Below are 207,672 nucleotides of genomic sequence, written 5' to 3'. Positions count from 1 at the left end.
GACAGGTGTGACCAGGGACGTGAGGGGACTGCTAGAGGGTGCAGTAGACCCGTGGGCCTGGTTCTGGGGTCCTTACCCTGCGCACATGTCACACAGGCGGCCACGTGGGCACGCACGTCTTTTCCCATGCTGGGCCACCAAAACTGGCGCCGCAGGAACTCGAGCGTGCGTGTGACCCCTGGATGTGCGACCTGAGGTGAGGAGTGTCCCCAGGTGAGTACCCTTTTCCTGAGGGAGGGAGGTACATAATCCCGACCTGGTGGGCCATTCTCTGGACCAGGATCTGTCTCTTGGGCCCGTCTGATGGCGTCCAAGAGTCCCCACCGAAGGGGCGCCAGGATCCTGGCTGGAGGTAAAACGGTGGAGGGCTCGCCTAGGAGAGGAAGGGGTTCCCACTGGCGAGAGAGGGCGTCCGGTTTGATGTTCTTGGATCCAGGGCGGTATGACAAGACGAAATCAAACCGGGTAAAAAACAACCCCCATCTGGCCTGGCGTGGATTTAGGCGCCTGGCCTGTTGGATGTAGGCCAGGTTTTTTGTGGTCTGTCCAGACCAGAAAGGGGTGTTCGGCCCCCTCAAGCCAGTGCCTCCACTCTTCTAGGGCGAGCTTTACCGCCAGGAGCTCCTTATCTCCCACGTCATACCTCTGCTCGGCAGGGGTCAGACGGTGGGAATAGTAGGCACATGGGTGCAGTCGGCCATCCAGCCCCGCCCGCTGGGACAAGACCGCACCCACGCCTACTTCAGAGGCGTCCACCTCCACGACAAATGGGAGTCCAGGGTCAGGCAGTCGGAGAACTGGCGGCCTGGTCAGCAGGTTCTTGATTGCATCAAATGCCTCCTGGGCTTCTGTGGTCCAGGTGAACCGCCCTGAGGTCTTCCTGGTCAGGGCGGTCAGTGGGGCGGCCACAGTGCTAAAGTTCCGGACGAACCGCCGGAAAAAATTAGCAAAGCCCAGGAAGCGCTGGACCAGGCGTACTGAGGTGGGTTGGGGCCAGCTCTCGACTGCCTTGACCTTGGTGGGGTCCATGTGCAGGGTGTTATGGGACACCACGAATCCCAAGAAGGACACCGTCTGCACATGGAACTCGGACTTCTCCAGTTTGACGTAGAGGTGGTTCTCTAGGAGTAGCTGGAGCACACGTCGGACATGGGTGACGTGTTCATTTACCGAACGACTATACACGAGTATGTCGTCCAGGTAAACGAACACGTACCTGTCCAACGCCTCCCGGAGCACCTCATTAATATACCCCTGGAAGACAGCGGGGGCGTTCATCAACCCGAAGGGCATAACTAGGTACTCATAGTGCCCAGAGGGGGTGATGAACGCCGTCTTCCATTCGTCGCCCGCCTTGATCCTAACTAGATTATAGGCACTGCGCAGGTCCAACTTAGTGAAGATGGTGGCCTGCTGCAGTGCCTCGAAGGCGGACGACATAAGGGGTAGGGGGTAACGGTTTTTAACCGTTATTTTGTTGAGGCCTCTGTAGTCTATACAGGGCCTCAAACCCCCATCCTTCTTCCCTACAAAGAAAAAGCCGGCGCCGGCCGGGGAGGAAGAGGGTCGAATGAAACCCAGGGCCAGAGCCTCCTGAATATACTCTTCCATCGCCCGGCGCTCGGGGCCTGACAGGGAGAACAACCTTCCCCTGGGGGGACTAGTTCCAGGGAGAAGGTCGATGGCCATGTCACAGGGGTGGTGGGGGGGCAGTATCTGGGCCTTCTTTTTGCTGAACACCTCCCCGAGGTCATGGTAGTCGGTGGGCACTCGGGAAAGGTCAGCAGCCTCAGGATCGAGGTTTGTGCCTCTGGGGGCTTGGGAAGGCTGGAGGCAGGAGGTCCGACAGGCGGGCCCCCATGCCAACACTGACCGGGACAGCCAGTCGACATGGGGGTTATGCCTCTGGAGCCAGGGGAATCCCAGAACCAGCTGCAAGTCAGGGGCGCTGATGATGAACAGCGTGATCTGTTCAGAGTGCGACCCGACTCGCAGTGTGAGGGGACGTGTTTGATGTGACACCATCCCTGGCTCCAGGGACCGCCCGTCAATCGCCTCTATAGGCAGGGGCTCCCTCAGACGGACCAGCGGCAAGGCTAGCTTCCTGGCTGTGGCTGCGTCCAGGAAGTTACCCGCCGCTCCTGAATCCAGGAAGGCGGGCAGGCGGACCTCAGAGTCCCCACATGCCAGAGTGGCGTTGAGGAAAACCCCTGTAGTCCGAGGGAACCCGGGTCGGTCCGTTAGGGGTTCCTCACCCCCTAACGGATGCTGGCGTTTCAACACCAACTGTGGACAGTCGGTGCGTTGGTGCCCTGCTGTCCCGCAATAGAGGCACCTGCCGTCTCGCATGCGGGTGTCTCGCTCCTCTTGCGAGAGGCGCGTGTGCCTCAACTGCACGGGCCGCCCTCTATTACCTGTAGGACTGGGGGGTCCATCCCCAGTCCGTACCCTATACCGCTCCCTTAGGCGGTTATCCAGCCTCTGGGTGAGCTCAATGAGGTCATCAAGTGTAGTTGGTGAGTCGCGATGGGCGAGCTCATCCTTGAGATCCTCATTGAGCCCGTGATGGCATGCGCTAGCGAGCGCACTAGCGTTCCACCCACTTTCAGCCGCGAGCGTACGGAACTCGATGGCATACTCAGACACCGACCTCCTACCCTGACGCAGGTTCAGGAGGCGGGCCCCCGCCTCCTCTCCTCGAACCGGAAGGTCAAATGTTCGCGAAAGAGCTTCCGCGAACAGCATAGCTGTGGTGCAAACACCCGGCTGGTGTACCCATACTGGGGTTGCCCACGCTAATGCCTTTCCGGTGAGGAGGGAGACGATGTATGCCACCTTGGCCCGCTCCGACTGAAAGCGGGAGGGTTGTAGCTCGAAAGCCAGCGAGCACTGTAGGAGGAAACCCCTACAGCCCCCTGGCTCGCCCCCGTAGCGCATTGGAGCCGGTAACGGTGGCTCAACAAAATGTGCAGAGGGGGGTGCAGCCGCCACAGGCTGCTCTGCCAGAACAGGGTCCGGCCCCTGGGGAACTGGTTGAATGGTTGGGGGTGGGTTCCGGGCCAGCCTAGCCGTCAGACCCTGCAGCTGGGCTAAGATCTGCTGCAGGGTCTGCTCATGCTTCCCTATTGCCACCCCCTGGTTCCCCAGGGCAATTTTTACCTGCTCGAGATCCAACTGTTCTGCTGGATCCATGTTTGGGGCTGGATCTTTCTGTAATGGGTTGGAGTGCTACAGATAGGTGGCACTCCAGCCCAGAGAGTTGTAGAACCCAGTGGCAGAACAGTAGATCTCAAAGCAGGTAAACTCAAGAAAAAAGGGAAATAATGATAATAACAATAATAATTAATTATATATAATCATTAATATACATAAATATATATTAATAGGATATATAATATTATAATAATAAAATTATATGTATATATATATGTATGTATGTATATATAGATATAAATATATTTATATATATATATATATATATCCTTATTAAACCCCGCTCCACGCGGGAATCGAACCCAGGCTGTCGCGGTCGCAGCCCAGTGCTCTAACCGCTGCACCAGCGAGCGGATTGGGATGCGGCCGCTTTATTCGCCCTTGGAGCCTCCGCCGAAAGGGGCGGAGCAACGAAAACGGGCGGAGGACGAAAACGGGTGCAAAACAAAGCCACGCCTAGCGTGAGTGAAATAGTGGGGGAGAATGTAAACAAGACTCGCCGCGGAAGCTAACGGCTACCTCTTATGGCGCGAGGTAAAAACAAAAGAGCTTCCAAACTAAACAAAGAAGTGAATTGGGGTGCTTTTGGATTAAACGCTGCTCCACCAGAGAGAAGAGGAACAGCGAGGGGAGAGAAAAGGTGAGCACACCGCGCGCCTCGCAGCGGCTACCACACACACACAAACACAGACACACAGACCCGAGAGAAAGGGGGGTTAGCCGCGGAGCACACCGCACAACACGACTACACCACACTCGAGATATAAAGGGACAGAGGAAGCTACTTATGCGGGAGGAGTATGCCAGCGGTGCTGGATCATACTCTCTCCAAAGGGATAGCAGGAAGAGAAGGGGAAAAAGAGCAGAGGCTCGGTCTAGAAACCGGCATAGATTCGCTCCCACGAGCTTCAAAGATCCAGCCCCGAGGACCTGAATCTCAGGGTTTATATAGGGGCAAACCCAGGTGGAGTGGATCAGGTCTGATTAGGGGCTCAAGACCTCCCCCTGGCGGCCGAAGAAGCACTCGGCCGGCCCCTAGCCATTACAGAATTATTCAGTATCTGCAATGAATTATTCAGTATCTACTATGAATTATTTAGTATTTAATAGGAATTGATAATTTTTTACTATGAATTATTCAATAACAACTATGATATTTTCAGAATCTACTATGGATTATTTAGTATTTATAATGAATTAATATATTTTTCTAATGAATTATTCATTAACGACTGAATTATTCAGCATATACCATAGATTATTTAGTATGTACTCCGAATGAATACATTTTACTTTTAATTGTTCAGTAATGTCTATAAATTATTCAAATTCAGCTCTGATGTATTTAGTATCTTTTATAAATAATTTAGTATCTACTATTAATTAATTAGAACCTACGATGTATTATTCAGTACTTACTATTAACTTTTCAGAATTCACTATTTAACAACCACTATCTACTATGAATTATCCAGTACCTACCCTGTCACCTACTATGCAAATAATATATATACATGAAGTTTGTATCTACATACAGCACCTTCAGATTTAACAGGTAACTCCTCTTTGACCTTTGCCCCTGGCCAATAGCCAGAGTAGCTATTTTTAGTGATAGAGATTTAGCCCTGTTTAACTCTGTCCTGAAGCCACAACACTGCTGAGACAGGTGATGTTGTGCAACACTGTAACCGTGAGTTAGCTGAAGATAGAAGGCACTAGCAGCCTCTAGGAGCTCCTCTTTATGGTTCTCTCTCCTGCATTTGATTTGATTTCTGGGGGCCAGATGGTGGATTGGGATAAGTCCTTTCAGCTCTAATCCTTTTTCCCCAAATCTGGACAGTCATGCAGCTACGCAGCAAACTGCAGGGGTGAGGAAGTGAATTTCAGCCCAGGTTATATATCCTGGCACTTCTAATAGAAACAGATATCGCTAATCAACTTGAATCCACCTGTTCAAAGTCTCCATTTGTAGATCGGCCTGTCGGAAGAGATTGTTTGAGTTCACTAAGGTAAGGTAGGTCTGGTTTCTGGTTTTTTATTGGTTTGTTTGCTGTTATACTTTTTAATGCAGATGTGATAAGCCCTGATTAATGCCTGAATAATATGAATCAGGTGTGTTTCTCAGAGCAGGGAACACATTATAGTGTTAGATGGGGTCCAAAAGCCACCTTACGAGACCTTAATTTATGTAAAACTGTGTTTTGTACTGTTAGAGTCAGGGTTGTCAGGTTTATTGTATTGTGAGTTGATTTCAATGCCAAAGCCTCACCAATTTGTATGTGTGTGTTTCTCTGTCTATAATCTGTGATGACCGGATCTGTTTGTGTGATGTTGACCCACGTGGACTGGATGGATCTGTATGGCTTCATCTTCATCTGGACGCTGGCATGTCTTCTGGTGAGTTGGAAGCTGTTCCAAATTACACATGATCTTAAAACTTACTGTATCTCACCTTAGTTCAGGTACACTCAGCACTGTGGTATTTTGACACCTTAAAATGTTTCATAGGATGGTCCACACCACATCACATCACCCCATAATTGCATACATAAGCTACTATTTGATTTATAGTAGATACTAAATAACTTATAGAAAATATAAAATAATGCATATAATACTTACTAAACAAACAGTAGCCATTACTGAACAATTCATAGAAAATATTAGACATAGTATGTACAGAATGGTTTATTTACTGGTAATAAATGAGTATATAGTAGATGCTGTGTAATCCGTAGAAGCTAATAAAAAATGATAGTAGTTATTGGATAATTGATAGTATAAACAGTATATACACTCAGTCATTAAGATTAGATACTGAATAATTCATAGTAGTTACTAAATAATTAATAGCTGGTGACAATAAAACAAAAATATACGCATCATAAATTGGTTATAATAAATACGTCATAACATACAAATCCAAAATGTTTCATATTTTTTCTGCTTATTTTCATCTAATTTATTACTATACATCTCTGCAGCATACTCCGATAACATTTAACCTGTAAAGTATTTACAATTTTGTTATTTTGCCTTTCTTTGTTTGACAATGAGGATTTCAAATGACCCAGGGCCCTATCTTACACCCTGTGCAAGGTGTGTTGCAATGCTCATTGTTATCTTACACCCCACAGACAGTCTAGTTTCACACCATGCATCTGCAACATTTAAATAGTGATGGGGTTTAGAAACATATGTGCGCCGATGGCTTTGTTTGTCTGGAAATTAGGTGTATTCCGATACACCTAATTTCTCTGACAACAGAGATCGGTCAGACTATTGCATTGCTATCTTGGCTACCAAGATGTGCACCTTGTGCACAGCGCACATATGCCCACACTTGTTACACACATACATGGACATACAGCCGTTCGCAAACCCAACTTTTACATCAACAATAAACAAAATACTGAAAAATAAAACATTGCTGTTTCTGTAAATGACCTGCTTGCACACCTTCACAGTATAATCAAGCAGGTTATCTCTGCTGAAAAGCGCAGAAACGCTGCACCATTAAAATAGCAATCTGCCAAAGTCAGAGTACACCTGGCACTGAAAGTTTTTTTTTTATTTAGCATTTATTTATTTACCATTATGCTCAAAACACAACCATAATTAATGAAGAGAATAAGTACATGCCTTTTGCATGTTTGGAGCCACGCAAGGCATAGTTTTTGGATCTTCATGATATCAAACACACACTGACCTAAATCAAGCTGTGCGGTGAACGGTTGGTGACTCGGCAATAGGTCGCTAAAATAGGGCCCCAATGGCGCAGAGTGGTCCAGCAGGCTAAGTGCTGCTAATATGATTGGGAGATCGCTGGTTTGAATCCCGGTCATGCAGCTTGCCGTCACCTGCCGGAGCCCTGAGAGACCACAATTGGCCTTGTTCTCTCTCTAGGGTGATGTCAATCAGCACAAGGTATCTGTGAGCTGATGTATCGGAACCGAGTTGCTGCGCTTTCCTCCAATGCTGCATCAGTAACAGTTGTAAAAGATGCAGACTTCACGTGTATCAAAGGAGGCATGTGCCTCACTCTTCTTGTGTTGTGTATTGTGATATACAGCTGAGTAGCAGCTGAATGGTTGGGACATAAATTGGGAAGTAAAAAAAAATAGGGCCCCAGTGTTATTTTGTCCCATTCCCCTGCAATAAAGTGCAGGGTCATTGTTGTTAATTTTTCTTTTTAAAAATTTCCTTGATGCAGTGCTATCAGGAGCAGATATCACAGGTGTTCAGCTTCTGGCTTGAGCTCTTGCCCTTTATGACCTGCACTTCCTTTATAATTTTTGTGGAATGTGTTCCAGACCTGAAAGGCAGGAATGAATGCATATTAATAAATTCAATTAAGTTAAACACATAAAAATTGAAATAAAAAGATATACAAAAAAAGTGAAATAAAAGTCAAAGTAAATGTACAAAACACTACATTTTGTATATCTGTTAATATAAACTGACATGCCAAAAAGTCATGGGATAGCAATACACAATTTGATCATGAAGTGTTACCTCAGGGAACAGTTTAGAAACGTGCATAAATGGTGAGGTGTTATCTTGTAATTGAGGCTGATTACACACTGGCTATCATGTTTGAGGCAAGGCAATGTAACGTTTGAGCAATTTCTTAATCCACAGCATGCATGTGTTCTAGAAATACACCACAGAAGGCATAATTAACACCTGCACCTGACAGTGCATAGGTGGATATGATTATGACTGCAGATGTCTGGCATTTATTGTCCATGCAAACAGACAACGGACCAACTGGGGCTGATATCACATACACATTCAATGCAGGAGGACCCATACACATAACAGTTCAATGCAGTTCAGTGTACTTTAGCGTTCCTTGGTGGTAGCAAAAATCATGGTATGAGTCTGCATATAAAAACATAAAAATAAAATGCATATAATATTATGTAAAAGTCACAAAGCAAACTATAAAACCATTAATTGTTTATGTATACATATACAGTACCAGTCAAAAGTTTAGACACTTCCTTTCACACGTTGTGTGTTTTCTTTCTTTTTAGGATTTTTTACATTGTAAATTTAGTATTGTAGCCACATTTACCTTTGAGGACAGATCTGCACACTCTTGGTATTTTAATTTCAGAGTATTCATGAGGGAGTGTCACCTGGAATAGTTTTCTCAGCATCTTGAAGGAGTTTCTGGAGGTGCTGAACAATAGCTGCTGTTTTTCTTCACACTGTGAAGCTCCAGCTCATCCCAATCACCTCAAATCATCATCTCAGTTGGGTTTAAATCAGTGGATTGTGAAGGACAAACACTTTGTTTACTACACAATTCCATATGTGTCCCATGTGTGTTTTTATGACTAATATTAATCTTTCATGTACAAAATAAATAAACAATAAAATATTGAAGGAGAAGGTGTGTCCAAATTTTGACTGGTGCTCTACAGTAAATGCTCAGTCAGTAAGATAAGATACTAATGAATTTATAGTAGTTACTTAATAATCCATATAAGATACAATTTTAGATAAGTATACATTGTACATCAGCCATAATAAGTACATCATAATATCTGACTCCGGATTAAAAAATGGCTTTTATTTGATTGCAGACAGTATACATAGAAGTGGCACAAGTCAGTTTATGAATATATTTCATATGATGATATGTAAAAGTCACATTACCAAACTATAAAACCATTTATCTACATATCTATTGCTTGGATATCTACTGCATAGACTTATTTGTATATAAATATATATATATATATATATATATATATATATATATATATATATATATATATATATATATATATATATTTAATATCAGCAAATTAAATGGTAAAATTGTTCTTTACACCAGGGGTTCTTAACTGGACCCATATTTTCTCATGGTCATTAAGATCCACTTTTATAGAACACAAACCAAACAAATTTATTTAAAAAAAAATAGCCTTCAAAAACACAATTAAACATACATATGTATGCAAAGTGAATTTAAGAGGGTTTTTTTAGAAACTGAGGAGAATTAAAGTTACCACAATAAAATTAAACATTAAAAGAGCACAAAATGACTAAGACCACAAAATTATATATTTCCTTGCTCTGCATATATCTGGATTCAGAGTACATTAGTAAGAAACTCTCTCTGTCTTTTCCTCAGTGTAATAAGACGAGTACAAAATCAGATGAGCATTAATCATTTTATTTTATTTTATTGTATTTTTATTTTTATGTATTTATTTTTTATAAGCTGTTTGTGACCCACCAGTTGAGAATCGCTGCTTTTTGCACTGTCACTATGTTCGTGCTAAATAAAAAAAAATACATTTGGTCTTGTTTTGACTCACTAGTGGGCGCTGTTTCACTTCCAATCACTGTCCACGTTTCACTATTTAACAGCCTCAGTTTTTGGAGGCCACCAATAAAATTGGATTTGAATGTTACGAACAGGGCAATCATCCAATCAGATTGGGATGTGTAGGCTTTGGTGAACGCGAGAGCCAGTCAGAGCGCGGGGGCGGGGTATTTCCTCGGGCTGGGAGAAGGCGGAGCGAGTTGTGTGAGAGTGTGAGTGAGTGTGCGTATCACTACGTTGGCTCTTCTCCCAGAAGCTTTTCTCGGGCTGGGATTTTTTTTTCACGTTTTTGAATATTTCGGGAATTTCTTCAAGCGAAGTTTTTTGCTGAATTCGGCTGTAAAGGCAGCAGCAGGTATGGAGTTTATCTGATAAGTCAGTGTGAATGAGTGAGTGAGTGTTTGTATGAGTGATTGATGCGGTGGAAACACATGCAGGTTTTCCCCTCAGCAGCAGTAGCAGCAGCAGCTGGATTATAACATTAACTCATCAGATTTTCTCTTTAATGATCACATCTGTGATCACAACCGCTGCTGGTAGTTAACCTGACTTAAATCCACGGTATGAGCTAAAGATAGGTGAGCTGGTGTAGATTGTTTCAGTGTTTGTGGAGGGAACTGGCTAGTAAAGTTGTTTTTTTATGGTGAACAGATGTGTTTACAAGTGTGTTGTCTGGTAACAGTATGGTAGAGCACATTAGGATTAAGCTGAGAACTGTGAGAATAAATGTTTACATTGTGCTTTTCATCCTATATCTCAGTGTTGTTTAAGTGCTGGTGTAAAGTCTGTGTAATGCAGTAATATAACCTAAGCAGGCTTAAGCAGCTAACAACCTATAATGTTGCTGCTTCCATAACCGGTTTATCTACACATATAGCCCTGAAAAAAATAAGAGACCACCTGAAAATGAGTTTCTTTGCTTTTACCAAATTAAAAACCTCTAGAATATAATAAAGAGAAAGACGGATGGTCACAAGCCATCAAACCAAGCTGAACTGCTTGATTTTTTTCACCAGGAGTGGCATAAAGTTATCCAAAAGCAGTGTGTAAGACTGGTGAAGGAGAACATGCCAAGAAGCATGAAAACTGGGATTAAAAACTAGGGTATTTCACCAAATAATGATTTTGTAAACTAAAAATTATGAAAACTTTATGAATATGAACTTGTTTTCTTTGCATTATTTGAGGTCTGAAAGCTCTGCATCTTTTTGTTATTTCAGCAATTTCTCATTTTCTGCAAACAAATGCTCTAAATGACAAACCTTTTATTTGAAATTTGAGATTGAATTGTTTTTCGTAGTTTATAAAATGTTAATTTTACTCAAACATGTACATATAAATAGCAAAATCAGAGAAACTGATTCAGAAACTGAAGTGGTTTTAATTTTGTCCAAAGCTGTATATGTTAGCGTAGCTAACAATTAGCTAGGTAGTTAAGTTAACTAGCTGTCTAAACTAGGTTTTCTAGGTTAAAACATTTGTTAGCTGGCTATAGGTAATTGTTTATCAACTAACTACTAACGTTAGTTAAGTAGAAATTAATTCTAATAGGTCAGTTAACCTAGGTAAATTGAGATTTAAAATACTGCTGTAAATACCCAGTAATTTACAGTAAATACCCAGTTTGGTTAGCTAATCTAACTCGTTAGCTAGGTTAGCTAATGCACGCATTAACCTAGCTCTCTTCTTACTGTCAACTCTACACACTCATTTTACCCTCAATGAAGATTCAGTCCTGTTCATTCAGGTGTTGCTGAAAAATTCAAAATGCTGAAATGTGTTTCTATCTAGTAGAGAAATGTTTTTATTGATATAACCTGGGCCAAAATCAGACACGGTCACATAAACATGATTAGAAACCCTGGGCTAAAAGCTTATTTTCACCATTAGCCGTTATGATTCCAGATTAGCCGTTGGACAGGAAAGACTGGAGACCAAATTTGTGAATTTAATCTTGTTGCTAGTTGATGCTGTAAACGACTGCTAAAATGACTAATGATTTTATTTTTGGTTATATTTTATATATATATATATATATATATATATATATATATATATATTTTTTTTTTTTTTTTTTAAGTGTTTCTGACTTTATGTTGTATTTTTAAAGGAGTTCAAACTGTTGGCTGCATGTTCTCACTTTTAAAGTCAAAAAGTAACAAATATGAATTCCTCAACTTCATAATTTCTTCCAGAAGTATCAAGACACTTAGTATCTTAGTAAATATGTAGCATCTTTTCGTTTCTTGAAAATACTGTACATGAAAGCACTTATATATTATATATTTTTTCCCTTTTTTCTCTGAGCTTTATTTGCGGTGTTCGTTTAAACCAGAAACATTCAGTTTGTGATTCCTATTTTTCACTTTTCGATCCCTCAGGCAAAACAGAATGCTTATAAATTTGACATATGCAAATCACCTGTGTTCTGGTTGGCTGGCCTGTGATCTGTTTTGTGATGTCACAAATCTCCATGAAGTTTGCAGTCTGTACATCAGTTTATTCTGCCCAAAGCAGATTAACCCATTCATTCATTTACACTAAAAGAAGTGTGTTTTTGTCTGAACTACGTTTTTAATGAGATGAGCTCATTTGCAGTCTTATAAAAAGACCAGGCTGTTCAGTTCTTAGATATTTTGAGCAATTGGACATTTTTAAATGATTAATAACTATTAAAAAACATCAAATTAAAAGGCCAATCTCCTAAAAAACAACTAAAGCTCCTTTATGTTTTTGAACAGTGGTTAGTATCTTGCCCGGCGCTAGCTAGCTAACTCATGCTAACTGGGTTAGAAGGCTGAGCTCCGCCGGCGTTTCCCTGCACAAGATGACACTGTGAATCATGTCAGGGTGCAGATTTAGGCCAAACAAATCAGCCTTCAGCAGCATTCTCGGCACACCAGTGCCCTTATTATACTATCATTTGATAACTTACTGCTTTTCTACCTGATAAGTGAGTGTGGTGAGGGTGATATTGTGATACAGTGAGCGGCTGTAGATTGGAGATTACACCTGCTTGTTTGTTTGTTTGGGCAGGGGCAATACCCATTATTAAACATCAGAAGCCTATGTGTGCCAGTGTTAGCCAACCAAATCACTTTCTGATGAATCTTTCAGCTTTGCCTGTTTAAACTTTAAGTTCATGTGTACCATCCACCCCTGCCAAACTTCTTCCATACCCACAGTTTTATCCACACCCATCAACACCCATCCATCTACAATAGTACTTGGATCACACCCATCCAACCACACCGCTCTATAGCCACCTATATTATACCTATACCCCTCAACACACTTGAACAATACTTATTCATATCCGTCCCATACCTTATTCATCTGCATACTTAAGTAGGTTTAGTAATGAAATAGAGAAATATGCAGACTCAAATTTCTGTACTGTGGTGATGATGAACACACACATACAGGCACTTTATTTACTATAGAAAACCAGCAATGTCTCACATATATTCGTTCACCCTAAATTGATTTTTTATAGTGATTTTGTTTTTTGGACCCCATATCATCTCAGAATTCTGGTTAAACAATGTCTCCATCATCAGGCAGTGTGTTCATAACATGTTGTTGAGTGTAATAATAGCTGTCCCTAAGGGAGCTTTTAGAGACAGTAAACTCTTTAGATGTCTGGTTCCATTCGTCACCATTGTCAGAAGAATCTGACTTAGTAAGTTTCTTTTTGTTGGTGTGTTTTATGGGTGATTTGTCGTGCAGACCCATTGAACTCTGTGGAATAGTGTGTTTTAGCTGGAATGCTACATTGCGTGTTTGAGGTTGTGAAATGTGTATTTGCATCCTGTTCCTCATTAACTGTGCTATTTATCCAGCTTCAGGTGCTGCAGGTTTTTTTTGTTTTAGGTTCCTGTTGATGTACTGATACCCCACTGTGTCTAGCCGCGTGGTCAGCGCAGTGTTTGAACACGAACTTGTATTGTAGGACCTTGTTTTTCTACAGAATGCCACCTGTTTATCCCACCTCTCATTCAAACAGCTGCTTTGAAGGGAGAGCAGAGCATGTTTGATGATAAACCTGTCTCTCTCTCTCTCTCTTTCTCTCTCTCTTTGCTTTTTTGGATGCTGAAAGCCGCTCCCCATTAGCAGACACAAACACGCCACGGGGATTAGTGTTTTTGTGAGGGTCGCAGCGGGAGAGGGTGGGTGTGGGTGCATCTCTCTCTCTCTCTCTCTCTCTCTCTCTCTCTCCCCCTCTCCCTCTCCCTCTGTGTTTGTTGTCAGAGTGGAGGGATATATGTATATACAGGTCTGGGAAAAAGTAAGAGATTTCTGAATCAGTTTCTCTGATGATCAATGTTATTCTATAAACTACAGACAATATTTTTCCCAGATTACAAATAAAAATATTTACATTTAGAGCATCTATTTGCAGAAAATGAGAAATGTCTGAAATAACAAAAAAGATGCAGAGCTTTCAGAACTCAAATAATGCAGTTTTAAGAGTTCAGAAATTAATATTCTTTTTTAATGAAAGTTTTCATGCACCTGCATAGTATTGATTGAAATTAAGACATATATCGTGATATACATTTCTGCCATATCGCCCAGTTTTAGTACCTTATGTGGAATAACCCTGGTTTTTAATCCCAGTTTTCATGCATCTTGGCATGTTTTTCTCTACCAGTCTTACACACTGCTTTTGGATAACTTTATGCCACTCCTGGTGCAAAAATTTAAGCAATTCAGCTTTTTGGTTTGATGGCTTGTGATCATCCAACTTTCTCTCAATTATATTCCAGAGGTTTTCAATTTGGTAAAATCAAATAAACTCATAATTTTTAAGCGGTCTCTTATTTTTGAGGTTGGAAACTTTAAATGAATCATAATTTAGCAATATCGAATTTTTGAATGGTTGATTTTTTGTTTTTTTAATTAAGATGAATTAAAAAAAATACAAGGAATGAACCGATATGGGAATTCTGTATAACTTTCAAAACTTTAGCAATAAATCTAAGATTTTTATGCTTTGGAAACAATAAAATGAAAGGTGTATACTGACAAATTTGTTTAAACATTTTTGGGCTTCACATTTTCATTATCTGGCTTATCCTCATATAGACTTGTCAAAGCTTTAAACCACCTTTTTTAAATAAACAGGTTAAATAAAACAATAGATCTACTAAAACAACCAACCAGTGTTGCTTAGTCTTTTTTGGCATACAATAAAAACATCAGATACAGTATGGTGTATATTGACAGTTTTTTTTATGATCATTATATCATTTCACCCACCCATAAGAGTTGTTGCCAAAGATGCTCGTATACACACACTCAAAAAGAAACACACAAACACTCTAGTGAAATAACATCAGTCCCACATGTTTGATTAGGTCATGCTGATATATCAGCGGTAAGGAATGCAGTGTGGATGTTTAATTGGACGCCCACATGAGCCGTTTCTTTGGGTGTCGTTGGGCTGGTGGCCATGTTTGACCTCAGGGAGTCGTCCTGACTGCAGTTTTTCGGCCTCAAAGCTTAAACTGAGTTCTGCTGGGGCTGGGTTTCACAGCATTAACATGAGATTTATCGTCTTTATTTTTTCCCTTGAGCCACATTTGTAATGTTTGTGTGGGTTTAGGGACCAGAAACAGTTCAAATTTATTTTAACACGACTGGTTTCCAACACTTTTTGTCCCTCAGAATTGAACAGGCTGATTATGTTATTGTGCCTTTAATACCGAGTGTTCTTCTGGCTGGGTGAGATGTATTTTCCCAAGGCTAATTCCCATGTTTCCGCTACAAGCTTCAGAATTTTATAAAATCTCATAAAATTGCAATTACAAAACTCAGCAGAGGGCTTTTAATTTAAAATGAGGGATTCAGAAAATGGACAGGGAAATGAGAGAAGAAAGAAGGCATTTGAAACTAGCTAAATAGCTATGTTTTGCAGTTGGAGAAAACATTCCCACATTTATACCGGTGCTGTGCCTCAACACACGGACTCCAGACACTATTTAGATTTTCCCCTAACGATCCACAACAATTCCATGCAGCATATATGTCATCAGTACATTAAATTAAAATCTTATAGAGACCACAGAAAGCCACAGTAGATCACATGTGACATTTTTGAAATTTACACACAGAAAGGCAGACAGCCGTTTAGTAAACAAACAAGCAAACAATGCTAAGGCTTAATTAGCTCAGCTAATGTTACGATACAAACCCTGTGCAGCTTGAATCTTGACACTGTTATATAGCCAGTTTGTGAAGAGTTAGTAGACTGATATCAGGAGTGATGAGTTATACTAAAAACCTTTATTTTATTTTTTGAACGTAGTGTTAAAAATGAACTTAAACCTGCCGTTTGTTTACAGCAGCTCTCTGATCCGCAGCACCGCTGGGGGCTAAACTGCTGTATACTTTATCTGACATCAAAAAAATGCTCGTTAGTGTCCATATATTGACTCCTTTGTCTGTGTGGTAGGCAGCTTCCTTATAAAAAAGTAATTGCATGTTTCACTTCAAGCTTACAAGCAAAACGTCAACTTGATGTTTAACAGAGAACTTTCTGAGGCCTTGGTGCTTTAGGCCCAACATTAAAAAGGGTTTCTGCTCATGGCAAAATTTGAAGCTCACTTGAAACTTTGCATTAAGATGGGATTTAATGATGAAAGCTTCGCTTTAAGCTTAAAATTGGCAATCCATATATTCCCCCACCGCTTTCGCCTGTGTGGCTGACTGGATGGGAGTGGCTAAACAGTAAAAGCTTTTGTTTTGTTCTTTAATGCTGATGTTCTAGTGTGGTGGAAAGGGACATAACTGGAACCTTTGAAGACGATATGATTTTTTTTTTTATGATAACGATATCAGTATGGAAAGTGATAAAATACTACATTTGTTGAGGCTTCTCAGATAATTTTTCCGGTGTTTTGATTGGCTGCTCTCACTTTTCTTAGACTTCTCTGCCTCACTCTGTCTCCAGCCTAGTTGTTTCACATGATCACAACCTGCAGTGTGAAAAGCTTACTCTTTTTCTTTACATATGTAATGCAGTTTTAATTTGCGGTTATGTAGGCTCTTGGATTTATTATAAAAACTTAGTAAACAATAAAGACAATAAAAATCCTATTTGCACACAGCTTAAAAAAAACAAAGCTTTCAGCTCATCTTTAAATATCTTTCTGTTTGTTGTCAGTTTGCTGGTGGGGCTTGTAATTGAGGAAAAACACAAACCGTTTATAGGACTAGGATACATCACCACTGATGTACAGCATAGAGACCACAGCACCATTTTTAGAGTTACAGACATGTTTTTACTGTCATTTTCAATTTGTTTGTCGTTGATTTACATAATCCAACAAACTGTCATCCTGTCAGTGTGTGGGTGATATGCCAATTTTAAATATACCCAAAATAGAGAGACCTGCGGAAGCTAATGTGCCCTGTCACCTCTACTGAGGATTAAACCATTACAGAGTTTGTAATAATGATGCTGAAACTGACAGCTGTGTGTGTGTGTGTGTGTGTGTGTGTCTTTGTGTGTGTGTTTGGTGTTCTGTTAATGGTGCTGCTTGCTGGGAAGACCATTGCTTAACCATTCGGAAGGGCTGTGGGAACGACAGGATCTCTCCATTCTTACACAGAGGATAAGGGTCACACACACAGACACACACTCAGCTGATGGATAACTGGGTTCATCCCTCAAAGTTAGTCTAATTGTTCGCACAGTGATTCCCTCTAACAAGTCGCAGCCTTCACATTAGAGAGAAGTTTGTAAAGCAATAGCAATGGTCCACTGCAGAAGTTTTGCTTCTTTAGATTTACACTGAACATACAATACTGATGATGGATGATTATGCATGGTCCTATTAGCATGGTGTTAACTACAAGCCCAAATCATTGCACACATCTCTATCCTGAAAACTCATTTAAAAAACTATTTTTAGTTTGTGTTTGGCTAATGTATTAGAGAAACAAAGTCAATCACTCAATCTTTTAATATAAGGTACATCAGCATTGCAGGTTTGGTGACAAAATGATGTAGGATGATGTGGGGTGGGTAGCTTAACTATCACAGGGTCGATACAGGGTGTAAATGCATGGACCAAGTTGCAGGTTAAAAGTGTAACTGCAGGTGGACAGTCATGTGCTTGGTGGTGAAACTACATAGACGGTGTCCTGGGTCAGAAGCGTGACTGCACAGCGAGTGTCGCAGGACGGTGACGCGACTGCACAGTGAGTGTCAGAGGTGTGACTGCACAGCGAGTGTCGCAAGGACGGTGTCGTGACTGCACAGCGAGTGTAGGGATGTGACTGCACAGTGAGTGTCAGCGGTGTGACTGCACAGCGAGTGTAGGGATGTGACTGCACAGCGAGTGTAGGGATGTGACTGCACAGCGAGTGTAGGGATGTGACTGCACAGCGAGTGTAGGGATGTGACTGCACAGCGAGTGTAGGGATGTGACTGCACAGCGAGTGTAGGGATGTGACTGCACAGCGAGTGTAGGGATGTGACTGCACAGCGAGTGTAGGGATGTGACTGCACAGCGAGTGTAAGGATGTGACTGCACACCGAGTGTAGGGATGTGACTGCACAGCGAGTGTCGCAGAAAGGTGGTGTGACTGCAGAGCAAGTGTCGCAGGCCCATCGCGTGACTGCACAGCGAGTAATAGAGTTTTAGCTGCACAATAACTGTCGCAAGTCAGTGACGTGACTGCACAGCAAGTGTCGCAGGATAGTGGTGTGACTGCACAGTTAATGTCGCAGGTTGGTGGCATGACTGCACAGCGAGTGTCGGGGCGTGACTGCACAGCAAGTGTCGCAGGAAGGTGGCGTGAATGCAGAGCAAGTGCAGGTGCTGCAGGTCAGTTGTCTGCATGGTGGGTTTGATTGGACGATGGTTTGACGACTGCACCGAGGGCTTAGCAGGTTGGTGGTGTAACTCAACAGACAGTATTGCAGGTAAGAGGTGTAGAGGGTCGCTGTTCTGACTGCGTGTTGAGCGTTGCGGTTTGGTGGTGTAAAAAGCAAAGCATAGCAAGTCAGTAGTCTGACTGCATGCGATAGGAGCTGTTTTTACCCGCTGCAAGAGTAATTTTTTTTCCACTAAGTTCAGTTTGTTCCTCTCTGTCTGCGCCTGGAGACACAGCTAATGATGTTAGCAGAGCAGAAGCCTCTGATTGACATTTATTGGTAATTCAGTGTTCTGGTTGCTGTAGAGTTTAAGGGAAGGGAGTTGTGGACTGGAGGAAAGACGACCCGGTCATGTCAGAGGGCGCGTGTTTCTTTTGAAAGTATTTGTGGAGAAGAGAAAGAAACTGACAGATGAGAGGGGAAAAAAGAACAAGTCGAAAAAGCCTGGAGTTTTGGCGCTTTCCCAAACATAGTTAAAAACAGCTTATCTGCTGGAGTCCAATTAAGCGGCTAAAGCTTTCCCTACAGGCTGGAAGAAAAGAAGTCATTTGGATCAGATGTGCGACTTTATAAAGGCAGGTAATATATTTGGTTGGTGGTGTAACCCGCTGGCATCACCCTCCCCTGCAGCACGGCTTAGTTTGTCTTGCAAATCACTTGGAATAGGGCACTAGTCACTGCTCTGCTAGCAGACACTGGCCACTTTATCAGAAACTCATTATTTGTAGCTACAATCTATTGGTGTACAGGAAGGTAAGTCTTTCTTATAAAGTGTCCAGTGATTGGAAGCACAAGGTAGGTGTTTCTAATAAAGTGGCCACTGAGTGGGAGTGGAATGTTGTGGTTTCAAATAAAGTGGCCGCTGACCTTTGGGATGCATAAGCTGGAAAAACATGAGGGCCAGCCGGATGGATGAAATGGAGGGAGAATATTGCATGGTTTGCATTCCATCTTCCCTCTATGTCAGGAAACTGTGTGTGAGAAAAGGACAGGCTGGTTTCCACCCCGGCCTAAAACCATGCCAGACATCTCCGCAGGAGTTTGCTGTGGCTCTGAGCTTCTGAAACGAGGGGCATAAGACTGGAGAATACTAATTGCTCTTGTTCTCACTGCCGTTCTTGTCTCGGAGCCATCTCCAGCTTCTACTGCCAATGGATTTCCCAACTCTTTAGCATTCTGGATAAATGCTGGTGTTTTCTGCCTGTCCTGGAGGTTTCCCATCAAGCCTCAGGTTCTTGTTTTTTTTTAACGTGCTATTGGAATTCAACTAGTTTAGTAGAGAGATTTTTATAATAAAAAAGTCTACACATATTAGTAGTGGAATAACACTTTGTGTTATGAGTAGTGACTTTACAACCAGTGGACATTGTGTGATCACATGATCACATTGACGCTGGCTCTGTTTCAGTTTTGGGGGACAGCGACGTTTCAAAAACAGTCCTGGTGACTTCTTGTCGTGTATTTCTGTACTTACTGACATCAATAGAACATTGGCAGGTGACAGAGTGACAGGCGCTCATTGATTTCCTATGGGAGGGGGCGACAGAGTGACAAGTGACAGAGTTGAGATTTTCACAAATTTTAATGAATTATGGCGCGGTAAAGAGACATTCTAAACTGATTGGCCAAACAAATGCTTCGGATCAGACACAGGGGGCTCCAGGGGTAACCTTTGATTCTTATCATACTTCATTTATGTCCCCAACATTGTGCTTCTAAACAAGAGAGACATGATTATAACTGCTGATTATTAATTTCGGGTTTTATAAGATGCATGTTTGCTCCAGACAGGGGCAGTTCTGAGAAAAATTAAGCTTGGAAGAAAATAGTAGATAGCTCGAAAGATCGCTTACTAGCATGCTAACCAGCCACGCTGATAACACGGCCACTCGCGACAGCATGAACATCCTCAAACACACCAAAATGTAAGATGAGTTGTCATATGCCAGTGTGAACGCAAGCTAATTTTACTGCACTTTTCTAAACGAGCATAGTTTTACGAAATTATGAAGATTGACATAAAGAGATTAGTTTTACTCTATGGATGTATGTACATTTTCACAGCATCATCTTTTTGTTTTAGGATTACATCAGACAATCGGATTAGACATTTAGGGGGAAAAAGTGAATAGGAGGAGTGGTAGGGGGGGATTATAAGTTTTTTTTATTTTTTTTTTCATAATTTTATTTCAGATTTTTCCCCATTTTCTCCCAATTTGATTATCCAATTGTCCCACCCCCTTTTCTGCGTCCCCATCACCGGTGGTACCTGCGACCCTTGGAGGATGCAGACGAGCACACGCCTCCTCCGACACGTGTGAAGTCAATCACCCCTTTTTTCGAGCTGCTGCTGATTAATCATTGCCTGAGCAGTGCTCGGAGGAAAGGGCAGCGGCTAGGTTCCGATTCATCCGCTCACAGACGCCTCGTGCCGCCTGGCACCACCTTTAAGTGTGATGGGGAGAGAGCGCCATCTACCCACCCGGGCCAATTTCCCTCTGAGCGCCGGTAGCTGATGGCAGGATTATAAGTGTTTTAAAGCAAGTTTCCCTTTTTTTTTATTGGTGTTGGATATATGAACTCTTTGACATTGTGGGGGATGAACCTCCACTTCGGGTTCAGCAGGCTCTGGGGACGTGAGCTCTGGATACGCTGGCATTATTAATCTGGTGCCTGTCTCCTACCACAGCTCCACAGCTTTTCATGGGGTTTATTTCATGGATGTCATCTTGGTAAGCATGATATGATGTGCTCAGAGGTTCAGAGCTCTCTCAGGCTCTCTCTCTCTTGCCATCTCCTATGCTGTGGATCTGGGATTGGAGATTTTCTGTCTTTGAGTATTATAGACATAGGAAACACAACCAAAACTGGTTTAAAATGTATACACATTCAATCACTTGAACCACTTCAGTACTTGAGCCACTTTTTCTAACGTCTCTGGTTGTTTTTAGGTTGTTTTGAATGGCCTGCTGCTTCTTGAGGTATGTGGTATTGCACGTTAAGGTTTTAGCATCACTTGCTGGGCCGGCGTTGATTTAGAATAGTAGTGAGGTGGAACTGTGTTTTCTGAATGATTGAGAGTTAAAGGAAGTGAGGGAAAGAAGGTAGAGAAAAACAAAGAGTAAAGGAGAAAAAAGGAAGATGAAAGGGATAGAAGTAAAGCATGAAGGAGAGTAACTGGGCTAGACTGTAATTATTGGTCAGTGAAGTGGGGAAAAGAGAGGAAACTGCATGGCTTTGTGGGAATGCTGGTCTTGTGGACACATTGAGTTTCCTGTGTCTCATCCCCACTAAGGTTGCAGTGCTGAAGAGTGTGTGGGAAAATAAACACAGTAGCAGTAAGGTAGGTGTGTGTGGAGTGTGTGCACTCAGTTACTGATCTTTGTTGAGTCCCTGAGGGTGGTTGTTGGGGTGGTTGTGCTCCTGTGTAGTGATTAAAGCTCAGGCAGGTCAGCTCTCTGTTACCCTGGTGGTTTCTTGCTCTCTCTTTGTCTTCACTCTTTCAATCTCTCATCATCTCTCTCTCCATCACTCCATCTGTGTTTGTGCTTTTTTTCTAAATGCAGTTTGAGCTGATACACTTCTTTTAACAGTAGAATGATTAGGTGGAGCTGAATCCTACTCTAAGTAGTGGATACACACCCATTAGCTAGAACACGGAAAATCACAAAAAAAGGTGTAGTGAATAATATTGATTAGCTGGTTACAGTGACCTCTGTAAAGGGCTAGGATGTACATACATATCTCTACAATGTCCTTCACACGTGACTCGAGAAACACTGCTGAAGCAAATGTATTATTTGAAAACCACTGCTGAAGTCTGCTTATGTTTAGAATGGCAGTTGTGACTACTCCTGAAATATTCATGGTTAGAGATTGCTTTTGCTATGTCTCTACATTAGTAACATAGCTAAGGTAAATTTATATTTGGACAGCACTGCTGAGGTCAGTTTTGATTAAAATAGCAGTTCTGAGGTAAATGTGTGATTAGTAAAGCTGTGAGTGTGTGTGTGTGTTAGTGGGAGTGTGTATATATATATATATATATATTAGGGGTGTCACGATTCTCTAAATCCTCGATTCGATTTCATTTTCGATTTGAGGGTCACGATTCGATTCGATTCTCGATTTTCTTGTTTTTTTTTCTTGTTATTATTTTATGCCTCATAAAATTTAAATAATATATTTATTATTATTATTATTATTATAAATATTATAAATATTATTATTATTATTATTTATTAAGATATATATGGTAATGCCATCTAGTGACTTTTTTTGGTAGCAACAGTGTGCACTATTAAAACAAGCAGTTTATCAGAGCTGTGTGTGGATGGCTGGTGAAACTGCTCATTACATGAAGCTGCAGTTCTTCATCCAACCACTAGTCGGAGCTGCAGCAGCACAAGCCCCGCTCTCTTCACTCAGTCACTACTTCAGTACAGCCCAGCCACGGGCTACAGAGCTCAGCCAGTCCGTTTTTACTGTTTCTGTAAACAAATAAAGGTTTTAACCCCACTAACCGGATAATACAGCTCACTACAGTTCATCTTTCAGCCCAAGCAGCTAACAGCAGCAGGTTAGAACAGCCGACACGGAGGCACTGCTCGGATTACATTATAAACAGGTCAGTTAGCGCGCTGCTAACCTCAGGATGTTTATAACTACGGAGTTTAGTGGACACACCACGGCCGCCAGGTAAGTCTTTTAAAGGCTACTGAAGACTATTAAAGGCTATTAGAGTGTAACCCCTGGCTCCCAGGGGTTACAAGAGGTTATTGAAAGCATTATTGGGGGGCAGAAATCAGTACAGGCTGGTTAGTTAAGTGATGTGGGTATTGTCTTATAAATATTTACACATAACTTATATCTCTCCTGAAAAGCTTTTATTTTAGTCAGAAACACGCTTGTGTTTACTTTATCTGAGAGAAAGATGTTTTTTTAATTCAATGGAAAGCAACAGGTGTAGTCAATTATAAGTTTAAGATTTTTAATCCACCTCACTGTGATCTATAGTCAGTGTTCTCAAGTCACACTGACACACGCATTTCAGCGAGTTCACACGCTCTCACCTGCGCGCACCCACCCCTCCGTTAGATACAGATACAAAACCTGCGCGCCCAACCCCCGCCCCCCCTCCCCCGTTGGACAGATAAAAACAGTGATCACACTCCCGCCGACTGCGCTCATGCAGTGGCTATCTCTATTTAAATGAATAGGATGCGCTGTGTTGGTGCCGCGCCATTTGCGTAGCGCGCTGCGCTATTTGCGTAGCGCGCGCGGGAGGGATCGTCGATCCTCTTTTTGACTTCGATACTCGAGATCGTGACCTCATTTCGATTCGATTTCGATAAAATATCGAGATCGTGACACCCCTAATATATATATATATATATATACAATTCCACTCATGTGTGACATGAGTAACACTGCTGAAGCAAATTTATTATTTAAAAAAACACTGCTGAGGTCTACTTATGTTTAAAATAGCAGTTTTGAGGTAAATATGTGATAAGAAAAGCAGTTTTGAGGTAAGTTCATAACTTAAATTGCACTGCTGAGGTAAATGCATGACTAGAGTAGTACTATTGAAATATTCCAGATTTATAGATTGCTATTGCTATGTCTCTACGATTTCACTCCAATGTGACTCGAGTAACACAGCTGAGGAAAAGGTATTATTTGAAAATGACTGCTAAGGCCAATTTGAGATTAAAATAGCTGTTCTGAGGTAAATTTCTGAATGGAAAAGCAGTTCTGAGGTACATTAATGACTGAAATTACGCTGCTGAGGTAAATATAGTACTAGAGTAGAGATTGTAGAGATTGCTATTGCTATTTAATAATGTCTGTGTAATTTATTCAATGGAGAGCAACTGACAAAATGAACGAAAACCTGTGAAAATCTGTATTCAGTGTTTTCGGTGTATCTCTTTTAAAGAAGCACATTTCATATAGCACATATGTCCTAGCTGATTGACAGCTTCTGGGGTCAATGATCAGTCATGTTCATTTTTTTTTTCATTTCCTCTCTGGACTGTCTCTTTAATATCTCTCCCTCCCCCCTGGGGGGAGGTGGGCATTTCTTTTGTGAGCCTCTGACCCTCCCTGTAACACTATTGTGTTTGTCTGTCATGTCGTGTTGAGCTCTTCTATTGGAGCGTCTTTATCCACCCGTCATACAGACTTTAATGAGCTTACACACAACGCTGCCTTCTCATCACTCTTCACTCACTTCCCTCTCTTTCCTCACTCACACACTCTTTTATCCTCAATCTTTTAGGTGCATTTATGGCAGTGATTTGTCACGCTGTGGAACCTCAGTGCGTGTGTGCGTGCGTGTGTTTATATACAATTACACTTATGTGCGAAACGAGTAACACTGCTGAAGCCAATTTATTATTTCGAATCCACTGTTGAGGTCTACTTATGTTTAGAATAGCAGTTCTGAGGTAAATTTGTGATAAGAAAAGCAGTTTTGAGGTAAATTCATGACTAAAATGGCACTGCTGAGGTAAAGGTATGACTGGAATATTACTGCTAAAATATTCACGATTTAGAGAATGCTATTGCTTTGTCTCCACATTTTCATTTACATGTGACACGAGTAACACAGCTGAGGTAAATTTATTATTTGAAAAGCACTGATAAGGTTTGTCTATGATTAGAAAATCTGTTCTGAAGTAAATGTGATGAGAAGAAATGTTCTGAGGTAAATTTGTGATTAGAAAAGCAGTTCTGAGGTAAATTCATGTGACTAAAATAGCACTGCTGAGATAAATGTACGACAAAAATAGTACTGCTATTTCTATAGCATACTTTCTGAATACATAGTATTTAAAAACATAGTTTTTCCCTACTGCATATTGTGCAGGTATTTCTAAACATGGCCAGCTGCATAGATTTGTGGAAAAGTTGTATGTTTTGTATGAAATCGTTTGGAATCACTGAATTGATTCCTAAAGTATTATAATGATATTGAAATAAGTGCTGAGATTTACACCTCCTGTGTTTATCATTGGCAGGGTGTAATAAATAGCTGTGTGTGTGTGTGTGTGTATGTTAGTGTCCGAGTGTGATGTCACGTGTCTGGTCTGTGTGTCTGTAGGCCTCGTAATCCTCTAATCTTATGTTTCTAAGCCAAATGGTGAATGGGCTGCGATTCCTCGCTCTCAAACCCGGATCTGTTGGTGCAGATGGCCGGGTGGGATAACGCGGATTACACGCTGCCAGGGGCTTTATTTTTCACGCTCCCAAAATATTTTTGTAACAGCCAGGCACGTTACTGTACTTGTGTAATGGCTGCATTTTGTTGTTCGCGTAAGAAAACCTTGTGTGTCTGAAAGGATAACTTCTGACATATAGAAGAAAAAAATTAAACTGATCACATATTAGAAGAATATACGTCAGCTTCTAGGAGGATGTATGAGGAGATAATCTACCTATCAGCATTAAAACACAAATATAATTTAATACAGTATAATACAAATATTGGAAATTTATTCACAATACTGAGCAGTTGTTTGCTCTTTAAAATTGAAGTTTGCTTAAAAATGGTTTAGTTGTTTTACTTGACTTAAATTAAGGGTCTAAATACAAGTCATCATGGTTAAACCGGAGATGTTCACAAGTCGTACACTAAATAAGTCCAAGTCAAGTGTTAGGCTAAGTCAAAATAGTAGTTTACAATATAGCTTCTAATTAGAGCTGGGCGATATGGCCCAAAAAAAAAAATCTTCGATTTGTTTTTTTAATCAGATTTTCGATTTAAACCAAAAATCAAATTAAAAATGATAAAGAAATGGTTACGGTAAAAACTAGTTCTTATTTATTTAGTTTTCACTTAAATGTCCCCTTTGTGGTTAATGGGCAACCAGAAACAAGCAAAGGTACAAGTTTAGGTACTGACACAATACACCCTCAAACCTATAAATACAAAAAAATTAATAAATAAACCCACCCTCAAAACACCCCCAAAAAACAAATAGGCGCGGGAGGGAGGGAGTGAGAGAGGGGTGGTGGTGTGTGTGGAAGAGAGGGGCGGGGCTAAGCTCAGTCTGAAGAAAATTAAAACTCAGAGAAAATCGATTTTCATAAAAACACATCGTCCTTAACTGTGTATTCGAATTAATAGATAAATTCGACTAATCGCCCAGCTCTACTTCTAATATAGGCCTGTCACGATGGCATTTTTTTTTGTGGACGATATACCATCCCAGAAAGTATTGCGATAAACGTTTGAAGATAATTTAAACATCACTGATTAATGATACTAATACAGCATAACAAAGCAATTATACCCTTTTTAACACAACAAAAAATGAAATAATCATAGTTTGGAAATTGTATACTAATTTCTTTAACTGCTGCAGCCCACGCTGTGTGTATAGAGTTACAGTTATTGAAGCCTCGGTCATTGCATGACTAGCTAAAATACTGTTTACTGTCATATATGTGAACAAACATTCAAATAAACACAAAAGACGATATCACAATGATCAAATATTATTGAGGCAGTGTCCATTTATTGTACGGTAAGTTGATAATGTAGTTATTGTGACAGGCTTAATTATATACATAACAATAATGTGCACTTCATTTTTATTTATTTATTTATGTATTTTTAGTTACATATTATAAATTTTTTTTTTCTTCTCATGTAAAGTTGCTATTTGAAGATATGAGTTTACTGTGCGACCACAACATCATGTCTGGGTTTGTTTTTAGATACTTTCTGAAGTGTGATGTTCAATTCGGTGTTTTAATTTTGTTTCTGGCTTTCTTGCATATCAAAGTATTTTAAACTCTCTAAAATTGACTCTCTAAAAAAGGTGTTGCTCCTGCTCACCAATTTCACACTTGCAATATTTGGATGTTATGATGCATTACAAGAATAAAAGGTATGTCCCAACTGAACTGAATATAGCAGTGTCTCTCAAACTGGTGGATGTAATGTGGTGCTTGGAGGCCCTGGCTTTCATAGACATTTTCAGTCTCTTTCCAGCTTCTGCCAGAGTGTCTGTATGTTAGTTTGTAAAGAATGAACCAGTAGTCCTTGTAGAACTGTTGGAACTAAAGGTCGGAAAGCAGGTCGCAGTTCTCGCGAGCGTTGGTCACGGCCGCCTCGGAAAACTTGCAGAGTCTAATTTGAGGTCAGAGGAGCCCGGCACAGACACGAGAGCACCTCTATTCCTCCTATTACAACTCAATGCAGCTCTGCAGTGAGTTTCAAGCTGTAATTTTACTTCTGTAAAAGGATAAGAAAAAAAAATCTAAGAAAATCCTACCTAGTACTGCTTTAACATTGTGAAAGGGGACCTCCAACTAAAAACAGTTTAAAATAAAGATTACACACACACACACACAATTTCACTTACTGTGCCTGAATGATGGAAGAGAGATTCTTTCATTGGTTGTGTGTTCTTTTTGATCAGCCCCTGTCAATTTGGAGGATTTCAATTGGTCCATTCATCAAGAAATGTTGACAGTGTTTAAATTACGTAGTAAACTAAAAAGCGACAAAAATGGAGATACTTGTTTTTCAGTGAACAGAGATGATTTGCATGTGTGACTTAAGTGCAACTCAAATATTTGACCTGCAGGAGCTCATGCACTAACAAAAAAACACAGGAAGATCTCCTCACTCTTAATGAATGGACTGTTTCTGCAGTGCTTTAGTTGCACAGCAGGCAGTTCAGTGTTTGGAGTGAGTTTATTCCATGATTACAGAGAGAAGCAGAGTGAAATCTACACTGCTTGTGGGCGGGGCTTCCTCGCTAAAGCTCTGGATGCAGCTAGTGAAGCACAGCGACTGTGTTTTGCTTTTGTTTCTCTAGTGTCTGTAGTTTCAGTTTTCAGAGGAATAGTTTACACAGTTAAGAGATGATTGAGATGGTGATGCTGAGGACATCCTGTTTAATAGTACTTCTAACCGGTATTTTACCAGGATGCCTGCATTGAGATTTACAGTTAAAGAGCTGCACATGTGAGTTAGAAGTGGGGAAAATGTATCTATCATGACACATCGATATGTGGATATGTCAAATATGGATACAGCACGTTTTGCACTATAAGGCGCACCGTATTATAAGGCGCAATATTGATGAACGTCTATTTTCTGGTCTTTTTTTTATACAAAAGGCACACTGGATTATAAAATGCATTTAAAAAAGACATTATAAGGAACTTGTAATTCAGCAGGTCTCGGTGCTGGGTGGTGGTGGGGGATAGCTAACTAAATTAAGTAAAGCTAAGCAGTTAAGTAAACAAAACTGATTTTTTTTTTTTTTTAAGTCAAACGAGTACTGGATGTTAATCTACACAGATTTCTCTCCTGAAAACTGTTTGTTTGGGTGAGTAAAGCTCTTCCGTTTATTTACAGTAAGATTAGATTCCCGAATTTCTCCAGCACTATGGCTGGAGCATTAGCATTAGCAGCTAACCAATAGCGATACTCCGAGGAACCCTGAGTGTTCTGGTAAGCCAGGGTGATATTTGCTAGCATTTTGTCCAACATAGCTTGTTTTAACACAGTAAACATGCAGGCTACAGTCCGATCATATTCACTCCTGAATGGTGAAAGAGCTAGCGCTTAGCGGGTAGTGGGTAATGCTAATGCTGCTCCAGCAGTGTTCTTCAGTCTGATAATACTCACGTCTGAAAGAGGAAATAGCGGTTAGCGGCTAATGCTACTTCAGCCCCGGTGCTAGAGAATTAAACAGAAACTCCTGTATATATTGTGCTTTGAATGGTGCTGAACAAATCCTGAACCTTAGCAAACCGAAGAACGCTAGGGAGCATTTCTTTGGTTTGGTGTGTCCAAGCTTTTAACAAAGCCAGCGCATATTACCTGTTAGCATTAGCCTCAAACCTTCCCCATAAAGCTTTAGACTAGGCCTGTCATGATAAGATTTTTTTTTGTGGAGGATATTGTCCCACAAATTATTGTGATAATATTTTTTGTAATTTTAAGACTATTCAATGCCACTGACATAATGATAACAGAATAGCATAAAAAAGCAATGATACACTTTTAAAGACAACAAAATTTGAATTAATAATTTATTATAATTTTTTTGGGAATTATCTACTTACTACTTCACCTACTTTAGTCCACATTGTGTGTATGGAGTCACAGTTATTGAAGCATGACTGGCTAAAATACTGTTCACTGTTATATACGCGAACAAACATACAAATAAACACAATAGACAATATCAAGATTATAAAAAATTATTGAGACAATAAACATAACTTGGCTGATTGACTGACTACTTTTAAGGTGTGAAATAGGTTAAGAAATCAGAGTTACAGCATTTATTAAAGCAAATAATCCCTTTAAATCTGGTCTCAGTTGAGCTCCAGCATCTGCATACACATGTTGGGTTGAAGTCAGCAAGATAGAGGGGTCTGGGACAGACCCAGAAACGCCCTTCGTCAGTCCAGCTGTGTTCCTCTCCTGGGGCGGGGGTCCAGATGAGAATGAGGGCTGTGCTGGGTGGGGGGATATGCTCAGGATGTGATGTCATTTCTCAGAACATCAGTCAGTCAAACCCCTGGTTAAATCTCCAACTACACTGATAATTAACAGCTGGACACCACGGGTGGAAACCTCTTACCTAAAAATGATTCAATTACGATGATTCTTACGAAACGATTCACTGAATCATAAAATCTCTGATTGGATCAGATTTGATTGTTATTTTAAGATAGGATAGTTTGAACCCTGTGAACCCTCAGGCATTTTATTACATCCTGTATTCGGTGACTGTCACGTCAGGAAACGTCTGCTAGAAGTGTTTTGTAAAGATTTTGTGGTTGGGGTTGTAGTTGTTTTTGTGGTTTTGTTGTGGTTGTGGCTTTGTGACTTGAGGTTTTGATTTTTCTCAAGAAAAATTACACTGATTGGTCAGAGCTGCCTGGGATGGGGGCAAGATATTGAACACAGGATGGTCCTGTGTTCCAGAATAGCATGACTATTTGTGTAAAGCTGCTTTAATGCTAAAAGCGCAACAGCACGTTTTCCATGTTCAAACAATTTGTTTTCAAAGGGACGGAGCCACAAACAAGATACAGCAGCTGTGTCTGTAGACGCTGTGTCTGTAGATGTATATCGTTTAAGCATCGTCATCATGATGTGGGCGTGCGCAATAGTCACATCGAAGGGCTATAGATGTCACTTAAAGCAATTAAATCAAACATGTCATGTTGCAATGTTTTGATTCTTGACAAAAGAAGTAGATACACAGCGCAGTCTCTGTGTCCGTGTGAGTGACAGACTGCTGCTGCTTGAAAAGCATGAGGAGGGGGCAGGAGTGAACACAAGGTAACTGCATGGCCTCCATCCACATGGTTGGGCATGTGCTTGTGAAAGCACATGTCAAAAGCTGTGCACCTCAGTCCAGCACAGTTTTGCAGCGCAGATATTTCCATTTACAGCTGAATTCATGCTTTTAATCCTAGAAAAATGCTCTTATTTACCTTTTAAAAAGCCATTTAAATGCCTGATTAAAGGGCCGATTACTGCTGTTTTTCTGTTTTCATCGGGTTTTGATGCTCGGAGCAGATTCAGCTCTTGATCGGCTCAGACACGGGACAGCACGGGTGGGGACGGGGCTGGTGACGTCACGGGCCCTGCGTTGTTTAATCTCGCGATATATATATCGTTAACAAAAAAGAACAGTTGCAAGTTGATCATGGTGGTTATTTAGCATTGTCCGCATGTCTGTTGGTCAGGGTTTACTCTGTACCCTCTTTCTATTTTGGGGGGATTTAATAGGAAATGGGATGCGTTTCCTATCTTAAAGCTAAAGTGTGTGTGTGTGTGTGTGTGTGTGTGGGCAGGTGTGTGAGCACTGAACCCTACAAGATTGTGAGCTCAGCCTCGGCTGCTGCAGTTCAGCCACACACAACACTGCTGACGTCGAATGTTTAAGGGTTTGTTGCTATGACGCAGAGAGGGTATCCATGGTGACTGAAGGAGGATCAGGGAGGTGTGTGAGTGTGTGTGTGTTCGTTCAGAATTGATAGAGTCCCATAATGCATAAGCAGCAGCATTTGCCTCACAGTTCCTGTCTTTCTGTTTGTATCAGATGAGGATGATGAGGTGGTGATAGAACTGGCCTATGTGAGATTTTTATAGCTCATTATTACATCGTAATTTATCATTATCACCTTTACTGAAGGTGTCCTAGATATCACACACACGTTAACACCTGCATGCTTCATTACAGAGAGTGAGGTGCAGTTAGACATGCTTAATTGTACGATGCATTGTGTGCGAAGTAGTGCGTAAACGTCATTTGTACGGTCACCACGCACTGACGTAGCCCAGTATTCAGCTCAGTAAATAGGGCTGGATGTTGCGCTTTAAATGAGATCTCAGCTTTGTTTCCACTGTTTTGAAACAAGTTAACATACCGACTGATTCGCGTTGATGGTTCTCCTCGCTCATTTGGCTTTAAGCCAAAATACTTCCACACCGTAAGTCCATTCGGACTTCTAAAAAACCTTCTAAACGCTCTCTAAAGCGGTTTAGTTAAGAGAAAAATCTCAAATACGTTCGCAAGCGTGCGTGTGTGTGTGTGAGAGTAAGTGTTCAGTGGGATGCTCCCACTTTCAGTTAAGACTCTTTAGGAAAATTTTATACACTTTTTTCTGTTCTTTAAAGCTCATAAATGTTAGTAACAGATGCACAGCGTAATTATTAAATGGCCTCTGTTGCCCACCAAAAATTTGTTTTTCATTTTTGATACAATGTTAATCTGGCGATTAATCTGTCAGTTGTTTTTTTGCATTGTTTCAAGAGGTCATGATTAATGGGCAACTATATATGCTCCAATTTCTTTTTATTTTACGTACTTTCATTGGAGCTTAGGAAGATTTTCTTATGTAATATTGCTAATTTGAAGAACAGTGAAATACAAGAAATGGTCAGAATAAATTGACCCTTTAACACCTTCACTGCCATGAGTGGGTGAGGGAGAATGAGATGAAGAGGGAGAGTGAGAAAGATGTATGTAGAGATGGAGATAGAGGGAGAAAGTTGGGGGGTGAATGAAGGAGGGAAGGCGGTAGGGGTGGGAATCGTTTACTATCTCACGATTCGATTCGATTCCGATTTTGGGGGCCACGATTCGATTCAAAATCGATTTTTGATTCAAAACGATTTGAATTATAAAAATTTCTGCTTCTGGCTTATGAATCTTATTGAAAAAAAACCCTCCATAATATACACTGGTCCTGGAGCAGGTAATGTGTTACAAAAACAATAAAATGTGCAGGAATGTGGGTCCTCAGTGACAGAGAAATCACTGGGATATCACAATGACGTTAATGAACAATAAATAAATAATTAATAACACTGCTTTATTACCAGGCTACTAGCGGTGGTGTGTAGGTGACGCTGCTGGGCTGATGTGATGATAGCAGTGGAGCGCTAAAGTTCAGGAGCAGCTGCTGATTAACTAGTTAATTTAAGGTCGTTGTATTTCTTCAGAAAGGGGGCAGGAGGTGGAGAAATTAATTCATATGGTCCATTCCTTAATTCCTCTGTGATGAGGAGCTGAAATTAGCTCTGATTAGCTTATTGTATTTTTCCGTTCCGCCTTAAATGCTGCAGCCCGCTGCCACCTGTAGCGTTATTTAAGGTGGAACTGGAAAGTTAGCTAGTTAGCTAGCTAACAGTTACTGAAACTAACTACTAGCGATCTTTTTTATGCTTGTTATGAAGCATTCTGCCATAAAACATTGAAACTACACGTTAATCTAATGTAATATAGTGCTTGTTCTGCCATCTTACCGGTGATTCTCAAACACCTACGCTCTGTGTGTGTCTGGAAGATCTCCGTTTGAAAGGACAAGCGCTATCCCCAGGGTTGCCAGGTCCAACAAAAATACCCAGCCCAAAATCAGTCTAAAACCCGCCCCTCAGAATCGATTTTGGGACATTTTAAATCGATTCTGAATCGTAGTAAATGAGAATCAAGATTCTTATGTGAATCGATTTTTTGGCACACCTCTAGAAGGCGGAGAAGAAAAGGCGGTTTGTGGAGCATGGCTGAGCTTGATGGAGAAAGGAAGAGATTAGGGAGTTTGAAACAGAGAGAATAGAGGGAATAACAGATTTGTTGGATTTATTGTCGGGGTCAAGTGATTTGGCCTCACTCTAAAGGCCTTTGCTTCGGTTTGATCCTCCTCACACGAATGCACACACACACACACACTCAGTGTAATTCTGATGCCAAAGTAAATCTATACGTGAATAAGCTGCTACCAGTGTTTCTATCCCAACCCACATCTCAGACAGTCTGTATGGCTATAAAGTGATATTTTCTCTAAACCAGCCTTAGCTATTTTTCTAATTACACTGAACATTTTAAGATGTTGCCGCTGGTGTGTTGTGGTTGTAGACCTATTTATTTATTTTCCCAGACAATCAATATATGGAAACAAAGCTCTGAAATCTAAAAAAATAATAGTTTTGTGCTTTCTAGCCCTGTCTCGATAATTACATTATCCACTTATCGTACAGTAGATGGACATGACCTCCGTAATATTTAATAATCCTACTCTTATAATCGTGACATCTGTTGTCTTTATTTGTATGTTTGTATACATAAATACCAGTGAAAAGTATTTAAGATAGTCTTCCTTCAATAACTGTGACTACATACACACAGTATGGTAAAGGTAGGTAAAGAAAAATATATATTTTTCCCAAACTATGATCTTTACAAGGGTATAATTGGGTTTTTGTTTGCTATTTTGTTGTATGTCAGTTATTATATGTCAGTGCAATTTAATTATCTAAAAATTACAATAATAATATTTATTGCAATATTTTTATGTGACAATATATTGTCCACAAAAAAGAACCCCATTTACATGCATCAGCCAATAGCTGTTCAGCTTGCCCACTTTCAGTGAAGTTATAAGGACTGTTTCAGTTCAAGCTGCATTTAGAATGAGTCAACATCTTATATAGTAGCCATTTAGAACAGGGCTCATTTACATATGTATCAGTCTGTAAAGTACAGTAGCAAAAACAGAGGTGCAAAGAAGTGTGAAAATGCTTAAAATAGGAATGATTTGGAGCTGAAACTAGAGAAATATTTTTCTGAATATAAAAATGGGAAGATGACCAAAAGCAGAAATAATTAAACCTGACTGAAGCTTTAAGGCTTATTCTTGCTCAATTTAAAATACAGGTACAGACTGAACCTTCTGTCTGAATTCTGCGTTCATTTCGTCTGTGTTTGTGTATGTTCTCTGAAAGCTTATAAATACAGATGGAACAGAGCAGTAACACTGGAAATGGGTTTACAATCTCTAAATGTAAAATTGTAACTTTTCTAAATTTTATATGAGAAATTGTATGTCTTTTTTGGATTTGTTATTGCAAAAATATTTTTCTCTAAATAAAGTATATTTAAAAAAAGACAACCACTGCATATGAACGTGGCAAATTTATATAGGAAATTTGGTAGAAAATATGCTTAGACTGATGTCTGGTCCTCTAGAATTCAGTGGTCTGTGGCATACACTTCTATGGAAGCTATCTGCTCCTGGTACTGGGTGTGGGGTTGTGTGATTGGTTCATTGTGTAACCTAACTGCTTTGCTTTAACTTGTCGCATTACTTCCGTTTCCATGAGCAGCAACCTAATAAAGCCACACTGTGATAGGGCTATAATAAGGTTACTGCAATTAGCTCAGCTTTGTGGAGTGAGTGCGTGTGTGTGTGCTGTCAGCATGGTGATACAGCAGAGTCTTGTGCTGGCCTACATGGATAAAACACAGAAAAGCGATGCATGTAATTGCACAGTCAATCCACGGTTAGGCTAAAGTTCTTCTGTGTGTGAAAGTAAACCATCACTACTGAACCCCAACCCCTCCCTCAAACAAGGCCAGAAACGGTCCTGGACACAGACCTGTTTATTTGGGACAAATGTGAGAATGCCCTACTCCGCTTCCTCTCTCTCTCTCTCTCTTTTTTTTTTTGTAATAGATACTTTATTATAACCCTCTACACTGTCATGATCAAACCTGTGACTCTGCTCTGCCCTCTAGTGGATGGACAGTTTAACATTCATGGCAACAAAAAGAATGCGAAGAAGTATGTGGGCATGTGTTCCTTTCTTTACAAAAAGGAGTATATATGAGTATAAATGAGATGTAAAGTCTGATTCCAGCACTAGTCTGATAGCACCGTGCTCTAGTATGGTTCCAGATTTTTCCCAGCACTCCAGAAGCGTCACGAAAGTAGGCCAAACTTTTTTTTTTTCTTTTTTTAAACAATGCGGCATGAATAATGCATGTCTGAAGCGTGCCAGTACATCCACAGGCCTTCACGCTTCGCCTCCATCCTTTTAATGAGACCCATTAGTTCAGCTCCACTGAGCATTATCAACAGCTTAAACAACCTGTACAGTCCACTGTGTGTGTGTGTGTGTGTGTGTGTGAGTGTGTGTGTATTTTAGTTCTGACCCCTTCCCTTTTGTTACTAAAGGGGTGGTGATGCTCAAGCTGCAGGCGTAACCCTAGGAACAGCATCACCATGGTAACCGTATGCCCCGGCAACCAGCTGAGGAGGCACGTGAGGCTTTGGAATCGAACACAAAAGACAGGAAATGTTCATGGACTTCACTTGGATACTGATATTAGTGCTTAATTTTGTGTGCAATTCAGGGTCATTTACTCAATAAAATGCATGCTGAGAGGAGGCAGGAACTAGTATCGTGTCCCGTGACTTTTGCCTCGTCCAATTGAAGCTAAAGAACTCTGAACTGAACTTTGGGATTTGCATGTGGAGCCTCTTGCATCGAATGTGAATTGTACCAAAGTTTCCTCTTGACAGCGAAACACATCCCGTCCCAAAAATTTGGCACCAATTATTCAGTCCTTTTACTTCATTTTGGTTGCCAAATATATCCGTGCATTACTAATAAAGAGTAAATATAATCTGCCTCTAATGAATAAGATCAAGGAAAATGAGAACAAGATATTGCGATACCCTACGATATGACTAATTCATATGCGCACATCACAATGCCAATGCTAAAAACGATATATTGTGCAGCCCTAGCCCATGTGTTCCCAATGCATAGTTGCATACACTATTCTGTAGTTTACTAGCTTGATGTGTACCTCCCCTAAAAAGTAACTACACATAGCGGCGATGCAGGCATCAGCAGCTGTGATTGGTCCAATGAACCCTGTGTTTTTATGCTCACATCAATGTAGGCAGTCTGAGACACTTGGTCTGAGGGAATGGGGGCAAGTATAAGCGAGTCTGGCTTTACCTCTTCAAATTGGACAACATTGCACAGAATTGTGGCTTTGTTTCTATAGAAAAGAAGGGAATGGAACCACAATGTTATTACAACTTTCTGTTCAATATTTTAGTTAATCCTTGGTCATCAGAGTTTAGTTGTAATACTGTGTTTTAAAGCCTGAAAGCAACTGTTTTTTATCTTGTTAGCCTGAGAGTGCAGCCAAACCCAATTTACCTATCAACCATAACAAGAAATCATCTCTAACACCTGTAAAGGCCCCCTTGGCTGAAAGAATACTATGAAGGTATCTCTAAAGATCTCTGTAGTATCTGCCACTGAGATGTTAGCTTTTGATCCTACAAGCCCGGCTTTTCTCTCAGTGTAAATTTATAATGTAATTTTATATTAGTAGTAAAAATAGCAGTCTTTTTTTTACTCTTCTTGGCGTTTGACTGGCTCACTGTCCCCAGACCCAGATTGATTGGGGCCTGCTGCCGACAGAGCTCAGAAACAAGCAAGTTCCCATCGTCCTGCAGAAATGGGGTCGGCTTGTGGTCCGACCCCTCTGGACCCGAGCTTTGTGCCGTCCGAACTGGAGGTCAGCTCTGCTTTGCTCTGAGTAGAGTTTGAGGCCCAGTCCAAGCCTGAGCAATTAACTCCTTTTGTCTCGGTCGCTTTTCACATTCGCAACTCAGAGCAGCCCTGGATTTCACGGAAGTTCTCTCTCTCTCTCTCTCTCTCTCTCTCTCTCTCTCTCTCATCTCATCTCTGCGTTCTCTGACTGCTGTCTTTGTTCTCTGTGATTGGGTGGTCCCTGTGTGCTTCTCAGTTGCTTATAAAATGATGTTGCTTTTATGATGATGATTTTAACAACCTGTAAAAAAGATGTCTGGAGGTGGTTTTAGATATATTTTGAAGTTAGCCACTTGTGATCTAATATTCAGCAAAATAAGGAAATATGTGTTTGATAAATCAATTCTTTGTTGTAAAAATGCTTCTTGCCAGTAAATCAGTAAATCGTATACAGTTGCAAAGCCTGTTAATTTTACTTTTAAATACATCTGCATTCATATGGAATATGCATTTGTGGGATGAGCAGCAGAGCTGACCAAGTGGGTTGTGCCCATGGAAAAAAAAAGCCAAATTCTCTCTTTTAATGCCAAACAGCTTATTCTGACTCGTTTGATGCTTGAAGATCGTCTTGGGATGCCCACTGTTCTGCCTGTCTCCAACATCCCCTGTTATATGGAACTTGGGCTTTAATTTGGAGATACTGGTACCAGAGCTCACTCCAAATAATGCTGCAACTTTACCAGCTTTAAGTTGCCGTTGCCACTGGATGTTTGTATAATCACATATACTACACTGATTATGCTATGCCCTGAATTTTGCAGTGTTTTTGTTGATTTATGTGTTATGTTGTTATGTATGTATGTTTTTTTTAGCTTTTAGCTTTTAGCTACTAAAAACTAGTCTTTTAGACCCTTTCACACCAGCTTGCTAGTTATATGTACAGACACTGAACAATTTGAAGGATTTAGGTATATGTAGTGAGTACTAGAGGGGTAACAGTACAGAAAGTTCACAGGTCAGTTCACACCTCGGTATAAACCCCACAGTATGAGCGCCTAACCCTGCGTTCACACTGGAAAGCAACAGGTGACCATTAATTTCCTAAGGCAGCACTGGGTTAGGGATAGCTGTGTGTGGACAGTTTAAATGATCTGCGTTTCTGCGCTCTCTACTTGTGGGTTCCAACTTTCAGTCAGAGCTAAACTTCTCTACCTAGGCTAAGTCAGTAGCGAGTTGCTAATAGCAACAGTGCTGCAGCTGCACTTTCTGGGTTACGTTTATTGGTTCCACACAGAGACTGTAAAAAAAGATGGACGTCGTGTCTCCGTTCCCATTCATTCAGTGAAAATGAAGCCAAAATCTTTTGAATAGAGCTAAATAATGTTTTAAAAAGCGAATTCTGTGGGGATATAAAAATTTGACAGTATAGGCAGAGGTTACACTAGCTGTTGCATTTAAATAATGGAGGTAGAATTACAGTATATTGGAAAAAAACGAGATTGAAAGTTGTCTGTTTTGCCATTGAAACCTATGGGGATGGGTGGGGTTGCACAGCTTTCTGAAACCGAACAGCAGGGGGCGCCCGACCTGTGGTGACTTCACTTTTGAGAGACGATGCTCTGTCCAGCTATACACAGTCTATGGTTCCACAAGTATATTATATAGACTGCCTGTGTGCCGTGTATTCTGCATGCGTTTGCGCAAACCAAACCTTCGCAAGGAATACATATACCACTACACCCCTAGTAAGTAAAGATGCTAAAAGAACAAATTCACGTTTTTGGGTAGCATTTGTTTTTGTTTTTTAGATTTTTTAATTCTGTGTTTTTTTTCTGTGCTAATTCCTTGTTTCTATCTGAATTCTGCTTTCATTTCTTGATTTTTTTATGCTTTTTGCATTGCGGTTATTATAGGGCCCTAATTGTCCATGTGAACACTTTGTTTTTAGGTGTATTGCTTTGCTGAGGTGTGTCCTGATTTGAACCTGTTTGCTTCTTGTTGTAACATTTTATACAAAAAAAGTCACTGAAACAACATTGATTCAATACGACTGTAGCAACTTCTGCCTAATGCCGCAAGTGTGTGTGTGTTTAAAACATGTGACTCCATTAGCTCCATCAGTCTCCTGGATGAGATGGGTCTGCTCGTGTTGTTGAGCTGACAGTAATTGGAAGCAGTGCTTCAGGTTTTAGTCTAACCTGATTTAGAACCATTACAGATGGTCAACATCTGTCCGGATTAGTGAAAGTTCTAACCACAGCATTTAAGCTTTCGGTAAACAGTCAGGAGAGCTTAGTTTAGCACTGCGGGTTTGAGTTAATGTTTAGTTTAGGGGATTACATTGCTAATGTTGCGTATTGTCTGGAGGCAGACGAGCCTCCACCCTATCTCAGAAGACTACAATTAGCACTTCAATACACCATAAAGCTCCAATGATCCAAACGTTCAAACCCAGCACATCCCTCTGTCTCATCCCATCTCTTAAACCTGTATGAAAGAAAACCAAACGTGGTGAAACCATTAGGACTTCAGATCCAGACGGCCCTGGAAAAGTTGGTCATTGACATGTCCAGTTTAAGGAAAGCGCATGATCCTATAGACCCTTGGGAACAGAAAAAAAAACAAAAAAAAAACTGTCACATTAAAACTAACCGAAAACCAGAAACTGCACACCCACTCATGACTATCAAGTTCAGTTCTTTGACATTCAAAACATGTACCCTATCCACAAAACAATTTACACTCATGGATCAAAAACAGAAACAGCACCACAAATTTGCACCACAGCATTCGCCTGCCAGGCCATAGTATCATCTTCACAGCTGAAGCATACGCACTGCTGCTGACAATGGAATACATCAAAAACAGCGCCCACTAGTGGTGTGTAAACACAACTGAAAGTGCTGTTCAGTGTTTGTTAACTCTGCTGTGTTGTTGTGCTAATAGCTACTCACTTCATAGGATGAGTGATGTACTCTCAGTAGAGTTGTCCGGTTAGTGGTGCCAACTAGACATGGCAAGGTGAACTTGGTGCATCGGAATCATTCCATGATGCTTTCTATTTCACACCGAATCCTGCACATATATTCCTGCGTACAAAACCAAACTAACACCAGCTATTACTGTTTTGTTGGAGCAGCATTAGCATTACCTACCTAAGCGCTAGTTAGCTCTTTCGCCAGTCAGATGTGAGTAATACCGCACTGGAGCCTTCCCGTTTAGCATGTTAAAACAAGCTACGTGTGACGAACCGCTAGCTAACATCGCTGGCTAACTGGCTTACCTGAACACTCGTCTGACTTTACAGATATGATTTTGTTTGAGCCAAGATCACAAAACCGGGAGTATCTTAACATCAGCTCATCTTTCTGCTTCATATAGCCTTTATTACCTGTTGAAAAATAACAAAAAAAACATTCACTCATAACTAACATTCTGCAAACCAGTTAATATGAAGTATAGAGAAATGTTGCCCTTATAGCTGATGATGACAGGAAGTATTAAGTTGAAGCCAAAACTTACCGGACCAAACATATACAAACAAATAAACACAAGAACCTCTGGTCCAGACTTTCACATTTGAAAATGACCATGAAAAATCATTAATTATTTAAGGAGATTCAACAGTCTGCACTCCTACTGTATTTTTTTTTTGCACTATAAGGTGCACTTAGAGGCCTTTAATTTTCCCAAAAAATCGTCACTGCTCATTGTGATCCGATGCACCTTAATTTTCCAGAAGTAGAGCCACTCCGCTAAAGTGCAGCATTACAAAGGAGTTTCAGTTTAGTTCTCAAGCACATACACTCAAGACTGGAGCAGTATTAGCATTAGCTGCTAACCGTGCTAAGCGCTAGCTCTTTTGCCGTTCAGAGGTGAGTATTATCGGCCTGTACTGTGCTGCTAACCCCGGCTAGCACTGCTAGCGCAGCATTAGCATAACCCTCTAACTTCTAACCAAGCTAAGCGCTAGTTAGTTATTTTGCTGTTCAGAGGAGAGTATATTGAACTGTAGCCTGCTGCTAACCCCAGCTAGCACTGCTGGAGCAGCGTTAGAATCACCCATTAACCACACTAATCGCTGGTAAGCTCTTTTGCTGTTCAGAGCAGAGTATGTCGAACTGTAGCCTGCTGCTAACCCCGGCTAGCACTGCTGGAGCAGAATTAACATTACCCGCTTGCCCATTTACCCTGTTAAAACAAACTTTGTGGGCTTAACCGCTAGCTAATATCGCTCTGGTTTACTGGAACACTTAGGGTTCCTCAGTGTAGCGCTGTCTAATGAAAATCTGGAAATCTAAGCTTACTGTAAATAAACGAAAGCACTTAATTCACCAAAATAAACAGTTTTCAGGAGAGAAATCTGTGTAGATTAACATCCAGCACTTGGTGGACTTTAAAAACAGTGCTTCTTACTATCCAGTGTGCTTTGTGTATGAAAATAAACCAGAAAATATCTGAGATCAGAGTCTGAGATAGCAGAAAGTAAGATTCTTCAGGGAACCTAGCTTTCATTTCTGAGGATGCGCACAACCAATGCACTAAATGGATGCAGGACATGTGTGGTCATGAGCAGTCATGCATACATGAACATGTAGCTAGCAGCCAGTATGAGGGGGAAAAATGTGCCACAAAATTCTAGTATTTAAAAAGGCTCTAAACATTGAATATCTTGTCCTTCAGTAAGAGGGAGGGTGGCTTTTTCTTCAGCAGGTTGTGTGAATGCACTTTAGGGGCGTGTCCTTAGCGTGTGCTCTCTCTCTCTCTCTCCCTCATCCTCCATCATCAATCCTTTTACCTCTATGAGTCAGTGCTTACGAGTGAACGTGACTCTGAGTGTGTATGTGTGTGTGTGTGTGTGTGAGAGAGAGAAAGAGAGGGAGAGAGAGAAACATTGAGCTAGACGGAGGGAGAGTAAGGAAGGTGAAGGCTTATGAGGTAGGAGCTTTACCTTTTTACATTTTAATGAGGGTGTGTGTGGTTATTTTAACACACTATTCAATGCTTTTATGGTTCTATACATATGGTACTAGCCTCATAACAATAGTGGAATCCTTTTAGTGCTGTAAAGAACCAGCCACATCATTTGAAGAACCCTTTAAAATAGAGAAAAACATGTGGAATCTGGTATTCATGTCTTCATTACAGGACCTCCTGAAGAAGCTTTCTGTTAGTGTAATGTAATGTATGTTACAGGTACTGTGTGTGTGTGTGTGTTGTGCTGCAGTGTGTGTGGTCTGCTGCAGCACAGCTACAGGCTAGCAGGTCCTAATAGAGCACATGGACACATGGAGTGAACTGCAGTGATTGACCTGCCCAAGATCTCCCTGTCTTTATGTTCTTTCATAGCTGCTGTTGTGAGATCGGTAGTGCAGAATAGGGCTGCATGATATATCGTTTAAGCATCGTCATCACGATGTGAGCATGTGCAGTAGTCACATATCAGGACGTGTGATGTCACTTTGTGGCAATTAAATCAAACAGATCATGTTGCACTGTTTTAATTCTTGACACACAGCGCTGTCTCTGTGTCTGTGTGAGTGACAGGCTGCTGCTGTCTGAGAAGCGAGGTAACCGCATGGCCTCCATCCACATGGTTAGGCACTTGCTTTTAAATGCACATGTGGAAAGCTGTGCACCTCAGTCCAGCACAGTTTTGCAGCATACATATTTCCAGTTACAGTAGAAAAACACACTTATTTACATTTTAAAAAGCCATTTAAATGCCTGATTAAAGGGCTGATTACTGTTGTTTTGCCGTTTTGCTCGGGTTTTGAGTGCTCTGTGCTGACTCAGCTCTTGATCGCTCCGGACGCGAGACAGTGCACGGGTGGGGGCGGGGCTGGTAATGCCCTGAACTGTTTGATATGGCGATATATATCGTAAAAAAATAGCATTTGCAATGTCAAATTTGCCCATTATTGTGCAGAACTACATGATGCACTATGTCAGGTGATGCACAATGTGTCAGAGTGTCTGAATAGTCCTTCTAATCAGTGAGTACAGCGGCTAATGTGATTTTTAATGAGTAGAATCTGTTCTAGCTTCTACTGTGGACATCATGTGCTGCTATTTTGTAACCTACAGAGTGATCTAGTAGGATATCAGTTAATCCCATTTGAAGTTATAGTTGTCAGTCATCATAGCTGGCTGTTATTATACCTGAATGAGAGCTGTGATTGGTGGAGAGCGAATTCAAAAGAAATGTCCCTGCATTTTTGCCTTCTGACAAATCGCACCTGTGTGATCTATACACTTGTTTTATAACCCCATATTCAACTTCATGCAAATATTTTTAATGGAAATAATGCTAAAAAACAACAACAAAAAGTATTGAGTTATGACTAGGAGTGTGATGAGACACTCATCTCATGAGGCAATATTGAGTTCACAAGAACGAAATGAGATTTTGTATAGAGAGACCACTTCAAAATAATCAGTTTCTCTGATTTTGCTATTTATAGTTATATGTTTAAGTAAAATGAACATTGTGGTTTTATTTTATAAACAACGGACAACATTTAGCTATTCCAAATCCCAATTAAAAATATTGTCATTTAGAGCATTTATTTGCAGGAAATGAGAAATGGTCAAATTAATAAAAAAAGATTCAGTGCTTTCAAACCTCAAACAATGCAAAGAAAACAAGTTCATATTCATTTAGAGTTTAAGTTTTACCTAAGGAAGAGTTCAGTATCAATCAGTATTCGGTGGAATAACCCAGATTTTTAATCACAGCTTTCATGTGTCTTGGCATGCTCTCCACCGGTCTTACACACTGCTTTTGGGTGATCTTATGCCATTCCTGGTGCAAAAATTCAAGCAGTTCAGCTTGGTTTGATGGCTTGTGATCATCCATCTTCTTGATTATATTCCATAGCTTTTTTCAGTGGGGTTCAGGTCTGGAGATTGGGCTGGTCATGACACTGTCTTGATCTGGTCTTTCATCCACCCTTTTTTTGATCTAGCTTTGTGAAATTGAACATTATCCTGCTGGAAACAAAAAAACAGTCCTTAGAGTTTGGGAACATTTGCCAGAACATTTACCTTTTAAAAGCAGTTTAAATGGCTGATTAAAGGGCTGATTACTGTTGTTTTGCTGTTTTCCTCGGGTTTTAAGAGCTCGGAGCTCACTCAGCTCTTGATTGGTCCGGACGCAAGACAGTTCAAGGGAGAGGGCAGGGCTGGTGATGTCACAGGCCCTGCATTGTTTAGTATCGGGATATATATATCATGGAAAAAATAACCTTTGCAATGTACATTTTTCTAATATCGTGCAGTCCTAATATGCATATATTTGAATAACCACACCCTCTAGGTTATGCATTTAGTCTCCAAGGAGTTTCAGAAGCATTTAGACATTTTAAAAGAGGGGTTGAAAAGAACAAATATTTTTTCTTCTAAAGTGTAAAGTTTGTGTGTGTGTGTGTTTGTTTGTTTTTGTGTGTGTGTGTGTGTGTGTGGTTGGACATTCCAAACATAGCAGTGATGACTGAGCTGCTTTTGTCCTGTACCGCAGTGAACAGAAGTGTTGCATCCTGCTGACCAAGCACATACCTGCGGCAGAATCTCTCACACACACACACACACACACACACACACACACACACATGCAAACACAGACGCAAACACACAGGCTCACTGAAAGGTCTTACTGAAACTGGGGTAGCCAAATAAAACTGATACTCTATATAGACTGTTTATTATACACACACTTTATGTAGGTATTGAACTGGCTTGGCTGTTGAGTTACTTACAGAATATGGAGAATCATACAGACATCTATACCCAAACACAGTCAACAGTGTAAACTGTGGCAGGACAGCACTGGTTGCACTAATTTCTGTACCAGCAATGCCCTTAATGTGTCTGTCCGGGTGTCTGTCCGGGTGTCTGTGGTGCCTCTGTCTGTCTGTGTCTTTGTACGCACTTCTATGTGTGTGCATCTGTCTCTGGGTGTATGTGTTTCTATGTGCAAGTCTCTGAATGTGTGCGTGCATCTGTGTGTGTGTGTCTATGTGCATGTCTGTGTGCTTGTGTCTGTGTGTATTTCTGTCTCTCTGTTTCTATATGCAAGCCTGTGTGTATCTGTCTCTGTGTGCATCTCTGTGCAGGTGTCTCTGTGTATGTCTCTATGTGCATCTGTCTCTCTGTACATCTGTCTTTGTGTGTTTCTATGTGCATGTCTCTGTGCCCGTGTCTCTGTGCTCTTCTCTCTGTGCGCCCATCATTGTGTGTGTGTGTTGGTGGAAATTTTTTATATTGGACCAATAGGAATGGTTCTCCAAAATAGTTTGAAAATGCTTCGAAGTCTAGAAGGTAGGATCTTCAGTAGGACTCTTCTGTTAAGACCCTTTTCAAAGTCTTTTATAGGCGAGTCACGTCACTCGGTGGTCATCATTTGTATCCACCACCAAAATGGTGTAAACCAAAGGTCAAAGGTTAATTTCAACAGCATATTAAACCACTGACCACATCTGATAAACACCTTATAAACACTTTGCAGCATTTGGCTATTTTTGTTTTTGCTATGGTTAATGCGCTTGTGCATCTCTCTGTATTGGAGGGGCTTCTCCTCTAGCATACTGACTGCTATGTAGTGGCTGAACCTAGGCCTTGGAATGCAGCTAGTTATTACCTGTCTGTCTCGCAGTCAATCTGTCTGTCTGTCTGTATACCTATCTCTGTCTTTCAATTCATTCGTCTGTCAGTTTGGCAATCTGTCAGTCAGTCTATTTACATATATATGTGTCTCTGTGACAAATTGACAGACAGACAGATTGACAGATTGTTTGTCTGTCCTTTTGTCTGTCTTTTTGTCTGTTTGTCTGTCTGTCAGTCTATCTATCTGATTGCTTGTGTATGTGTGTAGGTTATGGTGGCAGATGGCTGGGCTATAGGTGTTATGTAACTGCAGCTGTAAAGCGTTTGGATTTTGGCCTCATGAACAGTCATATGACCTAAACAACCATGTCATGCACTCATACAGTAACTGCACATGTTTCTGCATGACTGAATGACTGAATGAAAAGGTCTAAAATCCTCCCGACTTCACCAAGCACCAGATTGTGCTAACATTTGCAACATCCACTATGAGAAAAGTAAATTTCTCATAAACAGCCAATCTTGTTTCATGTATCTGCCTTTAAAAGAACAGTTTGGTCCAGTCCATCAGCCAGCATGTGTTATATGTAATATCTAATGTGTTTTATCTTTAGTTAAGAACAGAACATGCTAGGCTAATGACACTAACAAACACTGGACAAAGACAGTGCGTGGTCTCATCTCAGTAAGCTGCACTGCACAGAAATGATTTTCAGGATGTTTATCACGTTCTGTCTTGCTAAAAAAAGAGACACACAGAGATAATTGAGTTTAAAGCTGGACGCTGTGCAGAGCCCTCATCTGGACTTTGTCACTAAATGGAGGCCACACACACACACACATACACACACTGTAACCCACAGCGGATATGAGCTCTTAATGCTCGTTATGAACTCGCAGGCAGTCCTTGCACTGCGTGTGGAGAACTGATGATCCTCTCAACCTCTCAAACTTCTCCAGCCCACAGACAACAGCACTCTCTCAGCAGATATAATGTACTTACACAGTGAAAAGCAGAAGGAATGTGTGTGTTTTGTGTCATTTTTAATGAACTGATCAGCAATACATATACACTCATCAATAAAAAAAATTTCTAAAGGAGACATTACAACTGCTGTAGTCTGTGGGTGAGCATTATCTTGTTGAACAGTTCCAGTTGGAAGCCCTGTAATGAGAGGCAACACATTAGGAGTGAGCGATATGGCCCTAAAATAATATCACAATATGTCATGGAATGATACTCTTGGCGATATGATAAAACACTAAATAAATTATATTATATATATATTGAAAAATACATTATTGCAACAAAATGAAAAAATAATTTTATTATTGCATACAGTACGATATGGCACACCCCTAACTAAGAAATAAAAAAATGCTAGAATTTTAGCAGATTTGTAACAGAAGTCAATGATCCAGAATGTCATGATACTACTGTAATAATGCTCTCCAAATCCAGGGGTTGGACAAAGAAACTGAAACACCTGGTTTTAGACCACAATAATTTATTGTCTCGATGGACAGTTCTGGTGGAAACAGGAGAGTTGAGGTGCACATTGAATTCTGCCGTGATTTGGGCAGTCGTGGTTTTATGTTTTTTGGATACAATCCGGGTTAGCACCCGAACATCCCTTTCAGACAGCTTCCTCTAGCGTCCACAGTTAATCCTGTTGGATGTGGTTCGTCCTTCTTGGTGGTATGCTGACATTACCCTGGATACCGTGGCTCTTGATACATCACAAAGACTTGCTGTCTTGGTCACAGATGCGCCAGCAAGACGTGCACCAACAATTTATCCTCTTTTGAACTCTGGTATGTCACCCATAATGTTGTCTGCATTGCAATATTTTGAGCAAAACTGTGCTCTTACCCTGCTAATTGAACCTTCACACTCTGCTCTTACTGGTGCAATGTGCAATTAATGAAGATTGGCCACCAGGCTGCTCCAATTTAGCCATGAAACCTCCCACACTAAAATGACAGGTGTTTCAGTTTCATTGTCCAACCCCTGTATCTCCATATATCCAGGATTAAAGTAAAATAAATTATACTGGACAGATAATCTGTCTCTAGTAGATATATAATGGGAAATGAGAACAGTGTGAATTTTTCTTTTGCTAAAAACAGTAAAAAAAAAAAAAAAATAGTATCCTGATGTGATAAATATGGGTGAGTGGTATGGCATGATATTTCAGGGTATAATGTCATTCACCATATTCAAAAATGTTGGCGATATTATTGCGTGTGATACGATACGAGATGGCACACCCCTACAACACGTGGCTGCAGGATGTCTTGCACATATCGCTGAGCTGTTTGTGTCCCTCACATCACTTCTAGGGGTAACTGACTGTCATACAGAAAGACCTAGTATCTACACCCATAATCTTGAACATATCTTACACATATCTGGGATATAACTGCATGTCAATTTTTCTTTAAAAAGATATTTATCAATGCTATCATGATAAAACTAGGGTTGTCAACATTAACATGTTAACACATGCAGTTAACCTGGAGAATTGAATGTGTTAATTATTTTTTAATGCAAATTAATCACGTGACAAAATTGTCAGACCCTAGTGGTGCATAAGCAGTTTTATTTAGTGAATTGTTGAGTTCAGAAGATGGATTACCTTTTATTAATGCTGGAGTTTATGATCTCTCTCTCTCTCTCTCTCTGGCTTTCTCTTACACACTCACGTGATCATGCACACACAGCAAATGACACATTTCCTTTAACCTGTTGAGTGTGGAATATGGAGCTACCTTAGCATAATAATTACAAATATAATACAATATTATAATACAGTGCAACTACCCTGAGGTTTTATAATACAGTAAAACTACCCTGAGGTTTAATAATACAGTAAATTTACCCTGAGATTTTATAATACAGCAAAAAAATGGGGCTAGTCTACACTACACCATTATTATTGTCTGATTCCCTAAAATACAGTTAAATACCAACATAGGAAAAAAAAAAAAAAAGATTTTATCCATGATTTAGTTCCCGACTATTGTTGTGGTTCATACAATTATGTTTTACGGGAGAGGGACCAATAATACTGATTATTTTATTCACTATGTTCAAATACCCATTATCAAAAGCTTAAGCAAGACAACAGTGATTCAGCGTGATTAATCAAATAATTATATTGTGATTGTGATTCATTGTTGTTTAAATGATTGACACCACTAGATAAAACGTTGTATCTCCTCTTTTCATCATCTTGTGACAATTTGAAATTGGCTCATGAACCTATATCGAAGCATGGCCCACAATAGTCCTTAATATATTATTATTCCTTTCATAAAACAATATTGATGACTTTATTTTCTTACATAAATAAACACACCCTGAAATATGGGCAGTATTAAACATAGGATCTGTGATACTAAATATGGGACACATGTTGTAATTGGGGGTTTATTAGTACATATAATTGCTTAGCATATTTGTAATGTGTCAGACACGTGTGCCGTCAAATCCTGCTATGATATATAAATACACAAATGTGTGTAAAGAGAGAGATGTATGGGTGAAAGATTTAGTTGATTCCTACATATATACACACAGGTATATAGTACACACACACACACACACACACACACACACACACACATGCACAGCTCTGGAGTGATTTAGTGGTGTAAATCCATCTCGGGTACATCGTGAGCATGGATTAGATTGTGTACTTTTACTGCAGGTGTGTTTTGTCTGCAGTGTGTAGGCTTAGCTCTGTTCTTACTGCTGGAGCTATTAGCCTCTTATCAGTGTAATCACACACACGCATGTGTGAGCTGTGTATTGTTATATTAAAGCAGTCAGCTGTGAGAGGCTGCGGGTTTCTGTGATTGTATCTCCTCACGTAGTGCACTCTATAGGTCAGATTGGGGCCTCCTTCACCCAAACAGCACATGGTATGTCTAACAAAGTCATGTGACATTCAGCTGTGTCTGCACATCTCCCATGATGTTCATAAAACCAGCCAATCAGATTCACTTTATAAACATATGTATATTTAAAGTGGCAGTCCGTATATTGTGTTTAATGGTACCAGTGTGCTGAAACAACCGTCCCTGCTGAGAATAATATATTCATTCTAAAAAACTGGGGAGTCAGGTTACCTTTCCCCGGAGTTCTTCTGGCCACCGTTACGCGTCTTTACGTACTTGAAACACACGTACAGCCTCTAAAAGAGGATCCGGCTCAGTTTTGCTAAACACGAGCGGCTGGTGGAGCAGTGGAGACTTCAGAAGAGGAAACTCAGAGCTCAGTAGCTCATTTACTCATAGTAAAAACCAAGTGTGTAGTTGAAGTGAAGTTTCTGACTGAGCTCTCTCTCTCTCTCTCTCTCTCTCTCCCTCCCTCTCTCTCTCTCTCCCTCTCTCTCTGATTGTACATAACCTAGAATCAGATTCATCCGCTCTGAAAGAAGACCACATCACACCCACCCAGTTTAAAATGATTCTTCCGCATGCTCAGTGCAATTACCTATTGTCACCAGAGAGGGCACTCAATCCCTAAACTTACGAACATCAGCTTTAAATGAGCAATGATTTATTTAATACAGTATTGATAAATGTGTCTAAAACCTCCCTCTGCCTTTTTTTTTTTTACTCTCTCACTGTCTGTCGCACTCTCTTTTACTTTCTCTGTCACTCTCTCGCTTGCAGTCTTTAACTTTCAGTCTTCTGCTCTCTTGCTTGCAGTCTCATTCTCAAAATTTCAGTCTCTCACTCTGTCATTCTCTCATTTTTACTGTTGCTCTTTCGCTTGCAGTCTCTCGTTTTCCCACATTCAGTCTCTTACTCTCTGTCACTCTTTCAGTTACAGTCTCTCGTTTTCTTACTTTCAGTCTCTTACTCTGTCGCTCAATCTTCAATTTCTCATTCTTTCAATTTCAATCTCTTACTGTCGCTTTCTCTCTCAATCTCGCGCTTTCTCACTTTTAGTCTCTTACTCTGTCGCGCTCTCTCTCTCTGTCTCGCGCTTTCTCACTTTTAGTCTCTTACTTTGTCACTCTCTCTTACAGTTTCTTATTCTTTCAATTCCAGTCTCTTACTGTCGCTCTCTCTCTTGCGCAGTCTCGCATTTTCTCACCCTCAGTCTCCTACTCTCTGTCGCTCTCTCTCTCCTACAGTCTCTCCTTCTCTTACTTTCAGTCTCTAACTGTCACTCTCTCTCGCAGTCTCCCATTTTCTCACTTTCAGTCTCTCACTCTCTGTTGCTCTTTCAGTTACAGTCTCTCGTTTTCTCACTTTTAGTCTCTTACTCTTTTGCTCTCTCTTACAGTTTCTCATTCTGTCAATTCCAGTCTCTTACTGTCGCTCTCTCTCTCTCTCACAGTCTTGCGCTTTCTCACTTTTAGTCTCTTACTCTGTTGCTCTCTTTTACAGTTTCTCATTCTTTCAATTCCAGTCTCTTACTGTCGCTCTCTCTTTCTCACAGTCTCGCATTTTCTCACCTTCAGTCTCTTACTCTGTCGCTCTTTCAGTTACAGTCTCTCATTCTCTCACTTTTAGTCTCTTACTCTTTTGCTCTCTTACAGTTTCTCATTCTTTCAATTCCAGTCCCCTCCTGTACTCTCTCTCTCTCTTGCAGTCTCGCATTTTCTCACTTTTAGTCTCTTACTCTGTCGCTCTCTCTCTCTTTCTTATAGTCTCTCGTTCTCTAATTGTCAAATTAGTGAAGTGGTTTGAGTGATCCAATTTGTATATGTTTTATATAGTCTTGGGCGTGCAGTCAGCACTTGCCTTTATGTGGTTTGCATTTTTATATAATCCTAATACTCTTCATGCTTCAAGTGAAGCAGTGTAAACTGTGTGTGTGTGTGTGTGTGTGTGTGTGTTTGCATGCTGTCTGAAGTATTTGGGTTGAGGCTGATGCCTCAGGCTTGGGGAATCCTCTGCCTCTGTTCTACTGCACCATTTAAGCGGTAGTGCAGTGAAATTCAGTAGCGCAGTTGTTCAGTAATCTGTAATAGCTTTGTTTCACTGGTTTCTGACACTGTAGTAATCTGTGTATATCGTTTTTTTTTTCTTTTCTCTATTAGTGTGACTGGGCGTCATGACTACAGAGGTGGGTTCAGAACCTGAAGTGAAGAAGGAGCCGGAGAAGAGTTCAGAGGAAGCGCAGGCCGAACAGCAGCAGCAGCTGGCCGAGCAGCCGGCCGAGCCCAGCGAGAGTGAACCCAGCGCAGCCGCAGAGCCACAGCCTACCCCCACTGACTCCACTAAGCCTGACAACACTGACCAGCAGGAGGTACTGCTCACACACTGCTTTCATCGTTTTTTTTTTTTTAATTAATCGTATTAAAAAGAGTTTACCCTGTTGTTGTTAGCTTAACCGTCTCTACCATCCAGGAAACACTTTCTACTAGATTTTGGAGCGATGCTGTGAGGATTTAATGAGGAGAGTGATCACCATTCCACTTTATCCCAAATCCTTAACTCATCCCAGAAGTATGGTATTTTTTGCACAATAAGGTGCACTTTAAATCCTTACATTTTCCCAAAAATCGCCAGTGTGCCTTATGTATGAATTTTACCAATCAGGTTATAAGGAGCACTAAAGCCACTCCGCTGAAGTATTTGTTTACCCTGGTTAAACAAGCTACATGGGATAAACCGCTAGCTAATATCACCCTGGCGTACCGGAACACTCAGGGTTCCTCAGTGTAGCACTGTTGGGCGGCATTATCAATATCTCAAGCTAATGCTCCAGCCTTACTGTAAATAAACGGAAGTGCTTTACTCATCCAAATAAACAGTTTTCAGAAGAGAAATATGTGTAGATAAACATCCAGCACTCATTTGACTTTAAAACTTTTTTTTTTAAGAAATACAGTTTTGTTTACCTAGCTTAACTTTACTTAACTTTAGTTAAGCTTTAGTTAACTTTCTCACCAGCAGCCAGCGGTGAGACCTTCTGAATTAGATGGAAAACATGGCGACACCCCTGTGTTTTAGTTACTAGTGTCGCTTAAAATGCGCCTTATAATCCAATAGACCAGAAAATAGACGTTTATTAATAGTGCTCATTATAATATGAAAAAAGCGGTACTGGATGGAGCAAAATCATTCCAGAGAACACAGTTCCACTGCTAAACAACTCAATGCTGTGCTGGCAGTGGCTTTAAACCCCACTAAACCATGTCTGGTGGTGTTTCTGGTGCCTATACGTTCATGTTTATCTTTTCCAGAGAGGCCCAGTCCATTGGTAATGCTTCTCTGTAGGGACTAGACAAACTGTGTTTGTGTGCATGTGCACGTCTGTGTCAGCAATGGATGCATTCATAAGAAGTGTTCCACCAACACTTGGACACAGTGTATTTTGCAAGTTTACTCACTGGCCACTTCATCAGAAATGCAATAAAATCAATCAATCAATTAACCTTTATTTCCACTCGGTAAACACTTTGAGAGCAACCCTCATTTTAACTGTCGCCGAGCTTACACAAAATTAAAGGGATTGAAAATGCTCTAGTGGTGTTCATGGTAGTGTATGAACCGTATGAACACAAACTGAGCATCAGCAGATGAGCTACACTCTCTAGCAGGAGGAGGAGCTACAAGGGAGAAGTTTCCAATAAAGTGACCAGAAAGTATGGACTAAAACAAGCCGTTGTGTCTCTTCTCTGTTCCAGAACGCGGAAGCGGAGCCCTCAAGCCCACCCCCATCCAGCGGGCAGAAGAAAGAGAAGGGCATCTCCCGCTTTCTGCCTCCATGGCTTAAACGGCAGAAGTCCCACAGCCAGGTGGAGCCCAAAGAAAGCTCCTCCCCTACAGACACGCCCAACCAAACACTGACCGAGAAACAGGAAGAGGAGGAGAAAGAGGAGGAGGAAGCGGAAGCAGCAGAGGAACAGGTGGGGAAAGCACCAGAAGAAGCAGAAAAACGACAGGAAGAGGCGGGGCCAAAGGAAGAGGGGGAGGCAGTGTCTCCAGTCGTAGAGCAGCCGGCGGAAACTAAGGAGGTGAAGGCAGAAGTGAAAGAGGAGGTGAAGGCGGAGGAGGTGCAAGCAGAGAATAACTCCGTGGGCAGTGTAGAGACACAGGTGAGTGTTTTGTGATTTGAGATTAAAGATCATGAGATTATTAGTTGTGTCTCATTCTAAAGGGTGTGTTTTGATTGGCCTATCAGCTCTGTGTCTCAGTTAAAAGCAGCAGTGTGGAACAAACTGTTCAGTTCAGATGGAAGCTCCTCCGGAGTTTGTGGGGCGGGGAGCGTTAGCCAGTCCGATGGGATGTGTGGATTCTTTAGAAGTCTGCAAGGATGGGTTTGATGACAGGCTGGAAGAGAGGTTGGTGGTTCATTAGATAAATGAATGGATAGATAGTTCTTAAGAACTAAGTGGATGAGTAGAGAGTGTGCATATATATGGTTGCATTGGTATATGGAGAGATGGATGCACAAAAAGAGAAATGCATGCATGAAGAGATGCCTGCATTACATTAATAGAAATGGGTGGATGCTCAAAGAGACGGATGGGTCTGTGTGGATGGAGAGATGGATGGATGCATGGATTGATATAGAGGTGGCTTGATTAAGTGGTAGATGGTTTATATGCACAGAGTTTTTGGTGGATTGATTGATTGATTGAATGAGTTATTGATTGAGGTAGATGGATTAAGAAATAGATGGATGGAGGGATTGTAGCATGGGTTAATGATAAGGCAGATGGATAGAGAGATGGTTGAATAGAGTAATGGAGAGGCAGGTGGAAAAGAGATTAGATGAGGTAATAGGTAAGGATAAGGATTCATGCAAAGATGGGTGGATGAAGAGATGGGTGGATGTGTGGATTGATGAAGAGGTTATTGGTGGGTGCTAGGATGGATTTATTGAGGTGAATGGATGAAGAAATAGATGGAAGGAGTAATTGGTGCATGGGTGGAGGAAGTGTCAGATGGATGGATGGAGAGATGGGTGGACAGAGTGATGAACAGTGACATTGATAAAAGATTGAATAAGAGTGATAAATCCAAGGGTTCATGGATAGATGGATGGATGGATGGATTGATAGAGGCGTACATGCATCATATACACTAGAGTTATTGGTGGGTGCTAGGATAGATTTGATTGATTATGGTGAATGAATGAAGAAATAGGTGAATAGAGATAAATGCATGGGTTGAGAAAGAGGCAGATGGGTGGAGAGAGATAGGTGGAAAGATTGATAGAGAGGATTGGATGGTGTAATAAATCCAGTGGTTGATGGTGAGGTTGAGGTGAGTGGATGGAGAGATAGAGGGTGGATGCATGGCTTGATGGAGTGGTGGATGGACATAGAGAGTAGTTAGATGGATAGAGTGCTGATTGGTTGATCGGGAGTGAGATGAACTAGTTATAAAGAGTGATGGTTGGAATTAGGATGGACATGGTTTAATTTAGTGAATGGATACATATATGGATACAGTAATGATTGCATTGATTGCTGTAGAGGTTCACGGGTGGAGAGAAAGATGGATTAGATGTATAGAGTGACAGGCAATGGAAGAAGAGAGAGAATGGAATGAAAGAATTGGTCAGAGAATTATGAATGAAAAATTAGATGTACAAGGTGATGTATTGCTGGATGGATGGATGCAAGGATTCAAAGATTTAGAGATTAATTAGATGGATGGAGAGAAATGTATGGATTGATGGAGAGGTGGGTGGAGTTACAAGGTGATCCCTGCATACATGGATTGATGGGAAGTTGAATGGATGGCTGGAGAGATGGATGCGTTGATTGACGGATATGTAGATGGAAGAGAGAGAGATTTAAGAATGTATATATACAGAGTGATGGTTGGATGCAAGGATTTGGAAAGGTGGATGCATGGACTGACAAAAAAAGAGAGAGAGAGAGAGACTGATTGATTGATTGATTGATTGATTTAGAGAGGTAATTTAGACATACAGACGCATGGATGAATGATTAAGGGAATAATTAGATAAAAAGAGATAGATTGATGGAGAGGTGGATGGATGAAATATGGATTAAATGTACAGAGTGAAGGTTGAATGCATGAACTGATGGCGAGGTTAAGGACTTGATTAACAGAGTGACAGATAATGGAAGGAGAGATGAATGGATGAAAGAAGGATTAGATAGTACATAGTAATGGGTGGATGCATGTATTAATGGTTAATTGGATGCATGGTCAGGAAAATGGATGAACATGTGGATTTATGGAAAGGTGGATTAAATTGACATAGATATTAATTAAGGTGCATGGATGGAGTGGTCAGAGTGTTGGAGGTCTGAAGTGTTTCTGTTATGGAGCTGGTGGTTGTTTAGAGTGCAGTGTCCATGTTCTTGCATTTGTCCATTCCTTTTTTTTTTTTCTTTTTTTCATTCTTCTTGTCATTTTTTGTTTCGGAATCCGCCCTGTGACCTCATCTCCCAGCGATCCGCTCCAGTGGAAAACATGTGCTGGAGGAAAAAAGAGAAAGTGTGCAGTGACTTCAGACCACACCACACTTTCACATCTTCTCTCCAGCAGAGCCGAGACAGATACAGCTTCGCTCCTCAGCTTCACCCGCCGAGTCTATCCTTCTCTCTCTCTCTCTCTCCATCTGTCTGTGTTTCGACTGACACCTGCTTTTCTGTTCTCAGCCTGCGAAGGAGGAGAAAGAGGGAACCTCCGCAGAGAAGAAGGGAGAGAAAGGAGGTGAAGAAGTGCAGGAGAGCAGCGTTCTGTCTCCTCTGAAGCTGGGAAAGAAAATGAAGATTGTGGTGTGTCACGTGACCTTGCTGGATGGCACCCAGTTCCCATGTGAAGTGGAGGTAAGCGTGCTTGTGTGTGAGACACTGTCCTTGCGTATGTTTTCTTTGCCGTTTTTCTCGGAAATAATATCGCACATGTATTACACACATGCACACTCCCTGGCCGCATTATCAGAAACCCCTCCCTTGTAGCTTCACCTTACTGGTGTCTGGTTAGACACTGTAGTTTATCTGTTGATAGTCCGTTTTTGTAAATTATTCCCTAACCCCTTTATCAGTGGTCAGTTTCTGTCCCTCTGCTCAGGAACTAAACTCATACAGCTCTGGAAAAAAAATAAGAGTCTATTTAAAAATAATGAGTTTCTTTGATTTTACCAAATTGAAAACCTCTGGAATATAATCAAGAGGAAGACGGATGATCACGAGCCATCAAAGGAAGCTGAACTGCTGTAATTTTGTAGCGGGAGTGTCATAAAATTATTCAAAAGCAGTGTGTAAGACTGATGGAGGAGAACATGCCAAGATGCATGAAAACTGTGATTAAAAACCAGGATTGTAATATTGATTTCTGAACTCTTAAAACTTTAGGAATATTTTGTTATTTGAGTCATTTCTCATTTTCTGCAAATAAATGCTCTAAATGACAATATTTTTATTTGGAATTTTGAAAAAATGTTGTCTGTAGTTTTTAGAATAAAACAATAATGTTATTTTTTCTCAAACGTATACCTATAAAAAGCAAAATCAGAAAAACTGATTCAGAAACTGAAGTGGTCTCTTCATTTTTTCCAGAGCTGTATATTGATGTATGTCCATGTATATTGTGAAGCTGTATGGTAGGTGTTTCTTATAAAGTGGCCAGTGCATGGAAGCACAGGGTACAAGGGTAAATGGTGAAGCCAAAATGAAGAATGCTGTGTATGCGTGTGCATATCCTTGTATGGCTGCTTGTGCACGTGTGTGCGTGTATATGTGTGTATGTGTGTATGTGTGTGTGGAGACATGTGAGATATAATCTTGGTGGGACAGGAGGATGTTTTCTCTGCTAAACACACACACAGTGGATGTGGGTGTCTGTGTGTAGGGTTTGTGGTTGTAGTAGATGTAATCTGGTAGGTCAGGTGGTGTTTGTCATTTCTGCTGAAGACACACATGCTGGTGTGTATGTATGCATGTTTCTGCAGCCGCTGGTCTTTGTGCCTTCTGGCGAAACAGAATATAATAATGTTTTGTTGCAGTGGTAGATTTTTGTATAGCGTATGAGCAATATAAAACTGTTGTAACTGGCTATTTTTAACTTAACGTTCAGTCAAATTAGAAAAAAAACATGATGATTTGTGAACCTGAGGCAAATATTAAAATATTTGTCATCCAATAAATCACATTTGAAAACTGTTGTTGATTAAAATAAATTAAATTAAGACTTGAACTTGGTAGCTTTTCTGACATTTTGTAACTTTGTAAATTAAATCAAATTTGAATATGATTTGATTTATGAATATGAGCAATATTAATTTTTTTTTTTCCTTTTCGAAAAGGAGAGTTCAATAAATTTGACCAGTTTCAGTGCAAATTTCTTTAAGAATGTAAACATTTTCAGTTGCAAATAATTTAAAAACATTACATTACATTACATTTGAATGACACTTTTATCCAAAACAACCTACAAATGATGAGGTACATTAGCAACAAAAAAACATAAAAGTCCAAAGCAAAAAGTAAAACATTCAGCAGGACCTGAAAGAGGCCAGAAGATGAATATTGTGGTAGAAGAAGAAAGAAGGACGACAGGAGAGGGAGCAAGAAATGAGGTTAGAAATGGTTAGTAGGGGTGGGCAATATTATATCGTATACAATATATCGTGACAGAAATATCATGATATTAAAAATCCATATCGTGATAATAGGGCTGTTCTGTCTTAAAAGTAGCATATTATTTACTGTGAAGCTTTAGGTGTATTTATTGTATAATTGTTTTAGTTTGCAGTTTATATGCACGCACTAAATATTCTGCAATATTATTTGCTGCATTATATAATTTTATGCTATATTATTTATTTTGCAACACTATGATTATACTGTTATACTATTATACAATATTCCTGAAATGAATGAATTATTTTAGTTTTCCTATATCGCCAAGTATATCGTTATTGCAAAAATACCCTGAAATATCGTGATATTATTTTAGAGCCATATCGCCCACCCCTAGTGGTTAGTCTATTAATTGTTAGTCTTATGGGTGCTTGAAATTTTGAAAAATGCTTGAATTTTAGCGTTCTGTTTTCCAGGCCTGGAAAGTGCTGGAATTTTGGAGAAAATGCTTGAAATTTTAACTACGTTTACTTTACAATAAATAACGGTCTTACTAAATAAGTTCGCTTAAAGAAAAAATTGCGAAGCATAAAATAATGTCTTTAATTTAATCTCCTTCTGCTATTACCAAACACAAGTCTGGTTGCGTTTACGTAAACATAACACCATCTCTTCCAGTGTGACAAATTGTGTGAAACTGACACCAATAAATCCATAATTCCTGCTGTTTACTTACTTAGAAGTATTTTGTTTCTCAGTAGCATAGTCGCTGTGAAGTGTGGATAATAGTTTTGCAATTTATTGATTATTGCTGAAGCGCAGTTTTGAGATATCACTGTTATCATTCATTTACCACAGCTAAAAGGTGCTGGAAAAACTTAAAAATGGGCCTTAAAAGTGTTTGAATTTTACTTTGTAAAAGGTGTTTGAACCCTGAAAGTACGTGCTCTTTGAAAACAGTATTTAGCAGGTGTGGATGAAGCTAAAATGATTGTTCAAAACAGCAGAAACCTTCAGTATGGAATGTTGGTTTCTGATAAGTACCTTTATGTTCTTTGTTGGGTAATATATCTGCCTATATTACTTTGTATTGACTTGTGTTACTGGCCAGCTGATATATTGGGCAGGTTCTGATTTTAGTTGGCTGTTTCTACTGGGGTGAAGGTGGTAGTGGAGTTGTTTGTAGAGAGGAACTGACTGACATCTGAATACTGTCTCTGAAAGTTGTGTGAATGAGTAAGAAATTGCAGTGCTGACTTACTGCAGGATACGACTGTAAAAACTTGCTCAGACCTGTGATATTATAATTCTGTGTGTCTCCTCAGTGTCACGCCTTTAATCATTATTTCAGTGTAAGGCGTTGGCCGAGTTAGTCGACTGCTCCTGTGCTCTATGTGACTGGGTATTTTTTTTTTATTCTTTATATTGATACTGATACAATACATTGATATCCAAGCAACACTTTTTTTGATATCTTTTTTTCTATATTTTAACCTAAAAATCTCATTATCATACTGTTACCATGAGAGGCTAACATATTAAATGTTTCAGTGCGTCCTGCCTTCTTGTGTGTGGCATGTTCTATTACAGCCCACACCCATGTTCAAAGCAGCCCAGACCATCACACTACCACCACCATGTTTTATGTTCAGTATGATGTTCTTTTTTCTGAAATTATGTCTTAGTTTTACGGCAGATATAACTGTTGTACTTTTGTCTCATCAGTCCAAAGAATATTTACCTAAAGTCCTGTGGATCATCAAGATGTTTTTTTGGTAAATGTGAGATGGGCCTTTTTGTTCTTTTTGGTCAGCAGTGTTCTTTGCCCTGGAGTTCTCTCATGGAGACCATTTTTCACTCATCATTAACACTAACCTTAACTGGTGTGGTTGTGGCGTGCAGTTCTTAAGATGTTGTGCTAGGTTATTTTGTGACCTCCTGGGTGAGTTGTCCATGCCCTTTTGGAATAATTTGGGTCACTCTTGGGAAGGTTCACCAGTGTTCCATGTTTTCTTGATTTGTGAAGAATAGATTTTACTGTGGTCTGCTGGAGTCTCCGAGCCTTAAAATTACTTTATAACCTGATAAAGGATTTTTTTTCCCAATCATTTCTTTTGATTGGGGCATAATTTGTTGCTTTTTGAGATCTTTAAGCTTCTTTATGTTGTCAGACAGATTTTATTTAAGTGATTTCTTTTTAATTCTGCTGGTCTGGCAGTAATTAGGCTTGGTTGTGGTTAGAAGTGAAATTTTCCAAGAGATTAATCACAGTTCATTTATGGGGGCAAACACTTTTTCACAAAGGGCTAGATTGTTTTGGATAGTGTTTCTCCTTAATAATTAAAATTATCAATAGAGATTTAGGTTATATTTGTTCGATATTGAAGTTTGAAAGTTTAAAATTTAAGTATGACAAATGAAAAAACAAAAGAAATCTATAAGGGGGCACAGACTTGTTCAGGCCACTGTAAATTTACCTTTTCAACTCACAGCAGGTTAGTCCATACCCTCTCACTCTGAGCTTATAGAGTGTTTCAGTCCAGAATGCTTTTATAATTAGACAAATGTGAGACAGCCAATCAGAGCTCATTAACAAAAAGCACAGTCCTAAAGGTACGTTAACTGTCCAGACCAATGACTTGAGAGTACTGAGAGTACTGAACAGAGTACTGTTGTCCAGATGTGGAGGGACTAAAGAAAAGAGAACAGAATATAAACTCACTTCTCTACTCTGAGGGCGTTTTCACACCTGAGGTTGGTGTGTTTGTTACCTTGTATAAGTTTAGTCTGTAAGCTCTGGTTTCACACTGCAGTTTAGTGAACAGACTGAAGAACTTTGCTACTTCCTGTCATCACCTCCTTTGTGAGCTGCCGCCTCTTTCACTCGAGATTGGTTGGTTTGTAGCATGCTGTCAGTTTGGCAAGTTGCCTTCCCAGGTTGTGTTGAAATTTTTTTCTCTTCAAGAATCTGACTCCTAGGGCTGGGCGATATGGAAAAAAATCTTATTACGATATAGTTTTTCATATCAGCCGATATCGATATGTATCACGATATAAATCAAATCACTTTCTGTTACACTTAAAGGTTTCTATTTTTACTCAGAAGTGACAGAATAAGGGAGTTATGGACAAAATCACTAGCAGGCTCAGAGCCTTGTGGACAGACACTAGGATGTTAACATCTTGCCAGGTGGGTACAGCTTTTAAATTAATTTTAAAAAGGGGACAAATATATAAACTAAAAAATATGTAAGACCCTTTACATTATATGTCTGTTTAATTTAAATTGCAATAACACTTTATTTATTTTTATAAAATTATATTTAATCAAAAGATCATTCCCCTCCCTGAATGCAGGCAACTACATAAAGCAAAATACAAGAGTATATCACAGTGTTCATTTTGACAGGTGATTTTGATACAGTCTTAGTCTTTTCACTAAAATGTATAATAGTTTTAGTTACATTTTAGTCTATCGGATATTATTAGTTTTAGTCAGATTTCAGTCTAGTTTAATTTTGGTCATATAAAAAGTATGTATTACATATGTTTTACTGTTTTTCTATTTTCTATTTGTTGTAATTTTAGATAATTTACTGCTTATGTTTTTTTTTAAATAAGAGCCTTTAGTTTTTTTTACATTTAAATTAAGCTAACATTTAAATATTTAAAAAAAAGTGGCCTATAATGGAGGTGGGAGGAATAAAGTCAAGTTTCTGAAATGATCCACTTCTACTGCAGTACAGATTTATACTAACATTACTGGCTTTCAGTAGACTAGACTTACATTACTTAAGTGTATTTAAAACTCCAGTTCAGTAACAGCAATGTTTAGCTCAGTTCAAATACAGCTAGACAGATTATATAATCTTCTGTATTTAGTAAAATATCCAGCATAACAGACTCTCTATCTGTTAAAAACTATAAAACACAAAGACAGAGGAGAATGCTGCCCTCAGGGTTTTCTAACAGAAACAGTGAGAGTTAGGAAAAAAGATGGAAAGTGCTTCCTTTCTGTGTGTTTATATACTAACCCCTCACTCGTGCTGAAGTTAACCTTAATTTACACGAAACGTGGATTAACACGGCTAACGTGCGTTACCCATTAGTTTATTAGAATGTAAAAAGCAGTGAAAGCATCTTAGCTAATGATGACAGATTGCACAGATCCCTTTTACACCTAAACATCGCTAACTTTAAACTGGAGACAAGCTAATCTAACTAGCAGCAAACAGAGCAGCGTTTACCTGCCTTCAGAAATCTGAACAAGCTCACCTCTCTAAATATCTTGGAGACGCATGCCTCATATTTAAAAGGTGAGTTTTCCAGTGTAGCGCCGCTGAATAGTATAAATGAAGTTTATCCAGTAAATGGGAGAGAAGGAGCCGCTATGTGAGGAGTTCAGAGTGGAGGGGCTCGGGGGGTGGGGCGGAGGGGGATGGTGGAGAGGGGAGGGGAGGGGTTGTACTGGGCTGAGCAGCAGTTCAGCGTGCTGCCTGGTCTCGTGCTGCGCCTTTTCACAACGCTACTTAAACGGGAAATAGAAAATTTAGTTTATCGAATTTCTCGCCCCGACTTATCGCGATATATAGTTTCCTCGATAACTATCGATATCGTTTTATCGCCCAGCACTACTGACTCCCTTCAAATAAACGTGCATCACACTACAGAATGAGCTTAACAGATTTCTTTTGGATCCCTTAAACTTTGATTTATCCATAAGGGTTAATCTACAGTTACAGTAGATACAGGAATCACCATCGCAGCCTGTTAAGCCTATGGTAAGCCTAAAGGCATGATACAAATGCACTTGAAGGGGTGAGTGAGTCGGATTTTGGCACAACACTGGTTCTTTTTCTTCTAGAATAGAAGATCAGAAAATGATAGCCTGCCACAACCATCCAAAAAGGTGTTTATACTTTGCAAATTAAATGGGCTGCTGTTCAGTAGATCCAAACCAAGACCACCTCTTAAACCTTAAGTCATTGATCTGGACAGTAGGGCTGCAACTAATGACTTTTTATTTTATTTTTTTTTTTTTAGTAGTTGACTTTTCACTTTTTCTTACTTTAAATGATTGTTTGTCTTAGAAAATAAAAGTTTTTTTTTTTTTATTAGTCTGTAGTATCTATAACATATAACTTAATTTTAATGGAGTGGACAGAGTACAGTACCTCTTCTGGAGGAAGAGTGGAGAGACACAGTCCAAGCTGCTTGAGGTCAGTGATGGTTTGAAGAGATGGTTCATGACAACTTTTATGGAGATGCGGATTTCATTTTCCAGCAGGACTTGGCACACTGCCCACACTGCCAAAAGTACCGATTGGTCTTATACAATGTTTAAATTAGTGATGGGACGATCCACTTTTTTCAGCTCTGATCTGTGTCCTATATAAAACTGATATAAGATATAATTATATAATGGCTAACTGGCGACGCTAACTGTATTTCCAAGCAGACTTAATCACTGTTTTTTAATAACAGATTGATTTCTTAGTGCTGGTTAGAGTGGGTTGGATCTGTGGTTTGATATTAGATGTGGATTATGGCTGGAGTTCACTTGAGATTAGTTACTTATTACATTCAGAACACCGGAATTTAGCTAACAGCTCAATACTAGCTATGCTAACAGACTGCAGATCTTAATGGAGATGCTGACGGCTAACTAGCGATGCTAGTTGTATTTCTGAACTAAATGAATCGCTGTTTTTAACAGCAGATGGGTGTGTTTGTGCTGGTTAGTGTTTGTAGATCCTGTGGTTTATAGGATATGTGGATTATGAGTATAGTTTACTCCAGTCTGTAGATTATGCCTTTACAACACCAGAAAGCAGCTGCTGTCAGTTCAGTGCTAGCTAGGCTAACAGACTGCTGGTGTTAATCTGTTCACCCCTTTGGACGCTAACTTGACAAATCTTACATGTAGCTGTTCTGTTGTTCTGCTGTTCTGCGTTTCCAAAGTAAAAAACTCTCCAGATAATTGACAGATAATTTGTAGACAAGCAGCTAAAGTTTACTCGGTCAGCTGCAGACTGAAGCTGCTGGGAGTTCAGGGTAAACTGTGGAACTGGAATCTGGATCAGTGATGTGCTTCGTTACATTTTACGTTACAGTGGGTTTTTTTGTCCAGCTCAAGCTGTGGACTGTAATATGGATCGGTAAGTGGATTGCCTGCGGTCACCCGATATCCGATACGTTGAATTACGTCAATATCGGCCCCGATACCGATATTATATCGGATCGGTCCCATCTCTAGTTTAAATGATCCGAGACCCTGATTTTTAGGTTTTTATTGGCTGAAAGCCATAATCATCAACACTTAAAATGGATCACTCTGTGTGTAATACATCTATATAATATATCTATGTAATATAATACATTTTGAACTGAATTACTGAAATAAAGTAAGTATTAATTTTTTTTGAGATGCACTATTCAAACACAGGTATTAAGTGGCCCTGGTCACTGGAGATGTGTGAATTGCACGAGTGCACAGTAGTGCCTATTGAAGTGCTCCACTGTTTTTCTGAGTCTCTGAGCTATTTGCAGTTGCGTTGTTTTCGTTTAACATGTTTGAGCAGGGTTAGCTTCTTTACAACAACCAGCACTGAGGAGCAGCAGCCAGTCAGAGCGAGACAAAACCCCCAAATCTGAGCAGTCAAAACAATAACAAAGAGGACAGAAGGATTACAGAGGGTTTCTGGAGAAAAGAGGAGTGAACAGTGCTGCTGCTGCTGCTCAGCTCTGCTGCGGTTTGGTGCCTCTGAGTTAGTGTTCACTGTAACTTTCTCCTCTGAGCTGCTCTCCCAGATGAGGACCTAAAAACAGAGGGTTGTATGACTAGAAGTGTACGACTGTGTTACTGGATCATCATGGCTAAATCCAAAGAGCCCTCTGAGGCCTTCAAGAAGAAAGATAAAGGGTGCAGATGAGTCAGCTAAGTGGTTTAAAAGATCTCAGTTCAGTTAGAAGTCGACGTTCCACTGTGCAAAAAAGGAATTTACAAGTGAAAAAAAATGTTCAGGTCAGGACGTCCTAGCAAATTCAGCCCAAGAGTAAGCCCCCAGACATGTACATGACTCTCTAATCCAAACATGTCATCACAGGACCTACAGGAAGGTCCTGCTGAAGTAAGTTCATGCTCGTCTCATCTTTTAACAGAAAGAGACCAGTTTGAAACCAGTTTGATTGTCATGGGAGGTGAGCATGGAGGAAACACTTGCTGTTGAAGTTTGGGTCTTAGTCTAGGTGTTCTATAGCAATGTGCTTCAGACAGCTAAATCCAAAGCTGAATTACTTTGACATGTAACATTAACACTAAGAACGGGTTTTTCGTCCAAAATCGCACCTTGTGTTCTCATCTTAATTACTCAGGAATTTCTTCACACATAAACATAATCCATATGTGGTTAGAAAGGGCGGAACTTTTTACTTTTTACTTTTTAACTATTTACCTTTAGCGCTTCAAACATATATTTATATGATAATATCAGTAAATGACTCAAAAGTGTCCACAGAAAAAGTGTGAAACTACCTGCACTCAAACTAAAGCTAGGTATGCTGTGCACTACTTTATATAGTTTATATTTTACTTGCACATTTTTACTAAGTAGTTATTTTGCCCTTAACCTTTTTATTTATATGAACTAAAAAGTTTACATTTTTGTATATAGTTTTCTTTGTGTGTCCTGATCAAAATACTGAAAGGCATAGGCTGCTCTGAGTGTGAGGTTTTTGTAACCTACACGTATCCTCGAGGTGTGATTATCAACAAAAATAAGTCCGCCTGTGCTCTCCATGCATTTTCTCTAAACCATGTAATAACCTATCATCAATATTCTTATGCTTTTAACTCATAAACACTCTAGTCTAACCATTTTGAAAAGAAATCTTAGGTGTGAATATATTTAAAGTCTATACATTCAAAAATAAGTAAAAAAAAAAACAAAAAAAAAAAACAGGAGCTTGGTAAAATTTTGACCAAAACATGTCCAGTTGCAGGAAAATATAACAATTCTGCTTCCTTTTACATTTTAAATGATTATTTTTTTTAACAGCCGTGTGGCTTCTGGAGTAAAAGAGCTCATGGCATGTGTCTGTCTGGTAAAATTAATGTGTTATTAGACCTGAAAGAGGAAACTTGACAAAAACAAAGAAAAAAAACACCAAAACAGCCTAGAGTTTAAAGGGTTAAACCTCATACCTGCTACAATGTATAGACGAGGAAGTGTCACAGTTTGTGGCAAGTTATTTGTTAATGATTAAAGTTTATTTGTATTACCTCCATCCCTCAGTACTGTTTGTATACAGATCACAAAGAAAAAGAATTACCGTGTTTTTCGTGCTATAAGGTGCGCTTAAAATCCTTCAATTTTCCCGTCAGTGCGCCTTATAATCCGGTGCACCTTATGTACAAATTTAGTTAGTCAGGTTCTAAGGAGCAGTAAAGCCATTCCACTAAAATACAGCATTATACAGGAGTTTTAGTTTAATTCTCTGGCACAGAGACTCAAGACTAGAGCAGTATTAGCATCAGCTGCTAACTGCTGTAAGCGCTAGCTCTTTTGCCATTCAGAGGCGAGTATCATCAGCCTGAACCCTGCTTCTAACCCCAGCTAGCACTGCTGGAGCAGCATTAGCATAACACGCTAACCTCTAGCTCTTTCGCCGTTCAGAGGAGAGTATTATTGCCCTGGCTAGCACTGCTGGGACAGCATTAGCATTACCTGCTAACCGCGCTAAGCACTAACTATTTTGACGTTATCGGACTATAACCTGTGCATTTCCCTTGCTAAAACAAGCTACATATGACGAATCGGCCTTTCTTACCGGAACACTCAGGTTTTCTTAGTGTAGCACTGTCTGGCGGCATTAACTGTTGACTGCGGCTAGCTTTAGTCTAATCTTAATGTAATAAAAGGAAGCGCTTTACTCACCCAAATAAACAAAATCTGTGTAGATTAACATCCAGCGCTTGTTTGACCTTTTTTTTTTTTTTTTTTTAAATTACGAATTAAGAATGGTTTACTTAACTTTGCTTAACTTTACAGGTCTCGCCACCCAGCGGCAAGACCTGCTAATTTAGAAGTCAAAACATGATGACACCCTTATTTCTTACTAGTGTAGCATAAAATATGCTTTATAATCCGGTGCGCTCTATGTATGTAAACAGACCAGAAAATAGACATTCTATGATGGTGTGCCTTATAATCCGGTGCGTTTTGTAGTGCAAAAAATATGGTACATGGAGTGTCTTTTTCACATGACAGTATTTATGTGTAAATAAATATTTGATTTAAAACAAATTCTACATTACGTTTTTGTAGCGCCCATTTTTTTTTATTTAGATTTTAAAACCAAATTTATTTTCAAATTTGAACTGTACCTTTTAATTGTGATTAGAATGATCTTTTATAAATGGGTGGTGTGCATTAGTAGATTTATTAATATTATTAGTAGTAGAAATAATAGTAGTATTGGAAGAGTCAGCGAGCTGATTTAAGTGTTAAATTGTGGTTAAATGGTGCGACTGGTGGGTTTGTCCTCAGTAGGGGTCGTCTGGAATTGTGTACCCCCCCCAGAGAAGCAGATTAGAGAGGGGGTCTCGAGAGCTCCTGCAGATTAAACCCCCAACATCTGCTGCTGAATTCACTGCAGACACGTGGATGCGCGCACACACACACACACGCACTTACTGCTCTCGAGACAGTGGGCTTAAAGATGATGTCCTAATTGTGTGTGCGTGTGTGTGTGTGTGTGTGTGTGTAATAGTGCTGATACAGTGCTGTGGCCCCTGAGTGAAAGACCCCCGGCTCTGCTTTGAGCTGCTGGTTTAACAGTGCTGGTTTTGTCTATGCAGAAAGGCTGAGGCATCACTATATGCTTTTGTTAGAACCAATCCAACCGGAACACACACACACACACACACACACACACACACACTTTATGCTGTATTGTCCACATGTGAGTGTGTGAGAGAGACCTTGTCATTAGTTCCAATCAGTCCAGTTTTAGGACACATCCCCTACACACACCTCCCCCTCTCTTTCTCTGCATCCCTCTTTCTCTCAATCTCTCAATTTATTCTTCCCGTTCGCCCTCTCGCTCTGTCTCTGATGAACAGTAGAAGTTCTTACACTGTAATACCTTTTCTTTATGCTCTCAACAAGTTACTATGGCAACACCTTTTTATGTATTCTTGTGTCTGTGCTTTTAGGAGCAGCAGGTGTGTGTGTGTGTGTGTTTGTAAGTGCAGTGTGTATTCAGAATTTGTGCAAACACACACAAACACAAACAGATCTGTAGAATCAGTCCCTGGTTATAGAGCTGATTGTTTGGGAGTGGTCTGTGTCAGCAGGTTAATGGAGGTGGTCGGGTGAAGCTGTGTTCTCGTTCAGACTCATAAATAATATGAATAGTATTAATATTGAACATAGTACAGGCATTCAGATGAAGTTTGTAGACAGTAAAACGTGTTTAAGCAAACTGTTCCGTCTCTTAAGAGCTTTTACGTTTGTGTCTCTCTGTCTAGAACACATCATCTGAAATGGATTTGTGTGGAATAATATAATAATAAAAAAATAATAATTATATAATATAAATCCATTCCTGTGTTTCAGGCCTGCCACACATTCCACAACATTTGTGTGGGCAGTTTAGGGCTTGTGTTGTGTTATTACACTTTTGCAGTAACTGCTGTGTTATTGCAGAAAAGTACTTTGAAGACATCTTTTTCATGTAAGTTCATGCATTTTTCAACAAGACAGTTTAAAACTACATGCTGCACACATTACAAAGGCATGACTGCAGAAGAAGAGGGTACAGATACTGGCCTGGCCTGCTTGAGTTTGTGGCCTGTGCCCAACAGAGAATATGTGGAAAATTGGATAAAGAGACATGGAAAATGCACCAACTACGACCTGAAACACATGGTATACTCTTTCCTTTACCATCTGAACATTTTTTTTGGCTGAAATGTGAGAATAGATGTATATGAAAAATAAGGTGAAATATTAAACTACAGGAGAAAGAAAGAGATGGAAAGAGACAGGCAGACAGACAGAAAGTGTGAGGGAGAGAAACAGACACAGACAGACAGAGGGAGAGACTCATGGAGAGACACTTGGAGAGAGACCGACAGACAGAGGGAGAGAAATGCGGAGAGAGACGCACAGACAGAGGGAGAGGGAGACATGGAGAGAGACGCACAGAGAGGCACACGGAGAGGGAGAGAGACAGATAAAGAGAAACAGAGAGAGTGAGAAACAGAGTGAGGGAGAGAAAGAAAGAAAAAGAGACAGAGAGAAAGAGAGAGAGAAAGAAAGAGACAGAGATAGAGATGGAGAGAGAGAGAGACAGAGAGACATATAAGACATTAAATAATAAATAAAGCAAAATAAAAATATAACATCTAAAAGAGATTTGGTAGAGTAAAGAACATGTTAACGACAGAATCTATTTATATATTTATTTATTTTATTGGCTGAAAGATAAGCAGATTGTGTGTGTCTGTTCTCCCTGGTTTTTCACTATTGGAAAAGGCTCAGATCTAATGGCTGTGTGTGTGCGTGGTGTGTGCGTGGTGTGTGCGTGGTGTGTGCGTGGTGTGTGCGTGGTGTGTGCGTGGTGTGTGCGTGTTTGTGTTGTGTGTTTGTGTTGTGTGTTTGTGTTGTGTGTTTGTGTTGTGTGTTTGTGTTGTGTGTTTGTGTTGTGTTGTGTGTGTGTTGTGTGTGTTTGTGTGTGTGTGTGTGTGTGTGTGTGTGTGTGTGTGTGTGTGTGAGAGAGAGAGAGATCATGCATGTTTTCCTAATGCACTGACTAGTCTCTGGCTCTTTTAGGCATTGCCTGATCAATAGCACACTGCTCTTCCTAGAATCCAATAGAGTGGTGTGTGTATCTGTGAGTGTGTCTCTCTGTGTGTGAGTGAGTGTCTATGTGTCTCTATGTGTAAGTGAGTTTGTGTGAGTGTGTGTGAGTGTGTGTTTAATAGTCACCGCCTGTTTGTAGAAGTGTGTTTAGCTGCTATGCCAGATGCTGTATATCTACAGTTTACATGTATTAATCCTCCATCACACTCAGCTCTGATAATCCAACCATTGAGTCACTTGGGTCTTTCTGATTGGTCGGTATTACTTGTGTACTTTTATTTTGATTCTCAGTTCCCTTTAAAATGATTGGTTACTGGATGTCTGGTTTGCTTTATGACCAGCATTATCTACAAAATCAGTAATGGAAAAATAATCAGTGAAGGGGAAGAGATAGGGGGCGCTCTAAAATGCTTTATTATCTTTATTTGATCTATACACTCTTTCTGACAGACTGTAATATACTATGGGAAGGGGTAGGGGGCGCTCTGAACTGCTCTATTATGTTTATTTGATCTATAAACTCTTTGTCTGACTTTGTTTTTAAATAAACTAAAACAAAAGAATGTAACCTAAACTAAAAGAAGCAGAGGTCTGTGTCTGTGTTCAATATGTGTGCAGATCTCTTCAATATCTTTAGACATCAATACAACCCACTCATAAGATCAACATTTAGCAGCCACGTTTTCTACACCTTCTTTTGTGCTTTGTCATCACAATTTAAGCCAATCAGCGGCTTAAATGCACTAGCAGAGATTTAGCTGTAGGAACCACCCACTCTGTGCTTCAGATAAAAATAAAATACCGCAGCTTTTACTCAACCCTGCTTTACTTTTCAATGATATAAAAAAGATTCAGCCTTTAATGTTTTTAAAATGTCTTTCTTTATGATGAAGCTGTAAATATAATAACAAATGCTTGTGAGTGCATTGATATAGCAGTGTGATTTAGGTCTGTACAGTTAGATAGCGACACATCAGTGGTAGAGCTGTGTATTGGAGGACGTGGCGATATGATGCATATTGCAATACAGAGATTTAGATTCCTTTTATCGCTATATTGTAATACTGTATTTTCTACTCCAAGTTTTATCCAATCAGATTGGTGAGAGCTAAAGGCTATTAAATTGGATTTAAACACATCACAAAATGAACCACTGTGTCTGTCACCAGTGCAAACTATTTAACCCTCTATGGCATAGGCTTTAAAAAAACACGTTATGTTCAAATATGTTCAAGAATATGTAAAAAAAAAAAAAAAAAAAAAAGAGTATATTTGGCTGTCTATAATCTTACTATATAATTACATTCTTCTTGTAAGCTTACTAAAATAGTGTTGTTGTTTTTTCTCATTTGTTGCTTTGTACAGTTGGAGCACTTTTGTTAGATTAATCATGATAACATTACATTACATTTGGCAGACGCTTTTGTCCAAAGCGACTTACAAAAATCAAGTACAAAAGTAATAGGAATTAAGGTAAACCATGATAAAGCAGGGATGCATGCTTTGGGTGCTTCCTTGCTCCCAATTATCAACTTGAAATGATCAGCTTGTTATAAAAAATCTGAATCTAAATTAAATTCGAACCCCCGCTCATGCAGCTTTGCCATCAAGCTGCCGGCACTCAAAGGGAGCAAAATAGGCCCTGCTCCCTCCGGGTGGGTAGATGGCGCTTTCTCCCCACATCACTCCTAGGGTGATGTCTGCAGCACAGGGCATCTGTGAGCTGATTTATCAGAACCGAGTTGCTGCGCTGTGATGTTACTCAGCAATGCTGCATCAGCAGCAGCTTGAAAAGAAGCGGTGGCTGACTTCACATGTATCTGAGGAAACGTGTGCTAGTCTTTACCCTCCTGGTGTGTTGGGGCATCACTAGTGATAGGGGGAGTCCTAATGAGTGGGTTGGGCAATTGGCTGTGCTAAATTGGGGAGAAAATGGGAAAAAAATTGAAGAAGAAGGAAAAAAAAAGAATCTAAATTTAAGTTTGCTGTATCCACAGGGACTTCCAAGCTTCCAAAACTGACATTTTTCCTCCCAATAAATAAAATTCATGCCATAGAGGGTTAATGAAAGTCTATACTGTGTTTGAGAATCATATTGCAAAACAATATTGTGATGCTTCAGTATATCAGATACAGTTACTACATCAATCAGCAGTAAAAGCTTAAACTGAAAATGCAGTGAATGAGACTTTCAGTGACCTTTATAAGGACTCTCTAGTAGCGTGGCTACACCTATTAGTAAACAGCATTACGCAGCCCTGTTTCAGCCTTAATGATAACTCTGCAAACAACCACGCCCTGCTATCTTTTACAGTACATGGGTCTGTTACTGCTGCACTGTCACCACTAACAGTGCTCTATTGTTTGGGATCAGAAAAGAGGAACTCCTGTAAAAGCCAGAGTCTGTGTGTGTCTGTGTGTGTCTGTGTGTGTCTGTGTGTGTCTGTGTGTGTCTGTGTGTGTCTGTGTGTGTCTGTGTGTGTCTGTGTGTGTCTGTGTGTGTCTGTGTGTGTCTGTGTGTGTGTGTGAGCGGAGACAGACGCCGTCGTCCCCCAGCTGTCTGCTGTCCTTTACCCCAAACACGGAAAAATGCTGCATATTTTCTCTCCTCTGTTCACTTTTTTTCCGGGGGGCTTTGTTCTGACTTGGGTGGGTCGTTGTGCTTGAGGATAAGATTTTCACACTCACTCACTGAGGAGGAAAAGACAGTAATCGCTCTCGAGTCTGACGATACTTGACCTTCTCATTCCTCAGGAGTCTCTCTCTCTCTCTCTGACACACACACACACACACACACACACCTACACACACACACACACACACACACACACACACACATTTTTTATGGAACAGTTTTTATACAGATTTGTGAATGTACCCTTAAATTGACCATTTCATGGAAAATTTTATCAGAAATTGTATCAGAATGAAGCTTTTGATTCTGTATAACCAGGATTCGTATGGTTATTAAAAACCTTAGGAAAGCCATGATATTTGAAAGTTGCAATTTCCAGGCCTGGATAAGTTTAGAAAAAAATGAAATACCCAAAACGTTTTGAAAGTCATGGATATTTGATCTACAAATCTTTCCAAATGTTTCCGTTTATCGATCTATTTTGATCTGTTTTGAGCTAACAAAATATAGAGGTAGCTCAGAGTTAATTCAGTAATTTATCCCTCAGGATCTGACACATTTCTTATTGAAGATGATGTGTCATTATTTGTATCAGAGTCATTTTAGACCTACTAGAATCAGTTTTGATTATTGTTTTAGTTGGTTTTTATTTTTTCTGTTTATGTCTGCACTGATTTTAAAAATCGTATGGTCATGAGAAGTCATCTTAAGGGCATGGAAAATTCATGAAAAAATTGGATAGAAAGTGTATGAACCCTGTGTGTGCATATTATGTGTGTGTGTACATCTCTTGTGGGCAAAAGTTGGCATGACCCTGTTTTATCATTAAGCTAGCACATTAGTTTCATGCTTACATGCTTATATAATACCAACACAACTACCTAGAAGCAGCATTTCATTTGCCTAGCAGCTGCCTGGCAGATTCATACCAGCTTACTGTACTGTAGACAATATAGAGATGGACTGATGTGGGGATTTTAGGCTGATGCCTATATATGATATTGCACATACGTAACTTCCGATTGTGATAAATGCGTGCTGTGTGTCTTCATTATATATATTCTGCTCCTGCTGGATTATACTTGTAGATACATGTCGATCAATCTCTTCCTCTCTTTCTCTCTCTCTTTTTGTCTTTGTCTCTGCAGAAACGAGCGAAGGGTCAGTACTTGTTCTTTAAGGTGTGTGAGCATCTGAACCTGCTGGAGAAAGATTACTTCGGCCTGAGCTTCAAAGACAACGCTGACCAGAGGGTGAGTGAACCACCAGCATTGTAATCAAATGACTAAGGTTTTAGCATTAAAGAATAATCCTATTTTATATTTGCTGTGATAGGTTAAGTAGCATTATAATGATATGTGTGTGTGATTCATGTATATGTCAAAAAACCCAGATGTGTTCTAAACATAAGCCGTGCACTAACATGTAGAAGTGCTGAAGCTGTACGGTATATGTGTATGCCTTGGGTTTTCAGCTCGTACTTCACGCGTGAGCTTTTAGCAGAGCTAATGCATGGCCGGCATTGAACTGCTGTTAGCGCACAAGCAGGCTGTCCCTGATCAATACGAAAGCCAAAGTCATTGTGCAAATGGTCGGGTAAACGAATCAGAGGAGATAAACGACCGGATGGAGATGAACATTGATTCAGCAGGATGTTCAAAAGCAGTGTATGTTCATCAGTGAATCTATAAGGAGTCAGAATCAACAAATGAGAGAGATTTTTATTCCACAGTAAATACTGACTTTACAGTGTGATTATATGAGAGGCCTTGTGTGTGTGTTCTATTAATGAACAGATCGGTGGTGTATTGAATTAAAATGAATTTAACCTATTTTAGGATTTTGCAGTTCATATGTGTAATTAACCTTGTTTTGTGAAGAGAATAGGATTTAAACCCCAATAACTGGATAATACCACTCTCTAATCACAATCACAATCAGTTTACCTATCAGTGAGCAGCAGAGATAAAAGCACCACTAACCACACACACACACACACACACACACCCACACCCACACCCACTCACCAAGCGCTGCAGTATTGCAGCAGCAGCAGTTCCTGCAGGAGTCGGGAAGCTAAAGGAATCACGTTCAGACTGGTTTTAATGCTGGATAAGCAGCACTTTTCTGTTTCCACTTGAAGCTCCACAGTGTATTTCTTAACGGGGAATCACAGACTCTCTCAGCTGGAGCCGAGCCAAAGTTTCAAAATATTTGTTGTTATTATTAAAATGATAACTTAGTTATATATTTAACAGTAAATATAGGGTATTTAAGCAGTTAGATGACTCCAGGAAACAGGCAGTGGGGTGGAATGGACAGGGCTGCTACGATTAGTCGACGTAATCGCCAACGTCGACTATAAAAAAAAATAGTTGATGCAGAATTTAATTGTCAGCGCATTGTTAGTTTGTGAGAGAGAGAGAAAAGAAGAGAAAAAAGAGAGAGAGAGAGAGAGAGAAAAGGGTTAAGCGAGGAAGACACTCACGCACATAGTGAGAAATAGAGCATCCTGATTGGCCTCTCCTCATCCTTAGCTGGCCAGTGAGGTTTCCGTTACAAATAAAGGGCATGACGAAATAATCGTGACTAATCGGAAAAGTAATCGTCACATTAGTCGACTGCTAAAATAGTCATTAGTTAGCAGCCCATTCCTGTGGTTTTGGTGTCTAAGTAAACATTACTATTATTTTTATATTAATATAAAATTAAAATTATTTACACATATATCTCTCACGAAATCCATTAATTTTAGTGAGTAAAGCTCTTCCGTTTATTTACAGTCAGCTTAGATTCCCAGTGTTCCCAGTGGCTGTATTTTGGCGGAGCTGTACCAAGTTTGCCTGAAATCTACGTGTCATATCATCGATCACGATGGAAATCATCCCCAAAAAAACACTGATCGGTCCACCTGTAGTATTAATATTAAGTATGTCTATGTGGCGTGTTTTGTGTATTAAAGGGTGACCATGCAACATGCAAGTGTGAATATTCTGTCCTGCATAATCGTCTCACACAAACAAAAAAGGATTTCAGTCTGACTGACTGGAGACTAGAGACAGTCTATGACTATCAAGTGTAAATGCATGTGGTTAAAATCTCGTCAGGGTACATTCCAAATAGTATAGTCATATGGAGTAACTAAGTGTAAACAGGGCCATAGAACTAACTTACAAAGAATAACAGCAATCCAACCACGATACAATACACTACTACTACAGGGAAGCTCTCTGCTTTTTGGCAAAAAACAGGCAAAAGAAAGCCAGTCTTTTAGGTGCAGAACTGAGCAGAGCAGAGTGTACGCAGAGGGTATAGTGCTTACTCAGCATTTAGATCAGACTTTACAGGAGATCCTCCTGTAAATAAACTCTCCTCGTAACCTTTTTATATCTTTCTTATACCTTTAAATCTGTCAAACCTGAACTAACAGTAATAAATCTATGGCACAATCAAAGTTGGTATTTACTGTTGTGTTGAGGTGTTTTGGTTTTAGGACATGAGGTTGTGTACTGAAGTTTATTATTACATAACTTTGGATTGCTCTCTTTTGCCTTGATGTAGCTGTAAGTACAGGAGGAGCCTCTTAGGATACATTGTTTCATTGTTTCTCCTGAAATCAAGGGAATAAATAAAAAAAAATATCTAGAGCCCAGGCTAGAAAGACTTTCTACTAGATTTCGGAGAATTGCTTAAGCTCACACATTGCATAAGGCATCATGGTCCCAATATGTTCGTGTTTAACTTCTCTAGATAGTACCATATTTTACGGACTATAAGGCGAACTGTATTCATCGATGAATGTCTATTTTCTGGTCTTTTTTTCATACATAAAGCACACTGGATTATAAGGTGCATTTTAAGCGACACTAGTAAGAAACAACGATGTCGCCATGTTCCCCTTGTAATGGGGAAGCTGGGGAAGCGCCCAAGTGAACAAAACTTAAGAAACCTTTAAAAGAAAAGTCAAATAAGCACTGGATGTTAATCTACACAGATTTCTCTCCTGAAAACTGTTTATTTGGGTGAGTAAAGCGCTTCCGTTTATTTACAGTTAGCTTAGATTTCAAAAATTTTCAACATCGTGGTTAGCAGCAGCGCTAGCCCCAGTTAGCAGAGCTTAGCGCTAGTGAACACCTCTAAACAGTGCTACACTGAGGAACTCTGAGTGTTTTCCAGTAAGCCAGGGCGATATCAGCTAGCGGTTTGTTCCACGTAGCTTGTTTTAGACAGATAGATAGAGAGAGAGATAGAGAGAGATAGAGAGAGATAGAGAGAGATAGAGAGAGATAGAGAGAGATAGAGAGAGATAGAGAGAGAGAGAGAGAGATAGAGAGAGAGAGAGAGAGAGAGAGAGAGAGAAAGAGAGAGAGAGAGATAGATACAGACTACAATCCAATATACTCACCTCTGAAAGGCGAAAGAGCTAGCACTGCGGGTAGCAGCTAATGCTAATGCTGCTCCAGCTTTAGAGCTAGAGAAACTTCACTGAAACTCCTGTATAAGGCTGTACTTCAGTGGGATTTTTGGAAAAATGATAGGATTTTGATTTTGCCTTATAGTTATACTGGAAACTACGGTTTATTTTTATGGCAATAGTTTTTTTACTGGGACTAGATGAGCTATTTGCACATCTAGGTGGTATACACAAACCTTTGAATTCTGAACATGTAGGTGGTGTGTATACCTGGGTATATACTGTATATATCATGCGTAGTAATGATGGTGACCGGCGACTTCTGGCTAGTATTACCCATTCAACAGACAGATAACAAGAGGTTCCACACATGTCTCCTGCTGCTCAGTTCAGTGTTCTTTACTTTCTACGAGACATGCCAAAAGTCATGGGACATAATATCAGTTTCTGTCCCATGATTTTTTTTCCTGGTCAGTGTAAAAGGCTGAGATGTTTAGACGGAAACCCGTTTGGGGCTGCAGGTTTTGGGGAAGCTCCTCTCTAAGGCTGTATATCTTGAATGTTGGCGGACGTTGTGTTCTCCAGTCTGGGAGGTGTTCCAAAACCACATCTGTTAGTGAACACATCTACGTCAACATCGCACCACAGGAGCTCAGCCCTGTTATATAAACTCCATTCATCTCCCAGATCTGATACTTCACATGTAACATCCAGTCCCGAAACACGAGTTACAACCTGGAGACCTCAGTTATCTGGATCTGGTGTGTATTAGGAACTGGAACAGGAAGACATTTATACTTATTAGGGATTTACCAGTAGAGTAATAGTGGGCCAGCGCCAAGCTAATATTCAGTTAGCATGTTTTGGCTTGTAAAACTGTAAAAATGTATGCAAGCTAACATAACATACACTAAAATATACACAATAGAGACACAATTTATATATGTATACCCCTCAGGCTCATGCCTGACATTAGCCCATAAGTTCATGTTTATCTGCTTCAGTAAGTCCTAATTTATTGGCAGTACTTGGCAGTCTAAAGAGGCTAGACATTGTTGAGTTTATGGTAATACCAGCTGCAGTATTTACATGCTGTTCGGTCTTTTACTGAATGCATAGTTTATAATCAGTAAAAAATTACACCCATTACAGGATGATTACTTAAAAAATATATTTAGAAAATCACTTTTTTGCAGTTTTGCATTGTGTTTGCGTTGTTTTGGATTGTTTTGCATTGTGAGTTTCAGTCAAATATAATGTTTTAGTCATTTATTTCAAAATATAGACATTGTTAAATCTTGTTGTTGTCTCGTGAACCCAGTATCATGTTTTGTGTCATGTCTCATCTGTTCAGAGGAGTGTCTTGTCACACCCCTAATTGTTAGTGACTTAGTGTTCTCATCACTATACCTCATCCTATTGCTGGGTGATAAAACGATATCGATAGTTATCGAGGAAAATATACATCGCGATAACTATAATAAGGATGATAGGATTCGCTAAACTTTATTTTCTATTTCCCGTTTAAGTAGCGCTGCGAACAGGCGCAGCACGCGAGCAGGCAGCATGCTGAACTGCCTCACAGCTCAGCACGCTTATATGTTTGTGCCCTTGTACTTGTTTTAAGGGCCAAACATGTGGGGGGTTCCGGACCTGTGTGGATGTATAATGACTTTTTAAAATTAATTTAAAAGCTGTCTGAGCACCTTTTACCCACCTGGCAAGATGTGAACATCCTAGTGTCTGTCCACAAGAGATTTTGGCCATAACTCCCTTATTCTGTCACTTATGAGTAAAAAGAAACCTTTAAGTGTATCAGAAAGTGATTTGATTTATATCGTGATATATATCGATATGGGCTGATATGGAAAACTATATCGTGATCAAAAAAATTCCATATCGCCCAGAAAACTCAGTTCTGTATTTGAACATCTGTGTATGTAAAATGAACTGAACTGAAGATATAAATTTAACTGCCAAGGGTTAAACTATTAAAGTGCTACACTTTCATCCCAGGCTCAGTGTTTGGTAATTGTTGGAGAAACTACCTCAGTTTTTCCTAATATACAAGTGTAAAGAATGAAAACCTGGACCTTCTGTCAATTCTATTTTTTTCTAGTACATTAAGCTGTTGTGCAGTATGTTTGTTTTTTTTTTGTTTGTTTTTTTTTCTTTCTTTTTAATAAATGGCACAACAATGCTGAGAGGTCATTAATAGATAAGAGCAGATTAAACTGTATGATGAAAGAGCTGCTTGTTTTGTGTGGATATTAAAGAGTTAATCTGTCGGGACAGGAGAGAGATTTCCTCAGGGTTGAATCTGTCTGAAATCTGTCCCTTACATGCACTTTTGTCTCCTGGACAGAAGCTGAGGAATGCCAGCAAATGTTACTTTAGTTTCGCAGCAGCGGTCCGGCCCGGGCGGCGTCATTACAGCTCAGAGCCAGCGTCCAACCCAAACATTTCATAACGGAGCGGGAGAGGAGTGTTGTTTTAACCCTGACAGCCATTACTTTCTCCATTTCTCCTTTTCTCTTCTAATATCACTAATCGAGGAACTGTATTTACTGTGACTAAAGTTAAAGCTGTTTTCTGCAAATAACTTCTTCAGTTTCATTATTAGTCTTTAATGACTAATGCCTAATATATTTACGATTATGGATTTATTGGTGTCAGTTTCACAGAATTTGACAACCAATATTCTTCACTTAAGGTTTATTCTATTCGTTTGATTAGCAAGACAAATTGGCGGGATCGAGTCTTACACAAATTTTTCACACAAAGTGATCTATTTTAAGTGTTTATTTATTTTATTGTTGATTTTGGCTTATAGCAAATGAAAACCCATAATTCAGAAAAATTGAATTATATAAGACCAATTGGTACTTTTGGCAGTGTGGGCAGTGTGCCAAGTCCTGCTGGAAAATGAAATCCGCATCTCCATAAAAGGTGTCAGCTGATGGAACCATGACTCAAGGGGTGGAGTGAAAGAGTGGAGAGACACACAGTCCAAGCTGCTTGAGGTCTAGTGTGAAGTTTCCACAATCAGTGATGGTTTGGAGAGACATGTCATCTGCTGGTGTTGAACCATTGAGTTATATTATCAAGTCTAAAGTGCAGCATTTTTTCAAATTTTTCAAATTTTCTAAGACACTGGTTTTTGAATTTAATTGGCTGTAAGCCATAATCAACATCAATAAAAGAAACAAACGCTTAAAATAAGTCACTCTGTGTGTAATACATCTATATAATATAAATAAAGTAACTTTTTTTTAAAGATGCACCTGTATAAGGTAGTAGGAATTACTGCTATAAATGCTTATGAAAGCAGTGGATCTTCAGCTAATATCAGTCAAATCTGTTATGTAATAGTTCTGCTCAGTCTATATATAAATTTCTTCTTATAATCGACTACAGGGGTTGGACAATGAAACTAAAACACCTGTCATTTTAGTGGGGCAGGTTTCATGGCTAAATTGGAGCAGCCTGTTGGCTAATCTTCATTAATTGCACATTGCACCAGTAAGAGCAGAGTGTGAAGGTTCAATTAGCAGGAGAAGAGCACAGTTTTAAACTGTTGCAATGCACACAACATTATAGGTGACATACCAGAGTTCAAAAGGGGACAAATTGTTGGTGCACATCTTGCTGGCACATCTGTGACCAAGACAGCAAGTCTTTGTGAGTCAAGAGCCACAATATCCAGGGAAATGTCAGCATACCACCAAGAAGGACCAACCACATCCAACAGGATTAACTGTGGATGCAAGAGGAAGCTGTCTGAAAGCGATGTTCGGATTGTATCCAAAAAAAATAAAACCACAGCTGATGAAATCACAGCAGAATTCAATGTGCACCTCAACTCTCCTGTTTCCACAAGAACTGTCCTTCAGGACAATAAATTATTGTGATCTAAAACCAGGTGTTTCAGTTTCATTATCCAACCCCTGTAATTCTGCCTTATGTCATATTTACTGTACATTAAATGTTTTATGTGCTTATACTGTATATGATGTGTAAATCCATTCAGTCATATGAAGCGACACGGACGCTCTGTACTCTCTACTTTCACCTACATTTTCTTCCCTGCCCCCATTTAGTGCGTAATGTTAGATTAGTGATGGCTTACACAAGAAGAAAAAGAGGTATCTGTTTACCTGAGAAGGTTTAAAACTGCAGTTACTAATCTCGGCTTTTGTGTGGAGCAGCAGGTTTTACACCACTGAGCCTTACTGTAGTAAGTTAGCGAAGTTCACAACTATGGCTTGATTGACAGTTTGAGAATTTGAGAATTTGTGTGTGCCATATTACACCCTGAAATGTAATTATCGCATCAGGGTACTACTTTTATGCTGTTCTTAGCAAAAGAAAAATTCACACTGTTCTCATTTCCCATGATATATCTAATAGAGACAGATTATATCTGTTCAGTAAAATTAATTTTACTTTAATCCTGGATATATGGAGATTTTGATCTGGAGTGCATTATTAGTATCAAGACGTTCTGGATCACTGACTTCTGTTAAAAATCTGATAAATATATATATTTTTTTCCTTTTTTTTATCTTAGTTAGGGGTGTGCCATATCATATCGTATGCAAATAAATAATATTATTGATTGTTATTATTGATTATTGATAGTATTATGAGTGTCCACATACCAAAATACCCTCCCATATATATAAGCAATTAAGCATTTAAGCATTTTTCAAACTTGACCTAAGGCTAAAATTAGGGGGTTAGTTACCCTTTAAATAAAAATGCTAAAAAAAAATAAAATAAAAAAATGTGAAGGTAGTTTGTTAGGGGCACTGAGTGATGTATGGGTTTTGTGATGGGGCAAAAGGTAGAGCTGTTTGGGCTGAGCAGTGTGCCTAATAAAATAATAAAATGTAATTTTAATTTTGTTGCAGTAGTGTATTCCTAAAATATATATTTTTTCTAATTCAGTGTTTGACATATCGCCAAGAGTATCGTTATCACGAAAATAACATAAAATATTGTGATATTATTTTAGGGCCATATCGCTCATCCTTATTTGAGAATACTGAACAATGAATCTAGCACTCTCTCGGGCCTTTCAGAAATCTGAGCATTTCTTTTTAAATAAATAAAGAACAGCTTTCAGAGATTCAGAATGAGTTAGAAAGCACATCCATCACCCAACCCCTAAATTAGGGTCCCATAGCTTATGAATTCTGTGGGATTCATAAACGGCAAACCCTGTTTATAACAGAGTAGAGGCTGAACAGTTATATTAAATGTTTGTTTGACACCCTGTGGTTTTGTCTGTATTGGTGAATAGCAGCACATAACATTTGCTGGGATTGAAAAAATAATCATGTCCCAGTATCCTTGGATATCTGTCCCACTGAAGAACCCATTATGATTCCTAAGCTGCTAAACAGGGGAGTTTACTTGGAGGAAAATAGCTTAGAAAGTTGTGCCATGCTGGAGCCAAGCCAGGCTAGCTCATCTGTTGTTTCCAAGCCAAAGCTAAATGTTTAAAGATGGCAAATCTAGTTAATTATCCTGATTTTACGATTTGTTTTTATTTAACGGATTTTAGATTAGTCCAGCCTCAGCTTAAGTTTAAAAAATGCTATAAAAAAAAAAAGGTAGTTCAGAAGGGGCACTGGATGATGTATGGGTTTAGGGGTGGGGCAGAAAGGATGGGCTGCTGATAGCTAACTGTGCTTCTGATAGCGGTGAGACACAAATGTTTAGATATCAGAAAGGGGGGTGGGGGCTTGGGGAGAGGCATATTATTAGTGTCCTCATACCAAAGTACCCTCTCATTATTATTTTTTAATGTATTTATTTATTTTAGCTTTTTTTTTTTAGCATTTGTCAAACTTGAGCAGAGGATGGAATCAATTAAAATCAGGGGGTTTAGTTACCCTTTAAATGAAAATGCAAAAAAAAGTGAGGGTCACTGAGTGATGTATGGGTTTAGAGGTGGGCCAGAAGGGAGAGTTGATTGGACTGAGTGGGTGCGCCTCTGATAGCGGTGAGACAGATGTTTGGGCATCACTAGAGGTGCGATATTATTAATTATTGGTATTATTGACTTGCATATTATGAGTGTCTGCATACCAAAGTACCAAAGTAGTTTTTATCTATTTTTTTTTTTTATATAAGCATTTTTCAAAGTTGAGCTAAGGCTGGAATCAACAAAAATCAGGGAGTTTAGTTACCCTTTACATAAAAATGCAATAAAATAAAAAGTGAGGGTAGTTTGTGAGGGGCACTGAGTGATGTATGGGTTTAGATGCAGAGCAGAAGGGAGAGCTGATTGGGCTGAGCAGTGTGCCTCTGATAGCGCTGAGATGTTCGGATGTCACCAGGGAGGCGGTATTATTGATTGACTGACCTACATATTGTGAGTGTCTGCGTACCAAAGTATACAGAATCATCATCTTCATCTATAGCACAACTGCACCTGAGTTTTAAAAAATTAAGCTGGTCTGGTATTTTTTACTACTTCAAAGGAACACATTTCAGCTATTAATAAAAAAATATATGGTTTAGGGTTTAGTGCCTCTTTAAAATATAAACTGATTAAAATGTAATGCAAATGTAACTTATTGAAAATAGTAATAAGTGCTGTGAACTAGGTTAAATTAATCCTTTGTTCTTTTCCCTTTCTCTTTTTTTTTTGTCTCCTCAGTGCTGGCTAGATCCCACTAAGGAGATCAAACGTCAGATCCGCAGTGAGTATCATCTATTTATCTTCATATCTCTTCCACACCTGCATGCAGATATACACAGTATGTAACAGCGTGTCACAGAATGATGTAAGCCCATTGCAGTAGAACCCCCTGGTTGTGGCCAAAAAGTCTGTACCAGAACATTCTGTACAATAAAAGCACCTTTTTTTAACTGTAAGATAAATTGTATTTTTATTTTATTTATCTCTAGCGTAATATGAGTTTTACCGACACAGGGAATAGATGGAGTTCTTTACTTGGCTCATGTGACATATCAAAGCTGGAGGCAGAGCTATAATATTTTGTTTTACACTACTGTATCAATTTTCAAAAAAGTTATAGTTTCGTTTTTTAAATCTTTGTTTACATGTAAGATAAATTGTTAGCGCAGTATGGGTGAACAGATGAAGTTCTTTACTTGGCTCATGTGAGATAACAAAGCTGAATGCAGAGCGAGGCAGAGCTAGGGATGTAAGAAAATATTGAAATTGTATAGTATTGCAATATATATTTTTTGCACTACTTTATCGATTTTATATAAAGTTATAGTTCGATTTTGAATCCTTTGTTTAAATGTGTAGATTGGTATCAGTGGGTCATTTAGTGTTGTGTTTAATCCCCAGACCATCAAATTGCAGTAATGTATTCTGTTGTTAGATCCCACTGTTACAATTGCATAAAACATAATTTCATATAATTGCTTAGAGTATTGAAAAATATCACAATATATTGAATCATAACCTATGTATCACGATGCATATCATTGAACCAAATTCTTGCCAATATACAGCCCTAAGCAGAGCTGGAGGTAGACACACCACACCACTTCTTAGTCTGGGGAAAATTAGTGCTTTAAAAGAAGCTTAAATTGATTCAATCTTTCAATCTTTATTTATCATGTTTTATATTGATATCATATTGACAATCCCAGCCAGTCAATCATCAGGGATTGTGGCAGGTTGAATTTTATCAGCTCTATCGGTCTCAGGAAGATAATCTCTGCCGAGCTTTCTAACTTTCGAAACCATTTTTCCCTCCTACCTCAGATCTTAGGATATGGTTGTGACTTTACTTGTGCAGAGAAAATTGAGTCGCATAGACTTTCTTGATGCTCTTGTGGGCCGAATATGATTTGAATGCAAATCTTTTTTCTAGAGGTGCACAGTTCATTTGGTCATTGTGGAGAAACTGCTGTAATAAGAAGTTTTAGGGATATTTAGTCATAAGTAGATAGAAACAGAGTGCTGACAGTGCTGCCATTCTTAAATATCTTGACATAATCATTTGTGGCATTCGATGGCTCCTGGGTGAAGAGACTGCTGTCAAAAAGATCATACTGGATCAATCAGTCGGTCAGGCACTGTGACGACATTCTTCTATGTTCTCCTTTTTTAAAGAACTCGTATCAAGTGAGTGACTCTAGAGTCTAGACATGTAGTTGACATTGTTTGTTGGGATGTAGTGTTTCTGGGGCTGTTTCAGAATGACTGGTCGTTGGTAGGGCTGCACAATATTTTAAAAATGTCACATTGCAATATTTTTCTGGATCAGTTTCTCTGATTTTGCTATTTATGAAATATGTTTGAGTAACATGAACATTGTGTTTTAGTCTATAAACTATGGACAACAGTTTTCCCAAATTCCCACAAAAAATAAGAATATTGTCATTTAGAGCATTTATTGGCAGACAATGAGAAATGGCTGAAATAACAAAAAAGAAACAGAAATGTCAGACCCCAAATAATGCAATAAAAAAACAAGTAAAGTCATAAAGTTTTAAGAGTTCAGAAATCAATGTTTTGTGGAATAATTTAACCCTGGTTTTTAATCATAGTTTTCATGCATCTTGGCATGATTCATCCACCAGTCTTACACACCGCGTTTGGATAACTTTATGCCTTTTCTCCTGGTGCAAAAATTCAAGCAGTTCAGTTTGGTTCGATGGCTTGTGATCATCCATCTTCCTCTTGATTATATTCCAGCGGTTTTCAATTTGGAAAAATCAAAGAAAGTCATTTTGATGTGGTCTTTTTTTTTTTTTTTCAGAACTGTATGTTTAAATAGGCATGTGTGAATTTTGAGCTGTTTCAGAATGTTTGGCTGTAGGAGTGTAATTTTTTTTTTTTGCTGTTTTAGAATGACTGGTTGTAGAGATGCTGTATTTGTCTTTTGTTTTCGGAATTATTGGCTCTAGAAATTTAAATGTTTTTCCTGTGTTGAAAAGACTGGCTGTGTGGAAGCAGGGTTCATGTGGTGTTTCAGAATGACTGGCTGTTGGAGTTTGTAAGGGTTTGTGTTGTTTCAGGATGACTGGCTTTAAGGCTGTAGGGCAGGGGTCTGCAATTAAGTTTGGCCACAGGCCAGATATTTTCCAAGCCATTACGTGGCGGGCCACAAAAAAAACTGTTACAAATTAACGATTAGTCGACAATAAAATTTATAGTTAACAAATTTAAATAATCAGCATATAACAGATTATATCGACTAATCGTTGCAGCCCTAATAGGAAGATAGGGAACCCGAGAACAGGTGGAAACTAAAGTCATGTCGAGCGCGACAGAGAGACAGGGGAGGAATGTAAACAAGAGCTCACAAGAGAATCTTTTTTTACTTATTTTTTACATTATCATTCATTATAGTTCAAACAAGCTCACCGACCAGATGTTTAATGCTTGCGGGCCACATCTGGCCCACTGGCCACCTATTGCGGACCCCCTGATGTAGGGCTTAGTGTAGGGATAGTGAGTTTCTGTGCTGTTAGGTAGTAGTGTTTCTGTGTTGTTTTGGGATAGCCTGGCTGTAGTGACGTAGGTGTTTATGCTGTTTCCGAGTGACTGGCCGCGGGGATGTAATTTTTCTTTTATGAGATCAAATTTTAGCTATATATTGGCTGCACTTCCACACATTGTTTGCAGTTCTGGCATCAAAAGCACCTCTGGACTGTTCTCTGAAGTGAAAACTGTGATTAACACACAGCTGCAGGAGAGAAAGGGAGATCACATGATAACATCCAGGCCAGTCACACATCTCGTAAATCCTGGCAGCCTTTTGGGTACTTCCCTGTGTTTATGTATGTGTGTAGGGAGAGAGAGAGAGAGAGAGAGAGGGTGAGGGATAGAATGAGAATGAGTGAAGGAGCAGCTCTCCTGTGAGTCAGGGGAAGGATGGATGTGTATAAATGGCTGTTGGAGAACCTGATGCAGGTCACTGAAGATGGATGACCCAGTTTCCACAGCAACATGTACCATCTCTCTCTCGCTCTCCTTGTAGGGTTTATTTTAGAGCTGTATGTGGAGCAACACACACGAGCACTCGCTCTGAGCTGTCTGTCTGCCTGCCTGTCTATCTGTATGCCTGTCTGTCTGTCTGCCCATCTGTCTATCTGCCTGCCTCTCTGTACAGATGCCTTTTAATTAACTACCTAGATGGGTTTAGATCTAGGTATAGGACTGTCATGATAACAATTTGAGTTTGAACTATATATTGTCTCAGAAATTATTGCAGTAAATGATATTTTATTTTATTTTATTTTATTTTTTTTCCCAAATAAAAATTGCATACTTTCTCATTTGCATTTATTGCAATTCAATGTTTCCTACTTTCTGTCCTTATTTTGCAAGCTTTCCTTTTTCTTCTCTTCTTTTTTTCATTCTTCCTTTCATTTTCCCTTTTGCCTAGACTGGCCAAAGCACTCTGGCCACAATATAGCCACTGTTACTGTGGTCAGGGAGCACTGGATTCTGTGGGTCATTTATTACTTTGCATTCCTTTTAGATAGAACACATACACACAACGCTTTTTCAGAATTTATATACATAGTCGAACACCACAACTTTCATTATAGAGATTCAGTTCCCTCCGGCACACACACACACACACACACACACACACACACAATCCAACGTTTTCTGAAAGAACACATTCAATCGAATGCTTTCAATGCATTTTTCTCATTCCTTTTTCTCCACAGTACAGAGATAAATGAAAGCCTGAGGCAAAGAAGATGTGAATTCCTCCATAGATGAAATTTAGCTCTGAGTTTGTAGAGGAATTCCAGTGTAGCTTACTGGGAGGACTCTGGATGATTTAGGTCATTTCAGTTCGCGTTTGTTGATGTGGCATTTCTACACATCATTTTTTGAAAAAACAGATTGTGCGTTGTTGAAGGTCCAAGTTAGCCGTTGTTGAAGGTCTGGGTTGGCTGGAGTTTAGGCTCCAGGTTGACTGTTGTTGAACACCCAGATAGGCAATTGTTGAAGGTCTGGGTTGGCTGTAGTTTAAGCTAGAGGTTGACCGTTGTTGAAAACCCAGATTGGGCATTGTTGAAGGTCTGGGTTTGCTGTAGTTTAAGCTCCAGGTTGGCAGTGGTTGAAAACCCAGATTCGGCATTGTTGAAGGTCTGGATTCACTGTAGTTTAAGCTCAAGTTTGGCTGTTGTTGAAAACCAAGATTGGGCATTGTTGAAGGTGCAGATTGAGCATTGTTGAAGGTCCGGATTGGCTGTAGTTTGAGCTTGGGGTTAGCTGTTTGTTGAAAACCCAGATTGAGCATTATTGAAAGTGCAGGTTGGCTGTTGTTGAAAACCTAGATTGGGCATTGTTGAACGTCCAGGTTGGCTGCAATTTAAGATCCAGGTTGGCTGTAGTTCTGAAAACTCAGATTGCGCATTGTTGAAGCCCTGGCTTGGCTGTAGTTTAAGCTCCAGGTTGGCTGTTGTTGAAAACCCTGAATGGGCATTGTTGAAGGTCCAAGTTGAGCATTGTTGATGTTCCGGGATGGCTGTAGTTTAAGATCGAGGTTGGCTGTTATTAAAAACCCAGATTGGGTATTGTTGGAAGTCTGGGTTGGTCTGTTGATGATGGTCTAAGTTGACTGTTTAAGCTTCAGGTTGGCCACGGTTAAATTCCAATTTGAGCATTGTTGAAGTTCCAGACTTGCTAAAGGCTAGTTTGGTTGTTAAGTTCACTGTTGTTGAAGCTTCATGTTGGCCACTGTGTAGGGTCCATGTTGGTCATTGTCTTTTTAAACTGACTGCTGTTAAAGAACCAGTTTGATGCTTGCTGAAAGTCCAAGATAGCTAGTGTTGAAGGTCCAAGTTGGTTGTGTTTCAGGTATATGTTCTGTTTCTGTATTTAAGGGAGAGTCCACCACAGTTTTGTGATTTCCTTGCTGTGACACTCCTACTAAACCTAATTATGATAAATTACACAGTTACACAGGTGTGCTTGTGAAGGAAGATGAGCAAACGGTTATAAAGTCCAGCCCTTTAGAACTGGAGTTTCCCATCCCTGCTCTAGTACATAGTTTATTGTACTGTTTGTATTGAGGGGAGGTGGGGGAGGAGGGTAATTTCCTCTTCAGAAAAATAAATAGTCTGCCTCCAATTTTGCCTGAGATTAAAAGACACTCAGGCAGCAGATCTGAAGCTTGGTGGAGATTATGTAAAGGCTTTGGAAAACACTTATAATATATTTTAAATGACCAGTCAATTACATGCCTCAAACTGTGACTAAATGTATGTGTGCTTTGTAACACATGCTTGCAGTTAGCATCATGCTAATTTATAGGATTTAAGTTTTCATTATTTGTTAGCTACACTAAGACGACATTATCCTTGTAGCTTTTTTTCTTGTAAAAGTAAAAAATCATACTTCAGACAGCAAACATGTCATGACTGATCGACTACATTAAGGATAAAATAATTACTTTTAAATATTACTGAGAGCTATATTTAGGTGTTCTAGCTGCTTTCTCCATCATCCTTTGCTTCAGGGTAAAATCTTCTGTACTCATTAGTCTCTCTCTCTCTTTCTCGGCTCCTTCCCCACCCATCACTGTGTTAGTTACCATGCCAAGCATATTATGGGATGTGGATTGAGCGATGTGTCATCTAATGCCTAATCTAGGATAGATTCTAATCCACTCTGGGTGATAGAGAGAGAGAGGGGGGGGGGGGGGGGGAGGTGCAGAGAGAGAGAGAGAGAGAGAAAGAAACAGATGGTGGATAGAATTGCTGTTCTGCCAAAGGAAAAATAGAAAACATTTCCAGCACTGTTCTTTTTAAAAGAGGCAGTTTTTCAGGTTCATCTATAAGATGTTTCTGTGGGGAGGATTTGATTGTACAAAGCTCAAATTCTTCTCTACACTGATAATATGTGTCCATAGCACAAGCCCCACCCCTCTCCTCCTGCTTTGCTCTGCATCTAGACTTTACTATAGGATAGCTTGTGTAAATTACTGATTGAATTTAGCAACTTCACAGGAAAAGGAAAAACCTTGATAACTTTCATAACTTCTTATAACTGAAAGTCAGTGTAGAAAGATCTTTTTAGAGCACTTGTTCTGCAAGACCCATTTAAAAAATAATTCATTAATGTTAATAACTAAAACAAACGCAAAACAGGAAATACAAGGTTGTTGTTTGGCAGTGATTATACATATATGTATTATTTAATATTTTTTTCTTAATATAATAAATATGGTGCTTATTGTTCCATACTGCTGTTCAGATACTGCTTTTATCTAACACAGGGGGGGATATTATTACTTAATATAATCATGTATATATTACATATTGTGCTGGGCGATAAACAGAAAAACAGAAAAGTCAGTATTCAAATACATTTGAGATTTCAATTTAGATTCAACTGTAAATTTAAGCTTTTTTTATTTTACAATAAATCTAAAGTTAAAGTGATGCACAAACTATTATTTTCTTTAAATTTAATTTAAACATTTTTATTTATATATATATATATATATACTTTTTTTTTCTTTTTTTTTTTTTTTTACAAATAGTAAGCAGCCTCCTTTAACCTTACATACAGCTTTTATATAAAACACAGTGTAAACGTAATCTCCTTATGTTTCACTTTAGGGAAAAGTGTTAAATATGAAAATCATTGTTACGTAAAAGAGCTCTTTACATCTTACATCAGACAGAAGCATATGTCTATCTACTAATATTTTCTCTTGAAGCTTTTATATGTACAGATGTAAAATCTTGATTATCACATTTTGTATCGCATTTAAACAGTAATTCGATTGATCACATTCATTACGTCTTTCTAGACATTCATGGATCCTTTACGATAATATTTTACACACAACCATTTAACACTGTTTAGCACTCATTTAACACACACTGGAGAGAAGCAGCAGCCAATCACACACAGCGTGCTCTTAACCGGAAACAACAGTCCACCTGGAGGACTGCATTGACCCAGCACCAGTGCCAATCCATATCTGGGCATAGTCATGCACACATTCCCACACATACATACATCCACATCCACATCCACACACGTATACAATTTACCTGACAGTTTATAGACGGTGGGAGGAAACCCATGCACAAGCAAAACGTGTAAACTCCATCCAGATAAGGACTTGAACCCAAAACCCCAGTGCTGAGAGGCAATCACGCTACTGTGTGTATATATTAATGTGTTGTCTTATATTTTGTGCATTGTTTCAGATTCACAGTGGCAGTTCGCCTTCAATGTGAAGTTTTACCCGCCTGACCCCTCCCAGCTGACTGAAGACATAACCAGGTACACACAAACACTCATTCATACATACATCACATACTGTACACAATGTTCCAAAAAATGTATAATTTAAAGTGTGTGGGCATGTGTTGCCTCTTTGTACCCCTTTCTCTTGTTTTTGAGTGTAACCCTTCCCCTTAAAGAGATAGGGGTGAAATTCTCCCTCTTAGAATTGGGACAACCCTTCAAGCACCTCATACAGATTTAGAGATATAGCTACAGCAGTGGAGCGCTAACCAGCTATCTAGCTGCTGGTTAACTAGTTAACTTTAGGGGGTCATAAAGGGGGCAGGTGGTGCTGAAATTAGCTTTTATTTTAATTTATTTTATTTTTCTGTTGCACCTTAAATGCAGCACTTTCTGCCATCTGTTGGCAGCAATTAAGGTTATCTAGCTACTGAGACGAACTACTAGTGATTGTTTGTGCTTGTTTTGAAGAAAATGTCCATAAAACATCAAAACGTCACATAAAACTATGGTTTGGTTAATGTAATTTTTAACAAGGAAAATACTTTAATTTTAGTATTTGGTGGTATGACCAAAAATGCACATCACGGACGGGTTTACAGTATATCACTATTCTTTTTATGATTATTATTTATTTATAGTTTTTTTTTTAACTGGGCATTACTGGGCTTTAAAATACTGTAGGTTTGTGCTGTTAGAAGTATCTGTAATATAAAACACTAAGGCATTAAATTAAGACTTTTATTACTATTGGGTTAACTTTGTCCCACAAAATTACACAATACATAAAGAAATCAGACTTTATTTAAAAAAAAACAGCTGACAAATTTATACAATATACCTTAAATAGAGATATACCAGCAACTTAAACACGTTTTCTTTTTAAAACTAGCTAAATACTTTAAATAGTTCTATAAACACTATAAATGTACCTAAAATACTCAGATAATTCTAAAGCTCTATTGCACAAGTTAGACACAAGTTTAATCACAAGTTTTAATCAGTTTACAATATATTATTATTATTATTGAAGCCATTAGAAACATTAATGTATTTAAGCAGCTGTTTATCAGTTTATCACAATTCCATTGTTTCTCCAGGTAATAAATATATTCAGTTCAGTGTTCATTAATATTATCCTTCAAGCTACATTATTAATATATTTAAACAGGGCTATAGTTACTCATATTGCAAGGAGCAGCAGCAGAAGCTCCAAGAGTTCTGTTCTCTTGTTTTCCCTGGCAGGACTGAACTTTAGTTCATTAGCTTGTTATACTGACTGGCTAGCCTTTGCTAGCGAGCTCTGCTACTGTGCTTTTTTTTAACAGTGCTCCGCAGCGCCTCTAGTGGTATGGCGGTATGTGAATAATGCACATCGATTCTTAATTCCTCTCCGGTATATCGTATGAACTGGTATTCTGTCCAGCAGTAGTTAATTTGTGTTTTCTCTTTGGTTGCTTGTGACGCCATCTTGCCAGTAATTTCTCATAGCCCTCTGTTTTGAGTGTGACTCAAAAAAATCGGAGAAAAATCTCAGTTTGAAAAGGCCATATACTTTTTACACTTCCTCCCCCCCTACCCCTCCAGCCTAACAAGAATAGAGACACCCTACCCCTAGTAGTGTGCACGTGCAAAACAGAGGGGCAGGGCTAAGTGGTAGGGCCAAGGGATAAAACGGAATATTGCTAATTCCACTTCTTATCAGTGGGTATCGATTGCTGTGTAATTGTGTAAATATACAGACGGCTGCTGTTAATGGCTTTATATCGGCGTAATTGCATGTAGCGAGAAGTAAGGGAAATAAAGGGAAATAAAATCACTCACTGAATGAACCGAGAGTCACCTGAGAGGCTGAAGTTCATCATAATCATATACAACATCACACACACACACATCCTTTCCAAGGGTTTCCTGCATCATTTAAACTTTCCCGCCTTTTGATTTGACCAACCACTGCTGCTGCTGACTCTTGGACTTCCTGGAGAGTGTGCACACACCAACACACCCACACAATACACACAATTGCACACACACACATTGTCTTTATTACTCACAAGGCTAAAGGTTAATAAAAACCCACAAATATAACTGACGTTACAACACAAACACCATAAAATCCGTTCATTAGACATGATTTAGACCAGGCAAAAGGTCACACTTGTACACAAACAGTAACGTTCACCCCTGTTTACACACACAGCTTTCATATGCTACATTCCTGCTTTTCATAACTATTAGTCTCAATGTTAATAAGCATTTTTTGCCAAAGAGTTGTTTAAAAAACTTTCGACCTGTTTTTCCTGTGAGTAAATACACCTGTACCCTCTATTCCTCCACCCTGCAGGTATCTGCTGTGTCTGCAGCTGAGGCAGGACGTGTCCTCGGGCCGCTTGCCGTGTTCGTTTGTTACCCACGCTCTGCTGGGCTCGTACACACTGCAGGCCGAGCTCGGAGACTATGACCCCGAGGAACAGCGGCTGGACTCCATCGCCGACTTCCAGTTCGCTCCCAGTCAGACCAAGGAGCTGGAGGAGAAAGTGGTGGAGCTCCACAAATCACACAGGTGACACTTTATACACACTGTGTTTGTTGATTTTTTTAATGATATGTATTTGAATTAGTTTTTTATTAGTTCATGTTTTTAGGATTATATTATATGATAGATCATAATTGATAATTCTTTGGTCAATTTTCAGTTCAGGGCTGCTTCTATTAACAAGACTGCTATATCTTTTTCTCTCTTTCTCTCTCTTTCTCTCACTCTGTCTGTCTGTAGGGGGATGACTCCAGCACAGGCTGATGTTCAGTTTTTGGAAAATGCAAAGAAGCTCTCTATGTATGGCGTCGACCTCCATCACGCAAAGGTGTGTCAGTGTGTGTGTGTGTGTTTTTTATGTGTGTGTGTGTGTGTGTGTTTAGAGCAATGCTCAATGCTCTTTGATGTACTGGGATTCTAGTGATTGGAGCAAACTCTGGTGGAAAATGAGGACACACAGATTCCAGCTAAAGTGCACCAGCTGTACAAATACTGTGTGTGTGCATGCATGTGTGTGTCATAATAAGAGCCAAAGAAAAAGGAAAAAGTGTTTTTTTTTTTTTTTTTTATTCCCTCATACTCCAGTGAAACCTTCAGTGAAGTGGAGCAAGAGCTTGTGTGTGTAAACAGAGATGGGTGTTTTGTGTAGGTTAGCTATCCGATTCCTGTTCATCACACCTTCAGTGCTAATGCCGCTTGACTCTCCCTCTCTCTCTCTCTCTCTCTCTCTGTCTGTCTGTCTGTCTCTCAATCTGTCTCTCTCTCTCTCTCTCTCTCTCTCTTTGTCTGTGTGTCTCTCTCAATTTTTTTTTTTTCTATTTAAAATAGCTGTATTGGCATGCATTACAATTAACAACTTTTGCCAAAGCAATGTGCACAGATGCACAATATGCACAATAGGTCTTGGGGCACTATACAGGTGGTAAAATATTGCTGCATCTCAGCAATCATTAGATTTATGCATGTTTAGGAAAGGCGCTTTTTTTCTGTTTCCTGTTGAGTTATTAATTGTACATGGAAACAAATAAAGTGTGTGTCTGTCTGTCTGTGTGTCCTCTGGGTAATGGGGCCGCAGTTTGTCCTCTGCTGTGACCCGACAGCTAAATATAGCCACTGATGCTCTCCAGAGGACACTGCTGAAGGGTCAGGAGGAGGAGAACCAATCAGATTCAGATCAAGAGAGAGTATAAAAGGGAGGAGGGAGAACAAAAGTTAATAGCAGAGTGAGAGAGAAACAGTTTCTTGCCATTTCTATGTCTTCCTCATTCTTTCCCTGAGTGTGTGTGTGTGTGTGTGTGTGTGTGTGTGTGTGCGCGCGCATGTGTGTGTGTGTATTGAGTGTTAAGAGCATCTCTCTTCACACTGTTATTCTGTGCTGATATGTTCCATCCATCAGATATTGATCTATAGCACACACACTCCCACAGTTACACAGGTTCAGAAGGTCAGTGTGTGAGTAGTGCAGTACATGGAGTCTATGGTGTTGGATCTCTCTTAGACTCCCACATATTACCAGACTCTCACTAACTCCCTCAGATATTTAAATACTTCTGAAGACTCCCACATCTACTCCCACGAAACCTCCAACAGACTCCTGCAAACTCCCACAGGCTTCCACAAAGTGTCAATACCTCTCACAAACTCCCACAGGCTTTCACAAACTGTCAAAAACTCCCGCAGACTTTCCCAAACTGTCAAAAACTCCCACAAACTCCCGCAGACTTTCCCAAACTGTCAAAAACTCCCACAAACTCCCACAGACTTTCCTAAACTGTCAAAAACTTCCCACAAACTCCTGCAGATTTCCACAAACTGTCAAAAATTCCAACAAACTTTGACAGACTTTCACAAACTGTCAAACTCCCACTGGCTCCCGCAGAATTCCAAAAACTGTGAAAAACTACAACAAACTTCGACAGCCTTTCACAAACTGTCAAAAACTCTCACAAACTTTGACAGACCTTTACAAACTGTGAAACTCTATCAGGCTCCCACAGGATCCGCTAGTCTCCTGCAAACTCCTGCAGACTTTCACAAACTGTCAGAAACTCCCATAAACTCCTGCAGACTGTCAGAAACTCCCATAAACTCCTGCAGACTTTCAGAAACTGTCAGAAACTACCGAAAACTGCTGCAGACTTTCACAAACTGTTAAAAACTCCAACAAACTTCCACAGACTTTCCCAAACTGTCAAATTCCCACTGGCTCCCGCATACTTTTACAAACTGTCAAAAATTCCTACAAACTCCCACAGACATTCACAAACTGTCAAATTCCCACTGGCTCCTGCATACTTTTACAAACTTTTAAAAACTCCAACAAACTTCGACAGACTTTCCCAAACTGTCAGAAGCTCCCACAGGCTTTCCTAGTCTCCTGCAAACTCCTGCAGACTTCAACAAACTGTCAAAAACTCTCACAAACTACGACAGACTTTCACAAACTGTCAACAAAAACTCCCACAAACTTTTACAGCCTTTCACAAACTGTCAGAAATTCCCGCAGACTTTCACAAACTGTCAGAAACTGCCAAAAACGCTCATAGACTTTCACAAACTGTCAGAAACTTCCAAAAAACTTCTGTAGACTTTTACAAACTGTCAAAAAATCTCAGAGGTGCCAACAGGCCTCCAAAGCCTCCTGTAAACTCCCGCAGACTTTCACAAAATGTCTAAAACTCCCACAAACTTTAACAGACTTTTACAAACTCTCAAACACGCCCAAATGCTTCTACAGTCTCCTGCAAACTCCTGCAGACTTTCACAAACCTTTAAAAACTCCAACAGGAACCTACAGTCTTCCGCAAACTCCCAGAGACTTTCTTAAGCTTTGAAAAACTCTTACAGACTTCCCTAACTTCCACAGTCTGTCACAAACTTCTAACATATACCACAGACTCCCACAAACTCTCAAAAACCACCAAAGACTGCCACAGACTTCCACTCTAATGCAATCCTCTACTGATTGCCATTTTAATCCTACAGACTGCACCAACTTCACACTGGCACAGACTCCAACAAATACCTGCAAACCCACACTTTCTAACTTCAACATTTTCCTCCATACTGCCTGAATTTCTTTAATTATATTGTCTATAATGTTGTGTAACTAATATTTGAGTTGTGTGTGTGTGTTTAGGATTCGGAGGGAGTGGATATCATGCTGGGAGTGTGTGCTAATGGCCTACTGATCTATAAGGATCGTCTGAGGATCAACCGCTTCGCCTGGCCTAAAATCCTCAAAATCTCCTACAAACGCAGCAACTTCTACATCAAGATCCGACCGGGAGAGGTACACAAACACACACACACACACACAAATGTCTACCTCATTGACTTTCATATACTTGTATGCTTCAGCTTTGTGCTGTATTAATCTCTCTTTAACCTTAAATCCTGAACTCAGCTGTTGTACTGAGGCTGCAGAAATGTTCCACTCCGCTTTAGGACTGCAACTAATGATCTCTAAAAACACTAGAAACAGCTGAACATGAGGTTTAAAATGCATTAAATGTCTAAATATTGTTTAAACCTGGAAAGTGCTGATATTCAGTGAATAAATATGTACTCTGTTGTGTTTGAGTGCTTTTGGAGACACAGACAGAGTTGAGTGTAAACTGTGTGAATGATACATTTGTAGTCGACAAATTTAAATAATCGACATTGTTGGTTATATCGACTAATCGTTGCAGGATACTCTGTTTGCTGTGATCTAGATCTCTCTGTGGTTCCTGCTAATGTATCATCTTCTGTTCACATATGAACCTCCCAGGAATTTTCTAGGAATTATACTGTTTTCTAGGAATCATACAGTCTGGTCCACTTTACAGGAATTCCAACTCACTGAACTCGTTCCTAATTTATTACTTGTACCTAAGAAAAGGTGTGTAAACTCCTATTAAAACGGTTGTCGCACACACACACGTTCCGTGCTGAATCAAACCCCAGACTGCAGTGAGGATGAGCTGTGGAGAAAGTGTGGTGAAAGTGTGTGCTGTCTTTCCGTTCCCCACGGCAACCAGGAGAAAATGATTTCTGTGCTTTAGATCAGACTGATCACACAGCTGTTCTTACACCGGCTTCACACGTTCCACATGTTCTAACACGTTCTGCTGCTTCTCAAAACATAAATCTTATTCTAAAGCTGCTCTCTCCACAGGCCTTTCACTACATGATTATTATTCTTGCGGAAACATCTGACATTAATTCAGTAAACCATAAATTAATTGATTACTATTAATATTATTTAAATATCACATGTTCTATTAAACATTACAAATGTCTGTTAGAGGGATATTCCACATATTTCCCACATTTAAGCACATTGGATGTAGCTTCCTTATGAATTTGGCATTTTATTCAAATATTAAACTGTTTATTAAATATTAAATGTCTGTTTACTAGATTTGTTTTGTAGATTAAATAAAGTATTTATAGTATTTTACAATAAATATAGTATTTATTGTGTCTGTATTTAATTCATTTAATGTTTTTAATTTATTATTTATGAAAAATTACATCTTTTTTTCTATTTGTGTATTATATTTAAAAATTAAATACTTATTATTAAGTAAATTACATAAAAGTTAAAGGTACATTTCACTCAAAACAAGGAATTTCTTTTTTTTCTTCATTTTTGTATTTGAAATGAAGAGTGGCTATAAAATGCTTTTATTAAAACAAAACTAACTTACATGTAACTACAGATCTACTAAATTTGACATGATAAAATTGTGCTACATCTGAACATGAATTTAATATCTTAGGTTTATACTTATTATTATAGTTTTTAGCATAATAGTACATCAGCTAATATTAAAGATCTGTCATGATTATTACATTTTATATACAAGTGAATATTTAAGCGCACTGGAAGGAAAAAAGTTTATTGAGGCAAGATAAAATATTAAAGACCACTTACTGTATATGTAATTATCAATAAATATGATTGATAATGACAATAGTTATTAATTATTAATCCTCTAGCCATTGAAGACCTTTAAGTGTTATTGTGTTATTAACTGTGTGTTTGTGTGTGTTTGTGTGTCTCTCAGGCGGAGCAGTTTGAGAGCACAGTGGGCTTTAAACTCCCCAACCACCGTGCCGCCAAGAGGGTCTGGAAAGTCTGCGTGGAGCATCATACCTTCTTCAGGTACACACACACACACACACACACACACACACACACTCACACATATAGCTGGTCGTTAAAACTGCATGACAGTAAGAGCCTCAGGGTCTTGCCTGCTATACACTTGTTTTTGTGCATGTGTGTTTAGTGTGTGTGTTGTGCGAGTATGTGTGTGTTGTGTCTTTTGTGTGTGCATGCATGTGGTGTGTGTGTGGTGTGTGTGGTCTCCCTGGTGTGTTTCTGGTGTGTTTGAGCTCACTGATGTGTGTAATTGTCCTGTCTCCAGGGAAACTGAGCACTGTGTGCACTTCCTGTTTGCACTGCAGGCTAGAGTAGTCTCTCTTTACCTCTCTCTTTCTCTCTTTTTCTTCTTTCTCTCACTCTCTCACTCTGTCTTACTCTCACTTTTACTCTTTCACTCTTACTCTCACTCTTTTACTCACTCACTTTCTCACTATCTCACTCACTCACTCACAATCTCACTGTCTCACTCACTATCTCACTCACTCACTATCTCTCTCACTTACTCTCTCACTTACCCTCTCACTTACTCTCACTTTTACTCTTGTTCACTTTTACTCTCACTCTTTTACTCACTCACTTTCTCACTATCTCACTCCCTTACCCACTCACTCTCACTCATTATCTCACTCTCTCATGTACTCTCTCACTTACTATCTCACTCTTTCACCATCTCACTCACTCTCTCACTATCTCACTCTCTCACTATCTTACTCACTATCTCACTCTCTCACGTACTCTCTCACTTACTATCTCACTCTTTCACTATCTCACTCACCATCTCTCTCACTCACTATCTCACTCTCACTATCTCACTCTCTCTATCTCAATCACTATCTCACTCTCTCACATACTCTCTCACTTACTATCTCACTCTTTCACTATCTCACTCACTATCTCACTCTCCCACGTACTCTCTCACTTACTATCTCACTCTTTCACCATCTCACTCACTATCTCACTCTCTCACTATCTCACTCACTATCTCAATCTCACGTACTCTCTCACTTACTATCTCACTCTTTCACCATCTCACTCACTCTCTCACTGTCTCACTCTCTTACTGTCTCACTCACTATCTCACTCTCCCACGTACTCTCTCACTTACTATCTCACTTTCTCACTATCTCACTCTCTCTCTTTCTCTCTCACTCACTATCTCACGCCCTCTTTTTCACTCACTGTCACTCACTCACTGTCACTTACTCTATCTCCCTCACTTCCTCTCTCACTCTCTCTCTTTCTCTCTCTCTTACTCTCTCACTTACTCACTCTCTCACCCACACAGTTTAGACTTAGAGTTGTTCCCACTCAATCATGACCCCTCTATGCTCTGTCAGCTACTGAGTAGTAATAGAAGGTGGAAACATAATCACATCAGCATCAGACAGATATCATTAGTAATTGATGTGTGAGTGTGTGAGTTTTCGAGAGACCAGGCAAGAGAACCACTATAAACTCTGTTATATATAACATCTAGATTAGAGCCAGTACACACTGTTTGGTCTGCACTGAAGGATCACACACTGACCACATTTATACCATAAACCCCATTTCAAAACAGTTTTCTCTCTCTCTCTCTCTCTCTCTCTCTCTCTCTCTCTCTCTCTCTCTCTATCTCTATCTCTCTTTAATTGATGTATGTGTTTAGGACTCCACTATCTAGTCACGCATTCCATCAGTGAATAGGATACTGATAACACACACACACACACACACACACACACAGGCAGACAGATGTGACGTGGGTAACTGAACGTCTTGAATGGAGCAGATGTAGTAGATTGTATTGAGGGTAGCTGTGAGTCACTGAACAGTATCAGATGGTGTTGACTGGGTCAGTGGGTCAGGTTAAGAAACGATGCTGTGCTGAACTGTTTATTTCTCAAAATAATAAGAAAAGCTAAAACCTAAAAAAAGCGACAGATAGAATTAATCTTTCAAAACTATAAATTCAAATACAGAGAAATCATTTGTATACAATGTATACATTTACAATAAGACATGTAAAATAAATGTAAAAATGTGTCTTTATATTCTTGCATTTAAAGGTATTTATTTATATATATATATATATTTTTTAGGTTGACGAACCCGGAGCAGCCCACCAAGTCAAAGTTCCTGACTCTCGGTTCGAAGTTCCGCTACAGCGGCCGGACACAGGCTCAGACGCGGCAGGCCAGCACTCTGATCGACCGGCCGGCACCGTACTTTGAAAGAACCTCCAGCAAGCGCATCTCACGCAGTCTGGATGGAGGTACTTTATTTTTCTTTATATGTACAGGTTTACAGAATACATAAGTCAAAGCAAGCTGCCAATACATCAATCAAATCAAAACATAGATATACAGCTCTGGAAAAAAAATAGAAGAGAGCACTTCAGTTTCTGAATTAGTTTCTCTGATTTTGCTATTTATAGGTGTATGTTTGAGTAAATTGAACATTGAATGAACATATACTCTTAAATGGTGATTGTGTATACGTGTGCTTATACACAGAGTGTGTGCCTGTCTGTCTATGTGGGTCTCTGTGTGTGTAGGAGGAGAGTGTCTCTGTGTGTGTACTCTTTTCATGAATGTAAAAATCTGATGAGGAGTCTCACATGTCCACACTCAAACTCAACCTGATGCTAATCACAGTATCCGTGTATGTACACAGCGCTGTGTGTGGGTTTAACCATGTTGTTCTGGAGCCTGAAGCCTGAAGCTTATGTGTAAAATAAACATCAGTTCATCTGTTCCTGTATGTAGTATTTAGTTGATCAACCTCAACATACAGCTCTGGAAAAAAATAAGAGAGCACTTAAAAATGATGAGTTTTTTTTATTTTACCTAATTCAAATCCAGGATTGGAATAAAGTTATCCAAAAGCAGTGGGTAAGACTGGTGGAGGAGAACATGCCAAGATGCATGAAAACTGTGATTAAAAACCAGGGTTATTCCACCAAATATTGATTTCTGAACTCTTAAAACTTTATGAATATGAACTTGTTTTCTTTGCATTATTTGAGGTCAGAAAGCTCTGAATCTGTTTTGTTATTTCAGCCATTTCTCCTTTTCTGCAAATAAATGCTCTAAATGAGTATTTTTTTTTTTTGGAATTTGGGAGAAATGTTGCCTGTAGTTTATAGAATAAAACAACAATGTTCATTTTACTCAAACATAAACCTATAAATAGCAAAATCAGAGAAACCAATTCAGAAACTGAAGTATATAAAGCTGTATATAGCCGCTTTTTACACTGAAGCTGTGACTAAAGTAGCTAACAAGTTAAGAAAGGTAAGTGAAGGAAGCCTATACAACACACCAGTGGTCTCTAACCCTAATGTACGCGCCCTGTTCCAACTAGTTATTGCCAGAAAGCTTGATAGGCGTAATGGGGTGTGTTGGGTTCACTGTGCCCAGTACCTAGCCCGATACACTTACACACATTCTGGCAAGTCTTCAAACGATTTTAAGATTGTACATCTCTCTCTCACACACACACACACACACACACACACAGGCAGGCAAAACCATTACACACACAAAGGCTGACAAAGAGAATAGAATAAAACCCGCTGGAGCCAACAGTGCTCATCATGATCCAGCACGTCTGATCTGCTCACAGTTCTCTTTCTGACACACACACACACACACACACACAGACACATGTGTGTCTGCGGTTCCAGGTTGTGAACTCTGTTATCTCTGGGAGATCTTCCGGCCCAACTGCAGCCTAGGGTGTGTGTGTCTGTGTGTGTGTGAACAGTTTACAACCCTGCCTCAATCCTGACCCTGAATCCTAACCCACATTTCTGTAATCTTTAAACAGACGACACACACACATATGCAGATAATAATATTTCTCTGCTCTCAAGCTACAACCTGGTCTCTCATTTTTGTTATTTTGGACTTTTGTTACCTATTTTTTTGACTTAAGGAACAATCTATAATAAATGAGTGAATGTGTGAAATGGCTACACAGGAAATTTGGCAGTGTTAAATCAACACTGTTAGTGTTAAACTTTACACTCTCAGTGTTAATATAACACTAACAGTGTTGATTTAACACTGCCAAATTTCCTGTGTACAAGAGTCCAATTTTCAAAGACTCAATAGAATTTTTTGCCCCATCCACACCACCCCAAATGCAAAGTTCACAAGGGTTGCCAGATTGACACTCGGTGGCAAGTGATGACGAGTCTTAATCTGTATCTGATTGGTAAAAATATATGTTTAAAATGTCCAAAATGATCATCTCTACTCTGCTAGTGAAGGTGGTAAATTACCTAGCTATGGTTAGCAACCTTACTGAAGCTCAGTGATTACCTGTTCAGCAAAAAAATAGCCAGCTCACCCATTTCCATGGCTTCAGCACATTATGTGCGTGTTGTTGTCTATACCTGGCAGATACACAGGGTAAAACACAGACAGATTTCTGTGACGTACTGCACAGTTCAAATAAGAAAATACTGGCTTTAGCTCTGCTGACAAGAGCGGTCGGTGCTTAAGCTCTAAAGATACATCCTGGTCATTTTATGAGTTGCTACAGAAAATATAGAATCCTTAATCCTTTAAATAGATCTTTGCATTTGATCCAAATTCATGATTAATAGAAAAATAGAAATGCTTCAGAATAACTTGAAATTAAATATCGTTTCACTTCCAGTTTCCATTAGAAGTTAAGCAGTATTAAAGTTGTCATTTTGGTGATATATAACATCCATATGGAGCATATTACATAAAAATACTAGTGCTAGTATATATGTGGATATGTCTGATGAAATATGTGCGTGTTCGTGTGTAAACGTGGGTATGCATTGTCTTTCCTATTTGTTGTGAACAGACACAGGAAATGAGAGGGACATCTGTTTCCTGTCTTTGGGACGAGAGGCAGCGGGAGAAAGAGGGAGAGAGGGATGGGAGTAGAGCGAGGGCTTGAGACAGTGGCATCTTTGAGATTGTTGTGGTCAGTGGTGGTCAGAGGAGAGCTTAGTAAAATAAACCCGTTTTTTATGGCGTCTCCATCAGATCAGACTACTGGATTGAATTTCTGTGGTAGCTGGCAGATCTTTCAAATAGTTTATATAACAAATAGTGTTTTATAACCTTTAGATAAAGTAGCCCAAATTCTCTCTCAAATTCTTATCAATTCTGATCTTTTTTGTGACCTACAGCTCTAAAAAAATAAAAGACCACTTCAGTTTCTGAATCAGTTTCTCTGATTTTGCTATTTATAGGTATATGTTTGAGTAAAATGAGCATTGCTGTTTTATTCTATAAACTACGAAAAACATTTCTCTTAAATTCCAAATAAAAATATTGTCATTTAGAGCATTTATTTGCAGAAAATGAGAAATGGCTGAAAAAACAAAACAGATGCAGAGCTTTCAGTCCTCAAATAATGCAAAGAAAACAAGTTCTTATTCATAAAGTTTTAAGAGTTCAGAAATCATTTTTTGGTGGAATAACCCTGGTTTTTAATCACAGTTTTCATGCATCTTGGCATGTTCTCCTCCACCAGTCTTACACACTGCTTTTGGATAACTTTATGCCTTTACTCCTGGTGCAAAAATTCAAGCAGTTCAGATTGGTTTGATAGCTTGTGATCATCCATCTTCCTCTTAATTATATTTCAGAGGTTTTCAATTTGGTAAAATCAAAGAAACTCATAATTTTTAAGTGATGATTGTGTGTTTATGATTGTGTGATTGTTTATTTACGTAATATATTTTACATTTTTTGCTTAATGATCTTTATTATTTATTTATTTATTTTTGATAAATGGAAATGTTCTTGAATGTGAATTGCTCACAGTATAACTTCCTGCACCTATTTATTTAATTTCCAGTTTCCAGGCTGGTTTATTGTCAGAAACAATATGAAACTTCTTGTTGGTGTAGTTGTAGCACAGCTGCTCTTTCTCTCTGATTAATACGTAGCTCTTTGAGCTCAGGGCCATTTTGTTTAACTCTAATTTATGTGCACTTAACGGTGGAGTTTATTAACCCGTCGGCTCCATACGCCGTGCATTAACACTGATCAATAGCCACGGCCATCCGGAACTCTTTATCAACCTGCTCATTTATCAGACCATCCAGCTTTCAGCCAGCACCTCCTCCCACCATCCTTCTGCGTCCAATATATGCAGTTTTATAGTGTTGAGGTCTGGTCTTGAGCCCAATTGTATGTCACCTCTTGATCCTACCACTTACAGCGCCCTCCTGCTCAGTGTGGTGTGTCCATGCCTTGGGGTAAGGTGTCCAAATTCCTGTTGAGATAGAGGGGGAAGTGTTGGGGCAACATGACCGCCAAACAGAGATTTTTCAGAAGCCTGTTTCAAACAGAAGGTCATGGTAAATCACCAACAAGATAGCTGCACAAAGAACCACACAACCTAGCTAGAAGAATTTCCTGTTCCACCTGAAATGATGCAGATGTTAAATTTCTGCCTTCTGAAGATGCTGAATAATTAAAGGTATTTTAATAAGAAGCTAACAAATAGCTTACTTCAGCTCCTTATTACAGAGTAATTAGGGGTAAATAGTAATAAATAATCACCACATCACACTTTGGTAGTCTGGATAGTTTCAATAAAAAAAAAAGGAAATATGGTGCAGAGAAGCAGAAATGTAATGTTCGTATACGAGGACTCAGTTAAACCTCACATATGCACAGTTCTGATAATGAGGAATAAAATAGTGTTTTATGTGGCTGGAGGTTGACCTGCTATAACCTGCCCTTTTGCTTATTGTGCTTGTTAGCATTGTAGCATTATGTTGTCGTGCAGCTTTGCCCTCAGGCAATAGAGAATGACACACATAATCCAGGCTGGGTGTGAGCCTGAACTAGAGCCAGGCTGAATGAGCTCTGATACGGCTTTCATTCCCACAGTAGATTCCTCTTTATTTCCTTATTGTGCTCTTTGTTGTTATGCGTCTTTGAGTTTTTGCTGGGCTTCCATTTCAGAACACATGTAATCCATCACTTTTATAGTTGCTGTTTACTGAATGTAAATATAAACATAATTCATCCTTTATCCTATTCAGTCATTTTATGCAATCTGTTCACATTCAAGATATTGAAAGGATTTGTTTTGTATGGCATTTAGTGTTTCATATAACAGAGCCAATTGCATATTTCCACATTTATATGCTTGATCCAAAACCACTTAGTGTTAGGACTGGGCAATATATTGTTATTATCTATTTATTATAAACTATTTCATACAAGATATAAAAACAGCAATATCATAATATTGTGACTGCTAAACATGTTACTAACTGTATGATTTGATTTCAAAAATGGAACATTTGATTTCATCTGATTATTATTATTTTGTCCTGCATTTCTCCCAAGTTTAGTTATGCTAATTGTCCCACCCACTTAGTTGCACTCCCTCTATGACTATATATATATATATATATATATATATATATATATATATATATATTTATATAAAGAGAATACATTCTTGTATTCTAGGGCAGAGGACATTAGCATTATACGGAAATTGAATGGACAAATTGTTTATGGTTGTGTTATGTTTTCCAAAGCTATTGTATGGTAATTCTGAGGCTTTAGAATCACTTTAAAATATTCAGGATTTCTTGCCAGTTTAGAGGATACTGTTTATTTATTTATTAATTTATTCATACATTCATTCATACGTTAGACTGCACATCTGTTCCCAAATTTCAGATTCAGATTGCTGTACAGATTTGCACACTTTACACTCTGTAAGGCTGTGTCTGCGGCTGCTGTTGTGCCGTGATAAACATCACACCTGTCAAAATCTGTGTCCCAGATACTTCCAGAGGAAGTGAACTGTCTGTGGCTGCTGTGTCTGAACAGATCGTGCTGTTGTTATTCTTTTACGTTTTCCTGTGAAAGTAAACATCGAGCAGCGTAGTGTAGCATGCGTCCATGTGCGACGTCCATTCCCCCCTTGGGCTCTTTACACAATAGGCATTAAAACATGCATGGCTCAGATGCTGAAGCTTCAGCCATGGTCCATCTCACTGACCTCATTTCAGAGCACAGCCCTGCCCTGTCCTCTCTCAGCTCACACTGTTAAACCCAGACTCACAGCGCCCCTTAGTGGCCGTTCAGGGAACTGTGGCCCAGTTCTGAGCTGGAGTTTAATGGGCTGAAATAGTTGAGTAAGAAAAAAAAACAGAAATCACACATTGTGTCCTAAATATAAACTAGCATAAGTGGCAGCTTTAGTTCAGCGATAGTTTAGACAGAAGTCACACAGTTGTGCACAGTTTAGTTCTGCTTTAATTACAGTGTATTTGACGTGTTTGGTGTCTGAGGTTTTAGCTTTAGCAGTGAAGCTAAAAGGCTAATGAAGCTAGCATGCATACCTCATGTCCATACCCAACAATTAGCTTTATGCTTAAATCATCGTATACGTTCCTTAAAGTGTGGTGGTGTTCAGTAATCTCTAGTTGGCTTGATTATACAACCACAATTACAAAAAGGTTGGGGTGCTGTATAAAGCATGTAAGTAAATAAAAAAATAATGCACTTATCGTATTTTTCTCACTTTAAGGTCCAGCGGATTAAAACTATTTTCATACATAAGGCGAAAAAGTAAGAAACAAGGGTGTCTCCATGTCTCCCTTCTAATTCAGCAGGTCTCGCTTAAGTAAACAAAACTGTATTTCTTAAAAAAAAAAAAAAAAAAAATACATATTTTCTGCTGTTAATTTAGACACATTTCTCTTCTGAAAACTGTTTGAGTGAGTAAAGTGCTTCAGTTTATTTACAGTAAGCTTAGATTTTAAATATTTTACTGTGGCTAGCAGCAGGGTTAGCAGCAGTGGTTAGCAGCACTTAGCGCTAGTAGGTGATGCCCGACAGCGCTACAGTGAGAAACCCTAAGTGTTCCGGTAAGCCAGGGCGCTATCAGCTAGTGGTTTTCCCATGTAGCTTGTTTTAACACGGTGAACACACAGACTACAGTCTAATATTCTCACATCTGAATGGCAAACAAGACAGCTCTGCGGTTAGCAGCTAATGCTAATTCTGCTCCAGTCTTGGTGCTGAAGAGGTAAACTAAAATTTCTGTATAACGCTGTACTTCAGTGGAGTGGCTTTACTGCTCTTTATAACCTGACTGATAAAATCATTTTTTCTGTTTTGTTAATGGCAGAAAATTGATGGATTTTAGGTGCGCCTTATAGTGCGAAAAATACACATACGCAAGTCTCACAGACCTATATTTTATTCAAAATGGAAAACAGATATTACATGTCGAAAATTAACAATTTTACTATTTTATATAAAAAAAATAGCTTGTTAATAAATTTTTAACAGCAACATGTTGGGACAGGGAAACAAAAGGCTGGAAAAATAAGTGACTAATTTGAAAAGAAAGCTGCAATATAAGCACTTAGCAACTCACATGACCAGGTATAAAAAGAGCATTTTAGAGAAAAAAAAAAACTGTGACAACAATGTGAAAAAAACAAGTAACCAAATAAACCCATGACTGTATTATTTTCTTTGTATGATATTCATTGCATTGCATTACATCACCCTTTTCTCCATAACAAACATAAAGAATTGCTAACCAGACACATTTCCCATTCCACCTTAAATGATGCAGCTGTTGCCTTCTGGCATATGAAGCTGTTGCATAATTTAAGGTGGAAATAGGAAGTTTGATTATGAAGCTAAAGGATAGCCTTAACTTTAGCTCCCTATTACAAAGAAATTAGGGCTGAAAAAAAAAATGATTGCCACATTACATTTTACTGGCATGGAAATGAAGCAGCGTTATTTAGTTAGTTAAATTATATTTAGTTCAGTTAGTTGTACGTTAGTTAACCCTCCTATTATCTTTAATGTCAATTTGACCCCACTTGATGTTTAAAGTCTCTTAAAGTTTTTGGGGAGAGAACTAAGGTTAGCGTAGTGTTAGCTAACATTACTGGAGAGTTAACCGAGGTTAAAATAGGGCTAGCCGTGAGCTAACTAATATTACTGGGGAGTGAACTAAGGTTAGCGTAGAGCTAGCTAACATTAATGGTGAGATTGCTAATATTACTAGGAAGAGAACTAAGGTTAGCGTAGAGCTAGCTAACATTAATGGTGAGATTGCTAATATTACTAGGAAGAGAACTAAGGTTAGCGTAGAGCTAGCTAACATTAGAAGCAAGCTTGCTAAATTACTAATGTTAGCGGCGAGTTAGCTACATTATCAGAGAGAGAAGTAGGGCTAACATTAGCGTGAAGCTAGCTAATAACTGAATCTGAATAAATTTAGGAAAAAATAATAAAATTGTGAAGACTTTAGATATCCCACCCATAACAATATAAAAAACAATCAAAAAATTGAAAAAGAGAATCTGGAGAAATCCCAGCATGCAAAGGACAAAACCAGTGGTCAGTATTGGAAGCTGGTGATCTTTAGGTCAAAAACTGTCATGATTCTGCACCAGGAATCACTGCATGCGCTCAAGAACACGTCTAGAAATCAATGTGTAGATACTGTATTAATTTAGGTTATCTATAAACTAAGACAGTAAACTAATCAGTAAAGCCTGTGTTTATCTTCTACCCTCAGCTCCAGTGATCAGTGTGAGTGATCATGGCCACATGCTGGATTCTGCACGCACCCCTGGCTCTGGAGAGAATGGACATGACCCCGCCCTCGAGCTCTCATCTGACTCAAAGGTGAGAAAACACTAACCTCCATCCCCACTCTCATCCTCACCTTTTACAGGTCATGAAAGAGCGAGAAGAAAAAAGGAGGAAGAAAAGAAAAGTGTGTACGTGTATTATTACTTAACCCTTTAAACAGTTATTGCTGATTTGAACAAAAAATCTATTTATTGTGATCAGGAATCTAAAAGTATCCTTTTTTAATGATTGGATTATGTGTGATTGATTTACTTTTCTCTACAGTTAAATTGGTTAAAATATTGAGTTTATACATAACCCTTGCTATCATGGATAAAATGTAACTGGAACTATTGATAATTTTATTGTAATTAAACTTTGCGATTATGATGATTTATTAGCATAATACATGGGGATTATGATGATATTGGAATGCATATTGGGATTATGGTCATTGATTCTGATAATACATTGGGATTATGATGATATATTGAAATTATATTGGAATTATGATTATTTATTGGAATGAATATTGGGATTATGATGATTTATTGGAAAGAATATTGATTATGATGATTGATTCTCATAATACATTGCGATTATGATTATTCATTCTCATAGTACTTTAGGATTACGATGATTGATTTTCATAATACATTGCAATTATAATGATTTATTGGTAAAACATTGATATTATGAATGATATTGGGATAAATGATAATGTTATTGAGAAAAAAAAACTATGGGAATTATTGATGTTCTTTATGATTGTGTTATTGATTATGATGTTATTCAGTTTATTTGTTGTATTATTGGAATTAGTGAATTATTAATATAATGCTGTTATTGGAATAAAACTTGTGATTTATGCATATTTAAATCATTTAAATATGCATCCCCCAGGCCTAGAATAGGTCATTCTTTTTTTTCTTAATTATTATAATTTAATTATTGTTCCTAATTCTGATGTATATGCTGGTGCAATTTTAGAAAACCATAATAACCACAATGTCTCCTATGATCTAATGTGTTATGGAGCTTAAAACAGGCTCTTGGAGTAAAAGGTTCTATTGTTTTTGTTTTAATTGTATAATTGCTTGTTGTTTTAATCTGTGAAGGATTTCACAGATTTCCTCTTGTTTACAAGAACTGAAACTATTGTGTATGTCCCTCTCGTACTAAAATCAACTTGTATCTGCCCTGCTGCTGAAAGCAGCTCTGTGTAGTCAGACTTGACTCATATAATGCCCCTGATGTCCAGTCTGTTCCAGCCTGCTCTGTATCCGCCGTCTCTGACTCAGACGCGACCTTCACATCTTTTTCAAAGGGCTGCATTCAGACCTATTGTGAGTGACCAGTCCGCCTAGTCATTCTCTTCTGACCCTCGATGTACCAAACAGAGGCCTTTCACAGAGACTTAAAGACAGCTTCAGCCTCTTACCATCCTGGAGATATTATTTATACGGCCCAAGTCACCAGTTCATCTGTCAAATGAATGCAGCTCATTTATACGGCTCTGACACTTACTGTTGTTGCTTACCCTTTGGAAGTCTACAGACATTAATGTTTTCATTCACTTTTACTAGTTATATACACAGAGAGGTTCTTCGAGCTTTACAAGTACAATATGACATTGTAACTAGGACTGTCATCTCAGACAAACAAGGTAGTGGTAAAGTGGTTCTTCCATCCCACAAGGTGATGATTTGGACCAGTTGCAGTCAGTGGAAGTTGGAGATTAGCATCAGTCACTGTCAGGGGAAGTTTTCAAAACAAACAAGGTGATTATTAGGAACAAACAGCTAAAATTTTGGCAGAAGCCAAACAAAATAAAATATTTGGCTGAAGTTACATTTAGCTAGCTGCCTTAGCGGTGCAATTTTAATCATAAATGTTCAAAATGGTGTAGTTTGCGTCGTAAATCTACCCCAGTAGTGTAATTCTAGTCATATATTTCCCTCAATAGTGCTTTTACATTTAAAACTTGCTATCGCAAATTTACTTCTGCAGTGCAAAAGTTATGAGAAAGAGAGTATCAGACTTATTTTAATATTGAATATCGGCTTAACACACTCCTAAATAGAATAAACGGCAACTTAGTGGCAGCTTAGCTTCCCATAAAATTCATGTCATTAAAAATAATTTCTTCTACCTACAGACACTAATTTTAAACAGTTTCTCCACTTATTTCAGTCAAACTATCAGAAACGATTCTATGACGTTGTCTCAGGTGATATCTGAGACACTTAAGGATTAAGCCTGGCTTAAGTTAAAATGCTGTCTGGAAAAGTGAGGAATGTTAACAGACCTGCGTCTTATGTTCTTATATAGTTATATAGCGATAAGTTCTTATCGAGGCTGGGCTGTAGTCTGGATGTTCTGCTGGACAGAGCCGTGCTGTTCTTTAACCTTGGGCCTCTAAGGCCTTGATGCTAGAATTTGTCATTTTTTCTTTTAAATATTTTTTTTAAACTAGAGTTCACACAAACAAACAAGCTTTTCTCAAACCCTCACTCTTTCCTTAATGTTCCTCTCCTACCCTGAACTGTTCACTCCCCTCCACAACCCTCTGCTGCACTGCAACCTTTTGACCTTACACTGTCTCACTTGACTAATGTTGTGTTTCTCTCTCCTTTTCTCTTTTTCCTGAACACTCTTTTGTTTTTCCTGTGCTGTTATTTTTTCTTTATGTCATGCACATGTTTTTTCACTCCCTCCCCCCTTTCTGTTTCTCATCTGTGCTTCCGTTTGTTTACCCCTTGCATGGCCAAATGCGGGTTGTCAATCACTCCTTATACACCTCCAGTCTCTCTTCATGTTTCCGTTTTCTCCTTCGTCGTCTTCCCTCTCCTCGCTCCCCCCGACTTTGGACACCATCTCCGAACTGGACATCTTGTCCGACATCTCTGAGGACGATCCTGACATTCCGTTTGACTCCTCTGACCCCTCTGCCTGGGTGGCCGGCGACCTTGGCAGCACTGGGAACCCCTCAAACCCTGGAAATCCCGAAATCCCTGCCGACTACGCCAATTTTGCCGTCGATGGCACATCCACAGCATCCTCCGCTCCACCAGGGGGCACTATTTCCGACCCAACTGACCTCTACCCTACCTCATGCTCCTCCAGAGCGTTTCCCAGAGTAGGCTCCACCCTCCTGGCCTTGCTTAAGGGTCTGCGGCTGCCCACCCTGCTGGATGAAGACGGTTACATCAGTCTGCCCTGTCTGCCGGAGGAGTGCACCGCCCTTTTGCCAGAGCGAATGCAGCGCTACCTGCCCCTCTCCTCGCCCTCCCTGCTCCCATCTTTCCTTCTCATCTTTGCTGTTTTCCTCTCCGCCTGCCACTCAGTGGTGCTCTCGCTGGCCCTGGCGCTGCCACTGGCTGTGTCACTGTGTTACCTAGAGCCCAAAACCCACACCCGCTTTTGGCCTGCAGAGGTTACAGTGGAAGCCACCTCTCAGGAGGAGACGTGTGACCCTGCTGCTTAAAACCGAACCAGATGTTTACCCCCACCCGCCTTACCTGTGTGTAGCGCTTAATTTGTGCCGGAGCTTCTCAGACTTTGAGCCATTATGATCTGTATTCCAATACTGTCAAATGATTACAGTGTAGCTTTAGGTTCCTTGTTTTTAAGATTTCCAGCATTTTACGTAGGAGCTAACTCCTGCTTGAACTTCGTTTTTTCATTGCTAAAAACTTTACATAGCTCTGATACCAAATATGGATCAAGTCACTGAATTCAAGCACATTAAAGGGTTTTGACTTAAATAAAGCACAAAAATGTGTGATGTCCATTTGAAGTAATTTTGATTACTTCGTATACCCACATCTCTACAACTTAACTCAGTCTTAATGATTTAACAATATGTGTGCAGAACTTTTGTAACACTGCCATTGTACATATTTTCTGTTCATATTTCAGTCTCATGATTTCTTTACAATCTGAGACAATAAGTTGGCTAAATGTTAACTGAATAGGCCAATATTAATATTAATGGAACATCCAATAATATTAAAGGTGAAGAATAAAAGTGGAGGAAAGGGTAGTAGTAATACTTATAATGCTGGCGTTGTGGTTTTGTATCCTTTTGCAAACATCCATACTTAAAACCAAGCCTAATCCATATTATACACTGCAAAAAATCTTAAGCAAATAAATCAGCCAATGGGCTAAGTTCATTTTTCTTAGTAAGATTTCTTAACATAAGCGATCTCAAAATATAAGCAAATTAATCATGCAAAAATGTGAACACAAGAATCAGAATAGCTTAAACTCTGACTTCTTCTGCTTATTTTGAGTTACTTAAAAAGACTTAAAATAAGGTGGAAATTCTAGGTAAGACTGACTATCATTATTCCTAAAATAAGCAATATAATCTTACACTTACAATGACAAGAAATCTCATCAGAGAAATATATTAGATTTATTGCCTTAAATTTTGATTATTTTACTTGTGTGTTTGAATAGTTCATAAACCCAAGACAATTATAATTATTATTTTTAAGTTTTTGGGGGGCTAATTTTTGACAATGGAAGTTTGTAAAATTACACTCAAGAGGCTAATTGTGCTACTGTCACATATTTTTAATGGCTGTAAATAAAGTGCAGTGGCTGGCTAAACAGATGTTTAACAAAGCCGTCACTGATCCTTTTTCAAATAGACCTAAATCGGACCCTGATACCCTGATTTTTTCAGATCATGCCTTCAAAAAGAACGCTTTGCATCCCACTGAGAGTTCATGAGAATGCTATATTTAGCGTAGGACTGTGACGTAAAAAGCATGCTGTTCTCTGGTCTCAGGCACCCTCTGGCCTTGTCTGAGAGCTCCAGCAAATTGATTTACAAATTAAGCACTGCACACGTGTGTACGTGTGTGTGTGAGAGTATACCCGTGCACTCTCCTCCCTCACTGCTATCCCTGCTATGCACACTGTACCGCTCTTATTTTCCCTCTCTCCCACTGCCTCTATCCTCTCTCCACCAGATATTCTGTGCTCGCTTTCTCTCGCTCTCCAGCTCAGCCTGGGGTCAGACTCTCTCCTATTTTTAAAAATCCATTTTCCCAGCATTCCTTAGGGAGTCTATTTATAGCCTGTTCCCTTCTCGCCTCATTCACACTGTTAGTGAGCTTAGAAACCAGAGCGATCCCACCATCGTGGACGTATACACAAGTGTACACAAGTGTTGTGGAACAAAAGTAGAACCTAATTATCATACATTACATCGTTTAAAATGGCTTTTTTTTTTTTAAATAATAAATCGTTTTATTTGATCTTGCATCTCCATTCAGTGCAATGCTAGTCCTTCTGTATTCCCATCATTATTCAGTTAACCACCATAGCCAGTCAGTACTCAACAATGACCAACTGTATATTCAGGTGGACCAGTCTATAGCACACTTTCCTCCAGGTACTTTTGGATTTTTTCAGCTGTATGAGAGGGGATCCACTTGCATTGACCAACCAGCATGCATATGACCTTGTCCCGCCCCCTCCACGCTCTGATTAGCCAATCCCTGAGCTCAGGGCCTCTCATACCTGTTCTTATTGGACAATCAGGCCTTCCCATCATCCATTTCATCCTTTTCTTTCCCCCCCTCAATGATTCGTCCATCATTCCACCAATCAGAGTCCACAGGTGGAGGAAGAGGCGGAGCCTGGCAAGGGCGCGGTAGCCGGCGCAGTCCCAGCAGAGCTACCGTTTGAGGTCTGCATACCTTCCCAGCATGCACCTCTCCTAGTTTTACAAATACAGAAAAAAGAGAAAATAGAAAAAAAAATAACAGTTTCCAAATGAGTCGCAGGCTGTGTTTTTCCAACTAACTCTTGCCTTTTTCCTCCAATCGTGCTAACAGACCGGAACAGACGGAGCTGATTCCTCTGAAACTAAGGTTAATGAACATGCTGATTGTTAGATGGTTTAATAAATCATGTAGTTCTCTTCAGTTTGATATGATTGGTGTATTTTGTGTTTGGTGAAAATCAGTGAGGATCATGAATCTGCACTGTTTTAATCAGTTCAGACTTTTGATTTGATCCTGGTGCTGTGTGCTGTGGTCTTGGTTTCTTGGATATTTATTTATTTTATGTCTATCATATTTTTTTTTTGTTTATACTTTGCTTATTTCTTCAGAGAATTGTTGGTTTTTGTGCTGTGCTCCATTTTGACCAAAAAAATGAGGAAGAACCTGTCCAAACCTTCACTAACTCCAGTTTGCTCATTCTTACTGTAATCAGTACTGATTTTGCTGGTTGTCAAATTAAAAGACCCCCTCTCACCCATGTTCCCGTACCCCAACTAACATGTTTAGTGTCTGAAGTTTCACAAGCTTCCCATTATCTGCCTAATTAAATGGATGTAAAGATGTAAACTAAGTCATTTACTGTGGATTTGGTGTGAAACGTGAAACACTCTATTCTAAATAAACTGAAGTCAGAATTGTTAAGTTGTGATGAATGGATTAAGAGATTTGCAGAGAAATGCCTCCAGAAGATGCTTCACAGACAGTTATTACACCGAATGATTATGAACATGCTGTCTAAGGCTACGTTCACATTACAAGCCAGATTGCTCAAACCCGATTTTTTGCCATTTCAACATTTCTTGACTGTTCACATTCACTAATGTAAGTGACCTGTATCTTTGTGTAACGTGAACGAATCTGTCCCAGTTTTCATACTTAGGACTGTTGGGTTTGGATAGTAAATAAATCTCTATGTAAAAAATAGGCATTTATATATAGCTCTGGAAAAAATAAGAGACCACTTAAAATTGATGAGTTTCTTTGATTTTACCAAATTGAAAAACTCTGGATTATAATCAACAGGATCCCAAGCCATTAAACCAGGCTAAACTGCTTGAATTTTTCCATTTTCCACTAGGAGTGGTATAAAGTTGTCCAAAAGCAGTGTGTAAGACTGGTGGAGGAAACATGCTAAAATGCATTAAAACTGTTATTAAAAAACAGGGTTATTCCACCAAATAATGATTTCTGCAAATAAATTATTTAAATGGCAATATTATTATTTGAAATTTGGGAAAAATGTTGTCCGTAGTTTATAGAATAAAACAACATTGTTTTCAGAAACTGAAGTGGTCTCTTAATTTTTTCCAGAGCTGTATAAAAAAGTCTGAAAGTTTCTGCATTGCACTGTTTTACACCAAGTCCCATCCTGAATGACCCTTTACACCAATTAGTGAAAAATTCCAACAAGTCAGATGCTATGCGGTTCTCTAATGATACGTGAAGCCTTATATAGAGTTCTGCATATGCATTTTGTCTGTAAATGGAGGTTTGAACAGGTATCCAATTGTGTTTGGGTTTGATTTTGTTCACTCCTGGTTTGCATTTGGCTGTTTTTTTTTCTTTCTTTCTTTTTCATTGTCATTATTTTCTTGTCTGGGTTTTGTTTTTGATTCCGCAGAGCAAGCTGAGAGTGCAGGGAGAGAATATATATGTGAGACATAGCAATCTAATGCTGGAGGTTCGTATCACCCCACTATCGGGGGTATTTCAACAGAACCCAAAATAACAAATGAACATGAGAGAAAATCTGAATGAATTTGGGACCTGTGTTCTGGCTCTCCTCTCTGGCTGCCCTTCACTCTCATTCTCTTTAGGCTGTGTGTTCTGCATGCTGCAGTGGGTGCATGCTTGTGTGGTTGGAAACACATTGACATGAACTTTGATTCAACTATTGTTTGTTTTTTGTTTAAATCAAAAGTTGTCTTTTATTGTTTTCCAACTAATATTGTTTCCTTAACCAAACAGGGTTTCCTGCTTCTTTTTTGCTGAGGGCAATTTGAATTGTGATCACGTGTGTTTGGTTTGGAAACTTAACATTACTGACCCAGAGTTAATTCTACTCAGAATGAAACGCACACACACATACGCACATGCTAAAGCTAGTGAGCTGTCTACTTCAGGCATGGTCCCTAGAAATATTAGTGATGTTTAAAAGCATGATGATGTCTGAAATGTTATAGAGATGTTCAGAGATGCTCTACAGGCCTTTAGACACCGAGCTGATTATGGTACCTAAATAAACACTTATAAAGACTTATCCTAACTGCTGTCAGTCCTAAAACTTGTTTGTTTGCCTTTACTAAATTCTGATGCCATTCTACCTTCACAAGTATTTGAAGAAAGTCATTAAAATGTTTATATAGATTTATATCAGTTGTCATTTAGGCTTTTTGTAGGTTATTTGTAACCTTCATGTAAAGTGCTGTCATGCTTACTATACTGTCTTGAGTATATTTATGGCATAAGTGTATGTAAACAACTTTGCTTATGCTTAGCCAATGAGCTGCTTAGCTCACTAGCCAATCAGCACAAAATAATGGTAGTGTTAGCCATTTAGGAGCAGTGATGTCAGATAAGCAGCAGTCAGTAGCAGTAATACCAACCATTCAGCACTCGGTAGCAGTAATGCCAGCAGTTTAGCACTAAATAGCACTAATGCTAGTGATGCTAGCCATTGAGCACTTAGAAGCAGTAATGCTAACCATTCAGCACTCTTACTCAGCATTAGCAGTGCCGAATTTTCATTAGCACTAATGCTAGTAATGCTAGCCATTCAGCATTTAGTAGCATTAATGCTAACCATTTAGCAGTCATACTTAGCATTAGCAGTGCTGAATTTTCACTAGTACTAATGCTAGTAATGCTAACCATTCAGCACTCATACTCAGCATTAGCAGTGCCGAATTTTCACTAGCACCAATGCTAGTAATGCTAGCCATTCAGCATTTAGTAGCAGTAATGCCAGCTTTTCGATGCTTAGCAGTAATTTCACATGATCAGCACTTAGTGGAAAGAATTATAGCTACTCATTACCAGTAATGTCAACCAATCAGCACTCAGTAGCAATAATGGTAGCTATTCTTTACTTAGTAGAACACCAGACATTCAGTGATCAGTAGCCGTGGTGCAGGCTGTTCAGTACTTTGAATAAGTAGTTGTTTAGTATAATGTTACCTATTCCTCTACACTGGAAGGCCCTTTTGTTGGTCTTCTCTTATATAAGAAGATTTTTATTCATGCATTAATTAGCTATACTAAACAGCCAATCAGAGCGCTCTCTCCGTTAACTATTGATGTTACATGCTCAGTAGAATGACAGAGCACTGACAGCATCTGATTAATGCCAGCAACGCAAGACAGACTGCACCAAAGATCAGCCGTCAGCTTGGTGTGTTCAGGCCTTGAAGCTGCATTAGAGCAGATTTATATTTTGTGATTGTGAACTGATTTAAGGTTCTGAACTAAGCAGAAATAAAAGAATGCAATTTTCACGAGTTTACTACATTCACATACATCAGTGTGTGTCCAGGCCCTGTAGCTGCTCTCTAGCTGGTGTGTGTATATATATGTTTGTGTGTGTCTCATGCTCAGGAGTGCTGTGGCACTGCACTGAGAAACAACAGAACCTGTAAGCCGGGTCTCACTGCTCTCTCGCTGCTGTTTAATTGGCTGTGTTCTGAGGAACGACTGAAGGAGAATAATTGGACGGCGTGTCGCCACAGCTTGGCCGAGGGGTCCGATTTTAAGCTTTAATTGGAGGCTGGACCTTACAGATTTACCTGTTGCCATGGCGCCTGTCTACCCACTTGCTCCAAAAACTATTTATAGTTCTTCAAATTTCCGGAACCCCCCCGGCGTTCTCACTTCTGCAGCTCCAAAACATCCAGAACAGTTCTGGCTCTCGCTCCTCTGGGATTCTCAGCACTGACGCAGTAATGACGACTACAGCCACTAAAATAAGTTTTAAAAATGGAAACAAAAAAATTTATTCATAAAATAAATTAAAAAAATGTGGAAAAGGGCTCCTTCAAGCATTACAACAATATATTCCTCATCAACAAATGCTTAAAACACTGTTTTTCTGTTTTAATATTGTTTGCATTTGTGTTTACCCTAACTAATAGAATAAGTCTGCTTTATGCCATTGTTAACTCCTTCAAGCTTAGAGCAAGCAACAAAAAAACACATTTTGAACTGGATGATATGATCCCAAATATCAAAGAACATGTTACCTGGCTCTCGATTTATAAATTATTATATTAACTGCTCAATTTGTTTAGTTGCCACTGTGTTTGAGTTCTCCTCAGTTTTGTGTTCCATGGAGGGGCACAGTCATGTAACTACACATGTGGTTTTATGTTTTTAAGGGGACAGTATATGAACACACACACTGGATTTTTCCAGTAAAAAAAAATTGAAGTCCGAATTACTCGAATTACTACAAAATTTATTTTCTTTAAAGCTGTCAGTGCTTGGAGTTCCAGTTGATTTTTACATGTTTACATTTATCCATTTAGTAGATTAGTAACTCCTTATCCAGGGCAATTGAAGGAGCATGTTAAGGAGCAAGTGGGCAAACAATATTTGTGAAAAAACTTGTGAGGAATCTGCAAATAGAAAATGAAGACAATAACCTAGTATACAGGCTGCTGGATGGTCATTCTGGGCTCCTGCATCATTCCCCAGTACTATTTGTTTGTTTGTTGGAACAGCAGTGAGACTTGGCGCATGATTTACACTTCAAATCCAGACATTAAGGTTTTTTAACAGCTACTGTAACATTTTTTTACCAGTGTTAACTCAAGACAATCCTCTATTTGAGAACATTTATTTCATATGTATGAAAACTAAGCTTAACATTAGATTAACATTGTAAATTCAAAACAGATTGATTTGTGATGTCACAATCAGTACATCAGTCTAACCAGGTCCATTTTCCCCAAAATTAATAAATAAACAATGTTTCTGATCCCATAAGGGCCCAGTACAGAGTGGCTAATCAGAACAGAGGTTATATACATACAGCATGTCTTATATCTTTAAGACACAATAACAAATGACCGGTTTATAATTTATCAGTTTTTTGATTTGTTAAAAAAAGCTGGACAAAATCAATTTATTACAAAAATAATTTAGGATATGGGCATCACTCCTAGGGTGATGTTGATCATCACAGAGCATCTGTGAGCTAATGTATCAGAACTGAGTTGTTGCGTTTTTCTCCAAGCGCTATGTGATGAAAATTAAAAAATAAAATAAAATAAAAAAAAAGTATTACAGAAGTGTATAAAACCTCATTGTCTGGATTTTCAGTGCACTCTGACTGTGTATTTTCATACTAATGTCCTGGATGTTGGTCCCCCACCCCTCCTGTCCCCCCCTCCTCCTGTCCCTTGCCGCTGGGTGCTGTGGGTGCTGTAGGATCTGGATAAGACTCAGGAGGATGTTTTGAAGCATCAGGCTAGCATTAGCGAGCTAAAGCGCAGTTTTATGGAGGCGGCTCCAGAGCCCCGGCCCAGTCAGTGGGAAAAGCGTCTGACGGGCAGTCCCGCTACCGGCCTGCGACTGCAGGCGCAAGGGGTACGTGTGTGGCTGTGTGTGTGTGTGAGAGTGATGAAGATTGAAGTGTGTGTGTGAGAGAGCTTTGGCGCAGGGATGCGTGCTGCAGGCTCTGTCAGCTGCTCCACCTGCATGCTGCACTTATTTTTTCCCCCCTTATTCCTGGTTTCTGAGTCATTCTCTTGTTTTTTCTGTGGGGCATGTGGTATGGGCTGTTCTCCTCTCTGATTGGGTGTTATGACGCTGTCACTGTCAGCCGTCAAGTTTAAAGACCAGGCTGTAGTTCTAATCAGTTATAGAAATGATTCAAATCATATATGTTGGCAACCAACTGTTACACATTTTATTTGAACTGATTTCCAGAGCCGTATACTAACTTTTACTTGATCACTATGATTAACTGTTTAAAAGGTACAGTTTATAAAAAAAATAAAAATAAATAAATAAATAAATGAGCACGACACCTAGACATGTTTTGTATCTGATGTGTGCTTCTTTAGTGTACAACAGGTGATGCTACGCTAATGTCGCTACCAAACACTGGACTTCAACACCAAAGGCTGTTTTCACTTTGAGTATTATTTATAAACGCGATTTATTTATTTGCGCGTGTGTAATCTACATTAGTTTATCAAGCTTTTCAGTACGTTAAAAGTAAACAAGGGAAAAGCTCACCTTTGTTCACCCACCGCAGTTTGGCGTACAACGCTTTTAGCTGATGCTTCCAACAGACTTACAATGCTAGTGATAGTGGCATAGAGTTGACCATAATTTTAAGATGGTGGTGCCTTGAGAACTGAAGGAATCTGAAGGTACTGTTATATAAACAGCACAAACAGTGTTTTTTTTTTAATAAACTATCTGTGCGCTTTCAAAGTCTTCAGAAATCTACCTGTGAAGTGTGGCGCTTCTTTGAGCTTGTTAATGGTGTAAAAATAATAATAATAATAATATATATATATATATATATATATATATATATATATATATATATATATATATATATATATATTTTTTTTTTTTTTTTTTTTGCTTTGCATGGGCAACTCTATCTATCACTATCACTAGCATTGTATGCCCGTTGGGAGCATAAAAGTGCTGTATTTCAAAATGCTATGGGCAAACAGAGGTGGGATATAATCAACATGTATTTGTTATCATCAACCCAAATCCACTTTACACTGAACTTCTCCTTTAAATCATTAAATTAATGTATGTAGTTCTGGTAGAGCTGCACTGTATGGGCACAAATATTATACAACTGTGTGATTGAAAGATTGATAGAACTATACTGTCAAAAGGAAAATTGTGCTAGCACTGTTATCATTTTGAATAAATTCTTTGTTAAAATTATGAAATGTATAAATGATTAGTAATATGCTATAATTAGTAAAGTAACTGTGTTCTCATTTTATTATGACCAATGATCACAATAGAATAATATGTAACCCAAACACATCACCGGTTCATTACAGCAGTCCAACTCACCCTGAGAGGATTTTAAAACACTACCCATAATCCCCACTGTCACATGACTGCATTCTGATTGTCAAAGCTGCTCATCTGCTGGGCATCTTTGAGGCACTGTCGTTAAGCTTCAGCTAGGGGGCACTGTGTCACTAGCTGTTTTCTTCTGACTGTTTATTTCTTTTCTTTCTTTCTTTCTTTTTCTATTTTTATGTGTATATTTAACATATATGAACATGTAAAGCCTGATTCTGACAGACTTTCAGCTCACTGATTCCTCCTGCTCTGATTGGCTCTTTAATTCCTTAGAGCTTTGCTGTATTTTCTGTTCTATTTTTCTGTACAGTTTGTTGCCCCTGTTTCTTTTCTTTCTGTATTCTCCTTTGTTTCACTGAATATATTCAGAAATTAATATTATTTAATCATTTGTTGTGTTTATGAACGTACTTATTTGTTTAGTTTTGTTTTGTGTTTGGTTTATGTATTTTTACGTGTGATTGACTGTGTATGTTTGTGTGTGTGAGGCTTTTTTCTCACTCTGTGCTGAAAGGAGCTGCAGTTTGCAGTCTTTCTTCTCCTCGTTTCATTTTATTCACTCTCTTTTGTTCTTTTCAGATGTTGGTGTGACCCAAACTCACTCTGTTTGTGTAATATATGGTTTCTTTTCAGTTTTTTAGCTCCAGTTTCCAATCAAACTCTGATTGGCTGCCTGCCATATGGAAGTGTGTGTGTGTTGTGTGTGGTTTTTAATTTGCTGACAAGGTCACACTATTCACATTTCCATTCTGATGCACCCTTTCACTCATTCCTGGTGCTTCACATGGTTTTAAAGGCAGCTGCTTATTTGTGATTCTCTCTCACTCACTCTCACTCTCTCTCTCTTGCTCTTTTTCTTATTCTCTTTACTGTTTCTCACCCACAATTTTCCATTTTCCCCTAAATCACTCCCTCTTTCTCTCTCATACTATTTATTTTTCTTGCTTGTTTTCTTTTTCTGTTTCTCACTCACTCTTACTCACTAACTCTCACTCACTCACACATTCTGTTTCTCACGTTTTCTCCCACTTACATCTCTCTTTCTCTCCCTATTTATTTGTTTTTAACATTACATTCTCTCTTCTCACACATTCTTACATTTGTTTTCTTTTTTTTCTACTTCTATTTTCTACTTTATTTTTCTTTTATTTTGTATTATTCATTTCCTTTCACTCTTTCTGTCAATCAATCGTTTTGTATTTCTTCTCTTTGACTTTTTTTCTTATTTCTCTGTTTCTTACTCTCTCTTTTTCTCTCTTATATTCAGGTGTATTCTGTTTGTATAGTGTTTGCTGTTTAACCCTTAGAAGTCTATTTATTACAGTCATATTGCTGCTGTTAAAATTAAATTACAAACATGATGCTCAGATTACAATAAAATCTTCTTTTCTTCTCACGCACTGATGTGGGGTGGAATGAAATTAATGAAAATGAATTAATTAGTGCTGAATTCTAAGGGCTAAATATTACAGCTGCTGTATCTCTGCATGTGTATTCTATGCTGGTAGTTCAGCTGTGTGTTTACTCTGTCTGATAGGAGCACTTCTCCTTTTTCTCTTTCTGTTTTTGTTTGTTCGTCTCCCTCTCTCCCCTCTTTTCTCTCCTCTGACTCCTCCTCCTCTCCCTGTGCTGTGTGTGTGTGTAGAGTTTAGAAGAGGAGTTAACCTCTCTGTTTTTGAGTAAAGCCCGTTTCACTGGCCTGGCTGCTTCCTACAGTACCGCTGCTGCTCCAGCAGAGAGCGCTGTCACTGCATCCTCTGAGGTGCTCTGCAAAAAAACAATAAAACTAGACCCTCTCCTGCTTTCCTACTCACTCGTTCTCTCTCTCATTTTCTTACACACATACTTTCTCACTCTCTCGATCACACACTCTCTCACTCTCTCGATCACACACTCTTTCTTACTCTCTATCCCTGCCACACACTTCTGTCTCTTTATCGCACTCTCTCTTTTTCTTTCTCTCTCTCTCAGCCCAGTGACTTATGCTGCTTGTTTATGTTGCCTAAATAAATCTGCTAAATAAACCAAGTTCATGTCCAGATCTGGCTTTTCAGAATTTAGCAGATTGTTTTTTACTCCCCTGTAATATGACAGTATAATTCAATGTATTATTTTTTTAATTATTGATTAAAAACAGTTGTTATGTTTAAATTACATTGATTAATGGTGGTATGGCAGGCCTACATTGATAATTTTTTTTGTTTTTGGTTTATGGTCTTATGGTGGTTCTATATTGACCACATACAGTTTTATGGGAACACTGTAGTTCTATGTTAATCATGTAATGTTTTGTATTGATCATATGCAGTTTAATGGTGACGTTGTTCTATATTAACTATGTATATTGATTTATAGTTTCTGTGGTTCTGCTGTCAATTATTCATGTTTTAGGGCTATCTGCGTCTCTCCTTTGAAAGTCTCCTCTTTATTTAGTCATGAGATTTATGTGGTATCTGGACAAAGCAGTGTTGCGTGTGTAAAATCATGAAAGTGAAGCTAATTAGTTCAAGTACAAGCTCATGAATCAAAGCTGTGGAGGACTTTTTAGGGCTTTGTGTTTTAATGTGATAGTTAATAATTTGTGTATTTTCTGCAGCTTCTTCTTTTTTTGTCTCAAAGTTAGCTTGTTTAGCTGTGATGCTAAAGTAGCTAACAAGTTGTTAAAGGATAATACCCTGCCTATTAGAGAAGGGAATATGGTTTCTGACCCTGTATGATGTGTAGAAACCTGCTACCGTGCTAGCTAAAACAGTGTTCGTCTTCTTTAGGTCTGCAGAAAGCCGTTAAAGAGTAGTCAGACTGGATATGAGCTTGTAGTATTTGGTTTGAGAGTCATCCTCATCATTATTGCTTTTTGTGTGTGTTTGTCAGCTTTAAGAGTGTATGGGATTGCTTTCTCTTCTCCGTTGCTGTGTGTGTATACGTCAGAAAGAATGGCAGCCATTGCTTTTTTTTTTTTTTTTTTTTTTTTTTTTTCTCCTTTTCTCTGGTTTAACCCCGGCTTCCCGCCATGCTGTGACGTAGATTAACTCTCAGAAAAAAGTGTGTGAGTGACCGTTGCTATTGGTTACCTTTTATTTCCCACAGAAAGGCAACGTCCACCTCGGGACCGTCTCATCTGCTGAGAGCAGGAACATCGACCAGGTGGTCAATCTATCAGCCGAATATCAAAGAACAACAGCCTAACACACCATCATACACCTAACTCCACAACTAACACACACAAACACACTCTTCTACTCATTCCCATTCCATTGCAGATGCCTTGAGCTCGACCATCTACATGCTGTGTCTCTCTCTCTCTCTCTCTCTCTGTCTCTCTTTCTCCATTTTCAGTCTCTCCATCTCTCTCGATCATCCACGTCTTCATATTCATTGAGCATCTGCTATTTTCAGTCATGTGTGTTTGCTTGTTTGCCTGTTGATTGTGTATTTTTTTTGTACCTTCCATACAGTTCGTAGTGTGTTTTTATTTTAGTTAATGTTTTGCTTGTGATCATTGGTTACATTTATTTGTGTTTTTCTCTCCATCCCTTTTGTTTGTTTGTGTGTTTATTTGTTTGCTTGTCTGTCTCTTTGTTTATTGTTTTTGCTGTCCCGTTTTGTAGAGCGCGGAGGACAAACTGAATTCCGAGATTAACGGTCAGCCCGAGGTCATAGAGGTCGTGGAAGAAACCGTTGTTATTGAGGAAGTGGTCAAAGCAGCCAAGCCCAAGAGCTCCGCCCCTGAGGTGTCGGTCACTGTCGCGTCTTCAGCAACAGAGGAAGTGCCGGAGGTGAAAGAAGAGGAGGAGAAGAGCGCTTCCTCGGACAGCGAGAGTGAAGAGGAGGCAGAGTTTCACCCGCAGAGCCCCTCGGACTCCGCCCACCACATCCAAGAAGAGCCAGAAGAGGAGCAAGAGCAGAGCCAGAAAGCTCCGCCCACTAATGCAGAGCCACAGCAAGATGCGGAGCCTGAAACAACTGACAAAGTGGAGGCGGTTGTCAATCAACAGAAAGAAGAAGATGAGAAAACACCTGGAGAAGAAACAGTGGTGGCTCCAGAGGATGCACCCAATGGCCACCACGTCCAGGACGGCGAAGAAGCCCTGACCTCTCTGGGCGCAGTTGCCGAAGAAGAGGAGGAGCTAGAGCCTTGTGTTGTCAACGGCGACGCATCTCACGCAGAAACAGAGCGTGTGCCACAGGTGATCTGTTGCTCGGAGGTAAATCTGGCTGAAAAAAAAAAACAAACAAAAAAAAAAACAACAACTATCAATCGTCTCCTCTCCTCCTCTTCCTCCTCCTTTTCTCTTCCTCCTCCACCATCCCTTCATCACTCTGCCGCCGCCAATGCTGTTGCCCGTCCTTCCAAGGAGCTCAGAGATAGAAATCTTTCTATCTCATTCTCGCCGCTACGTTTACGAAAGGGCGGCCCTCGTCTTTAGAAAATACAATACATAGCGAGTCGTAGAGTAAAGCAGAATAATCGCACACAAAGACCTATAAATGTGATTTCAATAAGTCAATAAAACACACTTTATACATACATATGCTAAAAAAATAAAAGTGGATACAACTTACTAACACACACTAATATGAGAAATGTGTTTATCCAGTAAAACACATTGAAATTCACAGAAATACATAACAAATACATGACTAAAACCAGTCAATCATTTAACACAAATACATTGTCAGTATTCCGTCTTATTCGTGTTCAGTTTATTTGTGTATTTGCTGAACGTTTGTGTAATTTTATCATTCATATCATTTCATGACTCCGCTGTTTTCATTTTGATGCAATATTTCATCTCATTCATCCCTATAAACATACCACACACACACACACACACACCATTCTTAAATAAACTGTTAACATTTGAAGTCATCTTAAACATATATTTAATCTAATCTTTGTCTTTTTGAGACTTAAACATGTACATGGTATATTTTTCACTAGAAGTGTATTGATTCAGTGGCAAATAAATAATTAACATTTAAAGTTATGTCAGCTTATACTCTCAAATATTTGAACTAGATTTAAGATGATTTCACTTGCTAAAAGATCATTTTTCAGTGCAGTCAAAAGTTTGGTTATTCTTTTTTTACTCTGCTTTTAATTTTTAACAATAAAGGCCCAAAAGGGGAAAAGCCGTTCTACATCAGTAAATATATAGAATGTGGAAAAAAATAACATTTTTAAAAAGTTTAAACAATAAATTAGCTGCTCCATATAAGAAGACTAAAAATCTTTGATAGTATTTAAAAAAAAAAAAAAAAAAAAATTCAGCTTCACTCTCTTGCTGTTCTCTCAAGTATCTTTATGAGAAGCTTCATGAGATGTTTATATGTGCATGTTCTTCAGTCCTTCTGGATAATCACACCAGACTGTCTAATTTTTAGGTACTAACACAGATTTTACAGTACAGTGCTAAGTTAAAGCTGAAGACCCTCATTTCAAAAGCTCAAACTTTTGACTGCTATTAAAACTCACCTACACACACACACACACACCAACACACGTCGTCACAGTGTTGTGAAAAGCACTAGGGGAGTTAGCCTGGGCCGCTGCATGGCAAAGCCGGTGCATGTGTGTGTTGTGGTTGTTTGTGAGCAGTGTGTCTGTGTGTGTGTTGGTGTTCTGCTTAGTGCATGTTGGTCTAGAAGTGTGTGTTCACTAAGCTATTGGGGGATGAGTGTTTAGCCTCTTAGCCATCACTGGTTAAGAGGAGGCACCATCATCCTCCAAGCACACACTGTGTGTGTATATTAGTGTGTGTTATATTGTTTCATAGCCATTCAACCAAAAAAACAACTAAACCAGCACAGAAACCAAAACTGCAGTTTAATCCATGTAATTTAAACCCTGTCTACCAAAGATCGAAATCTGTTACAGTTTATATGTGTATTTGTTTACATTTTTTCAGCCTGACGATACCAAAGTTTAGCATTTGAGAAAGCTAATTTGCTTTATTGTCAGTTCTTTGTTTGCTTGTATATAAGCTTGCTCTTCTAGTTTGCATGTTATTTATTGTTTTGCATGATCTGACCAAAGATCTCTAGCTTGTAGCTGCTGGGTTTTGGTTTTGATTTGTTTCCCAAAGCATGATCCCTCTGATTGCCGCGCGGAGTGTTTGCCGTGATTGCCATCCTGCATGCTTGTGTGTTTGCGTTGTATGTGTGTGTATTGCTGAGTTACTGACCCCCTGCCCCTCTCCTGTAGCCCCCGGTGGTGAAGACTGAGATGGTGACCATTTCAGACACGTTTGCAGCTCAGAAAACCGAAATCGCCACCAAGGAGGTTCCGATCGTTCACACAGAAACTAAGACCATCACTTACGAAGCAGCCCAGGTACTGGCACCACTTACACCCTCAACTAATCTAATTATTTTCTGTAAAGTACCGTATTTTTCGCACTATAAGGCGCACTATCAATAAACATCTATTTTCTGGTCTATTTTCATACATAAGCCGCACTGGATTATAAGGCGTATTATGCAACACTAGTAAGGAACAGAAGATGTTGCCATGTTTTCCTTATAATTCAGCAGATCTCGCCAGTGGGTGGTGGTGAGGAAGTTGACTAAGTTAAGTAAAGCTAAGCTAGTGAACAAAGTAAACAAAACTATAACTAAAACAAAAAAAACACATCCTTTCTAAGTCAAACAAGCGCTGGATAAAAAACCTACACAGATTTCTTTAAAATTGTTTAGGTGAGTAAAGCACTTCAGTTTATTTACAGCAAGCTTAGATTCACAAATTTCTCCAGCTCTAAAGCTTTAGCATTAGCAGCTAAGCACTAGCTCTTAGCGGCTAATGCTAATGCTGTTCCAGCAGTGCTAGCCAGGGATAGCAACAAACTACAGGTCGATAACACTCACTTCTGAAATACAAAAGCTGAGCGGCTAATGCTACTCCAGCCCCAGTGCTGGAGAACTAAACTGAAACAACCTGACTGGTAGGATTCATACATAAGGTGCACTGACGATTTTTGTGCCTTATAGTGTAAAAAATACGGTACTCAGAGACTAGATTTTGTTTTCTTATTTTAGTTCATAACTTTAATTTAGTCTCAGTCTGGATTTATTTTCAATCAATCAATTCTGAGACTGGATTTACTTTCCATACTTTAATCTCAGACTCATTTTAGTCTTTGTGCTTTAGTCTAAGATTCTCCAGATTATTATAAAATTATCTGAATTATTCTCTAAATGTTAATCTGTGACTGTTAAATCCCTTTAATTTGGTCTGAGACTGTATTCTCTTCCGTAATCAGTTAACAGACTGGGTTTTCTTCTGTGTGCTTTAGTTTAAGCCGGGATTTAGTCTCTGTACCTTAGTCTGAGATGTATATTAGTATTTGTGCTCTAGGCTAAGGGTGTTTTTACACCATTTCATTTATGGTGCGGGAGTGATCCCACCTTGATCCAACCCAACTATGAAATGTACTCTTCAGTTTTGTGATCATGTTTCTGTATTCTAATCTGAGACTCTGTTCATACTGAGACATGTGCAATAGTCTGAGACTTCTTTTAGTTCCTGTACATTGGTCAAAGACTTTGGTCTCTGTAATTTAGTCTAAGACTGGGTATAATCTCAGTGCTTTTAGTTTGAGGCTAGGGTTAGTCTCGGTACTTTAGTCCCTGACTATGTTTAGTTTTTGTATTTAGTATAGGTTAATTTAATTTAATTTATTTTAAACTTCTTTTGGTTTCCATGCTTCAATCCAACACTGAGTTTAGTCTCTGCATTTAGTCTGAGTTTGAGGCTAGGTTTAGTGTCTGTGGTTTAGTCTGAGACTGGGTTTAGTTTTTTCTATGTACTTTGTCTATTTAAATATTTTTTCTATGTTGAGGTTGTTTTATTTTATTTATTTATTGATAGTTTTTTTTATTTGATTGATTGATTGACAGTTGGACGGTACTGGAGATGGAGAGCCAGGCGTTCTAATGACCGCCCAGACCATCACCTCAGAGTCACTGTGTACGACTACAACTACTCACATTACCAAGGTAACACTTCACCGTTCACTGTGTTCATCTGCTGATGAACCTGTAGTGTGTAATTATCAGAGAGTGAACCCTGTACAGGTTTATGTGGTTATACAGCTTTGGAAAAAAATTAAGAGATCACTTCATTTTCTGAATCAGTTTCTCTGATTTTGCTATTTATAGGTACATATTTGAGTAAAATGAACATTGTTGTTTAATTCTATAAACTACAGACAACATTTCTCTCAAATTCCAAATATAAATATTGTCATTTAGAGTATTTATTTACAGAAAGTGAGAAATTGCTGTAATAACAAAAGAAGCTTTCAGACCTCAAATAATGCAAAGAAAACAAGTCATATTCATAAAGTTTTAAGAGTTCAGAAATCAATATTTGATGGAATAACCCTGGTTTTTAATTACAGTTTTTATGCATCTTAGCATGTTCTCCTCCACCAGTCTTACACACTGCTTTTGGATAACTTCAAAAATTCAAGCAGTTCAGTTTGGTTTGATGGCTTGTGATCATCCATCTTCCTCTTGATTATATTCCAGAGGTTTTCAATTTGGTAAAATCAAAGAAACTCATTTTTAAGTGCTCTTATTTTTTCTGGAGCTTCATATCTTGCTGACAGGTTTTTACATGTTTTGTTTTGTCCTGTTTTATTTGTCAGACACTAAAAGGCGGGCTGTCGGAAACTCGAATTGAAAAGCGCATTGTCATTACTGGCGACTCGGACATCGATCACGACCAGGTGAGTGGCTGATTACGTTTCTGAGGTTTACCTGCAAACTGCTGGGGGTGTTTTTTCTTTCTGCAGTGCCACCTGCTGAGAACAGCACTGTCAAATTAGAGGGCACCTCAACCTTATCATTATTTAAACTTGATCTCAATTTTTTCCACTGCTAAGACTAAATTTCAGTCTTTAGTCTTAACCCAAAAGAGCCCCTGGTGATGTGTGTGTCACCGACTTTTTAAAAGATGTTTCAAAGTCTTTACAGCACGTCCGTTTATCTCACAAAGTTCCTAAGCCTTGACATATACTGAACATTTTGAACAACAAGAGCATCACAGGGCAGATAGTGAATCTGTGTTCGCTCAAATGACCTTATTTACAGAATAACGGAGTGCTGAGTTAGAGCTGGAGATAAAACTAGCTTTTAAACTTTTTAAAAGTTTGTTTTTGTTGTTTGTTTGTTAATACAGCTCTGTTCCAACCATTTAACCATTAAAATGTTTTACATTTCATAGAACTAGTTTTGACCTGATTTAGTTACAAGTTACAAAATACATTAGGATTTTAATAAAAAATATATTTACAGTCATGTGTCCACATTAAATAACAAACATGAATAAATTTCTTGCTGAATTTATTTTGGTATCAATATTAGAACATGGGTCTGGGCTTTTATGGGTTAAGGCTTACAGGAGAAGAAACAAAACCTTCTTAGCTTCTAAAGAAAGTCAGTAAAAACACAGAAGTGACCAGCCCATACAGAATGCAATGCAAATGTATTTTTCAACATTTTATTTTTAAACCGTCATTGAAAGACATTTGCATTTAATTAGTAGTTTTAGTTTTAAATGCCAATATACAGACTGATTACATCATTTTAAAACAGCATCTTTCTAAAGGTGTTTTTCTTTAGCATGTCTAGCAAAGGTATGAAAGCCTCTACAGAGTCCACAGTTACAGAAGCTTGACTGGTGGGCTTGATTTTTGGATCTGCAGGCTGGAGGTGGTTTGCTATTTCGGTCATGACCTTTCAGAAATATGAAATGTAGCTGGAGGTGTTTATATAGATGATGCTGAGCACAGTGAGTCTTCACACTCCTGGACAAATCTGTGTCAGCCACACACACACACACATTCACACACACAGCAAGCGCTGGGGCCTTAGGGGCATTCATTCCTCCCTGTGGGATTTGTAAAGAGCCTCAGTCAAATCTTGTATGATTTACAGATGCTGTGGGCAGATACTGCATAAAATCTATACACACAAATATGTGCTCAATTTTTTTTCTTTTTTATGTAGCTGCAACAAGCAACAACTGAAAAATCTGTTAACTGTTTTTTAATGCCACAATTTATTAACTTTTTTAACTAAATATATTGTAACAGTACAGTGAATACATTTCTTTTCATTTTTCTTATGTGGCTATAGTTCTAAATTACACTGATAAAATATTACATATAATGTAATAATAATATAATTGTACAATATTATATTTACATATAATTATAACTATTATAATATATATATATGTATATATATATATATATATATATAAATATATTAATAGTAACAATTTGTTGTCCAAATGAAGACAAATGAAGATCAGTCTTTATTTCAGGTTGATGTTCAGACAGAGTCTTAATTTTCTTGTGTTCTTGATGTAATCATTTGTTTCAGCATTGGTGGATTGTACTGAAGGCATGTTTCAGTACCACTGATTGTGTATGTGTGTGTGCGTGTGTGTTTCTGTAATCCTTATGGCTTTGGCATTGGTTTCTGTACTATAACTGTGCCAACCATGAGAGAACTCACTCTAGAGTGTATGTGTAGTGTGTTAGTTAGTTGTGTGTGTGTAAATGTGTTCCCCCAGTCATCTTGTGTTCATTCATTATTTAGTTGCTATTAGTTGATTTTAGTTGCTTTTCGTTTTCGTTTGTCCCTCATTTTTCTTTAACACGGTTCTTTTTTATTTTTTCCTTTCTTTGTGTTTGTTTTTGTTTGTTGTTTTGTTTGTTTGTGCTTGTTTGACCCTGACGCTGGTCAGGCCTTGGCCCAGGCCATAAAGGAAGCCAAAGAGCAGCACCCCGACATGTCTGTCACCCGTGTGGTAGTGCACAAGGAGACTGAACTGGCCGAGGATGATGATTAAAGGAGAGGTAAGAACGTGGTGTCCGGAGCTTCTGCCTGATGACCAGCTTCTTTTGTCTCTTTTTTCAGATTTGTTTATTTTTATTTATTTTTTATATTTTTGTTTTAATCCATCCCAGTCTGTCTGATGTTTGTTTTATTTGTTGCTCTCTGAATCAGCTGGTGAACGCACTGCAAAAATGTACAGCTTTGCAAGTGAAAGCACCTTTGTAGATTTTAGAACTACAGTTTTAATGGGCAATGTTCCTTCTTTTGAACATTGATTTACACAAGATGAAGTACAAATATCTAACAATGTAGAAAATAATTTCATAAATAAAGTTGCTCAAAAGTCTCAAGTAGGAGTAGACAAAAAGTAAAAAATAATATCCTGATTTTTCTAATTATTTTTTGCATTAAATAAAAAACCTGGTTGTATGACAAAACACTGACAAATATGAACATACTATTGCGTAAAAAAGATTATTTAACCTTTAAAATGCCTTGTCCCGTATACAGGCTACAGGTGTAGGTGGTACAAAATGCTTTTTTTCTGCAGTAAAATAACTTATTTACATTCTGAAAATTCAAGGGCTTTGAAATCTCCTACAGGACACTTGGAAAAGCTGCCTGTTTTCTCTCTACTCCACTTAATAATTCCAGATCAGTAACAGTAATCAACCCAAACTCTGCATGCTGGAAAATAGACGTAAAAACTAGACAAATAACGAAAACTAAGGGTTTGGAGGACATGAACTGTTTGGAAAATATTGATTTTAAAATGAAGTACAGGAAAGAGCCAGCTCAACTGTTGTGTTTTTAAACCTGGGTGGAATTAATGTTGTAGAATGAGCAGCAGAGGGAGTCAGAGGCCACACAACACAGACAGATATCCATCATGTGATGCTAATAAAATACTAGCTGAAGCTCTATTGACAAGAGAGGACAGTGCTTTAAATTGTTTTGTATAAATGTAACAATGTTAAACATTCAATGGAAACAAAAACTAGGACTAAAATAAACAACATAACAAAAATAATGCTATTTAATAAAAAACTGTGGAGTAAAAGTTGATAATAACAGTTAATTTGTGTAATAATTAGTGCATGTAAACTGCAAGTAGAAATAATTATGCTCTTAAATACCCTTAAAGCTTTACAATAAGTATCAAAACAAATATAGGAAAGACTTTTGTGAAGACAAAATACTACTATCACAATATGGATTATTTTTAAATTTGATTACAATATTTTTGCAAGTTTAATTGAGTCTTAATTTGTTTAATTTGACTGAATGACATTATCACAATTTCACATCTCCTCTATTGTAATTTAAGGTGCTTTCACCATTTTTTGCAGTGCTATTTTGTTTCAGCTGTGATCATTCAGAACAGATGTACATTATTTGCATCTGTTTTTCAGCACGTCATAACAACCTTGTCTCTCCTCACATGACTAATTTAGATGGTGCTCTGCTAACTGCTGGGCAACACGGCTAACACGAGTGAAACCAGACCACTGTGAAAACGGGTTCATTAGCTCAGGCTGCACACGCCTAGGTTTTGAAAAGGGAACTTTCTGCTTGGGCGGCCTTTAGCCAGCTTATTTGCTGTTCTAGCAGGGTTTCTTGCCTGTTTCAGGGGATTTGAGTGTGTGCCTGAACAGTGTGTTCTTCTGCTCATGTCATTTCTGCTCTGGTGAACTTTTAAAACATCAACATAAGTGTGGTAAATAAGTAAGTACATTCTTTTTTCATATTGTACATTTTAACAGTTTTGTTGTACTGTATTCTCCACCGTGGACAGGAGTAAAAGGTTAGTTTTTGTTTATCTCCAGTTTAGCTAATTAGCAAATCTGAAAGTCCTGTTAATTATAAGCCGTTCCTGAATAAAACAGTTGTTTTACTCTTTGAGCTTCTAATCCTTTGTACTACTATGCCTCAAGCCCCCCTAACATCAATGATCTTACCTAAATATGTCATCTTGCTGTTTATTTCCCCTGGTGAACTGAATATGTGCTCCTTAACACAGAATGTCAGAATGCACATCCCTAATATGTATTCACTGCTAAAACTATATTTATTACTGCTCCAAATCTAAAATCTGCCAGCACAAAAAAAGCAGCTTTGGATTTAGCTGCCTTTAGCAAAATCAGCCTTTGTGGTTCACACAACCCATTTTATTTCTTTCATTGTAAAATCAACCAACATCTTAAAATTAGTAATCCAGCATATGTTGCCAGAAATATTTGAATAATATATTTATGTATTTTCACAGAGATCATCTGTGAAAATCTGTTCCCCTGTCGTACCTATTCGTTTGTCCTTGTCAGTCATCTTATTATGATTTCGTTTCAAGATATCGTAATGCTGAGGGCAAACGGAGGAGGGCTATTTAACAAAAGTTCGTACTTATCATCATGTTTCACTACAGCATTTCTCCTTTAATGTTAAAGGTAAGTTTGCTGGTAGAAACTGTAGAATTGAAGGAGGCTTCACAGTTCACATTCACAAATGTAAGTGAGCTGTATCTGTGTGTAATGTGAACAAATCTGCCTTGAAACGTCTCACATGTGCACACTGAAATGTGTATAAACGTCTCCTTCTTCACCAACAACAAAAAAACTGCATATTTGAGAGGTGACTTGTAGCTTTATCAAGGGAAATGGATGCATTAGCAGCTCATATGTGGAGCATCTTTTACTGGAGTGGAGAGTAAACAGCTGGTCTGAAGTACTTGTTCAGGTTGAGGAGGTGAAAAAAGACCAGGCGGTTTGCATGCGTAAAAGCAAAAAGACACATGAATTCTGATTTGACCAGTCACATTCATGTCGCATGTCCATGGATCAGATATGTGTCCAAATTAGAGCATCCTATGAAAGTGACTCAAATCTGATTTGAAAAATACAAAATGGATTTGGCACGTTCACACAGCCATGAAAAAAGAATTAGATCTGACCCACATTGACCAAAACAAATCTGATTTGAGTCACTTCAGCCTGGTAATGTGAACATAGCCTTAGTGTCCCTTATATTACTCGTTACTAGGGGTGACAGACTGTTGTATGCGTTTATATGTATATGTAAGTTCTATCTGTATCAATAAGCTTTCAGGACATGCATGAATACACACAAACTGAATAAGGAGTATTGACTGAATCCTCTGTCTGTATCTGTAACTGTATTTAATGTCTGTATCTTTAGACTTTTATGTTTGGTCTGAACCAAAGTAACTAACACATGATCCTTGGTTCGGACTGTGGTGCAGGCTTTAAATTTACCCTGTTTAAAATTACCCGAAAAATCTTGTTTCTCATAGTCACAGTCACACTAAATTGAGATTAAAAAAGCAAAACTAAGCCTTTTTTTTTACATTTAAGGTGCTACAGATGGATCAAAATATCATCACCTCTTATAAATAGCATTATAATGCAATTATTGAGGTGTAATTATTTTATTTTATTTCTATATTATCAGCCGTCCCCTCGTGAATAACAATTTGGAGCCTATTAAATAATTTATATGGATGTTAAAAGGCATGAATGTGATATGAATATGAAATGTACACTATGATGCAGCACAATTGCATTTTTTTTTCTTTTATGGAGAGCAGTTATGAATTCTTTCAGTACAGTTTCTTTCATCTCACAGCTCCAGTCTCAGCTAAGTGCTGAGGCGTCGCTGCACTGATCTTCATTACGCACTTATTTTGAAGTCTTTCAGCTCAGTGTTCCTGAGTAACTGCAGCGCTGTAGAACTGAAACTGACAGCAGCGTCTCTGTGAACATCGAGCTGAAGAGTACAGAGTCTTGTCAGATTATACAGAGAAGTTGTGTTCTCTAGTTCTCTTACAGATATGAGAAAGAGAGAGCTCTTTTTAAAGCTCTGTTTTTTCTTGTGCTTTTAGGAAGGTTCTTGTTTTTTGTCTTGGTCCTTCCTCATACTTTTTGAGGTCTTTATTTTGAGGCTTGGTTATTTTCCATGCTCATAAAAAAGTTCTCAATTTGAGTTTTGGTACTTCTTCCTTGTGCTCTTAGGGATATGTTAAGTTTTGTTGTTCTCATTTGTTCTACTTCAAGCGCTACAGAAGGTACCATATTTTTTGCTTTATAAGATGCACTTAAAATCCTTTAATTTTTTCAAAAATCATCAGTGCGCTTTATAATCCAGGGCACCTTATGTATGAATTTTATCAGTCAGGTTGTAAGGAGCAGTAAAGCCACTCCACTAAAGTACAGCGTTATACAGGAGGTTTCAGTTTAGTTCTCCAGCAGTATTAGCATTAGCTGCTAACCGTGCAAAGGACTAGCTCTTTCACCATTCTGAGCTGAGTATTATTGGCCTGTAGCCTGCGGCTAACCCCAGCTAGCACTGCTGGAGCAGCATTAGCATTAGCTGCTTTCCGCAGTGCTAGCTCTTTTGCTATTGAGAGGTGATCATATCGCCCTTTAGCCTGCACGTTTACCGTGTTAAAACAAGCTACGTGGCTTATGGAAACACTCAGGGTTCCTCAGTGTAGCTTTTGGTTGTCGGTTAGCATTAGCCAACCTAACCTAGCCATCTAAGCTTACTCTATGTAAACGGAAGCACTTTACTCACCCAAATAAACAGATTTTAGGAGTGGTGAGACCTGCTGAGAAAAGAACAACTTGAAAACTTCCCTGTTCCTACTACTAGTTATTAGTGTTTCATAAAATACGCCCTATAATCTGGTGTGATTTATGTATGAATATAGATCAGAAAATAGATATTTATCGATAGTGCGTCTTATATCAAGTGTGGTATATATACGGTACTCGTTTTGAGACTGGTTCTTCTTTAGGTTCTTGGGGGGGGGGGGGGGTCTTGTTTTGAGTATTAATTCATCTCACTGGTACTTTATGCACTTAGGAAGGTTTTTATGTTTTTTTTTTATCTTGTTCCTTCTCATTGCATCTTCTTTATGCTTCTAGGAAGGTTTTCATTTTGAGTCTAGTTATTTCTTCTTCGTGCTCTTCTTCTTATTACTTTTATACACTTGGGGCTCTTTAATTTCTTTTTACTGGTTCTCCTTAAGCCTTTTAAATGTCCTCATTTAGAGCCTTTTTTCCTCCTGGGTTCTTTTTCATGCACTTGGAATATTTCATTTGATCTCGCTTCTCCTCAGTGGTTCTTCTTAATACTTTTAGAGATTTTTTGTACATCTGTAGTTAATTTTCTCTGGTAGAATCAGTTGATGAGTTTGTTAACATGGAGTATTTTTCTTCTCAGTTTGGTTTGTTTTCATACAGACATAAACCCAAATGCACCTAAATGCTCCCCAACAAACCACATGAACACATTGTCTCCTCTGATTGGTCAGAGTTGTCTGGTGTGGGAACAAAAAAGTAAATATAGCAAGAAGGCTCTGTATTCCAGACCAGCATGTATATCTGTGCAGCCTAAAGCTACTTAAACAGTGAGTGTGGCTGCTGCGCTTTCAAACAGTGTTTTTAATGGAATACACGGCAGTAAGCCGAGATATGAGGTGTGAGCATCGAGCGCTACATACACCCTGGTGTTAAGGGTAAAACAGATTAGCATGGAGCAACAGCAGAGCTGTCATTATTTAGTTACAGTAGTAATAATATTGGTAGTAAATCTGGTTAAACTGCACCTGAACAGCCATTTGGCTCAAACATGAGGAGCTGTTTGATAGTTGCTTTGGATTGAGGTTGGATCATGTTCTCACCACAAACAAACTGCTTCAGAGTTTAGTTTGGAACTGGGCCATGGCCACCTACTCTCACAGGTCGTGGTATGCTTGTTTTGGTCTGCGTTCGAGTACAGTTACTGTTTTCACACCTGCTGAAATGAACTGCCTTTTTAACCAGAGTCCTTTTTTAGCCAGACCAAATAGTGCCAGTGTGAAAACACCCTTAGAGTAGATCTTGTTTTGTCTCATGGATTTTCTCATTGGTTGCCACCAGATCAGTTCTCAGTTTTTACTGTTTCTTTGAGAAGTTTATGTTTTGAGACTTGCTTTTATCACAGACACGTCTGTATTTTGTAAAAGGCTCGAATTTTGAGGGATTGTTCTTAATGATGCACCGTCATGCTCTTATGTTTTTTTTTTTTGAGCTTTGGTTCTTCTCACTGGTTCCTTATACTACATGTCATGGATTACCTTAGTGCTCCATATTATTTAAGTGAAATTAATCAGTGAATGTAACTTTCACCACCAATAATGAGCGTGACCAAGTATTGTGCGTGCATGAGTACACTTGAGTAACAGAAAAGGCAAATGTTACAGAAAATGTCACCTCCTGTTATGATAACTCATGATATTGGGTATATTTTGCTGCCATACAACAGATGTGTAACAGAAGTATGCTTCAAAAGGAATAAACAAAACAACAAACTGGATGAAATGCTTTTGGGGCAGGACTAATGGTTAGTAAGTAGCAATTGGCCAAAAAATAACTTTTTTTTTTCTCTTCCTTTGTATTTTCCAGAGCTGAAGCCTGTAAGGTTCGTCTTTCGCCTCATTCGGATGGACCTCTTCCCTCCGTTCTCTGTATGAGTAAACGAGTGTTTGTCTCTCGGGATGGAGGACAAGAGAAGACCTCAGTGATGACAGCGCTTCGGACACCCGCATTTGTTATCGTTCAAGAAACAGAACCACTTAGCTAACTTTTTTTTGTAGCGTGTTTATTATTGATGTTTTTATCCCCCAGAAAGTTGTCCGATGTTTATTAAGAACAGATAGCGTTTGCTCTACAATTCTTTTTTTTTTTTTATTATTGTTATAGCAGTGATTCACATTCCTAGCACGTTCAGAGGGGGACAGATCTGGAGAGGGTAAGCTTAAAAAGATGAATTTTACAATCCAGTCATAGGGGATTTCTATTAGCTATGAATGAACACTTTGTAAAATAAAATAAAATAAAAACTAGGTGGGCGGTCTATTTACATGCATATTAAAAATGATTTATGATCTCTGAGCATTTTGTAAGGGGATAGGGAGGGTTTAATGTTGGTCAGGAGAAGGGGCTCGACTTCAGATTAACGTATTCATAATCTCTTCTTAAGGGACCAGCTTGAGACTCGGAGGCACGGTTTTTATTTCCTCTACTCGCACAACAGTGCCAATCCTTCCTCTATGCAGTCAAACAAACAAACAAACACACAAACATTCCACCACTGGGAGGTGCACTTTGTCTACCTCTTTTAGGGAAAATATGTAATAAAAACTCCATTAAAAAATCCAGAAAAAAAAGAAAAATTCTTAAAACTCTGGGCAGCTTTTTAACACATTTTGCTTTTCCTACACAAATTTCTGATACCAATAATCAAAAGATTATTTTCTCTGATATTTTAATGAATTCTGTCTTGTGTGTAAACAGATCATTTTAGACCTTTTTTGAATGATCTAGGTTTGTTTTCCCCCCTTTTAAATATTTTTAATATATTCTGATCTTTTTTTTTTTTTGATGAAAAGCAAAAGAAAAAATGGATTTGCCACAGTGGGATTATTGTACATGTAGATAAATCAATGAAGCTCCTCCCTCTCTGGCCTGGTACCAGTGCTATCTTGCTCTCTCTCATACTATCTCTCTTGTATTCTTGCTTTTATTTCTCTAAATAGCCCCCCTTCTATTTGCCGCTAACCAGAGGCGCCAATCGCACCCCTTCGTTTTTAGCAGCTTGAGTAATTGTGTAATTGTGTTTTTGGCCCCGCCCACCTACCATCACCTCCTGTCCTCTTTGTGTAACACTGTTTAAATAAAAGTTTGTTTATTCTCTAATTATTGTCTCATTTGTATTTTTTCCATCAATACTCCAGTTTCTGCTTTTGTTGCCTGCTAACATTTGCCTACAAATATTTGAATTTAATTGATATTCAATATTTGAATTCAAGCTGCCGGAGCCCTGAGAGAGCACAATTGGCCTTGCTCTCTCTGGGTGGGTAGATGGTGCTCTTTCCCCTCATCACTCCAAAGGGTGATGTCAACCAGCACAAGTCGTCTGTGAGCTGATGTATCACAACTGAGGCGCTGAGCTTTCCTCCGAGTGCGCTGTGATGCTAAAAAGAGGTGGTGTCTGACTTCACATATAACCCTCCTTGTGTTGTGGCATCACTAGTGATGGGGGGATATACAGCTGACGCACAGCTGAATTGGTGGAACAGTCTTAAGAGACGAGGCATAATATCAGGCTCACAAGAACGAGAGATTTTAACAATGTGTTTTATTCGTTTCAAATAAAAAATAGACAAAATGCAATACTGCATCTTTTTACTCAAATGATAAAATATAATTTATCATAAGCAGTAAAAGACGGATCAGTATGCAACTTCCCTCCTGCATGATCTCACAATACTGTCAATCCCCCCAGTGAGGGTTCAGTATTCAACTGAATAATAATACAGACCTTGCAAACTATGACCAAATCTCACCATGCTGCCACAACATAACAAAATATTGTTTCTATACAGTTTTACAAATTGGCCTTTTTGTCCCTTTAAAAAGAAGTACAATAATCTAAATCCTTCTTTTAAACACTTAAAAAACGTAATGTGCAATTTTGGATCTGAAGTTTCGCAAGTGTAACATGTTTAATGCAACAGGCCACACATTTCTGCATGGAGATGTAAATGTTCCTAATGCTGTCCTGCGATAATCCATCCCATGCATCATGAACATTTTATCACACACATTTTAATCGAGGGTGGGTCTGGAGATGCTCCTGACATTGGTATAGTATTGTATCTGTGTCTTCAAGACAAGCTCTTGGGATAGCAGCAGTATGTGGATGAGCTGTTGGAAGAGCTAACCAGAATGTGCATTCAGAAAAGGTTGGACCACCAGTGATGGGAGTAACGGCATGGAATTAAACAATGTTACTACTTTTTTCTATTACTTTTTTCAGTAACAAGTAATCTAACTAATTATTCTGACTGTAACTATAATGGCCACTCAATTAACTTTTTTTATTATTATTTATTATTATTATTTTTATTATTATTTATTATTAATTAATTTTTTTTTTTTTTTTTTTTTTTTTTTTTTTTTTAACTTGGCGGATACAGACAAAGGAGCAAGTGTGCGTGTGACAGTGTTCTCAAGTCCCACCCACCCCGGTGGACAACTGAAGAAGAGCAGCATGCATCCATTCACACGATTTCATTTATGGATCCATAAAAATGGTCCAAAACGGTCATTACTGTTAATGTATTCAGGTCCTGACCATGCTTATTGTAAACCAATACCAGCATCTCTGACCACATATGAAGCCAAACACCTGACTTCCAGGTCTGCAGAGTCCCTTCAAGAGTACTTGGTGTTGAAATGTGTCCAGATATGCTCCATATAAATGCATGTAGTCTCTCTCTCAGAGGTGTCCAGTCCTGGTCCTGCTGATCTGCCATGCTATAGAGTTCATCTCATCCTGAAGGCGGATTTCTTCTCAGCATCTCTGTGCCAGTGTGTGTGTCTGTGAACATGGGTGTGTTTGTGACTGTGTGTGTGTTTGGGCTTGAAGAGCAGTTGCTGTGCTGCCTCCCGCAGGTCTGGAGCCTCAGACAGTTCCATCTCCACTGAAAGAGAGAAATAAATGTTATTAATAAAAAAAATAAACAAAAAATAGTTTGCTTGTGTTTTTGCGTCTCATAAACACCTCTCCCTCGCTCTCTCTCCTTCCTACTGCTTCTCTCCTTATTTTTTTTTTGTTGTAAGCCCTTTCCAGTGCACTTTTACCCCATGTATTTAAAACATAATTTAACAGAAAAGTGATCAGTGTGAATGTAAGCGACTGACAAAATTCTGGTGAAGTTGAGGCCGCATTTTTTTTTCCAGGATCGGCAGTACAATTCCTGGGAAAGTACCAGGATGATCATGTTTGAACAGGAGCCGATACATTTGCAAAACATTAGAAACATTTTAATATCTGTATCGCAACCAGGAGATTTAGAGTTTAGACACATCTCTTCTGATTTAATGTGTTATGATTTCTTTCTCTTTTTTTACAGTAGAAATGTAATATTAAAGATAATAAATCTATACAGAAACACATGGAATTATTTAGTAACCAAAGTGTTAAATAAATAAATAAATAAATAAAAACATTCTTCCAAGCACCACATTTATCTTTGAGGTCAGATCTGCACACTGTTGGTATTTTAATCTCAGTGTCTTCATGAGGTAGAGTCAACTGGAAGAGTTTTCTCAGCATCTTGAAGGAGTTTCTTTTCCTTCACGCTGTGAAGCTCCAGTTTATCTCAAATCACCCATTTCAGTTGGGTTTAGATCAGGGGATTGTGAAGGACAAACACTTTCTTTACTGTTTACTGCATAATTCCAAATGTGTCCATTAATTATTTGTATGTATTTAATAGTTATCCACAATAAAAAATACATTTAATAAAGAAAAACATTTTCACTGCTGCTATAGGTTCACCAATAGAAGTGTATTGGTATGCACCACCAATAAAAGATCACTACCATAAGAAATGAACCATAGACCATTAGTAGCAAAATCAAACTACCATTAGGAATGAGTCACTGTTAGTTCCCCACTAATAAAAGGGAAAAAACATTAAAAGCATACAACACTAGTTCACCACCATTGAAAAGTGCACCACCATTAGTGGTGTATCACCAATGAAAGGGGGGTTCTAGCTTGTGGGAGTAACTGTAAATGACTACATAATTGAGATCATTAGAAAAAAAAGCACTAAAACACAGTCATCACCTTTAGATCAGAGTGTGTGTAAATGTGAATGTAAATCCTGTAACCCTGAGAGAAAAATCCAGAAGCTGCTGTACATTCATCATGAGACCATGAGATCCTTCTCAGCTGACTTTAACTGTGAATATAACACAGTGGATAAACACTATTTTTCATGGTGGAAGTGTAAATGACAGTCTGGACCTGGTTTATTCTGTTCTGTTCTCTGTATCTCAGAGGTTCAAAAGAACTGATGGACTTTTGGATTTTACAAGAGTGAACCCCCTATTATCATTTTACATTCACACACTTGCATTAAAGCACATTTTCACACACACTCACACTGCAGCTGATTTGGAATCACACACAAGAGCTTATAATCTGCCCTAAATATTTATAAATACTCAAGTCTTATGCTGCAGCAAAGACTGAACACACTGAGCTCATTCATTAAAATTCATTAACATTCTTTAATTTGGAGTTTTGGTGATAAGAGCACCTAAATGGCCTGCATTACTCTACTTAATATTTTATGTGGAACTTACATTTTATAGTATTTAGAGGTATCTAAAAATATTAAAAATATATATATATATATATATATATATTTATGCTGTGTTTCCCTGAGTAAGCAAGAGTATTTAAAGCACAGGGTGCTGGATTTTTATTAGTTCTCAGAATTCAAAAAGCTTCATCAGGGGGATTTCAATAAAGACCCTCTAACTCTGGAATAATCTTCCAGAAAATATTTAAGACTGAGACACAATCTTTACCTTTAAGGGCACACAAAAAGCCCTTATTTTTGCTGACTCTGCCCTTAGCACAGATTTGAAAAAGGAAAAATTGAAGGGTGTTTGGGAAGGGGCACTGGGTGATGTATGGGTTTAGAGGTGGGGCAGGAGGGAAAGCTGATTGGCTGAGCAGCAGCAGTGTGCCTCTGATAGCAGTAAGACCTAGATTGTTGGATTGGTATGTTTTATTACTTCAAAGGAACACATTTCAGCTATTAATGAAAAAAATGTTTGAAGGTTTAGTGGCTCTTTACTGACTTGCATAGTTTCGCATTTGGTAATTAATATTTCCCCTTAGATTAAGGTTGCAAATCCAGAGGTTTACACACTAAGGGAATTGTGGTAAACTGAGATGCTTAAACTTAAACATCATTTTTCCGGTGGGTGGATGGAAGAGTGGGTGGATGCCATGGTCTCAGGATGCCTCTGTGTCTATGTTACCTTCTGGCTCTCTCCCTTCAGTTAGGCTGTAATCTGTTCAAATGCTCTGTACTTCTTAAATCCAATCAGCACTAATTACATCTTTTTATCTTGCCCTAGTTAACGACTGCCCATCTGCCTGGCCTCACACTGATTGTTGTAATCAAGCGATGGGATTATACATAAATAGTTCAGGTTTGGGGGCTTGTTAAATATTATCTGAGAGCTTAAATCTCTTGAGGTAAACAAACTTTTGCATGGTGCGACTGACTTTTTATTTTTCTCTTTCTCTTTATGCATTTTAGAGATTAGGTCATCTTCTCCTTTATTAACTATTCTTAGTTACAGACATTTCACAGACAGTTGACAGAAAGTAAGGAATTAAACATGAGTGATTTTTTTTTAAATAAAAATTTGCAATGTCATAATTGGCTCTAACTTACCATAAAACCACATGTTGGCAATCATGATATATCTGCTTAAATATGTTAATCTAGTTATATTCTATTTTTTTTTTCGCATTTCCCAAAAAATAAGTGGGTCACACAGTGGAATTACAACTTGCTTTACTTCACAGATTTTTCTTCCTCTAATCTTTTCAGTGTGATGTTAGTTTGAAAAAATAGTGACACACCCCTGGTGACCACTTTTTAAAAATATTAATTTGTTTTTATGTCGTATAAGTTAATATTTTATATATTTCAGAGTCATGCGTGAAGATTACTGCAGTTAAAACGTTATTTACATCAAAAGATCCCATAAGATACCTTTAAATTCAGTAAGCAGCTCTTTTTAGTTTTTTCTTCAGATGTAACATAAATAACACGCATAACTATTGCTAACATTTTATTCTAGAAATCAGGTCAAAACTCCTTATATAGAACATAAATTAATGCATTTGAATTGTGAAATAATCTATAGAAGTAAAAGTTACTATGCTATATAAAGTATAAAGGACTATTTTAGTTTTATCTCTAGTATTAATCCAGCATGCATACATTCTGTTAATAAGGTCAGATGAAAGAACACACATTCACACTCTGTCCTGTAGTGATGCTCTCAGGATGTTTAGTAGGTTTTATTTCAATGTGGGACTTAATGTGTTAAAGCGAAGGACAGAATATAGTGAGGAACTTTACACATCTTTTAAATTTTGGGATATGATCACCTCTGTGTTGCTTGGAATTATAAATAATTGACAAAAAAACAAATATTGCTAAACTGATGCCACAAGAAAGATTCATTTTTAAAGGACATCTTGTTTTATTTTAAAAGCTGAATAAATTGAAATCCCAAAATGTTTTGCAAGTGGAGTATATCTGTAAAGGCTAGGCCCAATATAAAATCCTCTCTATCAGTACAGCTGAGACAGGCTGAGGAAGTGTACAGAATAACACAGTAAAAGTGTTTTTGTCTACTTTATTTTTCTTCCCAAGGTAGTTTAGTAAAACATGGAAGTTCAGATAAACATGGAATAATTATTGTGTGATCAAAAGTAATCTACAGAACTCTATGGATGAGAGAAGTTAGGGTGGAAATGCTGTAATTTTCAGGTTTCCGTTGATGTGAGTATTGGTTTAAAATGCTGCTGTACCTTCCTGTAGTTTACGGTTCAGGTGAAGAATCAGCAGCAGAAGCAGGAGAGTGACCGGCAGGAAGACTCCTCCACACAGGAACCAGCCAGGAACGTTCTTCAGGAACACACTCAGAGAAGACATGGCTCTCTCACACAAACACACTCAACTAGCTACTGCATTGTTTTGTGTTTTCTCTCTTTCTCTGTGTGTGTGTGTGTGTTTGTGCTGGACTTTGGGCTCAGTTTGAGTAACCCATGATGACCAAAGCAGATTTAGTGCTTTTGGTTAATCACTCACTCACCCTGCTGCTCCAGACTTCACTTCCTAACCTGTGGAGCAGATTGTGTGGACGTGCTATTACATATATAAGATTTATTATTACAGATTTTACAGTCAAGTGACTCTATTCTTCATTTTGGATATATTCAAACATGGGGACGTTGACTTTCATTTGAACAGTATTGCGAGATGGAGCTTATATACTGTTTTTTTTTTTCTTTCGGACTAAAAAGCGCACTGAATTACAATAAACGGCTATTTTCTGGACTATTTTTATACATAAAGTGCACTGGATTATAAAACACATTATGCAATACTAGTAAGGAAGAGGGTTGTCGCCATGTTTTCCTTCTAATTCAGCAGGACCTAACCTAACCCTCAGGGCCGCTGCTAAGGTTTTGGAGGCCCTAAGCATAACTGGTCAGGGAGCAGTCTTCAAACTACACTACTACTATTTGCAAACGTGCCACGTGCCTTGCAATACCCAGATTAGTTTCTAGTTAAGCGTTTAAAGCTACCAAATCAGCAAAGCCAACGTATCTAGCTCAGGCAACACCACTGAACATGAAGTAATCAAAACTATTTAAACCTTTATCATCGAAGTTACTCACCAGAAAGGGATGCATGGGCCTCATCTTTCTGCTTCTTTTTCTTCTTCTCAGCTCCAGACTCAAACCGTCGCTTCATAGTTGAATTACCATTTAGTAGCAACTTCGCGCGGTGAACTTGTCTCCTGCCAAACTCAAGTAGCGTTGCTACTTTAGTTAGGACTAAGGTTGCCAGATAAGTTACGATTTTTCATCCTATTTGTTTATTTTATTTTAAGTTTTTAACTTACACAAATATTGCACTGGACAAGTTTTTGTATAGAATGGCCACATACACTTTAAAAATGGTTAAACATGCACAAGATTTAGCGCCTCCATGCATTTTTTGATTATTTATTTGACTGGAAAATGTCACATCTGGCAACAACCAACAGAGCAAACCGAGCCGTGCCATTTCAGGCAATAGGGGTGGGGGCATTATATTATGCACAAAAATAATAACGTGCCGCTTTTAAGTAGTAGAGTAGGTGCCCCATGCAATGTTTAAAGACAAAAAAGATGAGCGTATCATAAATAATTCACATTGGGTTTTAAATTTAATAATGTCATAATTTCAACACATTTCATTCTCAGTCAATTTGGCTCCCTGCAACTGCAAAATGGTTGAGGCCCAACGCTGGCTGCGTTGTCTGCGTATGCAGAGCGGCGGCCCTGCTAACCCTAACCTCGCTGCTGGGGGCGAGACTGTAAAGCTAAGCTAAGTTACATAAACAAAACTGTAATTCTTGAAGAAAAAAAAAAAAACATTTTCTTTAAAAGTTAAATGAGTGCTGGATATTAATCTACAAAGATTTATCCCCTGAAAACTGTTTATTTGGGTGCTACCATTTATTTACAGAAAGCTTAGATTTCCAGATTTCCACTAAAGCTGGATGCACCAATATTATTCACTGGCAGCTAACTGCTAGCGCTAGCCCGACAGCACTACACTGAGGAACCCTGAGTGTTCCAGTAAGCCAGGGTGATATTAACTTGCAGTTCGTCCCACATAGCTTGTTTTAACACGGTAAACATGCAGACTACAGTCTAAACTCACCTCTGAACAGCAAAAGAGCTGGCACTTAGTGCAGTTAGCAGCTAATGCTAATACTGCTGAAGAACTAAACTGAAACTTCTGTATAACTCTGTACTTCAGCAGAGTGGCTTTGATGCTACTTACAACCTGACTGTTAAATTCATACATAAGGTGCACCGGATTATAAGGCTTACTGACAATTTTTGGGAAGATTAAAGGGTTTTAAATGTGCCTTATAATGCGAAAAATTATATAATTGAACACATAAAACTGAAGAAATTACAGTTAAATATTGTAAAATGTTAAAAAATGTAATTACCAAAAAACATGAATTCCTTGTGAGAAAAAAAGGACAACCCCACATTTATTTATTTTTTTATGTCTAAAATTAGAACCAGATGCTGAAGAACGTCAGCTGCAAATCATCAAATCATTGATAAAGAGGACACTGATGTAGTCTGTCTAATATGAAGTTAAACATTAGGCATTATTTAGATTTTCAGTATGTTCCTGAAAGATGATGTAACATTAAAAAAATGCAAAAAATATAAATTAATGGACAAAGATATATATAAAGCCTTTTTGGGTGTGGGACAAACTGCATTGCTAATATATATATATATATATATATATATATATATATATATATATATATATATATATATATATATATATATATATACATAACAATATATATAGAGTAATAATGTTTAATTTAGTAATTATTTCGAATTACAAAATAATTATAAATTAATCAAATAATTCCAGTCACAGTGCATGAATAATTTACTCACTAATTTAGCTGAAAGGGGAAGAGTTCACCCAAAAACCTCAAAAAGAGAGCAGCCGATGTTCAAGTAAGCTGTATTATTATAGTATATTTATTAAGAATTATAAAGTTGTTAAAGAAATAACACATACAACATGTAGCTGCACTTTTTTTACACACAGAAACTGTTAGCTAAATGTCTGAGCTAAATCTTAGCTAGTGTAAATGCTAGCACAACAACAGCTGGCAGGATAAAAAAGCACAGAAGAGACACACACACGTATTTAGAGGAAACATTTGTTTAATTTACTGTTTAAAGTTTTTAATATTATGTTATGTTTTTAATTATTTCTGACTTAGCTCCTAGGCAAAAGTGATGCTAATCAATGTAGCTAAATGCATTAATAAGAAGCGGTGTCCACACACATTTGGACATGAAGAGTATATACTGTATTTACAGTCAACACACATTAGCGAAATATTAATGACCCTATATTGCACATTTAAGCAAAAACTACAGTAAGCAGTGATTTAATCAAACATTATTCACACCATTTTACAGAGGTTATGCCAACCCAGGAGGGCAACAATAAAAACAAACATATGTTATGTGTCTAAATTACTGAGGCACATTTATACCAGCAGACTCTTGTACACTTTAAACCAACAATTAGTTTAAACTAAAATAAATGTATCTGTTGTTTGTATTAATTCCACACGTTACTCTAATTGAAAGTAAATATATTTGTGGTCATTTCAACATTTTTTAATTTGATTTTGACTTTTAATTTATTAGTTTTATGTATTATGAGTTTAATTTATTACTAGTGGCAACTTCTTTTCCATTGGTTCCTGGCCCAAACGATTTGCATGATGGATGTGTTCCCCTCACTGATGCCAAATGTCAGTATTTAGTCATTCTTTTGGTACATAACTAATATAAATCCATTAAAGATTAAAACTAGATTAACTAGAATTAAATAAATTTGTACTGTAATTTAAACTGAAAAATTATGTTTTTTTCAATGAGATCCAATGTTCCCTTAGCATTAATTTTGTGTTTTCAGTAAATACTCCTGAACTGTAATACTGTAATAAAAAAGAAGCTAAACAAAGGTTCCATCTTGTCTTTGAACATTTCAATTAAATAGTTAAATGAAATCATTTATTCACTTGACTGTTAAATGTGAAGTAAAATATTGTAATTTTAATTACAAAGAAAAACATTAATTAAATGAAGCTGCAATTTAGATAATAACTTTATTTACTAATACTATAATAACTCTAATTATTTAAGTATATAAAATTATTCAGGTATACATTGCAGCACAGCAGATCACAACTTCATGAGCACACCAGGAATTATCAATCAGCAAAGCATTACATGCTGAATGAGCTTTATTAATGCAGCTTTATTTACTGGCATTATTTGCTTTTTTTACTTTTAGAGGAAGCAACCCTAGAACCTCTCTTGTGTTTTAAGGCGGGGGCAGGGTTTGTCTTATTCTCGAGACTGGGGGGTACAGCGTTCACTGATGGCGGACAAACGCTCTTAACTATATTCACATTTTCCAGCTGTTTTTTTCACAGAATTATACTCTACCTCCCAGGCTTCCTTTGAAAGGCTGGTGGGATCCGACTCCAGGAACTTGTAAGCTCCTTCAATCTGCTGCTTGAAGATGTTAGTTGCTTCACCACAGAAGCAACCAAAGCTCCTCCAGACCTGTGAAAAATAAACAAAACAAAATAACAAAATTGAGAAACTGTTGCTTTTCTGACTTAATGTGCATTGCATTTTTTTGATGCGCTACAGTCAATAAAATTTAAAAGTTAAGCTTCGAAAATTGCAGTATTTTGCTAATTACAATATGTCGCCTGATTCTGTTTTGGCACAAGTTGAAAATACTAGTATTTATTTTTTTTGTTCCATTCAGGTTAATTGTTGCCTGAAGATGATGATATGGTATTCGTCTGAAATTAAGAGGTGTGGAATTTTAGGTCTATGCAGTTGTTTATTTATTCACTTGCTCCTCTGCTAAAATTCATTTAAATTGTACAGTTTAAAGTACTTTTTTAGGACAAGTGATATATGCAATTTATTTAGTTAATTTTGATTCATTAATCCAAGAGCATGTAATTAATTTGTTTATGTTTTAATTCTTGACCACACTAGTCTTATTATAACACACTTATAATTTGTTTTTTTATTTAATACACCAGAAAATTCACACTCCATTTAATTCATCTGTACAGTGTCTGGACACATTTTTCTTCAAGTACAGCTTGGCTTGTCCCACCGTCTCTTAGGATGCATGGAAGACAAGCATCCCGACTTTTCCATGTCCTGTTACCAAGGTGGTGGAACTAACTCCCAAACAGCAGAATCACCTGCTATCCTTTGAGTATTATTGGTTATTATAGATTATGAAAAGGGTGTTTTTTGTGTACATGTATAAAAAAAATTGCTAGCTTGTTCCCTTCAGGGATTGTAGAGTTCTCAGGCCAATATTACAGGAGCATTAAATATGGTGAAGAGACTACAGTACAGAAATAAAATCTATGACAACATATGGAGTAACAAAATTAGAAGGTGTGTGAGTTCCAAAATTCTGTACAACATCTAAAACCTATAAAAGCTTTACCTCATCTTATAGAACATAGAACACAGGTGCCATTCATTTTTACCTTCATACAGACACATGGATTTCTACTGATTCTACTAAAATGTCTGAAGCGTTAACTGCAGCTCTAATAATAAAAATACTGCTATGGTTCTATAATAATAGATATCTGAAACAGCACTGTGGCTGATTCTCGGTACAGACCTTTTTTTTTTTTATGTATTGTTTTGTTAATAGTATTACTGGCAGTGTACAGCTCTGCCCAACTGGCTGTAAATAGGCCCAAAAGTGTCCCAAAAATCACACCTATTTCAAACTAAGGCCTATACAGCTTGAACGTTAACACTATTCACTTGAGCAATGCAGTAATGACTCTGTATAGTGTTGGTTTCAGTAGAACATTCATATAATATTCACATAATCTTAATCAACAATTGAGGACAATCTGTACCAGTCATGTTTATTCTTCCAATGATGATCATCTCGCTCTATATTTTGTAACGTGTGATGCACACCATTTATATTATAACCTTTTATATAACCTATTATAACCTATTATAATTATAACCTATGTTATAATTACCTTTGTAGCTTCTTGGATGGAAGACACAAACAGTTCTTTCACTTCCGGGTCGTCAATGAGATCTTCATCAACAAAGGTTTTATCCTTGAGAACACCCAACATAGAATTCACCGTTTGCCAAAAAGACTTCAGTTGAATCAGAATATTCTGGATTTTGGAGAGACACTGCTGAACCTCTCCAAGGTGGACAGGATCAGGCACAACACCTAACAATACAACAAACAGTCAATAATCACTTCTGAACCAAAGCATAGGAAACATTACAGTTTAAAACTACCATAAAACTGATGACCAAACGGTTAACATTTCAGCTTTTCAGCTATTATTATCTGAGACACATTTCAGAAGATAACACTTTTTGTTTAAACCCAGAACTAAACAGATAAACTTAAAATAATTTAAAGTGGATACAACTTAATATTTAGTTGGATATCTTTGATCCATTTATACCACTAAACCTGTGCTTTCTTCTTTTGTGTTGCTTTTCCAGTTGCTGTTTATTTTAGGGGTTACTCCCTTCAGTTTCCTCTTTAGCAGGTACATTGCATTCTCTATAGGATTTTGACTTGGCCAGTCTAAAACCTTCCACTTCTTGCACCTGATGAACTTTGTATTTGTGGCTGCATGTTTTGAGTCATTATCTTGTTGAAGAAGAAAGATCTACCAATCCGTTTGGTTGCATTGTTCTTTAAATTGACACACAAAATGTTTCTGTAGATTTGTAAAGTTTATTACACTGCTCCCACCATGCGTGACCTCATCAATGAAGATTAATGAGCCCATCCCAGAAGAAGCCATGCATGCTCAAGCTTTAAGTTTACTTATGCTGTGTTTCACAGATAAGCTGGTAAAGGTTAATCTTTGTCTCGTCAGTCTAGAAAACTTATCTCTGTACTTCTTGGAACACTCTAGCCTAGCCTTTCTATTATTTTTGCTCATTAGTGGTTTGCTTCTTCTGGTGAAGCCTGTGTACTTTTGTTCATGAAGTCTTTTTTGAAGAGTAGACTGTTAAACTTTCACTCCTTCCCTCTGGAGTTTGCTGCTGATATCACTAACAGTTATTTTGCATCTTTTTTTAAACACTCACAATGTTTCTGACATCAAGTGCTGTGTTTTATAATTTTGTCTACCTGTTGGGCATCTGTTACTCAGTACACCAGTGACGACTTTCTTCTTCAGGATATTCAAAATGGTTGTACTGGCCATGGCAAATATTTGTGAAATGCTTTGTTTGATATTTAATCTTCTCTCAACTTCAAAGGTGGATGTTTTTCACTCATATATCTCACTATAAATGCACTGTCTGCACAGGCAAAACCCAAATCTAAAATTGAGTCAAACCCAAATATTTATGTAAAAAAGGTATTGGGGCACTGTTTCAATACTTTTGGAGGGAAGTACACATATTTATAGTATATTAGTCACATCCTTATCCATATTAAGCTCAGTAGGAGATCTTGTTTATTAGAAAGTTCCCCACTGAAAATCTTAGGGTGCCTTCACACCTGCCTTGTTTGGTCCGGACTTTCGGACTTTTCAGTTTAGCAGGTGTGAAAGGGGCCGTGGACCATGGTCCGGATCTTCTGAACCATGGTCCGGTTCAATAACAGGAAGCTGAGCAGGCGTTCCTCGGCAACGGCAGCAGAAGAAGAAAAATAACCATCTACTACTGACTGCAGCCTGCGGGAAGGTGGAGTTGGACGTCTAGCACATCCAGTCCCACCCACTTTGTCCACGCCACGCCTTCTCAATCTCGGAAGCTTGTAGTGTAAACACAGTATTTAAGCCGGATGACGCGACACATTATATTTAAAGTCCGCTAACTGCCCTGTACATTGTTTACTTCTTCTTCATCTTCTGTGTTTGTTTTATGGCAGCTTGCAATCTAAGTGCATTACCACCATCTACTGGACTGAGGTGTGATCACATTAATTAAAATTAATAATAATAATTAAAAAAAAAGAAAATTAAAGTCTAATTGCAATTTGTGTTTCTTTTATAAATTCTATGACAGCTTTAACTGTAGCCTCTGTAACTGTAAACTCAATAATTCTTCCAATGTAACTGAGTTCTTCGTTACCCTATTAAAACGTTCTCTCTCTTTAGAGTAATGTCTGCATGTAAGAAGTACGTGATTTACAGTTTCTAATTCATTACAATAAGGATACATTCCAGTCTCATGTTTTCCTATAATGTGAAGTCCACTATTTAGTCCTGTATGTCCTAACCTTAGCCTGGTGAACCAGGTTTCCTCCTGCCGTGATAGTTTTTTGAATGTTATAAAAATGCCTGCCTTTCTCCTCCTTATACCATTTGTCCTGCCAGATTTTATTAACCCCGTCTTTGATTATTGCTTTAAACTCTGATTTCATAGTTTACTTCCGTTCAGAGGCGGAGCTAAGACATGATGCTGACAAAGTGGGCGGAACTGGACGCACTGGACGTTCAACTCCGCCTTCCTCCAGGCTGCAGTCAGTACCCTCTCAAAATAACCGGAAAAGCAGGAAAAATGAGCCGTGGATACAGTTGCTTCAGGACAAGAACGTTCGTAGTCGAGTACTGTGCCTGAAGTTGCTGCTGCTGGTATAAAAAACCACAATAGCAGCTACTAACTACTATGGAGACGAAATGAATCTGTTCATTCAATTTATCCTCATCCTGGAAAGGCTTCCCGATGATTGAACCACCCGCTGAATTATCAACACGCCAACGTCAGACGCATGTCCTTCTAAAACCAATCAGCGTCAAGTTAAGGAAAACGCATTTTAATACGTAAGTGATGATGAAAGGATGTAGGAGTATCACACAAAGGTCTTTGGTGCGCTCCCTAAACTGCAGTGTGAAAACAAAAATAAGCGGACCAAATATATACAATGTAGCAAACACATGAAGCTTGGTTCGGACCACGGTCCGGACTTTCAGGTGTAAAAGCACCCTAAATTAGGTTACACTTTGTAAAACCATTTCTTCAAGAAAAAATAAATACTTACCCAGTTCAATTTTTTTCTTGGCCAACACCATCCCCTCATCAATTATCTTGAGCTGCAGAGTCCACTCCTGCTGTTTCAGAGCCGCCTTTTCTGAGTTAAGCCGATTCAGTTCGTTTTCAAGAGCCTTGGTTTTTGCAGCAACACCTGGACCAGTTGCTGAATCATAAATAGACTTAACAATGGCTCCAATGAAGGGGACCACAGCAGCAAAGATACCCAGACCTTTGTCTTTACTAGTCACCTCCCTCACATGTTTCTCCAGTTCAGAGGATTTGCTCTGAATTTGTTTCTCAAGTGTTTCAATGCTGTCAGCGATTGTTTTCTGGTTCATTTTAAGCTGCTCCAAAGCTTCCTCCATCGCTTTTATTTCTGTGTTTAGTTCTTTAGCCTTTTGTTCAGTGTCTCGCTTCTCGGTGATGATGTCACTAGTAGTTGAATTCACATCCTTGTTGTGTAGATCCTATCTAAATCAAACAAACAAACAAACACATGAAGAAAGTGTTCCTGTGCTTAGTACATTATTACACATCTGTAAAACCAATATTCTGCATTAGAGTTTTTTATCAGGCCTATTCATAAAAATCATAACTGCTGATTCTAGGTCGGACAAGCTAAATTAAACACTGGGAAAATTCAACTTTAACGTAAGACTGTTTCTCCACCTCAGTTTATACACCAATAACTACAGTGCCTCAAAACATGTAAATACCTCTTGAACGTTTTTTCACATCAAACCACAAATTTAAATGTTTTTTATTGAGATTTTATGTGAGATAAGTAATTGTGCAGTGAAAATAATAATGAAAATAAAAATTATACATATTTATGGTTTTGAACAAATACGAATCTGGAAAGTGTGTGTGAATTTGTATTCAGCCCGCCTAAGTCAATACTTTGTAGGACCACCATTCACTGCAGTTACAGCTGAAAGTCTTTTGGGGAATGTCTCTACCAGCTTTGCATATATAGAGGCTAAAAGTTTGCCCATTCCACTTTGCATAATAGCTCACACTCAGTCTGATTAGGGAGAACATTTGTGAACAGCAATTTTCTATTTTGTCACAGGTGCTCAATGGGCTGTACCTAGGCCATCTGTACCCAGCCCTCTTGTCTTGTCTTGTACATGAACATGCTTTGATCTAAACCATTCCATTGTACATCTGGCATTATGTTTAGGGTCATTGTCCTGCTGGAAGGTGAGCCTCCATCCTAGGTTTAAGTCTTTTGCAGCCTCTAACAGGTTTTCTTCCAAGATTGCCCTTTATTTAGCTCTATGTCTAATAATTTCCCCCTTCTTCACATATTTGCTGTGTTCCCCTTATCTTTCTTATGGCTTGCTCAAAATGTCTTTCTTCTTTACAGTCTTCAGTGAATGCCCAATTTGTAGACTGCAGCAATAATAGTTAAACTGCGTACAAATTCTCTCACATGACTTCTAGATCTCTGCGGCTCCTCTAGAGTGACCATTGGTCTTTTGGATGCTTCAGTTATTAGTGCTCTCTATGGCTGTGCTGTCAATTTAGGTGGACGGCCATGTCTTTGTAAGTTTGCAGCCAAGCAGTACTCCATTTTTAGGAGATGGATTGATATCAGGCTCATGCTCAGATATCAGTTGCCATCAAAAGTGACTTAATTAGTTAATAGAGTTCAGCTGTGTGTAATTTAGTCCCAGTATAAATACACCTGTTCTGTGAAGTCGGTGTCTCAGTGGTTTGTTAGAAAACACTAGGGAACAGCATCATGAAAACCAAGGAACTCACAAGACAGGTCAGAGATAAAGTTGTGGAGAAGTGTAAAGCAGGGTTAGGTTATAAAAAAATCTACCAAGCTTTAAGTATCCAAAATAATACTGTTCAGTCAATCATCTAAACATGTGTCATCATCTAAAAAGGTACTCTACAACTGCAAATCTACCAAGACATGATCGTCCACCCAAACTGACAGAGGTAAGCACTGGTCAGAGAAGCAGCCAAGAGGCCCATGGTCACTCTGGAGGAGCTGCAGAAATCCACAGCTCAGGTGGGAAAATCTGTTCACAAGACATTGTGCACTCCACAAATTTGGCTTTAATTGATGCGTGGCAAAAAGAAAAACATTGTTGAAAAAAAGACAAAAAAGGCAATTGCAGCAAACGTGAAAGTAGGTGCTGTTGTCAGATGAGACGAAGTTAATTTTTTTATCTGAATGCAAAGCCCTATGTGTGGCAGAAAGCATACACTGCTCATCACCATGAACACATGGTGGTGGTAGCATCATGTTTTGAGGATGCTTTTCTATAGTAGGGACAGGAAAGCTGGTCAAAGTTGATGGAAAGATGGATTTTCAGCATTTTATTTAATTAAAATTTTGAAAATCATGTCTCATTTTCTTTTTACTTCACAATTATATTGTACTTTGTGTTGGTCTATCACTTAAAATCTCAATTAAATACATTTACGTTTGTGGTTGTAAGTTGGCGACATGTAAAAAAGTTCAAAGGGTATGAATATTTTTACAAGCCACTGTAAATCAAATGAACAATCTCATGTGTATGAGATTACTCAACTGTTTTACTGCACATTGTTTGTGTTACCTATCAACGATCTTCTCCACCTCCTGAATAATGTCAGTGATCCATTTTCTTGCTTTTTCCAGGTACTGAATCGCCATTGTTGGCTTTTCTTTTTCCACAGCAAATATCAGTCTGGGAAACAGTGTGGAAACGAGGTTCTGACTGGTGCCCATGCACTGTTTGGGGAAAAAAATGGAAAGTATAATTTTAGGACAGTCTATAGTCTTGCTCTCAAAAGTCTTACAGCTCTTTTTAAAATCAAACATTGTCTCCTATTGGTAGAACATGAGAATGTATGCTACTGAACAGCTGTTTTATATATTGTAAAAATGTGTAATGAGACTGATACATGCAAGTTAATTGTGTACCATTTACACACAATAGCACAATATGCAACTGCATGGGAAATCTGGGATAAAATGCACATTATTTTCCAATATTCAGCAAACATACTTCATTAAAATCCATGACATTGTACTAAACAGCGTGCACCTCATGCGCTAAAAAGAAAAGTTAAATTTGTCACATCATTACTGTGTCCCCCTACCCCTAACTCATTATCAGTGTGCAGAAAAACAGGTTGATAAAAGAGTTATTTTACACTGTACAGTTGCTTTATACACAGGGAGTGATAATTACAGAGAATTAGATTAGTTAAGAATAGGTGCGCTCGACTCTTAACGGATCTCTAATTACCGTATTTTTCGGACTATAAGGCGCACCGTATTATAAGACGCACTATCAAAGAACGCCTATTTTCTGCTATTTTTCCATACATAGGGCGCATCGCATTTTAAGGCGCGTTAAGTGACACTAGAAAGGGTGCCTATATCAAAGTGAACAGGGGTGGCGCCATGTTTCCCTTCCCCCACCGGGGGTGGTCGCTTGCCGGTGGAGCGTCTCAGTATACAAATCTAACGTTAGCTCTTTCAAAGTCAAACGAGTGCTGGATATTAATCTACACAGATTCCTCTCCTGAAAACTGTTTATTTGGGTGAGTAACGTGCTTCAGTTTATTTACAGTAAGCTTAGATTTCCAGATGTCCACTAAGGCTTGCTGCACCAGCGTTAGCATAGCTATCCGCTAGCACGCTAGCTAGTCACCTAAACTAGTAAAGTTAACCCAAACTTAAACGACAGCGTTACACTGAGTAATCCTGCGTGTTCTGGTAAGACAGTGAGATATTAGCTAGCGATTCGTCCCCCGTAGCTTGTTTTAACACGGTAAACAAGCAGATTACAGGCTGATAAAACTCACCTCTGAGAGAGTTAGCGCTTAGCATCTAGCTAATGCTAGCCAGGCAAAGCAGCACAGACTTACAGGCCGATAACTCACCTCTGAACGGTGAACGCTTAGCGATTAGCATCTAACTCTAATAATACTGCTCCAGCAGTATTAAAAGTGCTAAATTTAGAAAATACTGATCTCTGAACAGTGAAAAAGCTAGCTAGCTAAGCGGTTAGCATCTAGCTAATGCTATTGCTGCTCTGCACGGAGTGTGTGTTTACTGCTCCTTACACCTGACGGGTAAAATTTAGATAATACTGATCTCTGAACAGTGAATAAGCTAGCTAATGCTATTTGCTGCTCCAGCCTCGGAGCTGCACGGCTCTGGACTCTGTAAAGCACTGAAACTCTGTATAACGCTGCACGGAGTGTGTGTTTACTGCTCCTTACAACCTGACGAGTAAAATCCATACAAAAGGCGCACCGTATTATAAGACGCACTGTCAATTTTTGTGAAAATTAAAAGTTTTTAAGTGCGCCTTATAGTCCGAAAAATACGGTATACAATATTTAAAAATGTGATACCTTCAGCAGGGTAGCCTCGGAAGATGAATAGAGTAGCCTGGTTTCAAGAGCCTGAGCTCTGATCAGCTTCTCGCATTTTGGGAATTTAGCAGAACACAAATAGGAGAGGTGGTAGAGCAGAGAGACTCGCTGAGATGATGGGAGAAGCTCCTCAATGAAGTCTGGTTTCACCAACGCCTGGGAGAGCACGAGATCTGAAATTTGGAAAACATATGTAATAACTTATTGCATACAGTATCTCCCAAAGTCCAAAAGATTTTTGGCAAAAAAATGTGTTACTGTATTTATTTTCATGGGACGACACTAAAGAAATGAGACTTAGATATAACTTAAAGTAGTCAGTGTACAGTTTGTACAGCAGTAAATATTTACTGTCCTCAACACACAGCCATTAATATCTGAACAGCTGGCAACAAACACTTGAGTTAAAATGTCCAAATTGTGCCCAAAGTGTCGATATTTTGTGTGACCAGCAGAATTATCCATCAATGCCTTAACCCCGTTGATCACAGAATTCCCCCAGAGTTTCACAGGTTGCTACTGGAGTCCTCTTCCACTCCTGCATGATGACATCACAGAGCTGGGGGATGTTAGACAGCTTGCGCTTCTCCACCTTTCGCTTCAGGATGCCCCACAGGTGCTTAATTCAGTTTAGGGACATGAGACATGAGACATGATTGGCCAGTCCATCACATTTTCATGCAGGGCCAGATTTGTTTGGATAGCTTTTTCCATAAATGAATAAAATACTCGTTTTTTTTGTCTGACAATAAAGTTCGTTTGCTAATCTGAAAAATGTAAAGCCCTATCCGGACGGGATTAGTTTCTCAGGGTGACATCTGTGAAAAATATTTTACACTTCAACTCAGTGATAAAACTCTTGCATCCAGACTGCAATTGAAGAAACAGGAGGACCAGTGAGTTTTTAGGCTTTCTCGGTCACATGACAACGCGTTCATGGAAACGCTCATCCAAAGTGTAATTACGGTGCATGGCAGTGAACAAATTGCTATTTAATTAAACGTGAGAAGACGACCCTTAAAAAAAACAGTAGATAATTCAGCCTGTAATTTTCTCAAAGGACACCTGAGAAAAACACCTACATGATCGTTCCAGACGGGAATAAAATCAAAGCGGACCCCCCATAAAAGAGAAAATTACCCCAGGACCCTCTGAAAAAACTAATCCCGTCCAGATAAGGTTTAAGAATGACAAAAAAGCAAAAACAAAAGAAATTTGTAAGATGCCAAAAATGTCTTGTTGGCACGGTGTGTGTTTCGTTTGTGTGTAGACACATACACATGTATCCTACAACTGTGTTTACATTTCTGCTAATGAAGCCAATAACATACATACCTTTGCTTTCCTCCATCTTATCTTTTGCAGGCAAGGATGTTCTAAGTTCAGATTCAGCGTTGATGTAAATTCTGTGCAGTGCAGAACGTCTGTGGACATAAAAAACTGATTAATGTTTTAGGTACGAATATCTAATGTAATATGAACCAGAGAATTAAGAGTCTCTTACCTGAACAGCTTTGTCTCCTACTTGTGGACTTTCACCAGTTGTGACACGTTTATACCCTGATCAAGTTGGATGAAAAAATACCTATGGGGGTAATGATTAAAATAAGATAAGATCATTCTTCCCAGGTCTCTAAAACTCTGAACACATTTTCTTCTTTACACACATTTTGCAGTTAAAACAGCACTTCAAATCTGCACTGAACACATTTTCCGGCATAAAACACAATAATCTGACATAAAGACACAAGTTTCAGTATCAAAACACTGCCATTTAAAATGGTACAACATGAGCTAATTGGCCAATATATGGGCCAGCTGGCATTTGAGGTTAACACCTAAATGACTAATTGTTGCCACATCAATCAGGAATAAAGCTCTATTAAAAGACTACAGGTGAGCTTCTTTTTAAAACAACAGTAGAAGACCCTGCAGAGAGAGGAAGAGGGAGGGTGAGAATGAGAGGGGGAGAAAGAGTGAAGGTAGGGATAGAGGGGTATAGTTAAATAATGAGAGTTTGGTATATAGAACTGGTCTACAATTAACCTCAAATGCTGTTGTAAGAGAACTTACAGTATACTTGTTACATTTTTACCCAAAATGTACTCAAACCCAGTCCACTAGCAAAAGTGGCTTTTACCATAATTTGTCTCCAACTAAATTTACTACTACCAAACTGGTGAAAGCCAGTCTGAGGAAGTGAGTGCACATATCCCACACTGTAAAATGTAAAAGCTGAGAAAACTCAAAATTTCAAATTAAAACAAAAAAATGTAAGGAAAGTTACTGCACTAGATTTTTGGGTTTTAAAGATACTAACAATAGCTGTGCCAACTAATAATATTTAGTTAATAATTTTTAATATTTTAAGAATGTTTTTTCCTTGTTTTGCATTCATTAATCATTTATACATATGCATATGAGAACACAGAGAGTCTCTTACCTGAACAGCTGTCTGTATCCTACTGATGTCTTTTCACTTTCTGGGTCATCTTTAAACCCTGATCAGATTAATTTCATGTCAGGAACAGTTTCAGTTTTTCTTTTGCACATTGTATAATCACCTACAGTCAACAACATCATGACCTCTTTGGATTTTTAACCTTGAGCATAAAACCATCAGTGATAATAAAAAGACTCAATAAAAATAAAGTTGTAACAGACAATAACAGAAGACTGCAGTGTATGAAAGTGTACGAATAGAAATACATTTGCAAAACTGGATTTAAAAAGAAATCTGATAGAAGTAAATGAATGGAAGTGATTACCTTTACCCAATTCAGCCTATCATTAATATGTCATTATTTTGCTTACTTGGTACTTTGAGACACAGTATATGTATTTTTGAAATACATTTACAATAGTTCAAGATTATTTTTTTTATTAATTTGAGAAACAGATTGATTTATTATTATCTTCTTTTAGTTACACTGCTATATTACACTGCCTGGCCAAAAAAAAAAAGTCACCACCAGGATTTAACTAGGCAAATAGGTACAAGCCTACTATTGGATAATTACTGCATGGGCGATTATCTTTCAGCTGGCAATAAGTTATCTAACCCCAACTGGTGCAATGAGTCTTCTCTTTTCTTAAACCAACACGTAAAAAGACACATCCTGTGGTCGTGGAAAAGATGTTTGAGAAGGGTCAAATCATTGGCATGCATCAAGCAGGGAAAACATCTAAGGAGAAATTACAAAAATTGGGTTAAGAACTGTAAAACACTTTAATAAAAACTAGAAGGATTGTGGGGACCCATCATATTTGAGGAAGAAATGTGGCCATAAAAAAAGTTCTATATGATTGTGATCAGCTATGATTTTGACTGATTTTGGGATTTGTTTAATAGTGATAGTACGAGCATTTCCATATGCACAGTACAAAGGGAACTTAAGGGATTGGGACGGGACAGCTGTGTAGCCTCAATAAAACCACTAATCAGTGCGGCTAATTGAAAAGAAAAAAGGCTTAAATTTTCTAGGGAGCATAAAGATTGGACTCTGGAGCAGTGGAAGAAGGTTGTGTGTTCTGATGACTCTTCCAGAGTGATGGAGCATCAGGGTAAGAAGAGAGGCAGCTGAAGTGCTGCTCCCATCATGCATAGAGTCTACTGTACAAGCCTGTGGGAGCAGTGCTATGATGTGGGGTTGATGCTGCAGTTGGTCTGCAGGTTTAAGCCAGGCGGACACTGTGCAAATTTTTTTAATCGGATGCGTTCTGGAGAGCTCAAACAGCACGTTTGAATCGTTTGTCGTGTATGAACAACGCCTGCGATTCATCTGCACACACTGTACGGTCCGACTGACCTGCTGCGACGGGGGAGCTTACACTGCACGTCTAAACGCAGCCCGTAGGCGGAGCTTTCTTTGCGTACAAACTCTCGCTTCAACACAACGCCTTGCAAAAGAAAGCGCTTAGCTTTACTTATTTGTGCCCTGTTGTGCGCTGAAAGTCCACGGAAGAGACGTACATGGACTCGCAGGTGGCTGAGGCGACGTGGACTCTACGGGTTGTCCGTTTTACAGAAGGAGAGCGCATAGAAAAATGACTGCGCGTCAGGCTGCGAAAGAAACACCAGCAGCTTAAATAAAATAAAATAATTTTATTTTTTATTCTGTTTATTGTTTATGTAAAAACTGGTTTTGCAACACTGAATATTAAACAAGCAATCGGTTATTCACACTGGATAGGGACCCTCATTTACAGTGCCGCTGAGCATTAACAGTTTAAAAGGGATTAATAATATATATAAAAAATAGGAATAAAAACTGACATTTATTATAGACGAATAAAATATATACGTAAAAAAGGAAAAATAGGACCTTAAAAAAGATCATAAAAATTTACATAAAAGGGAAAAAAATTATATCTTATGAAGATATATATTTAATGATTTGATTAATAAAAGAAGAAAAATAATTTAAATGAATAAATAAAAAATATAAAATATAAACTCATTAAAAATTCGTTTAAAATAACCCAGGCTTTCTGCAGAATAATCAAAGTTTCAGTTAGTTTCAGTTTCAAATCATGAAAACAGCTCACCAAAACCTCAAACTATTCTTTATATTTGACTATATTTACTTACAGGTCCTTTGCTTGTACTTACAGGCCCTTACTTATTTTTATTCAACTGAACTGAGTTCCTGTAGCCTCGCGCTGAATTCAGCTCCGCGCTGCGAAAGAGAGCGAGAGAGAGGCGCAGCGCATTTTGTCTGATTTATCTTGATTAATTATCAGTACATTTATTAGCTTTAGTAAGTTTAATAGCACTAATTTTACTACACTTCTCCGACCTTATTTATTAAAACGTTTATTTTAGAAGACAGAGGTTATTATGCGGGCAATGCCGCGCGCAATGCCACGCGCTGCGCTAAGCTGGCTTTGCGTGGCTAATATTCTGGAGCACTGGACGAGATTTTAATTAATAAATTAACATATTTATCATTTTAATAAATTTGCCCTGGCGAAAAGAAACGAATTATAAAATATAGCTTTATATTTCTGTGCATGTTTTAAGTTTTATATAATTGACGGGCAGCACCAGAGGCTGACAATGTGCTTTATTTTTCAGATATAATAGCAAAGTGAAATAAAATAAATTTATGTTTGTCAAAGATATTTTCTCTTTTAATTTTTCTTTTCAAAAACTCCAGCTATTGACTGAGAATAATAAGCATCTGTTGAAATTCTTAAACAGCAGAATGCCTGTGTCTGCTATATTAAGCTATAAGTCTGTGTACCGAACATAAATATAAATCCTTATAACTGACAGAAATAAATATGACTAATAATTATTTATAGTTACTGTGCAGATTTTTGGGAAAACAGGTCGTGACGTTAAGAAATCGGCCCGCAAAACAGCTCACACTGTGAGACAAGCGACCAAAATTTCTGGCATGTCAGAAATCCCTGGTCGCGTCCGACTGCTCATTCGCAGCTCGTATGGGCAATTAATCGGACATCGCTTCCCCTCTCACACTGCACGACAAACGACGCACGATCAAGCTAAAATTCGGCCCGATCATGAAATTCAGTCGCATCCGACCAGATCGGGCTTAAAATCGGGCTAAAATCGCACAGTGTCCGCCTGGCTTTAGGTTCAGAAACAGTATGTGCTGAAATAATGAGGTCAGCTGACTCCCTGAATATACTGAATATAGAGCAGGTTATTCCTGAATCAATGGATTTTTTCTTCACTGATGATATGGCTATATTTCAAGATCACAATGTCAGGATTCATGGGGCTGGAATTGTGAAAGATTCAGGGAGCATGAGATCATCATTTTCACACATGAATTGAGAGTTTACCACAGAGTCCAGACCTTAACCTCACTGAGAATCTTTGGGATGTGCTAGAGAAGTGCTGCTTTGTGCAGCGGTCAGACTCTACCATAATCAATGCTGCTGCAAGATCTTGGTGAAAAATTAATGCAACACTGGATTGAAATAAATCTTGTGACATTGCAGAAGATTATCGAAACAATGCCACAGTGAATGTGTGCTGAAATCAAAGCTAAAGGCGGTCCAAGGAAATATTAGAGTGTGTGACCTTTTTTTTTTTTGGCCAGGCAGTGAGTTTGTATTTGGAAAAAAAATGTTTAATGATGGCAATGTGCTTTATAATGTATAGGCTAAGGGACTGTCAGGGTGAGGACAAAATCTTTAGTTTATTTCTTGAAGTAATCTGTTGTATTCTCTTTTTTATTAGCATTTTTCCCCTTTTTTCACATGATGTTTGCTCCTAGAATTTACTGGTAGTTAATCAAATCTACTTATTTATTCTAACAATGAGATGTTGCATGTGCCACTGGCTGAAATACAAGCCCAAGGTTAGATACATCCACCCCCATGCTTATCAGTTGAGAGGCCTTTCACGACAATCTGCACAGTATTTAATTGCTGCAGGTCACATATTCTGTATTATATGCAATGTGTTCAAACTTTCACAGGTTGTTTTTGTTACTGTACCATTAATAAAGATTAAATTAAAAAGTACTGAATGTTCTATAACCTGTAAAATGCAAGTTTGCACTGCCCCTCCACTCGACTACCCTGAACAGACTCATGATAGACTAATAAACCATAAGAAATAAATAATTAACCAAAGCAATGCTGAATTACACCACTTCTGTAGAGCTGGAATCACTTTACAATCAAACTGATTACAAGACAACAAGTTGCTGGAACGTTTGTTTACAGGTGGACTGAAGGTCTGTTTAATTCAGAAAGGTTATCAACACTAAGCCTGTAGCAGCTAATCAGAGCAAAATTAGTTAATAATTAATTAAGACAATCAAATGCCCTGATTTTCATACAAAGTCAGATCAACTCACAACCATTAAAGTGTGAAAGATCTAAAAAAGACTGGAAAGTCTGAAGAAACTGACAGAAAAATATAACCAGCTGCAAAAAAAGGAGATAAATGGGGGTAAAATGAGTATAATTTTTACAATTACAATTTTTTTTTGTGATAACGTGAAGCGAAGAGACGGTTGTTAATAATAACTTTTCATGTTTATACGTAAAGTATAAGTGAGATGTTTTTGACACACCTTCTCATTGTTTCTCAATATTTTTATTCTTATTTTTTCCTACATTGTAAATTAATACTGAAGTCTGTGATGGTGCCCCTGGGGTAGGGGCGTGGCCACCATGACCCGGTATTCTGGAGGCACAGAGACACACAGACACAGGGATTAAACAAACTCAAAGAGTACCTTTTATGCCAGTCCCAGTTGTCTGGCTAATCAGTCCAACGAGTACCAGCTGGGACCGAGCAGGTCTGAGAATACTGGCATGTGGCGGACCCACGGTTCCTCCGCTTCCTCATGTCACAAGTCATTCAGATTATAAAGGAACAGATTGTTGTCCTACACTTTCAATGGAAGTCAATGTTAAATAAGTTTATTTTAGTTAATTTTAAAGTATTTCTATTGGTCCGTTCATCAAGACATTTTGGCACAGTGTAAGACACAGTTCAAATAATGTAGTAAAGTAAAAATCGACAAAAATGAAGATACTTGCTTTTGTTGGAGAGCAACAACATAAGAAATCATGTAGTAACTCAAAAGTGTTAATCAAACCATAATACTCTGTGAAGCATTCAGATGCTCTTATCTGGGTTGCGGTTTCTGAGGCTGGTAACTCTGATGAGAGCCAGTTTCATCATAACATATTTGATTGTCTTTGTGACTGAACTTGAGGATACTTTTAAAGTTGTTGAAATGTTTCAGCATGACTGACCTTTATTTCTTAAAGTATTTCTTTACTTAGTTGAGTAGTTCTTGCCATAATATAGATTATAACATTAGTAAAATAGAGCTATTCACTGTATACCAACTCCTCTTCACAACTTTACAACTGACAACACATTAAGAGGAAAGAAATTCAAGGACAGGGACAAGTGTTGTTTTTATTTCAAACACTGCACCGTAACTGAGAGCCATTTCCTTTGCACGCTGATCAGAGACTGCTATGTTTTATTCCTCTTCTAAGATTTGAATTGTTTTAGCCTATCAGAGAAAAACTTGAGATAAAAAAAAACTAAAACAGGGCTAGCGACGCCCCTGAATTTTAGAATGCTCAACAGAGAAATGCACTTCCCTGGCAATTTGGCTTGTGGAACCTCTTCATACGACACCATTCACAACACATGATTAAGCTGAAACTCAGCCTGATCCCAAAAATAATTGTATGAGTGAAAAATCAGCTTAAAGAAAATCATACAGTGTTTGCTGATAAACTGCTTGCTGATAAACTTTTCAAAATATATTTTACCTCCAGTTGGAAAAAACAGACCATGTAAATATTAATATTACCACTCCAATAAAAAAAATAGGATGCTGTGTAAAATGCAAATAAATTTAAATAAAAACAGAATGCAATAATTTGGTGCAACAGGGAGACGTAAAGGTGATCATAAATGTGAGCTATTTAATAACAAAAAATAAACATTGTCATACACGTAATACACAAAGACAGGAAACAAAAATATGAAACATAAGCAACAAAAATTCAATTTCAGTTTGTTTTTAATATTTTTTCATTTTTTTACACAACCAGGATTATTTAACACAATGTTTTAAGATCTTCCCTACTGAGCTCTTTTATGACTTCTTTATGTGTGTGTGTGTGTGTGTGTGTGTGTTCATATTGGCACAAGCTGTAATAAACTGATTATGGCCCACTATGCCATTGTCATAAATTAAGTATTTATTAATACTTCATTTATTAATTATTTATTTATTATTTATTTATTAAGTATTTATTTAATTAAGAGTTTAATTAAGAGAATAACTGGTTAGGCCTGAATCGATTATGAAGAGTAAATATTTATCAGCACCGTTTAGCAGATCCAGAGTCAGGGATTAGAGGCAGTGGGTTCAGAGCCAAAAGAAAGAGAGAGGTGGGAGAGAAAGAGAGAGAGAGACAGAGATTTGTCTTTAATTAGAATTCATCTCATTAAGAACTGCTGTGTCTTTACTGGTGCACATTTCATCATGGTTTAGCTTGTTAGTATCAGAATGTGTTAAATGCTTTAAAGCTTTCTCTGGAGCCAGCAGGTTGGGATGATGCAAGTTTTTCTTTGCTTTTGGTTGTTAGTTAGCCAAAGGCCTCAGGCTCCAAAACAGCAGAGAAAGGGAAAAAAATAACAGCATCATTAGAACTACAATCAGGAACCTGTTTTCAGTGTCAACCTCCGCAATGCCCTGTTCACTTTTATTCAATAATTTACACATGGCTTATTCTTGCTGATGTACATTTAAAAACAATAATCCACCTAAACAATGATTAAAAACAATGATAAACTTGAATTCATAATAGATGATGTTTACATATTGCTTCTTCTTTTCATGATACAGTTTTAACTTGTATTTGTGGATTGCTTTGCTGACGACACTCAGCTATACCTGTCGTTCTCACCCGATGATCACTCAATCTCTGCACGAATATCACAGTGTCTCTCAGACATATCTGCATGGATGAAGGAACATCACCTCCAACTAAACCTCTCAAAGACTGAACTTCTGGTCATACCAGCAAAACCTTCTATTCAACACAACTTTGCCATAACCATCGACTCTCTCTCTCTCTCACCGACAAAGGTTGCTAGGAACCTGGGTGTCATGGTTGATGACCAGCTTCTCTTCACGCACCATGTGGCCTCAGTTGCTCGATCCTGCCGCTTCGCGCTTTATAACATCGGAAAAATTCGACCGTTTCTGACGCAACAGGCCACCCAACTCCTGGTACAAGCTGTGGTAATCTCATGCCTCGACTACTGCAATGCCCTGCTAACTGGCCTCCCAACCTGTGTAGTAAAACCACTACAAATGATTCAGAATGCAGCAGCACGTCTGCTCTTCAACCAGCCAAAACGGGCACATGTCACTCCGCTGCTCATTGAGCTCCACTGGCTACCGGTTGCTGCTCGCATCAAATTCAAAGCGCCTACAAGGTGATGACAGAACAGGCTCCTTCCTACCTGCACTCGCTCCTGAAGGCTTACGCTACCTCCCGGCCGCTGCACTCCTCCAATGAACGTCGCCTCGCTTTGCCAAACAAACATTCACACAAAGCAATCCAGACAGAGTTCCCCAATGGTGGAACAAACTACCTTCCACTACCAGATCAGGAGAATCTCTCGCTATCTTTAAGAAACTCCTGAAGACAGAGCTCTTCAAAGAGCACTTACTCTCCTAACACCTCTAACAAACTAACTAATTCTAACCTCATCTCCTTCTTCCTCTTCTCTACTCCTCTATCCCATTATTTCCCTCTGACCTCCTTAAGCCCTATCTATATGTAACCTAGGTGTGCTAGTGGAAGGGGATTCTAGTCTAAGAAAAGGAGTTAGGTCTAAAGTTCTGGCTCGCCACCCTTTCTAAAACAAGGGAATTATATTCTTTCAACTCAATTATTTTTGTGAATCTGTAAAATTTCTCCCAGTACTACTTATATTTACCTAGGCTAGGCTCACAAAATAGACATGTTACTTTAATAAATTGCACCCCATCAACAAGAAAATGACAGAATTGAATAACTGGTACAAAAAATGGTTTGTGTTTAAAGTATACTGAGTCTTGGTTTTCGTTTTTTCTTAAAACAGATAAATAAGATTCACCCTTTCGGAAGTAGATTCACATTGAAATGCTTTATGGTCTACATTAAACAAAACTAATTTATAACCACCAAGTTCCAAAATGTATACATTTACAGTAATTTACCTTATACAATGAAAAGCTGGTACCAGGAAAAAAAATAAAATAATATAAAATAATGGGGAGATCTCCAATAAAAAATAAAAGAATGGATCGAAAACAAAAATTGTCCTGTTCCGCTTTTTGTTTGTTTGTCCCTTGTCCTTGTACCTACTGAGTGCACTCAAGTCCTACCACCTATTGAGGATAAGTGTCCATGGAAATGATGAGCCAATTTGGAAGAAGCAGGTCTCCATCCAGAAAGTGTGCACAGGGCTGGTTCTCCAGTTGAAAAGAGTCTTCAAAAAACCAGTCTGCACAAATGTGAATCAAATTTACATTACATATTACTATCAAATTTGACAGAAATTACTTTATTAAATTTACTTTTGCTCTACAGCATACTGGGTTTCTTTTTTCCTTTTTTCATACAACACATTTATGCTCCCTCAGTAATTGAACTTTTAACAAAAAAATAAAAATAAATAAAATATATATTTTTTCCACCATATCAAAATACCAACTCGTTGAACAGTGAACAAAATTACAACTTTCTGGAACATACATACGTACATACATATATATATATTTTAACCCCTTTCACTGGAAGAGAGAAAATAGAGCTACATTTCACTGCGCAGTCAAGCACACAGACCGCATGGCCCCCATGGTTAGCAATTGCCAGCATAATGATTAGCCCTATACAGTTCAGTACCATGCTTTAGTTTAACTGAACTATTTTCACACCAATGTCAACTATCATTATCAAAAAGGTTTTATAACCGTATCCTGACTGGTTTTAAGTGCTAGTTAGATCAAAACAACTAAATAATCAATATTTGTGCTACAACTCCAGGAGGGGAACTCACCAGGATTTGCTAGCTCAGATACAGGGTATTTTTCCTCTCTTGTACTCCATTGCTTGTCTCAGAAGATGGAAATAATTTGCTTGCTCATATTTAAAGGAAAAAATAGCTCACTAGCCTATATTTAGAAGACAAAAGTGCATTTTACCAAAAAATTAGTATAAAAAAACTCCAAGTTGTCCTCACTGCAGTGTGTCACCCACTGAGTGTCAAAAAAAATACAGGAAAGTAGTCTACAGCTTCATCTAAGGTGGAAAGACCACAGCAAAATCACAATAAGCTTCTAAATAGTTAGTCAGCCTCATTTGATAAGTGAGATGCAGGCAACTGCAGCAGCACAGCAGAATCTGATTAACAGTCGTTTTTTTCCTCTGCCTTAAAGGGGCAGGCACCCAGTTAAACAGCATCTAACAACTGTGATGTTTTCAGATTAAAGGTTTGCTCTCTAGGCATTCCCTTTGTATTTGATTTTACATATTGCTGATTTCAACTGCTATCCTCCTCTGTAATTATTATTTTATCTCAAATAATTACATAGGTTACACTCTCCCCCTCTAAATCGCATGAGGCCCTGCATGCGTCCGGCATTCAGAAAAACTGTCTGAGACTGTGGACCGTACCTGGACATCTCTAAAATTGTCTAAGAAGGATGCTAGAGCTAATATGAGGGGTTTTCCAAGTTCCTCATAAGTAAATATGGCAGGGCGACGCTTTTCTCTAGTGGAACACCTGAGCTCTCTTTGCCCTTCTGCACAGGCTCTCTCTGTCTCTGTGCACATGCTCTCCTGAGTAGGTGGAATTGTAGACTGAAAATCAATTTCTTCAGAATCTCCAGGAATGTCTATCACGACAAAATCATGGCACTGCTCAGAGGCAACCTCTTCATCATGTGTTTGATGCTCAGGAATCTGTTTGGTAACTTCCAATGTGGAGGCAGTTGTGTCACAAGGTGAAGGAATTGCTTCTGGTTGAGAGGGAACAGTAGGCACACCTAACTCGGTGTTAACTGTTTCAGTGTCTGGATGTGTTGACTGATATTTAGGTGCAGTGATGGGGTCCTTGTCCTCAAGGGTTCTAATGACATAAACATCATCATCACTTGAGAGTCCTTCCGAATCAAAAATTTCTTCATTTGGCTCTCGGTCCTTCCTTTCCCTCAGTTTCCTTGGTGGGATGGAGTCACATTTTATTGGCGACACATCTTCTATAGGGAGGAATCCACAGGGTAAAAGTAGATCACGATGGAGCGTACGTTTAGGCCCCTCTCCTCTCTCTGGCATAAGAACATAAACCGGGCTATTTTCAATCCTCTTCACTACTGTGTGGACAGTATGTTCCCAACGGTCTGCAAGTTTATGCTTTCCCCGGATGTTGACGTTCTTGACCAGGACCCTGTCTCCTGGGATAAGCTCAGCAGCCTTTACTTTAGCATCAAACCTTGTTTTATTCTTTTCTCCCATCTTGCGAGAATTCTCAGATGCCAAAGTGTAACTCTCTTGAAGGCGCTGTCGTAACTGCTCCACATATTCTGAATGGCTCCGCCTCCCCTTTGCCACAGGACTGGTCCCAAGAATGAGGTCTACAGGCAGTGTGGGTTGTCGACCAAACATCAACTCATATGGCGAGAATCCGGTGGTGTCATTCCTTGTACAGTTGTACGCATGTACAAGAGGCTTGACAAAGTCTCGCCAATGGTACTTGTCTTTCTCCTCTAGGGTTCCAAGCATACCCAAGAGGGTTCTGTTGAATCTTTCAACAGGGTTTCCCCGAGGGTGATAGGGAGTGGTTCTTACTTTTCGTGCTCCAATCAAAGAACACAGCTCTTTAATGGTTTGAGATTCAAAATCTCTCCCCTGATCGCTATGAAACCGGCTAGGGAACCCATAGTGTACAATGAAATTTTCCCATAGAGCTTTAGCTATTGTTTTGGCTTTTTGGTCTCTTGTTGGTAGTGCCATGGCAAATTTAGTGAAGTGATCGGTAAGGACAAGGATGTTGCGTGTGTCCTTGCTGTCTGGCTCCAGTGAAAGAAAATCCATACATACTAACTCCAGTGGGTAAGTTGTGAGTATGTTTTCCATCGGGGCAGCCCTTTGAGCATTGGTTTTTCTCCTGAAACACCTCTCACAAGTACGACATTTTTCTTCAATATCTTGTGCCATCCTTGGCCAATAGAACCTTGCTCTGGCAAGATGGAGTGCACGGTCCAATCCAAGATGGCCTATGTCATCATGTACCCCACGCAACGCAGTTTCTCTGTACTGTGGGGGTAGTACTAGCTGGTAGTTTATTTCTCCATCATCCATTCGTCTTCTATATAGTACTCCATCCCTGAGCTCAAGTTTGTTCCACTCTCTCATTAACAGTCTAACTTCAGGAAATCCATGTCCTACAGAACTCATGTTAGGTCTCTGGCCATTTCCCAGACAGTTGATGATTTCCTTAATGGAAGGGTCCTCTCGCTGTGCTCTGTACCAATCCTTGTGTGACATGCCTGGTATTGTCTCTTGCCCCGAGTACACAAAACTGTGAGGAATTGATGATGCATCAACTGCCAGACATTCTGCAAGAACTGGGAATTCCGACCCACCACAAAATTCACTTGAAGTGGAACCAACAGAATGGAGCTCACACAAAGCAGAGAACACAGTATTCTGAATTTCTTCCTGTGGTCTGTTGAGTATGTGTCTTTTAAAGTTCTCAATTCTCTCTTTCTCTTGCAGGAAGGCTTTGTCTTCGTGAGGCAGGTGGTGAGGGCGTCGGGACAGTCCATCAGCATCTTTGTTAGTGCTTCCGGCTCTGTATTTGATGTTGAAGCGATAAGCTGACAAGGCTGCTAACCAGCGATGCCCAGCTGCATCAAGCTTGGCTGAAGTCAGGACATATGTTAAAGGATTATTGTCAGTCAGGACAGTAAAGTCAGATCCATATAAATAATCACTGAACTTTTCACAAACTGCCCACTTTAAAGCTAAGTACTCTAGTTTATGAGCAGGGTAATTTTGTTCACTCTTTGACAATCCCCGGCTGGCATACGCTATCACCCGCAGCTTTCCTTCTTGTTCCTGATATAACGCTGCACCAAGGCCACTTTGGGAAGCATCAGTGTGTAAGATATATGAGAGCTTTGGGTTTGCAAAGGCGAGCACAGGTGCAGAGGTCAACCTTTCTATGATGGTCTTAAAGGCGGCCTCACATTCAGGACTCCATTCATCCTGGAAGGGAGAATCAGCATTTACAGGACTCTGAATGCGCTCTCTCTTGTACATCTTTCCCCTCTTCCGGGGTGGCCAATACCCTGAGGTCAGGTGATTGAGAGGCTTTACAATCCTGGAATATCCATCAATAAAACGGCGATAGTATCCAGCAAAGCCAAGAAAACATTTCAGTTGCTTACGAGTGGATGGCCGGGGCCAGCTTTTCAATGCAGATATTTTTTCTGGGTCTGTGTGTACTCCATCTGCATCTACAACATGGCCCAGGTATTTCACAGATGACTTGAAAAAGTGGCATTTGTCAGGGGACAACTTTAAGCCAAAATCTTTAAGACGGTTGAGTACTTTCATTATCCTGGCTTCATGTTCCTCAAGTGTTGTGGAGAAGACAATGAGGTCATCTAAGAACACAAGCACTTCATTCAGATGGAGGTCTCCAACACACTTCTCCATTAAGCGTTGGAAGGTGCTGGGAGCATTTGTGACCCCTTGTGGTAACCTATTAAATTCCCAGAAACCAAGAGGACAAATGAACGCAGTCTTGTGTTTGTCTTCTTCAGCAACTTCCACCTGGTAGTAGCCAGATTTGAGGTCCATCACAGAAAACCATTTAGCACCACTAAGGGCAGAAAAGGTCTCTTCTATGTTCGGCAGAGCATAGGCATCCTTTATGGTGCGCAGGTTCAATTTCCGATAATCAACGCAGAGTCTAATTTTCCCATTCTTCTTTTTGACTACCACTATTGGGGATGCATATGGGCTTTCAGACTCCTGTATAATGCCTGCATCTAAAAGTTCTCTCAGATGTTTCCTTAATGCTTCCCTGTCATCTGGATGGATTGGTCTGGATCTTTCTTTGAATGGTGTGTCATCTTGCAATCTGATATGATGTTTCACTGCAGTGGTATGACCATAGGACAGTTCATCAACAGCAAACACTTCTGGTATGGACCTGAGTCTGTCTGTTATACGTTCTTTCCACTCCTCAGATATTGGTGAGTCATCAAGGTTGAAGCTTAGTTCAGTATTTTGAGGTGTGGGGATTCTAGAGGACAGCTCTCTTTCCAATGGTATAACACTATGCGCAGCTAAAAGCTCTGCTATGACACATTTAGGATGAAGCGTGATGTCACGGTCAGACACATTTCTTAGAAGGACGGGAACCTTACACGATGCTTTGTATGGAACATCTATCAGGGCACTTTCAAGGAACATTCCACCAGGCAGAGGTGATGTTTCAGGTGCCTCAAGAATGAAAGGATGGTGTGGAATGCTTCTCTTTACTCGTACATTGCCAAATACACAAACTCTCTGTTGAGCTGGGACAGTAACAGGAGACTTGCCATGCAGTCTTACAGTTGATGTTTGACTTTCCCTTTTATTAACAAGTGCAACATGTTGAAACAGCATTGCAACGTCACTAGGAGTGTCAGCTCTCCTCAAGAATGCAGGCCCTTTCCTTGCAACTCCATGCTGATAGAGCCGGTCCAGAATGTTTGTACCAATTAGTAGTGGAGTCTGACTGTTAAAATGACAGTCAGGAACTACCAACACTAGGGAAGTGAGTGTTTCTTCTGTTCCAGTGATAGATCTTGGGAAAGAGATCAGGACTTGAATATAGCCAAGGTAGGGAACGTGCTGACCTCCTGCACCTTCAACTTCAAACAATGAATTAATTGGCTGAATTGGGAGGAAAGACAATTGGGAAGAATAAAATGTTTCAGAGAGAGTTGTGACCTGTGACCCAGTGTCAAGAACTGATTTACAGGGAATGTTTTCTATACATACTGATGTAATGCAGCGAGGCCCAACTAACCCCTGAGGTAGTGACTGATGGATGCTTAAGCTACAAGTTTTATGTTTGGCCTTCCTTCGAACCACATCTTCGGGACAAGGCACATGTGGATTCTCAGCTCCTGGGTGTCCCACAACAGGAGCCACTACAAGTTTAAAGAACATTTGTAATCTTGCTTACGTTGAAATTTGTCACGCCTCTCTCTAAGTTCTGCATTTTTCTTCCGAACCAGGGCAGGGTTGGGTTCATTAGAGCAGCGGGAGGCTATGTGGCCATCTTCACCACACTTAAAACAAAACCAGGGTCTTGGTAAAGTGGAATAATTATGCACACCCCTTGGATTTACCACTGTGGTCGTAAGGCAGTCTTTCTTCTCTGCAGCTTCTCTACACTCCTGACTTGTGTGTGAATCATCAATTCTTTTTGGGTTTGCCAATGCAGCTACTTGCTTCCGCAACATTGCTATCTCTCTCTCAAGCTGGAGTGTTTTATCTGGCCTGACATTTGGTGACTCAGGCTCTGCTTTATCAGTTGGTAAGCTGTGTGTCAGCTGTAGAAATGCAGCAGCCTTGGTGTTTCCTAGATGTTTTTTCATTCTGTCCATTTTAGAGGACCTCCGATCCTCCTCTGTTCTTACCAAAAGGAGTAGTTCATGGAATGATGGTGGGTTAGCTTTTTTGTGTTCAAGTTGAAGCCCTATTATCATATTTTGGTCCCAACACCCTCTACAGAATTGCCTAAGCAGGTGTTTACAAGAGTCGTCTGCAGAAACTCCCCCTCTAGAAATAGCCTTGGTTAGAAGGCACTGCAGCCTTTGGAGGTAGCATGATGGTTTTTCCCCAGAATTCTGATTACAGTTAAGAAATGTAGCAAAAAGGTCTTCTCCGTCTTCAACTTCACCAAAGGCAGATTCAAGCTGGATGATATAAGAATTCGGTGGGGAATTCGAACCAAGCGGCTTCACAATATCAGCTGCTGGGCTAAGCAGGCTCTCAAGAATTTTCCTAACCTTCTGGGGCTCTGACAGAGAGGGATCACTTAGGAGGAGATTGACCTGAGAATGCCAGGTGTCAAAATCAACTTCCCCATTAGGCTTAGGAGTCCTTCCTGAGAACAAACGAATTCTGCTCTGACTAAAGTATGATGGAGTCTGTTCACTTCTGATTACATGTTCAACAACAACCCTTTGTATGTGCGGAGGGTTAATCATGCTTTCATCAAAGCCTCCTGGGGTTGGAGACCCACCAGGTAGTGACGTGTCTGGAAGTGTTGGAGGTCTAGGGGGTTCTGCAACATTCATGTGGGCCCCTACAGCATTCTCCCTTGCAGGGCAGTATTTAGTAGCTTTCTGGTATATACTACCATCTGACGTAACCTGTGAATGTGTTCGCTGAAGCTCATCTTGAATCATTCTAAGGAACCCAGCTCTACAGCTCCCAGCAACAGCATTTAGCTCTTCAAGATATTGCTTAGCAAGTTCTCTACCCAGCTCTTCCTGACAGATATCACGGATAGCTTGTACATGCCATAGAACTGTTGGATCTCTGGGGCTTGGTAAGTGACCCAAATTATCAGGGCTAATGCGTTCAACTGCTCTGTCAGAATCATACTCTATTAAAACTCTACCTTTAGGAAGGTTGGGCTCATCAGGAACTCTTACGATTCTTGAAATTTGGCCATTTATCCGGAAGAAACTTATAATCTCCTCATTAGTGTAAAACTGCTCTACACCCACTACAAGTAGGCAGCTTTGGCCATGTAAGTCAAAGTGATTACAAAGATCCATTGTTTCAGAAAAGAAAATCTATAGTTTTTACATTTCTGAGTAAAGTAGATTAAATATCTCCTGGCTGGCTCGCCACATGTAACCTAGGTGTGCTAGTGGAAGGGGATTCTAGTCTAAGAAAAGGAGTTAGGTCTAAAGTTCTGGCTCGCCACCCTTTCTAAAACAAGGGAATTATATTCTTTCAACTCAATTATTTTTGTGAATCTGTAAAATTTCTCCCAGTACTACTTATATTTACCTAGGCTAGGCTCGCAAAATAGACATGTTACTTTAATAAATTGCACCCCATCAACAAGAAAATGACAGAATTGAATAACTGGTACAAAAAATGGTTTGTGTTTAAAGTATACTGAGTCTTGGTTTTCGTTTTTTCTTAAAACAGATAAATAAGATTCACCCTTTCGGAAGTAGATTCACATTGAAATGCTTTATGGTCTACATTAAACAAAACTAATTTATAACCACCAAGTTCCAAAATGTATACATTTACAGTAATTTACCTTATACAATGAAAAGCTGGTACCAGGAAAAAAAATAAAATAATATAAAATAATGGGGAGATCTCCAATAAAAAATAAAAGAATGGATCGAAAACAAAAATTGTCCTGTTCCGCTTTTTGTTTGTTTGTCCCTTGTCCTTGTACCTACTGAGTGCACTCAAGTCCTACCACCTATTGAGGATAAGTGTCCATGGAAATGATGAGCCAATTTGGAAGAAGCAGGTCTCCATCCAGAAAGTGTGCACAGGGCTGGTTCTCCAGTTGAAAAGAGTCTTCAAAAAACCAGTCTGCACAAATGTGAATCAAATTTACATTACATATTACTATCAAATTTGACAGAAATTACTTTATTAAATTTACTTTTGCTCTACAGCATACTGGGTTTCTTTTTTCCTTTTTTCATACAACACATTTATGCTCCCTCAGTAATTGAACTTTTAACAAAAAAATAAAAATAAATAAAATATATATTTTTTCCACCATATCAAAATACCAACTCGTTGAACAGTGAACAAAATTACAACTTTCTGGAACATACATACGTACATACATATATATATATTTTAACCCCTTTCACTGGAAGAGAGAAAATAGAGCTACATTTCACTGCGCAGTCAAGCACACAGACCGCATGGCCCCCATGGTTAGCAATTGCCAGCATAATGATTAGCCCTATACAGTTCAGTACCATGCTTTAGTTTAACTGAACTATTTTCACACCAATGTCAACTATCATTATCAAAAAGGTTTTATAACCGTATCCTGACTGGTTTTAAGTGCTAGTTAGATCAAAACAACTAAATAATCAATATTTGTGCTACAACTCCAGGAGGGGAACTCACCAGGATTTGCTAGCTCAGATACAGGGTATTTTTCCTCTCTTGTACTCCATTGCTTGTCTCAGAAGATGGAAATAATTTGCTTGCTCATATTTAAAGGAAAAAATAGCTCACTAGCCTATATTTAGAAGACAAAAGTGCATTTTACCAAAAAATTAGTATAAAAAAACTCCAAGTTGTCCTCACTGCAGTGTGTCACCCACTGAGTGTCAAAAAAAATACAGGAAAGTAGTCTACAGCTTCATCTAAGGTGGAAAGACCACAGCAAAATCACAATAAGCTTCTAAATAGTTAGTCAGCCTCATTTGATAAGTGAGATGCAGGCAACTGCAGCAGCACAGCAGAATCTGATTAACAGTCGTTTTTTTCCTCTGCCTTAAAGGGGCAGGCACCCAGTTAAACAGCATCTAACAACTGTGATGTTTTCAGATTAAAGGTTTGCTCTCTAGGCATTCCCTTTGTATTTGATTTTACATATTGCTGATTTCAACTGCTATCCTCCTCTGTAATTATTATTTTATCTCAAATAATTACATAGGTTACATATAGATGTTTTATTTTTAACTTCTATTATTTTTGTACTTAACCTCTTCTATTATTTGCACTTCAATATTGTAAGTCGCTTTGGACAAAAGCGTCTGCCAAATGTAATGTAATGTAATGTAATGTAATTGCATAGGCAAACTGTGTGTAATGGATGGGGGCCGGCCGAGGGCTTCTTTGGCCACCAGGAGGAGGTCTTGAGCCCCTAATCAGACCTGGGGCCTCATGTACTAAAGGTGCGTACGCACAAAAACATTGCGTATGCCATATTTCACGCTCACGGTCAGATGTACTAAATTTGAGTTGAACATGAGAAAGTGCGTTCCTCCAAGGCATTTTCGTTTCGGGTGTACGCATGTTTTTTTGTACGTATATATTGTGTTTTTGTCATTTGGCGACACTTAGAGGCGATGCATTGAAATTACAACTATTAAGATATCCTTTATGCACACATTGTAGTAAGCCATTTTTGGGTAAAATAAAGTAAATTAATCAGACAATTTCATTGGCTTAAACGTGCCCATATTTTGCATAAAATATGCATAAAAATTTGCATAACATGCATAAAAGTTTTCCTGCCTGTGCTTTGGAGTGAGTTCTGGACAGCATCTCTGGCTTTCTCCTCCCTCTCGAGTTTCCCCTATCTCTCTCTCTCTCTCTCTCTCTCTCTCTCTCTCTCTCTCTCTCTCTCTCTCTCTCTCTCTCTCTCTCTCTCTCCCTCTCTATCCAGTGAGTGTGTGTGTAGCTGTGAGTTTCGCAGTTGCTCACCTTTTGTTCTCTCTCCCGCGAATCCTCTCCTCCCTAGGGGAATCGCCACATTGTGCACAAACAACCCCAGTTACCTCCTCATTTTACATTTAGGAAGTCCTTTGACGTTATAAATCCATCCTGTCTCATAAGGGGTGAGCCATGCTTCCCGGCAAGCCTTTGTTTACAATTTCACTCACTTGGGTCCTACAACCTTCTGGGCTGGAGCGCTACTGCTCCCCACCCATTACACTGTCTTCACAGACTGTGATTTCTGGAAGTGTTCCTTAGCCCATGCAATGTTTCAGTACAGAATCAGTACAGCCTGTTTTTAATACACTGAAGATCACTAGCATCCAGTACTGATATTTCTTGTCTCTTGCACACAGGAATTTCTCCAGATTCTTTAAATCTGTTGATGATGTTATATGTTATGTGTTAATGGTGGGATATTAATGAATGAATGAATTAAATATTAATTAATATTAATTTGTGAAACAAGATGGCGAACATCTGGCCAGCTTTGCTTCTGAGAGACTCTGACATGATTAAAGTATTTGGTACATACTTAGATTCAAATAACTTTGATTGCTGTTGTTTCTATTAGTATTATGCAGCTCTGAAAAAAAAAAATTAAGAGACCACTTCAGTTTCTGATTTTGTTATTTATAGGTATATGTTTAAGTAAATTGAACATTGTTGTTTTATACTATAAACTACGGACATTTCTCCCAAATTAAAAAAAAAAGTGTCATTTCCAGCATTTATTTGCATGAAAATGAGGAATGGCTGAAATAACAAAAAAGATGCAGAGCTTTCAGATCTAAAATAATGCAAAGAAAACAAGTTCATATTCATAAAGTTTTAAAAGTTCAGAAATCAGTATTTGGTGGAATACCCCTGGTTTTAATCACAGTTTTAATGGTTTTGAATAACTTTAAGCCACTCCTGGTGCAAAATGATTATATTTCAGATGTTTTTAATTTGGTAAAATCAAAGTAACTCATAATTTTTAAGTAGTCTCTTATTTTTTCCAGAGCTGTATATTTAATACATTTACTTTTCCAGGGTTTTGTTGCCCTGTTCCACTTTTATTTAGATGAACTGTTGCCATAAGGTTCTAAATGGTTTTCAACATCTGATATGTATAAAATGAATAATGAATAAAATATAAATAAAATATGGGCTTTTAACATTTCCACCTGGAATTGGATTCGCAATTGGGGCTGTAATTGACTGACATAAAAAAAAAACATCATTAATGTCTTTTTAAGAATAATAGTGCTGGTCATGGGGTTTAACACTGTAATATATATCCTATGTAGCCTACGTGTAGTTTATGTAGCCAATATCATATTTTATGTAGTGGAAAGGGGCTTCCTTTCCCACATTCACATTCATATAGAGACACCCTTTAGATAACTGCATCACTTTTTATCTAGTGGAGGTTCACCATTATGTTTCCTCACCTGTAGGAGATTCCTATAACGCACTGCATCCCATTTTCTCTACTGAAAAAGGCGCATTTTGGGACACTGTTAAGTAAGGGTGACCCAGAATGCATTTCATATCAGAAACCTTTTTACTGGACAGGTACATAGAGAAGGGCACTTAATAAGATACGTTACAGAATGGTCTTGCTTTAGAGGGCACATTACCATAATTTCTTGCAAGAAAGGCCTTGTAGGGCCCATGTGAAGGGCAGGCAACTTGACACTTCATCTCATTTTGTGTCGCCTTAGAGGGCACTTCACTGACCTTTGTTCAACAATGTGGACACCAGGGGGCAAACTCCCCCGAGTCTGCGTGAGATACACTGATTAGGCAGTCTAACATCACTCTGAATAAAACTTTGTATATGCAAAATACAAAGGGAAAAAAACTAAAGTTAAAATGCAATAAAGAATGGATATAATGTAGTTTATAGGTTATGAATACAGATTTAAATATAACAGGCACAAGCAAGAAGCAAACAGACATATTGTTTGAAAAACAATAAAGGTAATGCTTTATAATACAGCTTGTGTTTAAGAGAGTAAATTCTCTTAACTTATGGAGTAACTTCTCTGTATGTACCAGTACGCACAATATATGTACTGTGTCTTACTGGTACTTAAATTATGTACAACACCGACATTGGACAACCAGGAAGAAGAGAGTAACAATATGATAACTCTGACATTGACATACAATTTTCCAAAACGTTTTGGGGGAAATTTTCCCAGAATTGTTTTGTTTGTATATTTAAGTAGGCCTCACTCCAGTCACACGAAAACGCATTGAATGAGATAGTGTGTCTAAACTTTTGGCCTGTACTGTATGAAGGAATTAGACTTTATTTTTTGAAAAATAGCTTAAGAATGTAAACAACAGACCTTAAAAATAGATACACTAACAAATGTAACACGGCTCCCTTTACAAAATTAAATATTTTGATAAATAGTTCCATAAACACTGTAAACAAACCTAAAATACTCAATGTTTAAGTATTCAAAGAGATATTTCTCAAAAGTTCTATTGTACAAGTTAGATGTAAGTTTAATGTCAATTTACTATATGTTATTTATAAAGCCATTATAGGCATTACAGTATTTAAATCAGCTACAATTCCCTTCTTTCTCCAATTTACAAATACATTCAGATCATTCTTCAAGCTACAGTATTAATATATTTAAAGCTCACCTTCCGCGAAAATCCGATTTTTCTTGTTTTTTGTGGAATACAGTAGGTCTCTCCGAGTTGAATGTGTACACCTGCACATTAAACTGTTTTGCAGCCCCCATTGTCTGCAGGAGCTAAGCAAAGAAATCCCCCCTCCCCCCCTCCGAAAAACGGGTGAATTTTGAATTATCTTTCTGCCTACGTAGGCAGAAACTCACAGACCAGCCCACCTGAGGAGCCGCTTGGCCCACCTTGGCTCGATAAACTCCCAGAGGCGGAGCTGAAGCGACGCAACATCACCGCTCATCAGTTAGGAGGTGGGAGGCAGTGAGCGGCAGAGCAGTGGAGGGGCGTCGCAGTGCTCCTAGCCAATCAGAGGAGAGATATTTGCATGCTGTTTGCATGTATGAATATTCATGAGCAAAGCTGGAATCCGGTCATTTTGGACACACCCCTAAAACAGTCCATTAAAAAAGAGCTATACAGAGACACCTGAGCACTTTTTTTTTACAAAAACGGCTCACATGTCATTCATTCATACTAGAGACCACAACTAGACATTTTAAAATGAAAGAAAAAACGACGGAAGGTGAGCTTTAAAAGGGCTGTAGTTACTGCTCTATTTTAGGAGAAACAGAAGCAGGTGTTCTGATTTCTCTGCAGGATGGAGCTAGATCAGCGTTTGACTCATAGACTGTATATAGCTGGACAGAGCACCGTCTCTCAGTCTCTGGTTGTCTCCCAGTCTCTCAAAAGTGAAGTCACCACAGGTCGGGCGCCCCCTGCTGTTCGGTTGCAGAAAGCTGTGTTACACCACCTATCCCCATAGGTTTCAATGGCAAAACAGACAACTTTTAATCACATTTTTTCTAATATACTGTAATTCTACCTCCATTATTTAAATGCAGCAGCTAGTGTAACCTCTGCTTATATTGTCAAATTTTTATATCTCCACAGAATTCTTTTTTAAAAACGTTATTCAGCTCTATTCAAAAAGGTGTGGTTATTATAAAAGGGCTGGTTATGGGCGGGACCAATAACAGACCATTAGCTCCGCTCTGCAGCCTGTGACCGCAAGGCAGCCCTCAGGGGCGGGTTTATTTAAATGAGTAGGCTGTCTCTCCACAGTCTTTCTCCCTCCTCTGGTTTGACTCCACATGGCGGGTTCTTATCTGACAGTACTGTTCCGTACGGCACTCCGCAGCTCCCTCTAGCGGTATGGTGGTATGAGATAAACGCATACCGGTTGAGGTTCACCCCCAGCACTATGTTAAGGGAACTTACACTCTAGATGGGTCTATTAAGGATTTGACCCAACTCAATACTCAAACACTCAACCTTGTCAGTGCTGGGCAAACACTCTTCCGCCGCGCTACTGAGAAGGGCACACTCTTATGCAAGGAAGAAAAAGGTGAGAACACATAACAAAGGAGATGCAAAATGTTATACTCAAACATAAGAAAAGCATATTCAATTAAATACACTACAAAGACAAGATGTTTAATATTCAAACAAATAAACTTTATTGTGTTTTGCAATTATTCACTCATTTTGAATTAGATTTCTGCAACATGTTCCAAAGAAGTTGGGACAGGGGCAACAAGACTGGAAAAGTTGAGGAATGCTCAAAAAAACACCTGTTTGAAACATTCCACAGGTGAGCAGGTTAATTAGAAACATGTATTGTTTGTCAAGGATAAGGATAAGAATAATCGTAAAGTTTCTCACCACAGAGCAACTTTTATATAGATATATTGACATTAAAATGATATTAGGCAATGATACTAACTTATATAAATCAATCCTGGCAACACTGCTGTGTTTGAAACACACACTTGTGCACAGACCTCCATCACCATAATATCTGGTCAACAGCAGTCAGCATGTGGTCACAAACTGACTAGTAATGAAATATGCTTTAGGACAACACAAGCGGTAAGTGGTAAGAGTTGTCTGAGCTAAACAGAATGTCTGTGTGTGAAGAGATGTAATGATTGGGTGAGTTAATCACTATGAGGCTGTTTGCTTTGCCAGTTTTAATAATCAAGGGAAGGGGAGAAATTGCTGGATGCTGAAATGTCAGTCAGCGATTAAATGTCACTCAGTGACCCTCACATAATTATTCCGGTACACATTATGAATTTTAAATACTGCTCACTGCTTTCTGCCAAACAAAAGAGCCTAAGTAAAACATTTTCTCTATAAACTGTGTTCAATTATGGTACTACTTTAATAGTTTATGGCCAAGTTCACATTACCAGGCTGGAGTGACTCAAATCAGATTTTTTCATGGCTGTGTGATTTTTTTTTTTTTTTTTTCAAATCAGATCTGAGCCACTTTCATATGCAGTCCTAAATCAGATACGTATCCGATCCACGGACATGCAACATGAATGTGAACAGCCAGAATTCATGCATCTTTTTTGCTTATACACATGCGCTACTTGCTTCTCTCTCGTACCCACACATCTCTTGGTGTAGCTATTCAGCTACACCTTCAAAAACAGCGAAATCAAGACGCCTGGCTATTTTTCACCTCCTCAACCTGAGCATGTACTTCAGACCAGCTGTTTACTCTCCACTCCAGCAAAAGATGCTCCACATATGAGCTGCTAAAGCATCCATTTCCCTTTTTACTACAAAGCTACAAGTTGTCTCTAAAATATGACTGTTGTTGGTGTCAATTGTTGTTGGTGAAGAAGGAGACGTTTATACATGTATCAGTGAGCGCATGTGAGATGTTAGAGGAACAGATTCGTTCAAATTACACACAGAAACTGCTTTAATATGCTCAGAAAACTACTATTTTATACATTTTATGTTTGGCCATTGCATTACTTGTTTTGTGTACTATATTTTAAGAGTCGTGGGTCACATTCATAAGGGACTTATGTGGACGTTCTGTGTGTGTTTTCCCTTTGCAGTTCCCTTTTTCTAGGGCTGGTATTTTTAGATTTTCAATCCAGCCCTGCTCTGAGTCTTACCACAGAGACTGAAGACTTGACTCAGGTTATCACCCTACAGACTCAAACAGGCACCACAAACTTGCACAGACTCAACTTTGACTCCCATCCCAGAGACACAAATCTGAGTTACACCACAGAGACTTACCTCTGACTCATAGCCCTGAGACTCAACTATGACTCCCCAGAGACTAAACACTGACTCTCACCCAGATGCTCAACACTTACTCTCACCCCTGAGGCTCAACTGTAACTCACACTCCAGAGACTCAACTCTGACTCCCATCCCAGAGACTCAATTCTGACTCCCACCCCAGAGACTCAACTCTGACTCCCATCCCAGAGACTCAATTCTGACTCCCACCCCAGAGATTCAACTCTGACTCCCATCCCAAAGATTCAACTCTGACTCATACTGCTGAGACTGAACTCTGACTCCCATCACAGAGATTCAACTCTGACTCACGCTGCTGAGACTCAACTCTGACTCCCATCCCGGAGATTCAACTCTGACTCACGCTGCTGAGACTGAACTCTGACTCCCATCCCAGAGATTCAACTCTGACTCATGCTGCTGAGACTCAACTCTGACTCCCATCCCAGAGATTCAACTCTGACTCATGCTGCTGAGACTCAACTCTGACTCCCATCCCAGAGACTCAATTCTGACTCCCACCCCAGAGACTCAACTCTGACTCCCATCCCAGAGACTCAATTCTGACTCCCACCCCAGAGATTCAACTCTGACTCCCATCCCAAAGATTCAACTCTGACTCATACTGCTGAGACTGAACTCTGACTCCCATCACAGAGATTCAACTCTGACTCACGCTGCTGAGACTCAACTCTGACTCCCATCCCGGAGATTCAACTCTGACTCACGCTGCTGAGACTGAACTCTGACTCCCATCCCAGAGATTCAACTCTGACTCATGCTGCTGAGACTCAACTCTGACTCCCATCCCAGAGATTCAACTCTGACTCATGCTGCTGAGACTCAACTCTGACTCCCATCCCAGAGATTCAACTCTGACTCATGCTGCTGAGACTCAACTCTGACTCCCATCCCAGAGATTCAACTCTGACTCACGCTGCTGAGACTGAACTCTGACTCCCATCCCAGAGATTCAACTCTGACTCACGCTGCTGAGACTGAACTCTGACTCCCATCCCAGAGATTCAACTCTGACTCATGCTGCTGAGACTCAACTCTGACTCCCATCCCAGAGATTCAACTCTGACTCCCATCCCAGAGATTCAACTCTGACTCACGCTGCTGAGACTGAACTCTGACTTCCATCCCAGAGATTCAACTCTGACTCATGCTGCTGAGACTCAACTCTGACTCCCATCCCAGAGATTCAACTCTGACTCATGCTGCTGAGACTCAACTCTGACTCCCATCCCAGAGATTCAACTCTGACTCACGCTGCTGAGACTGAACTCTGACTCCCATCCCAGAGATTCAACTCTGACTCATGCTGCTGAGACTCAACTCTGACTCCCATCCCAGAGATTCAACTCTGACTCACGCTGCTGAGACTGAACTCTGACTCCCATCCCAGAGATTCAACTCTGACTCATGCTGCTGAGACTCAACTCTGACTCCCATCCCAGAGATTCAACTCTGACTCACGCTGCTGAGACTGAACTCTGACTTCCATCCCATAGATTCAACTCTGACTCCTACCCCAGAGACTTAACTCTGACTCACGCCGCAGAGACTCAACCCTCTAAATTAGACTGGAACACAACTATAACCATTTAAAACTTGAACTGAACTTGTTTGACTTGAATGGGACTCACACTCAGGTCAGTGGGACCCTTATACCAGTGATTGATAATTTGCAGTGTACTGACTGCAGACTCAACTCAATCTCTATTATTAACACACACACACACACACATTCACACACACACACACACACACACACACACATTCACACACACACACTTAATCACTTACTCACACAGGGCAAGCAGACTGTTACTGTTGAGTCAGTACACTGATTATAAGACTAAAGGACAGCAGTGGAAGAAGTGGTTCTCTTGGCTGTCAGCAGTAAACGCTGACCTCTGTGACCTGTTACAGCACAGGGTCACACGTGTGTGAGTTCTGAGTGAAATGGGTTTGATACAGGTTTAAGTCTGTAACATGAGTACTAGCAGGCTTAATGGCTTTCTCTGAGGACCTCATTAGAGTCTGCCTCAATGTTCTACACTTTTCTTTCCACCTCCGCCTCACTTACATGGTTTCTTTCTTCTCTGTCTCTATCTTTTTTCCTCCCTTCTCTCTCTCTCTCTCTCTCTCTCTCTCTCTCTCTCTTGTTCTCTGATTTAACTGCCTTTGTGTGATCAATTTAAAATTAAATTTACAAAGACATATTTTTATTGAGTGTGCTCTGTGAGAAGTGTGTTGCTCTTTGTGTGTCTGACCCATGTGTGTAAACTTGATGTAGAGATACAAAAGCTGAGCTTCTTCAAAATGTTAGAAGAAAGGAAAATAAAAATGAAAATGTGTTCAAAACAAAAACAAGACATTTACTGCATACTTGAATAAAAAATTAATAATGATTATTTTATCGCAAAGATATATCATAGAAACACTCAGCCATACATGGAGTAACATGGAGAATAAATTTTTGATAGTGGTGTCATTTAATAACAACATTTTATTAGATTAATCACGATGTTCTGAGATTAACTGCGATTAACACACTTGTTCTTCTTAAGACATAAGTTTTAATAGTGGATAAATGTAAATATAAATAAAAGATTGAATGTAAAATGCGATTATAATTATATTTGTTGTGTCAATTAAAATACTAGTATATACTGGTATGTTTGAGGGGAGATAAAACCAACGTGAGGCGCTGGAATAAAGAATGCATGATAAACTGTACCAAATGAGTCGTAGGTGTGGAGTTTGGACGCACATACATCGCTTGTGGCGGTGCACCATGTGCACCACGGTGCATTACAGTCATTTGTTTGGTAGGGGCGGGGCAGATTACAGTGAAATTGGGGTCAAACTTGGTGGCATAATTAATTAGCTCTAAAAAATAACATACATTTCTGATTCCAAATTAATTGTGCATTAAGGCTGACAGTTAACGTTGACAGCCTTAATTTTTGACCTATGTTGTGCTTTAGAGGGGTATGAATACAAAAAGGGTTTTTATTCAGAAAGTAAAAAATAAAAAGAAATAAAATAAAGATGTATGATGATCAAAAAAAAAGGTAATTGAGGAATAGCTTGAATCCTGAACGATTAAATTAATTGACCCATGTTGCACATCAAAGGGTTAATAATACACAAGGTTTTTTATTGTTATATTGTACAGATATGTCTTTATATCTGACATACATGTATTTATATTCCTCAGTGCTGCAATTCCATTCATCCTGTTTTATTCACTTAAATAATACCATTCTCCACATGATGTTACAACTCTGAGATTTACCAACTGAAGGATAAGTGGCTGTTCAAAGCTGCATTGATTTGTTTGTGTATTGAATGGCAGTGCTGTGAAGTGAGTTTCTGCCAGAGAAGAAACCATTTGTATGTCCAGCACTGGTGTGGGAGCGTCCGGACATTTTGACCCCTGCAGCTGAAGAACATTCAGCAGCGTCATTCTCTCCACAGCTACAGCGAGGTATTGATCCGGAGAGGATGCCAAAGGGAGCTGAAAGAAGGACGATTAAAGGTTGAATACAATCTCTGGACGCTTGGAGGAAATGTCTGTCTTGCAGCTCTGCTGGAAAGAGTGAAATGGTTTGATAGATAATGAATGTCAGATTGTATATTCGTGTAAACTGTATGACCCAAATGACCCTCAATTTCTTCCTACCATGTTTCATTGAAAGCACATTCAACAATTTTTAAAATATAGGCACCTGGACGCAACTTTTCCAAAGTAACATGTACAGGTAATGTGGCAGAATGTATGCTATACTGGAATTTATGCTACATCCACACTTATATGACAGTTTTTAAGGAGCTAATGAAGCACAAGGCAGGTGTTTCTAATACATTGGCCAGTAAATGAAATCTCAGGAGGTAGGTTTTTTTTTTTAATGAAGTGGTCAGTGGGTAGAAGAGAATCTTACAAGAGAGAGGTGTCCTATTCTAATTAAATGTCTATTAAAGTGGAAGCACAAGGCAGATATTTCCAAAGCACAAGGCAGGTGCTGTGTAAAGTGTAAAGCGAGTGGAATCACAAGAGGTAGGTGTTTCAAATAAAGTTACCAGTAAGTGGAAGTAGAAGAAAAACATTCTCCTTGGTCTTGCTCTGAGTCCAACAACTTTATAATAGACATTAGGTGTAAAAGGTCTAATCTACACTCCCCTCCAAAAGCATTGGAATAGTGAGGCCAATCTATACACAGTTGAGAGTATGGTACCCTTTGTCTGATTATTTTTTCTTGTGAGTAAAAATACTGGAACAGATAAGCTTACAATGATTAAGACTTAATATTGCAAAGCCTTTGGTTACAGTAACTACACTGTAAACCCATACGTTAAACTCAAATGATTTAAGTCTGTTTTACATAAAATTGGAGATTTCTAAACAATACTCCACTATTTTGATTTAGCTGAACATTTGTGGGCACGTATACATTTACACTGAGATCTTTGAACCAACTTATAATAACTGAGTTTAGTCTGTTTCCATTGGCAGCTTATTTTTATTGGCTTCTGTCACAATCTATTTGCATACTGGGTGTGTCCAAACGTTTCTGACCCTCACCATCAGTGTGTAGTGATTCCCCCTGGGCTACCTTACAAACTAAATTATGTTCCCCTTTAGTTGTAATAAATTTATGTTTTAATTTATGCTTACTCAAGTTTTCATTCCCCATTACTTAATTTTTTTAAGGCAGCCGGTTTCCTCAATTTTTTTAAGGAAGTTCAACTCAAAAATTTGAGCAAACCAGCTGCCAGCTGAAGTAAATTCAACTTATCTGATCTTACAGTGTAACAAAAATAAAATGGTTAAATCAACTTCCCCTTTAGTTGTAATAACTTGATGTTCTAAGTTATGCTAACTTAAGTTTTCATTACCCATTACTTAACTTTTTTATAGGCAACCGGTTTTCTCAAATTTTTAAAGTAAATTCAACTTATCCGGGCTTACAGAAGCCTATTACATTTTTGCATTCTTTATTTGCTATGCTTTACTAGGCTTTCACCACAACGTCTTTCAGATGGTGTTTGTGTTTGGGGGGTTACTCCCTTCAGTCACTCCTCTTTAGCAGGTAAAATACACATGCTCTATAGTGTAAAAGTAAGAAGTTTTCTAGGCCAGTCTAAAACCTTTTGCTCCTTTCCCTGATGAACTTCTTTTGTTTTGACAGTGTGTTTATTTATTGTTTGTATAATCAATGTAATAGGACACACCTGGGCAACAAAACACACCTGACACACATTGCTCAAACAAAATGCTTCTGAAAATTCTGATCTGTGTATCAGATCCAGGTGTAAATACATGGAAATAAAAGCTGAAATGTTGTATTTTTCATCTTAAAACCAAATGTTTTCATTCTTCAGCAAAAATAATGGGAATGGCCATACAGTTTCAATACTTTTGGAGGGGAGTGAAGATGATACCAACTCAAACAAAGGGACTCTGGAAGATCAAGAAGTAATTCTTCCTCCTGAGGATTCTCAGAAAGAACAACCTAGCTGAGAACCTGCAAGTGTCCTTATGCTGTATATCTGTGTAGGTTGCAAGCTGCTCCTCATTGGACAGGAGGGTGCTCTTGAGGGCATTTTCCATTGCTCATAAAATTATTACATGCCTTTTCCCTCCTTTGAGGACATTTATAGTTATTGTTGCTTCAGCAGCATCACATTCATTATTCTTAAAGACCAATCCCAGTTGAGACATCATTTTTTTGACCTGTTGTCCTCTGGGAAGCACTACAGCCCCATTAAATCAACATCAAACAAAAAACAGATTTTACCCTAGAGCTTTTATTTTACTTAACTCTACCCAACCTTGAAGAACCTTGTCTTTGTTTACTTGACTTGATTGCACTTATTTTAGATGTAAAATATACAATACAAAAATATACAATCATGTTGTTCCATTACTTATGGTGTATCCAAGGGAAGCTACAGAACCCTGTACTGACCTCTGGGATATGTATGTAGGGTCACCTGCATTGAATGTGGATGTCTATTAATATCCAAGTGAGTACTCCTCATAGTGAAAATGTCCAAATTGTGCCGAACTTCCCAATTTTTTTTGGGCCACCATAATTATCTTGTGTAACAGAGCTGAAGTTGACAGTTAATAAAATATTGAGTTTCACAAAAAGTCTCCATAATCCAAAAAGTGGTTAAAACATGTAAGAACTGTTTATATTTTTGTAAAAACTAAACTTCTAATTTTATATTTATATATTCAGTTTCTGATGTTTACAACCATTTATTACAAGAATACAAGATCAATGAATCTTAAAATCTGTTCCAGTATGTCGCTCCTTAGTCTGTTCCCTGATAACACGAGCTGTGCAGCATTGAATATTTCTGCATTTGTTAGGGATCCTGTTAATTTTGTTGTTCATTAAGAGAAATATTTTCATCTGTTGTTTTATTGTCTTGGTACTCCTCACCATGCTGAACACCATCTGAGCCAAACAAGTTTGCCTTGCTTTGGCTTGGTTGCCTTGTGGTCAGACCTTAGAACATGGTCCTGCTCATCTTCAGCAAAACAATTTGCAGTCTTTCTTGTGCTTTAGCTTCAGAAGAGGCTTGCTTTTGGTACAATGGCCATGCAGCAAAGTTGATGAAGTGTGTGATGTATGGATTGAGCACTGCAGGCTGTTGTTAACTCTGACGAGGTCTGTTCTGAGTGGAACCCGAATACAGCTGTATAGCTTTCCCACCATGTTGTAGCTGAGCTGTAAAGCAATCTTCTTATAGCCTAGACCATCCATGTGGAGAGTAAAAATTTCTCACATCCTCTGAGGGTTATTTGCCATGTGGTACCATGTTGAATATCCACTGGCCAGTACGAGAAAACTGTACCCAAAACACCAAATTTAACAGGCCTGCTCCCCATACATACCAGGAACCTTGTAACTCTTAACAAGTCACCAGACACCGGGTGTTGCCTGTGTCACTTGTGTTGCCAGATATTCAGACGTTAATGGCTGTGCGTCGAGTTATTTTCAGAGGACAGTAGATAATTACTGATATACCAGCTCTACACTGAGTACTGTAAATAATATCCAAATGTATTTAGTGTTGTCCTATTAAAAGATATAATCAAATATTTGCAGAAATAATAATGGTGTACTCACTTTTGTTGGATACTGTAGGTTTTTGTAATAAAGTGGGCAGTGTAACACAGTAGGGAGATTTAATGTCACATGTTGTAGTTTTTATATGCTATTTTTTGACAGATCCTCTATGAGAGGCTTTCTGGTCTAAATGATAGAAGGATGCATGTATTTTTATTTATTTATGTTTTTAGTTCTTCTTTGTTGCTGATATCGAACATGTTTGAGATGCATTCATGTAATGTATCTCTCTGTCTCTCTCTCTCTCCCTCCATATTTCTATATCTCTCTCTCCTTTGGGAGAGTGTAGACTAATACAAATTGAAAGTATTTTCATATTGTGAATACTTTTGGGTTGCTATGGCAACAGTGGTGGTGGTACAGTAGAATGTGGTTGGTAAGGTGGGAATGTGTGTGTGTGTGAGAGAGTGAAAGAGAGGGGGGGGGGGGGGGAGGGAGAAGCTCTGGTTGTAAACATTTGCCTCAAGGTGAGTCAGTTGAGACTGTTTATAAAAGCAATTAATTGACAGCTGTTCAGCTTGCACTCACTGTATTAATCTGTGTGTGTGTGTGTGTGTGTGTGCGTGCAAGGCCAACACTAGCCATTTGGGTGCCCTAAGCAAAAATGCTCGTATAAATTATATGTTTAAAATTTTTTCTCGTCCGTTTAGCAGAGATTGTTGAATTCTGAATTCAGAGACTATAACACACATTTAATTAATGCATTTGTTGATTTCAGTAGTATGTATTCTTTCATTTTTCCACAAAACCTAAAACATATAAAACCACCTTCTCTTATAGAAAATCACACAGGTCCAGTTATTAGTTAGTGATTCCATTGATTTAATTTCATACTTAACATTTTAGTTGTCCAGTAAACTTAGGACATGATAACGATGGGACAGTGTCCCAAAAACTGTGTCTGTTTAAAACAATGCACCCTGTAGATCTCTTGTCCTATAGTACTGCATGTTGTAGGCATCTCCAGGAAGTGCACTTTGATGGGAAGTGTAGGGTGTAGGGAGTGATTTGGGACAGGTCTGTAAACATTAATATATGAAGTGCACTGAGTGAGAAGCGGATAAGCTAATTGTGAGAGAAAATGGTCAGCTTTGCTAAAAACTTTAATGGTGCATTTACACTGCTCCGTCGCGAAAATGCACAGCGAGGGATCCCATTCATTTTTTTAATGAAAAGCGCCGCCTTCGTCAGACGCAGTCGTGCAGTGCATCATGGCTCCGATGCGTCGAGATCGGGGGATGCGATGCGATGAAAAGTTGAGCCGAGCTTAACTTTATACAAATGAATCCGGCCAACGCGGGAGAAGTTTCAGGCTTACCGGTTCTTTGTTAAATCCCTGCTGATTTACAGGGTCTCTGTCAGCGAGGAGAAAGGCTGCTGTGATTGTTGATTGATTTATTAAAACTATTTAATTGGACGACGCAGGGAATGCCTTTGTAACGCCCACTTGCGACCAGTTGGAGGGGACAGTGCGATCATGTACGTTGACGCGACGGATCAGTGTAAATGCACCGTAACTTCAGGGCTTGTTACAAATATTTTCAGGGTCCCAGGAGCCGAGGCCAGGCGATGCCCCTGATTATGATTACTATTATTATGATGTTTTTTCAGATGTCAGATTTTTTGGTGCTCCCCCAGACACTAAATGCCCTATGTGCAGTACGTGATCTGTGTGGGCGGAGCGCCGGTGCTGTGTTTGTGTGAGTTTGAGACCCAGAATTGTTGCTTATTGTAGAACCCCTGAAAAAGGGGAGAGAAAGATCAGCCCACACAGAGAAGTGGTTTCTTCACTTTTGTATTGAACCAAATGAGATACAAAATTTACAAGTAATTAATTCATTAACCAAGTATTTTCCTTACTATCAGAACTATTTCTGGCAATAATTACACCATTTTATGCACACACATGAATAAAACACTTGTTGCATTGACCACATTGTGTTTCACATGAGAGCTGATACAGTACAGCTAGTGATCTAGCTAGCTAGCTAGCTCCTAGCTAGTCTCCACTGATCAAAAAACACACTAAAGAACCATAAAGAATAATGAAAAACAGCTCAAATAAACTAATTAACTACACATTTTTGTTCCAAAAACAGTGTTTTTAACAGTTTCATACTTGAAAAAGGGGGAGAGAAAGATCAGCTCACACAGAGAAGTTGTTTCCTCACAGTTGTTTCCTTGTATTGAACCGAATGAGGACTAACCGCGCGGGTGCTCCCCCTACTGGACAGTTCAGACAATTATCTACAGTTTGAGTTTAGATATTCAGAATTGATACAGATTAATGTTAACAGATTAAAGATTTAGAGCTTTTAAACTAAAACTAACCATAAATTACATTAATTACTACTGAAAAAATATATATTATTTTCCTGAACACTGGAAATAATTGATCTTTTTTAAACAACAAAAACAAAAAATCTCTTGTCACAATAAAAGTCTTCTAAAAAAGAATTTAAATCGTCTTCAGATTAAATATTTTAAATAATTATTAAATTAATTTACTCCTTTTAATTATTTAAATTATTTTTAATTTTTTTAATTATTTGTAGTATTTTCAACCTACTACACTTATCATTAATTAACTTTTTCAGAAAAACAAATCTCTATCATGCTGTCCAGTTATTTCGGTCACCTCTGGCATTTCCGTTCTATTCCCTGCAGAATCAGCGAGAAAGCAGAGAGAGATCAGCTCTGTGATCCTTCAGCATGTAAACAAATATCTACACAGCTGTATGCTTTAACTGAACACACAGAGCAGCTACCATTTACTCCTACTTTAACCCCTTCAACTGTGACAGCCTGAATGTAGGCATGGTCTTATACAAAAACAGGATTTCAGCCTTCACACTTTGACTAAAACAGGTGGAAAACCTGTGAAGAAACTGGTGAATTATTCTACATGGCTGTGCCTCCATATCTCAGTGTGTATTGCACTGGGTTGCCAGAGGCAAGAGAGAAAGGTCTGTGCAGGCCGGTGGGAGGTGAACCAATAGAAGGGGCTGAGTGCCTTTAGAGAAAGAGGTTCTAAGGTTTGGAGATAGCATCACTGAAGTAAAATGCAATGCTGTTCCAGTAGCAGAAAAGGGGGAGCCAGAGGTGCAGCTTCAATAAACTAGCAGGGTCCAGAGAGACATGCAGCCCTGAAAAAAAAAGCAGCAGAGGAAGTGAGATCAAGGGGGCTGGGATATAAAGGAACGGCCATGAAGAATAATCCACCTGGTGAAATTAAGATGCCCCAAAAGGGGAAAGAGATGCTTGCTCTTGGTGCTGTCAGGTTGGATGGAAAACTTAACAAAAAAAGGATAATGTGAATCCTCTTGTTGCACAGTTGGAATGTCACAGAATCCAGCATTATGTTGAGGAGGAGCGTGATAATGGTGCGAAGCCTCTTATTGGATAAAAGAGCAATGACTAAGCAGCAGAAAGCAGATGCCAATAAAGTGTGATAGTGAGCTGCAAGGAAAGAAAGGGCACTAAAGATGAGAAAATCAGATGGTGTATTAAAGAGGGGATCCCATAAATGTTAAGCAGAATCCAGAAGAGAGCCAAAGAGAGACAAGTGTTTAAAAAAATAAGGCTAATACACATTTCCTTTTTTTTTTGCTTTTTGTCATATTAACATTTTTTATGATTATCAAAAATATCCAAACCAAAAAATTGAAAAAGTGTCTGACCCCTAAACCTAATACTTTGGTTGTGGCATCCTTGGCAGCAACAACTGTAATCAAGCTGTACCGATAACTGGCAACAAGCTTTTCACATCTCTGTGGAGGAATTTTGGTCCACTCTTCTTTACAGAATTGTTTTAATTCAGAGACTTTAAAGGGATTTCGAGCATAAACAGTCTGTTTAAGATCATGTGACAACATCTCAATCAGACTTTGACATGGCCACTCCAAAACCTTTGTTTTGTTTTTTTAAGCCATTCAGAGCTGGACTTGTTTTTGGGCTTTAGATCATTGTCCTGCTGCAGAACCCAAGTATGCCTGACCTTAAGGTCATGAAGAGATGGCCTGATATTTTCCCACAGGATTGTGTGGTAAACAGTAGAATTCCTGGTTTAATCTCATACAGCAAATTTTCCAGGCCCTGAAGCAGCAAAGCAGCCCCAGACTACCACACTACCACCACCACCACCATGTTTTATGGAAATTATGTATTCGTTTTATGCCAGATAAAACAGGGCACACATCTTCCAAAAAGTTCCACTTTTTTCACATCAGTCCAAAGAATATTTACTTCTTTAGTTCTTTAAATGCTTTTTCTGGGTTCTTTTGTGACCTCCTGGATGAGTTGTCCATGCCCTTTTGTAAAACTTTCGGTCAACCGGTCACTCCTGGGAAGGTTCACAAGTGTTTTCTAGATTTGTGAATAATAGCTTTCAATGTGGTCAACTGGAGTTCCAAAGCTTTAGAATGACTTTGTAACCTTTTTCAGACTGACAGATGATGATTAATGACTTTGTTTTCTTATCTGTCATGTCTGGAACTGCATTATAATATACCGCTTTTCTGAAATTGTGGTAATAATAGGTAAATGACAATGTAATGTAATGACAAATAAATGTTAACTGTCATTGAATAATTAAAAATGTATATGCCCTTTGCTAGCTTGAGTTACATACAGCTTAGCTGGTACAGCTAATGGGATTAAATTTGCATCTGTTACTAACTGCTATAGATTTGCTTTTCAAATATTGGAAGATGGATTTGGCAATTTATTGACTGCAATCTGATTGATGTTCAACAAAAAGCCTGAAGACACTATGCTTGGTATTATTAAAATCTTGCTGTTTTATAAGACCTTGAGTACATATGTGACACCCACATTTGTGTTTTAAATAATTTCATGTAATATTTGTATTTATTTAATTACATCTGCCATGTAACTCTTTTCCATGTACTTTAAATCTAGCATTTCTAAGTACACCTGCTATATCCCGGTGCTGCCAGTAGAGGGCAGTGTAGAGCTGGTTGTGCTGTGACTGACTGTGATTAGCTGTGGTAGCCTTGAATTCCCCTCTCAGACCAGAGAGACATTCATGAAAACAAGTTATGGTTTCTGTCTCATGCTTTTAAACCTGTTTTTTAGGTGAGTTCTGGGCTAAAAATGCACCAAAATCACTTCAAACTAGTTAATAAATCATACTAGTACATGTTTATACACCTAGGTTGAGCTGTGAATTGAATAAATGCTTATTATTTGGTAGAAATGAAAACGTGTGGATGAGGGTAAAATGGCAGATTCATTGGGTGTTGTTTTAATCAGTTGTGTTCAAGCTATGTCAAACATATTTAAAAATGAGATGTTCTAAGCTGCTCTACGAGTGTTTTCTATGTTTCTATTAGGGGTGTGCCATATCGTATCGTACACGATAATATCGTCAACATTTTTTAATATCTTGAACGATATTATACCCTGAAATATCGTGCCATAACACTCACCCCTAATTATCACATCTGGGTACTACTTTTTTGCCTGTTTTAAGCAAAAGAAAAATTCACACTGTTCTGATTTTCTATTATATATCTACTAGAGACAGATTATATCTGTCCAGTATCATTTATTTTACTTTAATCCTGGATATATGGAGATATTTGGAGTGCATTATTATTATTATTAGTAGTATCATGACATTCTGAATCATTGACTTCTGTTATAAATCTGCAAAAAATCTTTTTTTTATATATATCTTAGTTAGAGGTTTGTAATACCATATCGTATACAATAATAAAATGTAAGTTTTGTTTTGTTGCAGTAGTGTATTTTTTTTTTTTGTCATATCACCAAGAGTATCGGTTATCGCGATAATACCATGAAATATCGTGATATTATTTTAAGGCCATACCGCCCACCCCTAGTTTCTATGTAGTGTTCTATTCTTTTACAAGTATATTTTGTATATTTAACTGGATATTGACATGTTTTAGAAAATGGCTGTTCTAAGAGGGATGTATTAAAAGTCCTAGCAGTTAGCAGTTAGCAGCTTTAGCATTTGTTTTGTTTGTCTCCCTGTTCAGTTCAATGTATATAACCTCCTTTGAATTTTGGTCTTTGGTAAACAATGTGTAATGTATGTACAGTTCATATACAATTTAGAGTGTGTGAAAAAAAAAAATTATATATATATATATACTACTGCTTATAGTAATACATTTATAGTACTATGTCAGGGTAAAGATAGGCTAAAGAAAGTGTCAGAGATAAAATGGAAGTTTTATATTTTTCTGTATTTTTTATATACATATTTATGGACTTGTTGCACCTACATTTGTTCTTTTTTGTACAGAGATTTGTGATTAATCAAAACCGAAATATGTAAAAGAGATTTCTTTATGGAAATCTCATGCTTTTGAACCTGTTTTTCAGGGATATTATCTGTTTATGGGTCTCAAGCCTGGGTCCTGTAACACATACATGCTGTTACACTTGAAAGGGTTAAATCAGGATTGTGTAGCTGCTCTGTGTGTTCAGTACACAGCATACAGCTGTGTAGATATTTGTTTACATGCTGAAGGATCACAGAGCTGATCTCTCTCTGCTTTCTCGCTGATTCTGCCGGGAATAGGACGGAAATGCCAGAGGTGAACGAAATGACTGGACAGCATGATAGAGATTTTCTTGATGTAGAAAATACAAATGCTGACCTTACCTCTTCTGTCTCTTTCATACATCACTGTCTTCAGTGATGTGGTCAGATCACACGGAGAGGCTCCTTCTGTTCCGGTGAGATATTAGCCCACAGACACGAATACACACTCTAATCCATGCTGACAGTAGGATGAGGGGAGTGTGTGAGTGTTTGTGAGTGAAGGCTTTCAGGGAATTGATGATGGACCTAAACATACACTGACATTCCTCACATCAGCACAAAACATTTCAAGGCCTAATGCTGCCCTTGGAAGTTGTTACATATGATTTTGGAGTACAACTGAATTTATGTATGATTGGTTTTGTTCAAACCACTGGGAAATGCTTTTTTTGTTAATTTCCAGCAGAAATTAGATGTTTTTAATGACCGCAAACAAATAGTATCAATAACTTGAACGTGTCAGATTTTTTATGTACAGAAGAAAGTTAATAATTCATACATTCGTTCCTACATTAATGGCCAAACCCACTTAGTCCATTCAGGATCGAAGGAGCCAGAGCCAATCCCAGCAGCCATTGGGCAGAAGGCAGGACAGGCCATCAATCCCTTGCAGAAAACACATTGCAATTGCTGTTAAATCAGTGTTTTTATCATATCGCACCCAATGTGTACTAAGTCTAAAGCTTTGACTCTCTTTCTACTGGCTTCTCCTGTCAGAAACTACATTCTAAAATCTCAGGGATTTGATGTTCCTCCTGTCCCTGTCCTGAGTTTCTGTCTTCCACAGCATGTTTGTTTTGTTTTCCTTCTTATGCGTTCTACAGCACATGGCTCTATGTTTTCTATGTTTCCGCTCTAGCCAATCTGGTCTCATTTGTAACCCCGCCCACTAGTTACGTCCCCAGGTGTCCCTTGTCTGTGCCTGTGAATAAATACCCAATGTGTTCTTTTGTTCTTTGTCGTGCTTTATTTCTTGCTTCTTTGTTTAATAGACCTTGTTAGCCCTTTGTATGTTTTATAGTCTTTGTTTTTTGTCTCAGTTTTTGTTTTGTAATGGCTACAAATAAAACGAGTGGCTTGCAGTCACATCCTGCTGCTCTTGCAAAAAACTGATTGCAATTGCTGTTAAATTAGTGTTACATATTGGGGAACCATGTTGTCTCTAATGATTTCGTTTTTAGTTTTTTCCTTTTTTCCCCATGTCTATTTCTTTTATATTTTCTTGTATTTTGTGTACATATGGATTTTATATTTTTCTGCATTTTTCTAACACTGTTTTGTCATCTGTTATCTTTTCTTTTTGATTAAATAAGAATCAAGAGTCCTGACTGGCCAGACTGATGGATGTCTCTGAAAGGAATGGCTTCCCCATCACCCACCACGGATCGCCTGTCCAGCATGTAGTTTCTGCCACCTGCCTTGAACTGTTAGTTTTCTCTACTACCTTTACCTTCATTACAGATCACAATCATTAGATCAGTGAGGATGTTATTAATAGTAAAGAGGAGATACAATGTTTTCTCCTCAGGCCCAAGCAGATACCAGAAAAAAAAAACTGCAAGTGTAGAACAGGGTAAAACCCATGGGAACTCCTGTCCCATATTCAGAATATTGTAAATATATTCCTAAAATACCCCGAAAAAGTACATATTCTGTCTGGCAATGGAATGTTATGGAGTACATTCAGAACAGTGTACTCAAAATTCAGCTGTCGCTACTGTTTAACACACTTCTGCTCAAAACTGTTTGCTCATATTTTATCCACACTGATTTACAAGTGACTGTGTAAGCACACAGATAGACTGTGTTTCCACGTTTAAGCATGACTATTATACATTATGATATACATTTATTTATTGTAATTCAGAGATGAATTCTCTTTCTCTCTCTCTCTCTCTCTCTCTCTCTCTCTTGTGTCCTCTGTATGTGTAAATCCACTCTATGTGGGACACACTCTTTCCTCGGTGTGTCTCAGTGGTTGAGGTGATGTTTTATTTACACACTCTCAGAGTTCTGCGTGCTTACACACACCACAGTTACACCACCGCATTTTAGGAGAAAGAGAAAGTAAAAGTAAAAATATATATATATATACATTTCATATCAGCCTCTGAATAATTCATAGTGAATAATGAATAAATGAATTCATAGTCGATAATGAATAATTCACACTAATTAATAAATACGTTCTGCCTAATACATAGTAATTCATAAAAAAATATTCATAATCGTATATAATTTATTTTGAACAGTCAAACTTTAATGACTTGCTGATTTGTAGATATGAGGGTGAGGAATTGACCCACTTTCAGACATACAGTTTAAAGTGCTTAAAAGCTCTAACCTCTGTGTGTGTGTGTGTGTGTGTGTGTGTGTATGTGTGTGTGTGGAAGATGAAAGCTGTGCAGGTTTGTGAACTATGCAGAGTGAAGCTTTTTATCAGCAGTGAGTTGATCCAGCAGAGAACTGATCCAATGTCTTTTGCTTCTGCAGGAGTGTGTTGTGGCCATCATATAAAAATTGCTTCATAATAAGATTATAGATATCCAGATAATCACTATGTGAACATTTCACAGTGAATAAACATCAAAAAAATGTTTTCACAAGCTCCAGATCCAGATTCATAATGTTTAATGAGAAATATTTATTTCTGATGCTGATTCTTCTTTGTTTAATTCTAAATTAGACTCTTTAATTTTGTATCAGAATCTTTAATTCTGAATTTGATACTTCAATTGTGATTCGGATTCTGACTTAATTATAATTAGATTTATCATATTCTTAAGTTGCAAATCTGATTCGGCACCTTAGACATCTACACATATATCCTTGTTCTAAACTTTGAGTTGAGTGTGCCTTATAGAAAAGCTGAGTGATAAAGATGCCTGAAATATAAATATTTATTTTGCACTGATCATTTCAGGCTTCCCCTCCCCCCAACAACAAACACACAGCTTTTTCCCCATGGAAACTTGTTTCCAAATGTTGTCATAGCAACAACTGGTATGTATGTATGTAAATGCATGTGCAGAGGGTCATGTGTCTCTCTCTCTCTCTTTCTCTCTCTCTCTCTCTCTCTCTCACACAAAGTTGCTGATAGCAATTATTTAACATAGGTTAAAGGAAAAACACAAATACTTTCAAATTTAACTGAAAATACTACATAGATCTTCCAACTCGACAATTTATTTTAAAACACCTTCTTTGTGCTTTTTCTCACGTTTATTCAATTGTTTGTGAAGAACTAAAGAATTAAGTCATGGTACAGCCCCAGATTCAAAACAAAGGTGGATGCTGTGCTAAATGTATACAAATGTAAATGAAAACATGATGAAAGCAATGATTTACAAATCTCATTTCAAAACTTGATGGCAGCAACACATCTAATAGGAGTAATTTGCAGCTAGCCCACATGACCCGTTACAAAAATAGCATTTTAGCAAAAATGGGTAGCGGTTCATTAATCGGCAAGACCTAAAAATTGCTGTTCACAGACGCTCTCCATCCAACTTGGCTGAGCTTGAGCTGTTTTGTAAAAAAGAATAAGCAAAAAAGTCTCTAGATGCGCAAAGATGGTTGAGACAAACCCCAAAGTGCTAAGTATTGAAATACTGAATACTTTTGCACATCACACTTTTCAGATTTTTATTTGATAAAAATGTTGAGAACCATGTATCATTTTCGTTCCACTTCACACTTATGCAATACTTTGTGTTTGTCTATCACTTAAAACCTCAATAAAATACATTTGAATTTGTGTTTGTAAGGTCACAAAATGTGAAAAAGTTCAATGGGTATGGCTATTTTTGCAAGCCATAGATTAAGTGCTCTCTTTGTTTAAAAAAGAAAAATGGCTATGTTAAAATTTACTCCTACTGTTACAGAACAATGCTTTCCACTCCCCTGAGAGGGTGATGTAATCAAGTACACTGCTGTTCCAATTACAGAATAAAAGTCCTCCTGTCCTTGGGAGTATGCACTCATTAGCCAAACTTACCAAGTCCGTTCTGGCCAAGTGTACTCCGTATTAAGAAATGGCAAGGGTTTATCTGTACTCTACAACACACTACCATTATAAAGAGAATAAAGTTGAGTTGAACTGAATTAAATAAAGTAATTGTGTTTGGTAAGAAGTTGATCTGAATGAATGTGGAGTGTTATCCTGTTACCAGCCTGAGTTGCATAGGTAGCTCTATGCCGTAGAATATGCTGTGGAGATAAAACAGTAAAATCATCTGTGTCTGAAACAGAGAGAACAGAGCTACACTGCTCCAGTGGTCATTAAAGCTGTGTTCTCAGTCTGAAACAGTACCTGTTGAGCGAGGACTCGGTTAGACTAATGAAGATGTGCTTTCCTCCAGAGACACCTAGAGTATAAAACCTGACAGAGGGGGAAAGAGGCGAGGGGGGACTGTTAAAAGTGAAAAAAAAAAGAGTTTAAATAAAAGCTTTACTGATTCAGCATGAAAGAGGAGTAAAGTGGATTTTTACAGTCTGAATGTGTAGTTTGCATAGTGCATATTGTCTGATAGTAATACATAAGCAGTTTTATAAATCCAGTAGGAATCTGATGTTTATGTGGTACAGTCCAAATCCAGCATTAACCTACAGTGTCTAGTGTTTGAAGTGTGAATGCAATAATGATGGAGTAAATAGTAACCTATTATAAATTTGTAATTAATAGGTTAAATCACTAACACAGTATGAATCTTCAGTGTGTAGTGTTTATAGTGTAAATGCAATCATTAATCTATTACAAATCTCTAACTAATAGATAAAATCACTTTAATTCAGACTAAATCTTCAGTAAGTAGTGTTGAAAGTGTAAATGCAATAATTTTGAAGTAATTTCAACCCATAATAAATCTGTAATTAATAGATAAAATAGATTTAATCCAGTATAAACATGCAGTGTGTAGTGTTTACAGTGTGACTGCAAATATGCAAAAGATGTAGTGTTTACAGTATGAATGCAGTAATAGTGGAGTAAAATTATACCCAGTATTAATCTGTAATTAGTAGATAAAATCACTTTAACCCAATATGAACCTAACTGTGTAGTTTTTAAAGTGTGAATGCAAGAATGGTGAAGTAATATTAACTCAGGATAAATCTGTAATTAATAGATAAAATCACTTTAACCCAGTATAAATCTTCAGTGTGTATGTTTTTACAGTGTGAATGCAAGAATGTTGAAGTAAAAAAGAAAACTATTAAAAATCTGTAATTAATAGATACAATAGCTTTAACCCAGTATGAATCTGCAAGGAATGCAGTGTTTACAATGTAAATGTAACAATAAATGTAAAATATTGATATTAATCCAGTATGAATCTGTAGTTTATGCAGCCTTTTAGTCTGGCAGTCTGACAGTACCAGCTGTGACATTATATTATTACAGGTCTTACAGTCTGACAACCGGAGTAACAATTGTATTGAGTTAAATTGACTCAGTATGAATTCAGCTTCAGGACTGCTGGAGTTGTTCATGTGCTTTCATCTCTCTGTTAGCTCACTTCTATATTCGTTCCAGTTCACAGCTCCTCTGATGCAGGAAATCAGTGTTTGACAGGAAATCATTACCTGACTGAAGCATGCTGGGATCAGTGAATACTGCACTGAGAGACTCTGGACTGCAGGGGGCAGTAAATCATATGAACACTGCAGAGTTCCTGATCAAACCTTTACCTGTTTACTTCCTTCAAGCAGCAGTTTGGGAAGAGATCATTTCACTAGATATTACAAATAGAAAATGTGCAAAAAAATATTCATTTTTGTTTTAGGTCACTGAATGGACTTTTTCCTCAAGTTATATATATTTTTTTACATCTGTAATGAATCTGTAATTACTGTGTTATTCTAATAATTGGCCTACATTGATTTGGCTTACATTTACAATGTGGATGATATTTATTTTTTCTGAGAGACACTACTGCTGATTGATTTAGCTTATTTTTGCTATTATATAACCTGCTATACTAAACATCTCTACAATTAAGAAACATGTGTAATGAAGTTTAATAATAATTTAATTTCTAATTCAGAATATCATACAAGTAGACCCTTGATTGATTCATGCAGTTATTACTATCAAATCTCAAATCTGATTGATATGAGTTTATATTGAATTAAGTTTTCTCAGTCTGAGAGTAATCAGTGTTAGAATTCAGAAATGTAACTGGAGTACCTACTTAACACAGTAGTTTAATGTACATTAAAAATACAATGTACCATGTTTTACTTATTTACTTAGTACATTTATTTATGTTTATGATTTTATTGTTGTTGTTTTTATGCAGTTATCCACCACACCACAGTTACACCACCACATATTAGGAGAAAGAGCAGCAGAGCATAAAAAGAAAGAGAAAGTAAAAGTAAAAATAAAAAATATATACATTTCATATCAGCCTCTGAATAATCCATAGTGAATAATGAATAATTCATAGTCAATCATGAATAATTCACAGTAATTAATAAATAAATTATAGGTCTTAATGCTTAATAATAATTATGAATAATAAAATCATTCTAAATGTGAGCAAGTTGTATCTATTGAACAATCAAATCTTAATTATTTGCTGGTTTGTAGATATGAGGGTGAGGAACTGACCCACTTTCAGACAGTTACAGTTTAAAATGCTTTAAAGAGCTGTAACCTGTGTGTGTGTGTGTGTGTGTGTGTGTGTGTGTGTGTGTGTGTGGTAGATGAAAGCTGTGCATTTGTTTGGACTATGCAGAGTAAAGCTTTTATCAGCAGTAAGTTGTAAGAACTGATACATTAATCTTCTGTGTTGTTGCTAGTTTATTAAAAAAAAACTGCTTTAGTAATAAGA

The 207,672-nt window shown here is 38.7% G+C and overlaps 1 protein-coding gene, 1 non-coding gene and 1 pseudogene across 24 annotated transcripts; 1 reads left to right on the top strand and 2 right to left on the bottom strand.

Annotated features, from left to right (window-relative positions):
• The first annotated feature begins 5,586 nt into the window (after window positions 1–5,586).
• Window positions 5,587–141,348, top strand: epb41l2 (erythrocyte membrane protein band 4.1 like 2). 23 transcript variants are annotated; one of them, XM_049478882.1, is made up of 25 exons: window positions 5,587–5,610; window positions 51,957–52,165; window positions 53,550–53,960; window positions 56,508–56,678; window positions 74,084–74,188; window positions 84,020–84,062; window positions 91,537–91,612; window positions 93,921–94,139; window positions 94,353–94,440; window positions 97,252–97,404; window positions 99,167–99,264; window positions 101,349–101,521; window positions 109,822–109,931; window positions 115,507–115,584; window positions 115,733–115,768; window positions 117,303–117,362; window positions 121,106–121,264; window positions 124,392–124,508; window positions 125,834–125,890; window positions 126,355–126,951; window positions 128,952–129,080; window positions 130,643–130,741; window positions 131,395–131,475; window positions 133,503–133,614; window positions 140,056–141,348. In XM_049478882.1, the coding sequence occupies exons 2-24, from the start codon at window positions 51,971–51,973 to the stop codon at window positions 133,605–133,607; spliced, it is 3,360 nt and encodes a 1,119-aa protein (XP_049334839.1). In that variant the 5' UTR covers window positions 5,587–5,610; window positions 51,957–51,970; the 3' UTR covers window positions 133,608–133,614; window positions 140,056–141,348. The 23 variants fall into 23 exon arrangements, with proteins under 23 accessions (XP_049334839.1, XP_049334847.1, XP_049334830.1 ...); XM_049478890.1 differs by lacking the exon at window positions 5,587–5,610 and adding an exon at window positions 9,754–9,911 and having other exon boundaries at window positions 126,355–126,933; XM_049478873.1 differs by lacking the exon at window positions 5,587–5,610 and adding an exon at window positions 9,754–9,911.
• LOC103040805 (uncharacterized) lies at window positions 140,322–147,708 on the bottom strand. Its single transcript, XR_002648645.2, has 2 exons — window positions 147,074–147,708; window positions 140,322–143,138 (listed from the first exon to the last, which is right to left on the bottom strand). It is a non-coding gene; the product is annotated as an uncharacterized LOC103040805 (transcript).
• Window positions 147,709–150,010: 2,302 nt separating this feature from the next.
• On the bottom strand, window positions 150,011–162,164 carry LOC103046630 (uncharacterized; annotated as a pseudogene).
• Window positions 162,165–207,672: the final 45,508 nt, after the last annotated feature.

This window comes from Astyanax mexicanus, chromosome 1 (genome assembly GCF_023375975.1).
Source record: "Astyanax mexicanus isolate ESR-SI-001 chromosome 1, AstMex3_surface, whole genome shotgun sequence".
Taxonomy (NCBI): Eukaryota; Metazoa; Chordata; class Actinopteri; order Characiformes; family Acestrorhamphidae; genus Astyanax; species Astyanax mexicanus.
This window is presented reverse-complemented; position numbering and strand designations above follow the sequence as displayed.

Coding starts and splice junctions, on each gene's coding strand:
- epb41l2 (XM_049478882.1), top strand. CDS start 51,971: ATGACTACAGAGGTGGGTTCAGAACCTGAAGTGAAGAAGGAGCCGGAG. Junction 117,363..121,105: donor ATAGCAATCTAATGCTGGAG/GTTCGTATCACC, acceptor TGGGTGCTGTAG/GATCTGGATAAGACTCAGGA. Junction 129,081..130,642: donor TCACTTACGAAGCAGCCCAG/GTACTGGCACCA, acceptor ATTGATTGACAG/TTGGACGGTACTGGAGATGG.